The following is a 257,661-nucleotide window of genomic DNA, read 5'->3' as shown; positions in this document are numbered from 1 at the left end:
AATACCATATTATCAATAACTACTATGGTTACATAGAAATTCTACATATACCATGGACAGAAAATTGAATGCTTATCATGTTGCCAACACAAATAAACATACATTAATAAGTCCCTTTCCCTAGCGTGATATCACCTGGTTTCTGAGGATGAACAAGCTACCGGGTAGGTTACATGGGACCCCCAAACCCACGCGTATCGACACAGTGATGTGTCTTTCTCAAGGTCAGTGTGATGTTCTGTTGAAGTCCTTTATATACCTATCCAATTAGTAATCACTCTTACCAGCTGAGTTTCAGAGTGGGGGAGAAAGGTAGATCGGATCTGAGTTTAATGAAACAGCGTCCTGCTCCCATCAGTGTGCAGGAGCTTATATTAAGATCATATATCACATCAATACATTCAAGCACAAGCACCAAAACATAAGGTGACGCATAGTGTGAACACGGCCACAATTTGATGTGTCAAAAAACAATCTGGACACTGGCACAACATAACAGTAATAATAGACTTAATCTGTGCACTCAATATAATGCGCTAAAAGCGCTACCATAAGATGACGCATAGTATGAATATATCTGTTCACTCAAAATAACGACCCCCAGATCTAACAGCCCTTGCTAGCACCACGGTTTAGTGTGCTAAAAGTGCTACCATAAGATGACGCATAGTGTGAATACAGCCAGAGTGTAATGTGTCAAAGAATGGTCTAAACACTGGCACAGCATGGCAGTAAAAGTATATCTGTTCACTCAATATTACGACACCCAGATTTAATAGCACTTGCTAGCACCACCGCTTAATGCGCTAAAAGCGCTACCATAAAATGACGCATAGTGTGAATGCAGCCGCAATATAATGTGTCAAGAAGTGGTCTATACACTGGCACATCATGACAGTAAAAATATATCTATTCACTCAATATCCAGATTTAATAACACTTGCTAGCACCACGGCTTAATGAGCAAAAAGCAGGTTGCCTATTGATTTGTCGCACTTTGCCATGCATGAGAGGGGGACTGAATCTATGGCTGATGTGAGGGTGGCGTTGTAGAAAGCGGTGGCACTGTCCGTGTCGTGGAGTGAAGATATGGAGGACAGAGGTAGAAGAGAGTCTGTGAATGTCTAGGTGTGCGAGGTTTCTGCGAGGATGTGCTAGTGGCTGGACATGGGGGGCAGGTGAGAATCATAGAATCGTAGAGTTGGAAGGGACCTCCTGGGCCATCTGGTCCAACCGATGAGATGAAGGTGAGATGAAGGTGAGATGAAGGATGAGAAGGTGAGTAGATGGTGGTCAGACAGGGGGAAGGGAGAGGTTGTGAGATTGGGTAGGGAACAGAGGTGGGTGAAGATTAGGTCTAATGTATGTCCATCTGTGTGGGTGGCAGTGGAGGACCACTGAGTAAGTCCAAAGGATGTGGTAAGTGACAGGAGTTTGGAGGCTGCTGGCTGGTGGGTGTCAATGGGGATGTTGAAGTCCCCATTATTATTATTATGCATTTATATAGCGCCATTTATTCCATGGCGCTTTACATGTGAAAAGGGGAAATATTGACAGGTCCCCCATGATGATGGTGGGGATGATAGCAGAGAGAAAGTGGAGGAGCCAGGTGGAGAATTGGTCGATGAAGGCAGTGGTATATGACGGCCATTTGGAGATTAGAGGGAGAGTAGATACGGACAGAGTGAACCTCGAAAGAAGGGAGGGTGGGGGGTGGATAGGGTTGAAGGAGCAGTTTTTAGAAAGGAGGAAACCCAATCCTCCACCATGTCTGTTGCCAGGGCGAGTAGAGTGGGTAAAATGGAGGCCGCCATAACAGTGCGGCCGGGTAGGCAGTGTCAGGGGGTCTCAGCCAGGTCTCAGTGAGTGCCAGGAAGGAAAGGTTGCGGGAGGTAAAGAGGTCGTGGATCACATGGAGCTTGTTGCAGATGGAGTGAACATTCCAAAGTGCTCCAGAGAGAGGCTGCGGGAGGGTGGAGGTCAGTGGCACAGGTTTTAAGTGTGAGGAATTGCGGTAGTTTCTCTTAGTGTGAGAAAGATAGGGGTGAGGATTAGTGGGATGTTTGAGGTGGGGGGGGCAGGATTTGGGGGCTATGTCACCAGCAGTGAGAAGAAGCGGAGAAAGGGAAAGCAGGTGGGTGAGGGAGAGTGATCGTCATGTATTGTATTTTAGTAGGAGAGGTCTGAGGTTATAGAGTATGTCTGCAGATGAAGCAAGGTGGGGGGTAAGAGAGGGGAAATAGTTATTTGGTTCAAGGGTGCAGGGGTTTGGGGATAGCGAAGAAGAGTGAAGACTAGTGGAGCAAAAACGGTGATGGCAAATGTGAGCATGGTTAAAGAGCAGGGTAAGAAAAGAAGGCAAATAATACCTTCTGGCCGATTTCTGGACTATTTCTGGTATATTTCTGATGTAACACTTTAAAGATGTCACACTTCAAATGATGTCAAATCTGACCAGGGTCATATCTGACCTGCTCTGTTCAACTTATACCATTCAAATGTCCATGAAATGAAGCCAGGAGAGGGAGGAGGAGAAGGGGGCTGGAGGACAGTTCATAGCAGGGAGCAATTAACAGATTGCAATTAATAGGACATTTGACTAGCATCAAAGCTGGAGAAAGAGGTAGAATAAGATGGAAGGATAAGACTAGGTGTGAGGAGCATAGGCATATCAATATGCATACAGTAAGTTTGAACTATAAATACATGGAATTAAAGTCAGGGGAAAAAAAACAGTACAGACATGCCAATTAAAAACAGGGTGAGAATTGCATGGGGGTTCAGGGTGCAGTGGGTATTCTGGATTAAGTGGGTTCAGACGTACCAATTAAAAACTGGGTGAGGAATACATGGCCACAATTTTTGGTTCTGCCCCCACGATAAGCTGACTGGACCTGTGTGATAATGTGATATGGTGTGTGGGGTATTCTGTCTATGTTCATATTTTTACTGATTTTAGGAGTGTTGTCTTGTTGCTGTGTATTCCTAGTCTGGTCTTGAGTCTTAATTACCTTACAAAAGTTCCCATAATTGAATTAGCTAAGTTACCATCTGCAGCCTAAATGTGTCCATGTCTCTTGAACCACTGCTGACGTTTTCTGACTGTCCTTTCATGACCCCTCAACTCTTCAAATGTCGCAAATCATCCCCTGTAGTGCCTTGATCTTTGAGACACCAGTCCCAAGTGTGGAGGACCTACAAACTGTCCAACCCGTCTGCCTAACCCTGGATATAAGGAAGGGGTCCTGAGGAGGACATTGAGAGTAAAATAGATCCTTTGTAGATGTTGATGCTAAGGCCAGCACCCCAGAGAGACTTGGAGAAACCCTGATTACCCTGTAAAATATGACAGGAGCTCTATACGGAGAAGTATCTGGAGCCACACTGCCATATCGATCTCTAAGCCAAGGATTGTTACTCATTTTCCTAGGGATTTATTCCGTTACTAGACTGCACAGCTGCCACCAAGAATGTCAGGGCCCCCTTGAGACTCTGCCCACACTACATCCCCACTCCGCCTTCACCCCTCGTACCTGCCACAGTCCCACCGCCCACTCTTGGAAAAACTCGATTTCTGCACCACATCCTCACTAATCACACATTAACAGTTCCCATCAAACACAATATCACCACATCCAATACCCTTTAGGTACATTTTATTTATTTTTTTAAGTGAATGTGCTGCACACATTTTTTAAAATGACCAATAATTCCACACGAGACAAAAACAGGTCACATTATGACCAGACCACATATTACCACCACATAGTGACCGAATAATACCACTTACAAGGAAGAAATAATGTCACCCCTCGTAGATCACATATTACCACCACAAAGTGACTTAATACCACTTACAAGGGACAAATACCGCCACACCATGACCAGATCACATATTACCACCACGTAGTGAACGAATACTACAATACTGATTAATGAAAAAACACAATACTAATACAATAAGTGCAAATTTAGGAGAAAAAAGGGAGAAAACGAATCCAAGTAGTATAAAAATATCAAAATCCTTTATTAAATGCGAGCACAGACAATATATATAAAGAAACTGGCAAAGTTGCAGATGACAAATAGACACCAATATTAAGAAGGCAGGTGGGGGTGAGAAAAAAAAAAAAAGACTGCACCTGTATATAACATTAGCCAGGATAGTTTGTAAAATATGCTGACACAAGGGCTGTTACAAATGCCAAATAATCGCCATATAGGCTGGACAAAATATCCTCAGGGCAACCAGCCGACGTGTAATCAGGCAATAGGGCTAATGACGGCAAGCAGAATCCATAACATTCATCATAAGTTACATCATATATCAGCGACAGTTATATGGAAAAAGCTTACCAGGTGGTGCACAGTTACCCCCCAGCCGTGGAACAAACCTCCGACGTACGTTTCGCGCTCAGGAGGCGCTTTCTCAAGGAGATGAGGCTATAATGAACTGCAGGACCTTATATAGTCCTAGTAACGGTCACATACAGAGTCACGTGACCCGTATCCACCAATGAGAGTGGCCATAGCGGTGCATGTGCCATGCTGCCACCAGGTCCTCCACCATGAAACAGGCGTCCAGCGTCACAGTGCACACACAGAGTATTAACCCCCACGCGAGCATCCGAGGCAAATGGACACCGGTCACATGAAGAGGGCAACTGGGGGGCACGAACCACATGCACATGGCTGAAATAAAAGGACACACCTCACACTTCTGACAAAAGATATACTGGTGCATGTATGGCAACATAAATATATAAACAAAATAAACATATAAACACGCACAATTATAATCATATAACAGGTGTAACACTGAGACTACGTAATATGACAGATGGCACAGGCATATTCAGATAAAATTAAAAAACGGAGACAATGGATGTTAATAAGCATATCTTCAAAAATCCCCAATGAGTAGATGGTATATATGGAAATTGTCTATACACCTACAGGGGACACAGAAATACGTTCATATCCGGAATATCATCTTCACTAGTATGACATATCAGCCCAGCGATGAGTCCAGAGGAAACATCCACAATATAGGTCCCAGGAGGATCCCATTAATCCAAAATAGCCACAATTAAAAAGTGACACTAGAGTGAAAAAAACACACAAAGGGTTAAAAACAAATAAAATAACCATGGACATGGGGGAAATGTGCGAAATGGTGGATGCAGGAGAGGCACAGAAAATAAGACTATAAAACTATAAAAAAGAGGCAAAACTTAGGGACTCATTGAGATCTTTCGGAGTCACCGTATCTAAGGTGACAATCCATTTAGTCTCTCTTTGGGCTAAAATCTTCTTGTAGTTCCCTGCTCTCCATAAATGTTTGAGGGTCACAATTGTGAAACATCTTGAAGTGGCGAGGGATAGTCTTGAGGGTAGAGCAGTCGGCCACTGTCTTGGCCGCCCGAATGTCCCACACGCTCACGCACCCTCACACGTAATTCTCTTGAAGTCAAACCAATGTATATCATGGGGCACCCACATGTCGCATAATATATGACATTGGTACTACCACATGATATATGCTGGGCAATCTGGAATTCTTTAGAACCATCTGAAGTATGGAATGTAGAGCATCGCAGGACATTCGAGCAGGCAAGACAGTGGCCGCAGGGAATAGATCCAGCGACCGGACCCCTGGAGCCAAATGGATTAGTCCGTGATGGGACATAATGGCTCCTAACAAGGAGATCTTTTAAATTTTTAGACCTTCTAGAGGTCATCATAGGGCGATCTCCAATAGTCGGACACAAGGATGGTTCGGAACTCAAGATGGCCCAATGTTTAGAGAGAATCTCCCTCATATGGTCCCACTCATGATTGAAAGTTGAAATGAATCGAATAGGGCCAGTAGGACCAGAAGTTTTATAGTCTTATTTTCTGTGCCTCTCCTGCATTCACCATTTCCCCCATGTCCGTGGTTATTTTATTTGTTTTTAACCCTTTGTGTGTTTTTTCACTCTATTGTCACTTTTTAATTGTGGCTATTTTGGATTAATGGGATCCTCCTGGGACCTATATTGTGGATGTTTCCTCTGGACTCATCGCTGGGCGGATATGTCTTACTAGTGAAGATGATATTCCGGATATGAACGTATTTCTGTGTCCCCTGTAGGTGTATGGACAATTTCCATATATACCATCTACTCATTGGGGATTTTTGAAGATATGCTTATTAACATCCATTGTCTCCGTTTTTGAATTTTATCTGAATATGCATGTGCCATCTGTCATATTATGTAGTCTCAGTGTTACACCTGTTATATGATTATAATTGTGCGTTTATATGTTTTTTTGTTTATATATTTTTGTTGCCATACATGCACCAGTATATCTTTTGTCAGAAGTGTGAGGTTTGTCCTTAGATTTCGGCCGTGCGCATGCGGTTCGTGCCCCCCAGTTGCCCTCTTCATGCGACCGGTGTCCATTTGCCTCGGAGGCTCGCGCGGGAGTTAATCCTCTGTGCGTGCGCTCTGACGCTGGACGCCTGTTTCATGGTGGAGGACCTGGTGGCAGCACGGCACATGCGCCGCTATGGCCACTCTCATTGGTGGATACGGGTCACGTGACTTTGCATGTGACCGTTACTAGGACTACATAAGGTCCTGCAGTTCATTATAGCCTCATCTCCTTGGGAAAGCGCCTCCTGAGCGCCAAACGTACGTCGTAGGTTTGTTCCACGGCTGGGGGGTAACTGTGCACCACCTGGTAAGCTTTTTCCATATAACTGTCGCTGATATATGATGTAACTTATGATGAATGTTATGGATTCTGCTTGCCGTCATTAGCCCTGTTGCCTGATTACACGTCGGCTGGTTGCCCTGAGGATATTTTGTCCAGCCTATATGGCGATTATTTGGCATTTGTAACAGCCCTTGTGTCAGCATATTTTACAAACTATCCTGGCTAATGTTATATACAGGTGCAGTCTTTTTTTTTTTTTCTCACCCCCACCTGCCTTCTTAATATTGGTGTCTATTTGTCATCTGCAACTTTGCTGGTTATTTATATGTATTGTCTGTGCTTGCATTTAATAAAGGATTTTGATATTTTTATACTAGTTGGATTTGTTTGCTCCCTTTTTTCTCCTAAATTTGTATGTTTATGGAGCGGACCATAATATTATTATGGTGGCTTATTTCCATGGATTGCTGCATTGTGTTTTGTTGAAAGTATAGGGCTCATGTTTATTTCTAATACCATAAGTGCCATTATACACAGGAGCTCTGTACATAATACTATACAGTGTATAGTGTCAGTGTACAGGTAATTCAGTGATCACCAGTGACATTATACACAGAAGCTCTGTACATTGTGTGTTATCTGTATACTGACACTACACACTGACTCACCAGCTACATCTGTAGTTAAAGTCTTTCATCTTCGCCTTTCTTCTTCATCCAGCGCAGGCCTCCATCATTTCTTCCAGCTAGTACTAGTCTCTCCAGAAAAAAAACATTTTAAAAAAAGTGAAATAGTGCCTCCATCCACAGTAACAGGACCCCCTCAATTTCTCTTTTGCTCTCCCCTACCTTCAATACAGCATAATTTACTCTCTGCCACCCTCAAGTTATCATTTGCTGTTCACCAACCCTCCAGTCTTCATTCATAATCATTTGCTCGCTCCCACCCCCAATACACCATCATTTGCTGATCTTCGTCAACTTCAATACATCATTTATGCACCTCCACCACCAATTCATTATTCGCTCTCCCCCACCCTCAATTCATCACTAGTTTCAATGTCATAAAGAGAAAGCTTTTATCACAACTTGAGATGGATCAACTGCACTGTAGATCCACTCCACATGAAGACCTGAAAGAACAACATGGGCTACCCCTTGATAATCCTGATCCAATCCTGCAACTAGAGAACACTGTAGCTGATCTAAAACAGAAGATCTTAGATAAACTAAGTACCACCAGACAGTATGCTAGAAGATGCCAATAGAGCACTTGCATCAATACCTACCACCACCATAACTCAAAGCTCAAACTAATAAACTGAAATCAGCAATCATTGAAATGCTTGGCTATACAACCAGCAAGAACAACAGAAGCACATGCCCCCCCCCCTTGGAAGAGAAGCCTGGAAACAAAGATCAAGGTGACACAAAGGGAAGTTAGCCAACTAACAGAAATACAGAAGGGTGCAAAGATTAAGAATAAGACACCAACTGAAGCCCTTGAGACTGCTAAACAAAGGCTCACAGCACTCACTGCAAGACTAGAGAGATACACTAGAGAAGCTGAGGCCAAGAAAAATGACCTGTTCTCCAAAGAACCTTCCAAGGTGTACTCCCAACTACAGAGTAACAGCACAAAGGCATCAACAATAGCAGAGACTGAACAATACTGAAGGAACATATGGGAGAGGGAAAAAACGCATAACACCAGTGCAATGTGGCTGAAAGATTTGAGAATGAAACACAGCAAGAACCAGTCACCATTACAGAAGCAGACATCAGTTATCAGATAACCTGCTGACATAGTGTGCTGGTCAAAAGAAGAGATGAAAGCTGCAGATGTGAAGACACAAAATCTCCTCACAATGCATGGAGGTTTTCGCGCTAAGCCTAGCACCCAAAGACTGTATACCAACAGAAAGGAGGGTGGTCAAGGCTTGATAAACATTCAAGCAACCATCATGGATAAAACAAGGAGTATCCAGAAATACATCAGAAAAGATGAGATGCTGTGAGAAAGCCTAAGGCAGCAGCAACAGATCTGGAAGGAAGAACAGGAACATGAAGCGCCATGGCAAGACAAGCCGCTGCATGGGATGTACCATCAACAGATAATAGAGGTGGCTGACATGGAGAAATCCTACCAATGGCTGGAGAAAGCTGGACTCCGAGACAGCACAGAGGCACTAATCAGAGCGGCACAAGAGCAAGCACTAAGTACCAGATCCATAGAAGCAGGAATATACCACAAAAGACAAGACCCAAGTTGCAGACTATGCAAAGAAACCTCAGAAATAGTTCAACACATAGTGGCAGGATGCAGAATGCAAGCAGGAAGAGCGTACACTGAATGCCACAACCAAGCAGCGGGAATTGCATACACCATCATCTGCACAGTATATGGGCTAAGTCCAGGTGGGAGACCCCAGAGAAAGTGGTGGAGAATGAAAGGGCTAAAATCCTGTGGGACTTCAAGATCCAGACGGATAAGCAGGTGTTGGCTAGCTAACCAGACATTGTGATAGTAGACAAGGATCAGAAGACAGCAATGATAATAGATGTGGCAGTGCCAAGTGACCGCAACATCAGAAAGAAGGAATATGGGAAGCTGGAGAAATGCCAGGGCCTCAAAGGAGAACTGGAGAAGATGTGAAAGGTAAAGGCAGCAGTGATTCCATTGGTGATAGGAGCACTTGGAGCAGTGACCCTTAAGTTGACAAAATAGCTACAACAGATCCCAGGAACAAGATCTGAACTCTCTGTCCAGAAAAGCGCAATGCTGGGAACAACTAAGATCCTGAGCAGAACCCTCAAACTCCAAGGCCTCTGGTAGAGGACCCGAGGATGAGAAAGGACAACAAAGACCACCCCCATCAAGGGGTGAGAAGGAAGGTTTTTTTTTTAGAAATATATATAATAATGTGGTTGTTTATGTTTACATGACATCTTTGGAAGGTGAATCTATTAGTCAGCTTTAAATACACATAGACAGGGGTTAGGGTTAGGACACAACAGCATCCTCAGTCAGCCGGCTGCTGTGTTGATGGTATGGGGCTGATGCTGTCACTGAGCACGCCAGCTTAGTGGGACTCCTGAACAGAAGCGTGGTGGAGGCTTACGGAACCATTGACTCACAACGGAACCTGTATTATAACATTGTAAAACATACTATCCTGGATTACCATGTTATCACCCCAGACTCATATAGAGCCCAGTTTTGAGACCTCCCACGAGGGGACCGTTTACGATATATGTCCATAAGATGTCTCAGGCATGTTGGAGACGGCTGTAACTAGAAAACGCCTTCACTGTGGAAGATGTGGAGACACGAGGGGTAAACCGGTGCCCCAGTCTGTTAGCTCTAACCGCATGGACCAGGAATTGTCCCACCGAACATCCGCTCTCCTTTTAACATGGGCATAACGCTACCCAGGCAACACAGAGTGAGGGTAAAACAGTGTGGCAATACTTTATTGAACCACAAAACAGGCAGATAACACATACAGTAGAACAGACCCAGCAAAATACCCCAAGATGGTGCACATTGCAGAATCTCACCATTCCGCCGACCCGCCAGGATAATAGCAGCTGTTACTTCAGATCTTCCAGGGCCGATTATCCCACCTGGCATTGACACAGAGAGGAGGTAACAACAAGCATAGGAAGATGACAGTCCATTGAAGTACAAGGCCAGTTGACCCGAGGGTTACAACCTGGCTTCATCTTCCAGGGCCGACTACCCCACCTGTGGCATGCATAGAGAGGAGGTAACAACAAGTTAAGGAAGATGACAGTCCCTTCAGGTACAAGGCCAGTTGACCGGAGGGTCACAACTTGGCTTCTCCAAACATCTCCATGGAGCCAGGCGGCCAGTAGAGCTGCCAACTACTGTAGTTATCTGCATTCACCTTTGTGAAGCATTACAGATTAAACATCTATACTACAGAGGGTTCAGCCTTTGGCAAAAGAGTGCTGGAGCAAGCAGTTGGTTTCTGTACCCTACCCTAAAACTTTTTTTTGTATATTGCTTTACAAATTCTATTATGTGCTGCCGTAGGATGCCCAGGGAAGTCTAACAATTACCGGAATTTTTTGTTTCCTAAAGTCCGTAGGCAGCACAGACTTCCCTCCCTTATTAAGTCACTTATTGCTGCATGAACATATGTGGTGTGTGAGATTTTAAGTGCCTTTATGAGGCCCCCGCTGAGATCTCATCTCCCGAGATCTTGGTGCCGAGATCTCCATCTGCGCAAGCGCCGCCCCGCCAGCCATTTTCCCGGAGTCCACCGCACAGTAAACCATGTAAGTGCGGGGGCTCTGGGCTTTCACAAAATGTCGGCAGAGCCCCCGCACCACCGAACACCCGCAGCGCAGCACATGAGATCACCCCCTCATCCCAGCCTGCAGCAACGTTCCACTCTTACCTCCTCCAGCAGCGACCATAGGACCCTGCTCCACCACGGCCGGTAAGGTATATCAGCATTATAAGACGCACCCCCATTTTTCCCCTAAATTTGGGGGGGGGGGGGCGTCTTATAATCTGAAAAATACAGTACATTTTTTTTATTTTATTATTTTTACTTAATGGGGTGATAAAGGGGGGTTGATTTACTTTTTTTTTAATTTATTTTCATCACTGTGATAGGGTCTATCACAGTGATCAAAATTAACCAATAGTAAAAATTTCCTATTGGTGCCGGCCAGCAGATCTCTCACTCCGCCTACGCCCGCCATTTTCTTCCCTTAAGACGCAGACGGCCGGAATACAGGACCGGGGGATGCAGGAGGGTCCAGGGACACTGGAGGTACCGGGTGGGCTCGGGGGACCCCATTTCTCTCTCCTCTGATGTGCTAGATCATATCAGAGGAGAGAAAAATTAAATGGGAAATCTGACTTTTTTTGCGGTTGCAGTTATTCCGTGAATAACGGTGACCGCAACACTGGGGTCGGTGAGAACCGACCCGAATCATGTTCTCCAGGGTCTCAGCTACACCCGGTAGTCGAGACCCCGGAGAATTTCAGATGCTGGGGGACACTATACTCTTATTTCTCAGCGCTGTTAAAAAGCAGCGCTGTGGAATAAGTACCCTTTCTGCTGCCGTTAAAAGGCATATCGGCGACCGTTAAGGGGTTAAGTTGTACTCCAATTTGGAAGATCAAAAATTTTGAGAACTTTGGTAATTTCGAACGTTTCACAAAATGGATTGATAAAGGTTTACAGGGAATAATATGTTAGTAGGATCAACCCTCCTAAGTCGCTTACATGAGCATGTAGGTCATAGGAAGCTCAAAAAAAGATACCTTGATATCTCCAATCCAATGTCTTATTCCAGAGAAATACAAGTTTTTTTTAATATGTAAATGAGCAGTTAAGTCCCGTGGCTCTCATGCAGTTGTTGTGCAACGTGAGCCCAGCACCCAATCACCACTGGCGTCACTGTCCCTGTCATTGTACGAATTGAACATGAAGACAAAGTCATAGATCAGCTGCAGCCATGACTTCCTCTTCAATTCATACGATGGAGGAGACAGTGATGCCAGTGCTGATTGGGTGCGGGCCCCGGAGGCGGAATCTCTCCTGCACTCTCTGAAACAGCGGCTGTATCGATTTGAGGTATATCACTCTCCGATATGGATAGCTATCATTATAATTTGCCTGACATTTCTTTGGCCATAGCAGGTCTTGGATAATTACCTGACCTCAACATAGACACGTGGTCAAAATTGTTGGTACCTCTCATTTAATGACAGAAAAACCCACAATGGACACAGAAATAACCTGAATCTGACAAAAGTAATAATAAATTAAAAATCTATGAAAATGAACAAATGAAAGTCAGACATTGCTTTTCAACCATGCTTCCACAGAATTTAAAAAAAATAAAACTATGAACAGAAATGATGGTAACTCTGAAAATAATGCAACAAAAGGGACATGTTAAATCAAGGTGTGTCCACTAATTAGCATAACAGGTGTCTACAATTTTGGAATCAGTGAGTGGGCCTGTATAGAGGGCTACAGATACTCACTGGGCTGGTGGTTGGCATGGTGTGTATCACACTCAACATGGACCAGAGGAAGCAAAGGAAAGAGTTGTCTCAGGAGATTAGAAAGAAAATTATAGACAAACATGTTATAGGTAAAAGTTATAAGACCATCTCCAAGCAGCTCGATGATCCTGTGACTACTGTTGCACATATTATTCAGAAATGTAAGCTCCATGGGACTGTAGCCAACCTCCCTGGACGTGGCCGCAGGAGGAAAATTGATGACAAATCAAAGAGACGGATAATACAAATGGTAACAAAAAAAAGCCCAGAAAAACTTTTAAACAGATTAAAGCTGAACTTCAAGCTCAAGGAACATCAGTGTCAGATCGCACCATCCGTCATTGTATGAGCCAAAGTGGACTTCATGGGAGACGACCAAGGAGGACATCATTGTTGAAAAAAAATTATAAAGCCAGACTGGAATTTGCCAAACTACATGATGACAAGCCATAAAGCTTCTGGGAGAATGTTCTATGTTCACAGATGGAAAAATTAAGCATATCAAGAAAAAACTGTCCATACTGTGAAGCATGGAGGAGACTCTGCTATGTTCTGGGGCTGCTTTGCTGCATCTGGCACAGGGTTTCTAGAATATGTGCAGGGTACAGTGAAATCTCAAGACTATCAAGGGATACTAGAGAGAAATGTGCTGCCCAGTGTCAGAAAGCTTGGTCTCAGTCGCAGGTCATGGGTCTTACAACAGGATAATGACCCAAAACACACAGCTAAAATCACCCAAGAATGGCTAAGAGGAAAACATTGGACTATTCTGAAGTGGCCTTCTATCCTATTGAGCATCTTTGGAAAGAGCTGAAACATGCCATCTGGAAAAGGCAACTTTCAAACACGAGACAACTGGAGCAGTTTGCTCTTGAGGAGTGGGCCAAAATACCTGTCGAGAGGTGCAGACGTCTCATTGACAGTTACAGGAATCGTTTGATTGCAGTGATTGCCTCAAAAGGTTGTGCAACAAAATATTAAGTTAGGTGTACCATCATTTCTACCCAGGCCTATTTCAGGAGTTTTATTTTTATTATTCTGTGGGAGCATGGATGAAAAGCAATGTCTGACTTCCATTTGTTCAATTTCATAGATTTTTTATTTATTATTACATTTGTCAGATTCAAGTTATTTCTGTGACCATTGTGGGTTTTTCTGTCATTAAACGAGGGGTACCAACAATTTTGACCATGTGTGTTAATATTATTAATTAGTATAGCTTTCAGTACTTGAATAACGGTAGTTGGGCACCACCTTGTGATCGACTACAAATACTACACCTGAATAATATATAAAATGCTTTCCTCTTTAGTTGCCAATTGAGCTGGGATTTCTTTTTTTTCACTGTTTGGGTACAACAGGCGTTATTTTTGTATGTATCTTGGCAAGATTGCATTGATATGCCTGATTTTTGTTGCCAGCAGTGATAAAGATCTTAGAAATAGAAAGTTTGTACAAAACGGTGATATATACTTGAAGCACAGGCACTTTAGATTTTGGCAATTATGCATTATTTTAGGATGTGATATAGATATTGGTATCCTCGCTGCTATTTGTTTATATATATTGAGCTTTTTCCAGCCTCCCCTTTTTCCTAGCACCTTTTTCTGTTTTTTACCTATGTTATTATTTTAATCGTGTATAAATAAAGTTTAATACAGTAATTTTAATTGAAGCTTATTCGTCACTTCTAATTTTTGCACATAGGTACCTATAAGTTTGGGTCCCTATTGCAAATACCTTTGTTTATGTATCTTTGACCGCGTAGAAGTGACACTCATCAGTATGAGTATTTGTTGATTTGGGACAACTAAGTTATATTTATTAGCATTTATGTTATGTGTGAATACAGGAAAAAAAAATCTATCCCAAATTGTTTTTACGCCATTTACCGATCACCATAAAAAATCTAATCCTGTGTTATGCAGGTTGTTACGATTACTGGGACACCAAATATGTCTGTTATTGGCTGATTTATGATGTTTATTATTTTTTTTAAAAAGCATATTAAAAATGACATTTTAATTATTTTTTAGTAATTTATAAGAAAAAAATCTTTTATTTTCCCTCTCAAATACAAGGACATAGAAATATAGTGCTATATACAGATATATCTCTATGTATCCTCTGCCTATGGGTTTGGTGGCTGCAATGCAGCTTCAAGTAGAAAAAAGGCTCCCATACATGTCAGCACAGGCTGCGGCTCAGGATTTTAGCTGCTGCCTGCAACGATGTAGGTGGTGAGTCGATTCCCAGGGAAGAAGAGAAAATTGCATTTTTGCAATGGTTTTTCATTATCTCTTAGTAGTGTTATAGGAACAAAAAAATCTGACTTTTTCTTCACCTCTAGAATACATGGACCTAGAAATACACCGATATATACAGATGTATCTCTAAATACCAGTATCTTCTGCCTGTAGGTTAAGAGTCAGCAATGCAGCTTCAAATATACAAAATTCTACATATCTTAGTGATTTTGAGAATGTTTTATTGTGACACGTACTTTATATTAGTGGCAAATTTAGGTTGATATGTTTTGCATTTATTTATGAAACTATTGAAAATTTGATTTAAAAAAATATGAAAATGTCACAAATTTCAAACTTTTTATTTTTAAGCCAGATAATTATACCACATAAAATAGATAATAAATAACATTTACCACATGTACGCCTTATAGCAGCAAAATTTTTAAAACACTTTTTTTTTGTTAAGAAGTTAGAAGGGTTAAGAGTTAGCAATTTTTCATTTTTCCAACAAAATCATTTTTTTTTTAGGGAACACATCACATTTGAAGTGACTTTGAGGCTCTATGTGCCGGAAAATACCCAAATTGGACACCATTTTAAAAACTGCACCCCTCAAAGTGCTCAAAACCACATTCAGTAAGTTTATTAACCCTTTAGGTGCTTCACAGGAATTAAAGCAATGAGGACGGAAAATAGGAAAATTAATTTTTCCCACAAAAATATTGCTTTAGCCTCAAATTTTACATTTTCACATGGGTAACAGGAGAAAGTGGACATACAATTTGTTTTGAAATTTCTCCTGAGTACACAGATACCTCATATGTGGTGAAAAGCTACAGTTTGGGTGCACGGCAGGGCTAGGAAGGGAAGGAACATCATTTGACTTTTGGAGCGCAAAATTGGCTGTAAGGCTGAGTTCACACGTGGCGTTTTTTTCGCGTTTCCGCGGCAGTTTTAACAGCGCGATTTTGCCGCGAAAAATAAGCATCCCATGCATTCCTATGGGATTCCGCAATGCTGTGCTAATGCTGCGGTTTTTACCGCGGCGGAATCGCTTCGCGGTAAAAAACGCAGCATGCTCATTATTTTGCGGAATCGCTGCGATCCCGCACCCATAGGAATGCATTGTTCCGCTTCCTTCCCGCATGTGGCTGTGCACACCATGCGGAAAGTAAGCAGAACAATTGCGGATGGTACCCACGGTCCGGAGGAGAGGAGACTGTCCTCCGGGCTTTGGGTACCATATCCCTGTAAAAAATAGAATTTAAAATAAAAAATATTGTTATTCTCACCCTCCGACGTCCCGCGCAGCCTTCCCGCCTCTCTCCACGCTCCCGTTCCCAGTAGTCCTTAGCGAAAATGCCTACGATCTCGCGGGATCGCAAAGTCTCGCGGTAATTCGCGCGACGTCATCGCGAATTACCGCGAGACGTCGCGATCCCGCGAGAACTGACGTCATCGCGGGCATTTTCGCAAAGGACTACTGGGAACGCCTGCGCGGGACGTCGGAAGGTAAGAATAACAATATTTTTTTTTTACATTCTATCTTTTACTACTGATGCCGCATAGGCAGCCTCAGTAGTAAAAAGTTGGTCACACTCGTCAAACACTATGTTTGACGAGTGTGACCAACCTGTCAATCAGTTCTCCAAGCGATGCTACAGATCGCTTGGAGAACGCTAGCATTTTGCAAGCCAATTACGCTTGCAAAATGCTAGTTTTTCGGCGGGAAAATCGCGGGAATTTAAAATGCGATTTTCCCGCGGATTGGAATTCCGGAATTCTCGCGGTAATTTCCGAGAGAGTTCCGGTACGTGTGCACTTAGCCTAATAGCGGACGCCATGTTGCGTTTTGTGCTGAAATGGTGGAAATACTCCACATGTGACCCCATTTTGGAAACTAAACCACTCAAGGAATTTATTTAAGGGTGTGGTGAGCACCTTAACCCCTTAACTCCCAGAGCTTTTTTCGATTTTTCGCTCCCCTTCTTTCCAGAGCCATAACTTTTTTATTTTTCTGTCAATATGGCCATGTGAGGGCTTATTTTTTGCGGGATGAGTTGTACTTTTGAAAGACACCATTGGTTTTACCATGTCACGTATTGAAAAACGGGAAAAAAATTCCACGTGCTGTGAAATTGCAAAAAAAATGCAATCCCACCCTTGTTTTTTGCTTGGATTTTTGCTAGGTTCACTAAATGCTAAAACTGACCTGCCACTATGATTCTCCGGGTCATTACGAGATCATAGACACCAAACATGTCTAGGTTTTCTTTTATCTAAGTGGTGACAAAAATTCCAGAGTTTGCTAAAAAAAAACAACGCAATTTTCCGAGACCCATAGCATCTCCATTTTTCGTGATCTGGGGTCGGGTGAAGGCTTATTTTTTGCATGCCAGGCTGACGTTTTTAATGATACCACTTTTGTGCAGATATTTTCTTTTGATCGCCCATGATTGCATTTTAAATGCAGTGTCACGGCGACCCAAAAAACGTAATTCTGGCATTTTGATTTTTTTTCTCGCTACCCCGTTTAGTAATCGGGTTAATCCTTTTTTTTATTGATAGATTGGGCGATTCTGAACACGGCGATACCAAATATGTGTATATGTGATTTTTTTTTTTTATTGCTTTATCTTGATTGGGGCGAAAGGGGGGGTGATATGAACTTCTATTTTTTTTTTTTTTTTTTTAATTTTTAAACACTTTTTTTTTACTTTAGGCATGCTTCAATAGCCTCCATTTTGCGGCTTTGAGGTGGGCTCACCGCCGGAGCCCACCTCAAAGCAGGGGATACTTACCGATGACGCAATAGTACGTCATCGGTAAGGGGTCAAACCCGCAAGCGCTTCACAGAATTTTATAACGTTGAGCTGTGAAAATGAAAAAGATAATGCATTTTCCTGCAAAAATGTTATTTTAGCCCCAAATTTTTCTTTTTCAAAAGGGTAACTAGAGAAAATGTTTTGCAGTTCCTCGTATGTACACAGATACCCCATATGTGGTGGAAAACTAGTGTTTGGGCGATGACAATTTTGGCTGGAATAGAGTGCGGATGCCATGTCACATTTGACGAACCCCTGACATGCCAAAACAGCATAAACTCCCACAAGTGACCTGATTTTGGAAACTACACCTCTGGAGGAATTCATAAAGGGGTGTATTGAGCATTTTTAACACTCAGACGATTCACAGAATTGTATAACATTGGGCTTAATAAATGGAAATTTACCATATTTTTCTACTGAAATGTTGCTTTAGCCCCAAGGTTTTAATGTTCAGAATGGACAATTGGAGATCAATGAACAGTACAATTTATTATGCAATTTCTCCTGAGTAGCCCAATACCTAGATCATAGGCCAGACGGCATCCTCAGTGTCCCCATCTGACTCATTATAGAGAATATTCTGCCTGCAGTTCTGTGTGAATCATGAAATTTAGGAATTTACATGGATACCGCGCTGCAAGCGCTCAGCGCAAAGTGTAGGATAAATGTTCGCCGAGCCTTACTGCGAAATTTAGGAGGCAGAGTGAAAAAATCAGCAGCAGGTCAAGAATTGGTTATATTTATTTTTTACATCGTTCCTCGTGCGGTATAAGTGATTAGACAACTTTATTGTTTGGGTTGGTGTGATTACAGGCATACCAGATATATATCAGTTTTTTATGTTTGGTTGCTGTCACACAAAGTTTTTTCATTGCCATATTTTTTCCATATTAAATATTTAAAGTTTTTAACATAAAAGAAAAGAAATAAAAGTCAAGTGATAATAAGTAATAATGAAGACATACAATACATACTGTATAGTGTGGGAGTAGAAGCATTCCATCGAAATATATTTTCTAATAAGGTGCTTGTACTACCATGTGGGTGTGAGCGGACCAATGTAGGACATAAATTGATAACATTTATTTGCGTCCCGGACCATACCACAAATTAAATTGGAGAAAGGCGATATGCATCGGATTCTTGGAATTGAATCCATTCAATCCATATCGCACAATATTTATCAACATCTGCAGGTGATAGAGCAATCAAGTGTTCCATACTACTAAGGAGAGAGACATCAGAGAACCATTCCTCTAGGGTGTGGGGAGAGATGCTCTTCCAGTGATGGGGAAAATTCACTTTTGGCTGTTTTTCTTAGGTAGCCTATCATGGATGCTTTATATTGTAAGAAACTCATTAGTAACCTTAAAAGCAGTAGAGCCTAAGGTGTATTGGGGCCAGATAGGTTAATGATTGTCTTGATCAGGACCACTTGTGTCCAGAAATTTTTTATTATAGGACATCCCCACCATATATGTGTGATCGTCTCCTTTCCCACTTCACAACTCCATCTATCTAAAACCACAGGGTACCATCTATGGAGTACTGCTGATACTTGGTACCATCTAGAGACTATCTTGAAGGAAGTCTCCAGGGCCTTGGTTCCAATTGAGGAAAACATTTAGCCCATTGCGAATCATCAAAAGATTTTCCCAACTCCTTTTCCCACGTTGAACAGAATGATGAACTGACACCAGCCATTGCCATATTTTGAGAGGTTATAATTTTTCTTTATTTCTGCCAACAGTCATGTGAGGGCTTGTTTCTTTGTGGGAGGAGTTGTTTTTATTGGTACAATTTTCGGGCACATGACATTTTTTGATCGCTTTCTATTTCGATGTTTGGGAGGCAGAATGAACAAAAATCAGCAATTCAGGAATTTTTTTTTGTTTTAAATTCCATACACTGTGCGGGAAAAATAGATAAGGCAGCTTTATTGTTTGGGTGTTGGTACGATTACAACGATACCACATTTATATAATGTTTTTTATGTTTTGCTAATCATACACAATAAAAAAGATTGTGTAGAAAAAACAATTGTTTTTGCATCGCTATACTCGGAGAGCTGCAGCTTTTTTATTTCTCCGCTGACGGTGCTGTATGGTGGTTTGTTTTTGGACCTCTGGGTCTGCCAGCTACGGTGGCCGGTTAGACTATGACATGGTCTAAAAAGCGTTCTGCCAGTGTAACACTATAATGCACAAATCACATAGCGATCGTGGAGGCATAGCTTCTGTGCCCTGCACAACTGCCATGATATAACTGTACGTCATGGGTTGGGAACCCCTTCCCGGCCATGACGTATAGGTATGTCAAAGTTTGTAAAGTAGTTAAAAGCCTTGAATTCAACAACCAAGCTTAGTACAGCGATCAATTGTAATGGCAATTCAGCCCTGTATACAATTGTATCGCACAACCTAAAACTCCCAGTGTGTCCTTCAAATGATAAGATGCTGGGAGTTGTTACCAGCCTCTTCAGACTGCGGACCATACAGAAACCACAGTACTAATGAGATGTAGTCAGGATCACAAATAAACATTTACATCCAGATACCTTATAAGTGACATCTTCTCTGATAGGAGTCGTCTCTTTTTTTATCATCTCCATCATGTCTAGATGTCATGATGACTTGTCACTCTGCAGACTTTCTTTTTTTCTGGCCTTCTTTAGCACATCCCAAGACAGCAAGACAGAGCCCTTAAAAATAAGAGTGCAATTCAAATTGCATAAAAATATCTGTCCATACTATGCCTCAAATAAGCATCCTATAGTATATGGCCTCCACACTGCCTTAATGAGTTATAACAACCCCACTGTTTTCCATTATCCGTTATAACCATGATACTGTTCACCTTAATGAGCTATAATCACCACACTGTCTGCCATTATCAGGTATAATCATCACACCATCCGCCTTTATGAACCAAGACCTATACCACGTCTGTCCCGTCTAGTTTTACGTTACTTTACACTCTCGAAATTTCCATTCCATATTGTGCCTACATTTCATGCCTCCTCTCCATATGCATTCTGTGCTCACTCTTCACACTATGCTCTCATACTGCCACAATGCTGCACTCTCCAACCTGTATCCCCTCCTTCAATTGTCCCCCTATATGGTATAATGGTCACCACAGAAGCCCATACCAGTACGATCTCGATATCTCCCAATATATAGTATGATCACCACCACAGACCCCATATATAGTATGATGGCCCCCCACAGTCACCCATACAGTACAATGGCCCTACAAACCCTTATATACAGTATAATGTCCCCCACAGCACACAAGACAATATGAAATCCACCACAGTCCCCTATCCAGTATAGTCACACTCGCCCCCAGTATAATGTCCTCTGCAGCGCCTTATACAATATGTGCACCACAGACCCCAGTATAATGTCCCCCACATCATATACAGTATGGGCACCACAGCCCATCATATATTATGAAGTCCCTCACAGCCCTGCATGGGTTGTACCCTACAGGACCCATTTGATGGTCCATCACAGCCCCTCATTTGATGGCCCAGCACAGACCCTCATTGATGGCCCCACAAAGTTCATATTTGATGGTATCACACAGCACCCATTTGATGGCCCCATACAGTGGTCACATAATATAAGTATACAAAAAAAATCATATATGCACCTAATTCAGATTCCCTATATACCGCAGCTGCCGTCTCCTCTGCTATCCTGGATAGCAGTGGATGCTGGATGGAGAAATGCAGTATTATCATAGAGCCGCCTGACGTTCCCTGCGTGCACCATCTCCAACAGGGCACAGGCCATAAGTAGTCTGCTTACTTATTGAGATCGACGCGGAGAAGAGAGCTTCTTTGCTCGTACTCCAAGTTGCTCTCACATCATTTGCATTTGCGTCGTATAGACATGACTATTTGATGGTGAGGAGGTAATGCCAGCCAGGGCGCAGCGGTGAGCGAAGTCCATGACTTAATGACACTGCGCACCTGTGTGCCTGTGCCCTGGACATCAGTGTGGTGAATGCCTGCGCTGGGTGGCCGCAGACATTCAACATTTTTTTTTCAAAATGCACCACCTCAAGTAGGCAAGAGACAGCTGCATAGGTGGGTGCATAACCTGCCTACCCATTGTCTTGGCCCTGCACAGAGCTACACATCCACATTTACATACACACACTGCTCTGTTACACATGCACATTCACATATACACACAGCTATGCTACTTATGCACATTTACACACACACAGCTCTCTTTCATATACCCACACACACACTGTTTATATATTATCCCATTTTGTAGTTCCTTTCAGGTAATGTGATTGATCGAATGACCTGAAAGGTCCTGAAAGTAGTTGGTTGGAAGGCTCACTCAGGACGTGCAGCCTCTGTACAGGTCCCGGTATCTTTCTCTCATTCTCTGCAGTGTTCGCATAGCTTGTCTGGGGCAGGAGCAGAGAGACCAGTAGTTTCAGTGATTGTGAATGACGCTGTCTCAGCATTCTCCTCCATCACAGGAAGCTTATTCCGGACTAAAAGGCAAAGTCACTTATTAGCAAGTATTTTCTTGTGAAAAGTGCGTCTTATAGTCAAAACAATATGGTAAATTCTGAAGTAATTTTCCTTTCTTGTTTAATTATACAACTGTGTTATATTGGTTTTTACACAATGTCAAAAACATATATAGTTTATCCCATTTGATTTATATTTGATGGTAAGCAAAAAAAATTTCCAACATTCTGAACCTGAATATGGCTTCTTCCCTGTGTGAATTTTCTGGTACTTAACAAACCTTGACGTATCTGCCCAACATTTCCCACATTCTGAACATAAATATGGCTTCTCCCCAGTGTGAATTCTTTGGTGTGTATCAAGATGTGATTTTTCTGCAAAACATTTTCCACATTCTAAACATGGAAAGGGCTTCTCACCTGATTGAGATCTCTAGCGTCTTTCAAGACCAAATTTCTGGTTAAAATACTTCCTTCACTCTGAACATGGATATGGCTTCTCCCCAATATGAATTTTCTGGTGCTTAACAAAACTTGATTTATCTGCCCAACATTTCCCACATTCTGAACATAAATATGGCTTCTCCCCAGTGTGAATTCTTTGGTGTGTATCCAGATGTGATTTTTCTGTAAAACATTTTCCACATTCTGAACATGGAAAAGGCTTCTCCCCTGTGTGAGTTCTCTGGTGTCTTTCTAGAATCATTTTCTGGTTAAAACATTTCCCACATTCTGAACATGAAAAAGGTTTCTCCCCTGTGTGACTTCTCTTGTGTTTAACAAGATATGATTTATCTATAAAACATTTCCCACATTCTGAACATGAAAAAGGCTTCTCGCCTGTGTGAGTTCTCTGATGTGCAACAAGATGTGATTTATTTACAAAACATTTTACACATTCTGAACATGAATATGGCTTCTCCCCTGTGTGATATCTCTGGTGCATAACAAGCTGTGATTTACTTACAAAACACTTGCCACATTCTGAACATGAATATGCCTTATCCTGTTTGTGAATAATTTGATGTCTAAGAAGAGATGATTTATGTACAAAATATTTGCCACATTCTGAACATGAAAAAGGCTTCTCCCCTGTGTGAGTCCTTTGGTGTATAACAAGAGTTGATTTTTGTACAAAACATTTTCCACATTCTGAACAAGGAAAAGGCCTCTCCCCTATGTGACTGCTCTGGTGTCTAACAAGAGTTGATTTCTGTGCGAAATATTTTCCACATTCTGAACAAGAATATGGCTTCTCCCCAGTATGAATTCTCTCATGTATGGCAAGAATTGATTTGTTTTTACAATATCTCCCACACTTGGAACAACAAAATCTATTCTCCTTTGTGTGAATGTTTAAATTAAAATTTTTAGTAACAGAATTTTCAAGGGGAAAACTATTTCCATATTCTGAACGTGAATTTAGCTTCTTTGCTTTAAGAGCAGTTTGTTTTTTAATGACTTTTGTGTTAAATATTTTTTTCTTAGTAGTCTGTAATGAATCAGTAGATAGGACCTGTTCCAAAGGATCAGATGATAGATCGTTGCTGTGAAGAGATGATGGTATATCTGGAGTAATGGTATTCACTTGACTTATATCTTGTGTGACATCAAGGTCATTTGACTTAAAAACTGAAGATGGCAGCTGTCCCTCTGATCTCCTGGTACAGTCATCTGCCAAGAATAAAACAAACTATGATCATTAAATAAAATATCCTTAAAATTTATATTTTTGTACATTTCTACATAAAAGGGCATTAGAAATGAATGGCAAGTTATGAAGCAAAACTGAATTATTCACTAAGAAAATTATTCTAGTTACAAGTAAGCTGAGCAGTAATACTCAATATCAAACCGCAACAGCAAACAAGATTTTAGGATGTATAAAGAAAATCCTTCAATCCCAACGTATTATTACCCTTTTATATATCACTGGTGAGGTAACATCTAGAATACTGGATCCAGTTTTGGGCTCCATATCTTGAAAAGGATATTCAGAAGTTAGAATCAGTTCAAATACGGGCAACTAGATTATTACAAGGGATGGAACGCCTCTCATAAGATGAGAGGTTGGAAAAGTTGGGTTTGTTTAACTTACAAAAAAAGAAAGCCTCAGAGGAGATCTCATTTACATGTATAAATATATGTTTGGCCAGTACAAAAAACTGGCACATGACTTATTCCTTCCAAAGACCGTACTAAGGACCAGGGGGCACTAATTACGGGAGGAAGAAAGGCGATTCCGGCAGATAAATAGGAAAGGGTTCTTTACAGTTAAAGCAATTAAACTTTGGCTTTGGAATGCCCTATCACAAGAGGTAGTAATGGCAGACATGATAACAGCTTTTAAAAAAGGGCTGGATGGTTTCCTTGATACACATAACATTGTGGGTTATAGTTAAATTAGTGACAAATGTAAAATTGGTGGAGAAAGATTGAACTTGATGGACATAGGTCTTTTTTCAATCTATGTAACAATGACAGATCACAGACTAATACAGTGGTTCCCAAACTCCAGTCCTCGCGGATCCCAACAGATCATGTTTTCAGGATTTCCTTAGTATTTCACATGTGATGGAAATATCCTCAAGGCATCAGGAATTCTCTCACATGTGTAACACTATAGAAATCCTGAAAACATGACCTGTTGGGTCCGCGAGAACTGGAGTTTGGGAACCACTGGTCTAATAGAAAACGTCATAGCATGAATCAGTAGGGCGGGGTATTCAATCTTTTGTTAATTCAGCCTCTCAAGCAATGGAATAAAAAGTCACCAAAAAATGTTATATAGGCAAAAATGATACCAATAAAAAAGTCTACTCATCCCATAAAAAATAAGCTCCCACTCAGGTCTATCATCTGTCAATGGAAAAACAGAGGTTTCCACATTACTGTTAGCTCAAAAACTCTTGAAAAGCAACATGGCTTCCATAAACAAATTCAACAAAGTCCGCTATTCCAAAGCCAAATTTCCCCTTCGCTTCTGATCCTTGCAGTGTACCCAAACCACATTTAGCATCCATGTGTTTGGTATTGCTATAGAGAGAACAACCCACTTTATTTACCGTGTGCATGTGTGGTGCCCCTGAGGGTTCAGTCACCACAGCGGTACTGCACCTCTTCCTGAGGTGTGGTGCCCCACTATTCAGGTAAGGTGTAGACTCCTGACCACGCTCCAACACCTGCATCCCACACAACATAGTAGTGTAGCAAAGCACCCTTTGGTGGCTCCCTGCTTGGAACACGAAGCGTGCTGGGAGGCGGGTGGAGTTTAGTTTGCACTCAAAAGAGCGGGAAGAGGATAGGATTTAGGCAGTTAGTCACAGGAGTCTGACGAGGTCAGTCTATGAAAGGAGATACTCTGAGTGGGATGGATGAAGGAAGTGCTGCAGCTGACCTCAGTGATCTGGGTCCGCTGGCACAGGAAAGGAACATTAATAGAAAGCCTGACTCTCCATAAGAAGGAAAGAATTAGTATGGAACGTGAGGAGAAGAAGAGAACCAAGGATCAGGGTTAGAGGAGAACCCTTCCTAAGTTCTAAGCGCAAGGTCGGGGTCCGGTCCCCGAGGTTGTATGGATACTAATGGTCCTGCAGCAGACACCGGAGGAATAGAAGTTGTCACTGCTTTATTCCCACACAAGACTTGGAGGCACAACAGCATCTATAGTGAGCCGGGATTAGGTAGTGAGGAGTCCCCGAAGCAGGCTACAGCTGTCTGCCGTACAAGTAGAGTTCATAGGAACATCTGACAGGAGGAACTCCAGTGTAACTCAGTACTGTGAGTATTTCACTAAAGGCGCTAAGAGGGAGACGTTCAGAAAAGGCACATATGTTGGCGGAGTGTTGGAAAGGAGTACTTCATCTTGCCTGGAAGTTGCCTGAGCTCCTGACCCGGAGGAAACGGCACGGATGTGGGCTCTGGTGCCACAACAGACTGTGAGTAAAACTTTGGAACTACATGCCCCGGTGTTCTCCACTTATTCCTGCGTCAACCTGCCCAGCACTGCTACATCATCTAAGTGTCACTTCACCTACTCTGCCCTGGGACTACAGCCCTGCCTGTGAAGGGCTATAACATCATTGCTGCACCACACCATCTGTCCCAGAGGATCTGTCTGCAGCGTCGGCTCAACATCTTCATTGCCGAACACCACAGGTGGCGTCACGACTCATTCATTCATAAACTCTAATCATCATAAGCACAATGAACATTCCCCCCCTTTTACAATGGGAGCCCAGGGCCACGGGTCGGGTCCCAGCTGCCGTGACAACTCCCATTGAAGCTCATCGGGCCCGGTACCGAGTACCCCACGGCCCTGGGAGGGCGACCCACATGTCTACTGGAGCAGACTATGGGCACTATGTGTTGGGTAATAAAATGGCAAATTTGCATTTTTCACTCTTCAATATCCCACTAAAGCTCGAAACTTATTGCCGGAAGATACCAGATATAGTCTTGTTCTCCTCTGGTTCAGTCCTCTGTGCTCAACTCCTGGCTTGTATATTTGTTCTCTGTTCTGAATCCAGCCTGCTTAGGAACTACTCTATTGGTTTCTGATTTTGTATTTTTTCTGTCATCCTGGTTCTGACCTGGCAACTTGACTATTTTTCTTGCCATCTCACACCAATGAACAGAGCTAACTCCGTGGCCCTAGTCTAGGGTTCTCTATTAAAGTCCAGATCCATGTATAAGGGTTAAAGGGTGGAGGGCAAGGCAATCCCTGGGATTTGGAAAACGGAGTAGCTAGCTCCAAGCTTGTTCATGGTAGTCATCTTTTGAGCTGCCAAGTGACCACAAACAGTGCCACTCTCTAGGCCTCTCAAAGTAATTTCAAAAGTGATTTGTTACCCAAAGAAAAGGTTTTGTAAATTTTATTGAACATAACCTTGTTGCTAAACTTGTAATCCTTCTATCATTCTAAAAAATAAAAAGGGATGTTGGAAAAATGCTGCCAATCTAAAGAAGAAATACAGAAAATGTTATTTACGTTATTAATGTTGTGTGGTATCTCTATCTGTTTTTAGAGCATACACATTTCAAGTTTAATTAAAGCTATGTTCACACGATGAGTTTTTGATGTGTTTTCGCGGCTTTTTTACTTTCGGAAATGCTCCAAAAACGCAATGGAATACTAAAGCAAGGTAATTCAATGACAATTAAATGATCAAACGGAAAATAAACCACTTGGTAAAGGTCAGTTGGTAAAGGACCCCACATAGCTACCAGTTTACTGCAACCTCAACCTGTTTCCCCATCCTTGATATTGATTCAGGAAGTATTAGGTGTAGTCCAAAGCAATTTCTTGGAGTCATGATGCCTAAATAAAAGTATGTCTGTCTGTGTGAAAGGACATCTTTTAAATATGTCCTCATATCAATAATCAGGAATGAGGACTAAGGCTATGTGCACACGATGCGTATTTTTAACGTGCGGAAATGCTTCAAAAACGCAATGGAATACGAAAGCAAGGTAATTCAATGACAATCCTAAAGTGTTGTGCACATGATCTGAAAATTTCTGTCCTTGTTTGTAGGGTTTTATTTTCTGCAGCATGTGAATTCATATCCATGGCCCCTTCCCAGGCTATTAATATCAGCCCGCAGCTGTCTGCCTAGCCTTTGCTGGTTCGATTTTATAGGGTGACCACATGACAATTTTTTTCTGGGGTTCCTCCGTAAACTAGCCAGTAAAGGCTAAGCAAACAGCGGTGAGCTGATATTAATAGCTTGGGAACCTTTATGGTTATTGGCTCCTTCCCAGAATATTAACATCAGCCCTCAGCCGTCTGCTTTCCCTCTGCTGGTTATGAAAATTATGAGGGAGCCCACGCAATTTTTTAAAAAATTTTTTTGAAAAAAAACAAACAGATTTTGCGTTTCATGCAAATTTTTGACAGTTGCTGTTTTGCTACAGCATATGTAGGTTAATTATGTTAATGCTCCTACATAGACTGGTGACTCTGTGTGTGTGTGTGTGTGTGTGTGTGTGTGTGTGTGTGTCTTTGTTTAACTCTTTATGTACCATTCTATTAATGAGGGTATCTGGCTGACATCTGTTCATTACTAAACCTCGGGCTCGGCATTACATATATATATATATATATATATATATATATATATATATATATATATATATGAGAGAACGAGAGAGAGAGATACACACTGCTTAAAAAAATAAAGGGAACACTTAAACAACAGACTATAACTTCAAGTAAATAAAACTGTGAAATCAAACTGTCCCCTTAGGAAGCAACACTGATTGACAATCAATTTCACATGCTGTTGTGCAAATGGAATAGACAACAGATGGAAATTATTGGCAATTATCAAGACACCCTCAATAAAGGAGTGGTTCTGCAGGTGGGGACCACAGACCACAACTCAGTACCAATGCTTTCTGGCTGATGTTTTGGTCACGTTGGAATGTTAGTTGTGCTTTCACACTCGTGGTAGCATGGGACGGACTCTACAATCCACACAAGTGGCTCAGGTAGTGCAGCTCATGCAGGATGGCATCAATGTGTGCTCTGGCAAGAAGGTTTGCTGTGTCTGTCAGCGTAGTGTCCAGAGGCTGGAGGTGCTACCAGGAGACAGACCAGTACACCAGGAGATGTGGAGGGGGCCGTAGGAGGGAAACAAGCCAGCAGCAGGACCGCTACCTCAGCCTTTGTTCAAGGAGGAACAGGAGGAGCACTGCTAGAGCCCTGCAAAATGACTTCCAGCAGGCCACAAATGTGCGAATCTCTGCACAAAAGGTTAGAAACCGACTCCATGAGGATGGTCTAAGTGCCCGTCGTCCACAGATGGGGGTTGTACTCACAGCCCAACACCGTGCAGGATGCTTGGCATTTGCCACAGAACACCAGGACTGGCAAATTCACCACTGGCGCTCCGTGCTCTTCACAGATGAAAGCAGGTTCACACTGAGCACATGTGACAGGCGTGACAGAGTCTGGAGATGCCGTGGAGAGTGATCTGCTGCCTGCAACATCCTTCAGCATGACCGGTGTGGCAGTGGGTCAGTAATGGTGTGGGGTGGCATTTTTTTGGAAGGCCGCACAGCCCTCCGTGTGCTCGCCAGAGGTAGCCTGACTGCCATTAGGTACCGAGATAAGATCCTCAGACCCCTTGTGAGACCATATGCTGTTGTGGTTGGCCCTGGATTCCTCCTAATGCAGGACGATGCCAGACCTCATGTGGCTGGAGTGTGTCAGCAGTTCCTGCAAGATGAAGGCATTGAAGCTATGGACTGGCCCGCCCGTTCCCCAGACCTGAATCCGATTTGAACACATCTGGGACATCATGTCTTGCTCCATCCACCAACATCACGTTGCACCACAGACTGTTCAGGAGTTGGCGGATGCTTTAGTCCAGGTCTGGGAGGAGATCCCTCAGGGGACCATCCGCCGCCTCATCAGGACCATGCCCAGGCATTGCAGGGAGGTCATACAGGCACGTGGAGACCACACACAATACTGAGCATCAGTTTGACTTGTTTTAAGGACATTACATTCCAGATGGGGCCCACACTCTCAACATTCCACTTTAATTTATGTGTGGGGACTCAAATCCAGGCCTCCATTGGTTAATAAATTTGATTTCCATTGATGATTTTTGTGTGTTTTTGTTGTAGCATATTCAACTTTGTGCAGAACAAAGTATTCAATGAGAATATTTCATTCCTTCAAATCTAGGATGTGCTATTTGAGTGTTCCCTTTATTTTTTTGAGCAGTGCATAAATATATACATATATATATATATATATATACACATACATACATATATATATATATATATATATATATATATATATATATACACACACACACACACTCTATATATATATATATATATATATATATGTATATATATATATATATATATATATAGAAAATGGTTCCCAGTTCCTAACAAAGTGACAAGTCAGATTTAAAATATGTTGACTGGCTGGAAACACAAAACTAGTTGCGGTCAGTGGTAAAATCAGAGTATCTTGGGCACTAGCTACTGTAGCTACTGTAGTCAGAAGCTGTGACTATAGACAATAACACATATACTGAAATTATCAACTCAACAGTTTTCCATCAGTAAAAGGTAAGTAGCTAGTTGAGAAACCTCTCTGGAGTAATTAGAGAATGCGGCTCGGTGGGTCTTGGCAATCTAAACTATCTTAGGGCCATTATTGTCTATCAGATGAGTTTCTTTAAGAAATATTATACTTTTAACCCCTTTACCCCCAAGGGTGGTTTGCACGTTCATGACCGGGCCAATTTTTACAATTCTGACCACTGTCCCTTTATGAAGTAATAACTCTGGAACACTTATATGGATCCCGGTGATTATTGTTTTCTCGTGACATATTAGTGGTAAAATTTCATTCATATAACTTGCGTTTATTTGTGAAAAAAATGGAAATTTGGCGAAAATTTCGCAATTTTCCAAATTTGAATTTTTATTCCCTAAAATCACAGAGATATGGCACACAAAAAACTTAATAAGTAACATTTCCCACATGTTTACTTTACATCAGCACAATTTTGGAACCAAAATTTTTTTTTTAAGAAGTTATAATGGCACCATTTTGGAAACTAGACCCGCCCAAGGAACTTATCTAGATGTGTAGTGAGCACTTTGAACCCTCAAGGGCTTCACAGAAGTTTATAACGTCCGGGCGTGAAAATAAAAAAATCATATTTTTTCCACAAACATGATCTTTTAGTCACCAATTTTTTTATTTTCCCAAGGCTAACAGGAGAAAATAGACCCAAAAAGTTGTCCAATTTGTCCTCAGTACGCTGATATCCCATATGTGGGAAAAAACTACGGTATGGGCACACGTCGGGGCTCGGAAGGGAAGTAATGACGTTTTAGAATGCAGACTTTGATGGAATGGTCTGCGGGTGTCATGTTGCCTTTGGAGAGCGCCCCTAATGTGCCTAAACTGTGGAAAGCCCCCACAAGTGACCCTTATTCTAGATAAGTTCCTTGGGGGTCGAGTTTCCAAAATGGGGGTCACTTGTGGGGGGGTTTCCACAGTTTAAGCACATCAGGGGCTCTCCAAAGGCAACATGACACCTGCAAACCATTCCATCAAAGTCTGCATTCCAAAATGTCACTATTTCCCTTCCGAGCCCCGACGTGTGCTCATACAGTAGTTTTCTCCGACATATGGGACCCCCCCAAGGAACTTATCTAGATGTGTGGTGAGCACTTTGAACCCCCAAGTGCTTCACAGAAGTTTATAACGCCCGGGCGTGAAAATAAAAATAAATCATATTTTTTCCACAAACATGATCTTTTAGTCCTCAATTTTTTTTATTTTCCCAAATGTAACACGAGAAATTGGACCCAAAAAGTTGTTGTCCAATTTGTTCTGAGTAAGCTGATATCACATATGTGGAAGAAACCCCCCCAAAAGTGACCCCATTTTGGAAACTCCCCCCAAGGAACTTATCTAGATGTGTGGTGATCACTTTGAACCCCCAAGTGCTTCACAGAAGTTTATAACGTAGAGCCATAAAAATAAAAAAAAATCATATTTTTTTTCCTCAAAAATGATATTTTTGCCCCTCAATTTTTTATTTTCCCAAGGGTAACATGAGAAATTGGACCCCAAAAGTTGTTGTGCAATTTGTCCTGAGAAGGCTGATACCCCATATGTGGGGGTAAACCACTGTTTGGGCATATGGCAGAGCTTGGAAGGGAAGGAGCACCGTTTGACTTTTTCAATGCAGAATTGGCTGGAATTGAGATCAGACGCCATGATGCGTTTGGAGAGCCCCTGATGGGCCTAAACAGTGGAAACCCCCCAATTCTAACTCCAACCCTAACCCCAACACACCCCTAACCCTAATCTCAGCCCTAACCCTAACCCTAGCCATAATGGGAAAATGGAAATAAATGCATTTTTAAAAAAAATTTATTATTTTCCTTTAACTAAGGGGGTTTGATTTACTATTTTTAGTGGGTTTTTATGTTTGGCAGCTGTCACACGCTAAAAGACGCTTTTTATTATAAAACACGGGTATTACATACCTGGTAATGTGCTTTTCATGAGACATGATGGCACCACGAGAGAGGGGATCCGCCCTTCAAGGACAGGAAACCTTCAAGATAAAAGGGGCGGCTCCTCTCTCTGCATCATTTGTTTTACAGAGAACGAGAGGAACTCCGCAGATTAGTGTACATATAATACATCCTTTATACTACTAAATTACACTGTCCCACAAGGGTTGCCGTGACGTGGCGGGATGGCTTCTACATTATTTTGATCAAAATTATGTTAACTAAATACCCTTATTATTACTATTATTACTACCTTCATGCAATTTTTGCAATATATTTTTTTACTTTTTTATTCCAGGATATTTGTTTTGTGTTTTGCTTTTGGTTTTCTCTGTGTAAAGGTCATGTGTTCATATGCAATTACATTTTGCATGCACATTAATTTACTTTTTCTGCTCAGACCCAGTTTCTAAATTACAAACACCCAAGGGAGTGTAAAACGCTAATAATGCACCCAACTACTAATGTGATCAATAGGGAGGGAATATAAGGGTGCCGTCATGTCCATGAAAAAACACATTACCAGGTACGCAATACCCGTGTTTTTCCATCATACTTGACGGCACCATGAGAGTTACAGAGTTTTGTATTCCCTTAGGGAGGGATCACTGCTTGTAACACTCTTCTCCCGAATGTGAGATCAGAGGTAGCAGATAGTTCTAACCTATAATGTTTGAAAAAGGTAGACAGAGAGGACCAAGTGGCCGCCTTACAGATTTGGTCGATGGAAGCATCTGCTCTCTCCGCCCAGGATGTCGCCATGGCCCTGGTGGAATGGGTTTTTAGACCCTCTGGAACAGCCCTGCCTGCACCACTATATGCTAGCATAATGGCCTCTCTCACCCATCTAGCTATAGTCTCTTTAGAGGCTTTAAGGCCCTTTCTTGAAACCTGAAATTAAACAAATAAAGCCCTCTGCTTTCTCCAAGGTCTTGTCATCTCTAAATACTGCAGGAGACATCTCTTCACGTCTAGACAATGAAGCCTTTCCTCCTTCTGGTTGCTAGGGTTAGGACAAAAGAATGGTAAGACTATCTCCTGAGCCCTATGGTATTTTGATACCACCTTGGGAAGGTATGCTGGATCTAATTTTAACACAACTCTATCGTCCATGGCCTGAGTGTAGGGAGAGTCTGCTGATAATGCGTGTAAATCCCCACTCCTACGGGCCGATGTGAGCACCACTAGTAAGGCTGTTTTTAATGTAAGTATCTTATTTGACGTTGTGTTTAATGGCTCAAAGGGGCTTTCTGTCAAGGCTGACAAAGCTAGATTTATATCCAACGGTGGAGGAGTGGGAGATGGGATAGAGCCAGCTCTACTACAGGCTTGGATAAACCTGGCCACCCACCTATTGTTTGCCAGGTCAAAGTTGAATAAAGCTGCCAGGGCTGAGACGTGTACTTTGAGGGTACTAACGGCTAACCCCAACTCTAAACCCTTCTGCAGAAATTCCAGTATTGCCACTATCGGGACTCCCCCTTCCCGTATTGGCCCCGAGACTGATAAGAACTTTCTCCATATCCTCCCATAAATTTTGAAAGTTACTGGCTTTCTGCTAGTGAGTAAAGTTGGATATTAACCCAGCTGAGAATCCATTTTTCTCTAGAAGTGACCTCTCAAATTCCAGGCTGTCAAATGCAGCCCGGACTTCTGGGGGTGATTGAAGCCTGTGTTAGAAGGTCCTGGTCCTCTGGGAGCACCCATGGATCCGTCACTGACATCACTCTCAGCCAGTAGAACCATGGTCTTTTCAGCCAAAAGGGGGCTATCACAATCACCCTGGCTTTATCCTCTCTGATCTTCCTCAGAACTGCTGGAATGAGGCATATCGGAGGGAAGGCGTACAGAAGTCCTGATGTCCACTCTATCCTGAAGGCGTCTACTGCCAATCCTCTGCTTCCTGCCACGCATGCGCGCTGTATCCTTGCCTGTGCGCGCACCCGTCAACCATAACCAGTGCGCGCGCTATCCTAGTGTATGCCGGCTTGAGGATCGCGTACGCGTGCGCACCCGGCAACCACTTCCGATGCGTACTGTTTCCGGTGCCCGCACCCTGCCATGTGCGTGCACCCGAGGATTACTTTCAGAGCACACCGACTACCTCCAGTGCGCGCTCCCCGTCATTCCGGCCCTCATCTGCTGCTGGCACGCGTCCTGAGCTCCCGGGTGTACACGCCGCTGCGTGCACCCGGCTTCCACTTCCGTGATCGCACCTGACTACTTCCGGTGTGCGCTCCCTCCTCACAAACCCGACAGCTGCCTGTGCTCCCAGGTGTCCATGCCAGCTGCGCGCACCCGGCTTTCACTTCCGGTGCGCACCAGGGTCACAGTGCGCACCTGTTGCGGCTTTCACACGCCACCAACGTCATAACGCCCGCTGCTGCCGCCCTCATACCTGTGGCCCCTATGGACCTGGTCTCAGGAGGAAGCATCAACGCCACCCTGGCCACCACAGTTGCAGGTACTTTTTTTTTCCAGGGCAGTCCACGGTGTCAGGCTTGTGCTCAACAGGGAGGGACCCCTAAAAGGTGGCATCCAAGGAGTTTTAATTCTGCCCGGGCACCGATGTGCCTCATGGGCTGCATGGCCACCAGATGTCGACATGGAGGGCACAGTAACATGTGGACTCTGAGAAACTTACAATAACGTGGGACATGTCGGCGTCAGGGAGGGTGCACTCAATGTCTCCCCCGAGGCTCCAGTCTTCACCCGGGCATTGCCTCATGGGCTGTGGCCATGCGTTCGCTCAGGGGGGGCATGGGAATACATGGACCCCGAGGCGACTACCGGCACCTGGTGATGGATGCAGCAGACCAGTGCCTGCCAAAACCCATCCGACCCAGGTCCGGACATCCTCTTCTTTCTTCAAAAATCTTCAGGAAACCAACTGATGCGGAGAGAGGGGCTGCCCCTTTTCCTGTCCTTGAAGGGTGGATCCCCTCTCTGGTGGTGCCGTCATGTATGATGGAAAAAATAGTTTTTGCATCACCAAATTTTGAGAGCTATAATTTTTCCATATTTTGACCCACCAAGTCATTTGAGGTATTATTTTTGCAGGACGAGTTGACGTTTTTAATGGTACCATTTTCGGGCACGTGACATTTTGTGATCGCTTTTTATTCCGATTTTTGGGACGCAGAATGAACAAAAAACAGCATTTCATGAATTTCTTTTGGGGGGTGCATTTACACTGTTCCGCGTGTGGTAAAATAAAGCGGTTTTATTCTTCGGGTCAGTACGATTACAGCGATACCTCATTTATGCCATTTCTTTTCTGTTTTGGTGCTTTTATGCAATAAAAACAATTTTATATAAAAAATAAATATTTTTGCATCGCTTTATTCTGCGAGCTATAACTTTTTTATTTTTTCGCCGATGATGCTGTATGGAGGCTCGTTTTTTGCGGGACAAGATGACGTTTTCAGCAGTACCATGGTTATTTATATCCGTCTTTTTTTTTATCACACGTTATTGCATTTTTTGTTCGGCGGTATGAAGATAAAGCATTGTTTTTTGCTTTGTTTTTTATTTTTATTTTTTAAGGGGTTCACTAAAGGGGTTAACTAGTGGGATAGTTTTATAGGGCGGGTGGTTACGGACGCGGCGATACTAAATACGTGTACTTTTATTGTGTTTCTTTTTTATTTCCAAAAAATGAATTTATTAGGGAATATATATTTTTTAACCCCTTCACCCCCAAGGGTGGTTTGCACGTTCATGACCGGGCCAATTTTTACAATTCTGACCACTGTACCTTTATGAGGTCATAACTCTGGAACGCTTCCATTGATCCCGGTGATTCTGACATTGTTTTCTCGTGACATATTGTACTTCATGTTAGTGGTAAAATTTCATTCAAATAACTTGCGTTTATTTGTGAAAAAAATGGAAATTTGGCAAAAATTTTGAAAATTTTGCAATTTTCCAACTTTGAATTTTTATGCCCTTAAATCACAGAGATACGGCACACAAAAAACTTGATAAGTAACATTTCCCACATGTTTACTTTACATCAGCACAATTTTGGAACCAAAATTTTTTTTTTGTTAGGAAGTTATAAGGGTTAAAAGTTGACCAGAGATTTCTCATTTTTACAACACCATTTTATTTTTAGGACCACATCACATTTGAAGCCACTTTGAGGGGTCTATATGATAGAAAATACCCAAAAGTGACACCATTCTAAAAACTGAACCCCTTAAGGTGCTCAAAACCACATTCAAGAAGTTTATTAACCCATTAGGTGCGTCACAGGAATTTTTTTGAATATTTAAAAAGAAATGAACATCTAACTTTTTTTCACAAAAAAAATACTTCAGGTTCAATTTTTTTTATTTTACCAAGGGTAACAGGAGAAATTGGACTGCAAAAGTTATTGTGCAATTTGTCCTGAGTACGCTGATACCTGTTTTGTGGGGGGGAACGACTGTTTCGGCGCATGGCAGAGCTCAGAATGGAAGGAGCGCCGTTTGACTTTTTCAATGCAAAATTGGCTGGAATTCAGATCGGACGCCATGTCACGTTTGGAGATTCCCTGATGTACCTAAACAGTGGAAACCCCCTACAAGTGACCCCATTTTGGAAACTAGACCCCCCAAGGAACTTATCTAGATATGTGGTGAGAACTTTGAACCCACAAGGGCTTTACAGAAGTTTATAACGTACAGCGGTACAATTAAAAAATCATATTTTTTCCACAAAAATGATCTTTTCACCCCAATTTTTATTTTCCCAAGGGTAACAGGACCCTAAAAGTTATTGTGCAATTTGTCCTGAGTACGCTGATACCCCACATGTGGGGGTAAACCACTATTTGGGCGCATGGCAGAGCTCGGAAGGGAAGCAATGCCATTTGACGTTTTTGGCTGGAATTGAGATCGGACACCATGTCGCGTTTGGAAAACCCCTGATGTACCAAAACAGTGGAAACCCCCCACAAATGACACCATTTTGGAAACTAGATCCCCTAAGGAACTTATCTAGATGTGTGGTGAGAACTTTGAACCCCCATGGGCTTCACAGAAGTTTATAACATACAGCCATACAATTAAAAAATCATATTTTTTCCACAAAAATGATCTTTTCACCCTCAATTCTTATTTTTCCAAGGGTAACAGGACCCTAAAAGTTATTGTGCAATTTGTCCTGAGTACGCTGATACCCCACATGTGGGGGTAAACCACTATTTGGGCGCATGGCAGAGCTCGGGAGGGAAGCAGCGCCATTTGACGTTTTTGGCTGGAATTGAGATCGGACACCATGTCGCGTTTGGAAAACCCCTGATGTACCAAAACAGTGGAAATCCCCCACAAATGACACCATTTTGGAAACTAGACCCCCTAAGGAACTTATCTAGATGTGTGGTGAGAACTTTGAACCCCCATGGGCTTCACAGAAGTTTATAACATAAAGCCATACAATTAAAAAATCATATTTTTTTCCACAAAAATGATCTTTTCACCCTCAATTCTTATTTTTCCAGGGGTAACAGGACCGTAAAAGTTATTGTGCAATTTGTTCTGAGTACGCTGATACCCCACATGTGGGGGTAAACCACTATTTGGGCGCATGGCAGAGCTCGGAAGGGAAGCAGCGCCATTTGACGTTTTTGGCTGGAATTGAGATCGGACACCATGTCGCGTTTGGAAAACTCCTGATGTACCAAAACAGTGGAAACCCCCCACAAATGACACCATTTTGGAAACTAGACCCCCTAGGGAACTTATCTAGATGTGTGGTGAGCACTTTGACCCCCCCAGTGCTTCACAGAAGTTTATAATGCCCGGGCGTGAAAATAAATAATTCGTATTTTTTCCACAAACATGATCTTTTAGTCACCATTTTTTTATTTTCCCAAGGGTACCAGGAGAAATTGGACCCCAAAAGTTGTTGTCCAATTTGTCCTGAGTATGCTGATACCCCATATGTGGGAGAAAACTACTGTATGGGCACACGTCGGGGCTCGGAAGGGACGTAGTGACGTTTTGGAATGCAGACTTTGATGGAATGGTCTGCGGGTGTCATGTTGCCTTTGGAGAGCCCCTAATGTACCTAAACAGTGGAAACACCCCACAAATGACACCATTTTGTAAACTAGACCCCCCCAAGGAACTTATCTAGATGTGTGGTGAGCACTTTGAACTCCCCAGTGCTTCACAGAAGTTTATAACGCCCGGGCGTGAAAATAAAAAATTCTTATTTTTTCCACAAACATGATCTTTTAGTCACCATTTTTTATTTTCCCAAGGGTACCAGGAGAAATTGGACCCCAAAAGTTGTTGTCCAATTTGTCCTGAGTATGCTGATACCCCATATGTGGGTGAAAACTACTGTATGGGCACACGTCGGGGCTCGGAAGGGAAGTAGTGACGTTTTGGTATGCAGACTTTGATGGAATGGTCTGCGAGTGTCATGTTGCCTTTGGAGAGCCCCTAATGTACCTAAACAGTGGAAACCCCCCACAAATGACCCCATTTTGAAAACTAGACCCACTAAGGAACTTATCTAGATGTGAGGTGAGCACTTTGAACCCCCAAGGGCTTCACAGAAGTTTATAATGCCAGGGCATGAAAATAAAAAAATCGTATTTTTTCCAGAAACATGATCAATTAGTCCCCAATTTTTTCATTTTCCCAAGGGTAACAGGAGAAATTGGACCCCAAAAGTTGTTGTCCAATTTGGCCTGAGTACGCTGACACCCCATATGTGGGAGAAAACTACTGTATGGACACACGTCGGGGCTCGGAAGGGAAGCAGTGACGTTTTGGAATGCAGACTTTGATGGAATGGTCTGCGGGTGTCATGTGCGTTTGGAGAGCCCCTGATGTACCTAAACTATTGAAACTCCCCACAAGTGACCCCATTTTGGACACTAGACCCCCCACGGAACTTATCTAGATGTGTGGTGAGCACTTTGAACCTCCAAGTGCTTCACAGAAGTTTATAACACTCGGACGTGAAAATAAAAAAATCATTTTTTTCCACAAAAATGATATTTTTGCCCCCAATTTTTTATTTTCCTAAGGGTAACAGGAGAAATTGGACCCCAAAAATTGTTTTGCAATTTGTCCTGAGTAGGCTGATACCCTACATGTGGGGGTAAAACACTGTTTGGGCGCATGGCAGAGCTTGGAAGGGAAGGAGCACCATTTGACTTTTTCAACTCAGAATTGGCTGGAATTGAGATCAGACGCCATGTTGCATTTGGAGAGCCCCTGATGTGCCCAAACAGTGGAAACCCCCAATTATAACTCCAACCCTAACCCCAACACACCCCTAACCCTAATCTGAGCCCTAACCCTAGCCCTAACCCTAGCCCTAGCCCTAACCCTAACCCTAGCCCTAACCCTAAGGCTGTGTGCACACGCTGCGGATTTTGCTGCGGTTCCGCAGCGGTTTTGGCTGCTGCAGACCCCAGTACCATGATTCCCTATGGGAATCAAAAACCGCAGTGCAGACGGTGCGGAATTTTCCGCGCGGATTATCTGCGGTTTTCAATCCGCAGAAAGAATTGACATGTCAATTCTTTCTGCGGATTCTCCTGCGGTTTGCCATCTCCTCTAATGAGGAGATGAAAAACCGCAGGACAAAAACGCAGAGCAATCTGCAGGTAAAACCGCAGGTCTTTTGACCTGCGGTTTCACCTGCGGATTTTACAAAATCCGCGCGGATGAATCCGCACCTAATCCGCAGCGTGTGCACACAGCCTTACCCTAACGGGAAAATGGAGATAAATACTTTTTTTTTAGTTTTATTATTTTTCCCTAACTAAGGGGGTGATAACGGGGGGGTTTGACTTACTATTTATGGCGGTTTTTATGTTTGGCGGCTGTCACACGCTAAAAGACGCTTTTTATTGTAAAATAGTTTTTGCATCACCACATTTTGAGAGCTATAATTTTTCCGTATTTTGACCCACTGAGTCATGTGAGGTCTTATTTTTTGCGGGACGAGTTGACGTTTTTATTGGTACCATTTTCGGGCACGTGACATTTTTTGATCGCTTTTTATTCCTATTTTTGGGACGCAGAATGAACAAAAACCAGCGTTTCATGAATTTCTTTTGGGGGGGTGCGTTTACACCGTTCCGCGTGCGGTAAAATTGATAAAGCGGTTTTATTCTTCGGGTCAGTACGGTTACAGCGATACCTCATTTAGGTCGTTTTTTTATGTTTTTGTCGGTTTTATGCAATGAAAACTATTTTATATAAAAAATAATTATTTTTGCATCGCTTTATTCTGTGAGCTATAACTTTTTTATTTTTTCGCTGATGATGCTGTGTGGCGGCTCGTTTTTTGTGGGACAAGATGACGTTTTCAGCGGTACCATGGATATTTATATGCGTCTTTTTGATCGCGCGTTATTACACTTTTTGTTTGGCGGTATGATAATAAATCATTATTTTTTGCTTCGTTTTTTATTTTTATTTTTTAAGGGGTTCGCTAAAAGGGTTAACTAATGGGACAGTTTTATAGGGCGGGTCATTACGGACGCGGCGATACCTAATATGTGTACTTTTATTGTTTTTTTTTTTATTATTTTCAAAAAATGAATTTATTGGGGAATATTTTTTTTTTTTTTTACTAATTTATTTGGCGATTTTTTTAAATTTATTTTTACATTTTTTTTTTATTTTTTTTTTACTTTATTACATAGTCCCAGGTGGGACATCACTGTCCTGTGACAGATTGCTGATCTGTCACATCACAGATCACTGTGACAGATCAGCAATCTGTCACAGGCATTGAAGCAGACTTCCTCTTGCCTGCGCTTTGCAGGCACTGAGGAAGCCAGCTTCCTCAGGTCCCCGAAGGCCCCCGTCGCCATCTTGGATTCGGGGGCCTGGAGGATAGGAGCCCCCCGCAGCAGCGCTGCACATTGCGCTGCCGTGGGGGGCTCAGGGAAGCACGGAGGGAGCCCCCTCCCTGCCGATGCTTCCCTTTAACGTGTCAGGGGCGGTCCGTGACCTCCCCTGACACATAGTGCCGGGTGTCAGCTGTGATAATCAGCTGACACCCGGCCACGATCAGCGGCGCTCACCACGTGGGCGCCGCTGATCGCGGTAGACGTACTATCCCGTCCACGGTCATACGGGCCCGGGTACCGTGGACGGGATAGTACGTCGGATGTCAGGAAGGGGTTAAATTTATTTAGGGATTTTTTATAAATTATATTTACACGTGTTTTTTTTCTTTTACTTTATTATTTTGTCCTAGTGTGTGACATCACTGTAATGTGTCAGATTGCTGATCTGACACTTTGCAGTGCAGTGTCAGATCTGCGATCTGAGACAGGCACTGCAGCAGTCTTCCTTGGTGCCTGCTCTCTGCAGAAGCCGCCTCCCTGCAGGCCCCCGTGGCCATCTTGGATCCGGGGGCCTGCAGGGAAGGAGACCCTCAGAGCAGGGCAGTACATCGCGTTGCTCGGGGGGTCTCAGGGAAGCACGGAGGGAGCCCCCTCTCTGCTGATGCTTCTCTAGTCCCACGGTACACTACAATCATGTTTGATCACAGTGTGCCAGGGGTTAACATGTCTGGGGCGGTCCATGACTGCCCCTGACACATAGTGCCGGGAGTCAGCTGTGATAATCAGCTGACACCCGGGGACGCCGCTGATCGCTTAGACGTGCTATCCCATCCTCGGTCATACGGGCCCGGGTACCGTGGACAGGATAGTACGTCTCATGTCAGAAAGGGGTTAAAGAAAACTTTTTAAAACAGAGCTGAGGTGTCTTAAATTTAAATCTCATACATTTGGCAGAGACAATGGAGACCTCTTAAAAGACTACTAAGAGGTTGCAGACTCACATAAGTGAGGCAGGCCCATCCTACCACAATCACACATACCACAGAGAATGTACCTGTAAAAAAGGAGACATAGAATAAAAAAAAGTATATAATAGCCATCAGCCACGCACATCTTAGAGATATATCATGGCACAGGTTTTATGTTTATTTGTGTAGTTTATTGCAATTAGTTGGTTTTATCCCCTTCCCTACATGAGCCGTACTAGTACTGCTCTGCGGGAAGTGCATTCCCGCAAACCACAGTACTAGTATGGCGCTGCTATTTCCGGTCACCGCGCTGCATTGTGTATGTGACTGGATTAAAGTGGCTGCTGTCCCCAGCATACCATCCCTGCACGTTGCCCGGAGGTCTGTACCGCCCCCCCACATCGGCGATCGTAACAATAAAGTTAGTAAAAAAAAAACAAAAAACATGTGACATGCTGTCTTCGGTGCTGTGTGACACAGCACCAATCACAGCCGTCACAATGGGTGGGGTGATCGTGACGTCACCTCACCAGAAACTATTGTTCAGCCAATCAGCGCCAAAGGGGTTAATCTAAAATAGCGATCATTGGCCCTGCACGCCATCTTTGTCTCAGACTTGTGGTGCAGAGCGATTGTGTACCTGATTCAAAGATACAATGGTGTCCAGTGTGATCCCCCTGCGATTTCCTGCCTCCAGCGCCAGCGTCCTTCTCTGCTGAGAGCCTGCATTGATCTGTGCTGTCTGCTGTGTGACTCATCAGTGATCACAGCAGCAGCATTCCAGATTTCAATGGCAGCTCAGGAATCCAGGTGTCATTTTTGGTTGCTTACCGTAAAATCTGTTTCTCTGAGCCTTCATTGGGGGGACACAGGAAATCATGGGTGAACGCTATGCTGCCACTAGGAGGCTGACACTATGTACAAAAAAGTTAGCTCCTCCTCCGCAGTGTACACCCCACCGACCGGAACTAGGATATTCAGTTAGTGAGAAAGCAGTAGGAGAAGAAATCTGTAAAAGAGACATAAACCACAGAAAAAAAACACAAACTCAAACTGCAACAATAAAATACAGTTAACAGAGTTGTTCAACTTGGGAGGGAGCTGTGTCCCTCAATGAAGGCTCCGAGAAACAGATTTTACGGCAAGCAACCAAAAATCCTGTTTTCTCTATCGCTCCATTGGGGGTCACAGGAAACCATGGGACGTCCCAAAGCAGTACCCAAGGGGAGAGAACAGCAGACAATTTCAATCAGGATGAAGAACTTACCATGGTCACCTGCAAGGTCACCTGCGAGGTCTTTTTACCCCAACCGGCACCCACCAAAGGTAGGCATGGGCTCTGAAAAACCTTGTGGACCTGTGGAGGACATATTATAACAATGCAGAGGTGCCCAGGCGGAGGCCCTAAGAGTACCGCCAGGAGGACGCACACTGCCCGGGTAGAGTGCGTCTAAACCCAGAAGAACGCGATCTTCTCTGACCCGGCAACCCTACCAATGCCGACCGGATTCAGCAAGCAGCCGCTGACCTGGAGGCCGGAGGACCTTTACACGCCAAGCTTGAGAACTGAAAGAAAAGGGAACGCCAGCCTTGGCCTGATAGGCACCGTTGCTTTGGCCAGGTAGCCTGATGAGAGAGCGTCACGAAGGATAAGTCCGAGTCTGAAGAAAGAAAGGGAATTAAGAATGATGGACACAAAACCTTTGATCTACAGAAAGTGTTCAACGGCTGCCACAGACTCTGCGAGACCCCGAGAGAGGTTGAGAGTCTGAAGGGGAAAGCTATCAAATGAAAAAGAAAATGGACCTGTCCCTTGCAAAACACAGAAATCTCCAAAGCCCTGAAGAAATCATGACCCGAATAAAGGCTTCATGGAACAATAGAAAGATCATGCGATTCTCAGAAAGCAAATACTGAACAAAGAGATTTCCTCCTAAAAGACAAGGATGGACTCAATCCTAGGTCCCCAACGAGTCACAAAATCCACTGGAGAATGACAAGGTTTAGCCTGAGGAAGGAGAAAGCTCGTTCCTCTGGTGACCTCCTTAATAATTTGGTCCATTGTAGCCAAATCGAAGGGAAACCCTGGAAAGGCAAGTTGGTGAGGGACCTCTTCAGGGATAAGTTCGCTTGTCAAGCCGTAAGCCAAATGGTCCTTCGGATGGGAACGAGTTTGCTGGATCTGGGAAGGAGGAAAACCATGTACTCCGTGCAATAGAAATTTGGGCAGTGAGGACGGTCTCCAGAAATGCCCTGATGAGCAACCTATCCCACTTGTCTATAAAACTTTGCAACCCGGATGGAGGCAAGGGCAGGACACAATGTAGAGGCGGACGCTTCCAAGGTTGACCATGCAAAGGACTCTGAGTCCACCGTTGGTATCCTTGAAGGATGCACGTCTGGGAGAGGAAGGAGCGTATTGGTGGAAAAACTGGAAACCGGAGGGTTCATAGTTGGAGAAGTAGGCCAATTTGCGGAGCACTCAGGAAAGAAGGGATATACCAAGGCGCTCCGTTCTTTGAAGCGGCTGGACTCAGTTCTCTGAGAAAATTACAAGAAAAGACCTGAGAGTAGGCTACTATGAACCTGCTTGCCCGACTAAGGAGGTAGAATGTAGACTACTGGACGGCTTTGCAGACTGAGATCAAAAGGAAGCTAAATCCAGCATACAGGGATGAGGATGGGTATGGAAAAAATAGTCTAGATGGGCTCTGAAATTACAACAAAAAGTGAGCAGTCGAACGAGGAAAGTCCATTAAAAAAACATGGGAGTATGTCAACTGCAAGGAAAGTTGGCTCTGGGAAGATCATAGACTTCCGAAGACAACTAGGCTGACGAAAAGAAGATCATTCCCTAGGACGATCTGAGCGACCGTATCCCTCCTGGACTTTATGGAACGGGGAGAGGATTGTAGTGTGTAGACCCGCTTACCTGAGTATAAGGCACCACGCGCCTGAGGATTAACAGTGAAAAAGATACGAATCTAGCTGAAGGCAGAAACGTGTTATCACCAAACTCTTCATTGGATCCAGGACTGGACCAGCTTCCTACTCTGGTCGATGCATGCACAGATTAAAATCCCATTCCTGTCCGAGGTGGGAGACTTGTTCCTACCACCCTCGGAAGTCACATCCCGAAGCTGCTGGAGGCTTTATCCGGTGTCTGCAGGAAAGAATAGGTACAGTGGGGAAAAAAAGTATTTAGTCAGTCAGCAATAGTGCAAGTTCCACCACTTAAAAAGATGAGAGGCGTCTGTAATTTACATCATAGGTAGACCTCAACTATGGGAGACAAACTGAGAAAAAAAATCCAGAAAATCACATTGTCTGGTTTTTTTTCATTTTATTTGCATATTATGGTGGAAAATAAGTATTTGGTCAGAAACAAGCAATCAAGAGTTCTGGCTCTCACAGACCTGTAACTTCTTCTTTAAGAGTCTCCTCTTTCCTCCACTCATTACCTGTAGTAATGGTACCTGTTTAAACTTGTTATCAGTATAAAAAGACACCTGTGCACACCCTCAAACAGTCTGACTCCAAACTCCACTATGGTGAAGACCAAAGAGCTGTCAAAGGACACCAGAAACAAAATTGTAGCCCTGCACCAGGCTGGGAAGACTGAATCTGCAATTGCCAACCAGCTTGGAGTGAAGAAATCAACTGTGGGAGCAATAATTAGAAAATGGAAGACATACAAGACCACTGATAATCTCCCTCGATCTGGTGCTCCACGCAAAATCCCACCCCGTGGGGTCAGAATGATCACAAGAACGGTGAGCAAAAATCCCAGAACCACGCGGGGGGACCTAGTGAATGAACTGCAGAGAGCTGGGACCAATGTAACAAGGCCTACCATAAGTAACACACTACGCCACCATGGACTCAGATCCTGCAGTGCCAGACGTGTCCCACTGCTTAAGCCTGTACATGTCCGGGCCCGTCTGAAGTTTGCTAGAGAGCATTTGGATGATCCAGAGGAGTTTTGGGAGAATGTCCTATGGTCTGATGAAACCAAACTGGAACTGTTTGGTAGAAACACAACTTGTCGTGTTTGGAGGAAAAAGAATACTGAGTTGCATCCATCAAACACCATACCTACTGTAAAGCATGGTGGTGGAAACATCATGCTTTGGGGCTGCTTCTCTGCAAAGGGGCCAGGACGACTGATCCGGGTACATGAAAGAATGAATGGGGCCATGTATCGTGAGATTTTGAGTGCAAACCTCCTTCCATCAGCAAGGGCATTGAAGATGAAACGTGGCTGGGTCTTTCAACATGACAATGATCCAAAGCACACCGCCAGGGCAACGAAGGAATGGCTTCGTAAGAAGCATTTCAAGTTCCTGGAGTGGCCTAGCCAGTCTCCAGATCTCAACCCTATAGAAAACCTTTGGAGGGAGTTGAAAGTCCGTGTTGCCAAGCGAAAAGCCAAAAACATCACTGCTCTAGAGGAGATCTGCATGGAGGAATGGGCCAACATACCAACAACAGTGTGTGGCAACCTTGTGAAGACTTACAGAAAACGTTTGACCTCTGTCATTGCCAACAAAGGATATATCACAAAGTATTGAGATGAAATTTTGTTTCTGACCAAATACTTATTTTCCACCATAATATGCAAATAAAATGAAAAAAAAACAGACAATGTGATTTTCTGGATTTTTTTTTCTCAGTTTGTCTCCCATAGTTGAGGTCTACCTATGATGTAAATTACAGACGCCTCTCATCTTTTTAAGTGGTGGAACTTGCACTATTGCTGACTGACTAAATACTTTTTTTCCCCACTGTAAGTACTGACAACTAGATAGGGAGCTTTGGTATTGTGGTAGCCGAAAGGCCCTTAGGATAGGAATAGTGAACAGACATTGAGAGTCAGGGTATACACATGGGCTTTGACTCAGAGAGAGACAGACAGACCACATAAACTACGATTGGCCAATCATGAATGATAGGCATAACACACTGGGCAGTAAAGATAGCATGCGGGCAGTACTGTAAACTGACCAACTGGGTAGTTAGAGGTATAGTCAAGTGTGGAAAAGCCCCTGTGGAGCAACTAACACTCAGGGTCCCGAGCGTGGCCGAAGGAGAAACTGCGACCATCCGGTACCTGACACAAGCGTGTGTAACCTACCTGAAAGTGGAGTATCTACTTATGCTGCTGCCGAAATTCACCCTGTGGTACCGAGATCCACTCTATTTGTGTATGGTAGATCTTTTGTTTAACTGTTAACAGACCACAGATGTTATTGACCATGGAAAACGCAGCAGAAGAAGCCTCTGACCCACCTGAAGGCAGCCTGTAACCGCTGCTGCCGCCCACCGGAAGTGATAAATATCGGACACCTCTCACTGAGTGTTGATTAGAAGGGAGCTTAACCAGATGCTGCAAAAGACCCTGAGGACAGTGAGAGAGGGCGCTTCTGACTCACCTGACAATGGGACAGAAGAGCCGAACCGATGCAGCCAATCGACCTCTCGGGTACGTTTGAGCCACAGGAAAGATGGGATGTATTGACTAGTAGAGGACTATCCAAGTCCTGGATAATGGATAGAGTACTGCTGCAATAGAACGCGGGGAACCTGAAGGCGAGAGCGTATGGCTCACCTGAATACGGACCAGAACACCAGTACCACTGCCGCCGTCAACCCAAGACACATCTGATCCAGTGGAATACGACAGTTTCAACTACTGTACCTGGTAGGTGGTGCGACTGAGGACTGGATAGCGGATAGAGCACAGCTGCAATCTGCTCTCATCATCTTGTGACTAAATCAGCTTGGAGAGAACCCGAAGGCTATAGGAGAGAGCCCATTCTGTGTTGTGGTCTAGGTCTGGATACCTGACGGCAATAGGCAGAATAACAGCTTCATGTGTAGTAAGCCACACCATGAAGTTTGTCCTGAAGTATATTCTGACCTGTCATTTCTCCTGACGGTAGAACGGTAGGCCTGGAATCAGAGGGAGACTAAACTCTACTCTCCGTTGTGCGCCTGGGTTCCAACCCTTGGACCTGCGACTTGTGGTCAGCATCTTTATCCACTGAACCACAGCAGACATTGCCGGGTAACACCAGTGAGTGCACAGCTCTGGAATACTATTACTCCAGTGACTGCACAGCTCTAGAGTACTATTCCACCCTATTGACTGTACACAAGAGCAGAAGAAGAAGCGGGAGGGCGAGAGTGCTCTCCTCTAGAGATAGGCATGATAAGAAGCAGACCCACTAACTGATGGTGCCAAAAAGTTAGGGGACAGAGAGCTGAAGAGAGTGTCAGTCCGCAGAGCAGAGATACTCACAGGAGAAGGCAGGTCCTTAACGACTGCTTCCAGGCTTTAGTCCAATAGAAACCAGTAAGGCTGCAGGGAGATTGCAGGAGGAGGGATGCAGGTCTTGCAGAGATGAGCCACTTTCCGGGTTTCGGCTACCAGAAAATGGCGTCCCAGAGAGGACAAGGAGGACTGGCAGTGCCAAGAAAAGGCGCACAGATGCTGATGGTGCAGATGGAGAGAGAGGGGAAATGGGCTGAAAAGCCCTCTCACTGAGGCCGGAAGGAGGGGCGGAGCTAACCACCAGAGCAGAGAGGCAGAGAAAACCTCTCAATTAAGTTGGGAGGAGTGGGCGGAGCTAACTGCCAGAGCCAGGAAGAGGTGTGACATCAAGAGGCGGGAGAAAAGCCTGCCCGAAGACACTGAGAAGGGGCGAGGCCAAACGCCGGGACTAGGCCGCGCTGCAGCCTGTGCCTAAATTAGTGGCTGAGGCCCTGGGAGCAGGGGAGGGCGGCGCGGAGGTCCGGATGTCGCCCTTCCTAGCCATGAAAATATCAATGAGGGGATCTAGGCAGACAGTGAAGCGAACATCCAGTACTGAGGAACATTGTCAAACATCACATCATCAGGTAACCGCCAGAATAAAGGCGGAAAAAAGGCCCCCTATAAAATAGAAACTTGAATAAAATCTTTGCGAAAAGAGGGAGAGAGATGAGGAGGTACTACTCAACCATCCTCTTCTGTTGCTTTCCTTCATCTTCTGCTATGTCTTCTTATCTACATCCTTCATAATCCTCTTCTTTCTTCATTATCCAACTTCTGTCTCGAATCTTCTCCTCTGGACCGGGATCTGTAGAGAACAAGAGATATACCTCTCCTGAAGAGGACCGGGATCTGTAGAGAACAAGAGATATACCTCTCCTGAAGATATGATGGATGGCCATGCCTCCTTACACCGACAGGCTATGGTGGGTGGGAGAAGGGGGCCAGGACCAGATCCGGATCACCTGAACACGCTTGTGTGTTAGGGGTTGGGGTCCTGCCGGCCAGACATATGAGAATACGGGGTGGCAGTACATGCCGTACTCATAGTCTCTAAGTGTGACTACAGTTGTGACTTTTCACACTGTATCCCTCCAGAGGTAATGGAGAATATCCACCTGAAAAGAAACGCCACACACTGAGGTAGATATGGGTCTAATGAAAGACCCGTGTCCACCTCCACTGACACTAAGCTAAACTGAATATCCCAGTTCCGGTCGGTGGGGTGTACCCTGCGGAGGAGGAGCTAACTTTTATCTACATAGTTTCAGCCTCCTAGTGGCAGAATAGCGTACACCCATGGTTTCCTGTTATGATTGGGTCACGAGAAGGAGAGCAAGACCAAGCTAAGCCACAGAAAACCAGAGAGGTTGGTAACTAAGCGGATTGCAGACCCCTGATCCTATCCACACAACTAGCAGTAGCCGTGGAGCGTACCTACGATGATCCTAGACGCCTCGACACAGCCGGAGATATAAATAAACCTAAAGCAATAAAGGGGAAATCTAAACTGCCCCGGAGCAGACCCCAAAGGAATAGATAGCCCCCAACATATATTGTCGGTGAGACAAGATGAAAACACAAACACAGGTAGGAAAATAGACTGAGCAAACGATGGGGCCCACACTAATTAGACAGGGCAGGAAAGGAAAGACACTGTCTGCAATCACGCAAAAAACCCTGCAAAAAATGTCCAAAAGGTCTGATAGAAAAATACTGAAGTCGCACAACTTCGCCCACTATATCAGCTCTCTGGTATATTCTGAAAGCAGAGCAAAAAGAGGCCAATCTAATAAGGGCCAAAAACTGGCACAAGCAGTAACATATGGATGAAGATTCAGCATAGCCTCAGCCGGAGCTGGCTGACCACACAAAACTGAAATAGACAAAACCAGATAAAATGTGAACAATAGCAAAAGAACACTTAGCTGAGCATGCATGAACTGAGATGGAAACTAAGACCTCAGGAGGCAGGAAAAATCACCAGCAGGGATAGAGGGAGACAGCTGTCTTAAATCCAGTCAGAAACTCCAGATCTCCAATCGTCCTCCTCATTATCAGGTGGCAAGCCTCTGTTAATCAGATCAGCTACATTACCTCCAATAACCACCAGAGGGAGCCCAGAAAGAGAACTCGCGACCCCTCTGTCAATATAACCAGCTCCACTACCTTCACTAGTAACCAGAGGTAGGCCAGAAAGCGAATTCACAACAGTTTCCGGTGTCCCCCAATGAAGCGATAGAGAAATTGTCTTCTTCAAAATCAATTTCTGTGAGGAATTAATAAATGTTATGGTGGCCCAGACAAACTTGTATGCCTGTCAATTTTTCACCTAAAATCCCATGTCATCATACGCCAGATGGACCTTTGTAAATGCATTAGAGATGATGACATTTTGGGGAATTGTGCTGAATATGGGCATAGTCCGAAATCCAGAGCTTCGGCAATACCGAAGTACTGATATAGTCTACAGTACACCGGTTTTCCGTATGGCCATGACAAGGAGACAATTTGAAGCGATCCAAAAATATTTGCATTATAGTGATGATGCGCAGTGTCCTCCTTGAGACGATCAAAACTTTGATCATCTGTATAAAATTCGGCCACTAGTTGACCACGTCAGCAGAAAATTTGCTTAGGCGTACAACCCCCAAAGAGACATCGCTATAGATGAATCTCTGGTTCATTTGAAAGGGAGGCTAAAATTCCAACAATACCTGCCCAGTAAGAGGGCCAGGTACGGAATAAAACTGTACAAACTGTGCAAGAGGACCTCAGGGTGTAATGGATTTTTGATTGATATAGATATATATCTCTGTGTGTGCTGCGGCCTGTCCTAATTAGACAGAGTCTTATTGAGCGCTCCAGGAAGGAAAGACGCCAAGCCTAGTTTGCAGCAATCCTTTCCAGCAGAACTCTGGAAGTTTATTGAATATACTTGGTTTTATTAGTTCGTACAAAGGAGTGGTTACTCATTAACATAAAGGCTGAACTTCTTATCTAATTGGTCAGTTTAAATACATGAACATATATGGGAGAGTTTACCAAAAAGCTGATTTCTAGCAATATAATTTACGGCCCATTGTCCTGCAGTGTCAGCAATGTTCTGATATCGGCTGGCACATCTGGCCTTACTTCCTCATTTCCCATGTCTGCTAGATATTTCTCAAGACACGAGAAAATTCAATAAGATATCAGGAGTCTAGGAAGCCAACAGCATCATTACCCTCCACTTCCTTTCAGAGGCTCATCATAATAATTTTTCTTCAATTGATTTTCTAACTTTTCAGCACATCCTACGTACACTAGCATTTGGTTTTGTAATCTATAGATCAGGGAAGATAAGAGTCAGCATATTCTGATCGCAGGTGTTAGGTGGATCCTCTAGGTTGTACACGCTATATAGAAGAAAAGAATACAATGCCAAAAAAAATTTGAACAGTATCGGGTGGAAGAGATTCTGTTGTCTTTCTGTGGATTGACCACTAGTGGCTACTTATTTTTAGATTGATAATAGTGCTGCATTTTTACTACTTACCACTGATATTGTGCCCTTACTAAGATGAACGATGTTAAACTTGTGAAGGCCATCTTGTTTCCTGTTTGGGTCTACTTATAGCCACATGGAACTCTCACCCACTGCTTGAGTATTGTATCTATCCTTTAGTCTAGTTCCAGTCTCCAGCTCCTGAGAACTGGAGTCCTCCCCTCTCTTGTTCCTTGGATTCCTAGAGCTAATTCCAAGAAAATCAACTGCCAATTGTTATTCCCTACTCGTTCTTTCCCAGTATCATAATAGACAATGACTGAAAAGAATCCGGGACTCTGTATTTAATGGATGCTACTCACCAGGGCAGTTATCTGTAGGAACCACCTCTTTACACCACTCATCACCCCTCACATATGTTTCTGTAGTATTAATATTGGTCAGATCTTCATTCTGAAACAAATATTGTAAAAGTCACATGATCAGCCCTAATCCTGCCATCTCCACCGTTCTCATTACAGAAGTATAAAACATATAATATTGGTGGATAAAACAAGACTGAGCAAAAGACCTTCACAGCCGTCTACACATCATAGGGGAGATCTCATGACACCTTCTCTCCATCTACCTGATGATCCTGAGGAACATCGGGATCTTCTTGTTTACAGTCCTGTGGAAGAAGAGGACGGGGGCATCTCTCTGGTGTTGTCCTCTTACCGGATAGAACTGGAGGAAACACAGACCAGGACTGAACTCATTCTTTACATACAGATAGATAATCATAGGCCATGTTTATTTATCTGTTACCTGGTGATGAAAGGGGTTGGGGAACCTCCATCATGATGTCCATGCACAGATTTTTGTGTTCTTCTAAATATTCCCACTCCTCCATGGAGAAATAGACGGTGACATCCTCACACCTTATAGGAACCTAATACATACAATCATACCGTCATCACCCCCGATCCCTTCATAGCATTACTGTATAATTCCCCAGCATTCCCAGCAGTGTCACCTCTCCAGTCAGCAGCTCAATCATCTTGTAGGTGAGTTCTAGGATCTTCTGGTCATTGATGTCCTCATGTATAAGGGGGTGAGGTGGAGGCCCTGTGATTGGGCTCAGTGGTCTTCCCCACACCTCAGACACAGGGTCCTGACAGCGCCCCCTAGAGGTCTTCTTCACTACTGTGTAATCCTGGTTATGGAGAGACACATTAATAAATTTCACTACAGACATTTCAAGAGTCCTCACCTCTCCAGTTCTGTCCATCTGATAAAAATTATATAATGTGAAGTCAGAGTCGCTCACCTCTCTAGTAAGCCGGAAGAGGATCTCTAGGGTGAGGTGTAATATTCTCTCTGCCATCTTGTCCCTGTTCTTTCATCCCTGATGGGTCAATCTGGAAAATTATAATATATAGAAGATTTACACTGAGGGGATTCAATACTGTAGAAACCTGAATGGTAAGAAGATGAGCCGATGTAACACAAAGAATTCCACATAATAATATAATATGATGAAACGTACCGTATTTTGTGGATTGTAAGACGCACTGAATTATAAGACGCACCCTAAATTTTGAGGAGAAAAATAGGAAAAAAATTTTTTTTTTTTAATAAAATGGTGGTGCCTCTTATAATCCATGCGTCTTACTGCTTACCGGGGGTGGTGGCTGCGGTGAAGTGCGTTCCCAGGTCGCTGCCGGAGGAGGCAAGAGTGGCTCGGAGCCCCCCGCACCACAGAGCACTGCAGCCATTTTCACCCGCAGCGGCGCACATCGGAACACCCCCTCATCCCAACCTGCGTCCTGCAGCAACGCACCACTCTTGCCTCCTCCAGCAGTGACCCTGGGACCCTGCTCCACCGCGGCCGGTAAGGTATATCCACATTATAAGACACCCCCCCCATTTTCCCCCCAAATTTAGGGTGGAAAAAAGTGCGTTTTATAATACAAAAAATACGGTATAGATTCTCTTTGTCTTGCGTGGACTGGAACATAAGTTGAATTGCTGAATAAGATGTCTCCCCCTAATCACTGGCTCTGTAGGTCCCTGATTCGGCTGCTGAATGGCTGTAGGGCTGAGTTGTTTGTCTGGACTGACCAGGGATACAGAATCTGCTGGGGGCTTAGCAGTGGTGGCACTGGAGTAATGGGGAATCATTAATATGTTACTAGTTTTTTTTTCTGCTTTTAAAGTCATGTTTCTATTGAGTGGCTTTACTGTATGCGAGCCTGAAATGCGCAAAGTAGACTATGAGTTTCATGGGGGGAAGGAATAATGCAGATGAAGAGTGATGAAATAATACATCCACATAATCTTAATATTATAGTAATATAAAAATATTATTAATTTTATATTACTATTTTTTTGTACACCCTGCATGTCGGAAGCAGGTGTATGGAGCGGGCTCATGCAGCGAGCCCGCCCCATACCCGGCAAATGATGGCTGTGTACTACAGTCAGGGCCTGCCACTAACAATCGGTGGTAGAGCAGTGCTCCACCTGCTATTGTTAACTTGTTAAATGCAGCTGCCCATCCGCGCGTCCATGATGCGATTGCGGGTCGCCGATGGGTTGTCATGACAGCCAGGTGTCAGCGAATTACCCCTGTGCCTGTCATTATGGAGCTCCTTTGAAACCCTGGTTGTGGCAGGGCTTCCATGGTGACTGCGATTTCCGCTACATGCTTATGTTCCTCACTGTATAGGTTTACTATTGTAACATATACATGATGTATGGTTCTCATCAATTCATTTGTTAACCCCCTATAAATCATAAGTACTAATCAATAATGTTATTATTAACATATGAACTAATAAACATTATATAATATCTAAATTGTAGTCATTATTATAGGTTCATAAATATTTTTTATTATTTTACAGTATTCAGTTTTTCTTCTTTACATCTACTATTAAACCTATATATTATGATGACGTCATTCATCTATCAACACGATTCTGAATAGTTTAGAATCCTCCATGGTCCATCCGTGGATTTCAGCGGGGTTGTTCAGATATGCAGATATAGTTGATTGAGACTCATTGGAAATCCAAACCTTTGAACATGTTAAATTAAAGCTTCCCATTATTAACCGTGAATTTTTTAAATATATTCAGATTAAACATTTGGCGTCTTCTCTATTTGATTCCGAGGAGTGTCTCAACCAACGGACTTTGCGTAAATGGGTAGGAGAGGCCCGTCTACCAAAAGTTTGATCTCCAATATTTATAGAATGCGAAGTCCATTGTCAGGATCTTCTTAGGCTAAGTACTCTTATATGGTCAGGTGGGAATCTTTCTTGGTCCCTGTGGTGTCAGCACTCGTGGTTCCGGAGCTCTGGTGTGGTGGAATGGCACGTGGTGTCCGGCGCCCAATCAGTTCTGGTGTCATTGTCACCGACTTTGTACGGATTGAACATGAAGAGAAATTCAGAACTGATTCAGCTTGGATTTCCTCTTCATGTTCAATCCATATGAAGGCGGGGATAGTGACGCCAGCGCTGATTGGGCGACAGACACATGTCATTCCACTGCACCCGAGCTCCAGGACCACAAATGCTGCCACTGCTGGAACAGCGCCGGTAAGGGAGGTGAGTATAGGTGATTTTATTTTATCAGGGCCAAACATGTAGCTCAAGAAGAGGTTGTCCTAGTAGTGGTCAACCCCTTGAACTGTGGCTAGATGCCTAATTGCTGTCCACTGGAAGAAGACGAACATCCCCTCTTTTCTGGACTAGCTCTGCAGAATTTCTGATATTAAGAGAATATAATATATGACAGCTGTCCTGAATGGTGGGATTCAATTATTTGAGTCAATTTGGGCACCCTGGGATTATTTTTGTACTCATCACAATGGATAATTATTTTACACCTCCCCCTATTTCCTCATTCTCCCAGTGTGTTTGTGCCTTCTTCTCTTTGGTGTGACTGTTATGTTAGATGGTAGGAATGATGTTGCTACTTGTAACTGCAATTCCTGACCTGCCTCAGTCTGGAGAGCAGAGGTCTCTTTGCAATGATAAATTTAGTAAAGAACTAAACACAGATGTATATTACACTGCAGATCTCCTCACAGCGGGAAATTTACTGCTCATGTAACATCTACAGAATTCAAGCAGTGGGAGGTCTGCAATACAGGCATCACATAGGAGACACCGAGACTGCTGTATATATATCACATAGGAAACACCTAGACTGTGGTCTAGTCATCACATAGGAGACAGCAAGACCGTTGTCTATACATCACATAAGAGACACCGATACCTCTGTCTATATATCACATAGCAGACACCAAGACTGTTGTATATACATCACATAGGGGACACAGAGACTGCTATATATACATCACAGGAGACATGGGACTGGGGCATGTACATCACAGGAGACATGGAGCTCCCTTCCCTGTCCCTAATACTAGATGCGCCCTAGCTTGCCCTGTTCCCCAGATTACTTCTGATGGTGAAGAAGCTGGCACCAATAGCTTGCCTTAGCTCCTGAATCCACCCTCAGTATGCACCCTTCCCCCACCCAGGGAATAGGGGAGTAGTAGTGTACCATACTACACCAACCAGATTATCAAGGTAACATGAACAGGGGTAAAGGAAAATACCAATTATACAGATATACACACATAAACAACAGAGGTAAAGACCGGGAGTGGAGGATGGGGTTAAACCAATGTAGGAGAAGAGAAGTATCACACACTCAAAATCTAGCAACAGTCATGGATATATCCACCAGACGCCTTCTCCATTAACAACCTCCTTCCTTGCAGCAAAAGCTAGCCCTGACAATGAGTGCAAGCCAGGGCCCAGTTTATATAGATGGGAGGGGCTAACAGTGCACAGCTGAGAGCCTTAATGCAGGAAAACTTCCAGGAGCTCTCAACTGAGCAGATTAACCCTCGCACTGCTAAAAGAAACTTACAATGTTTAATATGAAGGTGAAGTGCTTGTAATCAGTGCAGGAGTAGGAGAAATCAGACACTGTGGTCTTCTGGCTCCTCCCGGTCACGGTAAACCCGTGACAATGGGTTTACTGCACTGAAGATCATAAATAGTGTTGATTGTGGTGGTGTCTGTTTGCTGATGAATTTATAGTTATATGAAGTGAGACACATCATATAGGGGATTTGTGATGTGCCTTAAAACTGGGAGGTGCAATAACAGTTGCTGAGGGAACAGCTTTGTCCTAATGAATGGTGCTAATAGGAGCTGTGAACAAAAGGAGCAGCTAAATGAATAGTCATTTCCTAACAGAGTTTACTGATCGGACTTGAATTCTACAGGTCTCCTACTTAGTGTTGTTAATGAGAGCAGTTAATTATAGCAAAATATCATCATAGTTAACATTATATTAGTAGGCACTTGATATTATATAGACTATTATATAGACTGCTGATGTTTAAAACATTATTATAGCTATTATTTTACATAATCCCCTAATGTAAATAAATGATGGACATGAGTCTGTCTCTGTTTTTTTCTGTAAAATAAAAAAAAAAAATTTAGGCTGTGTGCTATATTGGTCCTCAAAGATTTGCCGGATAGACCAGCGCATAGCACGGCGGAATTGCATTATCATATTTTTAAGAAATTATTAAAAGCTATATTTTATTATACTAATCAACTTTGGTCAGTTATTTTCTAAATTTTTGGATAATAGATACTTTGGTGATACTCTGTGATATCTTGATCACATGAGACATGGGGCTGCGGTATATACATCACATGAGATATGAGGCTCCGGTCTATACATCACAGCAGATTCTGGGGCTGCAGTATATACATCACACGAGATTCTGGAGGTGCGGTATATACATCACAGGAGATTCTGGGGTTGCGGTATATACATCACAGGAGATTCTGGAGCTGCGGTATATACATCACAGGAGATTCTGGGGCTGCGGTATATACATCACAGGAGATTCTGGGGTTGCGGTATATACATTACAGGAGATTCTGGGGCTGCGGTATATACATCACAGGAGATTCTGGGGCTGCGGTATATACATCACAGGAGATTCTGGGGCTGCGGTACGTACATCACAGGAGATGCAGGGCTGCAGTATATACAGTGGCATGTAAAGGTTTGGGCACCCCAGTCAAAATTACTATTATTGTGAACAGTTAAGCTTGTTGAAGATGAAAGGATTTTTAAAAGGGCTAAAGTAAAACATGACACTTTTCTTATGTAATTTAGGCAATATATATATTCATTCATCTTTTACATTTTAAAATTTTCAGAAAGGAAAATGGTCCAATGCAGACGTCTGGACACCCTGCTTGGTAAGTACCTAATAGCACCTCATTTTGCAAGTATCACAGCTTGTACATTTGTTTTGTAGCCAGCCAAGAGTCTTTCAATTCTTGTTTGAGGGATTTTCATCCATTCTTCCTGGGAAATCTCTTCCAGTTCTGTGAGATTCCTGGGTCATCTTGCATGCAATGCTATTCTGAGGTCTGGCCACAGATTTTCAATGATGTTCAGATTAGCGGACTGTGAGGGCCATTGTAAAACTTTCATCTTGCGTCTTTTGTGGATTTTAATATATGTACAGGATCATTATTCATTTGTAGAAGCCATCCTCATTTCAACTTCAGCTTTTTTCTTTTACAGATGGTCTTATGTTTGCATCAAGAATTTGTTGAAATTTTATTGAATCCATTCATCCCTCGACCTGTGAAATGTTCCCTGTGCCACTGGCTGCAACCCAACCCCAAAGCATGATTGATCCTCTCCCATGCCTAATGGTTGGTGAGATGTTCTCTTCCTGAATTTTTGTGCCCTTTTTTCTCCACACATACAGTGGGTACGAAAAGTATTCAAACCCCATTAAATTTTTCACTCTTTGTTTCATTGCAGCCATTTGGTAGTTTCAAAAAAGTTAATTTTTTCTCATTAATGTATACTCTGCACCCCATCTTGGCTGAAAAAAAACAGAAATGTAGAAATTTTTACAGCGTACAGCACAGGATAAATGTGAGCTGAGCCTTACGGCGATCTTTGGGAGGCTGAATTAAAAAAAAAATCAACAGTAGGTGAAGAATTGGTGTTATTTATTTTTTACACCGTTCCTTGTGTGGTATAGGTGATTATTCATCTTTATACTTCGGGTCAGTGCGATTACAGCGATACCAGATTTATATTGGGTTTTCATGTTTGGCTGCTGTCCCACACTAAAAGATGCTGATTGGTTTTTTTTTTGCATCGCCATATTTTGAGAGCGATAATTTTTCCATATTTCGACTGACAAAATCATGTCAGGAATTGTTTTTTTTGTTTTTTTATGCTGTTCCGCATGCGGTAAAATTGATAAGGCAGCTTTATTCTTCGGATCAGTACGATTACAGTGATACCCCATTCATATTGGGTTTTTTTAGGTTTTGGCGCGTTTACACAGTAAAAACTATTTATAGAAAAAAATAATTATTTTTACATCGCTTTATTCTGAGAGCTATAATTTTTTTATTTTTCGGCTGAAGGAGCTGTCTGGCGGCTTGTTTTTTGCAGGACAAGAAGACAGTTGCAGAGATACCATATTTATTCACATTCGTCTTTTTGATCGCGTTTTATTCCACTTTTTGTTAAGCGCTATGATGATAAAGCATCGTTTTTTTGCCTCATTTTTTTTTACGATGTTAACTACACAGATTGACTAGTGGGACAGTTTTATAGGTCATGTTGTTCTGGACGCAGCGACACCAAATATGTGTACTTTCATTGTTTTTTTTCATAATAATATTTACCGTATTCATGGGTACAATATATATTTTTTTATTATTATTTTGTGATTTTGAAAAAAAAATATTTTAAAACTTTTTTTTTCAACTTTTTATCAACTCCCAGCCGCTGCAGGAAGCCAGTGGCTTTAGCCAACACTGTGCCCGCTATTAAAGAAGATGAATATGAATAACTGCTCAACATGCCCAGTGTTTCAGGCACGGGCAGCAGTGAGTATTCTGGCAGCTGTCATCTGCTTGTAAGCAGCATGTGACATCACTGTCATGCCCTGCTTACAAGCATAAATCAGCTGCAGGCATCACAACAGGACGCTGCAAGGGAGTACAGGGAAGGTAAGAAGAACGGATTAGGGTTTTTATTGTTTTTTTTCTGATGGGGGCCATATAAACCAGAATAGGGATGAGGGGCCATGCCTGACAGGAAAGAGATGAGAGAAAGAGAATTGGAGGGATCCAATAGCTGGATATCCTTAAAGGATATCCTTAAAGGATATCCTTAAAGACAAAAATGTCCAGGAAGGATGGGAAATCTTGAAAAATGAAATTCTCAAAGGACAGTTGTTAACAATTCCGAAAAGAGGGAAGAATAGGAAGCATTTAAGGAAACCAGGATGGATGAACACAGAACTTAAGCACATGCTAAAAAGGAAGAAAAAAAGTTTATAAAATGGAAAGAGGGAGGCATATCTAAAGAAGAATATAATGCTGTCTGCAGAACCTGCAGGGCACAAATCAGATTAGCTAAAGCTGAAAATGAATTGAGGCTTGCAAGAGATGTCAAAAGCAATAATAAAGGATTTTGGGGATATGTCAAAAGTAAAAGAAAAGTCAAAGATGCTATAGGATTTTTACAGGATGAAAATGATGAAATGGTAAGACAGGATGTTAAGAAGGCTGAACTTTTAAATTCCTATTTTGCATCTGTTTTCTCTCAGAAAGGAAATGTAACATCAACTGTTATTCACTGTCCTATTAAGGGAATAGAAGAATCCAGGATATCTATAAACAGAAAGATTGTGAGGAAACACTTAGCTAACCTAAATGAATTCAAGTCTCCAGGTCCAGATGAATTACACCCCAGAGTACTGAAGGAGATAGCAGAAGAAATTTTTGAACCCCTCTCCATAATCTTTGAAAATTCTTGGAGAACAGGAGAAGTGCCAGAAGACTGGAGAAGAGCAAATGTTGTTCCTATCTTCAAAAAGGGGAAGAAGGTGGACCCAGGCAACTATAGGCCGGTGAGTCTGACTTCTATACCAGGAAAGATCTTTGAACAAATTATTAAACAACATGTATGTCAATACCTGGATAAGAATGAAGTGATTAAACAGAGTCAGCATGGGTTTGTAACTAATAAGTCATGTCAGACTAACTTAATTTCCTTCTATGACGGTATCACTGATTGGGTGGATCAAGGAAATGCTGTAGATATAGTATATCTTGACTTCAGCAAAGCATTTGACAAAGTCTCTCATACAATCCTTATTGAAAAAATGACTAAGTATGGAATGGACAAGGCAACTGTTAGGTGGATTCATAACTGGCTTAGTGATCGGACCCAAAGAGTGGTCGTAAATGGCTGCACATCCAGTTGGAAGAATGTCTCAAGTGGGGTACCACAGGGCTCTGTCCTGGGCCCTGTATTGTTCAACATCTTTATCAACGATTTAGATGAAGGAATTGAGGTAAAACTGATTAAATTTGCTGATGACACAAAGCTAGGAGGGATAGCTAATACTAGAGAAGATAGAGAGAGGATTCAAAAAGATTTAAATAAACTGGAGAAGTGGGCAGCAACTAACAGAATGGTTTTTAACAGGGAGAAATGCAAAGTACTACATCTGGGCAATAAAAATGAAAAAAGCATATATAGAATGGGAGGAATAGGGCTAAGTGACAGCACATGTGAAAAAGACTTGGGTATACTACTAGATCACAGACTGAATATGAGTCAACAGTGTGATGCAGCAGCAAAAAAGGCAAATGCAATTCTAGGATGTATTAACAGAAGCATACAGTCTAGATCACGTGAAGTCATTATTTCCCTCTACTCCTCTTTGGTCAGACCTCATCTGGAATATTGTGTCCAGTTTTGGGCACCACATTTTAAAAAAGACATCAACAAACTGGAGCAAGTTCAGAAAAGAGCGACCAGAATGGTGACCGGTCTGCAAACCCTGTCTTATGAGGAAAGGTTGCAGGATTTGGGAATGTTTAGTTTGCAAAAGAGAAGACTGAGAGGAGACTTAATAGCTGTCTACAAATATCTAAAGGGCTGTCACATTGTAGAAGGATCAACTTTATTCTCATTTGCACAAGGAAAGACTAGAAGCAATGGGATGAAACTGAATGGGAGGAGACACAGATTAGATATTAGAAAAAACTTTTTGACAGTTAGAGTGATCAATGAGTGGAACAGGCTGCCACGAGAAGTGGTGAGTTCTCCTTCAATGGAAGTCTTCAAACAGAGGCTGGACAGACATCTGACTGGGATGATTTAGCGAATCCTGCCTTGAGCAGGGGGTTGGACCAGATGGCCCAGGAGGTCCCTTCCAACTCTACGGTTCTATGATTCTATGATTCTATGAGGGGGTCATGCCTAACAGGATAGGGCTGAGGGGATCATGCCTACAAGGATAGGGATGAGGGGGCCATGCACTCCAGGATGGGGATGAGGGAGGCCATGCACTCCAGGATGGGGATGAGGGGGGCCATGCACTCCAGGATGGGGATGAGGGGGGCCATGCACTCCAGGATGGGGATGAGGGGGGCCATGCACTCCAGGATGGGGATGAGGGGGGCCATGCACTCCAGGATGGGGATGAGGGGGGCCATGCACTCCAGGATGGGGATGAGGGGGGCCATGCACTCCAGGATGGGGATGAGGGGGGCCATGCACTCCAGGATGGGGATGAGGGGGGCCATGCACTCCAGGATGGGGATGAGGGGGGCCATGCACTCCAGGATGGGGATGAGGGGGGCCATGCACTCCAGGATGGGGATGAGGGGGGCCATGCACTCCAGGATGGGGATGAGGGGGGCCATGCACTCCAGGATGGGGATGAGGGGGGCCATGCACTCCAGGATGGGGATGAGGGGGGCCATGCACTCCAGGATGGGGATGAGGGGGGCCATGCACTCCAGGATGGGGATGAGGGGGGCCATGCACTCCAGGATGGGGATGAGGGGGGCCATGCACTCCAGGATGGGGATGAGGGGGGCCATGCACTCCAGGATGGGGATGAGGGGGGCCATGCACTCCAGGATGGGGATGAGGGGGGCCATGCACTCCAGGATGGGGATGAGGGGGGCCATGCACTCCAGGATGGGGATGAGGGGGGCCATGCACTCCAGGATGGGGATGAGGGGGGCCATGCACTCCAGGATGGGGATGAGGGGGGCCATGCACTCCAGGATGGGGATGAGGGGGGCCATGCACTCCAGGATGGGGATGAGGGGGCCATGCACTCCAGGATGGGGATGAGGGGGGCCATGCACTCCAGGATGGGGATGAGGGGAGCCATGCACTCCAGGATGGGGATGAGGGGGCCATGCACTCCAGGATGGGGATGAGGGGGCCATGCACTCCAGGATGGGGATGAGGGGGCCATGCACTCCAGGATGGGGATGAGGGGGCCATGCACTCCAGGATGGGGTTGAGGGGGCCATGCACTCCAGGATGGGAATGAGGAGGCCATGCACTCCAGTATGGGGGTTAAGGGGGCCATGCACTCCAGGATGGGGATGAGGGGGCCATACACTCCAGGATGGGGAAGAGGGGGCCATGCACTCCAGGATGGGGATGAGGGGGCCATGCACCCCAGGATGGGGATGAGGGGGCCATGCACTCCAGGATAGGGATGAGGGGGCCATGCATTCCAGGATAAGGATGAGGGGGCCATGCACTCCAGGATGGGGATGAGGGGGCCATTCACTCCAGGATGGGGATGAGGGGGCCATTCACTCCAGGATGGGGATGAGGGGGCCATGCACTCCAGGATGGGGATGAGGGGGCCATGCACTCCAGGATGGGGATGAGGGGGCCATGCACTCCAGGATGGGGATGAGGGGGCCATGCACTCCAGGATGGGGATGAGGGGGCCATGCACTCCAGGATGGGGATGAGGGGGCCATGCACTCCAGGATGGGGATGAGGGGGCCATGCACTCCAGGATGGGGATGAGGGGGCCATGCACTCCAGGATGGGGATGAGGGGGCCATGTATACCTGGATTGGGGATGAGGGGGCCATGCACTCCAGGATGGGGATGAGGGGGCCATGCACTCCAGGATGGGGATGAGGGCGCCATGTATACCTGGATTGGGGATGAGGGGGCCATGCACTCCGGGATGGGGATGAGGGGGCCATGCACTCCAGGATGGGGATAAGGGGGCCCATGCACTCCAGGATGGGGATAAGGGGGGCCCATGCACTCCAGGATGGGGATAAGGGGGGTTAGTTATGGGGGAGGGGCATTGGTCTGGTATACAAAAGGGTTGTGGTGGTTGAACAATAAAGACTTGCCTTGTTTGGTCTATCTTATTTTTGAAGTCTGTGGCAAAGTCCTCAGCAGAGATGAGGGAGGTTGGAGGGGGCAGTGGTGGGCGGAGGAGGGAGTTAAAATAGGATCCAATTCAAAGTACTTCTTCTCACCCACAAAGCTATCCACAGTGCGGCACCCCCCTACATATCCTCCCTCATTTCTGTCTATCAGCCTAACTGACCACTGCACTGTGCAAACGACTTTCGACTAACCTCTGCAGTAATCCACACCTCCCACTCCCGACTCCAAGATTACTCCCGCTTTGCCAATCCTCTGGAATGCTCTACTCCAAGAAATTAGGACTATCCACAATTTGCACAGTTTTAGGCGCTCCCTCAAAACTCATTTTTTCAGAGCGGCCTATCACGTTCACTAATCAAAGTCATTTTATGTGTAAGTGTGCGTGTGTAGCCCATTCACTATCTCCATCTATCCCTCACTCCCTCAAGATGGCTGGACCATCATTGTAAATACACCATTGTAAATACACACCTGTACTCTGCATTTCCCCCACCTCATTGTAGATTGTAAGCTCTCACGAGCAGGGTCGTCTTATTTTGCTTTAATTATTGTATTGTTAACGTTGTTACTTACGACTTGTGTTTTGAAGCTGTTAAACTGTAAAGCGCTGCAGAATATGTTGGCGCTATATAAAGATATTATTATTATTATTAATAAAATTTTTGAATAACTGTATGGGGTTGTAGGATAGGGAAGATACAAGGGTTGTGAAGTAGGCCTGTTTAGCAGAGGTGAGGGCAGATTTGAAAGCAAGTGTTGCTTGTTTGAGTGCAATGAAATCATCTTCCGAATTTGTTTTCTTCCAATGCCGCTCTGCAACCCTGGACACTTGCCGGAGCTTTTTAGTGATGTTATTGTGCCAGGGTTGTCCATTGATACGTCACACTCTGCCATGAACGAGAGGGGCGACCGTGTCAATGGCTGATGCGAGAGTGGCATTGAAGAAAGCAGTGGCACTGTCTGTGTCATGGAGCAAGGATATGGATGCCAGTGGTAGAATAGAGTCAAAGAGCGTCTGGGTGTCTAGGTGTGCGAGGTTTCTGCGGGGGTGCGCATGTTGCTGGACATGGGTGACAAGTGAGGAGGACAGGGATGAGAAAGTGAGTAGGTGGTGGTCAGAGGGAGAGGGGAGGTTGTGAAGTTAGATACTGAGCAGAGATGGGTGAAGGTCAGGTTTACCGTATGTCCGTCTCTGTGGGTGGCTGAGGAGGACCACTGAGTAAGTCCAAAAGATGAAGTAAGGGACCGGAGTTTGGAGGCTGTTGAAGTCACCCATGATGATAGTGGGAATGTCAGTGGAAAGTGAAGAAGCCAGGTAGAGAATTGGTCAATAAAGGCAGTGGCCGGGACCGCAGGTCGGTATATGATTGCAGGGAGAGTAGATGCGGACAGAGTGGACTTCAAAAGAGGGGAGGATAAAGGAGGGTAGAGGTGGGATTGGGTTAAAGGTGCAGTTAGTAGAAAGGAGAAGACCCACTCCACCACCATGCCTGTTGCATGTACGTGCATGTACATCAAATGTCATGACGTGTATGTACTTCAAATGTTGGGAAGTGGTTAATTACATTTTGAACTGAGGAAAGAGCAACTTGAAAAAGCTTTGCTATCTTCTCAGAGCCTTCTCCTGCTTTGGGGGCCTCCACCATTTTCTTTTTCAGAGTGCTAGGCAGCTTCTTATAAGAACCCATGGCTGCTGTTTTTTGGCACAAGGTTAGAGGAGGCTGGGTTTTTATAAAACTGGGAAATTTGGATCACCTGGCCGTTCCTATCGATGATTGTGAACAAGCCAAAACCTTAACAGGCTAATTGAGGTCTGAAACCTTGGTTAAAATTATCTGAGCACAAAAATCTCAAAGGGTGCCCAAACGTTTGCATCATCCCATTTTCCTTTTTGTCATTTTTAAAAAGTAAAAAATTACAATATATAATATAAAGTAAATGTGTCATCTTTAACTATAGGCCTTTTAGAGATCATTTCATCTTCAACTTGCTTAACTGTTCACAATAACAGAAATTTTGACCAGGGGTGCTCAAACTTTTACCGTCACAGGAAATATAAGGCTGCGGTTTATACATCCCAGTGAACATGGGTCTGCAGTATAAACATCACAAGAGACGCTTTGGGGATGCAGTATATACATAACAGCAGATATGGAGCTGCGATATGTATGGGAGCTCATCGTGAACTAACTTCGCCCACAAAGTACGTCCTCACGCTGGCACTGGCCAGTATGAGGATGTAATCTTTCATTACATGTGATGCTGCTATAATTAGTGAATCTCCTTGCCAGTGCATGTGGGTCGCCCTCCCAGGGTCATGGGGTACTCAGTACCGGGCCGGTATCAGTGGGATATGTCACGGTGGCGGTGACCCGGACCGTGGCCCTGGGCGCCCAAGTAATAGGAAGATGTGGATGTTAAATGTAATAGTTCGTGACGCCACCTGTGGTGTTCGGCAAGGGAGGTGTTAAGCCGACGCTGCATGCAGATCCTCCGGGACAGATGGTGTGGTGCAGCAATGATGGTATAGCCCTCCACAGGCAGGGCTGTTGTCCCAGGGCAGTGTAGATGTGGAGACACTTAGGTGATGTAGTGTCTGGCGCAGGGGATGTAGCAGTGTCAGGCGGACGGACGCAGGAAGGAATGGAGGACACCAGGGCATGTAGTTCCAAAGCTTTACTCACAGTCTGTAGTGCCCGCTTCTGTGCCGTGTCCTCCGGGTCAGAGACTCAGTCAACCTCCAGGCAAGAAGGAAAGCTCCCTTCCACACTCCGCCAACTTATGTGCCTTTCCTGAACGTCGCCTCTATAGCGCCTTTAAGTGTGAAGATCTCCAGTACCGTGGTACTCTGGAGTTCCTCCTGACAGATATTCCCAAGAGCTCTACTTGCACGGCAAACAGCTGTAGCCTGCTTCGGGGACTCTCTACTTCTAAGTCCCAGCTCTCTATCCGTATTGCTGTTGTGCCCTCAAGTCTTAGATGGGAGTAGTGCATTTACAGCCCATTACTCCACCGGTGTCTGCTGCAGAACCATTAGTGTTCATACAACCTCGGGGACCGGGCCCCGGCCTTGCGCTTAGAACTTCTAGGCAGGGTTCTTCCTCTAACCCATGTCCTCTGTGTTCCCTTTTACTCCTACGTTCCGTACTTGTCCTTTTCCTTCTATGGAAGCTCAGGCTTCAGGTCAACGTCCTTCTCCTTCTTTCTTTTCCCGTGCCAGCTGGCTCAGGTCACTGAGGCAGCTGCAGCACTCCTTCCTCCATCCCTTCTTCCAGGGATCCCCACTCCTCCCGAGTGGCTTCCTTCCTCACTGACCTCCTGTCAGACTGACCTCTCATCCTAAACCATCCCGCTCATATATATATATATATATATATATATATATATATATATATATATATATATATATATATATATATATATATTTTCTGAACTCCACCCACCTCCCAGCACGTCTAGTGTTCCAAGCAGGGAACCACCAAAGGTGCTCTGCTTCTCTCTAAGCAAGGAGCCGCAATGTGGTTGTGCTGAACTACTCTATTGTGTGGGAGCGTGGTCAGGAGCCTCCAACTTACCTGGATGGTGGGGCACCACACCTTAGGAGAGAGGAAGGGGCAGTACCTCTGTGGTGACTGAGCCACAGGGGCGACACACATGCAGAATAAGAAAGCAATTAAAGGGCCGGCAGCTGTTAAAGTGCAGCTGCCAGCCTGAGCACTGCAGTCTCCAGTAATCTTCCCAAGCCCCACTCCTGCATTAGACTAAGTCAGATGAAAGCACTGATTTCACACATATAGGTGCTTCTCACAAAATGAGAATATCATCAAAAAGTTAATTTATTTCAGTTCTTCAGTGCTAAAAGTGAAACTCATTATATACAGTAGAGCCATTACAAACAGACTGATCTACAGTATTTCAAGTGTTTATTTCTGTTAATGTTGATGATTATGGCTTACAGCCAATAAAAACCCAGAAGTCATTATCTCAGTAAATTAGAATAATTAACAAAAAAGACTTGCAAAGGCTTCTTAAGCATTTAACAAGGTCCCTTAGTCTGTTGCAGTAGGTTCTACAATCATGGGGAAGACTGCTGACTTGACAGATGTCCAGAAGGCAGTCATTGACAGATTCCATAAGGAGGGTAAGCCACAAAAGATCATTGCTAAAGAAACTGGCTGTTCTCACAGTGCTGTATCCAAGCATATTAATAGAAGGTTGAGTGGAAGGAAAAAGTGTGGTAGAAAATGGTGCACAAACAACCGGGATAACCGCAGCCTTGAAAGGATTGATAAGAAAAGGCCATTCAAAAATTGGGGTGAGATTCACAAGGAGTGGACTGCTGCTGGAGTCATTGTTTCAAGAGCCACCACACACAGATGTATCCAGGACATGGGCTACAAGTGTCACATTCCTTGTGTCAAGCCACTCATGACCAATAGACAACACCAGAAGCGTCTTACCTGGGCCAAGGAGAAAAAGAACTGGACTGTTGTTCAGTGGTCCAAGGTGCTGTTTTCAGATGACAGTAAATTTTGCATTTTATTTGGAAATCCAGGTCCCAGAGTCTGGAGGAAGAGTGGAGAGGCCACAATCCAAGCTGTTTGAGGTCTAGTGTGAAGTTTCCACAATCGGTGATAGTTTGGACCTACACCAGCAGATGACATGGCTCCCCACTGTGTTTTATCAAGACCAAAGTCAGCGCAGCCGTCTACCAGGAAATTTTAGAGCACTTCATGCTTCCCTCTTTTCTGACATGCTTTCTGGAGATGGAAATTTCATTCTCCAGCAGGAATTGGCACCTGTCCACACTGCCAAAAGTACCAATACCTGGTTTACAAACAACAGTATCACTGTGCGTTATTGGCCAGCAAACTCGCCTGACCTTAAGTCCATAGAGAATCTACGGAGTATTGTCAAGAGGAAGATGAGAGACACCAGACCCAACAATGCAGACAATCTGAAAGGCTGCTATCAAAGCAACCTGGGCTTCCATAACACATCAGCAGTGCCACATGCTGATTGCCTCCATGCCATGTCGCATTGATGCAGTAATTGATGCAAAAGGAGCCCCGACCCAGTACTGAGTGCATTTACTGAACATACATTTCAGTAGGCCAACATTTTGGATTTTAAAATCATTTTTCAAGCTGGTGTTATAAAGTGTTCTAATATACTGAGATAATGACTTTTGGGTTTTCATTGGCTGTAAACCATAATCATCAACATTAACAGAAATAAACACTTGAAATACTGTAGATCACTCTGTGTGTAATGGCTCTACTGTATATAATGAGTTTCACTTTTAGCACTGAAGAACTGAAATAAATTAAGGTCAATCTGTTTGTAACGATTCTATGTAATATACTGTATATACACTATATATATGTATAAGAACTGAAATAAGTTAAGCTTTTTGACGATATTCTAATTTTGTGAGAAGCACCTGTAGTATCTTGGTCCCCACACAGTATGTCGGCATGCCAGTATAATGGCCCCTCAGTACATACACAGTATACTGGACCCCATAACTGTCCACCCAGTATCATGGCCCCAACAGCCCTCTATTCAGCATAAGGGCCCCCCACAGCCTCTCGCACAATATCAAGTTCACAACAGCCCTTTACAAAGAAAAAGGAGACACACGCAATAAGGGTCCAACACAGTCCATCACAGACCCACACACTGTACTGTATAATGGCCCACCACCAGCTCCCATTCAGTATAATGACCCCCACAGTTACTCATCATATTTATAAAAAAAAGTGCAATGTAATGACATAATCCAAGCAGCGCTGTGGGGTAAATGGTCACATACTGTGTGTGTGGGGATGTCAGTACTGTGGGAATATTATACTATGTGGGGGATGGTGGTATTGTGGGAACATTATACTGTGTGTGGGGGGATGGCGGTACTGGGGGGAACATTATAATGTGTGTGGGGGATGGTGGTAATGGGGGAACATTATACTATGTGGGGGATGGTGGTATTGTGGGAACATTATACTGTGTGTGGGGAGATGGCGGTACTGGGGGAACATTATACTGTATATGGGGGATAGCGGTACTGAGGGAACATTATACTGTGTGTGGGGGATGGTGGTAATGGGGGAACATTATACTATGTGTGGGTGATGGTGGTACTATGGGAACATTACTCTGTGTGGGGTGATGGCGGCACTGTGGGAACATTATACTGTGTGTGGGGGGATGGCGGTACTGGGGGCACATTATACTGTGTGTGGGGGATGGCAGTACTGGGGGAACATTATACTGTGTGTGGGGGATGGTGGTAATGGGGGAACATTATACTGTGTGTGGGGTGATTGCAGCACTGTGGGAACATTATACTGTGTGGGGTGATGGCGGTACTGTGGGAACATTATACTGTGTGTGGGGTGATGGCAGTACTGGAGGAACATTATACTGTGTGTGGGGGATGATGGTACTGGGGGAACATTATACTGTGTGTGGGGTGATTGCGGCACTGTGGGAACATTATACTGTGTGTGGGGTGATGGCGGTATTGGGGGAACATTATGCTGTGTGTGGGGGATGGTGGTAATGGGGGAACATTATACTGTGTGTGGGGTAATTGCGGCACTGTGGGAACATTATACTGTGTGTGGGGTGATGGCGCTACTGGGGGAACATTATGCTGAATGTGGAAGGATGGGAGTGCCAGAACAGATAGCCGGCTTACAGAAGCTACAGCGTACTGACTTCCAGTGTTCAGCAGTGGTTGCGTCTTTTAGAGTGCTGACGTCACTCCCCAGCATGGAGAGCATTGGTGATAAGTGCTCCACGCTAGTGGAGCTGAAAACACTGAAGATGGGTATTTAGTGTAACGGGGTTAGGGGGTATTTACTGTGTGTGGGTGCATTTACAGTGTGGGGGAGATATTTACTGTGTGCATGTGTGTAGGTGTATTTACTGTGTGGGGGGGTGTATTTACTGTAATGGGGCTGGGGGATGCACTGTGATGGGGGTATGTAGTGTAATGGGGCTGGGGGAGATTTAGTGTAATGGGGGGATGATCTGAGAACACAAGTTTGGGGAGCAAAGAAGGGACAGGTGCAGGTGCAGACACATTATGGGGAGTGGGAGAAATTTGAAGACACAATATGAGGAGTAAAGGGTGAGATGGGGGTATGTATGGGGGATGGCTGCAGACACAGTATGGTGAGTGGGGGTAATGGAAGGGGTGCGACCACAGTATGGGGAGTTGGAGGGATGTGTAAGGAGACAGTATGGAAAGTTAGAGGGCACATATATGAGGTGGAAGGGGAAAACGTGTGAAGAGACTATTGAGAGGGATAGTGCGAGGAGACAGTATGGTGATAACAAAAGTGTGAGTAGGCATAGAATAGAGACTGTATAGTGTGGGGGTAGCATAGATGAACAGTGTAAAGGTGCAGCCAGGAGGTGAAGGTCATATTTTGTGCAGAGAATATAGTGAAGGGATCTTTTTATTCAGCAGCATTATCATGACTCTGCTATCTGCAGAGACAAGCTGTGGATGAGTAAAAACTCATCATAGCATCTGGACAAGATGAAGAAGAAAAGAAAGAGACATCAGGTATCTGGATATAGATTTTTTTGTGATTCTGACTAATTCTCATGTTTTTATTTATGTTAGGAACATTAAAGGGGTTGTCCAGGTTTGTGTTGAGTCTGCAGACATTCTATGTGGCTGCAGACTTCTGAATTCTCACAGTGCTCACTGCATGCTGTCAGGATTCTCTCGTGCTGGCATGCATGTGGTCACTTGCTGATTAGAGATGTGTGGCTTCATTCAGTGAAAATAAATTGAGCGAGGCCGGGCACGTCTTGTCGGAACGTGGCCAGAAGTATACACATCACATACTTGTGTAAGACAGAATCTTAAAAGTGAGCAGTGCATGTGCTGTGAGATTTCAGAAGCTGCAGCCACCTATAGTGACTGAAGACCTTCATCCCAAACCTGGATGCACCCATTAATTATAAAATGAAGCCCTGTAGCCAATCCTAACAGCGTGTAATATCCTCACTGTCAGGATTCAGCTGTCATCACACGGCCGCTTCAAACAAGCTTCTCTTCCTGCTTCTCTCAGTTTTTCACTGAACATTGAACTAGGGAGAGCAGCTCGTCAGTACATGGCTAAGGGCAGAGTCACACTGAGAATCGTATTGCAAAACTCGCACTGGCTGCTCTCCTGACCGGAGCTTAACAGCTGCATAGTAATCCATCATACTGTCATGCTCAGGTCAGGAGAGGTGCCGGCCAGTCCGTGCTATGCGATGCGATTATCGCAGGAGAAATACACCAGTGTGACTCTGCCCTAAGTGTACAAATCGCATACGTACATATGGGGGCAAACTGAATTCTTACCCTGGATGAGAGAAAACCTAGACACACCTCTGGGCGGTACTGAGGGAACTTTATACTATGTGTGGGGTCCAAGAAAGCGCACTGCTATGAAAGCAATGTGTTCGGGTCATATATGTATCTATCAGAAGAACAGGAACGACAAAAAATTGAGATTCTTTTACAGTGGCAACAGAGAAACCCCAGCACTGGACACTGAAGGGGTTACTGCCCCCTGTGCCCAGTAATGGAGGGGTTACTGCCCCCTGTGCCCAGTAATGGAGGGGTTACTGCCCCCTGTGCCCAGTAATGGAGGGGTTACTGCCCCCTGTGCCCAGTAATGGAGGGGTTACTGCCCCCTGTGCCCAGTAATGAAGGGGTTACTGCCCCCTGTGCCCAGTAATGGAGGGGTTACTGCCCCCTGTGCCCAGTAATGGAGGGGTTACTGCCTCTTGTGCCCAGTAATGGAGGGGTTACTGCCCCCTGTGCCAAGTAATGGAGGGGTTACCGCCCCCTGTGCCCAGTAATGGAGGGGTTACTGCCCCCTGTGCCCAGTAATGGGGGGGTTACTGCCCCCTGTGCCCAGTAATGGGGAATCTCCAGCACCTACCTCCACCTGCAGAGACGCACTCCACATATATGGCTGCTCTGTGCGCACAGGACCTGGGATGAGGTCACAGGAGGGGAGGAGTCAGGGGTCACATGATCAGGGGCCTCAGTGTATGCAGGACTCTGCTGTGCTGGGTGTCATGGTGCTGGATGAGGGGAAGTTTATGTGTGGGATCAGGAGGGGTTTACAGGGGGGATGTAGCAGAGCCGTGTGTGTACGAGGTGTACGGAGCGGAGCCGTGTGTGTACGAGGCGTACAGAGTGGAGCCGTGTGTGTACGAGGTGTATAGAGCGGAGCCGTGTGTGTACGGCTCCGCTCTATACACCTCGTACACACACGGCTCCGCTCTGTACACCTCGTACACACACGGCTCCGCTCTGTACACCTCGTACACATGGCTCCCATCCATACACCTTGTACACACACGGCTCCGCTCTGTACGCCTCGTACACACATGGCTCCCATCCATACACCTTGTACACACACGGCTCCGCTCTGTACGCCTCGTACACACATGGCTCCGCTCCGTACGCCTCGTACACACGCGGCTCCGCTCCGTACGCCTCGTACACACGCGGCTCCGCTCCGTACACCTCGTACACACACGGCTCCGCTCCGTACACCTTGTACACACACAGCTCCACTCCGTACACCTCGTACACACACAGCTCTCATCCATACACCTTGTAAGCACACATCTCCACTCCGTATAGGTCGCACATACACGGATCCGCTCCATACACCTCGTACACACATGGCTCCGCATGCTTCCTTCACAGCAAAACCTTCCAAATGCAAGCACCACACCTCAAATCAACTCCAGGCCTTTTACCTGCTTAATTGAGAATGACATAACAAAGGGATTGCCCACACCTGTCCATGAAATAGCCTTGGAGTCAATTGTCCAATTACTTTTGGTCCCTTTAAAAACAGGGTGGCACATGTTAAGGAGCTGAAACTCCTAAACTCTTCATCCAATTTTAATGTGGATACCTTCAAATGAAAGCTGAAAGTCTGAACTTCAACTGCATCAAATTGCTTTGTTTAAAATTCATTGTGGTAATGTCTATGTCATGATTCATGCTGGATCAGGACTGATAAAAAGCACAGGTAACCTTTTTTTTCTTAAGCTGTGTTTAAGTGTGGTTTTTGCCCCCAGTGGCCATTAGGATTATTGCACTGTGGTTTTTGCCCCCAGTGGTGGTGAGCGTCATTGCACTCTTGTTTCTTTAGTTAAGTGCACATGATTATATTGCAGGTGTGATTGCTTTGGCTCTGCTATAAAAGAGTCACAGGTGTTGCAATCATTGTTGGTGATAGCGTTCATTTCAACCATCCTTGGTGGAGAAAGGAGCTGGAGAACGTTCCTTGCAGCACTGTCTTAGCCCTGGTGTGGATGGAGTCATAGGGGATTTCCTTGTAGCTCTGACAGAGCTTGGTGGCAGCGATTCAGGAGGAGAGCTGCATTCTGGTGGTGGACTCTGTTGCCAGGAGCAAGAGCAACAGAGTAAAGCTAAGTGGTGTTTCCCTGTTTGTGTTTTTCCTTAGTGTGCATTAGTACAGCGGTGGGGCCAGTGCCTACGCCACCCAGCTCCCTAGCAAGGGAAAGGTGTAGGGTGTGCTAGGGCGACAGGTTCATCATCAGCGCTCGGTGCGGAACCGGCATAGGGAACGTTAAGAGCGTTAGGGACACTGACTCAGGGGAGTGCAGGAGGTCTCCACGTCTCCTTACCCTATCGCAGAGCCCACCGTTGTAACTGTTTCCCCTTTCCCCGTATCTTGTTGCTTTAGTTACTGGCCTGCGGGCTGTGTCACACAGGAGAGTATCACGTGCCACGTCTTGTTGTTTTAGTTACTGGCCTGCTTGTCGCGTCACATAGAACGGGTCATCGTGACATTATCACCAACCGATAACTTTTTTTTTTTTTCTGCTGAGCCATGGACCCAGTTCAGCCCTTTGCCCAAATCCTGCAGATCCTTACTAATGTGATTAGGGGGCTGCACGGATGGTTGGTGCGGCAGCTGCGGCTGTTGGTGGGTTCTAGGGCCTTGGTTCAGGAACAGGCTCAGCCAGAACCCAAGATATCCCTCCCTGACAGATTTTGTGGAGGGAGAGATCAATTCTTGGTGTTTCAACAAGCCTGCAAATTATATTTCAGGCTGCGCCCTCGTTCATCAGGGAGTGAAGAGCAACGGGTGAGAATCATTGTGTCCCTTCTTAAAGGGGATCCTGTTATGAACTCATTTTCGGCTCCACCAGTTGAGAGTTCCCCTCCCATTCTCCCTCTGGTGGTGACAGGAGGTAGTGAGGTTGGTTTAAGTGGTAGTTAAATGCCACCTGATGAGGAAGATAACGATTGGATCTCATCAGGTGGCAGATAACTAACACTTAAACCAACCTCACTACCTCCTGTCACCACCAGAGGGAGAACGGGAGGGGAACTCTCAACTGGTGGAGCCGAAAATGAGTTCATAACAGTACCTACTGTGGTTGTGAGAATGCAGCAGATATGGGACCAAGTGGTGGGATAAGTTGTCACTCTCAGGAAAAGGCCCAGCGTTTTTCCAACCGGCGTAGGACCATTGGTCCTCGGTTTAAAGTGGGTGATATGGTTTGGTTGTCGTCTAAGAATATTCCTATGAAGATTGCATCTCCAAAATTTAAGCCAAGTGTCACGGGGTCCTTCTCTGGTATCACACAATCAACAGAGCAAGCGAAGAGTGAACAATTCCAAGACCTTTATTCAGGCAAAAATAAGAAAAGGTCCATATTCAGTCCACCACACAAAGGATAAGATAGTCCAGAATAAGAATGCAGTCCAGTATCAGGATAAAATGTCCAGGGAAACGAGATTCCAAAACTCTAGCACCAAAGGATAAAATGGGTCCTTCTCTCTCTGAAGTGCTGTCTGAACACCATCCTGTCCACACCGGAACTGACTGTCCAGCTGCTGTTCTCCCCACCCCCTTCCTTGTCCAGGGGTAGTCAAACAAGTTGGGGCCGGTTTCATGGCCTCCCAGAGGAGAACAAAGGGCCTTAGGGATTAATGCACTACAGGGGGTCATCAAGAGACAGATACAGTGAGGCTGTAGACTTACAATGTAATAAGAAAAACACTATGGAAATGACTGAAATAGAAAAATAGGAATATACAAAAAATGATATCCACATAACATATCACACCATCACACCAAGATTTATTGGACCTTATAAGATTTTGGAGATTCTTAATCCTGTTTCTTTTCGATTGGTTCTTCCAGTTACGTTCAAAATCCATAATGTATTTCACAAGTCACTGTTGAAGAGGTTTGTTGAGCCAGTAGTTCCTGTGGCAGCACCTCCTGATCCTGTATTGGTTAAAGGCAATGTGGAATATGAGGTAGAGAAAATATTGGATTCTCGTTTGGTTAGACGGAGACTCCAGTATTTGGTCAAATGGAAGGGTTATGGCCAGGAGAATAATTCTTGGGTCTCTGCCTCTGATATTCATGCCAATAAATTGGTGCGTGCTTTTCACCGGGCCCATCCTGATCGGCCTGGTGGCATGGATGAGGGTTCAGTGACCCCTCCTCAAGGGGGGGGTACTGTTATGAACTCATTTTCGGCTCCACTAGTTGAGTTCCCATCCCGTTCTCCCTCTGGTGGTGACAGGAGGTAGTGAGGTTGGTTTAAGTGGTAGTTATCTGCCACCTGATGAGGAAGATAACGATTGGATCTCCGGAGTATCAGACTGGACATGACAGCCGACGCTCTATCCTACTGCTGGTGATTCAGTCTGCTTCTCAGGTCCTGGACTTCAGCTCTCTTCCAGTCTTCTCAAGTTAAGTTTGTTTTTTGCTATTGTTCACACTTGTTGCTTGTTGGTCAGTTCAGTTTCTTGTGTGGTCAGCCTGCCCCTGCTGGGGCTATGCTGAATTTCCACTCCTATGTATCAGTATTTGCCAAGCTGCTTTTTGTCCCTTAGTGGATTGGCCTCTTTTTGCTCTGTCTCAGAATATTTCAGAGTGCTGATATAGGTGTAGAAGTCTAGTCACTTCAGGGTTAATTTTGTTATCAGAAGTGTTGGACAATATTTTTGTAATTTTTTTGGCAGATTGCAGACAGTGTCTTTTCTTTCCTGTCCTGTTTAGTTAGCTGGGCCCCATCGTTTGCTCAGCCTATTTTCCTGCCTTTGTTTGTAATTTCATCTTATTTCACCGTCAATACTGTGGGGGGCTGTCTTTCCTTTGTGGTCTGCTCTGGGGCAGTTGGTTTTCCTCTTTTCCTGCTTTAGGCTTATGTAGCTCTCCGGTTGTGACGAGGCGTCTAGGAACATCGTAGGAACGCTCCACGGCTGCTGCTAGTTGTGCGGTTAAGTTCAGGGATCTGCAATCTGCATAGTTACCAACTTCTCTGGTTTTCTGAGACTTAGCTTGTTGTTTATTTTTTCCTCCTCGGTGACCCATTCATAACAGGATCCCCAATCCTGGGCCTTCTCCATCATTGGTGTCCGTGGATGAGTTTTTTGCAGCTTTGGCGCTTGTGTATGGGGATCCTGATGACGTCGCCCTGGCGGAATCCCGACTCCGTAGGTGTAAACAGGGAGCCCGGTTGAGGAGGAGTACTGCTTAGAGTTTAGGAGGTGGGCCACTAACACTCAGTGGAATGACCCTGCGCTTAGGAGTCAATTTGTGCAGGGTTTGTCTCCAAAGTTGCAGGATACTCTGGTGCAGTACGCCGCCCCCAGGTCACTGGAGGCCGCCATGTCCCTTGCCATCCGGGTGGATAGATGCCTTAGGGAAAGACATATACAAAAAGTGCCCCCTGATGTCCTCGCTAGGGAGGAGGACCCACCAGTGCAGACGGAGGAACCCAGACAGCCCGGTGTTGTTGATACAAAAAAGGGGGTGTCTGCGGCTCGTCGTGGTGGGGGGGTATGCTTTTCCTGTGGGAAGCCTGGCCATTTTATGAGAGCCTGCCCAGTTCATGCCAAGTCTCCAGACGAACCTATGCAAGTAGGAGGAGCTAGTTTGTATTTGGAGCTGCCTACGGTTCGGGGAGTGGTGTCGGCATGTTTGTACTGTGGGCAGACTGGTCATGTCCTGAAGGCTTGCCCATTGCATGCCAAATTATCTGTACCATCTGAGAAGCCGCATTCCCCTGGTCGCTTGGAGGGAGGCGACAAGGGAGTATACATTTCCTTCATTTTCCCCTCCCAAGGTACCATGTCAGCAGAGGTCTTGGCTGGTGGGGTACCGGAGGTGATACTGGTGCTTGTGGACAGCGGAGCAGGAGTCAGTCTGGTGGATGCTCGCTTTGTCCAGACTCATGGTCTGAAGTGTAGGACGCTAGCCCAGCCTATAGGCGTCCAGGCCATAAACTCTGTTCCACTGAGCCAGCGGAGCTTGACCCAAGTCGTAGAGAATATCCATCTGCGTATAGGACATCATGAGGAGTCCTTTTCATGCTGCGTCTTGGAGGGAATGCCAGTACCTATTGTTTTAGGCCTCCCTTGGCTGAAAAGACACAACCCGGTAATAGATTGGTGGGCGAGGGAAGTGGTCGGCTGGGAGCACTCGTGTGAGGGCTGCTGCTTAGGAACTACTGTCTCTACCGTCTCTCTTCAACGGACCCCTTCCTCTCCGGTGAGAGCAACAGAGGTGCTGCAGGAGAGTAGGGGCAAGTCTCAACCCTCGCCATTGGACAACCCTGGGAGGCGTAGACCTCGTGGTGGAAGTGGTTGAAGGGTGGTGTACCCCTTGGTGAAGTGCGAGGGTGTGAGTGTGGTGACACAGGGGGACGCCTCTGTTGTCAATCCCAGAAAGAGTTCTCCAAATGGTGACAAACGAATGAGTGGCAATAAACGTTCAGGTCCGGACCTGTGTGTGAACGAGCGTGTATGGGTCGCCACCAAAAAACATCCAGTGGAAGTGTGTTGTGGAGTGTTACCAGCTCATACCAAACATACACATACACAACTCGTTCCCCAGGTTAGCGCTTCGGAGATGTGTGGTGCCTCCAGAAACATTGCCAATACCAGCGAGCTTGTTTGTCATTAACCTGACGTGCAGGTAGTTGCTGGGGTGAACTCTGGGTCTGGGCATCCCCGCTGTAGCTGGTTCCCTGATGAGGAGCGGTCTTGTGGGTCCAGAGGCCCCTCATTAAGGGGAGGGTACTGTCATGATCCATGCTGGATCAGAACTGATAAAAAGCACAGGTAACCTTTTTTTTTCTTATTTTCTTAAGCTGTGCTTAACTGTGGATTTTGCCCCCAGTGGCCATTAGGATTATTACACTGTGGTGTCTTTTGTTCTAAGTTTGCCCTCGGTGGTGGTGAGCGTCATTGCACTCTTGTTTCTTTAGTTAAGTGCACATGATTATATTGCAGGTGTGATTGCTTTGGCTCTGCTATAAAAGAGTCACAGGTATTGCAATCAGTGTTGGTGATAGTGTTCATTTCAACCATCCTTGGTGGAGGAAGGAGCTGGAGAGCGTTCCTTGCAGCACTGTCTTAGCCCTGGTGTGGAAGGAGTCATAGGGGATTTCCTTGTAGCTCTGACAGAGCTTGGTGGCAGCGATTCAGGAGGAGAGCTGCATTCTGGTGGTGGACTCTGTTGCCAGGAGCAAGAGGAACAGAGTAAAGCTAAGTGGTGTTTTTCTGTTTGTGTTTTTCCTTAGTGTGCATTAGTACAGCGGTGGGGCCAGTGCCTGCGCCACCCAGCTCCCTAGCAAGGGATAGGTGTAGGGTGTGCTAGGGCGACAGGTTCCTGATCGGTGCCCGGTGCGGAACCGGCATAGGGAACATTAGGAGCGTTAGGGACACTAACTCAGGGGAGTGCAGGAGGTCTCCACGTCCCCTTTCCCTATCGCAGGGCCCACCGTTGTAACTTTTTCCCCTTTCCCCGTTTCTTGATGTTTTAGCTACCGGCCTGCGGGCCGTGTCACTCAGGAGAGTATCACGTGCCGTGTCTTGTTGTTTTAGTTACCGGCCTGCGGGTCGCGTCATACAGGAAAGGTCATCGTGACAGTCTAGAACCAAAATTAGAAAAATGTTGTCTCTGTCCAAATATATATGGACCTAACTAGATGCCGATAGGGCTTTCCTGCAGAACCAAACAAGATAACAACAATTGTCCTCGCAGGGACCAAACACAAAGAAACACTGATAATGCAAATACGACTAACCTGGCAAAGGCCGGTCACTATAGGGCTGCGGTATGGCCGACTACGGGTCCTTAGTTACTATGTGTCACTTAGCTGTCCTGACGTCCGACGGTGTGCTGTACGATGGTGCTTCGGCATCGCAGCCGCTGGGCCCAGCCGCCGAGGATCTGGCAAAAACTTCGGGCGTTCCTACGCCCAGGCGAGGCGGGGGCACAACAGGCCCTAGGAGAGTCCTTTGGCGGGATGGCTCCCCGCGGAGGCAGCGGGATACCGCCTGAAAGCGGGAGAGTGGAGGCCGCAGCCCCTGGGCAGGGACGGGCAGCGGTGATGCTGAGTGGCGGCTGGTAGGCAACCAGCGCAGCCTGAGGCTGTGCTAGGAGACCTGCGGATGGCGATGGGCAGGCCCCAACCGCGGACTGGAGCGGGACGATGGTGGCTGCGGGCGGCAACGGAGAGGCCGCAGCCACAGGGTGAAGTGTGGCGGCAGCGGGCAGGCCGCAGCCGCGGGCTGGAGTAGGGCGGCAACGGCCGCGGACGGCAGCGGGCAGGCCGCAGCCACGGGCTGGAGTGAGGCGGTGATCCTCCGTCGGTTGGCACTGTGCCATCTCCCTGCAGTCCACCATGAGTCTCTCTCTCTCTCGTCTCTCCTGTCGCTGTCCTCCTCTCTGGTTACTGCTGGAGGCTCTGGCTCCCTGGCCCCCCCTAGGTCCCCTGATCCTCCTCTCCCGATCTGCTGACTCACTCCGGCTAACGTCCTCCGCCCCTTTTATATAAGCTCCTCCCCCAACCGTTCTGGAAGTCTCTCCGGTCCGTCCCCTAATTCTGTCCCCCGGAAACAGACCCCCTAGGAACCTTGATGACGGTCCCCTTGGTTCCGGCCCGGACACGCGGCAGGGGCTCTTCCTCCTACACTCCCCATCCTTGGAGGGCCAGTTTGTACTGCTGGGAAGTCTTCTTCGTCGTCCAGGTCCCAGACTGTTGGCAGGGGTTCGGGGACCTGAGGAGTGGTCTTGGGTCATATGGGGTCGGTGGACGTACCGCAACATATTACGGTGCACAGTGCGAGTAGGGAGGGATCCATCTTTTTCAGGTTGTATTTTGTACACGGGCCCGTCGGGGCTTATTCGGCGCAATATTCGATAGGGACCCTCTTCCCACCAGGGATTCCAACTTGTTCTGAGGGCGTTAGTCTAGTACGAGTACTCAATCCCCAGCATGGAGGTCGATGGGCGGAGGCAGAGTCCCCCCTGGATGTTCTAGGTGCTGGAGTTTTGTATGGACGATTCGGTGGAGGGTTTGTAGCCGGTACCGGTGGTTCCGGACCCACGATGAAACCCCTATCCAGGGTTGTGGTTCTTCCGGGTTCAGTTCTACCTCCATGATCCCTTTGCCTTCCCCCCCAAATAGCAGCGAGTAGGGGTATAGCGGGTAACCCGGTGTACTCGGTTGTTATAAACCCACACTAGTTCAGGAACGTACTCAGGTCAGCGAGCCTTCCGGTCGTTCTCCAGGGTGCGCAACATTTGGATTAGCGTTCGATTAAATCGTTTGCAGGCCCCGTTCCCTGATCTGAATCTATCCGTTGGGGGCAGCCGTACACTTGGATGAAGTACCTGCAAATCGCATAGGCAGCCACGGCGAATTTGGTGAAATGATCCACCATGACGAGACAATGTTCATACCCCTGGTGTGCGGGGCCAATGGACAAGTAGTCCACCATCAAGAGTTCGAGGGGAGCTGATTTTACTATCGTCTGTACCGGGGCCCGTTGTGCGGGTGGTTTAGCTAGCTCGCATAGGCGGCACGCCCGGCAACCTTCCACTGCAGTTTGTAAGCGAGGGTGGTAAACCATTTGCTGCATCCACTGAAAGGTCTTTTGAGCTCCAAAATGGGCTCCTTTTTCATGGTCTTCCTGAGCCAGTTCACCGAGTTGGGCTCCGGGCACGACTACCTGCCAAGATGTTGTTGATGTCGTCCGTGATACTGCCTTACATTATATTTGTCCCTTTTTGATGACTAATTTCTCCCATTGGCATAGCATTAGCAACATGTCCTGAGTCAAGGTCTGCCTCTGGGAGTCGGTAGGTACTTTGCTTGTGGCTACCCATTGGCGTAGGGACCCAATCTCTCCGTCTTCTTGCTGCTGCTGGATCCATTTATCACGAGAATGTTCCAGCATACCCCTGGGGGGCCTAGATGGGATTGGGTGGTAGCTGTGAGTACGGTGGAGGCCAGAGCGAATGGCATTTCTTCTTCTAATTTGTCATCTCGACTCTGCCCTGGAGTTGCATGCCGGATCCTGGAGAGGGCGTCAGCATGTACAATCTCTGCTCCTCTTTTATAAATGATCTTGTAGTTGAACTTGGCCATCTGAGCCACCCATCGCTGCTCCAAAGACCCTAGTTTGGCATTTTCAAGGTGGGCCAGCGGGTTGTTGTCGGTCCGTATCACCACCTCGGAGCCCGCCAGGTACTCTGCGAACCGCTCCGTCATGGCCCACACTACCGCGAGGAGCTCAAGCTTAAAGGAGCTGTAATTGTCAGCATTACGTTCGGAGTCATGAAGTGATCGGCTGCCATAAGCGATCACTCTCTCCCGGCCGTCTTGGACTTGTGACAATACAGCCCCTAGCTCGTGGAGGCTCCCGTCGGTGTGCAGTATGAACGGCTGCGAGAAATCCGCACAAGCCAACCCCAGGAAGGCCCAAACATCTTTTACCGTCTCGGGGGTAGGCTACCCCTGGATTGCGGCGACCTTTTCCAGGGACAGTCTAACACCTTTGGCGGAGACGGTATGCCCCAGATATTCGATCTGGGTACGAAACAGGTGGCATTTCTGGGGTTTTACCTTCAACCCATACTTCTGCAGCCGGCCGAGCACCTGCCCCAGCCGTCGCAGGTGGTCCTCAAACATGGCAGCATAGATGATGATGTCGTCCAGGTATATCAGCGTGGCCTCAAAGTTGAGATCTCCCAAACACCGCTCCATCAGCCGTTGGAAGGTCCCTGTAGCGTTGGCCAGCCCGAACGGCATCCGATTGAACTCGAACAGTCCCATGGGAAGAATGAACGCAGTTTTGGCCCAGTCTTCCTCTGACATTGGCACTTGCCAGTACCCGCTGGCCAGATCCAAAGAAGAATGAACGCAGTCTTGGCCCTGTCTTCCTCTGACATTGACACTTGCCAGTACCCGCTGGCCAGATCCAAAGTCAAGAAGTACGTCGCTTTTCCCAAGGCGGACAGGGACTCTTCTATGCGGGGCAGCGGGAACGAGTCTTTGATGGTGCAGGCGTTCAGTTTCCGATAGTCCACACAGAACCACAGGGTGCCATCCTTTTTGCGAACCAACACGATGGGAGCCGCCCAGGGACTCTGGCTTTCTCGGATGACCCCCTTCTGCAGCATTTGGCCCAGTAATGTTTTCACCTCCTGGTATAGTTGAGGAGGGGTCGGCCGATATCGTTCCCTGATGGGAGCCGCCCGCCGTGGGAATGCCATACGTAATGGCGGTGGTACATCTAAAATCATCCTCATGACTGGCGAATACCTCCTGGTACTGCCCTAGTAGCGTTTCCACCTGGAGAATTTGGGCTGGGGACAGGCCGGTGAGTTCGGCCCGCATTCTCTCCAGGATGGTTCGGCCCTTTTCCTGGGTCGAGGACCCTGCAGTCTGCGAAGATCGGATAGTCACTGCCCAAGGGTCCTCGGGCTGCACCTTTAACTGGATCGCAGGGGCTGGCAGCACCTCTTCCAAAGGCCTCACAAGCTTCGCCATTTCGGCCCGGGGCTTTAGGACGATGTCTTGGTCCTCTAGGTTGATGCAGCGCACCAGGAAGGTCCCCCTCCGCACAGTGGCCAGGGTGCGGGCCAACAGTATGCCAGGGTGCAGGTGTTCCAAGAAGCATGGCTCCACCTGCATCTCCACGCCCTCCAAAGGCACCGGGGCCTGGATAGGTAGGGCCACTATTGTTTGCCCGGGCGGCAGCACGAGTGGAGGAGCCGCTGGCACGATTACTTTTCCCAGTGCCTCACCCTTCTGGCAGTCCTGGAGGACTCGCACCCTCCGCACCAACTGCTGGAAGACCCGTCCTTGGGGCGTGCGGGAGCCCCACTGTTTCATGGTCTCTTGCGTGGGGTCATTAAGGAGTAAATTGCCGAACTCCCGCAGTATATTCATACCCAGGGTGACTGGATGTTTGTTATTGGTCTCCCCCTGTGTCAGGATCACTCCCCGGCGGCAGAGGGATTTGCCACACAGCGTCATCTGCATCCAAACCACTCTGGCGACAGGAACCGGCAGTTGGTTGGCAGCTACCAGTCTTATCATGGATCCCTACTGGAGTCTCACTGCCTCGGGAAAATGCTGCCAAAAATAAGTTGCAGGCATGGTCGTTACTTGCGACTCCGTGTCTACTAGGCACCGTACGGCACGGCCCTCGACCTCTGCCCATACCACTGGACACTTTGCAACTAGATCTTTGGGACTTCCACCACCCCATGTTGTGGCTTCTGGCTCCGAGCGGTGTCCCTCTAGTTTAATGGCCGCCGGGGTGGGCGTCTCTTATGCCACAGACATTCTCATGCGAAGTGGCCCAGCTCCCCTACACCGGGGTTGCGAGGGCCGGCCGCTCCAGGCATTGCGAAGCCCCCAGGACCCTGGGTTTGAACTAGGCCGCCCAGTTGTGGCCTCGACCCTTCTTTTCACTTTAGCCAACTCGCCCCTGATGTTGTTCAGCTCTTGTTTCATCTCTTCTATCCATTGAGGCTCCCCGACAGCGTTCACGGAGGCCTCCATGCTCCGGACCTTCCCCACGGGGACCGTCAGCCCCTGTTCCTGCTCTCGAGCGCGCGCCTGACTTCCCACCTTGGAGAAAGCCATATGCGGGTTCACCCGGACTTGCTCCTGTAATGCCTGCTTCGTCAGAGGGTCTCGAAGTCTAGTCACTAACAGGTCACATAGGGTAATTTCGATGGGTCCTACACGTACGCCGTCCTTCCGCTTGATGGCCGTGTAAAGTATAGCTCCTGAAGGAGCTCCCCCTCTCCCTGCATGTGGCTGAACAACCGGGTTCTCAACTCCCCCACATTCATCAGATCCCCATGGGTCTCTCTCAGGATCCACAAGACCCTAACAAAGGTGTTGCGGTGTCCCGGGGGCCTCAACATTACTGAATCCCGGGCCGAACCATCCAATGCCATGAGAGCTACTTCGGCTTCTAGGTCAGGGGTCATCGGATGCATTCGAAAGAGCCCTCGCATCCGCTCCGTCCAGCTCCACAGCATGGTGTTGGTGCCGGAGAACCTGGGCAGGTTGCTCAGCATAGCCCCCAAGGAGATACTGGACCGGGAGCCCTCGTTACTTATGGAGTCTGCGGCCCTGCTCTGGTCCGCGCTCGGAGACTGCATCCTGCCAACTACGCCAAATGTAGGTACGGCAGGTACGCGGGATGCAGTGACGAGACGCGAGACGGATTTAACTTTTAGTGGTAACTTTTATATATATATATAGATGCCGATAGGGCTTTCCTGAGCAACCAAACAAGATAACAATTGTCCTCGCAGGGACCAAACACAAAGAAACACTAATAATGCGAACACGACTAACCTGGCAAAGGTCGGTCACAATAGGGCCGCGGTATGGCCGACTACAGGTCCTTAGTTACTATGTGTCACTTAGCCGTCCTGACGTCCGACGGCGTGCTGTACGATGGTGCTTCGGCGTCGCAGCCGCTGGGCTCAGCAGCCGAGGATCAGGCGAAGACTTCGGGCATTCCTACGCTCAGCCGAGGCGGAGGCACAACAGGCCCTAGGAGAGTCCTTTGGCGGGATGGCTCCCCACGGAGGCAGCGGGATACCACCTGAGAGCGGGAAAGTGGAGGCCGCAGCTCCTGGGCAGGGACGGGTAGCGGTGATGCTGAGTGGTGGCTGGTAGGCCACCGGCACAGCCGGAGGCTGTGCTAGGAGACCCGCGGATGGCGTCGGGCAGGCCCCAACCACGGACTGGTAGCGGTTGCAGGCGGCAACGGACAGGCCGCAGCCGTGGGGTGGAGTGAGGCGGCAACGGCAGCGGGCAGGCCGCAGCCGCGGGGTGGAGTGAGGCGGTGATCCTCCGTCGGTCGGCTCGGTGCCGTCTCCCTGCGGTCCACAGTGAGTCTCTCTCTCGTCTCTCCTGTCGCTGTCCTCCTCTCTGGTTACTGCTGGAGGCTCTGGCTCCCTGGCGCCCTCTAGGTCTCCTGCTCCTCCTCTCCCGACCTGCTGACTCACTCCGGCTAGCGTCCTCCGCCCCTTTTATATAAGCTCCTCCCCAACCGTTCTGGAAGTCTCTCCGATCCATCCCCTAATTCTGTCCCCCGGAAACAGACCACCTCGGAACCTTGATGACAGTCCCCTTGGTTCCGGCCCAGACATGCGGCAGGGGCCCTTCCTCCTACATGTGCGACCTATATGGAGCGGAGCCGTGTATGTACGAACTGTATGGAGCGGAGCCATGTGTGCACGAAGTGTACAGAGCAGAGCCATATGTGCTTTGTGTACAGAGTGGAGAAGTCGGTATGTGTACGGAGCGGAGCTGTCTGTGTGTGTGTACGAAGTGGAGCCGTGTGTGTTCGACGTGTACTGAGCGGAGCACCAGGGCACTCTGGAAGAGCAATGGTGAAGCGCCAGAATTGGCTCATCTAATGTGATGCTCCATTTCTGGGACGGCTGCAGACTGGTATTTTAGGCTGGGAAGAGTCCAGTAACCATGGACACTCCCAGCCTGGTAATATAAACCTGTAGCTGTCTGCTTTACCTTAGCTGGTTATGAAACATAAGGGGGACCCCATGTCATTTCATTTATTTATAAGGTCAATACGCACAGCACTAATTATATATCTCACAGATATCTATTTGTCTAACATCTATTTACCCCATATCTATCTATCTGTATCTTTGCACATCTTTAACACATAAAAATCTCTATTCTGCATTCTATTCCAGTACATGGCACATGGATATCACACATACACACAAATACAGCCAAAAGAAAAGCACACAGATAGAAAAAACAGGCAGGATCACGAGTGTAGGAGCCCTTACAGGAGCCTTCAGTGACTCCCTCACAATCACACTTAGCCAGGTGTGCCACCGGGAATTTCAGTGCCCCATACAGGGAAAATTTTCGGACCCTGTTGAGACTCCACCCGGGCTCCACCCCAGCTCCGCCTCCAACCAGCGAACCTTTCACAATCCCACCGCCCAAATCATAGAAAAACTCCTCTTCTGCATCACATCCTCACCAATCATACATTAGCAGTTCCCATCTAACTCAAGATCTCACATATAGCCAGCAGCTTTTGTTTTGGCCAAAATAATTTTTTTTAAACTGCCACTACGAAAATGTAGACTCTTTTGGCCGGGCCCTACTCTACTCTAACCTATTAAACATTTGTTAAAATATCCTTTACTCCTTTTAGGTATATTTTAGTTTAGGTTTCTTTAAGGGAATGTCACATACGTTTTTTAAAATGAACAATAATACCACATACAAGAGACAAATACCTTCACACCATGGCCGGAACACATATTTCGACCACATAGTGACCGAAGAATACCACATACAGGCAACAAATACCGCCACACCATGGCCGGACCACGTATTGCCACCACATAGTGACCGAATAATACCACATACAGGCGACAAATACTGCCACACCACATATCACCACCACATAGTGAATGAATAATACCACTTACAAGGGACAAATACGGCCACACCATGACCAGACCACAAACTACTACCATATAGTGACCAATAATACTACACACAAGAGACAAATACCGCCACACCATGACCAGACCACATATTACCAACACATAGTGAACGAATACTACAATACTGATCATTAATTAAAAAAACACAAAACTACTGTCCTGTATATATATATATACGCTGCACAGTACCACTCCTCCTGTCCTGTATATATACACTGCACAGTACTACTTCTGTCCTGTATATATATATACTCTGCACAGTACCACTCCTCCTGTCCTGTATATATACACTGCACAGTACCATTTCTCCTGTCCTGTATATACAGTATACACTGCACAGTACCACTTCTCCTGTCCTGTATATATACAATGCACAGTGCCACTTCTCCTGTCCTGTATATATACACTGCACAGTACCACTCCTCCTGTATATACACAATGCACAGTACCACTTCTCCTGTCCTGTATATAAACATTGCACAGTACAACTCTTCCTGTCCTGTATATATACACTACACAGTACCACTCCTCCTGCATGTATATATACACTGCACAGCACCACTCCTCCTGTCCTGCATATATACACTGCACAGTACTACTTCTCCTGTCCTGCATATATACACTGCACAGTACTACTCCTCCTGTCCTGTTTATACAGTATACATTGCACAGTACTTCTCCTCCTGTCCTGTATATATGCACGGCACAGTACCACTCCTCCTGTCCTGTATATGTACACTGCACAGTACCTCTCCTCCTGTCCTGTATATATACACTGCACAGTACCACTCTCCCTGTCCTGTATATATACTCTGCACAGTACCACTCCTCCTGTCCTGTAAATATACACTGCACAGTACCACTCCTCCTGTCCTGTATATATACACTGCACTGTACCTCTCCTCCTGTCCTGTATATATACACTGCACAGTACCACTCCTCCTGTCCTGTATATATACACTGCACAGTACCACTCCTCCTGTCCTGTAAATATACACTGCACAGTACCACTCCTCCTGTCCTGTATATATACACTGCACAGTACCACTCCTCCTGTCCTGTATATATACACTGCACAGTACCACTTCTCCTGTCCTGTATATAAACATTGCACAGTACTTCTCCTGTCCTGTATATATACACTGCACAGCACCACTCCTCCTGTCCTGTATATATACACTGCACAGTACCACTTCTCCTGTCCTGTAAATATACTATGCACAGTACCACTTCTCCTGTCCTGTATATACACACTGCATAGTACCACTCTCCCTGTCCTGTATATATACTCTGCACAGTACCACTCCTCCTGTCCTGTATATACACTGCACAGTACCACTCCTCCTGTCCTGTGTATATACACTGCACAGTACCACTCCTCCTGTCCTGTATATATACCCTGCACAGTACCACTCCTCCTGTGCTGTATATATACACTGCACAGTACCACTCCTCCTGTCCTGTATATATACACTGCACAGTACCACTCCTCCTGTCCTGTATATATATACTGCACAGTACCACTCCTCCTGTCCTGTAAATATACACTGCACAGTACCATTTCTCCTGTCCTGTATATATACACTGCACAGCACCACTCCTCCTGTCCTGTATATATACACTGCACAGTACCACTCCTCCTGTCCTGTATATATACTCTGCACAGTACCACTCCTCCTGTCCTGTATATATACACTGCACAATATTTCTCCTGTCCTGTATATATACACTGCACAGTACCACTTATCCTGTCCTGTATATATACACTGCACAGCACCACTTCTCCTGTCCTGTATATATACACTGCACAGTAACACTCCTCCTGTCCTGTATATATACACTGCACAGCACCACTCCTCCTGTCCTGTATATATACACTGCACAGTACCACTCCTCCTGTCCTGTATATATATATACACTGCACAGTACCACTCCTCCTGTCCTGTATATATACACTGCACAATATTTCTCCTGTCCTGTATATATACAATGCACAGTACCTCTTATCCTGTCCTGTATATATACACTGCACAGCACCACTTCTCCTGTCCTGTATATATACACTGCACAGTACCACTCCTCCTGTCCTGTATATATACACTGCACAGCACCACTCCTCCTGTCCTGTATATATATATACTGCACAGTATCACTCCTCCTGTCCTGTATATATATACACTGCACAGTACCACTCCTCCTGTCCTGTATATATACACTGCACAATATTTCTCCTGTCCTGTATATATATACTGCACAGTATCACTCCTCCTGTCCTGTATATATACACTGCACAGCACCACTTCTCCTGTCCTGTATATATACACTGCACAGCACCACTTCTCCTGTCCTGTATATATACTGCACAGTACCACTCCCCCTGTCCTGTATATATACACTGCACAGTACCACTCCTCCTGTCCTGTATATATACACTGCACAGTACCACACCTCCTGTCCTGTATATATACACTGCACAGTACCACTCCTCCTGTCCTGTATATATACACTGCACAGCACCACTCCTCCTGTCCTGTATATATACACTGCACAGTACCACTCCTCCTGTCCTGTATATATACTCTGCACAGTACCACTCCTCCTGTCCTGTATATATACACTGCACAATATTTCTCCTGTCCTGTATATATACAATGCACAGTACCACTTATCCTGTCCTGTATATATACACTGCACAGCACCACTTCTCCTGTCCTGTATATATATACACTGCACAGTACCACTCCTCCTGTCCTGTATATATACACTGCACAGCACCACTCCTCCTGTCCTGTATATATACACTGCACAGTACCACTCCTCCTGTCCTGTATATATACACTGCACAGCACCACTCCTCCTGTCCTGTATATATACACTGCACAGTACCACTTCTCCTGTCCTGTAAATATACTCTGCACAGTACCACTTCTCCTGTCCTGTATATACACACTGCACAGTACCACTCCTCCTGTGCTGTATATATACACTGCCCAGTACCACTCCTCCTGTCCTGTATATATACACTGCACAATATTTCTCCTGTCCTGTATATATACACTGCACAGTACCACTTATCCTGTCCTGTATATACACACTGCACAGTACCACTCCTCCTGTCCTGTATATATATCCTGCACAGTACCACTCCTCCTGTCCTGTATATATACACTGCACAGTACCACTCCTCCTGTCCTGTATATATACACTACACAGTACCACTCCTCCTGTCCTGTATATATACACTGCACAGAACCACTCCTCCTGTCCTGTATACAGTATATACACTGCACAGTACCACTCCTCCTGTCCTGTATATATACACTGCACAGTACCACTCCTCCTGTCCTGTATATATACACTGCACAATATTTCTCCTGTCCTGTATATATACAGTGGGGCAAAAAAGTATTTAGTCAGTCAGCAATAGTGCAAGTTCCACCACTTAAAAAGATGAGAGGCGTCTGTAATTTACATCATAGGTAGACCTCAACTATGGGAGACAAACTGAGAAAAAAAAATCCAGAAAATCACATTGTCTGTTTTTTTTTCATTTTATTTGCATATTATGGTGGAAAATAAGTATTTGGTCAGAAACAAAATTTCATCTCAATACTTTGTGATATATCCTTTGTTGGCAATGACAGAGGTCAAACGTTTTCTGTAAGTCTTCACAAGGTTGCCACACACTGTTGTTGGTATGTTGGCCCATTCCTCCATGCAGATCTCCTCTAGAGCAGTGATGTTTTTGGCTTTTCGCTTGGCAACACGGACTTTCAACTCCCTCCAAAGGTTTTCTATAGGGTTGAGATCTGGAGACTGGCTAGGCCACTCCAGGACCTTGAAATGCTTCTTACGAAGCCACTCCTTCGTTGCCCTGGCGGTGTGCTTTGGATCATTGTCATGTTGAAAGACCCAGCCACGTTTCATCTGCAATGCCCTTGCTGATGGAAGGAGGTTTGCACTCAAAATCTCACGATACATGGCCCCATTCATTCTTTCATGTACCCGGATCAGTCGTCCTGGCCCCTTTGCAGAGAAACAGCCCCAAAGCATGATGTTTCCACCACCATGCTTTACAGTAGGTATGGTGTTTGATGGATGCAACTCAGTATTCTTTTTCCTCCAAACACGACAAGTTGTGTTTCTACCAAACAGTTCCAGTTTGGTTTCATCAGACCATAGGACATTCTCCCAAAACTCCTCTGGATCATCCAAATGCTCTCTTGCAAACTTCAGACGGGCCCGGACATGTACAGGCTTAAGCAGTGGGACACGTCTGGCACTGCAGGATCTGAGTCCATGGTGGCGTAGTGTGTTACTTATGGTAGGCCTTGTTACATTGGTCCCAGCTCTCTGCAGTTCATTCACTAGGTCCCCCCGCGTGGTTCTGGGATTTTTGCTCACCGTTCTTGTGATCATTCTGACCCCACGGGGTGGGATTTTGCGTGGAGCACCAGATCGAGGGAGATTATCAGTGGTCTTGTATGTCTTCCATTTTCTAATTATTGCTCCCACAGTTGATTTCTTCACTCCAAGCTGGTTGGCTATTGCAGATTCAGTCTTCCCAGCCTGGTGCAGGGCTACAATTTTGTTTCTGGTGTCCTTTGACAGCTCTTTGGTCTTCACCATAGTGGAGTTTGGAGTCAGACTGTTTGAGGGTGTGCACAGGTGTCTTTTTATACTGATAGCAAGTTTAAACAGGTGCCATTACTACAGGTAATGAGTGGAGGAAAGAGGAGACTCTTAAAGAAGAAGTTACAGGTCTGTGAGAGCCAGAAATCTTGATTGCTTGTTTCTGACCAAATACTTATTTTCCACCATAATATGCAAATAAAATGAAAAAAAAACCAGGCAATGTGATTTTCTGGATTTTTTTTTCTCAGTTTGTCTCCCATAGTTGAGGTCTACCTATGATGTAAATTACAGACGCCTCTCATCTTTTTAAGTGGTGGAACTTGCACTATTGCTGACTGACTAAATACTTTTTTGCCCCACTGTACACTGCACAGCACCACTCCTCCTGTCCTGTATATATACCCTGCACAGTACCACCTCTCCTGTCCTGTATATATACACTGCACAGTACCCCTCCTCCTGTCCTGTATATATACACTGCACAGTACTACTTCTCCTGTCCTGTATATACACTGCACAGTACCACTCCTCCTGTCCTGTATATATACACTGCACAGTACCACTGCTCCTGTCCTGTAAATATACACTGCACAGTACCACTCCTCCTGTCCTGTAAATATACACTGCACAGTACCACTCCTCCTGTCCTGTATATATATACTGCACAGTACCACTCCTCCTGTCCTGTATATACACTGCACAGTACCACTCCTCCTGTCCTGTATATATACACTGCACAGTACCACTCCTCCTGTCCTGTATATATACACTGCACAGTACCACTCCTCCTGTCCTGTATATATACTCTGCACAGTACCACTCCTCCTGTCCTGTATATATACACTGCACAATATTTCTCCTGTCCTGTATATATACACTGCACAGTACCACTCCTCCTGTCCTGTACATATACACTGCACAGCACCACTCCTCCTGTCCTGTATATATACACTGCACAGCACCACTCCTCCTGTCCTGTATATATACACTGCACAGCACCACTCCTCCTGTCCTGTATATATACACTGCACAGTACCACTCCTCCTGTCCTGTATATATACTCTGCACAGTACCACTCCTCCTGTCCTGTATATATACACTGCACAATATTTCTCCTGTCCTGTATATATACACTGCACAGTACCACTTATCCTGTCCTGTACATATACACTGCACAGCACCACTCCTCCTGTCCTGTATATATACACTGCACAGCACCACTCCTCCTGTCCTGTGTATATACACTGCACAGCACCACTCCTCCTGTCCTGTATATTTACACTGCACAGTACCACTCCTCCTGTCCTGTATATATACACTGCACAGTACCACTTATCCTGTCCTGTACATATACACTGCACAGTACCACTCCTCCTGTCCTGTATATATACACTGCACAGCACCACTCCTCCTGTCCTGTGTATATACACTGCACAGCACCACTCCTCCTGTCCTGTATATTTACACTGCACAGTACCACTCCTCCTGTCCTGTATATATACACTGCACAGTACCACTTATCCTGTCCTGTACATATACACTGCACAGTACCACTCCTCCTGTCCTGTATATATACACTGCACAGCACCACTCCTCCTGTCCTGTGTATATACACTGCACAGCACCACTCCTCCTGTCCTGTATATTTACACTGCACAGTACCACTCCTCCTGTCCTGTATATATACACTGCACAGTACCACTCCTCCTGTCCTGTATATATACACTGCACAGTACCACTCCTCCTGTCCTGTATATATACACTGCACAGTACCACTCCTCCTGTCCTGTATATATACACTGCACAGTACCACTCCTCCTGTCTTGTATATATACCCTGCACAGTACCACTCCTCCAGTCCTGTATATATACCCTGCACAGTACCACTCCTCCTGTCCTGTATATTTACACTGCACAGTACCACTCCTCCTGTCCTGTATATATACACTGCACAGCACCACTCCTCCTGTCCTGTATATTTACACTGCACAGTACCACTCCTCCTGTCCTGTATATATACACTGCACAGTACCACTCCTCCTGTCCTGTATATATACCCTGCACAGTACCACTCCTCCTGTCCTGTATATATACACTGCACAGTACCACTCCTCCTGTCCTGTATATATACCCTGCACAGTACCACTCCTCCTGTCCTGTATATATACCCTGCACAGTACCACTCCTCCTGTCCTGTATATATACACTGCACAGTACCACTCCTCCTGTCCTGTATATATACCCTGCACAGTACCACTCCTCCTGTCCTGTATATATACCCTGCACAGTACCACTCCTCCTGTCCTGTATATATACCCTGCACAGTACCACTCCTCCTGTCCTGTATATTTACACTGCACAGTACCACTCCTCCTGTCCTGTATATATACCCTGCACAGTACCACCACTCCTGTCCTGTATATATACCCTGCACAGCACCACTCCTCCTGTCCTGTATATATACACTGCACAGCACCACTCCTCCTGTCCTGTGTATATACACTGCACAGCACCACTCCTCCTGTCCTGTATATTTACACTGCACAGTACCACTCCTCCTGTCCTGTATATATACACTGCACAGTACCACTCCTCCTGTCCTGTATATATACACTGCACAGTACCACCTCTCCTGTCCTGTATATATACACTGCACAGTACCACTCCTCCTGTCCTGTATATATACACTGCACAGTACCACTCCTCCTGTCCTGTATATATACCCTGCACAGTACCACTCCTCCTGTCCTGTATATATACACTGCACAGTACCACTTCTCCTGTCCTGTATATATACACTGCACAGTACCACTCCTCCTGTCCTGTATACATACACTGCACAGTACCACTCCTCCTGTCCTGTATATATATACACTGCACAGTACCACTCCTCCAGTCCTGTATATATACCCTGCACAGTACCACTCCTCTTGTCCTGTATATATACCCTGCACAGTACCACTCCTCCTGTCCTGTATATATAAACTGCACAGTACCACTTCTCCTGTCCTGTATATATACACTGCACAGTACCACTCCTCCTGTCCTGTATACATACACTGCACAGTACCACTCCTCCTGTCCTGTATATATATACACACTGCACAGTACCACTCCTCCAGTCCTGTATATATACCCTGCACAGTACCACTCCTCTTGTCCTGTATATATACCCTGCACAGTACCACTCCTCCTGTCCTGTATATATAAACTGCACAGTACCACTTCTCCTGTCCTGTATATATACACTGCACAGTACCACTCCTCCTGTCCTGTATACATACACTGCACAGTACCACTCCTCCTGTCCTGTATATATATACACTGCACAGTACCACTCCTCCAGTCCTGTATATATACCCTGCACAGTACCACTCCTCTTGTCCTGTATATATACCCTGCACAGTACCACTCCTCCTGTCCTGTATATATAAACTGCACAGTACCACTTCTCCTGTCCTGTATATATACACTGCACAGTACCACTCCTCCTGTCCTGTATACATACACTGCACAGTACCACTCCTCCTGTCCTGTATATATATACACTGCACAGTACCACTCCTCCAGTCCTGTATATATACCCTGCACAGTACCACTCCTCTTGTCCTGTATATATACCCTGCACAGTACCACTCCTCCTGTCCTGTATATATACACTGCACAGTACCGCGCCTCCTGTCCTGTATATATACACTGCACAGTACCACTCCTCCTGTCCTGTATATATACACTGCACAGTAACACTCCTCCTGTCCTGTATATATATACACTGTACAGTACCACTCCTCCTGTCCTGTATATATACACTGCACAGTACCACTCCTCCTGTCCTGTATACGGTATATACACTGCACAGTACCACTCCTCCAGTCCTGTATACGGTATATACACTGCACAGTACCACTCCTCCTGTCCTGTATACGGTATATACACTGCACAGTACCACTCCTCCAGTCCTGTATACGGTATATACACTGCACAGTACCACTCCCCCTGTCCTGTATGTACAGTGGGTACAGAAAGTATTCAGACCCATTTAAATTTTTCACTCTGTTTCATTGCAGCCATTTGGTAAATTCAAAAAAAGGTAATTTTTTTCCCATTAATGTACACTGCACCCCATCTTGACTGAAAAAAAATGTCTGATTTTTCTCTTTTATTCTATAAACTACTGACAACATGTCTCCGAATTTACAAGCAATAATTTTGTATTTATTTTCAGAAAATGAGAAATGGTCAGAATAACAAAAAAATGTAGTGCTTGCAGACCTCAAATAATGCTAAGATAACAAGTTCATAATCATTTAGAAACAACAATACTAATGCTTTAACTCAGGAAGAGTTCAGAGATCAATATTTTCTGGAATAACCATGATTTTTAGTCACAGCTCTCATGCGTCTTGGCATGCTTGCCACCAGTCTTTCACACTGCTTTTGGGTGACCTTATGCCACTCCTGGTACAAAAATGTAAGTAGTTCTTCTTTGTTTGATGGCTTGTGACTATCCATCTTCCTCTTGATTACATTCCAGAGGTTTTCAATGGGGTTCAGGTCTGGAGATTGGGCTGCCCATGACAGGGATTTGATGTGGTGGTCCTTGATCCACACATTGATTGACCTAGCTGTGTGGCATGGAGCATTATCCTGCTGGAAAAAACAGTCCTTAGAGTTGGGGAACATTGCCTGAGCAGAAGGAATCAGCTGTTTTTCCAGGATAACCTTGTATGCAGCTTGATTCATTCACAAAGATTAACCTCTTTACCCCCAAGGGTGGTTTGCATGTTAATGACCGGGCCAATTTTTACAATTCTGACCACTGTCCTTTTATGAGGTAATAACTCTGGAGCTTCCATAGATCCCGGTGATACTGACAATGTTTTCTCGTGACATATTGTACTTCATGTTAGTGGTAACATTTCTTTGCTATTACTTGCGTTTGTGAAAAAATTTCGCAATTTTCCAACTTTGAATTTTCATGCCCTTAAATAACAGAGATATGTCACACAAAATACTTAATAAATAACATTTCCAACATGTTTACTTTACAGCAGCACAATTTTGAAACCAAAATTTTTTATTAGGAAGTTATAAGGGTTAAAAGTTGACCAGCGATTTCTCATTTTTACAACACCATTTTTTTTAGGGACCACATCACATTTGAAGTCACTTTGAGGGGTCTACGTGATAGAAATGATAGAAAATACTAGTGACACCATTCTAAAAACTACACCCCTGAGGCTGCATTCACACGTCGCGTGTTTTTTTGCGGCGTTTTTTAACACATGATTTTTCCGCGAAAACGCAAAAAAACAGCATCCCATGCAATTCCGCAATGCTGTGCTAATGCTGCGGATTTTCCAGCTGCGGAATCGCATCGGGGAAAAAAAACGCAGCATGCTCATTATTTTGCGGAATCGCGGCGATCCCGCACCCATAGGAATGCATTGTTCTGCTTACTTCCCGCATGTGGCTGTGCCCACCATGCGAAAAGTAAGCAGAACATTTGCGGATGGTACCCACGGTCCGGAGAAGAGGAGACTGTCCTCTGGGCTGTGGGTACCATATCCCTGTAAAAAAAATAGAATAAAAAATTTTGTTATATTCACCTTCCGGCGTCCCGCACAGCCTTCCCGGACCTCAGCGACGCTTCCGTTCCCAGTAATGCCTTGCGAGACTTTTGATGACGTCGCGGTCTCGCGATAATATAGCGGTCCCTATTCCTCGCGAGACCGCTATTTTTTACATCCTATCTTTTACTATTGATGCTGCATAGGCAGCCTCAATAGTAAAAAGTAGGTCACACTCGTCAAACACTGTGTTTGTCGAGTGTCACCAACCTGTCAATCAGTTCTCCAAACGATGCTACAGATCGCTTGGAAAACGCTAGCATTCTGCAAGCTAATTACGCTTGCAAATCGCTAGTTTTTCTGCGGGAAAATCAAGGGAATTTAAAATGCGATTTTCCCGTGGAATGGAATTCCGGAATTCTCGCGGTAACTTCCGTGAGAGTTCCGCTATGTGTGCACATAGCCTGAAGTTGCTCAAAACCACATTAATGATGTTTATTAACTCTTCAGGTGCTTCACAGGAATTTTTGGAAAAATGTAACTTTTTTTTCACAAAAAATTCAGTTCAGATCAAATTTTTTTTATTTTACCAAGGGTAAAAGGAGAAATTGGACCCCAAAAGTTGTTGTGCAATTTTTCCTGAGTACGCTGATACCCCACATGTGGGGGGTAAACCACTGTTTGGGCGAAGGCAGAGCACAGAAGGGATGGAGCGCTGTTCGACTTTTTCAACACAAAATTGTCTGGAATTAAGTTCGGATGGCATGTTGAGTTTGGAGAGCCCCTGATGTGCCTAAACAGTGGAAAATCCCCACAAGTGACCCCATTTTGGAAACTAGACCCCTTAAGGAACTTATCTAGATGCGTGTTGAGCACTTTGAACCCCCAAGTGATTCACAGACGTTTATAACTTAGAGCTGTGAAAATAAAAAATAAAAAATGATCATTTCATCCCCAATTTTTTTGTTTTCCCAAGGGTAACAGAAGAAATTGTACCCAAGAGTTATTGTGCAATTTGTCCTGAGTACGCTGATGCCCCATATGTGGGGATAAACCACTGTTTGGGCAAATGACAAAGCTCAGAAGGGAAGGATGCCAGATTTTACTGTTATGGTTGGCTGGTGCCATGACCCACTGGGAGAGCCCATGAGGCACCAAAACAGCAGAACCTCCCATAAGTGACCCCATTTTAGGAATTACACCTCTCAATGAATTCATCTAGGGGTGCAATGATCATATTGACAGTGGGTGTGACACAGAATTTTATACCATTGGGCAGCCATGCGGAGAGACTTGGGAGGAACGGAGCGCTATTTGCCTATTCAAGTGAATGGGTCTGTGCACATCAGTGTGTTTCCACAGACCATGTGTCCATGGGCAAAACAGGCTGGCATGCCCATTTTTTAATGTCAGCAAAGGCCACAAAACATCCAGCACATGTGCATTCACATAACACACATGGATGTCATCCATGTGACACGCATCGGCGCTGGGGAAAAACGTTACAGTACGTGCTGTTCCCCAGTGCCGGGTGCTGAACCCAGCTCTTATCATTCTCCCCTGCTTGTGCCGATCACCGGCAGAGCAGGAGAGACTGATGAGAGCCATGTTCAGCACCCGGTGCTGGGGAACAGCACTTACTGTAACACTCCTACCCTAGCGCACGTCCATGTACTGATGCAGCACACGCATGCCACACGTGTGCTGCAAGTATTACACATACGGACACTGACATCTCTGGTCCTGGAAATATCAGGACATGTTAAAGAGGCCTTCTAGCGCGTTTTTCTTTTTGGCAGCTGTCACACACTAAAAGACGCTTTTTATTGCAAAAAATAGTTTTTGCATCACCACATTTTGGGAGCTATAATTTTTCCATATTTTGGCCCACAGAGTCATGTGAGGTCTTGTTTTTTGCGGGACAAGTTGACGTTTTTATTGGTGCCATTTTTGGGAAAATGACATTTTTCGATCACTTTTTATTCCAATTTTTGGGAGGCAGAATGAACAAAAACCAGCAATTCATGAATTTCTTTTGGGGGGTTTATACCGTTCCGCGTGGGGTAAAATTGATGACAGTTTTATTCTTCGGGTCAGTACGATTACAGCGATACCTCATTTATATAATTTTTTTATGTTTTGGCGCTTTTGGGTCGCCCTCCCAGGGCTATGGGGTACTCGGTACCGGGCCGGTGTCAGGGGAATGTGTCACAGCAGCAGTGACCCGGACCGTGGCCCTGGGTGCCCAAGTCAATGGAGGAATGTATATGTAGTTAATGGCATGGAATAGTTCGTGACGCCACCTGTGGTGTTTGGCAAGCAAGATGTTAAGCCAACGCTGCGTGCAGATCCTCTGGGACTGATGGCGTGTTGCAGCATAGATGGTGTAGTTCCCCCCACAGGTGAAGCTGTAGCCCCAGTGCAGTGTAATTGCATTAGATGAGGATAGACGCAGGCGGTGTGAGGAATGCTGGTACCCAGATGTAGCGGTGCTGACGGTGTTAGCGCACAAATGAATGGAAGACACCAGGGCTTGCAGTTCCAAAGCTTTACTCACAGTCCGTGGTACACACTGGTGCCTGCCTCCGTGCCGTGTCTTCTGGGGCAGAGACTCAATAAACCTCCCGGGCAAGTCAGGATTCTCCTCTCCAACACTCCGCCAAAATGTACCTTTCCTGAACGACTCCTCTATTGCGCCTTAAGGTGTGAAGAGCTCCAGTACCGTGGTAATAATAATCTTTATTTATATAGCGCCAACATATTTCCTCCTGTTTCCTTCCTGCAGTTCCTCCTGCCAGATGTTCCAAACAACTCTACTCGTATGGCAGACAGCTGTAGCCTCTCTCGGGGACTCCCTTCTCCGGAGTCCTGGCTCTCTATTCAGTTGCTGTTGTGCCCCAAGTCTTAGATGGGAGTAGTGCATTTACAGCCAACTACTCCACCGGTGTCTGCTGCAGAACCATAAGTGTCCATACAACCTCGGGGACCGGGCCTCGGCCTTGTGCTGAGAACCTATAGGCAGGGTTCCTCTTCCAACCCACGTCTCCTCTCTGTTCTCCTACTCCTTCGTTCCGCACTGTGGTGTTCACTAAAGGGGTTAATTAGTGAGACCTATCTTTTACAGTTTGTCTCTCTATGGAACAATAATTTTTTGCAGGCTCATCACTTCTATAGCATGCAGATGAAGCAGCATCTGCATGCTATAGAAGCTGTCAGCTCTGCAATCCATGCACACTGACGTGAGACTTCCTGACATGCACTGCACATAACAGGAATTTTCTCAGCTCTGGTAACCTGGATGTCGTCATGATTACCATAGAAGCGATCTGGACCCCACGTCACGCCGCGGGGTCTCCGATCCAAAGGCAGAGGGGCTGTGTTCGATCGCAGTATTCCGGAGGTTAAAGTGCCGGGAGCAGTCTATGACCACTCCTGGCACTTAGTGCCGGATGTCAGCTGTGAGAATCACTATGACGTACTATTCTGTCCATGAGCAAACAGGCCCAGGGCACATGAAAGGAATAGTTATGTCTGGTGTCAGAGAGGGGTTAAACTGCCCAATTCCAGCCTTGCTGAAGCATCCCCAGATCTTCACCGATTCTCCACCAAATTTCACAGTGGGTGCAAGACACTGTGGCTTGTACGCCTCTCCAAGTCTCCATCTAACCATTAGACCAGAGGTGGGGAACCTCAGGCCCCAGGGCCATTTACGGCCCTTAATGACCTTTTATCCGGACCCCAGGCAGATTCTCAGGGACTGCAGTGCTTTGGCAGGGAGCTGTATTTTGACAGCCACCAGCTCATTAATTTCTTCTTGCTCTGTGAGCATACACACGCAGTGTTCACTACTGAACACTATGCAATGAAAGATTACGTCCTGACACCAGTGCCAGAGTCAGGATGTACTTTGTGGGGGCGGAGTTTGTATGGCCCCCGAAGGATGGTATAAATATCCAAATGGCCCTTGGCAGAAAAAGGATTCCACACCCCTGCATTAGACGATCAGGTGTAGGGCAAAGCTGACTCATCAGAGATGATTACCTTACTCCAGTCCTCTATGGTCCAATCCTAATGGTCTTTTGGCAAACTGCAGCCTGGCTCTCATTTGCTTCTCATTGATGAAAGCCTTTTTTTCTAGCTATACATGACTTGAGCCCTGCTTATAGGAGCCTGTTACGAACTGTTCTTGCCATGCACTTTACCCCAGCTGCCATTTGCCATTCCTTTTGTAGGTCACTTGATGTCATCCTACGATTGCTGAGTGACATTCGAATAAGATGGTCATCCCGGTCAGTGCAGAGTCATTTCCGCCCTCTGCTGGTTTGTAGCTTTGTTGTCCCCAATGTCTGCTACTTGACCTTGTTGTAATGGACTGCCGTCTTAGAAATTTTAAGGATGGAGGCAACATGACGCTCACTGTATCCCTCTGCTAGTAAAGCCAGAATTGAGCCCTTCTTTTCCTCACTCAAGACTTTTTTGGGGATATTACTATCACTTGTTTTGCCATCCAGCTTATTCTATTGCAAGAGGATTGTGAACACCACAGCAGGATTTTTTATACCTTCCTTCGTTAAATAAGATTTGGTTCAGGTGATCGCCTAATCAGAAACACATTAAGTAGAATGAGGTGTACTTTGGTTGAGGTGGAGGTAAAGAGCCAAGGTTGAAGAGGCTTCATCTTTAAAAGTCTACAGAACAGGGAGGATTCAAAACCGATGATATGCAACCATATAAAAAAAAATAATTATTGATTAAACAAAAAGTTAACAACAAATAACATACATAAAAAATGAAAAAGACTCAATAAGAAGATTGGCAACTCCAAATTCTATTGTCTATTTTATGATTTTGGGAGCTTTGAAACTTCTGAACCAGCAGGTTTGGATGAAATGGGCAACTCATCAGGTTCCATTTCTTGTCTTGAAGTGAATCAGTTCCCAATGATTGTTAATAAACTACTATACTTAGCACAGAATGGGATTTAATAAATAGATGACATCAGATGTTCCTACAAAGAAGGAATGGTTTGTATATGTAACTAGTAATGTGTAATTACTGTAGTGTAGAGAATCTACAGACTTTGTTCAGGCATGAAGATTTTTGGTTAAAGGTAACTGTAATGAATGGTAAATTACTGAGCTTGGGAGTTAGGAAGAAGAGAGAGGACATTTGGGATTTTTTTTTTAGGGGGGGGGTCTGTAATATTTGTCCATACAGTGTATGTAGATAACCATATAACAATGTGAAATACTCAATGCACATAGAATATTGCTTTTTGTTTGCTTTTTGAATGAAGATAATAACTGCAGATATTTTTAATTCTAATATACCGTATTTTTTTGGACTATAATACACACTTTACTGTAAGATGCACATATTTCCTACTAATTAAACCTTCCCTGGTGTGAAGTGGAAGAGTTAATTTCACCAATTGTAACGCACCCGGGTGGAATAGGGAAGTAATAAATCTATTGTTAGTTTTTCTCTTCACCATGATTTACATATAGTGTCACAGCATGGAGATTAATGAGCGCTCCACAGCACATAATACATACTGCTCTGTTACATATGCACATTTACATACAAACAGTTGTGCTACATATACGTATTTGCACACACAGTGTATACATTATCCCATTTTCCAGTTCCTTCCAGGTCATGTGAAATGTCCTGGAGCTAGTCAGGGGGAAGGTTCAGCGGCTGCTCACTATGTTCCACTCCTGCTCTGTTCACATAGATAAGTGTGGGGCAGGAGGAGAGAGCAGTCTTCTCAGTGATAGGGAAGGACACTGTTTCAGCGTATTCCTCCAGCGCAGGAAGCTGACTGTACACTGTAAGACACACTCCCTAGTTATTTTTTCTTGCTATATATGCAGCTTATAGTCCAAAAAATGTGTTAAAGTAATTTCCCTTTCTGGTATAATTATACAAAACTGTCTTGTGGTTATTCTGTACGATTTGTCAACAGCAGATATAGTTTTTCCCTGTGCAAGTTATTTTTGATGGTCAACAAAACATGATTTTCTGGCAAAAAATTTTTCACATTCTATGTATGACAATGGCTTTTCTCTGTGTAGGATTTGTGATATTCAAGAAAGTACCATTTGTGGTTAAAACATTTCCCACATTCAGAACATCAATCTTGCTTTTTCTTGGTGTGAATTTTCTGGTGTCTAACTAGAGTCGATTTATCTGCCCAACATTTCCCACATTCTGAACATGAATATGGCTTCTCTCCTGTGTGAGTTCTCTGGTGTCTAACAAGAACTGATTTCTTTATAAAACATTTTCCACAATCTGGACATGAATATGGTTTCTCCCCTGTGTGACTTCTCTGGTGACTAACAAGAACTGATTTATGTACAAAACATTTTCCACATTCTGAACATGAAAAAGGCTTCTCGCCTGTGTGAGTTCTCTGGTGAATAACCAGAATTGAATTCCGGTTAAAATATTTCCCACATTCTGTACATGAATATTGTTTCTCACCTGTATGAGTTATCTGATGTTTGATAAGATTTGATTTTTCTGTAAAAAATTTCCCACATTCTAAACATGAATATGGCTTCTCCCCTGTGTGTGTTCTCTGGTGTCTAACAAGTACTGATTTCTGAATAAAACATTTTCCACAATCTGAACATGAATATGGCTTCTCCCCTGTGTGACTTCTCTGGTGACTAACAAGAATTGATTTCTGAATAAAACATTTTCCACATTCTGAACAAGTAAAAGGCTTCTCCCCTGTGTGAGTTTTCTGGTGAATAACAAGATTCGATTTCATGTTAAAACATTTTTCACATTCTGAACAAGAATGTGGCTTCTCCCCAGTATGAATTCTCTCATGCCTATCAAAATCTGATTTCTGATTAAAATATTTCCCACACCTGGAACAAGAAAATCTATTCTCCTTTGGGTGAATTTTTTGATGTTTAACAAAAGATCTTTTCAGAGGAAAACTATTTCCATATTCTGAAAGTGAAATTGTCTTCTTTTCTTTAAGAGCAGTTTGTTGTTTAATGCCTCTTTTCTGACTGTTATTTTTCTTAGTAGTCTGTAATGAATCAGAAGATAGGATCTGTTTCATAGGATTAGATGAAAGATCTTTGCTGTGAAGGCATGATAGTATATCTGTAGTAATGACATTCACTTCAGTTGTACCCTGTGGGATCTCAAAATCATCTGATTTAAAAATTGAAGTCAGTTGTCCCTCTGATCTCCTGTCGTCATCTGCCAAGAATAAAACCAATTATTATTTTTGAATAAAATATCCTTCAAAGTTATATTTTTGAACAATTCTACTTAAAATGTCTGTAGAAATATTAAATTAAGTAGCAAAATTGAATTATTCCCTAAGACAATGACAGTTCACAGTCTAATAGAAGACCTCACAGCATGAACTAGTGGACTGTGGAGTTCAACTTTTTGTTCATTCTGCCACTGAAATATTGAAATAAAAAGCCAACAAATTGTTATTTAGGCAAAAAATAGTACTAATTAAAAACTTGTACTCATCCTAGTAAAGAAAACAATCCCTCACTCAGGTCCATTATCTTTCAGTGGAAAAACAGAGGTTTCCACATTATTAGTGGCTCAAAGACTCTTGAAAAATAACACGGCTTCCATAAACCAATCCAGCTAAATCCGCTCTCCCAAATTTAAATCTTCCCCTCACTTCAGAGCCTTGCAGTGTGCCCAACCCACATTTAGCATCTGTATATTTGGCACTGCACTTAACAATTTTCTCTTGGGCGTGTCTCCTGGAGCACAATCTGGTCACTATGTGATGAGTAAAACTAAAAATGCACATTTGCACTTTTCACTCTTCAACATACAGTGTACGCTAATTTCTGGAAAGTGCCTGTGGAGTCAAAATAGTCACTACTCCTATAGATGAATTCACTGAGGGTTATAATTTACAATATTGATTCACTTGATGGTATTTTTACTGCTCTGGTTTTTTTTTGTCATTCTTTCACGCTAAGGCTTCTGCAAATGGAATGACCCATCTCCTCTGCTTCTGTCTACTGATGTGGCCCTATCCATACTGCAGTGGGTACTAGTGATAAAGGAGATGTCGGAACCAGAAGCCCAGGATGGTGCAGGCTCTGTCCAGCCAAGGGAGGCTGGAACCTGTAGTATCCGTCAGTCTGGCAGTATGTGCAGTTCAGCTGGAATAATCAGCTGCCTGCTTCAGGCAATTGGAGAGCACCACACCCGACTAAAGCTCGAAGCATATTGCTGGGAGTTGCCAGATACAGTGTTGTTCTCCTCTGGTTCAGTCCTCTGTGCTCAGCTCCTGGCTTATGTAATTGACCCTGTAGTGATCCTGGCCCATTTACTGACTATCAGTGATTAGCGAACGTGCTCAGAAAAGTTGTTATCCGAGCTTGTTAGAGTGCTATCCGAGTGTCTTCAGCGGTTCGAATAATATGCCAAAGATACTCGAATAGCACTTTATCTTAGAGCTTTCACTTATCACTACTGACTACTCTTGTATCTTCGGATTTTGTATTTTCACTGCCCTCCTGGTTCTGACCTGGCTATCTGACTATTCTTTTTGCAAATTTGCACCATTAAACAAAACAGCAGGGTACTTTGTGGCCCCAGCCCAAGAAACAAACCCTGTTTCAGACCAGATCCATGTATAGGGGTTAAAGGGTGAAAGGCAAGGCAATCCCTGGGATCTGTAATGCTAAGCAGATAACACCAATGCTGTTCATGGTAGGTAGCCCTCTTTTAAGCTGCCATTTGACCACCAACAGTGTCCCCATTACATTGTGCCTGCAAACTATTCCAGCCCAATCTGTTTTCCAATCACTAAATGGCGCTCCTTTTCTTCTGATCCCTGCCATATGCCCAGACAGTAGTGTACAATCCTGCTTTGAGCAGGGGGTTGGACCAGATGGCCCAGGAGGTCCCTTCCAACTCTACGATTCTATATAGGGTACTGTCGGGTTCTGAAGTTGAATAATAATTAGTGAGGTCCATTTGTCTCTTTTTACCCTCTCTAAAAATGAAAAAATTGGGGCTACATCAACATTTTAATGAACAAAAAACATTTTTGCATTCCACTATGTGTTAATTACTGAATGTGGTTTTTGATACTATGAAGAGCGCAATTTTGTAAAATCGAGGCCCTTCAAGGTAATTTCAAAAGTGATTTGTTACTCAAAAATAGGTTTTGTACATTTAAATGAATTTATAAAAATAAAAACTTTTTGCTAAAGTCGTAAGCCTTCTATCATCTGAAAACAAAATTAACAGATGTTGAAAAAATAATAAAGGGTGCAGGAAAAAGGCTGCTGACTTAAAGAAGAAATACGGTACATGTTATTAACTGTTTTGTGTGGTAGCACCATCTGTTTTAAGAGCTTAAAAATATTACACTTGAAAATTACAAATCTTTCTGAATTAATTATCAATTTTCAGGTATTTTCAAAAATAAACTCAAAATATATTTACCTAAAATTACCAGAAGCAAATTACAATGTGCTACAGAAAAAATATTCCAGAATCACTGGAATCAGAAGAAGCATCCAAAGTTATCAGCAGTAAGTGACAAACATCAAATTTGAAAACTGGGGCCTGGGACTTCCGGCTCAGGCGCCCACATGCTGGTGATTGCTGCCCCGTGTCTCCTTCACTCTATATCAGGGGTGTCTGCTTCCTAATTACACACAACAGTGTGGAAACCTGAGACAAACTACCAGAAGACCTCCCAGAATGTATGGAGAGGTTTCTCACAAGGAACAGGACCCCTTGCACGACACGCACCATTACCTCAGAGAAACTCCCCACGAGGCAAGATGGCGCTGGACATATCAAAAGGCAAGAAAAACGTTAAATCTTCACTGCCCATAACAGATGCAAGGGAGCAAGAAGAAGTGAGAAAGGGGTAGACATACACAACTGATCTAAATGTTTCTTGCAAAACATTGGCAGCTGAAGTTGCCAAATTACTTGCGCCAGAGATAAAGCAATGTCTGGAATCCACAGCCACCATTACACTGAAGCAGATGCAGGGTGATATATCACATCAAAGTGAGAGACTGGATAAAGCTGAAGAGAGAATCAGCAATATGGAGGATGAACTGGATGAGCCTGTGCAGATTTTCAAAAAGCCAATAAACTAACTCACCAACTGATTAATAAAGTTGACGGCCTGGAAAATAGGTCCTGAAGAAACAATCTGAGGATCATTGGCCTTCCATAATCCAATACTCTCAGTCAGCTCATTTTTATATGCACAGAAGACTTACCTATGCACCACTGAAGGTGGAAAGGGCTCACAGAATAGGTCAAAAATGGGAGATTGATTTGACCCTTATCAGTTGAAGAAAGAACAAAGATTCTCTTATGTACATTCAGGTCATCGCTCTGCTCAACGTCACAGGAGAGGAGCTACAAAATCTTGTCGGGATGGTACAGATGCCCATCAGAATTAAACTTAATTTATCCAACAACACCAGATACGTGCTGGAGATGCTTAAAAGATAGAGGTTCATTTGCACACATTTGGTGGTACTGCCCACTCATACAGAAAGTGTGGTTGGCGTCCTTTGATCTCTTCAACAGATTGTCTATAACCAAAATTACACCCACAATGGCGGTGGCTTTGCTGTCCCTGTGTAGCTCCTTGATTTCTGGATTTAAGAAAGGTCTTCTTAGGCATAATCTCACTGCTACTAGGAACGTGATTCCTAGATTTTGGAAACAGGAAAAGGTTCCCTCGCGCTCTGATTTGGTGATGGAACTCAACATCATATATAGGATGGAACAATTGATAGGACAATTGAATGGTAACACTGGGAAGGTCTATAACACTTGGGCCTCCTGGGTTATATTTAGAAAATCGCCGGAATTGGATTCTTGGTTGTTGGATCCATAGACGGTGGGTCATATGAGTCTGTCTACAGGATGGATCACATCTTCTACCCTACTCCTTGAAACCCCCACCTTCCCCCTCTTTTTTTTTTCTATCCTTTCTTCTTTCCCTTTTTTTCTCTATCTCCTATTCTTTCACCGACCTAGAATCTTAGTCTAGGTACCTTCTTATTTAAAATTTAATTCAACTATAGACAAAGTTGTACTGATGTTAATTGCCTACATGAACAAGCACTTCAGGTGCTCATTCATAATTTGCTTCATATGTATGACTTTCTAGGGCAAAACTGTCATAGTTGTTATATAATTCTTTTTTGTCTGTGATAGTAGAAGCAGTATGTTCTTTTCTCTTTCTGTTAATAATGATTGACATGTCTAAATAGCTCAATAAACTTGATTTATACAAAAGGGCATAAAGTGTTAATCTTTGGAGATTATTCGGTGGAAATTACAAAAAGAAGACGGGCATTCAGTGGAATCGGTACTGAACTGGTAAAGAAGAAAATCGTTTTTTCACTACAATTCCCAGCCATCCTCAAAGTATTTTCACCAGGTGGTGGAACAGAATCATTCTCCGCTCCAGACCGAGCACTGGAATTTCTGAACAATATGGAGGACTGTCACAAAGAAAATAGAAGAGACAATTACCAAGCTGACGGAACACCGGTAGGGTCTTCTTGCTGGTCTGGTTACTTTGATCCAGGGGCATAAGGTTTGATATATAGTCATGGTATAGAACGGTGCAAAATAGATAATATAACATGCATTATAATAAACAAGAAGCTGTTGGGGAGATGATATATGTTTGAAAATTGTTGTGTATTTATAATACATTCTGTAGAAGATGCGGAAATTGTGAATCTACTTAAGTTGTTAAGGTTAACTTTACTATACACTTTTATATAAAAGTTAGGAAATAGACAGACTTCCCATAAGTGTGCGAAAAAAGTGAAGTCAATAAGATAAATACTGTTTCTGTTAAAGTAATGGGTTAAGAAAACTTTTAAGGTTAAAGGTTACTGTAGATCAGACACCATCCTGAAGAAGGAGAGTATTTTTGTGTCTTTTTTTTTTTACTTCTTTTTGCTATAACAACCAAATAATTTGTTCAATACAATATGAAGTTGATTACATTTGAATGTAAAAGGTCTTCAATCGCCAGAGAAAAGGATGATGGTATTGAGGCACTTAATAAAGCTTAAAGTAGATGTAGCATTATTCAAAGAGACACATCTGGGTGAACAAGACTATAAAAACCACAGAAAGAGGAAAAAATCCTCCAATATTCAGGAAAACACCAAAAACAGGCAGGATCACTATACAAACTAAATTTCCCTCATCAATAGACAAAATAATAAGAGAATTAGAAAAATGGAGAGAACTCCAGTTATCACTATTTGGGAGGGTGCATTTATTAAAAATGATTAGCTTCTCTCACATTCTATATCCCATACAAACAATACCTATACATTTGGATGTGCAGAGGCAACAGTCAGCACTTATATGTCTCTTGTGGCAAGGGAAAAGACCAAGAATTTCATACAAAAAATTGGCCTTGTCTAAAATAGAGGGGGGAATCTCATTACATTGGATAAGAACTTATAATCTGGCCGCATTAATGAGACACAGAGATTGGATTCATGGAACCAGTAATTTCCCAAACACCATGTTGGAGAGGGAATTAGCGGCCCCAAATAACCCGCAGAGGCTCTTACATTTGAGATTCGGAGAATTGCCATCTCATGTCAAACATAGTGTCCTTCTGAAAGATACCATAGGCGCGTGGAAAGCTCTAAGAAAACTATATAAACTGCCGTTCCATTTATCAAAAATAGTTCCTCTATGGGAAGATCCTGGTTTTCTTCAGGGTAAAAAAAACAACTTTTTGAACAATGGAAACAGAAAGGGATCATAAAAGTAGGGGATCTACTGAATATCAATGAGGGAAGGATACTTACATGGCAAGAATTCTCAGAGAAGTATAATATGGGAGATCAGCAATATCTGCAATATTGTCAAACGATTGGTTACCATAGCTCAGTGGTCAAGGATTTTGGGAGAGTGGAAAGGAAAGCGGATTGTGACTCCTTGATAGGAAATGGCTTGGGGGTAGAATCTTTATCCACATTGCACTAAAAAATTCGAACACAAAGTCTTTCTTTGACGACGCCCGAGTTATTGATCCATAGGGATAAAACACTGAATGACTCTGAGATAGAGGGTAAAATTCTGGCAGGATGGGATAAAGTCAAGAAAGCAATGATCGGCGAACAATGGAGAGACATGCCGTATAAATTGATGCATAATGCTATATATGCCTTTAGATGCCCCAGCGCACTATTTAAGGAAATGCCCTAAATGCAATTTACTTAAAGCAAATTTATTCCATGGTGTTTGGGAATGTCCATCGATCCAAGTGGTTTGGGAAGAGTCCCTCTCATCTAGAGACAAAGTATGGAAAATTAAAATCCCCAAATCCCCCCATAGTAACAGAGCAGTGAGAGGGCAGTGACAGAATACTATGTATCCAGATAATACACGGAGCTCTACTGGTGGCCAAAAATGCATACTTAGAAACTGGCTGACGAAAGAGACACCCCTTCTATCCGATATAATCAATACCTCTAAGATGTTATTAATATATGATAAACTTGAGACAGAAAAACAAAGAAAAGTCAACAATTCATTAACAAATGGAGAACTTTCATTGAGTATAGCTATACACAACTAGAAATTTCACATATGATGAAGACAATTCATCACACCTCATGGTATAACATGGAAGAAATCAAAGGTACAGTTGGTATACTAAAAATATAATGCTCAGGAACAAACATATATTTACCCTTGCACAGATCCATATGGGAAATTTTGAATAAACATGCGTAAATATATAATTTTTTTTCTTACTTTGCTGTTTGTTTTCTCTCACCTCCTAGATTGTGATGAGTTAAACAGAACCTGTCACCTGTTTTGGCCGTTATAAGATGCGGCCGCTGCCTTTCAGGGCTTATCTACAGGATTCTATAATGCTGTAGATAAGCCCCTGGTCTGACCTGAAAGAAAAATAAATTTTTTTATACTCACCTGGGGGGCGGTCCAGTGCCGTCCGGTCCGATGGGTGTCGCGGGTCCGGGTCCGACGCCTCCCATCTTCTTGTGATGCCGCCCTCCTGCTTGAGTCATCGCTCCAGGCATCGCGCTTCTGCGCAGGCATACTTCTATGCCCTGTTGAGAGCAGAGTAAAGCACTGTAGTGTGTAAGCGCTGGGCCTCTCTGACCTTTCCCGGCGCCTGCGCACTGCAGTACTTTGCTCTGCCCTCAACAGGGCATAGAAGTATGCCTGCGCAGATGCGTGCTGCTTAGTATGTCTGCGCAGATGCGTGATGCTGGGAAGTATGATAATACTTAGTTTTCTTATTTTTCAGGTCGGACCGGAGGCTTATCTACAGCATTATAGACGCGGTCCTTCCTGCCGGCTGTGACTGCACGGAGGTGGATGGGCAGGCAGCGGCGGGTCCTAGCGGTGGTCCGGTGGCAGGTCCTGGCAGCGATCCAGCGGCGGGTCCTGGTGGGGGTCCAGCGGCAGGTCCAGCGTCGGGGGGGGGTCTGGCGTGGGTGTAACGGCGGTATCCCGCTGGTGGTACTGCGCAAGGACCTGGTACCACCAGTGGGTGCCATATTGGAATACCCAACACTTGGGTATTCCAATATGGTGGTCGGCTTACTTCCAGTGCGGCGCGGTGTATTGTGGGATTCAAGGACGTCCGGACGGAAGTGGATGACAGACAATTTTAGGTAAGTATACAATAGATGATGTTGGAATACATGTTCATACGATTAAATAAAACCCCCTCTCATTACACCCCCTCATTACACCCCTCTCATTATACCCCTCGCATTACACCACCTCATTACACCCCTCTCATTATAACCTCTCATTACACCCTCTCACTACTCCCCCCCTCATTACACCCCTCATTATACCCCCCTCATTACACCCACTCATTATATTCCTCTCATTACTCCCCTCTCATTATAGCCCTCATTATACCCCTCTCATTATACCCTTCTCATTACACCCTCTCACAGCCAGCAGGAAAGACAGTGGTTTGCGGCCCGTGCTGGAGATGAAGTGCGGCGCCACCAGAGGGCGCCCGCACCCCATCTCCAGCACAGGCCGCAAGCCGCGGTCTTTCCTGCCGGCTGTGACTGCATGGAGGTGGGTGGGCAGGCAGCGGTGGGATCCGGCGCGTGTAGTCAGACGGCAGGTCCAGCGGCGGGTCTGGCAGCGGGTCCTGGCCGGGGTCCAGCAAGGGGTCAAGCGGCGGCGGGGGGTCCAGGTGTGGGTGTAACAGCGGTGTCCCACTGGTGGTAATGCCAAGGGCCTGGTACCACCAGTGGGTGCCATATTGGAATACTCATCACTTGGGTATTCCAATATGGCGGTTGGCGTACTTCTGGTGCGGAGCGGTGGATTGTGGGATTCGAGGACGTCTAGACAGAAGTGGACGATGGACAATTTTAGGTAAGTATATAATAGATGATGTGGATTGCTGTACTGGTTGCATTAGTGCATGTCTTGAAAAACTTGTGAACATAACTTGTTTGATTTGTTGAATTTGTCTCATCAAATAAAAATTGTTATAAAAAAATAAAGAAAAATGGGGCCTGTTTAAGAACAATCTCAAATATAATACTTTAAGGGTTCTCAAATACACTCATATATATATCCCCTAAAATGATACTTTATTGTTTAAAAACCACGACTGTGGTATACACCAGAAAAAACGTGACAGAAAAAAAGAGAAAACAAATGAAAAGGTGTTCAAGCAAAGCCCATACTAAGGTGACACCTTGGAATCCCTCATCCGTTGCTGAGCTGTATCCTGCCTGGCCGTGGAGGTTGGCACCCTAGAGGGGAACGTTGTGGCGCCCCCGCTCAACGATGGCTGTCCCTAGGGGCCCTGATGAACCCTACAGCCACTAGTGGTCCCTTCTACCCGATATATATAAGGGAACCCCTGCTTCTAGACAGAGACCAAACTGCTCTATAGAGGACCCTGTGTCCCAAAGAACCTTCATGGGACACAAGATATCGCAGCATCAGGCCTCCTGATGAGCCTAATAAGGCGAAACGCGTTGAGGCGTTAACTATTTGATGGCAGGTGGCGACAAACGCAGATGAGTATCGCTGTTGCAGCTCTGCGTTCATTGTATATTTATAACAATGGGATATTGTTGATGGCCGATTTTTTTGGGTTATGGTTTGTCACTAATTCAATAGAATATGTGCCTCTTTTTGCTATAACAATAGATCTTTTGTATATGAGACTGAGGCATTATCTGAATTGTTTTATCCCATTGTTTTGTCTCACGGTTGTTGTTGTGGGACAGGATCTTATATGACCACCTAATGCCATGTGTGTTCTAATTTTATTTTTAACCTCTTTCCCTGTTTAAGAACAAAAAACTGCGGGAAGTGGTTAAATCAAAGTATTTTAGACACTTACTATTGTAGTCAAAAACTTTGCCTAAATACAATAACATATCTAATCAGATAATTTTTCAGTTATCATGTATTATATGATATTTCCATATTATAAAACAAAGACAAAACATCACAACATCAATTCCCTAGCTATCCCTTAACCCAAATTCCAACATTCCAGAGAGAACCTGTAACAACTCTATTGTCGGGTGTCCCAGGACCAGGGGCTCCTTCCCTGTCCCTAATGCAAGCGGTACCCTCGCTCGCCCTGTTCCGCAGATGACTTCTGATGGTGAAGATGCTGGGCCTACATACCTTGCCTTAGCGCCTGAATCTACCCTCAGTCTGTACCCTTTCCCCACCCAGGGAAGAGGGAATTAGTAGTGTACTGTAATACACCAACCAGAATATAAAGGTAATACGAACAGGGATAATGGAAAATACCAAACATACTCAGACAGGCAACAAAGGAATGAACCGGGGAGTGGAGGATGGGGTTACATCAAAGTAGGAGCAGAAAGGGAATTATCACACACTCAAAACCTAGCAACAGTCACAGATAAACCCATCAACCGCCTTCTCCAATAATAACCACCGTCAACTTCCGATTGTGAGCCACTTCGGGGACAGTGATAATAATGTGTGCAAACTGTAAAGCGCTGTGGAATATGTTAGCACTATATAAAAATAAAGATTATTATTATTATTATGCAGCAAAAGCCACTCTGACAATGAGTGCTAGCAAGGGCCCAGATTATATAGGAGATGGGAGTGGCTAACAGTGCACAGCTGAGAGCCTTAATACAGGCTCACGTGCTTCAAATAGAATAAAAGTGTCACCTATGAATAGGGGCAAGTAGGGATCCACTCCATCTTTAAATAATCCCAAAATACATACATGGGGATCTGTTAATAATTTCACCTCATACACCCCTTCTATCAAGACGACTTTGTTCCAAAACGAGCCTGTCTACATTCCTACATCATATGCATCAGATGTGTCTCATCAATCCTACATTTAGGTCATTTTGCATCATGGTGATATCTTGTGTAGAAAGCTAGGAGTTTGGTGCACTCTCTGAATTAAAAAAAAGCTGAGATAGCCTTTGGGCTTCACAGGGTGATAGTTTGGGAACAGTTAGTAAAATCTTTCCCATTGCTCCTCTGATATAGGGCCTGCATCTGCCTCCCATTTAGCTTGAGTTGTCATGGTGTGATTATCCAGTTGGGATGAGTATAGATATTTATATATGGTAGAGATTAAACCTTTCGTATGGTCTGCAGAAGCAATAGCATCTATTAGCAGATGATGTTGTATGCTAAGGTCTATCAGACCTGATTGAGCCGAGAGAGCATGTTGGATTTGTAGATATTGGTAAAAGTGTTACGTGACCAACTAAATTCCTTTTGAAACTGTTTAAAGAATTTAAGAACAGGGAAGTCCTTCAGCTTTGGCACTTTGCCCAGAGTCTGATTACGCCATGTGGGTGTGTATTTTGTGTATCTTTTAATACCCAGAAGTTTCTATCCCCTGCCCACACTATATGTACTAAAGCCAAAGTGAGAATTCCCCCAGGGAGAAAGCCCAGTCTCTAGAAAACACAGAGGTGAGGCCCATTTCACATTTTGTAAGACGAGAGCACCCGACTTGCCCATGTCATCTCTATGTTCTCACTCATGGAAGTGTTGTAGTTGGAATGCAATAAAATGCAGCCATGGATCAGGAATAGCCAATAGCCAATGCTCCCTCATCCATATCACATTGGAGAGTTTATGGTTTTATTCGTAATTTTATTATTGTTTTATTTATAATTGGGGCATAACAGATTTGTTCCAATTAATTGCTAAACCTGACCACCTTCCTAAGTCTGTTATAATTGACATTTCTGGACTGATTGAGGATGTTACGTTATCTATAAAAATCAGCATATCATCTGCTTAGAGGCTCATTCACTCCTCTGTTTCTCCACATCTAAACCCAGTAAGATCCTTTGACTGTCTTAAGCAACATGGCAATAGTTCAATGGTCAAGACAAAGTGGAAGGGCAGCAACAGGTAGCCTTGTCTAGTACCTCTCTGTAATTTGAAAGTCTCAGAAAGTTGGCCAACAATAACACATCTACTATAATGATCAAACTCAACAGTCTTAATCAGGAAGGCAACAGCATAATTCCCCCTTTTTTTGTCTTAGAGGCCCATTGTAATATTTTTCTTCAAGTGATTTTCTAACTTGTCAGCACATTCTACCTATGTTGTCATTTGGTTTTGTAGTTTACAAATCTGGGCAGACAAGGGTCAGCATCTTCTAATCCCAGGAGGTAGGTGAATCCTCCAGATTGTAAGCTAATTTGAACAGTTTTTGTGGAGGAGAATGTTATGAATGGGTCACCAAGGAGGATAGAAGGCCCAGGCTAAGCCACAGAAAACCAGAGAGGTTGGTAACTAAGCGGATTTCCAGACCACTGATCCTGTCCACACAACTAGCAGTAGCCTTGGAGCGTACCTACGATGATCCTAGACGCCTCGGCACAGCCGGAGAGCTAACTAAGCCTAAAGCAAGAAAGGGGAAATCTAAACTGCCCTGGAGCAGACCCCAAAAGAATAGATAGCCCCCAAACATATATTGTCGGTGAGACAAGATGAAAACACAAACGCAGGCGAAAAATAGACTGAGCAAACGATGGGGCCCACACTGACTACAGCAGGTGAATGAGAAGAATCTGTGAATTATGAGCATTTAGCAGTTACTACTCACCTGGGTAGTCATATGTAGGAATCTCCTTTTTACACCATTCATCATAAATAAAGGACAGATATTCACCCTGAAACAAATATTGTAAAAAAAGTCATCGACAGATGAAGATCCTGCCATCTCCACCGTTCTCATTACACAAGTATAAAACATATAATACAGGTGGATAAAACAAGACTTAACACAAGATCTTCACAGATGTCTACACTTCATAGGTAAGATCTCATGTCACCTTCTCTCCATCTACCTGATCATCCTGAGGAACATCGGGATCTTCTGGTTTACAGTCCTGTGGAAGAAGAGGACGGGGACATCTCTCTGGTGTTGTCCTCTTAATGGATAGATCTGGAGGAAACACATACAGGGACTGAATTCATTCTTTCCATACAGATAATTATAGATCGTGTCTTTTTAATCCTGTCTATTACCTGGTGATGTGAGGGGCTGGGGAACCTCCATCATGACGTGCTGATACAGATCTTTGTGTCCTTCTAAATACTCCCACTCCTCCATGGAGAAAAAGATGGTGACATCCTGACACCTTATAGGAACCTGACACATACAATTATACCGTCATCCCCCGATCCCTTCATAGCATTACTGTATAATGTCCCAGCATTCCCAGCAGTGTCACCTCTCCAGTCAGCAGCTCAATCATCTTGTAGGTGAGTTCTAGGATCTTCTGCTTAGTGATGTCCTCATTTATCAGGGGGTGAGGTGAAGGCCCCGTGATTGGGCTCAGGGATCTTCCCCATGCCTCAAACATAGGGGCCTGACAGCATTCACCAGTGGTCTTCTTCACTACTGTGTAACCCTGGTTATGGAGAGACACATTAATAAATCTCACTACAGACATTTCCAGAGTCCTCACCTCTCCAGTTCTGTCCATTTGTTATTCCTATACAGTAGATAAGAATGATGTAATGTGACGTCATCAGAATCTCTTACCTCTCCAGTAAGCCGGAAGATGATCTCTAGGGTGAGGTTTAATAGCCTCTCCGCCACCTTGTCCCTGTCCATAATTGATGAGTCTATAAAAAAAAAATCTCTCATATAGAAGATCTCCACTGTAAGGATCCGCTAGCTATTGTAAGGACCTGAAAGGGAAAATAACGACGTGATGTAAAATCATAAAGAATCTCATGTAATAATATAAAAAACTGAAACATATATGTATTCTCTTTGTCTCACATGGAGTGGAGCATAAGTTGAATTGCTGATTAAGACATGTCCTCCATTCTCCCAATCACCTCTCTGGCTACTAAATGTCTGCACTGATTACTTGCTCATCGGCACGGACCATGGAATACAAAGACTGGAAAGGGACCAAAGCAGTGGTGGCATTGGACTAGTAAGAGATCATTAATTTATTACTATTTTAAAAACACATAACTTGGTAACGCCTATATTTATAGGACGGTCGGAACCAAATGTGATTGGATGTAAATATAGGCTTTAACAAGTTATTAGCCAGAGGTAAGTGTTCACACTAGGCAGTTAGGTCAGGGACCCATCTGATCCATGAGATTACCTTAACGTTGGTGGATGGGCTCACAATTTTTGGCCAAATTTTGTGCTAAGCATCTTATGTGTTTTTCTAATTTCCAAAAGCCATTATGCTATTCACACTTCACGTATCACACACTGATTTGCTTTAGTGCAATTGAGTGCAATATTTGCTTTATTTACTTTGATTTGTAAAGGCACACACCTGTCTATATAAGACCTCACAGCTCACAGTGCATGTCAGACTAAAGGAGGATCATGAGGTCAAAAGGAACTGACCAAGGAACTCAGAGACAAAACTGTGGCAAGGCATAGATCTGGCCAAGGTTACAAAAGAATTTCTGCAGTACTCAAGGTCCCCAAAAGCACAGTGGCCTCCATAATCCTTAAATGAAAGGAGTTTGGGACCACCAGAAGTGTTCCTAGACCTGGCCGTCCAGCCAAACTGAGCAATCATGGGAGGAGAGCCTTGGTAACAGAGGTAAAGAAGAATCCCAAGATCACTGTGACTGAGCTCCACACATGCAGTAGGGAAATGGGAGAAAGGTCCACAAAGTCAACTATCACTGCAGCCCTCCACCAGTTGGGCCCTTATGTCAGAGTGGTTCGACGGAGGCCTCTCCTCAGTGCAAGACATATAAAAGACCACATAATGTTTGCTAAAAAACACATGAAGGACTCCCAGACTATGAGAAATAAGATTCTCTGGTCTGATGAGACGAAGATAAAACTTTTTGGTGATAATTCTAAGTGGTATGTGTGGGAAAAAAACAGGCACTGCTCATCACCTGCCCAATACAATCCCAACAGTGAAACATGGTGGTGGCAGCATCATGCTATGGTGGTGTTTTCCAGCTGCAGGGACAGGACGACTGGTTGAGATTGAAGAAAACATGAATGCAGCCAAGTACAGAGATATCCTTGATGAAAACCTCTTCCAGAGTGCTCTGGACCTCAGACTTAGCCAAATGTTCACCTTCCAACAAGACAATAACCCTAAGCACAAAGCTAAAATAACAAAGGAGTGGCTTCAGAACAACTCTGTGACCATTCTTGACTGGCCCAGCCAAAGTCTTAACCTAAACCCAATTGAGCATCTCTGGAGAGACCTGAAAATGGCTATCCACCAAAGTTCACCATCCAACCTGGAGAGGATCTGCAAGGAAGAAAGGCAGAGGATCCCCAAATCCAGGTGTGAAAAACTAGATGCATCTTTCCCAAGAAGACTCATGGCTGTACTAACTCAAAAGGGTGCTTCTACTCAATACTGAGCAAAGGGTCTGCATACATATGACCATGTGATATTGCAGTTTTTCTTTTTTAATAAATTTGCAAAAATTTCTACATTTCTGTTTTTTTTCCAGTCAATATGGGCTGCAGAGTGTACATTAATGAGAAAAAAATGAACTTTTTTGAACTTACCAAATGGCTGCAATGAATCAAAGAGTGAAAAATTTAAAGGAGTCTGAATACTTTCCGTACCCACTGTATATTTTACACCACACACAACAAGCAGTTTCTTCCTCGGAGTCTGCACCTGAATACGTTTCTCATAGACTCATCTTCCATAATGCTAATTCTCGTCTCATTTACCGACACTGGAATCGGCATTAGTAATACTGCAGGAGATATTCATTACATGTGACATGAGAAATAACTACTTCAGGATGAGGACGACATCTTCATCTTCTACTACGGCTCCAGAAACATATCTGGCCAGAGTCCATCACTGTCTCCATCACCTCCAGCCTCCTGTATGAATGCTTCCCATCTTCACAGGGCTGTAATTCTATCATATTAAATCTCATATCTGATTCACACAAAAGATTGAGACATTTCTAAAAAGCTTTTTGCTTGCAAAAATACCAAGGACAGGAATTACCGTATTTGATACCAAAGTCTCCAGTGTTTTATGGGGCTTAGATTTCCCTATATTCATATGCTCAGTATGAATCTGTTCTGCACATTATGCACACGATCAGTAGTGAGGCAGTGTTATGAAGTCGGAGTCAGATTTGGAAGTCATGGAAATTGAGGAGTCGGGAGTCAAAGTCGGTGGTTTGGCTTACCAACGCCACAGCTTTTCTTATCCACTACTACGCTGTTGTGAATTCTGTTTCTGGGCTCCCTCTGGTGGTTACTGAAGGTAGTGGAACTGGTCAGATTGACAGAGGTGTTGCGAGTTCTCTTTCTGGGCTCCCTTTGGTGGTTACTGGAGGTAGTGGAGCTGGTCAGACTGACAGAGGCTTGCCACCTGATAATGATAATGACGATTGGAGATCTGGGGTTTCTGACTGGTGTATTTAAGACAGCTGACTTCCTTCAATCCCTGCTGGTGATTTTCTTCCTGTGCCTTCTGAGGTCTGATGTCTCCTGCTCTGTTTCTGCATGGTTCAGCTAAGTGGTTCATTTGCTAATCTTTTTGCATTTGATCTGGTTTTGTCTATCTCTGCTTTGTGCGGGTCAGCTTGCTCCTGCTGGGGCTGTGCTGGATCACCGCCCATATGTCACGGCTTGTGTCAGTTTGTTCTGTCCCCTGTTATATTGGTCTCTTTTGCTTTGCTTTCAGTATATACCAGAGTGCTGATATAGTGGGGGGCGAAGTCATGTGACTTCAGTGTTTTTTTGTGCATCAGACTTGTTGGATTTTTCAGAGTTTTTTGCGTGATTGCAGACAGTGTCTTTCCTTTCCTGTCTAGTCAGTCTGGGCCCCATCATTTGCTCAGTCTATTTTTCTACCTGCGCTTGTGTTTTCATCTTGTCTCACTGACAATGTATGTTTGGGGGCTATCTATTCCTTTGGGATCTGCTCCGGGGCAGTTTAGATATCACCTTTCTTGCTTTAGGCTGAGTTAGCTCTCCGGCTGTGCCGAGGCGTCTAGGGCATCGTAGGTACGCTCCACGGCTACTGCTAGTTATGTGGATAGGATCAGGGGTCTGCAATCCGCTTAGTTACCAACTTCTCTGGTTTTCTGGTGGCTTAGCCTGGTCCTGCTATCCTCCTTAGTGACCCATTCATAACACTACGCCACATAAACTACAGGATGAGAAGATCAAGATACAGGGAAACGAAGGAACCCGATGCTTTCCCTAAATGATGCCCTAACTGACCCGTGGAAGCGCTATTAGGCACGAAACGGCCGTCGTCGGTGCGTGCTCACTCTGTCCCACAGCCTCCCAGCCATGAAGTTTTAATTGTGTGCCAATAAAAGCGGATTTTCTATGTGGATCGGTGAGTGCTATGGTCATTTTTTCTTCTGATTGTGGACTTAGACTTCCCTATATTACTGGAAAAATGACAGAAAAAAAATCAGATGTTAAAAGGTTTCAAAAGATGATTGGCACCAAAAATTTTTGTAAAATACCATACAGAGAGCATAAGACATATTTTGTTCCTTTTTACCATATTTTTTGTTTAAAATTTTTTTTTACTCTTTTGGGCACCAGAAAATACAAGGATGTCACAGGCACGGCTGCAACAATAATCCTGGCAGTTTAATCACTTGCTTCTGTCAAAAGAAAACATGACATCTAAGAAGGTTTGACAGAGTTTGGCTCAATACCCTCCTCCCCCAAGTACTCGATAGTATGGAGCTGTTGGGTTGGAATGCTACCTGGAGGCCTAATAATGGTCTCTGGGCCTGTAATGTACAAAAGTTTATTAGGCCCTACCCAAAGCTGCTTCCAATAAGTTACCTCTTAATGCTCCCATACAAATTAGACTAAAGTTGGATAAAAGCACTGATTTTAGGAGGATTGGTTGCCTATATAATGTAAATGGGAGACCCCCTGATTAATGATGTCAGGACAGAGGTATATCTGACATGCTGAATTTCAGAGTTTCGAATATCTGTCTGTTCATCCTGCAGATAGTCAAAAGTTCCCCCTCAATAAAAATAACCTTAATTTATCACAATTAAACGGAAAAATAACACAAACGTTCCTTAAATACCCAAATGACGTCGTCCTGAGTGGTTTTCTCAGGGCTGTGGAGTCGGAGTCAAAGTCGTGCACTCTGTGTCCATTTTGGTGGAGTTGGAGATGGTATAAAATGGACTGACTAAGACTCCTAAAATATGCGAAAAAAATTGTTACAGTAGTTCAATGCAGGATGTACTATAAATGTTTTCATAATAATTTGGGAAAGTTCTAAAATGTCCTAGAAATGTCTGTTCTGTTCCCGATCTAAGGATCTCGGCTTTTAGTTGGTAAGAATTGGTGCTGTACTTTATATACCTGCTCAGTATGAATCTGTTGTGCACTTTATGCACATGATCAGTAGCAAGGCAGTGTTATGAAGTTGGAGTCAGATTTGGAAGTCATGGAAATTGAGGAGTCGGTGGTTTGGCTTACCGATGCCACAGCTTTTCTTATCCACTACTATGCCACATAAACTACAGGATGAGAAGACCAAGATACAGGGAAATGTAACCCGATGCTTTCCCTAAACGATGCTCTACCCGCCCACAGGGGTTGGCACCGTAGATTGAAGCACGCAAGATTGGCTCCCCTGCTCACCATCATCTAGCACTAGGATACCCTTGGGAGCTCTGTACTCAAAAGAGTCACCCCTAATCTAGATGAATTTTTAGTAAAGATAGTCACTTTGTCCATATTTATGGATGCTCTGTCAAGGTAATATGTAAGTGTAGAATAGACAGATGAAATAGAGTGCAAGTGCAAACAAGTAACATGATAATATCACAATTAAGGTGCAAATAGTGCTTAGGTTGTGAGGGCAACAGGTTACAGTAAAAGACCCCTACTAGGTCCAATGGGCAGCATTACAACACAACATGATCAAACGGAATATAAGTCACTTGGTAAAGGTCAGTTGGTAAAGGACCCCACATAGCTGCCAGTTCACTGCAACCTCGGCATCTTTCCCTATCCTTGATATTGATTCAGAAAGTATTAGGTGTAGTCCAAAGCAATTTCTTGGAGTCATGATGCATAAATAAAAGTATGTGTCATGATCCCAGTGCAGGTTTTGACCTGCACGTCAGGGGTTAATGTCTTGAGCCCAGTGCAGGCTTTGACCTGCACGCCTGGGGTTAATTATTGTGGCCTCTCTTTGGTTCAGGGAGAGCTTCTTATAGCCCTGGGAAACTCCAATCCCTGTCAGTTATACTTTTGCCTTTGGCCGAGTGTGTTGACCCCTGTGTGCCTGTTCGTTGTCTTCTAGCTTGCTTTATGGTTCTGACCCGGTTCTGTCCACCGGTGTGAGTTTGCCTGTTGATTCTGTACTGTGCTACCCTCTCTGTGTATGACTCCTTGCCTGTGACCTGACTATTGTTTGCTCGCCTCTCTTGCACTTTGCAGCTATCTCCGTGTATGACTCATTGGCTACGTCCTGACTCCCCCGTTCTGTCTATCCTCTGGTTTTGTCGTGCTATCTCGTGCTTTGACCTCAGCCTGTCTATGCCCCTTGGTAACTTTGTCCCGTAGTTACCCTGCTAGGAGTTTTCCTACAGCTCCTAGCTCTCTGAGGTTTAGTCCACGCCCCCAGCAGTCACGTGCTTTAGGTCCTGCTGGTCTGAAGCACACATCTTCACCGCTGCTGCCCGCTCCACAGGTATCGCTGAGCACAGTTGGTCTTACTCAGGACACGCGCACTGGCTCAGTGAGCAAGTGCAGTGCGGTGCTCCTGACATTATGTCTGCCTGTGCAAAAGGGCATCTTTTTAAAGATGCCCTCATGTCAATAATCAGGCATGAGGACTAAAAAGCCCCAGGTAGTGATTGTGTTCAGGGTGTAGTAAAGCATGTCTATCTCTGATAGCGATCAATTCAAAAGGGGACAAATGTCTCCCCAGTATACATCTACATGAACTGATCTTGGGTTACGGCAAGATGGCATCCGCCAACCGATTAGATGTAGTTTCCGGCTAATGTGCGGCATCTTCCACTCATCGCACTCCTAACAGCTGGGGGGGGGAAAGCGCATGCGTACGGCCGACTCACTGCACAAAAGTGATGAAATCACGTCATCTCATAAGTCCCGTGTTCATTTGTATCTGCACCAAGGCTGGGCTGAGTATTTATCTATTAGTCAAACCCCCCCCCCCAAAAAAAATTAAAAGAGAGGAAACTGAATTACTGGACGGAAGGCACCTACAGATCCACTAATAGATAACCAGAAAATCTATAATTTAAGTAGTCATACTTTAAATAAAGAGGAAGAATTATTATTACGTAGGGGTATGAAATATTTACCTTTGGCAAAATGTAACCAATTCGGTGCTTTTATTAGTATTAAACAATATATTTTCAAACGGCACCTTAAAAAAAACATTTTTTTTTTTAAAGAAAGAATCATAATTTATATGGAACGATACAATCTAACACCTTGATCCATAGAAAGAATGCTCCTTTACCAATAATAACAATATAAATAATGCTTAATATAGCCATACTGCGCTAGCTGATAAACCAAAATCAAACCCCATCAATGAATATTCCACTGCATTTAAAACATTTGAAATAATGGTGATAGGGGGAGGGGGATTGGATAGATGCAATGTAATAAATGGAAATGTATTCATTCAAATTTAAAGATATAAAGAATGTAAGGCAATTATACACCTACAAGAAAACCAAAGTATTATTACAAAAATGAAGGTTCTTAAGATTAGGTACCCATCAGAGAAGTGTCACCTTGCCGAGGCTGATGGGCATTCATGAATTGGCCAATATACAGTTGTGGCCAAAAGTATTGCCACCCCTGCAATTCTGTCAGATAATACTCAGTTTCTTCCTGAAAATGAATGCAAACACAAATTCTTTGGTATTATTATCTTCATTTAATTTGTCTTAAATTAAAAAAACACAAAAAGAATTGTCCTAAAGCCAAATTGGATATAATTCCACACCAAACATAAAAAAGAGGGTGGACAAAAGTATTGGCACTGTTCGAAAAATCATGTGATGTTTCTCTAATTTGTGTAATTAGCAGCACCTGTAACTTACCTGTGGCACCTAACAGGTGTTGGCAATAACTAAATCACACTTGAAGCCAGTTGACATGGATTAAAGTTGACTCAACCTCTGTCCTGTGTCCTTGTGTGTACCACATTGAGCATGGAGAAAAGAAAGAAGACCAAAGAACTGTCTGAGGACTTGAGAAACCAAATTGTGAGGAAGCATGAGCAATCTCAAGGGTACAAGTCCATCTCCAAAGACCTGAATGTTTCTGTGTCTACCGTACGCAGTGTCATCAAGAAGATTAAAGCCCATGGCACTGTGGCTAACCTCCCTAGATGTGGACGGAAAAGAAAAATTGACAAGAGATTTCAACGCAAGATTGTGCGGATGTTGGATAAAGAACCTCGACTAACATCCAAACAAGTTCAAGCTGCCCTGCAGTCCGAGGGTACAACAGTGTCAACCCGTACTATCCGTCGGCGTCTGGATGAAAAGGGACTGTATGGTAGGAGACCCAGGAAGACCCCACTTCTTACCCCGAGACATAAAAAAGCCAGGCTGGAGTTTGCCAAAACTTACCTGAAAAAGCCTAAAACGTTTTGGAAGAATGTTCTCTGGTCAGATGAGACAAAAGTAGAGCTTTTTGGGCAAAGGCATCAACATAGAGTTTACAGGAGAAAAAAAGAGGCATTCAGAGAAAAGAACACGGTCCCTACAGTCAAACATGGTGGAGGTTCCCTGATGTTTTGGGGTTGCTTTGCTGCCTCTGGCACTGGACTGCTTGACCGTGTGCATGGCATTATTAAGTCAGAAGACTACCAACAAATTTTGCAGCATAATGTAGGGCCCAGTGTGAGAAAGCTGGGTCTCCCTCAGAGGTCATGGGTCTTCCAGCAGGACAATGACCCAAAACACAATTCAAAAAGCACTAGAAAATGGTTTGAGAGAAAGCACTGGAGACTTCTAAGGTGGCCAGCAATGAGTCCAGACCTGAATCCCATAGAACACCTGTGGAGAGATCTAAAAATGTGAGTTTGGAGAAGGCACCCTTCAAATATCAGGGACCTGGAGCAGTTTGCCAAAGAAGAAGGGTCTACAATTCCAGCAGAGCATTGTAAGAAACTCAATGATGGTTACCGGAAGCGGTTGGTCGCAGTTTTTTGGCTAAAGGTTGTGCAACCAAGTATTAGGCTGAGGGTGCCAATACTTTTGTCTGGCCCATTTTTGGAGTTTTGTGTGAAATTATCAATGTTTTGCTTTTTGCTTCATTCTCTTTTGTGTTTTTTCATTTAAGACAAATTAAATGAAGATAATAATACCAAAGAATTTGTGTTTGCAATCATTTTCAGGAAGAAACTGAGTATTATCTGACAGAAATGCAGGGGTGTCAATACTTTTGGCCACAACTGTATGCACTAAAAACCTTCATTTTTGTAAGTACATTTTATTTAGCAATAATGCATTTCAGATAATTATTATTCATTTTTATAGCGCCATTTATTCCAAGGTGTGAAAAAGGGGCATACATAGACAAGTACACTAAACATGAGCAATACAAGGAACACACAAGTACAGGAGGAGAGAGGACCCTGCCCGCCAGGGCTCACAGTCTACAGGGGATGGGTGAGGATACACTAGGTGAGGGGAGAGCTGTTCTCAAGTATTCAGTGTTTCCATGTTTTGGCTGCTGTGCTCTATCTTGTCTGTCAAGAACTGTCTCCCTGCTCAGGACACCCTTACTTATCACACACACAGAAATCTACCAGAAGTTTATGAACAACCTACATTTAGGTCCGATCTCCTCCCCCCTCCTACCCAGACTTAGCATTAAGTCCTCCGTGCTCCCAATAGCACCCGGTGACTGCACTTACACAGATCCTGGCTGATGACGGATCCTGTGGCTTTATATTATAACCCCTATGTGTTATAGTGATGGCCGGAGCAGACATGACGGCGCGGTCTACCTATTGTGCCCCCTATTCCTGATAGATTGTAGTGTGAGCAGGAACCGCGCTGCTCCTGCAACCGGGGAGCTACGGGTTACTATATATTGTGCACGGCCCCGATTATTGTACAGTGCTGCGGTATATGCTGGCGCCATCTACTATATAATTGCCTTAAATTGTCTGTGATCCACTTCTGTCAGGATGTCCTCGAATCCCACAATTCACCGCGCAGCACCGGAAGAACATCGATGGGTATTCCAATATGGCACCCTCTGGTGGTACCAGGCCCTTGCACAGTACCACCAGCGGGAGTACCACCAGCGGGACACCCGCCGCCGGGACACCCACAGCCGCCATCGGACCCCCGCCGGGACACCTGCTCCTGCCGCATCCTGCAGCTGCCTGCCCACCCACGTCCATGCCGTCACAGCAGGCAGGAAAGACCGTGGCTTGCGGCCTGTGCTGGAGATGGCGTGTGGGTGCCCTCTGGTGGCACCGCACCCCATCTCCAGCACAGGCTGCAAACCACCGTCTTTCCTGCCGGCTGTGACTGCACGGAGGTGGGTGGGCAGACAGCTGCAGGACACACATACACACACTACAGACATGAATGTACACACACACACACATACATGTACTCACATACATACACACATAGACATGCATACATATACACACAGTATAATGTCCCCACACGCACTTACACAGACACATACATACAGAGTATAATGTCCCCACATACACACACAAGCACGCACATACACTCACGCCTATATATACATGCAGATACACACAGTGTAATGTCCCCACACACATTCATGTGCACGCACACACACACATACAAGGACGCACATACAAACAAAAACACATACGCACATGTATACACACACAGTATAATGAAACCACACGCACGCAGATACACACATGTAGATACACACACGCACATACAGTATAATGTTCCCACACGCACATACACACAGTATAATGTCCCCACATGCTCACACACACGCACACACATATACACACACGCAATCACGCACATACAGACGTAAGCACAAATGTACACACGCAAGCGCATACACGCTTGTGCATACACACACACAGATACGCACATACACACAGTATAATATCCCCATACACACATGCCCGTGCATACACACAGATATACACGCACTCACAAACACGCATACGCACGTGTATACACACAGTATAATGTCCGCATGTACACATGCACGCACATACACACATGCAAGCACAAACATACAAACACATACACACAGTATAATGTCCCCACACGCGCATACACAGACGCACATAAACAAGCAAGCATGCACATACACGCATACGCACGCGCATACAGTCACATACACACAGTACAATGTCCGCACACACACATACACACAAACCTGCACATACACACAAACGTGCATATATGCACGCAGATACACGCACATACGCACGTGCATACACATATACACACACAGTATAATGTCCCCACACACACGCACAAACACGCATACACACAAACACGCATACACACAAACATGCATGTACTCACGCACTTACACACATGCACATGCATACATGCACACATACGCATACACACGCGGCCGCCATCTTTGAACACTCAGGCATACAAAGATGGTGGCTGCATGACACATCACACCGCCAGCGCCACAGAGCTGTCCCCATCGTGATGTCACTGCCCTCCCAATGCGATAGCATGGGGCCCACATCTAGTAGATAAAAAATTATTACCTCCACCTGCAGAGCCGCACTCCACATATATGGCTGCTCTGTGCGCACAAGACCTGGGATGAGGTCACAGGAGGGGAGGAGTCAGAGGTCACATGATCAGGGGCCTCAGTGTATGCAGGACTCTGCTGTGCTGGTTGTCATGGTGCTGGATGAGGGGAAGTTTCTGTGTGGGGTCAGGAGGGGTTTACAGGGGGGATGTAGCAGAGCCGTGTGTGTACGAGGTGTACGGAGCAGAGTATTGTGTGTACAAGGTGTACGGACCGGAGCCGCGTGTGTACGAGGTGTACGGAGCGGAGCCATGTGTGTACGAGGTGTACGGAGCGGAGCCGTGTGTGTACGAGGTGTACGGAGCGGAGCCGCGTGCGTACAAGGTGTACGGAGCGGAGCCATGTGTGTGTACGAGGTGTACGGAGCGGAGCCATGTGTGTGTACGAGGTGTACGGAGCGGAGCCGTGTGTGTACGAGGTGTACGGAGCGGAGCCGTGTGTGTACGAGGTGTACGGAGCGGAGCCGTGTGTGTACGAGGTGTACGGAGCGGAGCCGTGTGTGTACGAGGTGTACGGAGCGGAGCCGTGTGTGTACGAGGTGTACGGAGCGGAGCCGTGTGTGTACGAGGTGTACGGAGCGGAGCCGCGTGTGTACGAGGTGTACGGAGCGGAGCCGCGCGTGTACGAGGTGTACGGGGCGGAGCCGAGTGTGTACGAGGTGTACAGAGCGGAGCCGCGTGTGTACGGAGCAGAGCTGCGTGTGTACGAGGTGTACGGAGCGGAGCCGCGTGTGTACGGAGAGGAGCCGTGTGTGTACGAGGTGTACGGAGCGGAGCCGCGTGTGTACGAGGTGTACGGAGCGGAACCCTGTGTGTACGAGGTGTACGGAGCGGAGCCGTGTGTGTATGAGGTGTACGGAGCGGAGCCCTGTGTGTACGAGGTGTACGGCGCAGAGCCGCGTGTGTACGAGGTGTACGGAGCGGAGCCGTGTGTGTACGAGGTGTACGGAGCGGAGCCGTGTGTGTACGAGGTGTACGGCGCAGAGCCGCGTGTGTACGAGGTGTACGGAGCGGAGCTGCGGGTGTACGAGGTGTACGGAGAGGAGCCGCGGGTGTACGAGGTGTACGGAGAGGAACCGCGGGTGTACGGAGTGGAGCCTTGTGTGTACGATGTGTATGGAGAGGAGCCTTGTGTGTATGAGGCAGCGTCGGACTGAAGCACCTTGGGCCCACCAGAGAAAATCATTCTTGGGGCCCACTATGTAGTTACATAGAAATAAATACAAGACCACCATTTGTGCAGTAAAACACGCTAATAGCAGGGTATAATAAAAGGTAGTACACATCTTAATTATGTAGCAGGGGTTGGGGTAGACCCCTCATAGAATATAAAGTACCCCCACTCATAGAATATAATGTAGCCCCCTCATAGAATATATTGTAGCCCCCTCATAGGGTATAATGCAGGCCTCACACAGAATTTAATGTAGCCCCCTCATAGGGTATAATGCAGCCACTCTCATAAGGTGTTATGCAGCCCCCATAGAATATTGTAATGATCAACGTGTGACTGGACACACCGCCTCCAGCAGGGCGAATTTATATGACACACGTGACCCTGGATACACCGCCTCCAGCAGGCGAATTTCAATATTAAGGGGAAACACCATGGAAACAATTACAATGGTGGGCCCTGTGATAGGGAACAGGGACGTGGAGACCTCCTGCAGTCAGTATCTCTACATTCCTACCGATCCCTAGGCCGGTTCCGCATCGGGCACCGCACAGGATACCTTTAAACCCTAGCTCGCCCTGCACCTACCCTTTTCTAGTGAAATGGCCGGTGCAGAGACTAATCCCACCTCTGCACTGAAACACACATAAACGAAAGGCACAAACAGGGAAACACCACTTAGCTTTGCTCTTGCTCCCAGCAACAGAGTCCACCACCAGAATGCAGCTTTCCTCCTGAATAGCTGCCACCAAGGTCTGTCAGAGCTGCAAGGAAATCCCCTCTGACTCCTTCAACACCAGGGCTCTGGCTGTGCTGCAAGGAACTCTCTCCAGCTCCTTTCTCCACCAAGGATGGTTGGAAATGAATACTATCACCAACACCAGTGAGAGCACATGACACACCTTTATAGATAAGCCAGAGGAATCACACCTGTTAGATTCCCGTGTAATAACGCTAACCACCACCGGGGGCAAACTAGAAAAGACACCACTGTGTAATAATCCTAATGGCCACCGGGGGCAAAACTAAACTTAAGCACACAGCTTAAGGAAAAAAAAGGTTACATGTGCTTTTAACTGTCATTATCCAACCTGGATCATGACAAATATAATGTAGCCCCCTCAGAGTATAACGCAGCCCCCTCATAGGGTTCAATGCATTCCCCTCAAAGGGTATAATGTAGCCCCCCTCATATAATATAATGCAACCCCCCTCATAGGGTATAAAGCAGCCACCTCATAGGGTATAATGTAATCCCCTAACAGTGTAATGCAGCCTCCCTCATAGGGTATAATGCAGCCCCCCTCATAGGGTTTAATGCAGCCTCCCCCCACCGAATACAATGCAGCCCCCACACAATATAATGTAGACCTCATAGAGTATAATGCAGCCCCATATGGAATATGATGTAGCCGCCTCCCACCACCCCATAGAATATAGTCCAGTCACCAAGTCCTATAGTCTTAAGGCCACCAGGATTCACTCATTGACACACACACATATATATATATATATATATATATATATATATACACTGCCCAAAAAAATATGTATTGTTTAGTGTTCCTTTTATTTTTTTGAGCAGTATATATATATATATATATATATATATATATATATATATATATATATATATATTTAGATTGTGAGCCCCGGGGACAGTGATGATAATGTGTGCAAACTGTAAAGCGCTGCGGAATATGTTAGCGCTATATATAAATAAAGATTATTATGGTGCTTAAACCTCTAGGTTCAAGCAACATATTGTAATCCGATTCCTTATATTTATAGTGCTTTTGAAAAAACCACTATATTGTAATCCGAACGCTGCTAACTTATTCTTCTTCTTATTATTTTCCAGTTGATTTCTGCAATTAATACAGCCCGAACCGCTACACGCACAGACTCCGTTGAGGTGTCGTTTCGAAGCCAGCGCCCACGAGAGGTGTGCTAAGTATTTTTCGTGTCGATCAGATTTGTAGTTTTTGCGCAATTTGCGTTTGAAAATTTTTTTTCCGTCATTGGAATGCACTGTCTCAATGCTTTTTCAATGGGAAGCTTAAAACGTGCCCTGAGGCGATTGAAATGGCAGTTTAGCTCATTGATATGCGCAGGCAGAACCAGTTACTATGCCAACGCCTACGAACGTCACATGACGACCCCAGGAGAGAGCTTCTGCCACATAATATCAGTTCTTAAAGCGAAACCCACAGCACAAATGCAAATCTAGCTTCATCACATGACGCATGCCCCTGAGAGAGAATGTGCGCCAAAGTGGATTTAGAAGCCCAGTGAGCCACCCTGGCTCTTAAAGGGCCGACGTGCCAAAGTGATTCTTAAAGGGCCGGCGCGCCAAATCGAAAGCTGAGTGACCCCAGGCTCCAAATCGGAGGCTGAGCCACCCCGGCCTCCAAATCGGAGGCTGAGCCACCCTGGCCTCCAAATCGGACCCAGTGTGGCCCCGCTAAAAAAATCAGACCCAGAGTGGCACAGCCCACCAAATCGGATCCTGAGGGGCCCCGCCCACCAAATCAGACTCCGAGTGGCCCCGCCCACCAAATCGGACTCTGAGGAGCCCTGCCCACCAAATCGGACCCTGAGGAGCCCCGCCCACCAAATCGGACCCAGAGGGGCCCCGCCCACCAAATCGGACCCAGAGTGACCCGCCCACCAAATCGGACCCTGAAGGGCCCCGCCCACCAAATCGGACCCAGAGGGGCCCCGCCCACCAAATCGGACCCAGAGGGGCCCCGCCGACCAAATCGGACCATGAGGGGCACGCCCACTAAATCGAACCCAGAGTGGCCCCGCCCACCAAAATGGACCCAGGGGGCTCCACCGACAAAATCAGACCCTAAGGGGCCCCACCCACAAAATCGGACCCTGAGTGGGCCCGGCCACAAAATCAGACCCTGAGGGGCCCCAACCACAAAATCGGACCATGAGAGACCCCGGCCACAAAATTGGACCCTGAGGGGCCCCGGCCACAAAATCGGACCTTGAGGGGCCCCACCCGCAAAATCGGACCCTGAGGGGCCCCACCAGCAAATTGGACCCTGAGGGGCCCCACCCACAAAAACGGACCCTGAGGGGCCCCGCCCAACAAATCGGACCCAGAGGGGCCCCGCCCATCAAATCGGACCCTGAGGAGCCCCGCCCACCAAATCGGACCCAGAGGGGCCCCGCCCACCAAATTGGACCATGAGGGGCACCGCCCACTAAATCGAACCCAGAGTGGCCCCGCCCACCAAAATGGACCCAGGGGGTTCCACCGACAAAATCAGACCCTAAGGGGCCCCACCCACAAAATCGGACCCTGAGTGGGCCCGGCCACAAAATCAGACCCTGAGGGGCCCCAACCACAAAATCGGACCCTGAGAGACCCCGGCCACAAAATCGGACCTTGAGGGGCCCCGGCCACAAAATCGGACCCTGAGGGGCCCCGGCCACAAAATTGGACCCTGAGGGGCCCCACCCGCAAAATCGGACCCTGAGGGGCCCCACCAGCAAATCGGACCCTGAGGAGCCCCGCCCACCAAATCGGACCCAGAGTGACCCCGCCCACCAAATCGGACCCAGAGTGACCCACCCACCAAATCGGACCCTGAAGGGCCCCGCCCACCAAATTGGACCCTGAAGGGCCCCGCCCACCAAATCGGACCCAGAGGGGCTCCGCCCACCAAATCGGACCCAGAGGGGCCCCGCCCACCAAATCGGACCCAGAGGGGCCCCGCCCATCAAATCGGACCCTTAGGAGCCCCGCCCACCAAATCGGACCCAGAGGGGCCCCGCCCACCAAATCGGACCATGAGGGGCACCGCCCCCCAAAATGGACCCAGGGGGCTCCACCGACAAAATCAGACCCAGAGGGGCCCCAACCACAAAATCGGACCCTGAGAGACCCCGGCCACAAAATCGGACCCTGAGGGGCCCCGGCCACAAAATCGGACCTTGAGGGGCCCCCGGCCACAAAATCGGACCCTGAGGGGCCCCGGCCACAAAATCGGACCCTGAGGGGCCCCACCCGCAAAATCGGACCCTGAGGGGCCCCACCAGCAAATTGGACCCTGAGGGGCCCCACCCACAAAATCGGACCCTGAGGGGCCCCGCCAACCAAATTAGACCCTGAGGGGCCCCACCCTCAAAATCAGTCCCTATGGGGCCCCACCCACAAAATCGGACCCTGAGAGACTCCGGCCACAAAATCGGACCCTGGGGGGCCCCAACCACAAAATCAGACCCTGAGGGTCCCCGGTCACAAAATCGGACCCTGAGGGGCCCCACCCACAGAATCAGACCCTGAGGGGCCCCAGCCACAAAATCAGACCCTGAGGGGCCCCAGCCACAAAATCGGACCCTGAGGGACCCCACCCACAAAATCGGACCCTGAGGGGCCCCACCCACAAAATTGGACCCTGAGGGGCCCCGCCCACCAAATTAGACCCTGAGGGGCCCCACCCGCAAAATCGGTCCCTGAGGGGCCCCGGCCACAAAATCAGACCCTGAGGGGCCCCGGCCACAAAATCGGACCCTGAGGGGCCCCGGCCACAAAATCGGACCCTGAGGGGCCCCGGCCACAAAATCGGACCCTGAGGGGCCCCACCCACAAAATTGGACCCTGAGGGGCCCCGCCCGCAAAATCGGTCCCTGAGGGGCCCCGGCCACAAAATCAGACCCTGAGGGGCCCCGGCCACAAAATCGGACCCTGAGGGTCTCTGGCCACAAAACTGGACCCTGAGGGGACCCACCCGCAAAATCGGACCCTGAGGGGCCCCACCCGCAAAATCGGACCCTGAGGGGCCCCGGCCACAAAATCGGACCCTGAGGGGCCCCGGCCACAAAATCGGACCCAGAGGGGCCCCGCCCACCAAATCGGACCCAGAGTGACCCGCCCACCAAATCGGACCCTGAAGGGCCCCGCCCACCAAATCGGACCCAGAGGGGCCCCGCCCACCAAATCGGACCCAGAGGGGCCCCGCCCACCAAATCGGACCATGAGGGGCACGCCCACTAAATCGAACCCAGAGTGGCCCTGCCCACCAAAATGGACCCAGGGGGCTCCACCGACAAAATCAGACCCTAAGGGGCCCCACCCACAAAATCGGACCCTGAGTGGGCCCGGCCACAAAATCAGACCCTGAGGGGCCCCAACCACAAAATCGGACCATGAGAGACCCCGGCCACAAAATCGGACCCTGAGGGGCCCCGGCCAGAAAATCGGACCTTGAGGGGCCCCACCCGCAAAATCGGACCCTGAGGGGCCCCACCAGCAAATTGGACCCTGAGGGGCCCCACCCACAAAAACGGACCCTGAGGGGCCCCGCCCAACAAATCGGACCCAGAGGGGCCCCGCCCATCAAATCGGACCCTGAGGAGCCCCGCCCACCAAATCGGACCCAGAGGGGCCCCGCCCACCAAATTGGACCAAGAGGGGCACCGCCCACTAAATCGAACCCAGAGTGGCCCCGCCCACCAAAATGGACCCAGGGGGTTCCACCGACAAAATCAGACCCTAAGGGGCCCCACCCACAAAATCGGACCCTGAGTGGGCCCGGCCACAAAATCAGACCCTGAGGGGCCCCAACCACAAAATCGGACCCTGAGAGACCCCGGCCACAAAATCAGACCTTGAGGGGCCCCGGCCACAAAATCGGACCCTGAGGGGCCCCGGCCACAAAATCGGACCCTGAGGGGCCCCACCCGCAAAATCGGACCCTGAGGGGCCCCACCAGCAAATCGGACCCTGAGGAGCCCCGCCCACCAAATCGGACCCTGAGGAGCCCCGCCCACCAAATCGGACCCAGAGTGACCCCGCCCACCAAATCGGACCCAGAGTGACCCACCCACCAAATCGGACCCTGAAGGGCCCCGCCCACCAAATTGGACCCTGAAGGGCCCCGCCCACCAAATTGGACCCTGAAGGGCCCCGCCCACCAAATCGGACCCAGAGGGGCCCCGCCCACCAAATCGGACCCAGAGGGGCCCCGCCCACCAAATCGGACCCAGAGGGGCCCCACCCATCAAATCGGACCCTTAGGAGCCCCGCCCACCAAATCGGACCCAGAGGGGCCCCGCCCACCAAATCGGACCATGAGGGGCACCGCCCCCCAAAATGGACCCAGGGGGCTCCACCGACAAAATCAGACCCTAAGGGGGCCCACCCACAAAATCGGACCCTGAGTGGGCCCGGCCACAAAATCAGACCCAGAGGGGCCCCAACCACAAAATCGGACCCTGAGAGACCCCGGCCACAAAATCGGACCCTGAGGGGCCCCGGCCACAAAATCGGACCTTGAGGGGCCCCCGGCCACAAAATCGGACCCTGAGGGGCCCCGGCCACAAAATCGGACCCTGAGGGGCCCCGGCCACAAAATCGGACCCTGAGGGGCCCCACCCGCAAAATCGGACCCTGAGGGGCCCCACCAGCAAATTGGACCCTGAGGGGCCCCACCCACAAAATCAGACCCTGAGGGGCCCCGCCAACCAAATTAGACCCTGAGGGGCCCCACCCTCAAAATCGGTCCCTATGGGGCCCCACCCACAAAATCAGACCCTGAGGGGCCCCGCCAACCAAATTAGACCCTGAGGGGCCCCACCCTCAAAATCGGTCCCTATGGGGCCCCACCCACAAAATCGGACCCTGAGAGACTCCGGCCACAAAATCGGACCCTGGGGGGCCCCAACCACAAAATCAGACCCTGAGGGTCCCCGGTCACAAAATCGGACCCTGAGGGGCCCCACCCACAGAATCAGACCCTGAGGGGCCCCAGCCACAAAATCAGACCCTGAGGGGCCCCAGCCACAAAATCGGACCCTGAGGGACCCCACCCACAAAATCGGACCCTGAGGGGCCCCACCCACAAAATTGGACCCTGAGGGGCCCCGCCCACCAAATTAGACCCTGAGGGGCCCCACCCGCAAAATCGGTCCCTGAGGGGCCCCGGCCACAAAATCAGACCCTGAGGGGCCCCGGCCACAAAATCGGACCCTGAGGGGCCCCGGCCACAAAATCGGACCCTGAGGGGCCCCGGCCACAAAATCGGACCCTGAGGGGCCCCACCCACAAAATTGGACCCTGAGGGGCCCCGCCCACCAAATTAGACCCTGAGGGGCCCCACCCGCAAAATCGGTCCCTGAGGGGCCCCGGCCACAAAATCAGACCCTGAGGGGCCCCGGCCACAAAATCGGACCCTGAGGGTCTCTGGCCACAAAACTGGACCCTGAGGGGCCCCACCCGCAAAATCGGACCCTGAGGGGCCCCACCCGCAAAATCGGACCCTGAGGGGCCCCGGCCACAAAATCACACTCTGAGGGGCCCCGGCCACAAAATCGGACCCTGAGGGGCCCCGGCCACAAAATCGGACCCTGAGGGGCCCCACCCACAAAATCGGACCATAAGGGGCCCCACCCACAAAATCGGACCCTGAGGGGCCCCACCCACAAAATCAGACCATGAGGGGCCCCACCCACAAAACTGGACCCTGAGGCATCCCGGCTACCAATACAAGCCCTGAGGAGCCCAGGCCACCGAATTGGATCCTGAGGGGCCCCACCCACCAAATCAGACCCTGAGGCCAAAATGGCCCCTGAGAGGCACCCACACTTAAAACAGATCCTGAGTTGAAAGTCTTGCAGGGGCAGCAGGCAAGTCTCTCTTAAAGGGGCAGCCCGGGCACCATTTCAAACCACTATCTGTACTTCCTTCAGGAAATACACATCTAGTTCTTCTTATTATTATTATTCAGTTGATTTCCGCAATTAATGCGGCCCGAACCGCTACACGCACAGACTCCGTTGAGGTGTCGTTTCGAAGCCAGCGTCCAAGAGAGGTGTGCTAAGTATTTTTCATGTCGATCGGATTTGTAGTTTTTGCGCAATTTGCGTTTGAAAATTTTTTTTCCCGTCATTGGAATGCAGTCTCCAATGCTTTTCAATGGGAAATGGCAAAACGTGCCCTGAGGCGATTGAAATGGCAGTTGAGCTCATTGATATGCGCAGGCAGACCCAGTTACTATGCCAACGCCTACGAACGTCACATGACACCTCCAAGACAGAGCTTCTGCCACATATCATCAGCTCTTAAAGCGAAACCCACAGCACTAATACAAATCTAGCTTCATCACATGACACATGCCCCTGAGAGAGAATGTGTGCCAAAGTGGATTTAGAAGAAGCCCAGTGAGCCAAACTAGCTCTTAAAGGGTCGACGCGCCAAAGTGATTGTTAAAGGGCCGGCGCACCGAAATGAGTCTTAACCCCTTCACGACCAATGACGCCACATAGGCGTCATGAAACCTGGTTCAAATCTGACCAGTGACGCCTATGTGGCGTCATGACTTCAAAGCCCCCCTGCGGGTCGGGTGACCGGGGTCACTGAAAGGTCACCCGACCCGCAGATACAGGGGGCTTTGTAATTCACCTCACGGGGCGTGGCTTCGCCCCCACGTGGCTACGATCGCTCTGATTGGCTGTTAAAAGTGAAACAGCCAATCAGAGCGATAGCAATATTTCATCAATGAAAATTGATGAAATATTACAATCCAGCCATGTCCGACGCTGCTGTAGCATCGGACATGGCTGGAGACACCGATTCCACCCCCCCCCCCACCGGCGATCGCCCCCCCGCAACTGAATGACAGCGGCGATCTGCCGCTGCTGTCATCATCTGCCCCCCTCCCATTCCCTCTGCTCCCCGCCAGCCTCCGATCCCCCCCTCACCCCCCCGGTACCTCCTGAGTCCCCCCGACCCTCCCGGTGTCCCTCGGGTCCGGATGATGGGCGCCGCCATCTTTGAAAATGGCGGGCGCATGCGCAGTGCGCCCGCCCGAATCTGCCGGCTGCAGATTCCATTCTTTCATTTTGATCACTCTCACAGTGATCAAAATGAAAGAAAAAGTAAATAAACCCCCCGATTATCACCCCCATAGGTAGGCAGAACTAATAAAATAAAGAAAATATTTTTATTTTTATTTTTCCATTAGGGTTAGGGTTGAAAAGAGGGTTAGGGTTAGGGTTGAAAAGAGGGTTAGGGTTAGGGTTAAAAAGAGGGTTAGGGTTAGGGTTGAAAAAAGGGTTAGGGTTGAAAAGAGGGTTAGGGTTAGGGTTGGAAAGAGGGTTAGGGTTGGAAAGAGGGTTAGGGTTAGGATTGGAAAGAGGGTTAGGGTTGGAAAGAGGGTTAGGGTTGGAAAGAGGGTTAGGGTTGGAAAGAGGGTTAGGGTTGGAAAGGGTTAGGGTTGGAAAGAGGGTTAGGGTTGGAATTAGGGTTAGGGTTGGAATTAGGGTTAGGCTTGTGGTTAGGGTTATGGTTAGGGTTGGGATTAGGGTTCGGGGTCTGTTGGGGTTAGGGTTATGGTTAGGGCTGGAATTAGGGTTAGGGGTGTGTTGGGGTTAGGGCTGGAGTTAGAATTGAGGGGTTTCCACTGTTTAGGCACATCAGGGGGTCACCAAACGCGACATGGTGCAACCATTGATTCCAGCCAATTTTGCGTTCAAAAAGTTAAACGGTGCTTCCTCCCTTCCAAGCCCCGACGTGTGCCCAAACAGTTGTTTACCCCAACATATGGGGTATCAGCGTACTCAGGAAAAATTGCACAACAACATTGGCGGTCTAATTTCTCCTGGTACCCTTGGGAAAATAAAAAATTGGGGGCTAAAAAAATATTTTTGTGGAAAAATTTTTTTTTTTAATTTTCACGTCTCTGCGTTATAAACTTCTGTGAAGCACTTGGGGGTCCAAAGTGCTCACCAGGCATCTAGATAAGTTACTTGGGAGGTCTAGTTTCCAAAATGGGGTCACTTGTGGGGGGTTTCTATTGTTTAGGCACATCAGGGGCTCTGCAAACGTAATGACGACCGCAGACCATTCCATCAAAGTCTGCATTTCAAAACGCCACTACTTCCATTCCGAGCCCTTACGTGTGCCCAAACAATAGTTCCCCCCATATATGGGGCACCAGCGTACTCAGGACAAACTGTACAACAACTTTTGGGGTCCAATTTATCCTGCTACCCTTGTGAAAAAAAAAATTGCTGGCTAAAAATCATTTTTTTTGAGGAAAAAAAAATATTTTTTATTTTCACGTCTCTGCGTTATAAACTTCTGTGAAGCACTTGGGGGTTCAAGGTGCTCACCACACATCTAGATAAGTTCCTTAGGGGGTCTAGTTTCCAAAATGGGGTCACTTGTGGGGGGGTTCCACAGTTTAGGTACATCAGGGGTTCTGCAAATGTAACATGATGCCCGCAGACCATTCCATCAAAGTCAGCATTTCATAATGTCACTACTTCCCTTCCGAGCCCCGACGTGTACCCAAACAGTGGTCATCCCCCACATATGGGGTATCAGCGTACTCAGGACAAACTGGACAACAACTTTTGGGGTCCAATTTATCCTGCTACCCTTGTGAAAAAAAAAATTGCTAGCTAAAAATCATTTTTTTGGAGGAAAAAAAAATTTTTTTTATTTTCACGGCTCTGCGTTATAAACTTCTGTGAAGCACTTGGGGGTTCAAGGTGCTCACCACACATCTAGATAAGTTCCTTGGGGGGTCTAGTTTCCAAAATGGGGTCACTTGTTGGGGGTTCCACAGTTTAGGTACACAGGGGCTCAGCAAATGTAACATGATGCCCGCAGACCATTCCATCAAAGTCAGCATTTCATAATGTCACTACTTCCCTTCCGAGCCCCGACGTGTACCCAAACAGTGGTCCCCCCCACATATGGGGTACCAGCGTACTCAGGACAAACTGGACAACAACTTTTGGGGCCAATTTATCCTGCTACCCCTGTGAAAAAAAAATTGCTGGCTAAAAATCATTTTTTTTTTGTGGAAAAAAAAATATTTTTTATTTTCACGGCTCTGCGTTATAAACTTCTGTGAAGCGCTCGGGGGTTCAAGGTGCTCACCACACATCTAGATAAGTTCCTTGGGGGGTCTAGTCTCCAAAATGGGGTCACTTGTGGGGGGTTCCACAGTTTAGGTACATCAGGGGCTCTGCAAATGTAACATGACACCCGCAGACCATTCCATCAAAGTCAGCATTTCAAAATGTCACTACTTCCCTTCCGAGCCCCGACGTGTGCCCAAACAGTGGTTCCCCCCCACATGTGGGGTACCAGCGTACTCAGGACAAACTGGACAACAAATTTTGGGGTCTAATTTATCCTGGTACCCTTGTGAAAATAAAAAATTGCGCACTAAAAAATAATTTTTTGAGGGAAAATTTTTTTTTTTTATTTTCACCGCTCTGCGTCATAAACTTTTGTGAAGCACTTGAGGGTTCAAGGTGCTCACTACACATCTAGATAAGTTCCTTAGGGGGTCTAGTTTCCAAAATGGGGTAATTTGTGGGGGAGCTCCAATGTTTAGGCACACAGGGGCTCTCCAAACACGACATGGTGTCCGCTAACGATTGGAAGTAATTTGCATTTCAAAAAGTCAAATGGCGCTCCTTCCCTTCTGAGCCCTGCCGTGTGCCCAAACAGTGGTTCCCCCCCACATATGGGGTACCAGCGTACTCAGGACAAACTGGACAACAAGATTTGTGGTCCAATTTCTCCTGTTAGCCTTGTGAAAATTAAAAATAGTGTGCTAAAAATCATTTTTGAGGAAAAAAAATATTTTTTATTTTCACTGCTCTGTGTTATAAACTTTTGTGAAGCACTTGGGGGTTCAAAGTGCTCCCTACACATCTAGATAAGTTCCTTAGGGGGTCTAGCTTCCAAAATGGGGTCACTTGTGGGGGAGCTCCAATGTTTAGGTGCACAGGGGCTCTCCAAATGCGACATGGTGTCCGATAACGATTGGAGCTAATTTTCCATTCAAAAAGTCAAATGGTGCTCCTTGCCTTCCGGGCCCTGCCGTGCGCCCAAACAGTGGTTTATGACCACATATGAGGTATCTGTGCACTCAGGAGAAATTGCTCAACAAATTTTAGGATCCATTTTATCCTGTTGCCCATGTGAAAATGAAAAAACTGAGGCTTAAAGAAAATTTTTGTGAAAAAAAAGTATTTTTTTTTTTTTACAGATCAATTTGTGAAGTACCTGGGGGTTCAAAGTGATCACTATGCATCTAGATAAGTTCCTTGGGGGGTCTAGTTTCCAAAATGGGGTCACTTGTGGAGGAGCTCCAATGTTTATGCACACAGGGGCTCTCCAAACGCGACATGGCAAGCGCTAAATATTCCAGCATATTTTCCATTCAAAAAGTCAAATGGCGCTCCTTCCCTTCTGAGCCGTGCCGTGCGCCCAAACAGTGGTTTATGACCACATATGAGGTATCGTTGTACTCAGGAGAAATTGCCCAACAAATTTTAGGATCCATTTTATCCTGTTTCCCATGTGAAAATGAAAAAATTGATGCTAAAAGAAAATTTTTGTTGGAAAAATTAAAATGTCCATTTTTTCTTTCCACATTGCTTTAGTTCCTGTGAAACACCTGAAGGGTTAATAATCTTATTGAATGTAGTTTTGAGTAGCTTGAGGGGTGCAGTTTTTAGAATGGTGTAACTTTTGGGTATTTTCTGCCATATAGACCCCTCAAAGTGACTTCAAATGTGAGGTGGTCCCTAAAAAAAATGGTTTTGTAAATTTTATTGTAAAAATGAGAAATCGCTGGTCAACTTTTAACCCTTATAACTTCCTAACAAAAAAATATTTTATTTCCAAAATTGTGCTGATGTAAAGTAGACATATGGGAAATGTTATTTATTAACTATTTTGTGTCACATAACTCTCTGGTTTAACAGAATAAAAATTCAAAATTTGAAAATTGCAAAATTTTCACCAAATTTCTGATTTTTTGACAAATAAACGCAAAAATTATCAACGTAAATTTACCACTAACATGAAGCCCAATATGTCACGAAAAAACAATCTCAGAATCGCTAGGATCCGATGAAGCGTTCCTGAGTTATTACCTCATAAAGGGACACTGGTCAGAATTGCAAAAAATGGCCTGGTCATTAAGGTCAAAATAGGCTTGGTCATGAAGGGGTTAAAGGGCTGACACGCCAAATCGAAAGCTGAGTGACCCCAGGCTCCAAATCGGAGGCTGAGACACCCCGGCCTCCAAATCGGAGGCTGAGCCAACTCGGCCTCCAAATCGGAGGCTGAACCACCCCGGCCTCCAAATCGAAGGCTGATCGACCCCGGCTTCCAAATCGGAGGCTGAGCCACCCCGGCCTCCAAATCGGAGGCTGAGCCACCCCGGCCTCCAAATCGGAGGCTGATCGACACCGGCCTCCAAATCGGAGGCTGATCGACCCCGGCCTCCAAATCGGAGGCTGAGCCACCCCGGCCTCCAAATCGGAGGCTGAGCCACCCCGGCCTCCAAATTGGAGGCTGATCGACCCTGAGTTCCAAATCGGAGGCTGAGCCACCCTGGCCTCCAAATCGAAGGCTGATCGACCCTGGCCTCCAAATCGGAGGCTGATTGACCCCTGCCGCAAAATCAGACCCTGAGGGGCCCCAACAATATCGGACCCTGAGGGGCCTCGGCCACAAAATCGGACCCTGATGGGCCCCAGCCACAAAATCGGACCCTGAGGGGCCCCAGCCACAAAATCGGACCCTGAGGGGCCCCAACCACAAAATCGGACCCTGAGGGGCCCCAACCACAAAATCGGACCCTGGGGGCCCCGGACACAAAATCAGACCCTGAGGGGCCCCGGCCAGAAAATCGGACCCTGAAGGGCCCAACCCACAAAATCGGACCCTGAGGGGCCCCGGCCAGAACATCGGACCCTGTGGGGCCCCACCCACCAAATTGGACCCTGAGGGGCCCCGCCCACCAAATTGGACCCTGAGGGGGCCCGCCCACCAAATCGGACCCTGAGGGGGCCCGCCCGCCAAATCGGACCCTGAGGGGCCCCGCCCACCAAATCAGACCCTGAGGGGCCCCGCCCACCAAATCGGACCCTGAGTAGCCCCGCCCAAAAAACGGACCCAGAGTGGCTCCACCCCCAAATCGGACCCTGAGTGGCCCCACCCACAAAATCGGACCCTGAGGGGCCCCGGCCACAAAATCGGACCCTGAGGGGCCCCAACCACAAAATCAGACCCTGAGAGGTCCCAACCACAAAATCGGACCCTGAGGGGCCCCGGCCACAAAATCGGACCCTGAGGGTCCCCGGCCACAAAATCGGACCCTGAGGGGCCCCACTCACAAAATCGGACCCTGAGGGGCCTCACCCACAAAATCGGACCCTGAGGGGCCACACCCACAAAATCGGAACCTGAGGGGCCCCACCCACAAAATCGGACCCTGAGGGGCCACACCCACAAAATCGGACCCTGATGGGCCACACCCACAAAATCGGAGCCTGAGGGATCCCCGCCAACAATTCAAGCCCCGAGGAGCCCAGGCCAAGGAATCAGATCCTGAGGGGCCCCACCCACCAAATCAGACCCTGAGGCCAAAGTGGCCCCTGAGAGGCACTCACAGTTAAAACGGATCCTGAGTTGAAAGTCTTGCAGGGGCAGCAGGCAAGTCTCTCTTAAAGGGGCAGCCCGGGCACCATTTCAAACCACTATCTGTACTTCCTTCAGGAAATACACATCTAGTTCTTCTTATTATTATAGTGGTTTGAAAAAACCACTATATTGTAATCCGAACGCTGCTAACTTCTTCTTCTTCTTATTAAGTTGATTTCCGCAATTAATACAGCCCGAACTGCTACACGCACAGACTCCGTTGAGGTGTCGTTTCGAAGCCAGCGCCCATGAGAGGTGTGCTAAGTATTTTTCGTGTCGATCGGATTTGTAGTTTTTGCGCAATTTGCGTTTGAAAATTTTTTTTCCCGTCATTGGAATGCACTGTCTCCAATGCTTTTCAATGGGAAATGGCAAAACGTGCCCTGAGGCGACTGAAATGGCAGTTAAGCTCATTGATATGGGCAGGCACACCCAGTTTTATGCCAACGCCTACGAACATCACATGACGCCCCAAGGACAGAGCTTCTGCCACATAATATCAGCTCTTAAAGCGAAACCCACAGCACAAATGCAAATCTAGCTTCATCACATGACACATGCCCCTGAGAGAGAATTTCCGCCAAAGTTGATTTAGAAGAAGCCCAGTGAGCCAAACTAGCTCTTAAAAGGCCGAAGCGCCAAAGTGATTGTTAAAGGGCCGGCGCACCGAAATGAGTCTTAAAGGGCCCACACGCCAAATCGAAAGCTGAGTGACCCCAGGCTCCAAATCTGAGGCTGAGCCACCCCGGCCTCCAAATCGGAGGCTGATCGACCTCGGCCTCCAAATCGGAGGCTGAGCCACCCCGGCCTCCAAATCGGAGGCTCAACGACCCCGGCCTCCAAATCGGAGGCTGAGCCACCCCGGCCTCCAAATCGGAGGCTCAACGACCCCGGCCTCCAAATCGGAGGCTCAACGACCCCGGCCTCCAAATCGGAAGCTCATCGACCCCGGCCTCCAAATCGGAAGCTCATCGACACCAGCCTCCAAATCGGAGGCTGAGCGACCCCAGCCTCCAAAACTTACCCAGAGTGGCCCCACCCACCAAATCGAACCCAGAGAGGCCCTGCCCACCAAACCGGACCTTGAGGGGCCCCGCCCACCAAATCGGACCCTGTGGGGCCCCGCCCACTAAATCGGACCCAGAGTGGCCCCTCCCACCAAATCGGACCCTGAGAGGTCCCGCCCACCAAATTGGACCCAGAGTGGTCCCGCCCACCAAATCGGACCCAGAGTGGTCCCGCCCACCAAATCAGACCCTAAGGGGTCCCACCCACAAAATCGGACTCTGAGGGGCCCCTGCCACAAAATCAGACCCTGAGGGGCCCCAACAAAATCGGACCGAGAGGCCTCGGCCAGAAAATCGGACCCTGAGGGGCCCCGCCCACCAAATATAGACCCAGAGGGGCCCCGCCCACCAAATTGGACCCAGAGTGGCCCCACCCACCAAATCGGACCCTGAGGGGACCCGCCCGCCAAATCGGACCCTGAGGGGCCCCGCCCACCAAATCGGACCCTGAGTAGCCCCGCCCAACAAAACGGACCCAGAGTGGCTCCACCCACCAAATCGGATCCAGAGTGGCCCCACCCACAAAATTGGACCCTGAGGGGCCCCGGCCACAAAATCGGACCCTGAGGGGATCCGGCCACAAAATCGGACCCTGAAGGGCCCCACCCACAAAATCGGACCCTGAGGGGCCCCACCCACAAAATCGGACCCTGAGGGGCCACACCCACAAAATCGGAGCCTGAGGGATCCCCGCCAACAATTCAAGCCCTGAGGAGCCCAGGCCAAGGAATCAGATCCTGAGGCGCCCCACCCACCAAATCAGACCCTGAGGCCAAACTGGCCCCTGAGAGGCACTCACAGTTAAAACGGATCCTGAGTTGAAAGTCTTGCAGGGGCAGCAGGCAAGTCTCTCTTAAAGGGGCAGCCCGGGCACCATTTCAAACCACTATATGTACTTCCTTCAGGAAATACACATCTAGTTATTATTATTATTATTCAGCTGATTTCCGCAATTTATGCGGCCCGAACCGCTACACGCACAGACTCCGTTGAGGTGTCGTTTCGAAGCCAGCGTCCATGAGAGGTGTGCTAAGTATTTTTCGTGTCGATCGGATTTGTAGTTTTTGCGCAATTTGCGTTTGAAAATTTTTTTTCCCGTCATTGGAATGCACTGTCTCCAATGCTTTTCAATGGGAAGCTTAAAACGTGCCCTGAGGCGATTGAAATGGCAGTTGAGCTCATTGATATGCGCAGGCACACCCAGTTACTATGCCAACGCCTACGAACGTCACATGACGCCCCCAGGAGAGAGCTTCTGCCACATAATATCAGCTCTTAAAGCAAAACCCACAGCACAAATGCAAATCTAGCTTCATCACATGACGCATGCCCCTGAGAGAGAATGTGTGCGCCAAAGTGGATTTAGAAGCCCAGTGAGCCACCCTGGCTCTTAAAGGGCCGACGCGCCAAAGTGATTCTTAAAGAGCCGGTGCACCAAAATGAATCTTAAAGGGCCGGCGCGCCAAATCGAAAGCTGAGTGACCCAAGGCTCCAAATCGGAGGCTGATAGACCCTGGCCTACAAAAAGGAGGCTGAGCAACCCTGGCATCCAAATCGGACCCAGAGTGGCCCCGCCCACCAAATCGGACCGAGTGGCCTCGCCCACCAAATCAGACCCAGAGTGGCCCCGCCCACCAAATTGGACCCTGAGGAGCCCCACCCACAAAATCGGACCCTGAGGGGCCCCACCCACAAAATCGGACCCTGAGAGGCCCCACCCACAAAATCGGACCCTGACTGGCCCCGGCCACAAAATCGGACCCTGACGGGCCCCGGCCACAAAATCGGACCCTGAGGGGCCCCGGCCACAAAATCGGACCCTGAGGGACCCCACCTACAAAATTGAACCCTGAGGGGCCCCAACCACAAAATCGGACCCTGAGGGGCCCCAACCACAAAATTGGACCCTGAGAGAACCCGGCCACAAAATCGAACCCAGAGGGGCCCCGGCCACAAAATTGGACCCTGGGGGCCCCGCCCACAAAATCGGTCCCTGAGGAGCCCCGCCCTCAAAATCGGACCCTGAGTAGACCCGGCCACAAAATCAGACCCTGAGGGGCCCCAACCACAAAATCGGACCCTGAGGGGCCCCGGCCACAAAATCGGACCCTGAGGGGCACCACCCTCAAAATCGGATCCTGAAGGGCCCAACCAACAAAATAGGACCCTGAGGGGCCCCAGCCACAAAATCGGACCCTGAGGGGCCCCACCCACAAAATCGGACCCTGAGGGGCCCCACCCACAAAATCGGACCCTGAGCGCCCCCAACCACAAAATCGTACCCTGAAGGGCCCCAACCCCAAAATCGGACCCTGAGAGACCCCGGCCACAAAATCGAACCTTGAGGGACCCCACCCACAAAATTGGACCCTGAGGGGCCCCGCCCACCAAATCGGACCCTGAGGGGCCCCGACAACCAAATCGGACTCTGAGGGGCCCCACCCTCAAAATCGGACCCTGAGGGGCCCAACCAACAAAATCGGACCCTGAGGGGCCCCAGCCACAAAATCGGGCCCTGAGGGGCCCCAGCCACAAAATCGGGCCCTGAGGGGCCCCAGCCACAAAATAGGACCCTGAGGGGCCCCGGCCACAAAATCGGACCCTGAGGGGCCCCACCCTCAAAATCGAATCCTGAAGGGCCCAACCAACAAAATAGGACCCTGAGGGGCCCCAGCCACAAAATCGGACCCTGAGGGGCCCCACCCACAAAATCGGACCCTGAGGGGCCCCACCCACAAAATCGGACCCTGAGCGCCCCCAACCACAAAATCGTACCCTGAAGGGCCCCAACCCCAAAATCGGATCCTGAGGGGCCCCGGCCACAAAATCGGACCCTGAGAGACCCCGGCCACAAAATCGAACCTTGAGGGACCCCACCCACAAAATTGGACCCTGAGGGGCCCCGCCCACCAAATCGGACCCTGAGGGGCCCCGCCCACCAAAACGGACCCTGAGGGGCCCCGCCAACCAAATCGGACTCTGAGGGGCCCCGACAACCAAATCGGACTCTGAGGGGCCCCACCCTCAAAATCGGACCCTGAGGGGCCCAACCAACAAAATCGGACCCTGAGGGGCACCAGCCACAAAATCGGGCCCTGAGGGGCCCCAGCCACAAAATCGGGCCCTGAGGGGCCCCAGCCACAAAATAGGACCCTGAGGGGCCCCGGCCACAATATCGGACCCTGAGGGGCCCAGGCCACAAAATCGGACCCTGAGGGGCCCCACCCTCAAAATCGGACCCTGAGGGGCCCAACCAACAAAATCGGACCCTGAGGGGCCCCAGCCACAAAATCGGGCCCTAAGGGGCCCTGGCCACAAAATCGGACCCTGAGGGGCCCCGGCCACAAAATCGGACCCGGAGGGGCCCCGGCCACAAAATCGGACCCTGAGGGGTCCCGGCCACAAAATCGGACCCTGAAGGGCCCCGGCCACAAAATCGGACCCTGAGAGGCCCCACCCACAAAATTGGACCCTGAGGGCCCCACCCACAAAATCGGTCCCTAGGGGACCCACCCACAAAATCGGACCCTGATGGGTTACACCCACAAAATCAGACCCTGAGGGGCCACACACACAAAATTGGACCCTGAGGGATCCCGGCCACCAATTCAAACCCTGAGGAGCCCAGGTCACCGATTCGGATCCTGAGGGGCCGCTGCCACCAAATCAGACCCTGAGGCCAAAGTGGCCCCTGAGAGGCACCAACACTTAAAATGGATCCTGAGTTGAAAGTCTTGCAGGAGCAGCAGGCAAGTCTCTCTTAAAGGGGCAGCCCGGGCACCATTTCAAACCACTATCTGTACTTCCTTCAGGAAATACACATCTAGTTATAGTGGTTTGAAAAAACCACTATATTGTAATCCGAACGCTGCTAACTTATTATAGTGGTTTGAAAAAACCACTATATTGTAATCCGAACGCTGCTAACTTATTCTTCTTATTATTATTCAGTTGATTTCCGCAATTAATGCGGCCCGAACCGCTACACGCACAGACTCCGTTGAGGTGTCGTTTCGAAGCCAGCGTCCATGAGAGGTGTGCTAAGTATTTTTTGTGTCGATCGGATTTGTAGTTTTTGCGCAATTTGCGTTTGAAAATTTTTTTTCCCGTCATTGGAATGCACTGTCTCCAATGCTTTTCAATGGGAAGCTTAAAACGTGCCCTGAGGCGATTGAAATGGCAGTTGAGCTCATTGATATGCGCAGGCACACCCAGTTACTATGCCAACGCCTACGAACGTCACATGACGACCCCAGGAGAGAGCTTCTGCCACATAATATCAGCTCTTAAAGCAAAACCCACAGCACAAATGCAAATCTAGCTTCATCACATGACACATGCCCCTGAGAGAGAATGTGTGCGCCAAAGTGGATTTAGAAGCCCAGTGAGCCACCCTGGCTCTTAAAGGGCCGACGCGCCAAAGTGAGTCTTAAAGAGCCGGCGCACCAAAATGAGTCTTAAAGGGCCGGCGCGCCAAATCGAAAGCTGAGTGACCCAAGGCTCCAAATCGGAGGCTGATAGACCCTGGCCTACAAAAAGGAGGCTCAGCAACCCTGGCATCCAAATCGGACCCAGAGTGGCCCCGCCTACCAAATCGGACCCAAAGTGGCCTCGCCCACCAAATCAGACCCAGAGTGGCCCCGCCCACCAAATTGGACCCGGAGGAGCCCCACCCACAAAATTGGACCGAGGGGCCCCACCCACAAAATCGGACCCTGAGGGCCCCACCCACAAAATCGGACCCTGAGGGGCCCCACCCACAAAATCGGACCCTGAGGGGCCCCAACCACAAAATCGGACCCTGAGGGGCCCCAACCACAAAATCGGACCCTGACTGGCCCTGGCCACAAAATCGGACCCTGACCGGCCCCGGCCGCAAAATCGGACCCTGAGGGGCCCCGGCCACAAAATCGGACCCTGAGGGACCCCACCTACAAAATTGAACCCTGAGGGGCCCCAACCACAAAATCGGACCCTGAGGGGCCCCAACCACAAAATCGGACCCTGAGAGACCCCGGCCACAAAATCGAACCCAGAGGGGCCCCACCCACAAAATTGGACCCTGGGGGCCCCGCCCACCAAATCGGACACTGAGGGGCCCCGCCCTCAAAATTGGACCCTGAGTAGACCCGGCCACAAAATCAGACCCTGAGGGGCCCCGGCCACAAAATCGGACCCTGAGGGGCCCCGGCCACAAAATCGGACCCTGAGGGGCCCCACCCTCAAAATCGGACCCTGAGGGGCCCAACCTACAAAATCGGACCCTGAGGGGCCCAACCTACAAAATCGGACCCTGAGGGGCCCCAGCCACAAAATCGGGCCCTGAGGGGCCCTGGCCACAAAATCGGACCCTGAGGGGCCCCGGCCACAAAATCGGACCCCTGAGGGGTCCCGGCCACAAAATCGGACCCTGAGGGATCCCGGCCACAAAATCGGACCCTGAGGGGCCCCGGACACCAAATCGGACCCTGAGGGGCCCCGCCCACCAAATCGGACCCTGAGGGGCACTGCCCACTAAATCGGACCGAGAGAGGCAACACCCACCAAATCGGACTCTGAGGAGCCCCGCCCACCAAATCAGACCCTGAGGGGCCCCGCCCACCAAATCGGATTCAGAGTGGCCCCGCCCACCAAAATGGACCCAGGGGGCTCCACCCACAAAATCAGACCCTAAGGGGCCCCACCCACAAAATCGGACCCTGAGTAGACCCGGCCACAAAATCAGACCCTGAGGGGGCCCAACCACAAAATCGGATCCTGAGGGGCCCCAGCCACAAAATCGGACCCTGAGGGGCCCCGGCCACAAAATCGGAACCTGAAGGGCCCCGGCCACAAAATCGGACCCTGAGGGGCCCCAGCCACAAAATCGGACCCTGAGGGGCCCCAGCCACAAAATCGGACCCTGAGGGGCCCCGGCCACAAAATTGGAAATTGAAGGGCCCCGGCCACAAAATCGGACCCTGAGGGGCCCCAGCCACAAAATCGGACCCTGAGGGGCCCCGGCCACAAAATCGGACCCTGAGGGGCCCCGGCCACAAAATCGGACCCTGAGGGGCCCCGGCCACAAAATCGGATCCTGAGGGGCCCAACCAACAAAATCAGACCCTGAGGGGCCCCAGCCACAAAATCGGACTCTGAGGGGCCACAGCCACAAAATCGGACCCTGAGGGGCCACGGCCACAAAATCGGACCCTGAGCGGCCCAACCACAAAATCGGACCCTGAGGGGCCCCGGCCACAAAATCGGACCCTGAGGGGCCCCAGCCACAAAATCGGACCCTGAGGGGCCCAGGCCACGAAATCGGACCCTGAGGGGCGCAAGCCACAAAATCGGACCTTGAGGGGCCCCAACCACAAAACCGAACCCTGAGGGGCCCCAATCACAAAATCGGACCCTGAAGGGCCCCAACCACAAAATCGGACCCTGAGGGGCCCCAACCACAAAATCGGACCCTGAGGGGCCCCAACCACAAAATCGGACCCTGAGGGGCCCCGGCCACAAAATCGGACCCTGAGAGACCCCGGCCACAAAATCAAACCCAGAGGGACCCCACCCACAAAATTGGACCCTGAGGGGCCCCGCCCACAAAATCAAACCCTGAGGGGCCCCGCCCTCAAAATCGGACCGTGAGAGGCCCCGCCCACCAAATCGGACCCTGAGGGGCCCCGCCAACCAAATCGGACTCTGAGGGGCCCCACCCACAAAATCGGACCCTGAGGGCCCCAATCACAAAATCGGACCCTGAGGGGCCCCGCCCACAACATCAGACCCTGAGGGGCCCCGCCCTCAAAATCGGACCCTGAGTAGACCCGGCCACAAAATCAGACCCTGAGGGGCCCCAACCACAAAATCGGACCCTGAGGGGCCCCGGCCACGAAATCGGACCGAGGGGCCCCACCCTCAAAATCGGATCCTGAGGGGCCCAACCAACAAAATCCGACCCTGAGGGGCCCCAGCCACAAAATCGGACCCTGAGGGGCCTCGCCCACAAAATCAGACCCTGAGGGGCCCCAACCACAAAATCGGACCCTGAGGGGCCCCGGCCACAAAATCGGACCCTGAGGGGCCCCACCCTCAAAATCGGATCCTGAGGGGCCCAACCAACAAAATCGGACCCTGAGGGGCCCCAGCCACAAAATCGGACCCTGAGGGGCCCCGGCCACAAAATCGGACCCTGAGGGGCCCCACCCACAAAATTGGATCCTGAGGGGCCCCAACCACAATATCGGACCCTGAGGGGCCCCACCCACAAAATCAGACCCTGAGGGCCCCGGTCACAAAATTGGATCCTGAGGGGCCCCAACCACAAAATCGAACCCTGAGGGGCCCCAACCACAAAATCGAACCCTAAGGGGCCCCACCCACAAAATTGGACCCTGAGGGGCCCCACCCACAAAATTGGACCCTGAGGGGCCCCGGCCAAAAAACTGGACCCTGAGGGGCCCCACCCACAAAATTGGACCTGAGGGACCCCGGCCACAAATTCGGACCCTGAGGGGCTCCGGCCACAAAATCGGATCCTGAGGGGCCCCAACCACAAAATCGGACCCTGAGGGGCCCCGGCCACAAAATCGGACCCTGAGGGGCCCAACCCACAAAATCGGACCCTGAGAGGCACCGGCCACAAAATCGGACCCTGAGGGGCCCCGGACACAAAATCAGACCCTGAGGGGCCCCGGCCACAAAATCGGACCCTGAGGGGCCCAACCCACAAAATCAGACTCAGTGTCCCCACCCTCCAAATTGGACTCTGAAGTGCCCCGCCCCAAAATCGGACCCAGAGTGGCCCCGCCCACCAAATCAGACCCAGAGTGGCCCCGCCCACCAAATCGGACCCTGAGGGGCCCCGCCCACCAAATCGGACCCTGAGGGGCCCCGCCCACCAAATCAGACCCTGAAGGGCCCCGCCCACTAAATTGGACCCTGAGGGGCTCCGCCCACCAATTCAGAACCTGAGGGGCCCCGCCTACTAAATCGGATTCTGAAAGGACCCAACCACAAAATCGGACCCTGAGGGGCCCCACCCACAAAATCGGACCCTGAGGGGCCCCGCTGACCAAATTGAACTCTAAGGGGCCCCACTCACCAAATCGGACCCTGAGTGGCCCCGCCCACCAAATTGGTCCCTGAGTGGCCCCGCCCACCAAATTGGACCCTGAGTGGCCCCGGCCACAAAATCGGACCCTGAGGGGCCCCACCCACAAAATTGAACCCTGAGGGGCCCCACCCACAAAATTGGACCCTGAGGGGCCCCGGCCAAAAAACTGGACCCTGAGGGGCCCCACCCACAAAATTGGACCTGAGGGGCCCCGGCCACAAATTCGGACCCTGAGGGGCTCCGGCCACAAAATCGGATCCTGAGGGGCCCCAACCACAAAATCGGACCCTGAGGGGCCCCGGCCACAAAATCGGACCCTGAGGGGCCCAACCCACAAAATCGGACCCTGAGGGGCCCCAACCACAAAATCGGACCCTGAGAGGCACCGGCCACAAAATCGGACCCTGAGGGGCCCCGGACACAAAATCAGACCCTGAGGGGCCCCGGCCTCAAAATCGGACCCTGAGGGGCCCAACCCACAAAATCAGACTCAGTGTCCCCGCCCTCCAAATTGGACTCTGAAGTGCCCCGCCCACCATATCGGACCCAGAGTGGCCCCGCCCACCAAATCAGACCCAGAGTGGCCCCGCCCACCAAATCGGACCCAGAGTGGCCCCGCCCACCAAATCGGACCCTGAGGGGCCCCGCCCACCAAATCAGACCCTGAAGGGCCCCGCCCACCAAATCGGACCCTGAGGGGCCCCACCCACCAAATTGGACCCTGAGGGCCCCCGTCCAACAAATCAGACCCTGAGGGCCCCCGCCCACCAAATCAGACCCTGAGGGGCCCCGCCCACCAAATCGGACCCTGAGGGCCCCCGCCCACCAAATCGGACCCTGAGGGCCCCCGCCCACCAAATCGGACCCTGAGGGGCCCCGCCCACCAAATCGGACCCTGAGGGGCCCCACCCACCAAATCGGACCCAGAGGGGCCCCGCCCACCAAATATAGACCCAGAGGGGCCCCGCCCACCAAATTGGACCCAGAGGGGCCCCATCCACCAAATCAGACCCTGTGGTGCCCCGCCCATCAAATCGAACCCTGTGGTGCCCCTCCCACCAAATCGAACTCTGAGGGGCCCCGCCCACCAAATCGGACCCAGAGGGGTCCCACCCGCCAAATCAGACCCTGAGGGGTCATGCCCACCAAACCGGACCCTGAGGGGCCTCGCCCACCAAATCGGCCCACCAATTCAAGCGCTGAGGATGGGCTGAATCGGATCCTGAGGGGCCCCACCCACCAAATCAGACCCTGAGGGGCCCCACAGGCCAAAGTGGCCCCTGAGAGGCACCCACAGGTAAAACGGATACTGAGTTGAAAGTCGTGCAGGGGCAGCAGGCAAGTCTCTCTTAAAGTCGCATCCCGGGCACCATTTCAAACCACTATCTGTACTTCCTTCAGGAAATACACATCTAGTTATAGTGGTTTGAAAAAACCACTATATTGTAATCCGAACGCTGCTAACTTATTCTTCTTCTTCTTATTATTATTATTAAGTTGATTTCCGCAATTAATACAGCCCGAACCGCTACACGCACAGACTCCGTTGAGGTGTCGTTTCGAAGCCAGCGCCCATGAGATGTGTGCTAAGTATTTTTCGTGTCGATCAGATTTGTAGTTTTTGCGCAATTTGCGTTAGAAAATTTTTTTTCCCGTCATTGGAATGCACTGTCTCCAATGCATTTGAATGGGGAAATGGCAAAACGTGCCCTGAGGCGATTGAAATGGCAGTTGAGCTCATTGATATGCGCAGGCAGAACCAGTTACTATGCCTACGCCTACGAACGTCACATGACATCTCTAGAACAGAGCTTCTGCCATATAATATCAGCTCTTAAAGTGAAACCCACAGCACAAATGCAAATCTAGCTTCATCACATGGCACATGCCCCTGAGAGAGAATGTGCGCCAAAGTGTATTTAGAAGCCCAGTGAGCCAAACAGGCACTTAAAGGGCCGAAGTGCAAAAGTGATTCTTAAAGGGCCGCTGCACCGAAATGAGTCTTAAAGGGCCGACGCGCCAAATCGAAAGCTGAGTGACCCCAGGCTCCAAATCGGAGGCTGAGCCACCCTGGCCTCCAAATCGGACCCAGAGTGGCCCCGCCCACCAAAAACGGACCCAGAGTGGCACAGCCCACCAAATCGGACACTGAGGGGCCCCAACCACAAAATCGGACCCTGAGGGGCCCCGGCCACAAAATCGGACCCTGAGAAACCCCGGCCACAAAATTGAACCCAGAGGGGCCTCACCCACAAAATTGGACCCTGAGGGGCCCCGCCCACAAAATCGGACCCTGAGGGGCCCCGCCCTCAAAATCAGACCCTGAGAGGCTCCGCCCACCAAATCGAACCCTGAGGTGCCCCGCCAACCAAATCGGACTCTGAGGGCCCCCAACCACAAAATCGGACCCTAAGGGGCCCCGGCCACAAAATCGGACCTTTGAGGTGCCCAAACCACAAAATCGGACCCTGAGGGGCCCCGGCCACAAAATCGGACCCTGAGGGGCCCCACCCACAAAATCGGACCCTGAGGGGCCCCGGCCACAAAATCGGAACCTGAAGGGCCCCGGCCACAAAATCGGACCCTGAGGGGCCCCGGCCACAAAATCGGACCCTGAGAGACCCCGGCCACAAAATCGAACCCAGAGGGGCCCCACCCACAAAATTGGACCCTGAGGGGCCCCGCCCACCAAATCGGACCCTCAGGGGCCCCGCTCACAAAATCGGACCCTGAGAGGCCCCGCCCTCAAAATCGGACCCTGAGAGGCCCCGCCCACCAAATCAGACCCTGAGGGGCCCCGCCAACCAAATCGGACTCTGAGGGGCCCCACCCACAAAATCGGACCCTGAGGAACCCCAGCCACAAAATCGGACCCTGAGGGGCCCCGGCCACGAAATCGGACCCTGAGGGGCGCCGGCCACAAAATCGAACCCTGAGGGGCCCCAACCACAAAACCGGACCCTGAGGGGCCCCAACCACAAAATCGGACCCTGAGGGGCCCCAACCACAAAATCGGACCCTGAGAGACCCCGGCCACAAAATCGAACCCAGAGGGGCCCCACCCACAGAATTGGACCCTGAGGGGCCCCGCCCACAAAATCGGACCCTGAGGGGGCCCCGCCCTCAAAATCGGACCCTGAGAGGCCCCGCCCACCAAATAGGGACCCTGAGGGGCCCCGCCAACCAAATCGGACTCGGAGGGGCCCCACCCACAAAATCGGACCCTGAGGGCCCCCAACCACAAAATCGGACCCTAAGGGGCCCCGGCCACAAAATCGGACCCCGAGACCCCGGCCACAAAATCGGACCCAGAGGGGCCCCGCCCACAAAATCGGACCCTCGGGGGCCCCGCCCACAAAATCGGACCCTGAGGGTCCCCGCCCTCAAAATCGGACCCTGAGGGTCCCCGCCCACAAAATCGGACCCTGAGGGGCCCCGCCCTCAAAATCAGACCCTGAGGGGCCCCGCCTACCAAATCGGACCCTGAGGGGCCCCGCCAACCAAATCGGACTCTGAGGGGCCCCACCCACAAAATCGGACCCTGAGGGGCCCAACCAACAAAATCAGACCCTGAGGGGCCCCAGCCACAAAATCGGACCCTGAGGGGCCCCGGCCACAAAATCGGACCCTGAGACACCCCGGCCACAAAATCGAACCCAGAGGGGCCCCGCCCACAAAATTGGACCCTCAGGGGCCCCGCCCACAAAATCGGACCCTGAGGGTCCCCGCCCTCAAAATCGGACCCTGAGTGTCCCCGCCCACAAAATCGGACCCTGAGGGGCCCCACCCTCAAAATCGGACCCTGAGGGGCCCCATCTACCAAGTCGGACCCTGAGGGGCCCCGCCAACCAAATCGGACTCTGAGGGGCCCCACCCAAAAAATCGGACCCCGAGGGGTTCCACCCTCAAAATCGGACCCTGATGGGCCCAACCAACAAAATCAGACCCTGAGGGGCCCCAGCCACAAAATCGGGCCCTGAGGGGCCCCGGCCACAAAATCGGACCCTGAGGGGCCCCGGCCACAAAATCGGACCCTGAGGGGCCCCACCCACAAAATCAGCCATGAGGGGCCCCACCCACAAAATCGGACCCTGAGGGGCCCCACCCACAATATCGGACCCTGAGGGGACCCACCCACAAAATCGGACCCTGAGGGGCCACACCCACAAAATCGGACCCTGAGAGGCCACACCCACAAAATCAGAACCTGAGGGGCCCCACCCACAAAATTGGACCCTGAGGAATCCCGGCCACTAATTCAAATCCTGAGGAGCCCAGGCCACCGAATCGGATCCTGAAGGGCCCCACCCACCCAATCTGACCCTGAGGCCAAAGTGGCCCCTGAGAGGCACCCACATTTAAAACGGATCCTGAGTTGAAAGTCTTGCAGGGGCAGCAGGCAAGTCTCTCTTAAAGGGGCAGCCCAGGCACCATTTCAAACCACTATCTGTACTTCCTTCAGGAAATACACATCTAGTATTAATGTTGTAATCCGAACGCTGCTAACTTTTTCTTTTTATTCAGTTGATTTCTGCAATTAATGCGGCCTGAACCACTACGCGCACAGACTCCGTTGAGGTGTCGTTTCGAAGCCAGCATCCACGAGAGGTGTGCTAAGTATTTTTCGTGTCGATCGGATTTGTAGTTTTTGCGCAATTTGCGTTTGAAAATTTTTTTTCCCGTCATTGGAATGCACTGTCTCCAATGCTTTTCAATGGGAAATGGCAAAACGTGCCCTGAGGCGATTGAAATGGCAGTTAAGCTCATTGATATGCGCAGGCACACCCAGTTACTATGCCAACGTCTACGAACGTCACATGACGCCCCGAGGACAGAGCTTCTACCACATAATATCAGCTCTTAAAGCGAAAACCACAGCACAAGTGCAAATCTAGCTTCATCACATGACACATGCCCCTGAGAGAGAATGTCCGCCAAAGTTGATTTAGAAGCCCAGTGAGCCAAACTAGCTCTTAAAGGGCAAACGCGCCAAAGTGTTTGTATAGGGCCGACGCACCAAAATGAGTCTTAAAGGGCCTACACGCCAAATCGGAGGCTGAGCCACCCCGACCTCCAAATTGGAGGCTGATCGACCCCGGCCTCCAAATCGGAGGCTGAGCCAACCCGGCCTCCAAATCGGAGGCTGAGCCACCCCGGCCTCCAAATCGGAGGCTGAGCCACCCCGGCCTCCAAATCGAAGGCTGAGCCACCCCAGCCTCCAAATCGGAGGCTGAGCCACCCCGGCCTCCAAATCGGAGGCTGATCGACCCCGGCCTCCAAATCGGAGGCTGAGCCACCTCTGCCTCCAAATCAGAGACTGAGCCACCCCGACCTCCAAATAGGAGGCTGAGCCAAACCAGCCTCCAAATCGGACGATGAACCACCCCGGCCTCCAAATAGGAGGCTGCGCCACCCCGGCCTCCAAATAGGAGGCTGCGCCACCCCTGCCTCCAAATCGGACGATGAGCCATCCCGGCCTCCAAATAGGAGGCTGAGCCACCCCGGCCTCCAAATACGAGGCTGAGCAACCCCAGCCCAGGCACCATTTCAAACCACTATCTGTACTTCCTTCAGGAAATACACATCTAGTTATAGTGGTTTGAAAAAACCACTATATTGTAATATTATTATTACTATTCAGTTGATTTCCGCAATAAATGCGTCCCGAACCGCTACACGCACAGACTCCGTTGAGGTGTCGTTTCGAAGCCAGCATCCACGAGAGGTGTGCTAAGTATTTTTCGTGTCGATCGGATTTGTAGTTTTTGCGCAATTTGCATTTGAAAAATATTTTCCTGTCATTGGAATGCATTGTCTCAATGCATTTTAACGGGAAAATGTTGCCATAGGGAAAACATGGGGCAATTGCGGGGCCCTGGCGAGATGGGAGGGCCCACTCACGCTGTCTGGGATACCCGCCGGCCGCCGTCACGCCCCCCATGTACTGACTCCATCCTGCGCCCTCCGCGAGGGACCCACACAGTGATTCAGCCCCTTAGGCTGAGTGCATACAACATTTTAGCCCTGCGGATTTCTTCCATTTTTCCTGCGGTTTTATTGCGGCTTTATTGCGGTTTTTGTGCAGTTTTCCCCCTGCGGATTTGGAGACAGGGGAGATGGAAAACCGCACAAAAGTAACATGCTGCGGATTTTGTACCGCAGGAAAACCACGCCGAAAAATCCGCAGCGTCTGCACAGCGGTTTTTTTTTCCCACTGATTTTAAGGCTACTGTACTTCACAATGCGGATATGCAACGCTTCTGCGCGGTAAAATCCGCTGCGGATCCGCTGCAAATCTGCATCGTGTGCACACAGCCTTACTGCCAGCAATGATCATCGCTTCCTTCGGCTGTAATCTTGTGTGCGGTGCCGGCACAGGACCTGTGATGAGGTCACAGGAGGGGAGGAGTCAGGGGTCACATGATCAGGGCGGCTGCAGGACTCTGCTGTGCTGGTCGCTTGTCATTATGGTGCTAGTCTGGATGGATGAGGTAACGTTTATGTGTGGGACAGTGGGTTCAGGGAGGTGTTTTACAAGGTGGATGTAGCAGAGTCGTGTGTGTACTTTGTGTGGGGTTAGGAGGGGTTTACAAGGTGGATGTCTACATAGCAGAGCCGTGTGTGTACTTGTGTGGGGTCAGGAGGGGTTTACATGGTGGATGTAGCAGAGCCGTGTGTGTACTTGTGTGGGGTCAGGGAGGTGTTTTACAAGGTGGATGTAGCAGAGCTGTGTGTGTACTTGTGTGGGGTCAGGAGGGGTTTACAAGGTGGATGAAGCAGAGCCGTGTGTGTACTTGTGTGGGGTCAGGAGGGGTTTTACAAGGTGGATGTAGCAGAGCCGTGTGTGTACTTGTGTGGATCAGGAGGTGTTTTACAAGGTGGATGTAGAAGAGCCGTGTGTGTTCTTGGGTGGGGTCAGGAGGGGTTTACAAGGTGGATGTAGCAGAGCCGTGTGTGTACTTGGGTGGGGTCAGGAAGGGTTTTACAAGGTGGATGTAGCAGAGCCGTGTGTGTTCTTGGGTGGGGTCAGGAGGGGTTTACAAGGTGTACGGAGCAGAGCCGTGTATGTACGAGGTGTACAGAGCGGAGCCGTGTGTTTGTGGAGCAGAGCTGTGTGTTTATGGAGCGGAGCAGAGCCGGGGGTGTACGGAGTGAAGCCGCGTGTGTACAAGGTGTACAAAGCGGAGCTGTGTGTGTACGAGGTGTATGGTGGGGAGCATTTATACCTCCCGAGTCCCAACCGTCCCGGATCCAGGGAGACAGTCCCGATTTTGTGAGAGAGACTGCCCCAGCCGGGAGCTTACTTTCCCCGCGGGACACAGGAGTACACAGCGGAGCCCCAAGGAGCAATTTAAAACTTGCACGTAACATTCTACCGGAATTGACGTGCTGGAAGCTGACCAGAAATTAGGTAATTTCAGTAGGAGATTGTGACGGAACCATGGAGGCACTTTAGGGAATGCTTCAGATCCATCACTGTGTCCTCCAACAGCGCGGATAGCAGGATCGCCTTGGAATCGGGGATGTCGGCCATGTGAGCGGATCATGATATGTCCTGCACCAGGAGGCTCAGGTGGGCACTACAATGGGAGCTGGGGTGCTATGGTATCTTTATAGAATCTTTCTGTCTCTATTCTTTCTCTCTTTCTGGCCCCGCCCACCAAATCGGCCCCCGAGTGGCCCCCACAGTTAAAATGGATCCAGAGTTGAAAGTCTTGCAGGGGCAGCAGGCAAGTCTCTCTTAAAGGGGCAGCCCGGGCACCATTTCAAACCACTATCTGTACTTCCTTCAGGAAATACACATCTAGTTATAGTGGTTTGAAAAAACCACTATATTGTAATCCGAACGCTGCTAACTTCTTCTTCTTATTATTATTATTATTATTAAGTTGATTTCCGCAATTAATACAGCCCGAACCGCTACACGCACAGACTCCGTTGAGGTGTCGTTTCAAAGCCAGCGTCCATGAGAGGTGTGCTAAGTATTTTTCGTGTCGATCGGATTTGTAGTTTTTGCGCAATTTGCGTTTGAAAATTTTTTTTCCCGTCATTGGAATGCACTGTCTCAATGCATTTGAATGGGGAAATGTTGCTATAGACAAAACATGCCCTGAGGCGATTGAAATGGCAGTTGAGCTCATTGATATGCGCAGGCAGACCCAGTTACTATGCCAACGCCTACGAACGTCACATGACCTCTCCAAGACAGAGCTTCTGCCATATAATATCAGCTCTTAAAGCAAAACCCACAGAACAAATGCAAATCTAGCTTCATCACATGACGTATGCCCCTGAGAGAGAATATGCGCCAAAGTGGATTTAGAAGCCCAGTGAGTCACCCTGGCTCTTAAAAGGCCGAAGCGCCAAAGTGATTCTTAAAGAGCCGGCGCACCAAAATGAGTCTTAAAGGGCCGGCGCGCCAAATCGAAAGCTGAGTGACCCAAGGCTCCAAATCGGAGGCTGATAGACCCTGGCCTACAAAAAGGAGGCTGAGCCACCCTGGCATCCAAATTGGACCCAGGGTGGCCCCGCCCACCAAATCGGACCCAGAGTGGCCCAGCCCACCAAATCAGACCCAGAGTGGCCCCACCCACCAAATTGGACCCTGAGGGGCCCCACCCTCAAAATCAGACCCTGAGGGGCCCCAGCCACAAAATCAGACCCTGAGGGGCCCCAGCCACAAAATCGGACCGAGGGGCCCCAGCCACAAAATCGGACCCTAAGGGGCCCCACCCACAAATCCAGACCCTGAGGGGCCCCAGCCACAAAATCGGACACTGAGAGACCCCGGCCACAAAATCGGACCCTGAGGGGCCCCAACCACAAAATTGAACCCTGAGGGGCCCCACCCACAAAATCAGACCCTGAGGGACCCCAGCCACAAAATCAGACCCTGAGGGGCCCCGCCCTCAAAATCGGACCCTGAGAGGCCCCGCCCACCAAATCGGACCCTGAGGGGCCCCGCCAACCAAATCGGACTTGGAGGGGCCCCACCCACAAAATCGGACCCTGGGGGCCCCCAACCACAAAATCGGACCCTAAGGGGCCCCGGCCACAAAATCGGACCCTGAGAGACCCCGGCCACAAAATCGAACCCAGAGGGGCCCCGCCCTCAAAATCGGACCCTGAGGGGCCCCGCCCTCAAAATCGGACCCTGAGGGGCCCCGCCTACCAAATCGGACCCTGAGGGGCCCCGCCTACCAAATCGGACTCTGAGGGGCCCCACCCACAAAATCGGACCCTGAGGGGCCCCACCCTCAAAATCAGACCCTGAGGTGCCCCGCCCTCAAAATCGGACCCTGAGGGGCCCCGCCTACCAAATCGGACCCTGAGGGGCCCCGCCAACCAAATCGGACTCTGAGGGGCCCCACCCTCAAAATCGGACCCTGAGGGGCCCCACCCTCAAAATCGGACCCTGAGGGGCCCAACCAACAAAATCGGACCCTGAGCGGCCCCAGCCACAAAATCGGGCCCTAAGGGGCCCCGGCCACAAAATCGGACCCTGAGGGGCCCCGGCCACAAAATCGGACCCTGAGGGGCCCAGACCACAAAATCGGACCCTGAGGGGTCCCGGCCACAAAATCGGACCCTGAGGGGTGCCACCCACAAAATCAGACCCTGAGGGGCCCCGGCCATAAAATCAGACCCTGAGGGGCCCCGGCCATAAAATCGGACCCTGAGGGGCCCCACCCACAAAATCGTACCCTGAGGGGCCCCACCCACAAAATCAGCCATGAGGGGCCCCACCCACAAAATCGGACCCTGAGGAGCCCCACCCACAAAATCGGACCCTGAGGGGACCCACCCACAAAATCGGACCCTGAGGGGCCCCACCCACAAAATTGGACCCTGAGGAATCCCGGCCACTAATTCAAATCCTTATTAGCCCAGGCCACCGAATCGGATCCTGAGGGGCCCCACCCACCAAATCAGACCCTGAGGCCAAAGTGGCCCCTGAGAGGCACCCACATTTAAAAAAGATCCTGAGTTGAAAGTCTTGCAGGGGCAGCAGGCAAGTCTCTCTTAAAGGGGCAGCCCAGGCACCATTTCAAACCACTATCTGTACTTCCTTCAGGAAATACACATCTAGTATTATTATTACTATTCAGTTGATTTCCGCAAGTAATGCGGCCCGAACCGCTACACGCAAAGACTCCGTTGAGGCCACGCTTCGAAGCCAGCGTCCACGAGTGGTGTGCTAAGTATTTTTCATGTAGATCGGATTTGGAGTTTTTGCGCAATTTGCGTTTGAAAAAACATTTTCCTCAATGCATTTCAATGGGAAAATGTTGCCATAGGGAAAACATGGGACAGTCGTGAGGTGGCAGTTAAGCTCATTGATATGCGCAGACTCACCCAGTTACTATGCCAACGCCTACGAACGTCACATGACCTCTCTACGACAGCGTTTCTGGCAGATAATTTCAGCTCTTAAAGCGAAACCAACAGCATAAATGCAAATCTAGCTTCATCACATGACGCATGCTCCTGAGAGAGAATGTGCGCCAAAGTGGATTTAGAAGCCCAGTGAGCCAAACTGGCTCTTAAAGGGCCGACGCACCAAAGTGATTCTTAAAGGGCCAGCTCACCGAAATGAGTCTTAAAGGGCCGGCACGTCAAATCGAAAGCTGAGTGACCCCAGGCTCCAAATCGAAGGCTGAGCCAACACGACCTCCAAATCGGAGGCTGATCCACCCTGGCCTCCAAATCGGACCCAGCGTGGCCCCGCTAAAAAAATCAGACCCTGAGTGGCCCCGCCCACCAAAACGGACCCAGAGTGGCCCCGCCCACCAAATCGGACCCTGAGGAGCACCGCCCACCCAATCGGACCCAGAGTGACCCCGCCCACCAAATCGGACCCTGAGAGGCCCCGCACACCAAATCGGACCCTGAGGGGCCACACCCACCAAATCGGACCCAGAGTGGCCCCACCTACCAAATCGGACCCTGAGGGGCTCAACCCACAAAATCGGACCATGAGGAAAAAGTGGCCACTGAGAGGCACCCAGTTAAAACGGATTCTGATTTGAATGTCTTGCAGGGGCAGCAGGCAAGTCTCTCTTAAAGGGGCAGCCCGGGCACCATTTCAAACCACTATCTGTACTTCCTTCAGGAAATACACATCTAGTTATTATTATTAAGTTGATTTCCGCAATTAATACAGCCCGAACCGCTACACGCACAGACTCCGTTGAGGTGTCGTTTCGAAGCCAGCGTCCACGAGAGGTGTGCTAAGTATTTTTCGTGTCGATCGGATTTGTAGTTTTTGCGCAATTTGCGTTTGAAATTTTTTTTCCCCGTCATTGGAATGCACTGTCTCCAATGCTTTTCAATGGGTAATGGCAAAACGTGCCCTGAGGCGATTGAAATGGCAGTTGAGCTCATTGATATGCGCAGGCAGACCCAGTTACTATGCCAACGCCTACGAACGTCACATGACATCCCAAGGACAGAGCTTCTGCCACATAATATCAGCTCTTAAAGTGAAACCCACAGCACAAATGCAAATCTAGCTTCATCACATAACACATGCCCCTGAGATAGAATGTGCGCCAAAGTGGATTTAGAAGCCCAGTGAGCCACCCTGGCTCTTAAAGGGCCGACGTGCCACAGTGATTCTTAAAGGGCCAGCGCACCGAAATGAGTCTTAAAGGGCCGGCGTGCCAAATCGAAAGCTGAGTGACCCCGGCCTCCAAATCGGAGGCTGAGCCACCCCGGCCTCCAAATCGTAGGCTGAACCACCCCGGCCTCCAAATCGGAGGCTGAGCCACCCTGGACTCCAAATCGGACCCAGTGTGGCCCCGCTCAAAAAATCAGACCCAGAGTAGCACAGCCCACCAAATCGGATCCTGAGGGGCCCCGCCCACCAAATCGGACCCTGAAGGGCCCCGTCCACCAAATCGGACCCTGAGGAGCCCCGCCCACCAAATCAGACCCTGAGGAGCCCTGCCCATGAAATCAGACCCAGAGTGACCCCGCCCACCAAATCGGACCCTGAAGGGCCCCGCCCATCAAATCGGACCCAAAGTGGCCCCTCCCACCAAATCGGACCCAGAGGGGCCCCGCCCATCAAATTGGACCCTGAAGGGCCCCGCCCACCAAATCGGACCCAGAGGTGTCCCGCCCACCAAATCGGCCCTGAAGGGCCCCGCCCACCAAATCGGACCCAGAGGGGCCCACCAAATCGGACCTAGGGCGGCCCCGCCCACCAAATCGGACCATGAGGGGCCCCGCCCACCAAATCGGACCATGAGGGGCACCGCCCACTAAATCGGACCCAGAGTGGCCCCGCCCACCAAAATGGACCCAGGGGGCTCCACCCACAAAATCAGACCCTAAGGGGCCCCACCCACAAAATCGGACCCTGAGTGGGCCCGGCCACAAAATCAGACCCTGAGGGGCCCCAGTCACAAAATAGGACCCTCAGGGGCCCCAACCACAAAATCAGACCCTGAGGTGCCCCGGTCACAAAATCGGACCCTGAGGGGCCCCACCCACAAAACCAGACCCTGAGGGGCCCCAGCCGCAAAATAAGACCCTGAGGGGCCCCACCCACAAAATCGGACCCTGAGAGACCCCGGCCACAAAATCGAACCCAGAGGGGCCCCAGTCACAAAATCAGACCTTAAGGGGCCCAGGTCACGAAATCGGACCCTGAGGGGCCCCACCCACCAAATCAGACCCTGAGGGGCCCCGCCCACCAAATTAGACCCTGAGGGGCCCCACCCTCAAAATCAGACCCTGAGGGGCCCCACCCTCAAAATCAGACCCTGAGGGGCCCCAGCCACAAAATCAGACCCTGAGGGGCCCTAGCCACAAAATCGGACTCTGAGGGGCCCCACCCACAAAATCGGACCCTGAGGGGCCCCACCCACAAATCCAGACCCTGAGGGGACCAGGCCACAAAATCGGACCCTGAGAGACCCCGGCCACAAAATCGGACCCTGAGGGGCCCCAACCACAAAATCAGACCCTGAGGGGCCCCAGTCACAAAATCGGACCCTGAGGGGCCCCACCCACAAAATCAGACCCTGAGGGACCCCAGCCACAAAATCAGAACCTGAGGGGCCCCACCAACAGAATCGGACCCTGATGGGCCCCAGCCACCAAATTAGACCTTGAGGGGCCCCACCCTCAAAATCGGTCGCTGAGGGGCCCTACCCACAAAATCGGACCCTGAGAGACCCCGGCCACAAAATCGAACCCAGAGGGGCCTCAGTCACAAAATCAGACCCTAAGGGGCCCCGGCCACAAAATCAGACCCTGAGGGGCCCCACCCACAAAATCAGACCCTGAGGGTCCCCGGTCACAAAATCGGACCCTGAGGGGCCCCACCAACAGAATCGGACCCTGATGGGCCCCACCCACAAAATCAGACCCTGAGGGGCCCCAGCCACAAAATCGGACCCTGAGGGGCCCCAGCCACAAAATCGGACCCTGAGGGGCCCCACCCACAAAATCGGACCCTGAGGGGCCCCACCCTCAAAATCAGACCCTGGGGGGCCACAGCCACAAAATCAGACCATGAGGGGCCCCGCCCACCAAATTAGACCCTGAGGGGCCCCACCCTCAAAATCAGACCCTGGGGGGGCCACAGCCACAAAATCAGACCATGAGGGGCCCCAGCCACAAAATCGGACCCTGAGGGGCCCCACCCACAACATCGGACTCTGAGGGGCCCCACCCACAAATCCAGACCCTGAGGGGCCCCACCCACAAAATCGGACCCTGAGAGACCCCGGCCACAAAATCGGACCCTGAGGGGCCCCAACCACAAAATCAGACCCTGAGGGGCCCCGATCACAAAATCGGACCCTGAGGGGCCCCACCCACAAAATCAGACCCTGAGGGACCCCAGCCACAAAATCAGACCCTGAGGGGCCCCAGCCACAAAATCGGACCCTGAGGGGCCCCACCCACAAAATCGGACCCTGAGGGGCCCCACCCACAAAATCGGACCCTGAGGGGCCCCACCCACAAAATCGGACCCTGAGGGGCCCCACCCACCAAATTGGACCCTGAGGGGCCCCACCCTCAAAATTGGTCCCTGAGGGGCCCCAACCACAAAATCAGAACCTGAGGGGCCCCACCCACAAAATCAGACCATGAGGGACCCCACCCACAAAATCGGACCCTGAGGGGCCCCGCCAACCAAATTAGACCTTGAGGGGCCCCACCCTCAAAATCGGTCGCTGAGGGGCCCCACCCACAAAATCGGACCCTGAGAGACCCCGGCCACAAAATCGAACCCAGAGGGGCCTCAGTCACAAAATCAGACCCTAAGGGGCCCCGGCCACAAAATCAGACCCTGAGGGGCCCCACCCACAAAATCAGACCCTGAGGGACCCCAGCCACAAAATCGGACCCTGAGGGGCCCCACCCACAAAATCAGACCCTGAGGGTCCCCGGTCACAAAATCGGACCCTGAGGGGCCCCACCAACAGAATCGGACCCTGATGGGCCCCACCCACAAAATCAGACCCTGAGGGGCCCCAGCCACAAAATCGGACCCTGAGGGGCCCCAGCCACAACATCGGACCCTGAGGGGCCCCACCCACAAAATCGGACCCTGAGGGGCCCCGCCCACCAAATTAGACCCTGAGGGGCCCCACCCTCAAAATCAGACCCTGGGGGGCCACAGCCACAAAATCAGACCATGAGGGGCCCCAGCCACAAAATCGGACCCTGAGGGGCCGCACCCACAAAATCGGACCCTGATGGGCCCCACCCACAAATCCAGACCCTGAGGGGCCCCACCCACAAAATCGGACCCTGAGAGACCCCGGCCACAAAATCGGACCCTGAGGGGCCCCAACCACAAAATCAGACCCTGAGGGGCCCCGATCACAAAATCAGGCCCTGAGGGGCCCCACCCACAAAATCAGACCCTGAGGGACCCCAGCCACAAAATCAGACCCTGAGGGGCCCCAGCCACAAAATCGGACCCTGAGGGGCCCCACCCACAAAATCGGACCCTGAGGGCCCCCGCCCACAAAATCGGACCCTGAGGGGGCCCGCCCACCAAATTAGACCCTGAGGGGCCCCACCCTCAAAATCGGTCCCTGAGGGGCCCTGGCCACAAAATCGGACCCTGAGGGGCCCCGGCCACAAAATCGGACCCTGAGGGGCCCCACCCGCAAAATCGGACCCTAAGGGGCCCCACACGCAAAATTGGACCCTGAGGGGCTCCACCCGCAAAATCGGACCTTGAGGGGCCCAACCCACAAAATCAGACTCAGTGTCCCCGCCCACCAAATTGGACCCTGAAGGGCCCCGTCCACCAAATCGGACCCAAAGTGGCCCCATCCACCAAATCAGACCCTGAGGGGCCCCGCCCACCAAATGGGACCCTGAGGGGCCCCGCCCACCAAATGGGACCCTGAGGGGCCCCGACCACCAAATGGGACCCTGAGGGGCCCCGCCCACCAAATGGGACCCTGAGGGGCCCCGCCCACCAAATTGGACCCTGAGGGCCCCGCCCACCAAATCGGACCCTGAGGGGCCCCACCCACCAAATCAGACCCTGAGGGGCCCAGCTCACCAAATCGGACCCAGAGTGGCCCCGCCCACCAAATCGGACCCAGAGTGGCCCCGCCCACCAAATCAGACCCAGAGTGGCCCCGCCCACCAAATTGTACCCTGAGGGGCCCCACCCATAAAATCGGACCCTAAGGGGCCCCACCCACAAAATTGGACCCTGAGGGGCCCCCGGCCACAAAATTGGATCCTGAGGGGCCCCAACCACAAAATCGGACCCTGAAGGGATCCGGCCACAACATCGGACCCTGAGTGGCCCCACTCACAAAATCGGACCCTGAAGGGCCCTACCCACAAAATCGGACCCTGAGGGGCCCCAACCACAAAATCGGACCCTGAGGGGCCCCGGCCACAAAATCGGACCCTGAGGGGCCCCGGCCACAAAATCGGACCCTGAGGGACCCCACCTACAAAATTGAACCCTGAGGGTCCCCAACCACAAAATCGGATCCTGAGGGGCCCCACCCACAAAATCGGACCCTGAGGGGCCCCACCCACAAAATTGGACCCTCAGGGGCCCCTGCCACAAAATTGGACCCTGAGGGACCCCGGCCACAAAATCAGATCCTGAGGGGCCCCAACCACAAAATCGGACCCTGAGAGGCTCCGGCCGCAAAATCGGACCCTGAGGGGCCCCAACCACAAAATCGGACCCTGAGAGGCACCGGCCACAAAATCGGACCCTGAGGGGCCCCAACCACAAAATCGGACCCTGAGAGGCACCGGCCACAAAATCGGACCCTGAGGGGCCCCGGACACAAAATCGGACCCTGAGGGGCCCCGGCCACAAAATCAGACCCTGAGGGGCCCAACCCACAAAATCAGACCCTGAGGGGCCCCGCCCACCAAATTAGACCCTGAGGGGCCCCACCCTCAAAATCGGACCCTGAGGGGCCCCAGCCACAAAATCAGACCCTGAGGGGCCCCAGCCACAAAATCGGACTCTGAGGGGCCCCACCCACAAAATCGGACCCTGAGGGGCCCCACCCACAAATCCAGACCCTGAGGGGACCCGGCCACAAAATCGGACACTGAGGGGCCCCACCCACCAAATAGGACCCTGAGGGGACCCGCCCACTAAATCGGATTCTGAAAGGCCCCAACCACAAAATCGGACCCTGAGGGGCCCCGCTGACCAAATTGAACTCTGAGGGGCCCCGCCCACCAAATCGGTCCCAGAGTGGCCCGCCTACCAAATCAGACCTAGAGTGGCCCCGCTCACCAAATCGGACCCCGAGGGGCCCCACCCACCAAATCGGACCCCGAGGGTCCCCACCCACCAAATTGGACCCCGAGGGGCCCCGCCCACCAAATCGGACCCCGAGGGATCCCTCCCACCAAATTGGACCCTGAGGGGCCCCGCCCACCAAATCGGACTCTGATAGATCCCGCCCACCAAATCAGACCCTGAGGGGCCCCGCTCACCAAATCGGACCCTGAGGGGCCCCACCCACCAAATCGGACCCTGAGGGGCCCCGGCCACAAAATCGGACCCTGAGGGGCCCCACCCACAAAATTGGACCCTGAGGGGCCCCGGCCACAAGATTGGACCCTGAGGGGCCCCAACCACCAAATCAGACCCTGAGGGGACCCGGCCACAAAATCAGACCCTTAGGGGCTCCACCCACCAAATCAGCCCCTGAGGGGACCCGGCCACCAAATCGGACCCTGAGGGGCCCCACCCACCAAATCTGACCCTGAGGTGCCCCAACCACAAAATCGGACCCTGAGGGGCCCCAACCACAAAATCGGACCCTGAGGGGCCCCGGCCACAAAATCGGACCCTGAGAGATCCTGGCCACAAAATCAAACCCAGAGGGGCCCCACCCACAAAATCAGACCCTGAGGGGCCCCACCCTCAAAATCGGACCCTGAGGGGCCCCGCCCTCAAAATCGGACCCTGAGAGGCCCCGCCCACCAAATCAGACCCTGAGAGGCCCCGCCCACCAAATCGGACCCTGAGGGGCCCCACCCACAAAATCGGACCCTGAGGGCCCCCAATCACAAAATCGGACCCTGAGGAGCCCCAACCACAAAATCAGACCCTGAGGGCCCCGCCCACCAAATCGGACCCTGAGGGGCCCCGCCCACAACATCAGACCCTGAGGGGCCCCGCCCTCAAAATCGGACCCTGAGTAGACCCGGCCACAAAATCAGACCCTGAGGGGCCCCAACCACAAAATCGGACCCTGAGGGGCCCCGGCCACAAAATCGGACCCTGAGGGGCCCCACCCTCAAAATCGGATCCTGAAGGGCCCAACCAACAAAATAGGACCCTGAGGGTCCCCAGCCACAAAATCGGACCGAGGGGCCCCACCCTCAAAATCGGATCCTGAGGGGCCCAACCAACAAAATCGGACCCTGAGGGGCCCCAGCCACAAAATCGGACCCTGAGGGCCCCGCCCACCAAATCAGACCCTGAGGGGCCTCGCCCACAAAATCAGACCCTGAGGGGCCCCGCCCTCAAAATCGGACCGTGAGTAGACCCGGCCACAAAATCAGACCCTGAGGGGCCCCAACCACAAAATCAGACCCTGAGGGGCCCCGGCCACAAAATCGGACCCTGAGGGGCCCCACCCTCAAAATCGGATCCTGAGGGGCCCAACAAAAGGACCCTGAGGGGCCACAGCCACAAAATCGGACCCTGAGGGGCCCCGGCCACAAAATCGGACCCTGAGAGATCCTGGCCACAAAATCAAACCCAGAGGGGCCCCACCCACAAAATTGGACCCTGAGGGGCCCCGCCCACAAAATCAGACCCTGAGGGGCCCCGCCCTCAAAATCGGACCCTGAGAGGCCCCGCCCACCAAATCAGACCCTGATGGGCCCCGCCAACCAAATCGGACTCTGAGGGGCCCCACCCACAAAATCGGACCCTGAGGGCCCCCAATCACAAAATCGGACCCTGAGGAGCCCCAACCACAAAATCAGACCCTGAGGGCCCCGCCCACCAAATCGGACCCTGAGGGGCCCCGCCCACAACATCAGACCCTGAGGGGCCCCGCCCTCAAAATCGGACCCTGAGTAGACCCGGCCACAAAATCAGACCCTGAGGGGCCCCAACCACAAAATCGGACCCTGAGGGGCCCCGGCCACAAAATCGGACCCTGAGGGGCCCCACCCTCAAAATCGGATCCTGAAGGGCCCAACCAACAAAATAGGACCCTGAGGGGCCCCAGCCACAAAATCGGACCGAGGGGCCCCACCCTCAAAATCGGATCCTGAGGGGCCCAACCAACAAAATCGGACCCTGAGGGGCCCCAGCCACAAAATCGGACCCTGAGGGCCCCGCCCACCAAATCAGACCCTGAGGGGCCTCGCCCACAAAATCAGACCCTGAGGGGCCCCGCCCTCAAAATCGGACCGTGAGTAGACCCGGCCACAAAATCAGACCCTGAGGGGCCCCAACCACAAAATCGGACCCTGAGGGGCCCCGGCCACAAAATCGGACCCTGAGGGGCCCCACCCTCAAAATCGGATCCTGAGGGGCCCAACAAAAGGACCCTGAGGGGCCCCAGCCACAAAATCGGACCCTGAGGGGCCCCGGCCACAAAATCGGACCCTGAGAGATCCTGGCCACAAAATCAAACCCAGAGGGGCCCCACCCACAAAATTGGACCCTGAGGGGCCCCGCCCACAAAATCAGACCCTGAGGGGCCCCGCCCTCAAAATCGGACCCTGAGAGGCCCCGCCCACCAAATCAGACCCTGATGGGCCCCGCCAACCAAATCGGACTCTGAGGGGCCCCACCCACAAAATCGGACCCTGAGGGCCCCCAATCACAAAATCGGACCCTGAGGAGCCCCAACCACAAAATCAGACCCTGAGGGCCCCGCCCACCAAATCGGACCCTGAGGGGCCCCGCCCACAACATCAGACCCTGAGGGGCCCCGCCCTCAAAATCGGACCCTGAGTAGACCCGGCCACAAAATCAGACCCTGAGGGGCCCCAACCACAAAATCGGACCCTGAGGGGCCCCGGCCACAAAATCGGACCCTGAGGGGCCCCACCCTCAAAATCGGATCCTGAAGGGCCCAACCAACAAAATAGGACCCTGAGGGGCCCCAGCCACAAAATCGGACCGAGGGGCCCCACCCTCAAAATCGGATCCTGAGGGGCCCAACCAACAAAATCGGACCCTGAGGGGCCCCAGCCACAAAATCGGACCCTGAGGGCCCCGCCCACCAAATCAGACCCTGAGGGGCCTCGCCCACAAAATCAGACCCTGAGGGGCCCCGCCCTCAAAATCGGACCGTGAGTAGACCCGGCCACAAAATCAGACCCTGAGGGGCCCCAACCACAAAATCGGACCCTGAGGGGCCCCGGCCACAAAATCGGACCCTGAGGGGCCCCACCCTCAAAATCGGATCCTGAGGGGCCCAACCAACAAAATCGGACCCTGAGGGGCCCCAGCCACAAAATCGGACCCTGAGGGGCCCCGGCCACAAAATCGGACCCTGAGGGGCCCCAGCCACAAAATCTGACCCTGAGGGGCCCCAGCCACAAAATCGGACCCTGAGGGGCCCCAACCACAAAATCGGACCCTGAGGGGCCCCAACCACAAAATCGGACCCTGAGGGGCCCCAGCCACAAAATCAGACCCTGAGAGATCCTGGCCACAAAATCAAACCCAGAGGGGCCCCACCCACAAAATCGGACCCTGAGGGGCCCCGCCCACAAAATCAGACCCTGAGGGGCCCCGCCCTCAAAATCGGACCCTGAGGCCCCGCCCACCAAATCAGACCCTGAGGGGCCCCGTCAACCAAATCGGACTCTGAGGGGCCCCACCCACAAAATCGGACCCCGAGGGCCCCCAATCACAAAATCGGACCCTGAGGAGCCCCAACCACAAAATCAGACCCTGAGGGCCCCGCCCACCAAATCGGACCCTGAGGGGCCCCGCCCACAACATCAGACCCTGAGGGGCCCCGCCCTCAAAATCGGACCCTGAGTAGACCCTGTCACAAAATCAGACCCTGAGGGGCCCCAACCACAAAACCGGACCCTGAGGGGCCCCGGCCACAAAATCGGACCCTGAGGGGCCCCACCCTCAAAATCGGATCCTGAAGGGCCCAACCAACAAAATAGGACCCTGAGGGGCCCCAGCCACAAAATCGGACCGAGGGGCCCCACCCTCAAAATCGGATCCTGAGGGGCCCAACCAACAAAATCGGACCCTGAGGGGCCCCAGCCACAAAATCGGACCCTGAGGGCCCCGCCCACCAAATCAGACCCTGAGGGGCCTCGCCCACAAAATCAGACCCTGAGGGGCCCCGCCCTCAAAATCGGACCGTGAGTAGACCCGGCCACAAAATCAGACCCTGAGGGGCCCCAACCACAAAATCGGACCCTGAGGGGCCCCGGCCACAAAATCGGACCCTGAGGGGCCCCACCCTCAAAATCGGATCCTGAGGGGACCAACCAACAAAATCGGACCCTGAGGGGCCCCAGCCACAAAATCGGACCCTGAGGGGCCCCGGCCACAAAATCGGACCCTGAGGGGCCCCAGCCACAAAATCTGACCCTGAGGGGCCCCAGCCACAAAATCGGACCCTGAGGGGCCCCAACCACAAAACCGGACCCTGAGGGGCCCCAACCACAAAATCGGACCCTGAGGGGCCCCGGCCACAAAATCGGACCGAGAGACCCCGGCCACAAAATCGAACCCAGAGGGGCCCCACCCACAAAATTGGACCCTGAGGGGCCCCGCCCACAAAATTGGACCCTGAGGGGCCCCGCCCTCAAAATCGGACCCTGAGAGGCCCCGCCCACCAAATTGGACCTTGAGGGGCCCCGCCCACCAAATTGGACCCTGAGGGGCCCCAACCACAAAATCGGACCCTGAGGGCCCCGCCCACCAAATCGGACCCTGAGGGCCCCTGCCCACAAAATCAGACCCTGAGGGGCCCCGCCCTCAAAATCGGACCCTGAGTAGACCCGGCCACAAAATCAGACCCTGAGGGGCCCCAACCGCAAAATCGGACCCTGAGGGGCCCCGGCCACAAAATCGGACCCTGAGGGGCCCCACCCTCAAAATCGGATCCGGAGGGGCCCAACCAACAAAATCGGACCCTGAGGGGCCCCAGCCACAAAATCGGACCCTGAGGGGCCCCGGCCACAAAATCGGACCCTGAGGGGCCTCAGCCACAAAATCGGACCCTGAGGGGCCCCAGCCACAAAATCGGACCCTGAGGGGCCCCAACCACAAAACCGGACCCTGAGGGGCCCCAACCACAAAATCGGACCCTGAGGGGCCCCGGCCACAAAATCGGACCGAGAGACCCCGCCCACCAAATTAGACCCTGAGGGGCCCCACCCTCAAAATCAGACCCTGGGGGGCCACAGCCACAAAATCAGACCATGAGGGGCCCCAGCCACAAAATCGGACCCTGAGGGGCCCCACCCACAAAATCGGACCCTGATGGGCCCCACCCACAAATCCAGACCCTGAGGGGCCCCACCCACAAAATCGGACCCTGAGAGACCCCGGCCACAAAATCGGACCCTGAGGGGCCCCAACCACAAAATCAGACCCTGAGGGGCCCCGATCACAAAATCAGGCCCTGAGGGGACCCACCCACAAAATCAGACCCTGAGGGACCCCAGCCACAAAATCAGACCCTGAGGCGCCCCAGCCACAAAATCGGACTCTGAGGGGCCCCACCCACAAAATCGGACCCTGAGGGGCCCCGCCCACAAAATCGGACCCTGAGGGGCCCCGCCCACCAAATTAGACCCTGAGGGGCCCCACCCTCAAAATCGGTCCCTGAGGGGCCCCGGCCACAAAATCGGACCCTGAGGGGCCCCGGCCACAAAATCGGACCCTGAGGGGCCCCACCCGCAAAATCGGACCCTAAGGGGCCCCACACGCAAAATTGGACCCTGAGGGGCTCCACCCGCAAAATCGGACCTTGAGGGGCCCAACCCACAAAATCAGACTCAGTGTCCCCGCCCACCAAATTGGACCCTGAAGGGCCCCGTTCACCAAATCGGACCCAAAGTGGCCCCATCCACCAAATCAGACCCAGAGTGGCCCTGCCCACCAAATGGGACCCTGAGGGGCCCCGCCCACCAAATTGGACCCTGAGGGGCCCCGCCCACCAAATCGGATCCTGAGAGGCCCCGCCCACTAAATCGGATTCTGAAAGGCCCCAACCACAAAATCGGACCCTGAGGGGCCCCACCCACAAAATCGGACCCTGAGGGTCCCCGCTGACCAAATTAAACTCTGAGGGGCCCCGCCCACCAAATCGGACCCAGAGTGTCCCGCCCACCAAATCAGACCTAGAGTGGCCCGGCTCACCAAATCAGACCCCGAGGGGCCCCACCCACCAAATCGGACCCTGAGGGGCCCCGCCCACCAAATCGGACCCCGAGGGGCCCCGCCCACCAAATCGGACCCCGAGGGATCCCGCTCACCAAATCAGACCCCGAGGGTCCCCGCCAACCAAATTGGACCCTGATGGGCCCCGCCCACCAAATCGGACTCTGATGGATCCCGCCCACCAAATCAGACCCTGAGGGGCCCAGCTCACCAAATCGGACCCAGAGTGGCCCCGCCCACCAAATCGGACCCAGAGTGGCCCCGCCCACCAAATCAGACCCAGAGTGGCCCCGCCCACCAAATTGTACCCTGAGGGGCCCCACCCATAAAATCGGACCCTAAGGGGCCCCACCCACAAAATTGGACCCTGAGGGGCCCCGGCCACAAAATTGGATCCTGAGGGGCCCCACCCACAAAATCGGACCCTGAGGGGCCCCGGCCACAAAATCGGACCCTGAGGGACCCCACCTACAAAATTGAACCCTGAGGGGCCCCAACCACAAAATTGGATCCTGAGGGGCCCCACCCACAAAATCGGACCCTGAGGGGCCCCACCCACAAAATTGGACCCTCAGGGGCCCCTGCCACAAAATTGGACCCTGAGGGACCCCGGCCACAAAATCAGATCCTGAGGGTCCCCAACCACAAAATCGGACCCTGAGAGGCTCCGGCCGCAAAATCGGACCCTGAGGGGCCCCAACCACAAAATCGGACCCTGAGAGGCACCGGCCACAAAATCGGACCCTGAGGGGCCCCAACCACAAAATCGGACCCTGAGAGGCACCGGCCACAAAATCGGACCCTGAGGGGCCCCGGACACAAAATCGGACCCTGAGGGGCCCCGGCCACAAAATCAGACCCTGAGGGGCCCAACCCACAAAATCAGACCCTGAGGGGCCCCGCCCACCAAATTAGACCCTGAGGGGCCACACCCTCAAAATCGGACCCTGAGGGGCCCCAGCCACAAAATCAGACCCTGAGGGGCCCCAGCCACAAAATCGGACTCTGAGGGGCCCCACCCACAAAATCGGACCCTGAGGGGCCCCACCCACAAATCCAGACCCTGAGGGGACCCGGCCACAAAATCGGACACTGAGGGGCCCCACCCACCAAATAGGACCCTGAGGGGCCCCGCCCACTAAATCGGATTCTGAAAGGCCCCAACCACAAAATCGGACCCTGAGGGGCCCCGCTGACCAAATTGAACTCTGAGGGGCCCCGCCCACCAAATCGGACCCAGAGTGGCCCGCCTACCAAATCAGACCTAGAGTGGCCCCGCTCACCAAATCGGACCCCGAGGGGCCCCACCCACCAAATCAGACCCCGAGGGTCCCCACCCACTAAATTGGACCCCGAGGGGCCCCGCCCACCAAATCGGACCCCGAGGGATCCCTCCCACCAAATCGGACCCCGAGGGTCCCTGCCCACCAAATTGGACCCTGAGGGGCCCCGCCCACCAAATTGGACTCTGATAGATCCCGCCCACCAAATCAGACCCTGAGGGGCCCCGCTCACCAAATCGGACCCTGAGGGGCCCCGCTCACCAAATCGGACCCTGAGGGGCCCCACCCACCAAATCGGACCCTGAGGGGCCCCACCCACCAAATCGGACCCTGAGGGGCCCCACCCACAAAATTGGACCCTGAGGGGCCCCGGCCACAAGATTGGACCCTGAGGGGCCCCAGCCACCAAATCAGACCCTAAGGGGACCCGGCCACAAAATCAGACCCTTAGGGGCTCCACCCACCAAATCAGCCCCTGAGGGGACCCGGCCACCAAATCGGACCCTGAGTGGCCCCACCCACCAAATCTGACCCTGAGGTGCCCCAACCACAAAATCGGACCCTGAGGGGCCCCAACCACAAAATCGGACCCTGAGGGGCCCCGGCCACAAAATCGGACCCTGAGAGATCCTGGCCACAAAATCAAACCCAGAGGGGCCCCACCCACAAAATTGGACCCTGAGGGGCCCCGCCCACAAAATCAGACCCTGAGGGGCCCTGCCCTCAAAATCGGACCCTGAGAGGCCCCGCCAACCAAATCGGACTCTGAGGGGCCCCACCCACAAAATCGGACCCTGAGGGCCCCCAATCACAAAATCAGACCCTGAGGAGCCCCAATCACAAAATCAAACCCAGAGGGGCCCCACCCACAAAATTGGACCCTGAGGGGCCCCGCCCACAAAATCAGACCCTGAGGGGCCCCGCCCTCAAAATCGGACCCTGAGGGGCCCCGCCAACCAAATCGGACTCTGAGGGGCCCCACCCACAAAATCGGACCCTGAGGGCCCCCAATCACAAAATCAGACCCTGAGGAGCACCAACCACAAAATCAGACCCTGAGGGCCCCGCCCACCAAATCGGACCCTGAGGGGCCCCGCCCACGACATCAGACCTTGAGGGGCCCCGCCCTCAAAATCGGACCCTGAGTAGACCCGGCCACAAAATCAGACCCTGAGGGGACCCAACCACAAAATCGGACCCTGAGGGGCCCCGGCCACAAAATCGGACCCTGAGGGGCCCCACCCTCAAAATCGGATCCTGAAGGGCCCAACCAACAAAATAGGACCCTGAGGGGCCCCAGCCACAAAATCGGACCGAGGGGCCCCACCCTCAAAATCGGATCCTGAGGGGCCCAACCAACAAAATCGGACCCTGAGGGGCCCCAGCCACAAAATCGGACCCTGAGGGCCCCGCCCACCAAATCAGACCCTGAGGGGCCTCGCCCACAAAATCAGACCCTGAGGGGCCCCGCCCTCAAAATCGGACCCTGAGTAGACCCGGCCACAAAATCAGACCCTGAGGGGCCCCAACCACAAAATCGGACCCTGAGGGGCCCCGGCCACAAAATCGGACCCTGAGGGGCCCCACCCTCAAAATCGGATCCTGAGGGGCCCAACCAACAAAATCGGACCCTGAGGGGCCCCAGCCACAAAATCGGACCCTGAGGGGCCCGGCCACAAAATCGGACCCTGAGGGGCCCCAGCCACAAAATCTGACCCTGAGGGGCCCCAGCCACAAAACCGGACCCTGAGGGGCCCCAACCACAAAATCGGACCCTGAGGGGCCCCGGCCACAAAATCGGACCCTGAGAGACCCCGGCCACAAAATCGAACCCAGAGGGGCCCCACCCACAAAATTGGACCCTGAGGGGCCCCGCCCACAAAATTGGACCCTGAGGGGACCCGCCCTCAAAATCGGACCCTGAGAGGCCCCGCCCACCAAATTGGACCCTGAGGGGCCCCAACCACAAAATCGGACCCTGAGGGGCCCCGGCCACAAAATCGGACCGAGAGACCCCGGCCACAAAATCGAACCCAGAGGGGCCCCACCCACAAAATTGGACCCTGAGGGGCCCCGCCCACAAAATTGGACCCTGAGGGGCCCCGCCCTCAAAATCGGACCCTGAGAGGCCCCGCCCACCAAATTGGACCCTTAGGGGCCCCAACCACAAAATTGGACCCTGAGAGGCCCCGCCCACCAAATTGGACCCTGAGGGGCCCCAGCCACAAAATCGGACCCTGAGGGCCCCGCCCACCAAATCGGACCCTGAGGGCCCCCGCCCACAAAATCGGACCCTGAGTAGACCCGGCCACAAAATCAGACCCTGAGGGGCCCCAACCGCAAAATCGGACCCTGAGGGGCCCCGGCCACAAAATCGGACCCTGAGGGGCCCCGGCCACAAAATCGGACCCTGAGGGGTCCCGGCCACAAAATCGGACCCTGAGGGGCCCCACCCACAAAATCGGACCCTGAGGGGCCCCACCCACAAAATCAGACCCTGAGGGGCCCCGGCCATAAAATCAAACCCTGAGGGGCCCCGGCCACAAAATCGGACCCTGAGGGGCCCCGACCACAAAATCGTACCCTGAGGGGCCCCACCCACAAAAACAGACCCTGAAGGGCCCCACCCATAAAATCGGACCCTGATGGGACCCACCCACAAAATCGGACCCTGAGGGGCCACACCCACAAAATCGGACCCTGAGAGGACACACCCACAAAATCGTACCCTGAGGGGCCCCACCCACAAAATCAGACCCTGAGGGGCCCCACCCACAAAATCGCACCCTGAGGGGCCCCACCCATAAAATCGGACCCTGAGGGGACCCACCCACAAAATCGGACCCCGAGGGGCCACACCCACAAAATCGGACCCTGAGAGGCCACACCCACAAAATCAGACCCTGAGGGGCCCCACCCACAAAATTGGACCCTGAGGAATCCCGGCCACTAATTCAAATCTTGAGGATCCCAGGCCACCGAATCGGATCCTGAGGGGCCCCACCCACCAAATCAGACCCTGAGGACAAAGTGGCCCCTGAGAGGCACCCACATTTAAAACGTATCCTGAGTTGAAAGTCTTGCAGGGGCAGCAGCCAAGTCTCTCTTAAAGGGGCAGCCCAGGCACTATTTCAAACCACTATCTGTACTTCGTTCAGGAAATACACATCTAGTATTAATGTTGTAATCTGACCGCTGCTAACTTATTCTTATTATTCAGTTGATTTCCGCAATTAATGCGGCCCGAACCGCTACACGCACAGACTCCGTTGAGGTGTCATTTCGAAGCCAGCGTCCACGAGAGGTGTGCTAAGTAATTTTTGTGTCGATTGGATTTGTAGTTTTTGTGCAATTTGCATTAGAAATTTTTTTTTCCCGTCATTTGAATGTATTGTCTCAATGCTTTTCAATGGGGAAATTTTGCCTTAGCGAAAATATGCCCTGAGACGATTCAAATGGCAGTTTAGCTCATTGACATGCGCATGCAGACCCAGTTACTATGCCAACGCCAAAGAACTTCACATGACGCCCTCAGGACACAGTTTCTGGCGATAATATCAGCTCTTAAAGCGAAACCCACAGCACAAATGCAAATCTAGCTTCATCACATGACGCACGCCCCTGAGAGAGAATGTACGCCAAATTGAATTTAGAAGCCCAGTGCGCCAAACTAACTCTTAAACAGCCGACGCGCCTAAGTGAATCTTAAAGGGCCGGCGCACCAAAATGAGCCTTAAAGGGCCGGCGTGCCAAATCGAATGCTGAGTGACCCCAGGCTCCAAATCGGAGGCTGATCGACCCTGGCCTACAAATCGGAGGCTGAGCCACCCAGGCCAACAAATCGGCCCCGGAGTGGCCCCGCCCTCCAACTCGGACCCAGAGAGGCCCCGCCCACCAAATTGGACCCTGAGGGGCCCCGCTCACCAAATCAGACCCATAGTGCCCCCGCCCTCCAAATCGGACCCAGAGTGGCCCGCCCACCAAATCGAACCCTGAGGGGCCCCTCCCACCAAATCAGACTCAGAGTGGTCCCGCCTACCAAATTGTACCCTGAAGGGGCCCGCCCACCAAATTGGACCCAGAGTGGCCCCGCCCACCAAATCAGGCCATGAGGGGCGCCGCCCACCAAATCAGACCCTCAAGGGCCCCGCCTGCCAAATCATACCCTGAAGAGCCCCACCCACCAAATCGGATCCTGAGGGGACCCGCCCACCAAATCGGACCGAGAGGCCCCGTCTACCAAATCGGAACCAGAGGAGCCCCGCCCACGAAATCGGACCCTGTGGGGCCCGCCCACCAAATTGGACCCAGAGTGGCCCCTCCCACCAAATCAGACCCTGTGGGGCCTCGCCCATCAAGTCGGACCCTGTGGTGCCCCACCCAACAAATCGAACTCTGAGGGGCCCCGCCCACCAAATCGGACCCAGAGGGGTCCCACCCGCCAAATCAGACCCTGAGGGGCCGTGCCCACCAAACCGGACCCTGAGGGTCCTCGCCCACCAAATTGGCCCACCAATTCAAGCCCTGAGGAGCCCAGTCCACTGAATCGGATCCTGAGGGGCCCCACCCACCAAATCAGACCCTGAGGGGCCCCACAGGCCAAAGTGGCCCCTGAGAGGCACCCACAGGTAAAACGGATACTGAGTTGAAAGTCGTGCAGGGGCAGCAGGCAAGTCTCTCAAAGTCGCAGCCCGGGCACCATTTCAAACCACTAACTGTACTTCCTTCAGGAAATACACATCTAGTTATAGTGGTTTGAAAAAACCACTATATTGTAATCCGAACGCTGCTAACTTCTTCTTATTATAGTGGTTTGAAAAAACCACTATATTGTAATCCGAACGCTGCTAACTTATTCTTCTTCTTATTATTCAGTTGATTTCCGCAATTAATGCGGCCTGAACCGCTACACGCACAGACTCCGTTGAGGTGTCGTTTCGAAGCCAGCGTCCATGAGAGGTGTGCTAAGTATTTTTCGTGTCGATCGGATTTGTAGTTTTTGCGCAATTTGCGTTCGAAAATTTTTTTTCCCGTCATTGGAATGCACTGTCTCCAATGCATTTCAATGGGGAAATTTTGCTATAGACAAAACATGCCCTGAGGCGATTGAAATGGCAGTTAAGCTCATTGATATGCGCAGGCAGACCCAGTTACTATGCCAACGCCTACGAACGTCACATGACCTCTCCAAGACAGAGCTTCTGCCATATAATATCAGCTCTTAAAGCAAAACCCACAGCACAAATGCAAATCTAGCTTCATCACATGACGTATGCCCGAGAGAGAATGTGCGCCAAAGTGGATTTAGAAGCCCAGTGAGCCACCCTGGCTCTTAAAGGGCCGACGCGCCAAAGTGATTCTTAAAGAGCCGGCGCACCAAAATGAGTCTTAAAGGGCCGGCGCGCCAAATCGAAAGCTGAGTGACCCAAGGCTCCAAATCGGAGGCTGATAGACCCTGGCCTACAAAAAGGAGGCTGAGCCACCCTGGCATCCAAATTGGACCCAGAATGGCCCCACCCACCAAATCAGACCCAGAGTGGCCCCGCCCACCAAATCAGACCCAGAGTGGCCCCACCCACCAAATTGGACCCTGAGGGGCCCCACCCACAAAATCGGACCCTGAGGGGCCCCGGCCACAAAATCGGACCCTGAGGGGCCCCAGCCACAAAATCGGACCCTGAGGGGATCCGGCCACAACATCGGACCCTGAGGGGCCCCACCCACAAAATCGGACCCTGAGGGGCCCCAACCACAAAATTGGACCCTGAGGGGCCCCGGCCACAAAATCGGACCCTCACGGGCCCCAGCCACAAAATCGGACCCTGAGGGGATCCGGCCACAAAATCAGACCCTGAGGGGCCCCGGCCACAACATCGGACCCTGAGGGGCTCCACCCACAAAATCGGACCCTGAGGGGCCCCGGCCACAAAATCGGACCCTGAGGGGCCCCGCCTACAAAATTGAACCCTTAGGGGCCCCACCCACAAAATCGGATCCTGAGGGGCCCCAACCACAATATCGGACCCTGAGGGGCCCCACCCACAAAATCAGACCCTGAGGGCCCCGGTCACAAAATTGGATCCTGAGGGGCCCCAACCACAAAATCGAACCCTGAGGGGCCCCAACCACAAAATCGAACCCTAAGGGGCCCCACCCACAAAATTGGACCCTGAGGGGCCCCACCCACAAAATTGGACCCTGAGGGGCCCCGGCCAAAAAACTGAACCCTGAGGGGCCCCACCCACAAAATTGGACCTGAGGGGCCCCGGCCACAAATTCGGACCCTGAGGGGCTCCGGCCACAAAATCGGATCCTGAGGTGCCCCAACCACAAAATCGGACCCTGAGGGGCCCCGGCCACAAAATGGGACCCTGAGGGGCCCAACCCACAAAATCGGACCCTGAGGGGCCCCAACCACAAAATCGGACCCTGAGAGGCACCGGCCACAAAATCGGACCCTGAGGGGCCCCGGACACAAAATCAGACCCTGAGGGGCCCCGGCCACAAAATCGGACCCTGAGGGGCCCAACCCACAAAATCAGACTCAGTGTCCCCACCCTCCAAATTGGACTCTGAAGTGCCCCGCCCCAAAATCGGACCCAGAGTGGCCCCGCCCACCAAATCAGACCCAGAGTGGCCCGGCCCACCAAATCGGACCCTGAGGGGCCCCGCCCACCAAATCGGACCCTGAGGGGCCCCGCCCACCAAATCAGACCCTGAAGGGCCCCGCCCACCAAATCGGACCCTGAGGGGCTCCGCCCACCAATTCAGAACCTGAGGGGCCCCGCCTACTAAATCGGATTCTGAAAGGACCCAACCACAAAATCGGACCCTGAGGGGCCCCACCCACAAAATCGGACCCTGAGGGGCCCCGCTGACCAAATTGAACTCTAAGGGGCCCCACTCACCAAATCGGACCCTGAGTGGCCCCGCCCACCAAATTGGTCCCTGAGTGGCCCCGCCCACCAAATTGGACCCTGAGTGGCCCCGGCCACAAAATCGGACCCTGAGGGGCCCCACCCACAAAAATGGACCCTGAGGGGCCCCACCCACAAAATTGGACCCTGAGGGGCCCCGGCCAAAAAACTGGACCCTGAGGGGCCCCACCCACAAAATTGGACCTGAGGGGCCCCGGCCACAAATTCGGACCCTGAGGGGCTCCGGCCACAAAATCGGATCCTGAGGGGCCCCAACCACAAAATCGGACCCTGAGGGGCCCCGGCCACAAAATCGGACCCTGAGGGGCCCAACCCACAAAATCGGACCCTGAGGGGCCCCAACCACAAAATTGGACCCTGAGAGGCACCGGCCACAAAATCGGACCCTGAGGGGCCCCGGACACAAAATCAGACCCTGAGGGGCCCCGGCCACAAAATCGGACCCTGAGGGGCCCAACCCACAAAATCAGACTCAGTGTCCCCGCCCTCCAAATTGGACTCTGAAGTGCCCCGCCCACCAGATCGGACCCAGAGTGGCCCCGCCCACCAAATCAGACCCAGAGTGGCCCCGCCCACCAAATCAGACCCAGAGTGGCCCCGCCCACCAAATCGGACCCTGAGGGTCCCCACCCACCAAATCAGACCCTGAAGGGCCCCGCCCACCAAATCGGACCCTGGGGGCCCCACCCACCAAATTGGACCGAGGGCCCCCCGCCCACCAAATCAGACCCTGAGGGCCCCCGCCCACCAAATCGGACCCTGAGGGGCCCCGCCCACCAAATCGGACCCTGAGGGCCCCCACCCACCAAATCGGACCCTGAGGGGCCCTCCCACCAAATCGGACCCTGAGGGGCCCCACCCACCAAATCGGACCCAGAGTGGTCCCGCCCACCAAATCAGACCCTAAGGAGTCCCACCCACAAAATCGGACTCTGAGGGGCCCCTGCCACAAAATCAGACCCTGAGGGGCCCCAACAAAATCGGACCCTGAGAGGCCTCTGCCAGAAAATCGGACCCAGAGGGGCCCCGCCCACCAAATATAGACCCAGAGGGGCCCCGCCCACCAAATTGGACCCAGAGGGGCCCCACCCACCAAATCAGACCCTGTGGTGCCCCGCCCATCAAATCGGACCCTGTGGTGCCCCACCCACCAAATCGAACTCTGAGGGGCCCCGCCCACCAAATCGGACCCAGAGGGGTCCCACCCGCCAAATCAGACCCTGAGGGGCCGTGCCCACCAAACCGGACCCTGAGGGGCCTCGCCCACCAAATCGGCCCACCAATTCAAGCCCTGAGGATGGGCTGAATCGGATCCTGAGGGGCCCCACCCACCAAATCAGACCCTGAGGGGCCCCACAGGCCAAAGTGGCCCCTGAGAGGCACCCACAGGTAAAACAGATACTGAGTTGAAAGTCGTGCAGGGGCAGCAGGCAAGTCTCTCTTAAATTCGCAGCCCGGGCACCATTTCAAACCACTATCTGTACTTCCTTCAGGAAATACACATCTAGTATTATTATTACTATTCAGTTGATTTCCGCAATTAATACAGCCCGAACCACTACATGCACAGACTCCGTTGAGGTGTCGTTTCGAAGCCAGCGTCCATGAGAGGTGTGCTAAGTATTTTTCGTGTCGATCGGATTTGTAGTTTTTGCGCAATTTGCGTTTGAAAATTTTTTTTCCCGTCATTGGAATGCACTGTCTCAATGCATTTGAATGGGAAACTTAAAACGTGCCCTGAGGAGATTGAAATGGCAGTAAAGCTAATTGATATGCGCAGGCACACCCAGTTACTATGCCAACGCCTACGAACGTCACATGATGCCCCCAAGACAGAGCTTCTGCCACATATCAGCTCTTAAAGCGAAACCCACAGCACAAATGCAAATCTAGCTTCATCACATGACACATGCCCCTGAGAGAGAATGTGCGCTCCCGCCCACCAAATCGGACCCTGAGGGGCCACGCCAACCACCAAATCAGACCCTGAGGGGCCCCGCCCACCAAATCGGACCCTGAGGGGCCCCGCCCACCAAATCGGACCCTGAGGGGCCCCGCTCACCAAATCGAACTCTGAGGGGCCCCGCTCACCAAATCGGACCCTAAGGGGCCCCGCTCACCAAATCGGACCCTAAGGGGCCCCGCTCACCAAATCGGACCCTGAGGGGCCCCGCCCACCAAATCGGACCACGAGGGGCCCCGCCCACCAAATCGGATTCTGAAGGGCCCCAACCACAAAATCGGACCCTGATGGGCCCCACCCACAAAATCAGACCCTGAGGGGCCCCAACCACAAATTCGGACCCTGAGGAGCCCCACCCACCAAATCGGACCCTAAGGGGCCCCGCCCACCAAATTGGACCCAGAGTGGCCCCGCCCACCAAATCAGACCCAGGGGGCCCCACCCACAAAATTGGACCCTGAGGGGCCCCAGCCACAAAATCGGACCCTGAGAGGCCCCACCCACCAATTCGGACCCTGAGGGGCCCCGGCCACAAAATCGGACCCTGAGGGGCCACAACCACCAAATCGGACCCTGAGGCGCCCCACCCGAAAAATCGGACCCAGAGGCCAAAGTGGTCCCTGAGAGGCACCCACAGGTAAAACGGATCCTGAGTTGAAAGTCTTGCAGGGGCAGCAGGCAAGTCTCTCTTAAAGGGGCATCCCGGGCACCATTTCAAACCACTATCTGTACTTCCTTCAGGAAATACACATCTAGTATTATTATTACTATTCAGTTGATTTCCGCAATTAATGCGGCCCGAACCGCTACACGCACAGACTCCGTTGAGGCCTCGTTTCGAAGCCAGCGTCCACAAGTGGTGTGCTAAGTATTTTTCATGTAGATCGGATTTGGAGTTTTTGCGCAATTTGCGTTTGAAAAAACATTTTCCTCAATGCATTTCAATGGGAAAATGTTGCCATAGGGAAAACATGGGACAGTCGTGAGGTGGCAGTTAAGCTCATAGATATGCGCAGGCTCACCCAGTTACTATGCCAACACCTACGAACTTCACATGACCTCTTTAGGACAGCGTTTCTGGCAGATAATTTCAGCTCTTAAAGCGAAACCAACAGCATAAATGCAAATCTAGCTTCATCACATGACGCATGCCACTGAGAGAGAATGTGCGCCAAAGTGGATTTAGAAGCCCAGTGAGCCAAACTAGCTCTTAAAGGGCCGACGTGCCAAAGTGATTCTTAAAGGGCCGGCGCACCGAAATGAGTCTTAAAGGGCCGGCGCGCTAAATCGAAAGCTGAGTGACCCCAGGCTCCAAATCGGAGGCTGAGCCACCCCGACCTCCAAATCGGAGGCTGATCCACCCTGGCCTCCAATTGGACCCAGCGTGGCCCCTCTACAAAAAATTAGACCCTGAGTGGCCCCACCCACCAAAACGGACCCAGAGTGGCACAGCCCACCAAATCGGACCCTGAGGGGCCCCACCCACCAAATCAGACTCAGTGTCCCCGCCCACCAAATTGGACCCTGAAGGGCCCCACCCACCAAATTGGATCCTGAAGGGCCCTGCCCACCAAATCGGACCCAGCGTGGCCCAGCTAAAAAAATCAGACCCTGAGTGGCCCCGCCCACCAAAACGGACCTAGAGTGGCACAGCCCACCAAATCGGACCCTGAGGGGCCCCACCCACCAAATCAGACTCAGTGTCCCCGCCCACCAAATTGGACCCTGAAGGGCCCCGCCCAACAAATCGGACCCAGAGTGGCCCCGCCCACCAAATCGGACCCTGAGGGGCCCCGCCCACCAAATCGGACCCTGAGGGGCCCCGCCCAGCAAATCGGACCCTGAGGGGCCCCGCCCACAAAATCGGACCCTGAGGGTCCCCGCCCACCAAATCGGACGCTGAGGGGCCCCGCACACCAAATCGGACCCTGAGGGGCCCAGGCCACCAAATCGGATTCTGAAAGGCCCCAACCACAAAATCGGACCCTGAGGGGCCCCGCTGACCAAATTGAACTCTAAGGGGCCCCACTCACCAAATCGGACCCTGAGTGGCCCCGCCCACCAAATCGGACCCTGAGTGGCCCCACCCACAAAATCGGACCCTGAGGGGCCCCGCCCACCAAATTAGACCCTGAGGGGCCCCACCCTCAAAATCGGTCCCTGAGGGGCCCCGTCCACAAAATCGGACCCTGAGGGGCCCCGGACACAAAATTGGACCCTGAGGGGCCCAACCCACAAAATCAGACTCACTGTCCCCGCCCACCAAATTGGACCCTGAAGGGCCCCGTCCACCAAAACGGACCTAGAGTGGCACAGCCCACCAAATCGGACCCTGAGGGGCCCCACCCACCAAATCAGACTGTGTCCCCGCCCACCAAATTGGACCCTGAAGGGCCCCGCCCAACAAATCGGACCCAGAGTGGCCCCGCCCACCAAATCGGACCCTGAGGGGCCCAGCCCAGCAAATCGGACCCTGAGGGGCCCCGCCCAGCAAATCGGACCCTGAGGGGCCCCGCCCACAAAATCGGACCCTGAGGGTCCCCGCCCACCAAATCGGACGCTGAGGGGCCCCGCACACCAAATCGGACCCTGAGGGGCCCAGGCCACCAAATCGGATTCTGAAAGGCCCCAACCACAAAATCGGACCATGAGGGGCCCCGCTGACCAAATTGAACTCTAAGGGGCCCCACTCACCAAATTGGACCCTGAGTGGCCCCGCCCACCAAATCGGACCCTGAGTGGCCCCACCCACAAAAACAGACCCTGAGGGGCCCCACCCACAAAATCGGACCCTGAGGGGCCCCGCCCACCAAATTAGACCCTGAGGGGCCCCACCCTCAAAATCGGTCCCTGAGGGGCCCCATCCACAAAATCGGACCCTGAGGGGCCCAGGCCACAAAATCGGAACCTGAGGGGCCCCACCCGCAAAATCGGACCCTAAGGGACCCCGGCCACAAAATCGGACCCTGAGGGGCCCCACCCGCAAAATCGGACCCTAAGGGGCCCCACCCGCAAAATCGGACCCTGAGGGGCTCCACCCGCAAAATCGGACCCTGAGGGGCCCCAACCACAAAATCGGACCCTGAGAGGCACCGGCTACAAAATCGGACCCTGAGGGGCCCCGGACACAAAATCGGACCCTGAGGGGCCCCGGCCACAAAATTGGACCCTGAGGGGCCCAACCCACAAAATCAGACTCACTGTCCCCGCCCACCAAATTGGACCCTGAAGGGCCCCGTCCACCAAATCGGACCCAAAGTTGCCCCGCCCACCAAATCAGACCCAGAGTGGCCCCGCCCACCAAATCAGACCCTGAAGGGCCCCGCCGACCAAATGGGACCCTGAGGGGCCCCGCCCACCAAATTGGACCCTGAGGGGCCCCCCCACCAAATCGGACCCTGAGGGGCCCCGCCTACCAATTCGTACCCTGAGGGGCCCCACCCACAAAATCGGACCCTGAGGGTCCCTGCTGACCAAATTGAACTCTGAGGGGCCCCGCCCACCAAATCGGACCCAGAGTGGCCCGCCCACCAAATCAGACCTAGCGTGGCCCCACTCACCAAATCGGACCCCGAGGGGCCCCACCCACCAAATCGGACCCTGAGGGGATCCGCCCACAAAATTGGACCCTGAGGGGCCCCTCCCACTAAATCGGACCCAGAGGGATCCCGCCCACTAAATCGGACCCCGAGGGATCCCGCCCACCAAATCGGACCCCGAGGGTCCCCGCCAACCAAATTGGACCCTGAGGGGCCCCACCCACCAAATCGGACTCTGATAGATCCCGCCCACCAAATCAGACCCTGAGGGGCTCAGCTCACCAAATCGGACCCAGAGTGGCCCCGCCCACCAAATCGGACCCAGAGTGGCCCCGCCTACCAAATCAGACCCAGAGTGGCCCTGCCCACAAAATTGAACCCTGAGGGGCCCCACCCACAAAATCGGACCCTAAGTGGCCCCACCCACAAAATTGGACCCTGAGGGGCCCCGGCCACAAAATTGGACCCTGAGGGGCCTCACCCACAAAATCGGACCCTGAGGGGATCCGGCCACAACATCGGACCCTGAGTGGCCCCACTCACAAAATCGGACCCTGAGGGGCCCTACCCACAAAATCGGACCCTGAGGGGCTCCAACCACAAAATCGGACCCTGACGGGCCCCGGCCACAAAATCAGACCCTGAGGGGCCCCGGCCACAAAATCGGACCCTGAGGGACCCCACCTACAAAATTGAACCCTGAGGGGCCTCAACCACAAAATCGGATCCTGAGGGGACCCACCCACAATATCGGACCCTGAGGGGCCCCACCCACAAAATTGGACCCTCAGGGGCCTCGGCCACAAAATCAGACCCTGAGGGACCCCGGCCACAAAATCAGATCCTGAGGGGCCCCAACCACAAAATCGGACCCTGAGAGGCTCCGGCCGCAAAATCGGACCCTGAGGGGCCCCAACCACAAAATCGGACCCTGAGAGGCACCGGCCACAAAATCGGACACTGAGGGGCCCCGGACACAAAATCGGACCCTGAACGGCCCCGGCCACAAAATCGGACCCTGAGGGGCCCAACTCACAAAATCAGACCCTGAGGGGCCCCGCCCACCAAATTAGACCCTGAGGGGCCCCCACCCTCAAAATCGGACCCTGAGGGGCCCCAGCCACAAAATCAGACCCTGAGGGGCCCCAGCCACAAAATCGGACTCTGAGGGGCTCCACCCACAAAATCGGACCCTGAGGGGCCCCACCCACAAATCCAGACCCTGAGGGGACCCGGCCACAAAATCGGACCCTGAGGGGCCCCGCCCACCAAATCGGACCCTGAGGGGCCCCGCCCACTAAATCGGATTCTGAAAGGCCCCAACCACAAAATCGGACCCTGAGGGGCCCCGCTGGCCAAATTGAACTCTGAGGGGCTCCGCCCACCAAATCAGACCCCGAGGGGTCCCGCCCACAAAATCGGACCCCGAGGGGCCCTGCCCACTAAATCTGACCCCGAGGGATCCCGCCCACCAAATCGGACCCCGCGGGTCCCCGCCAACCAAATTGGACCCTGAGTGGCCCCGCCCACCAAATCGGACCCAGAGTGGCCCCGCCCACCAAATCAGACCCAGAGTGGCCCCGCCCACCAAATTGTACCCTGAGGGGCCCCACCCACAAAATCGGACCCTAAGGGGCCCCACCCACAAAATTGGACCCTGAGGGGCCCCACCCACAAAATTGGACCCTGAGGGGCCCCGGCCACAAAATTGGACCCTGAGGGGCCCCACCCACAAAATCGGACCCTGAGGGGATCCGGCCACAACATCGGACCCTGAGTGGCCCCACTCACAAAATCGGACCCTGAGGGGCCCTACCCACAAAATCGGACCATGAGGGGCTCCAACCACAAAATCGGACCCTGTCGGGCCCCGGCCACAAAATCGGACCCTGACGGGCCCCGGCCACAAAATCGGACCCTGAGGGGCCCCGGCCACAAAATCGGACCCTGAGGGACCCCACCTACAAAATTGAACCCTGAGGGGCCCCAACCACAAAATCGGATCCTGAGGGGCCCCACCCACAAAATCAGATCCTGAGGGGCCCCAACCACAAAATCGGACCCTGAGAGGCTCCGGCCACAAAATCGGACCCTGAGGGGCCCCAACCACAAAATCGGACCCTGAGAGGCACCGGCCACAAAATCGGACCCTGAGAGGCACCGGCCACAAAATCGGACACTGAGGGGCCCCGGACACAAAATCGGACCCTGAACGGAACCGGCCACAAAATCGGACCCTGAGGTGCCCAACCCACAAAATCAGACCCCGAGGGGCCCCGCCCACCAAATTAGACCCTGAGGGGCCCCACCCTCAAAATCGGACCCTGAGGGGCCCCAGCCACAAAATCAGACCCTGAGGGGCCCCAGCCACAAAATCGGACTCTGAGGGGCCCCACCCACAAAATCGGACCCTGAGGGGCCCCACCCACAAATCCAGACCCTGAGGGGACCCGGCCACAAAATCGGACCCTGTGGGGCCCCGCCCACCAAATCGGACCCTGAGGTGCCCCGCCCACTAAATCGGATTCTGAAAGGCCCCAACCACAAAATCGGACCCTGAGGGGCCCCGCTGACCAAATTGAACTCTGAGGGGCCCCGCCCACCAAATCGGACCCAGAGTGGCCCTCCTACCAAATCAGGCCTAGAGTGGCCCCGCTCACCAAATCGGACCCCGAGGGGCCCCACCCACCAAATCAGACCCCGAGGTTCCCCGCCCACCAAATCGGACCCCGAGGGGCCCCGCTCACCAAATCGGACCCCGAGGGATCCCGCCCACCACATCGGACCCCGAGGGTCCCCGCCCAGCAAATTGGACCCTGAGGGGCCCCGCCCACCAAATCGGACTCTGATAGATCCCGCCCACCAAATCAGACCTTGAGGGGCCCCGCTCACCAAATTGGACCCTGAGGGGCCCCACCCACAAAATCAGGCCCTGAGGGGTCCCACCCACAAAATCGGACCCTGAGGCCAAAGTGGCCCCTGAGAGGCACCCACAGTTAAAACGGATCCTGAGTTGAAAGTCTTGCAGGGGCAGCAGGCAAGTCTCTCTTAAAGGGGCAGCCCGGGCACCATTTCAAACCACTATCTGTACTTCCTTCAGGAAATACACATCTAGTTATTATTATTAAGTTGATTTCCGCAATTAATACAGCACGAACCGCTACACGCACAGACTCCGTTGAGGTGTCGTTTCGAAGCCAGCGTCCATGAGAGGTGTGCTAAGTATTTTTTGTGTCGATCGGATTTGTAGTTTTTGCGCAATTTGCGTTTGAAAATTTTTTTTCCCGTCATTGGAATGCACTATCTCCAATGCTTTTCAATAGGAAATGGCAAAACGTGCCCTGAGGCGATTGAAATGGCAGTTAAGCTCATTGATATGCGCAGGCAGACCCAGTTACTATGCCAACGCCTACGAACGTCACATGACGCCCCAAGGACAGAGCTTCTGCCACATAATATCAGCTCTTAAAGCGAAACCCACAGCACAAATGCAAATCTAGCTTCATCACATGACACATGCCCCTGAAAGAGAATGTGCGCCAAAGATGATTTAGAAGAAGCCCAGTGAGCCAAACTAGCTCTTAAAGGGCCGACGCGCCAAAGTGATTGTTAAAGGGCCGTCGCACCGAAATGAGTCTTAAAGGGCCGACACGCCAAATCAAAAGCTGAGTGACCCCAGGCTCCAAATCGGAGGCTGAGCGACCCCGGCCTCCAAATCGGAGGCTGAGCGACCCCGGCCTGCAAATCGGAGGCTGAGCGACCCCGGCCTCCAAATCGGAGGCTGCTCGACCCCGGCCTCCAAATCGGAGGCTGATCGACCCCGGCCTCCAAATCGGAGGCTGATCGACCCCGGCCTCCAAATCGGAGGCTGAGCCACCCCGGCCTCCAAATCGGAGGCTGAGCCACCCCGGCCTCCAAATCGGAGGCTGAGCCACCCCGGCCTCCAAATCGGAGGCTGAGCCACCCCGGCCTCCAAATCGGAGGCTGAGCAACCCCGGCCTCCAAATCGGAGGCTGAGCAACCCCGGCCTCCAAATCGGAGGCTGAGCAACCCCGGACTCCAAATCGGAGGCCGAGTCACTCCGGCCTCCAAATCGGAGGCTGAGCCAAACCGTCCTCCAATTCGGAGGCTGATCGACCCCGGCCTCCAATTCGGAGGCTGAGCCACCCCGGCCTCCAAATCGAAGGCTGAGCCACCCCGGCCTCCAAATCGGAGGCTGAGCCACCCCAGCCTCCAAATCGGAGGCTGAGCCACCCCAGCCTCCAAATCGGAGGCTGAGCCACCCCGGCCTCCAAATCGGACGATGAGCCACCCCGGCCTCCAAATAGGAGGCTGAGCGACCCCGGCCTCCAAATCAGAGACTGAGCGACCCCGGCCTCCAAATCGGAGGCTGAGCGACCCCGGCCTCCAAATCGGACGCTGAGCCACCCCGGCCTTCAAATCGGACGCTGAGCCACCCCGGCCTCCAAATCGGAGGCTGAGCCACCCCGGCCTCCAAATCGGAGGCTGAGCCACCCCGGCCTCCAAATCGGAGGCTGAGCCACCCCGGCCTCCAAATCGGAGGCTGAGCCACCCCGGCCTCCAAATCGGAGGCTGAGCCACCCCGGCCTCCAAATCGGAGGCTGAGCCACCCCGGCCTGCAAATCGGAGGCTGAGCCACCCCGGCCTGCAAATCAGAGGCTGAGCCACCAGGGCCTCCAAATCGGAGGCTGAGCAACCCCGGCCTCCAAATCGGAGGCTGATCGACCCCGGCCTCCAAATCGGAGGCTGATCGACCCCGGCCTCCAAATCGGAGGCTGAGCCACCCCGGCCTCCAAATCGGAGGCTGAGCCACCCCGGCCTCCAAATCGGAGGCTGAGCCACCCCGGCCTCCAAATCGGAGGCTGAGCCACCCCGGCCTCCAAATCGGAGGCTGAGCCACCAGGGCCTCCAAATCGGAGGCTGAGCAACCCCGGCCTCCAAATCGGAGGCTGCGCCACCCCGGCCTCCAAATCGGAGGCTGATCGACCCCGGCCTCCAAATCGGAGGCTGATCGACCCCGGCCTCCAAATCGGAGGCTGAGCCACCCCGGCCTCCAAATCGGAGGCTGAGCCACCCCGGCCTCCAAATCGGAGGCTGAGCCACCCCGGCCTCCAAATCGGAGGCTGAGCCACCCCGGCCTCCAAATCGGAGGCTGAGCCACCCCGGCCTCCAAATCGGAGGCTGAGCCACCCCGGCCTCCAAATCGGAGGCTGAGCCACCCCGGCCTCCAAATCGGAGGCTGAGCCACCCCGGCCTCCAAATCGGAGGCTGAGCAACCCCGGCCTCCAAATCGGAGGCTGAGCAACCCCGGCCTCCAAATCGGAGGCTGAGCAACCCCGGCCTCCAAATCGGAGGCTGAGTCACTCCGGCCTCCAAATCGGAGGCTGAGCCAAACCGTCCTCCAATTCGGAGGCTGATCGACCCCGGCCTCCAATTCGGAGGCTGAGCCACCCTGGCCTCCAAATCGAAGGCTGAGCCACCCCGGCCTCCAAATCGGAGGCTGAGCCATCCCAGCCTCCAAATCGGAGGCTGAGCCACCCCGGCCTCCAAATCGGACGATGAGCCACCCCGGCCTCCAAATAGGAGGCTGAGCGACCCCGGCCTCCAAATCAGAGGCTGAGCGACCCCGGCCTCCAAATCAGAGGCTGAGCGACCCCGGCCTCCAAATCAGAGGCTGAGCGACCCCGGCCTCCAAATCAGAGGCTGAGCCACCCCGGCCTTCAAATCGGAGGCTGAGCCACCCCGGCCTCCAAATCGGAGGCTGAGCCACCCCGGCCTCCAAATCGGAGGCTGAGCCACCCCGGCCTCCAAATCGGAGGCTGAGCCACCCCGGCCTCCAAATCGGAGGCTGAGCCACCCCAGCCTGCAAATCAGAGGCTGAGCCACCAGGGCCTCCAAATCGGAGGCTGAGCGACCCCAGCCTCCAAAACTTACCCAGAGTGGCCCCGCCCACCAAATCGGACCAAGAGAGGCCCTGCCCACCAAACCGGACCCTGTGGGGCCTCGCCCACCAAATCGGACCCTGTGGGGCCCCGCCCACTAAATCGGACCTAGAGTGGCCCCGCCCACCAAATTGGACCCAGAGTAGTCCCGCCCACCAAATCGGACCCAGAGTGGTCCCGCCCACCAAATTGAACCCAGAGGGGCTCCTCCCTCAAAATCAGACCCTAAGGGGCCCCACCCACAAAATCGGACCCTGAGGGGGCCCTGCCACAAAATCAGACCCTGAGGGGCCCCAACCACAAAATCGGACCCTGAGGGGCCCCTGACACAAAATCGGACCCTGAGGGGCCCAACCCACAAAATCGGACCCCGAGGGGCCCCGGCCAGAAAATTTTACCCTGAGGGGCCCCGCCCACCAAATCAGACCCTGAGTAGCCCCGCCCAACAAATCGGACCCAGAGGGGCCCCACCCACCAAATCGGACCTAGAGTGGCCCCACCCACAAAATCGGACCCTGAGGGGCCCCAACCACAAAATCAGACCCTGATGAGCCCCGGCTGCAAAATCGGGCCCTTAACCCCTTCACCCCCAAGGGTGGTTTGCACGTTCATGACCGGGCCAATTTTTACAATTCTGACCACTGTACCTTTATGAGGTCATAACTCTGGAACGCTTCTATGGATCCCGGTGATTCTGACATTGTTTTCTCGTGACATATTGTACTTCATGTTAGTGGTAAAATTTCATTCAAATAACTTGCATTTATTTGTGAAAAAAATGGAAATTTGGCAAAAATTTTGAAAATTTCGCAATTTTCCAACTTTAAATTTTTATGCCCTTAAATCACAGAGATACGGCACACAAAAAACTTGATAACTAACATTTCCCACATGTTTACTTTACATCAGCACAATTTTGGAACCAAAATTTTTTTTTGTTAGGAAGTTATAAGGGTTAAAAGTTGACCAGCGATTTCTCATTTTTACAACACCATTTTATTTTTAGGACCACATCACATTTGAAGCCACTTTGAGGGGTCTATATGATAGAAAATACCCAAAAGTGACACCATTCTAAAAACTGCACCCCTTAAGGTGCTCAAAACCACATTCAAGAAGTTTATTAACCCTTTAGGTGCGTCACAGGAATTTTTTTGAATATTTAAAAAAAAATGAACATCTAACTTTTTTTCACAAAAAAATACTTCAGGTTCAATTTTTTTATTTTACCAAGGGTAACAGGAGAAATTGGACTGCAAAAGTTATTGTGCAATTTGTCCTGAGTACGCTGATACCTGATTTGTGGGGGGGAACGACTGTTTCGGCGCATGGCAGAGCTCAGAATGGAAGGAGCGCCGTTTGACTTTTTCAATGCAAAATTGGCTGGAATTCAGATTGGACGCCATGTCACGTTTGGAGAGTCCCTGATGTACCTAAACAGTGGAAACCCCCTACAAGTGACTCCATTTTGGAAACTAGACCCCCCAAGGAACTGATCTAGATATGTGGTGAGAACTTTGAACCCACAAGGGCTTTACAGAAGTTTATAACGTACAGCGGTACAATTAAAAAATCATATTTTTTCCACAAAAATGATCTTTTCACCCCAATTTTTATTTTCCCAAGGGTAACAGGACCCTAAAAGTTATTGTGCAATTTGTCCTGAGTATGCTAATACCCCACATGTGGGGGTAAACCACTATTTGGGCGCATGGCAGAGCTCGGAAGGGAAGCAGCGCCATTTGACGTTTTTGGCTGGAATTGAGATCGGACATCATGTCGCGATTGGAAAACCCCTGATGTACAAAAACAGTGGAAACCCCCCACAAATGACACCATTTTGAAAACTAGACCCCCTAAGGAACTTATCTAGATGTGTGGTGAGAACTTTGAACCCCCAAGGGCTTCACAGAAGTTTATAACATAAAGCCGTACAATTAAAAAATCATATTTTTTCCACAAAAATGATCTTTTCACCCTCAATTCTTATTTTTCCAAGGGTAACAGCACCCTAAAAGTTATTGTGCAATTTGTCCTGAGTATGCTGATACCCCACATATGGGGGTAAACCACTATTTGGGCGCATGGCAGAGCTCGGAAGGGAAGCAGCGCCATTTGACGTTATTGGCTGGAATTGAGATCGGACACCATGTCGCGATTGGAAAACCCCTGATGTACCTAAACAGTGGAAACCCCCCACAAATGACACCATTTTGGAAACTAGACCCCCTAAGGAACTTATCTAGATGTGTGGTGAGAACTTTGAACCCCCAAGGGCTTCACAGAAGTTTATAACATAAAGCCGTACAATTAAATGATCATATTTTTTCCACAAAAATGATCTTTTCACCCTCAATTCTTATTTTTCCAAGGGTAACAGCACCCTAAAAGTTATTGTGCAATTTGTCCTGAGTACGCTGATACCCCACATGTGGGGGTAAACCACTATTTGGGCACATGGCAGAGCTCGGAAGGGAAGCAGCGCCATTTGACGTTTTTGGCTGGAATTGAGATCGGACACCATGTCGCGATTGGAAAACCCCTGATGTACCTAAACAGTGGAAACCCCCCACAAATGACACCATTTTGGAAACTAGACCCCCCAAGGAACTTATCTAGATGTGTGGTGAGCACTTTGAACCCCCCAGTGCTTCACAGAAGTTTATAACGCCCGGGCGTGAAAATAAAAAATTTGTATTTTTTCCACAAACATGATCTTTTAGTCACCATTTTTTTATTTTCCCAAGGGTAACAGGAGAAATTGGACCTCAAAAGTTGTTGTCCAATTTGTCCTGAGTATGCTGATACCCCATATGTGGGAGAAAACTACTGTATGGGCACACGTCGGGTCTCGGAAGGGAAGTAGTGACGTTTTGGAATGCAGACATTGATGGAATGGTCTGCGGGTGTCATGTTGCCTTTGGAGAGCCCCTAATGTACCTAAACAGTGGAAACCCCCCACAAATGACCCCATTTTGAAAACTAGACCCCCTAAGGAACTTATCTAGATGTGAGGTGAGCACTTTGAACCCCCCAAGGGCTTCACAGAAGTTTATAATGCCAGGGCATGAAAATAAAAAATTTGTATTTTTTCCACAAACACGATCAATTAGTCCCCAATTTTTTTATTTTCCCAAGGGTAACAGGAGAAATTGAACCCCAAAAGTTGTTGTCCAATTTGTCCTGAGTACGCTGACACCCCATATGTGGGAGAAAACTACTGTATGGACACACGTCAGGGCTCGGAAGGGAAGTAGTGACGTTTTGGAATGCAGACTTTGATGGAATGGTCTGCGGGTGTCATGTTGCCTTTGGAGAGCCCCTAATGTACCTAAACAGTGGAAACACCCATAAATGACCCCATTTTGGAAACGAGAACCCCTAAGGAACTTATCTAGATGTGTGGTGAGCACTTTGAACCCCCATGGGCTTCACAGAAGTTTATAATGCCCGGGCATGAAAATAAAAAAATCGTATTTTTTCCACAAACATGATCAATTAGTCCCTAATTTTTTCATTTTCCCAAGGGTAACAGGAGAAATTGGACCGCAAAAGTTGTTGTCCAATTTGTCCTGAGTACGCTCACACCCCATATGTGGGAGAAAACTACTGTATGGGCACACGTCGGGTCTCGGAAGGGAAGTAGTGACGTTTTGGAATGCAGACTTTGATCGAATGGTCTGCGGGTGTCATGTGCGTTTGGAGAGCCCCTGATGTACCTAAACTATTGAAGCTGCCAACGAGTGACCCCATTTTGGACACTAGACCCCCCCCACGGAACTTATTTAGATGTGTGGTGAGCACTTTGAACCCCCAAGTGCTTCACAGAAGTTTATAACGCTCGGACGTGAAAATAAAAAAATCATTTTTTTCCACAAAAATGATATTTTTGCCCCCAATTTTTTATTTTCCTAAGGGTAACAGGAGAAATTGGACCCCAAAAATAGTTTTGCAATTTGTCCTGAGTAGGCTGATACCCTACATGTGGGGGTAAAACACTGTTTGGGCGCATGGCAGAGCTTGGAAGGGAAGGAGCACCATAGGACTTTTTCAACTCAGAATTGGCTGGAATTGAGATCAGACGCAATGTTGCATTTGGAGAGCCCCTGATGTGCCCAAACAGTGGAAACCACCAATTCTAACTCCAACCCGAACCCCAACACACCTCTAACCCTAATCTCAGCCCTAACCCAAGCCCTAACTCTAGCCCTAGCCCTAACCCTAACCCTAGCCCTAACCCTAACCCTAGCCCTAACCCTAGCCCTAACGGAAAAATGGAAATAAATACATTTTTTTAATTTTATTATTTTTCCCTAACTAAGGGGGTGATAACGGGGGGTTTGATTTACTATTTATGGCGGTTTTTATTTTTGGCAGCTGTCGCACGCTAAAAGACGCTTTTTATTGTAAAAATAGTTTTTGCATCACCACATATTGAGAGCTATAATTTTTCCGTATTTTGACCCACCGAGTCATGTGAGGTCTTATTTTTTGCGGGGCGAGTTGACGTTTTTATTGGTACCATTTTCGGGCACGTGACATTTTTTGATCGCTTTTTATTCCGATTTTTGGGACGCAGAATGAACAAAAACCAGCGTTTCATGAATTTCTTTTGGGGGAGTGCGTTTACACCGTTCCGCGTGCGGTAAAATTGATAAAGCGGTTTTATTCTTCGGGTCAGTACGGTTACAGCGATACCTGAATTAGGTCTTTTTTTATGTTTTGGCGCTTTTATGCAATGAAAGCTATTTTATATAAAAAATAATTATTTTTGCATCGCTTTATTCTGCGATCTATAACTTTTTTATTTTTTTGCTGATGATGCTGTGTGGTGGCTCGTTTTTTGCGGGACAAGATGACGTTTTCAGCGGTACCATGGATATTTATATGCGTCTTTTTGATCGCGCGTTATTACACTTTTTGTTTGGCGGTATGATAATAAATCATTATTTTTTGCTTCGTTTTTTATTTTTAATTTTTTAGGGGTTCACTAAAGGGGTTAACTAATGGGACAGTTTTATAGGGAGGGTCGTTACAGACGCGGCGATACCTAATATGTGTACTTTTATTGTTTTATTTTGTTTTTATTTTCAAAAAATGAATTTATTGGGGAATATTTTTTTTTTTTTTTACTAATTTATTTGGCGATTTTTTTAAAATTATTTTTACACTTTTTTTTAATTTTTTTTTTACTTTATTACATAGTCCCAGGTGGGACATCACTGTCCTGTGACAGATCGCTGATCTGTCACATCACAGATCACTGTGACAGATCAGCAATCTGTCACAAAGCAGTGCACAAGGCTTCCTCATGCCTGCGCTTTGCAGGCACTGAGGAAGCCAGCTTCCTCCAGGCTCCCGAAGGCCCCCGTCGCCATCTTGGATCCGGGGGCCTCGAGGAAAGGAGTCCCCCGCAGCAGCGCTGCACATTGCGCTGCCGTGGGGGGCTCAGGGAAGCACGGAGGGAGCCCCCTCCCTGCCGATGCTTCCCTTTAACTCCCGGTACACCGCGATCATGTTTGATCGCGGTGTGCAAGGGGTTAACGTGTCGGGGGCGGTCCGTGACCGCCCCTGACACATAGTGCTGGGTGTCAGCTGTGATAATCAGCTGACACCCGGCCGCGATCAGCGGCGCTCACCACGTGGGCGCCGCTGATCGCGCTAGACGTACTATCCCGTCCATGGGCATAGGGGCCCGGGTCCCATTGACGGGATAGTACGTCTGATGTCAGGAAGGGGTTAAGGGCCCCACCCACAAAATTGGACCCTGAGGAGCCCCGGCCACTAAAATCGGACCCTGAGGGGCCCCACCCACAAAATCGGACCCTGAGGGGATCCGGCCACAAAATCAGACCCTGAGGGGCCCCGGCCACAAAATCGGACCCTGAGGGGCCCCACTCACAAAATTGGACCCTGAGGGGCCCCACCCACAAAATCGGACCCTGAGGGGCCACACCCACAAAATCGGACCCTGAGGGGCCACACCCACAAAATCGGAGCCTGAGGGATCCCCGCCAACAATTCAAGCCCTGAGGAGCCCAGGCCAAGGAATCAGATCCTGTGGGGCCCCACCCACCAAATCAGACCCTGAGGCCAAAGTGGCCCCTGAGAGGCACTCACAGTTAAAACAGATCCTGAGTTGAAAGTCTTGCCGGGGAAGCAGGCAAGTCTCTGTTAAAGGGGCAGCCCGGGCACCATTTCAAGCCACTATTTGTACTTCCTTCAGGAAATACACATCTAGTTATTATAGTGGTTTGAAAAAACCACTATATTGTAATCCGAACGCTGCTAACTTATTCTTCTTCTTCTTCTTCTTATTATTATTAAGTTGATTTCCGCAATTAATGTGGCCCGAACCGCTACACGCACAGACTCCGTTGAGGTGTCGTTTCGAAGCCAGCGTCCATGAGAGGTGTGCTAAGTATTTTTCGTGTCGATCGGATTTGTAGTTTTTGCGCAATTTGCGTTTGAAAATTTTTTTTCCCGTCATTGGAATGCACTGTCTCCAATGCTTTTCAATAGGAAATGGCAAAACGTGCCCTGAGGCGATTGAAATGACAGTTGAGCTCATTGATATGCGCAGGCAGACCCAGTTACTATGCCAACGCCTACGAACTTCACTTGAACCCCAGCACAGAGCCTCTGCCACATAATATCAGCTCTTAAAGCGAAACCCACAGCACAAATGCAAATCTAGCTTCATCACATGACACATGCCCCTGAGAGAGAATGTGTGCGCCAAAGTGGATTTAAAAGAAGCCCAGTGAGCCAAACTAGCTCTTAAAGGGCCAACGCGCCAAAGTGATTGTTAAAGGGCCAGCACACCCAAATGAGTCTTAAAGGGCCGACACACCAAATCGGAGACTGAGCCACCCCGGCCTCCAAATCGGAGGCTGAGCCACCCCGGCCTCCAAATCGGACAATGAGCCACCCCGGCCTCCAAATCGGAGGCTGATCCACCCCGGCCTCCAAATCGGAGCCTGATCCACCCCGGCCTCCAAATCGGAGGCTGATCCACCCCGGCCTCCAAATCGGAGGCTGATCCACCCCGGCCTCCAAATCGGAGGCTGATCCACCCCGGCCTCCAAATCGGAGGCTGATCCACCCCGGCCTCCAAATCGGAGGCTGATTCACCCCGGCCTCCAAATCGGAGGCTGATCCACCCCGGCCTCCAAATCGGAGGCTGATCGACCCAGGCCTCCAAATAGAAGGCTGATCGACCCCGGCCTCCAAATCGGAGGCTGATCCACCCCGGCCTCCAAATCGGAGGCTGAGCCACCCCGGCCTCCAAATCGGAGGCTGAGCCACCCTGGCCTCCAAATCGGAGGCTCATCGACCCCGGCCTCCAAATCGGAAGTTCATCGACCCCGGCCTCCAAATCAGAGGCTCTTTGACCTCGGCCTCCAAATCGGAAGCTCAACGACCCCGGCCTCCAAATCTTACTCAGAGTGGCCCCGCCCACCAAATCGGACCCTGTGGGGCCCCGCCCACCAAATTGGACCCAGAGTGGTCCCGCCCACCAAATTGGACCCAGAGGGGCTCCGCCCACAATATCCGACCCAGAGGGGCCCCTGCCACAAAATCAGACCCTGAGGGGTCGCGGCCACAAAATCGGACACTGATGGGCCCCAGTCACAAAATCGGACCCTGAGAGGCCCCGCCCACCAAATTGGACCCAGAGTGGTCCCGCCCACCAAATTGGACTCAGAGGGGCCGCGGCCACATAATCGGACCCTGAGGGGACCCAACCACAAAATCGGACCCTGAGGGGACCCAACCACAAAATCGGACCCTGAGGGGCCCCACCCACAAAATCAGGCCCTGAGGGGCCCCACCCACAAAATCAGACCATGAGGCTAAAGTGGCCCCTGAGAGGCACCCACAGTTAAATCGTATCCTGAGTTGAAAGTCTTGCAGGGGCAGCAGGCAAGTCTCTCTTAAAGGGGCAGCCCGGGCACCATTTCAAACCACTATCTGTACTTCCTTCAGGAAATACACATCTAGTATTAATGTTGTAATCCGACCGCTGCTAACTCATTCTTATTATTCAGTTGATTTCCGCAATTAATGCGGCCCGAACCGCTACACACACAGACTCCCTTGAGGTGTCGTTTCGAAGCCAGCGTCCACGAGAGGTGTGCTAAGTAATTTTCGTGTCGATTGTATTTGTAGTTTTTGTGCAATTTGCATTAGAAAATTTTTTTCCCCGTCTTTTGAATGTATTGTCTCAATGCTTTTCCATGGGGAAATTTTGCCTTAGAGAAAATATGCCCTGAGGCGATTCAAATGGCAGTTTAGCTCATTGATATGCGCAGGCAGACCCAGTTACTATGCCAACGCCAAAGAACTTCACATGACCCCCTCAGGACACAGTTTCTGGCGATAATATCAGCTCTTAAAGCGAAACCCACAGCACAAATGCAAATCTAGCTTCATCACATGACGCGTGCCCCTGAGAGAGAATGTACGCCAAAGTGAATTTAGAAGCCCAGTGTGCCAAACTAGCTCTTAAACAGCCAACGCGCCTAAGTGAATCTTAAAGGGCCGGCGCACCAAAATGAGCCTTAAAGGGCCGGCGCGCCAAATCGAATGCTGAGTGACCCCAGGCTCCAAATCGGAGGCTGATCAACCCTGGCCTACAAATCGGAGGCTGAGCCAACCAGGCCAACAAATCGGCCCCAGAGTGGCCCCGCCCACCAAATCGGACCCAGAGAGGCCGCGCCCACCAAATTGAACCTGAGGGGCCCCGCTCACCAAATCAGACCCAGAGTGGCCCCGCCTACCAAATTGTACCCTGAAGGGCCCCGCCCATCAAATTGGACCCAGAGTGGCCCCGCCCACCACATCTGACCCTGAGGGGTCCCACCCACCAAATCTGACCCCAAGGGGCCCCGCCCACCTAATCAGACCCAGAGTGGCCCCGCCCACCAAATCAGGCCATGAGGGGCGCCGCCCACCAAATCATACCCTGAAGAGCCCCGCTCACCAAATCGGACCCTGAGAGGCCCCATCTACCAAATCGGAAACAGAGGAGCCCCGCCCACGAAATTGGACATGTGGGGGCCCCACTCACCAAATCGGACCCTGTGGGGCCCCGCCCCCAAATTGGACCCAGAGTGGCCCCTCCCACCAAATCAGACCCTGTGAGGCCCCGCCCATCAAATCGGACCCTGTGGTGCCCCACCCACCAAATCAAACTCTTAGGGGCCCCGCCCACCCAGAGGGGTTCCACCCACCAAATTAGACCCTGAGGGGCCGTGCCCACCAAACCGGACGCTGAGAGTCCTCGCCCACCAAATCGGCCCACCAATTAAAGCCCTGAGGAGCCCAGTCCACTGAATCAGATCCTGAGGGGCCCCACCCACCAAATCAGACCCTGAGGGGCCCCACAGGCCAAAGTGGCCCCTGAGAGACACCCACAGGTAAAACGGATACTGAGTTGAAAGTCGTGCAGGGGCAGCAGGCAAGTCTCTCTTAAAGTGGCAGCCCGGGCACCATTTCAAACCACTATCTGTACTTCCTTCAGGAAATACACATCTAGTTATTATTATTAAGTTGATTTCCGCAATTAATGCGGCCCGAACCGCTACACGCACAGACTCCGTTGAGGTGTCATTTCGAAGCCAGCGTCCATGAGAGGTGTGCTAAGTATTTTTCGTGTCGATCGGATTTGTAGTTTTTGCGCAATTTGCGTTTGAAAATTTTTTTTCCCGTCATTGGAATGCACTGTCTCCAATGCTTTTCAATAGGAAATGGCAAAACGTGCCCTGAGGCGATTGAAATGACAGTTGAGCTCGTTGATATGCGCAGGCAGACCCAGTTACTATGCCAACGCCTACGAACTTCACTTGAACCCCAGCACAGAGCCTCTGCCACATAATATCAGCTCTTAAAGCGAAACCCACAGCACAAATGCAAATCTAGCTTCATCACATGACACATGCCCCTGAGAGAGAATGTGTGCGCCAAAGTGGATTTAAAAGAAGCCCAGTGAGCCAAACTAGCTCTTAAAGGGCCAACGCGCCAAAGTGATTGTTAAAGGGCCAGCGCACTCAAATGAGTCTTAAAGGGCCGACACACCAAATCGGAGACTGAGCCACCCCGGCCTCCAAATCGGAGGCTGAGCCACCCCGGCCTCCAAATCGGAGGCTGAGCCACCCCGGCCTCCAAATCGGAGGCTGAGCCAACCCGGCCTCCAAATCGGAGGCTGAGCCACCCCGGCCTCCAAATCGGAGGCTGAGCCACCCCGACCTCCAAATCGGAGGCTGATCCACCCCGCCCTCCAAATCGGAGGCTGATCCACCCCGGCCTCCAAATCGGAGGCTGATCCACCCCGGCCTCCAAATCGGAGGCTGATCCACCACGGCCTCCAAATCGGAGGCTGATCCACCACGGCCTCCAAATCGGAGGCTGATCGACCCAGGCCTCCAAATCGGAGGCTGAGCCACCCCGGCCTCCAAATCGGAGGCTGAGCCACCCCGGCCTCCAAATAGGAGGCTGAGCCACCCCGGCCTCCAAATAGGAGGCTGAGCCACCCCGGCCTCCAAATCGGAGGCTGAGCCACCCCGGCCTCCAAATCGGAGGCTGAGCCACCCCGGCCTCCAAATCGGAGGCTGAGCCACCCCGGCCTCCAAATCGGAGGCTGAGCCAACCCGGCCTCCAAATCGGAGGCTGAGCCACCCCGGCCTCCAAATCGGAGGCTGAGCCACCCCGGCCTCCAAATCGGAAGCTCATCGACCCCGGCCTCCAAATCGGAGGCTCTTTGACCTCGGCCTCCAAATCGGAAGCTCAACGACCCCGGCCTCCAAATTGGAGGCTGAGCGACCCCAGCCTCCAAATCTTACCCAGAGTGGCCCGACCCACCAAATCAGACCCAGAGAGGCCACACCCACAAAATAGGAGCCTGAGGGATCCCGGCCAACAATTCAAGCCCTGAGGGGCCCCACCCTCAAAATCAGACCCTGAGGGGCCCAATCAACAAAATCGGACCCTGAGGGGCCCCAGCCACAAAATCGGACCCTGAGGGGCCCCACCCACAAAATCGGACCCTGAGAGGCCCCACCCGCAAAATCAGACCCTGAGGGGCCCCGGCCATAAAATCAGACCCTGAGGGGCCCCGGCCATAAAATCGGACCCTGAGGGGCCCCGGACACAAAATCATACCCTGAGGGGCCCCACCCACAAAATCAGACCATGAGGGGCCCCACCCACAAAATCGGACCCTGAGGGTCCCCACCCATAAAATCGGACCCTGAGGGGACCCACCCACAAAATCGGACCCTGAGGGGCCCCAACCACAAAATCGGACCCTGAGGGGACCCAACCACAAAATCGAACCCTGAGGGGCCCCTGACACAAAATCGGACCCTGAGGGGCCCCGGCCACAAAATCGGACCCTGAGGGGCCCAACCCACAAAATCGGACCCTGAAGGGCCCTGCCCACCAAATTGGACCCTGAGGGGCCCCGCCCAAAAAATCGGACCCTGAGAGGTCCCACCCACAAAATCGGACCCTGACGGGCCCCGGCCACAAAATCGGACCCTGAGGGGCCCCACCTGCAAAATTGGACCCTGAGGGGTTCCGGCCACAAAAATCGGATCCTGATTGGCCCCGGCCACAAAATCGGACCCTGAGGGGCCCCAGCCACAAAATCGGACCTTGAGGGGCCCCACCCACCAAATCAGACCCTGAGGGGCCCCGGCCACCAAATCGGACCCTGAGGGGCCCCGGCCACCAAATCGGACCCTGAGTGGCCCCGGCCACAAAATCGGACCCTGAGGGGCCCCACCCACAAAATCGGACCCTGAGGGGCCCCACCCACAAAATCAGGCCCTGAGGGGCCCCACCCACAAAATCAGACCATGAGGCCAAAGTGGCCCCTGAGAGGCACCCACAGTTAAATCGTATCCTGAGTTGAAAGTCTTGCAGGGGCAGCAGGCAAGTCTCTCTTAAAGGGGCAGCCCGGGCACCATTTCAAACCACTATCTGTACTTCCTTCAGGAAATACACATCTAGTTCTTCTTATTATTATTATTAAGTTGATTTCCGCAATTAATGCGGCCCGAACCGCTACACGCACAGACTCCGTTGAGGTGTCGTTTCGAAGCCAGCGTCCATGAGAGGTGTGCTAAGTATTTTTCGTGTCGATCGGATTTGTAGTTTTTAAGCAATTTGCGTTTGAAAATTTTTTTTCCCGTCATTGGAATGCACTGTCTCCAATGCTTTTCAATGGGAAATGGCAAAACGTGCCCTGAGGCGATTGAAATAGCAGTTAAGCTCATTGATATGCGCAGGCAGACCCAGTTACTATGCCAACGCCTACGAACGTCACATGACGCCCCGAGGACAGAACTTCTGCCACATAATATCAGCTCTTAAAGCGAAACCCACAGCACTAATGCAAATCTAGCTTCATCACATGACACATGCCCCTGAGAGAGAATGTGCGCCAAAGTGGATTTAGAAGAAGCCCAGTGAGCCAAACTAGCTCTTAAAGGGCCGACGCGCCAAAGTGATTGTTAAAGGGCCGGCGCACCGAAATGAGTCTTAAAGTGCCGACACGCCAAATCGAAAGCTGATGACCACAGGCTTCAAATGGGAGGCTGATCGACCCCGGCCTCCAAATCGGGGGCTGAGCCACCCCGGCCTCCAAATCGGAGGCTGAGTCACCCCGGCCTCCAAATCGGAGGCTGAGTCACCCCGGCCTCCAAATCGGAGGCTGAGTCACCCCGGCCTCCAAATCGGAGGCTGAGCCACCCCGGCCTCCAAATCGGAGGCAGAGCCACCCCGACCTCCAAATCGGAGGTTCTTTGACCCCGGCCTCCCAAATCGGAGGCTGAGCCACCCCGGCCTCCAAATCGGAGGCTGAGTCACCCCGGCCTCCAAATCGGAGGCTGCGCCATCCCGGCCTCCAAATCGGAGGCTGAGCCACCCCGACCTCCAAATCGGAGGCTCTTTGACCCCGGCCTCCCAAATCGGAGGCTGAGCCACCCCGGCCTCCAAATCGGAGGCTGAGCCACCCCGGCCTCCAAATCGGAGGCTGAGCCACCCCGGCCTCCAAATCGGAGGCTGAGCCACGCCGGCCTCCAAATCGGAGGCTGAGCCACGCCGGCCTCCAAATCGGAGGCTGAGCCACGCCGGCCTCCAAATCGGAGGCTGAGTCACCCCGGCCTCCAAATCGGAGGCTGAGCCACCCCGACCTCCAAATCGGAGGCTCTTTGACCCCGGCCTCCCAAATCGGAGGCTGAGCCACCCCGGCCTCCAAATCGGAGGCTGAGCCACCCCGGCCTCCAAATCGGAGGCTGAGTCACCCCGGCCTCGAAATCGGAGGCTGAGCCACCCTGGCCTCCAAATCGGAGGCTGAGCCACCCCGGCCTCCAAATCGGAGGCTCTTTGACCCCGGCCTCCCAAATCGGAGGCTGAGCCACCCCGGCCTCCAAATCGGAGGCTGAGCCACCCCGGCCTCCAAATCGGAGGCTGAGCCACCCCGGCCTCCAAATCGGAGGCTGAGCCACCCCGGCCTCCAAATCGGAGGCTGAGCCACCCCGGCCTCCCAAATCGGAGGCTGAGCCACCCCGGCCTCCCAAATCGGAGGCTGAGCCACCCCGGCCTCCCAAATCGGAGGCTGAGTCACCCCGGCCTCCAAATCGGAGGCTGAGCCACCCCGACCTCCAAATCGGAGGCTCTTTGACCCCGGCCTCCCAAATCGGAGGCTGAGCCACCCCGGCCTCCAAATCGGAGGCTGAGCCACCTCGGCCTCCAAATCGGAGGCTGAGCCACCCCGGCCTCCAAATCGGAGGCTGAGCCACCCCGGCCTCCCAAATCGGAGGCTGAGCCACCCCGGCCTCCCAAATCGGAGGCTGAGCCACCCCGGCCTCCCAAATCGGAGGCTGAGCCACCCCGGCCTCCCAAATCGGAGGCTGAGCCACCCCGGCCTCCCAAATCGGAGGCTGAGCCACCCCGGCCTCCCAAATCGGAGGCTGAGCCACCCCGGCCTCCCAAATCGGAGGCTGAGCCACCCCGGCCTCCCAAATCGGAGGCTGAGCCACCCCGGCCTCCCAAATCGGAGGCTGAGCCACCCCGGCCTCCCAAATCGGAGGCTGAGCTACCCCGGCCTCCAAATCGGAGGCTGAGCCACCCCGGCCTCCAAATCGGAGGCTGAGCCACCCCGGCCTCCAAATCGGAGGCTCTTTGACCCCGGCCTCCCAAATCGGAGGCTGAGCCACCCCGGCCTCCAAATCGGAGGCTGAGCCACCCCGGCCTCCCAAATCGGAGGCTGAGCCACCCCGGCCTCCCAAATCGGAGGCTGAGCCACCCCGGCCTCCAAATCGGAGGCTGAGCCACCCCGGCCTCCAAATCGGAGGCTGAGCCACCCCGGCCTCCAAATCGGAGGCTGAGCCACCCCGGCCTCCAAATCGGAGGCTGAGCCACCCCGGCCTCCAAATCGGAGGCTGAGCCACCCCGGCCTCCAAATCGGAGGCTGAGTCACCCCGGGTGGATCACCCTCCAAATAGGAGGCTGATCCACCCCGGCCTCCAAATCGGACCCTGAGGGGCCCCGGCCACCAAATCGGACCCTGAGTGGCCCCGGCCACAAAATCGGACCCTGAGGGGCCCCACCCAAAAAATCGGACCCTGAGGGGCCCCACCCACAAAATCAGGCCCTGAGGGGCCCCACCCACAAAATCAGACCATGAGGCCAAAGTGGCCCCTGAGAGGCACCCACAGTTAAATCGTATCCTGAGTTGAAAGTCTTGCAGGGGCAGCAGGCAAGTCTCTCTTAAAGGGGCAGCCCGGGCACCATTTCAAACCACTATCTGTACTTCCTTCAGGAAATACACATCTAGTTATTATTATTCAGTTGATTTTCCGCAATTAATGCGGCCCGAACCGCTACACGCACAGACTCCGTTGATGTGTTGTTTGGAAGCCAGTGTCCACGAGTGGTGTGCTAAGTAATTTTCGTGTCGATCAGATTTGTAGTTTTTGCGCAATTTGCGTTTGAAAAAACATTTTCCTCAATGCATTTCAATGGGAAAGTGTTGCCACAGAGAAAACATGCCCTGAGGCGATTCAAATGGCAGTTAAGCTCATTGATATGCGCAGGCAGACCCAGTTACTATGCCAACGCCTACGAACTATACATGACCCCCCCCAGGACAGAGTTTCTGGCAGATATCAGCTCTTAAAGCGAAACCCAAAGCACAAATGCAAATCTAGCTTCATCACATGACGCATGCCCCTGAGAGAGAATGTGCGCCAAACTGGATTTAGAAGCCCAGTGAGCCAAACTGGCTATTAAAGGGCCGACGCGCCAAAGTGATTCTTAAAGGGCCGGCGCGCCAAATCGAAAGCTGAGTGACCCCAGGCTCCAAATCGGAGGCTGAGCCACCCTGGTCTCCAAATCGGAGGCTGATCGACCGACCTACAAATCGGACGCTGAGCCACTCTGGCCTCCAAATCAGACCCAGAGTGGCCCCGCCCACCAAATCAGACCCTGAGGGGCCCCGCCCATCAAATCGGATTCTGAGGGGCCCCGCCCACCAAATCAGACCCCGAGGGGCCCCGCCCACCAAATCAGACCCCGAGGGGCCCCGCCCATCAAATCGGACCCTGAGGGTCCCCGCCCACCAAATCGGACCCTGAGGGGCCCCGCCCACCAAATCGGACCCTGAGGGGCCCCGCCCACCAAATTGGATCCAGAGGGGCTCCGCCCAGAAAATCAGACCCTAAGGGGCCCCACCCACAAAATCGAACCCTGAGGGGCTCCGGCCACAAAATCAGACCCTGACGGATCCCTTCCACCAACTCAAGCCCTGAGGAGCCCAAGCCACCGAATCGGATCCTGAGCTGCCCCACCCACCAAATCAGACCCTGAGGGGCCCCACAGGCCAAAGTGGCCCCTGAGAGGCACCCACAGTTAAAACGGATTCTGAGTTGAAAGTCTTGTAGAGGCAGCAGGCAAGTCTCTCTTAAAGGGGCAGCCCGGGCTCCATTTCAAAGCACTAACTGTATTTCCTTCAGGAAATACACATCTAGTTTATTCTACTCCTTCTTCTCCGCGTTTTCTGCCATTAATGCGGCCCGACTCGCTCGGCGCAGAGACCCCGTTCAGGCGGCGTTTCGAAGCCCTCGGTGGGGACAGGTGTGCTATTTATTTTTGGAGTCGATCCGATTTGTAGTTTTAAAAAAAAATGCATTTTAAGCAAAAATTTTCCCATAGGAATTAATGGTGACCTTTCCATGACCCCCAACTGACATGGATTGAAGCCACAGCGCAGGTGCAGTGAGCTTACAAAGATGGCAGCTATGCAAATGCAGCTTCCACACATGACCCATATTAGCAAATAGCCAATAGCCAAAGTGGCTACCAAGTTGTCAGAGGCTGGAAGAGCCTAGGGCAGGTTGTCAGAGGCAGTCAGAGCCTGGGGGTGGGTTGTCAGAGGCTGGAGGCAGGTTGTCAGAGGCAGGTTGTCAGAGGCTGTCAGAGCCTGGGGCAGGTTGTCAGAGGCTGGAAGAGCCTGGGGGCAGGTTGTCAGAGGCTGGGGGCAGGTTGTCAGAGGCTGCAGGAGCCTGGGGCAGGTTTTCAGAGGCTGGAAGAGCCTGGGGCAGGTTGTCAGAAGCTGGGGGCAGGTTGTCAGAGGCTGTCGGAGCCTGGGGCAGGTTGTCAGAGGCTGTTGGAGCCTGGGGGCAGGTTGACAGAGGCTGGGGGCAGGTTTTCAGAGGCTGGAAGTGCCTGGGGCAGGTTGTCAGAGGCTGGAAGAGCCTGGGGCAGGTTGTCAGAGGCTGGGGGCAGGTTGTCAGAGGCTGGAAGAGCCTGTGGGCAGGTTTTCAGAGGCTGGAAGTGCCTGGGGCAGGTTGTCAGAGGCTGTCGGAGCCTGGGGCAGGTTATCAGAGGCTGTTGGAGCCTGGGGGCAGTTTGTCAGAGGTTGGGGGCAGGCTGCCAGAGGCTGGAAGAGCCTGGGGGAAGGTTGTCAGAGGCTGTGGGCAGGTTGTCAGAGGCTGTAGGAGCCTGTGGGCAGGTTGTCAGAGGCTGGGGGCAGGTTGTCACAGGCTGGAAGAGCCTGGGGGCAGGTTGTCAGAGGCTGCTGGAGCCTGGGGCAGGTTTTCAGAGGCTGGAAGTGCCTGGGGCAGGTTGTCAGAGCTGGGGGCAGGTTGTCAGAGGCTGTCGGAGACTGGGGCAGGTTGTCAGAGACTGTTGGAGCCTGGGGGCAGGTTGTCAGAGGCTGGAAGAGCCTGGGGGCAGGTTTTCAGAGGCTGGAAAAGCCTGGGGCAGGTTGTCAGAGGCTGGAAGAGCCTGGGGCAGGTTGTCAGAGGCTGGGGGCAGGTTGTCAGAGGCTGTCGGAGCCTGGGGCAGGTTGTTAGAGGCTGGGGGCAGGTTGTCAGATGCTGGAAGAGCCCTGGGGCAGGTTGTCAGAGGCTGTCGGAGCCTGGGACAGGTTGTCAGAGGCTGCTGGAAGTGCCTGGGGCAGGTTGTCAGAGGCTGCTGGAAGTGCCTGGGGCAGGTTGTCAGAGGTGATCTGTGAAGAAAAGGTCACTCTGACTTCGGTTTTCGGGGTATTTTGGCATCGTAGTGCAATTTTCATGTGTGCAGTAGCATCAGCTAAGGATTCCTCAGATTTTCCCAAAAAAAACGCATGCGGTTTTTAAAAAACGGTTGCGTTTTTTGCGGGAAAATCTGAGGAATCCTTAGCTGATGCTACTGCACACATTAACATTCGACTGCGACGAAAAAATACCCCGAAAAACGGGGTCTGAGTGACTTTTTCGTCACAGATTTAATTTTAAGTGTGTGCATTAGGTTCAAGGCACCCCCCAAAGGCTGACTGTTTAAAAAATGACTTAAAAACAGCCCCAAATCACTAGAACGGGGATGTGTAATGCATTCATATTCTAACTTTACTTTCTTACAGTCGACACCTGATACACTGCTGTAAAGCTGGCAGCGCTGTTCAAGCACCATGTATTTCCTTCAGGAAATGCACATCAGGTTATTATTATTATTATAAAACAAACACAATACTCACCTCTCCTCATTACCACGCTGATCCCGACTCTGCTATGGTATCAGCAGCTGCACTGTCATCTGCCCGACACACAGCTCACATCATCTAGCATCCACAGTGACAGAGGCAGAGGGGAATGATGGGGGAGGGAGCGTCATCTGATGCTCTCTCCTCCATTATTGCTTTCAACTGTACAGGCATCTATATGCCGTGGTCAGCACTAATAGCATTTCTGCTACACATAGGCAATCTGATCATTGCCTGTGTGTAGCAGAAGCGATCAAAATACTAAAGCTTCTAGTCTCCCATGGAAACTATTGCACTTTTTTCCAGTTTAACTGCATTTGTATTTTTTTCCCGTTTTCTAGTTCATGATATGTTAAAACTATAGATAAGCGAATATGTTCGGGTGCCTCCTTATTCAGCAAGCTATAGTGCTTACAGAAGAAGCTGGAGTGGGAACTCGGCTACCTGGATCGCTCCTGCTGATCCGCTGTCTAGCGCCGTAGCTGCATGTGTCGAGGTTATTTCACTGAAACAAAAGAAAGGGTTTAAAAATTTGTCTGTATTCAATTAGTCAACCATATAGCATTTGGTGCTTTTTGTGACATTTTGTTGGTACATAAGACTCCAAAAAAAAATGTTGAAAAATTTGTTTGAATTCAATTAGTCATCCATATAGTATTATGTGCGTTCTGATAAATGTTGGTGGTATATAAGACTCCAAAAAAAGCATTTAAAAATCTGTCTGTATTCAATTAGTCATCCATACAGTATCAGGTGCTGTCTGTTAAATTTCGGTAGTATATAAGGCTCCAAAAAAAGTTCCAAAAATTTCAATTAGTTATCCTTATAGTTTAATGCTCTTCTTGTTACATTAGAGTGGTATATAAAACTTGAAAACAAACCTTCCAAAACTTTTTATGGATTCAATGATTCATCCATACCATGCAACGCGGTTTTTGTTACATCACTGTGCTATATAAAACTTGAAAAAACTCTTTCAAAACTTTTTTAGGGATTCAATGATTCATCAATACTCTGTATCGCAGTTCTTGTTACATTATGTAGTATAAAACACTCCAAAAATCTGTTGAAAATTTTTCTGGATTCAATTAGTCATCCATACAGTTTAACAATAATTTGTGTGAAAATACAGTGTTTTAAAATTAAAAAAAAAAACTCTTGGCCTGGTACAAGTCACAAAATATTTTTGTTTCAAAAATTTTCTTTTGTCATACATACTGTATAACCTGCTTTATGTAAAATTTTGTTTGTTTGAAATAAAAAAAAATAAAAATTGGCATGTTACAGGTCTACAAGTTTGGTTGGTCAAAAATTGATTATTGTCATATATACTGTAGAACTTGCTTTTATGAAATTTTGTTGATTCAAAATGTTTATAAAATATGCCCTGCTAGTTATACAAATTTGGTTGTTCAATAATTGACTAGTCCAATTAGCGTTCCGACACTCAAGGTGTCTTTTTCAAGGTGACACCTTGAGTGTTGGAACGCGTGGGTCCTTCCACACCACTCTACCTGCTTGTTGGTCTGACTGCTGTACATGGGTGACGGGGCGACTATGACTCCTTACTAATTGGACTAGGCTGCGGTGATGTATTTTTCTACTGACTGTTTGCAGACTTAGGAATGTTTTTGTATATTATGTTGCATGCCGTCATACTCTAGTACCCATGGGCTCATTATATGTTAGGTCCTGATTTTTTTGGTTGTTTATTATCTTGCTAAACAATCTGTATTAATCTTTGACTTTTGGGGGGCCTATATCAGCAGCATACCAATATTATTCTATATGTATTTGTGTGCTATTTATTTATCAAGCGGCTAGTGGCTATATTATTATGACCATCTTTGATTATAGCGACTACATTTGTTTCAGCCCCTTGAATTATTTTTAAGTGTATGCAGTGTTTTTTTGGTCCTGTAAACAATAAATTATAATTTGTTATATCTATTGGTATATTGTGTGGTGATCCTAAAAAACTCTTTGCATGGCTTTTTCTATTGATTGGTACAGATTTTTTGCATGCATTTTTAGTGATCCCAGTGGGACTCATTTCCTCTATTATTTAATAATGGTGCCCGCTTAAGTACTTTATAGGGTAGAGCATCCCTCTTGCTAACTCCTCTACCACTAGAAATTCTTCACCACAAGCAGTGTACCCAGATTCCATCACCTTCGCCTCAGAGTTTGAGTCAATCTTTCCCCATAGGTCCATAAGCTTAGTGCGCCCAAAGGCCCCCACGTCCGTCTTGAGGTGTCCGGGCCGACAGTCGGATTAGCATGGAAGGGTTCTTTGTCAGTCCACTACCCGAGTAAAATGCTCATGCTGTCCTTAGCAGCCTATTGCTTGTGACCACTGCTGTCACTTCACCACACTTTCTCTAACTGAACTTGATACTTCCTGAACTTGGCACTAACCCTTAGCTCAGCCTCCCTAATCTAAGCCGTCCATTACAGTTAATCCTGTCTAGGCTAGACTGAAGCCCCAAAGGGTTTTACTTTCAAATAACATATATTAATATAAAATATATTTAACCACTAAGGCTAAGTTCACACGTAGCGAAACTCTCTCGGAATTTACCGTGAGAGTTCCGGAATTCCATTCCGCCGGAAAATCGCATGTTAAATTCCCGCGATTTTCCGGCGAAAAAACTATCATTTTGCAAGCGTAATTAGCTTGCAGAATTGCTAGCGTTTTCCAAGCGATCTGTAGCAGCCTTCCCGCCTTCCCGCGAGAACGGACGTCATCGCGGGCATTTTCGCAAAGGATTACTGGGAGCGAGAGAGTGGAGAGAGGCAGGAAGGCTGCACGGGACGTCGGGAGGTAAGAATAACACCATTTTTTATTTTAAATTCTATTTTTAACAGGGATATGGTACCCAAAGCCCGGAGGACAGTCTCCTCTCCTCCGGACCGTGGGTACCATCCGCAATTGTTCTGCTTACTTTTCGCATGGTATGCACAGCCACATGCGGGAAGTAAGTGGAACAATGCATTCCTATGGGTGCGGGATCGCCGCGATTCCGCAAAATTAATGAGCATGTTGCGTTTTTTTACCGCGAAGCGATTCCGCCGCGGTAAAAACCGCAGCATTAGCACAGCATTGCGGAATCCCATAGAATCATAGAATCGTAGAGTTGGAAGGGACCTCCTGGGCCATCTGGTCCAACCCCCTGCTCAAAGCAGGATTCGCTAAATCATCCCAGTTAGATGTCTGTCCAGCCTCTGTTTGAAGACTTCCATTGAAGGAGAACTCACCACTTCTCGTGGCAGCCTGTTCCACTCATTGATCACTCTGTCAAAAAGTTTTTTCTAATATCTAATCTGTGTCTCCTCCCATTCAGCTTCATCCCATTGCTTCTAGTCTTTCCTTGTGCAAAAGCATCGGATGCTTTTTGTGTTTTCGCGGCAAAATCGCGCGGTTAAAACCGCCGCGGAAGCGCGAAAAAAACGCCACGTGTGAATTCAGCCTTAGGCTTTCGAGAAGTAGAACATCACCTCCACCACTCCTACATGTGTGAGATTTCAAATGTGCTCTTATTATGCTACCTGGCTATCCCTGTCCTAGGATTACCCCTGAAGGTGGAGAGGTCTGGGCCTTGGTCCTTTCAATGCTCCTAAATAGCTCTTAATTGTACAATGTTTGCGGAAATACAAAATAAGACACACAGGTCAGAAATGGAAGCACAATCACACAACACTCTCTCAGGAAAATACACAGAGGAATATAAAATGTATAGCACAAGAGATGTGTCTGACAGGATATCAGGACTCTTCAGACCTACAGATGACTACCCATTCCTGCTACTACATGTGGGGACAAATGACACCGCAAGAAACGACCTGGAAACCATCTGCAGAGACTTTGAAGACTTAGGCAAGAAAGTGAAAGAACTGGGAGCGCAGGTGGTCTTCTCTTCCATCCTCCCAGTGGATGGCCATGGAACAAGGAGGTGGAATAAGATTCTGCAGGTGAACAACTGGCTACGTCGATGGTGCCGTCAGCAACGATTTGGATTTCTGGATCACGGAGTGAACTACTTATACGATGGACTACTTGCTAGAGATGGGGTGCACCTTACGAAGACTGGAAAGCAGGTATTTGGAAGTCGCCTTGCTACACTTGTAAGGAGAGCTTTAAACTAGAACAACATGGGAAGGGAAGCAAAAGACCAGAAAAAGCCATACACCTGACAAATGCTACTGAGAACTCTGCTATTAGAAGTGGAAAGGAAGAACAAAGACGAAAGAATCTAATTAAAAAAAATATTGGAGAAAGAGAAACCAATCACAAACTAAAATGTTTCTATACTAATGCACAAAGCATGGGCAACAAACAAGGAGAATTGGAACTACTAACACAGGAAAAGAAATATGATGTCATTGGAATCACTGAAACTTGGTGGGACAATACACATGATTGGAATACAAGACTAGAAGGATACAACTTATTTGCAAGAAACAGACTTGATAAACGAGGAGGGGGTGTCGCATTGTATGTTAGAAATGCGTATATCTGCACAGAGATTGAAGCTTCAGAGACTGGGAGTTCTGTGGAAACTGTTTGGGTAAGAATACAAGGACAGAACAATGGGAAGGACACCATTGTAGGCATTTACTACAGGCCGCCTGTGCAAGCTGAAGATATGGATGAACTCTTTATGCATCAAATGGCCAAGTTCTCCAAAAAATATGACATAGTTGTCATGGGAGATTTCAACTATCCAGACATTTGTTGGGAATCTCTCTCAGGCAAAACTAACAGGTCAAGGAAATTCTTATCCTCTCTTGCTGACAACTTTATCTTCCAAAAGGTAAAGGAGAAAACAAGGGGAACTGCTACCTTGGATCTAATCCTTATAAACAGGGAGGAAATGGTTGAGGAGGTAAAAGTGGCTGGGACCCTAGGAGGTAGCGACCATGCTATTTTAGAATTTTGGATAACTAGAGGCGGAAGACCTGTGAAGACTCAGACGTCAAGGTTAGATTTCAGAAAGGCAGATTTTAAGGGATTCAGAAAGAGAATTGGAGGGATCCAATGGCTGGATATCCTTAAAGACAAAAATGTCCAGGAAGGATGGGAAATCTTGAAAAATGAAATTCTCAAAGCACAGTTGTTAACAATTCCGAAAAGAGGGAAGAATAGGAAGCATTTAAGGAAACCAGGATGGATGAACACAGAACTTAAGCACATGCTAAAAAGGAAGCAAAAAATGTTTATAAAATGGAAAGAAGGAGGCATATCTAAAGAAGAATATAATGCTGTCTGCAGAACCTGCAAGGCACAAATCAGATTAGCTAAAGCTGAAAATGAATTGAGGCTTGCAAGAGATGTCAAAAGCAATAATAAAGGATTTTGGGGATATGTCAAAAGTAAAAGAAAAGTCAAAGATGCTATAGGATTTTTACAGGATGAAAATGATGAAATGGTAAGACAGGATGTTGAGAAGGCTGAACTTTTAAATTCCTATTTTGCATCTGTTTTCTCTCAGAAAGGAAATGTAACATCAACTGTTATTCACTGTCCTATTAAGGGAATAGAAGAATCCAGGATATCTATAAACAGAAAGATAGTGAGGAAACACTTAGCTAACCTAAATGTATTCAAGTCTCCAGGTCCAGATGAATTACACCCCAGAGTACTGAAGGAGATAGCAGAAGAAATTTTTGAACCCCTCTCCATAATCTTTGAAAATTCTTGGAGAACAGGAGAAGTGCCAGAAGACTGGAGAAGAGCAAATGTTGTTCCTATCTTCAAAAAGGGGAAGAAGGTGGACCCAGGCAACTATAGGCCGGTGAGTCTGACTTCTATACCAGGAAAGATCTTTGAACAAATTATTAAACAACATGTATGTCAATACCTGGATAAGAATGAAGTGATTAAACAGAGTCAGCATGGGTTTGTAACTAATAAGTCATGTCAGACTAATTTAATTTCCTTCTATGATGGTATTACTGATTGGGTGGATCAAGGAAATGCTGTAGATATAGTATATCTTGACTTCAGCAAAGCATCTGACAAAGTCTCTCATACAATCCTTATTGAAAAAATGACTAAGTATGGAATGGACAAGGCAACTGTTAGGTGGATTCATAACTGGCTTAGTGATCGGACCCAAAGAGTGGTCGTAAATGGCTGCACATCCAGTTGGAAGAATGTCTCAAGTGGGGTACCACAGGGCTCTGTCCTGGGCCCTGTATTGTTCAACATCTTTATCAACGATTTAGATGAAGGAATTGAGGGTAAACTGATTAAATTTGCTGATGACACAAAGCTAGGAGGGATAGCTAATACTAGAGAAGAGAGAGAGAGGATTCAAAAAGATTTAAATAAACTGGAGAAGTGGGCAGCAACTAACAGAATGGTTTTTAACAGGGAGAAATGCAAAGTACTACATCTGGGCAATAAAAATGAAAAAAGCATATATAGAATGGGAGGAATAGGGCTAAGTGACAGCACATGTGAAAAAGACTTGGGTATACTAATAGATCACAGACTGAATATGAGTCAACAGTGTGATGCAGCAGCAAAAAAGGCAAATGCAATTCTAGGATGTATTAACAGAAGCATACAGTCTAGATCACGTGAAGTAATTATTTCCCTCTACTCCTCTTTGGTCAAACCTCATCTGGAATATTGTGTCCAATTTTGGGCACCACATTTTAAAAAAGACATCAACAAACTGGAGCAAGTTCAGAAAAGAGCGACCAGAATGGTGACCGGTCTGCAAACCCTGTCTTATGAGGAAAGGTTGCAGGATTTGGGAATGTTTAGTTTGCAAAAGAGAAGACTGAGAGGAGACTTAATAGCTGTCTACAAATATCTAAAGGGCTGTCACATTGTAGAAGGATTAACTTTATTCTCATTTGCACAAGGAAAGACTAGAAGCAATGGGATGAAGCTGAATGGGAGGAGACACAGAATAGATATTAGAAAAAACTTTTTGACAGTTAGAGTGATCAATGAGTGGAACAGGCTGCCACGAGAAGTGGTGAGTTCTCCTTCAATGGAAGTCTTCAAACAGAGGCTGGACAGACATCTAACTGGGATGATTTAGCGAATCCTGCTTTGAGCAGGGGGTTGGACCAGATGGCCCAGGAGGTCCCTTCCAACTCTACGATTCTATGATTCTATAAGAGGCAAAGTAATATAAAGATACCTAGGGAAAAGGAAAGGGCTAACCAAACACCGCTCACAACAACTTTAGAAATAACCACAAAATACCCAACTCTCCAGACCAAGGTTGAGAGCTATTGCTGGTATTACTTGAACTGTGGAGCCAGCTTACGTAGGGAAAGAGCAGACACAACTGGTTCTCCTGCAGCATGTGACCACAGGCAATCAACAAGCTAAGTCCAGCAAAAATTAATTCTAACCTGCATAGGATCTGCAGCTCTAGAAGTGGACGCCCAAGTCACTTTGTGCTTTCTATGGAGTCATAAGTCACAAGGAGGAGTGTCTGAATCTGCGGAATCCACACACCCTGACGCCGTCATGACAGTTGGAGATGTTTGAGAAATCTCCTTGTGACACTACCCTGAGAGCCCCACTGCTGGGAGGAATTGCACTTTATTCCCTTGGGTAGCTTCTTTCTGTCATAGGGTAAGCGCTGGCACAGTTTCAGTTATTGTTGTATGTAGATAGCATTGGTTATAACAATGCTCCTAGCACTCACTGACAGCCGGCTCTAATGAAAGAGGCAAAGATAACAGCCCCTCATACAGCATATCTGCTGGAGGTCCCAGATCCACATTTCCAGACTTGCTATGTCCCAGGGTCATCTGTACACTGTGTGCAGAATTATTAGGCAAATGAGTATTTTGATCACATCATCCTTTTATACATGTTGTCCTAAGCTGTATAGGCTTGAAAGTCAACTGCCAATTAAGTAAATCAGGTGATCTGCATCTCTGTAATGAGGAGGGGTGTGGTCTAATTACATCAACACCCTATATAAGGTGTGCTTAATTATTAGGCAACTTCCTTTCCTTTGGCAAAATGGGTCGCAAAATGGGTCAGAAGAGAGATTTGACAACTCTGAAAAGTCAAAAATTGTGAGATGTCTTGCAGAGGGATAAAAAAAAACACATGAAGAAAAGAAAGTATATGCACACTAATGGGACCCATAGTATTTAACTATTTATCAAAATGACCCATTGTCTTTGTTTTGTTATCAGTGTCTGGTTGTTCAGACTTTTTAATTGTTTTTAAACAAAGTGTCTGTTTGTTGTGTCCATTAATAAAATTGATACTTTTTGATTATCATATCTTTGTGGTGATCCCTATTTGTGTGCATATACTTTCTTTTCTTCATGTGTTTTTTTTTTTGTCAATTCATTTATATGCACTAGGTGATCCCACCTAAATTGACATTGTGGTTGGTGCCCGTTTATTCTATATCTTGTCAGGTCTTGCAGAGGGATGCAGCAGTCTTGACATTGCCAAACTTTTGAAGCGTGATCACCGAACAATCAAGCGTTTCATGGCAAATATCCAACAGGGTCGCAAGAAGCGTGTTGATAAAAAAAAGGCGCAAAATAACTGCCCATGAATTGAGGAAAATCAAGCGTGAAGCTGCCAAGATGCCATTTGCCACCAGTTTTGCCATATTTCAGAGCTGCAACGTTACCGGAGTATCAAAAAGCACAAGGTGTGCCATACTCAGGGACATGGCCAAGGTAAGGAAGGCTGGAAAACGACTACCTTTGAACAAGAAACATAAGATAAAACGTCAAGACTGGGCCAAGAAATATCTTAAGACTGATTTTTCTAAGGTTTTATGGACTGATGAAATCAGAGTGACTCTTGATGGGCCAGATGGATGGGCCCGTGGCTGGATCAGTAAAGGGCAGAGAGCTCCACTCCAACTCAGACGCCAGCAAGGTGGAGGTGGGGTACTGGTATAGGCTGGTATCATCAAAGATGAACTTGTGGGACCTTTTTGGGTTGAGGATGGAGTGAAGCTCAACTCCCAGACCTACTGCCAGTTTCTGGAAGACACCTTCTTCAAGCAGTGGTACAGGAAGAAGTCGGTATCGTTCAAGAAAAACATGATTTTCATGCAGGACAATGCTCCATCACATGCATCCAAATACTCCACAGCGTGGCTGGCCAGTAAAGGTCTAAAAGAAGAAAAAATAATGACATGGCCCCCTTGTTCACCTGATCTGAACCCCATAGAGAACCTGTGGTCCCTCATAAAATGTGAGATCTACAGGGAGGGAAAACAGTACACCTCTCGGAACAGTGTCTGAGAGGCTGTGGTGGCTGCTGCACGCAATGTTGATCGTAAACAGATCAAGCAACTGACAGAATCTATGGATGGAAGGCTTTTGAGTGTCATCGTAAAGAAAGGTGGCTATATTGGTCACTGATTTTTTGGGGGGGGGGGTTTGAATGTCAGAAATGTTTATTTCTAAATTTTGTGTTGTTATATGGGTTTACCTGGTGAAAATAAACTAGTGATATGGGTATATGTTTGGTTTTTATTAAGCTGCCTAATAAGTCTGCACAGTAATAGTGACCTGAAAAAAAAAAACAGATATCCTCCTAAGATAGCCAAATCTAAAAAAAAACCACTCCAACTTCAAAAATATTAAGCTTTGATATTTATGAGTCTTTTGGGTTGATTGAGAACATAGTTGTTGTTCAATAATAAAAAGAATCCTCTCAAATACAACTTGCCTAATAATTCTGCACTGGGTGTATGTGAATAACTAAACCTAGTATTGCTACTACATGCACCACTAGATCTCTTACTTTTTGACTTGAACATTTAACTTCCCAACTAAAAGGGGAAAGCTTCTGGGAATCAGATTCTGGAGATAAATGACCCCTCTGTTTCACCAAAGGATTGGAAAACGTACAGAGGCTAAAAGTGCAAAGTGCTTAGCGGAAGCTGCTGATCTTATACACATGCTGCAGGATTATAAATACTTTTTGGAGTAAAATTATTACAATTGTATAATAATAGTCAGCAGGTTTAGTCGGAGACACCAAGGTATTTTATTAGGGAACTGACACTGGACACACACGGTAAAGCTGCGGTAGGACGTTTATTGTTTCTTGTTAAAAAAATTTGTACATTTAGATGGATTCAGAGTGCTTCCAATACTCCAAAAAATACAGTATGTACAAAATAATTTCCCTTTCTCATTTAATTATACAGCTGTCTGTTATATGCTTTGTACAATTTAAAAAAAAAAATAGTTTCTCACCATGTGTTTTATGTTTGATGTTTAACAAAATATGTTTTCTAATAATTCAATTTCCACATTCCTGGTATGATAATGGCTTCTCCCCTTGTGGGATTTTAGATATTTAAGAAAATAGCATTATTGTTCAAAACATTTCCCACATTCTTAATATGAACATTGCTTCTCCCCTGTGTGAATTATCTGGTGTCTAAGAAGCGAAGATTTATGGCCAAAACATATTCCACATTCTGAACATGAAAATGGCTTCTCTCCAGTGTGAGTTCTCTGGTGTCTAACAAGATGTGATTTCTGTACAAAACATTTCTCACATTGTGGACATGAATATGGCTTCTCCCCTGTGTGAGTTCTCTGGTGATTAAGAAGATCTGGTTTCTGTACAAAACCTTTCCCACATTCTAGACATGAATATAGTTTCTCCCTTGTGTGATTTCTCTGATGTCTAACAAGGTGTGATTTCTGTACAAAATATTTTTCACATTCTGAACATGAATAAGGCTTTTCCACTTTGTGAGTTCTCTGGTGAGAAACAAGACATGATCTCTGCCCATAACATTTTCCACAGTCTGAACATGAATATGGCTTTTCTCCTGTGTGAGTTCTCTGGTGACTTACAAGAGTCGACTTGCACTTAAAACATTTTCCACACTCTGAACATGAATATGGATTCTCCCCTGTGTGAATTCTTTGATGTGCAACAAGTAACAAGTTACGTGTAAAACATTTCCCACATTCTGAACATGAAAACGGCTTTTCCCCTGTGTGAATTCTCTGGTGTGTAATAAGACATGATTTCTGGTTAAAATATTTTCCACATTCTGAACATGAAAAAGGCTTCTCCCCTGTGTGAATTCTGTGGTGACTAACAAGATGCGATTTCCGGGTAAAACATTTTCCACATTCTGAACATGAATATGGCTTCTCCTCAGTATGAATTCTCTTATGCCTAAAAACATCCGATTTCTGTTTAAAATATATCCCACACTTGGAACAAGTAAATCTCTTCTCCTCTGTGTGAATTTGTTGATGTATTACAAAAGATGTTTTTAGAGGAAAACGATTTCCATATTCTGGATGTGTTATTGGCTTCTTTGCTTTAACAGCAGTTTGTTTTTCAATGTCTCTTTTGTGAATTTTATTTTTCTCAGTCTGTAGTGAATCAGAAGAAAGGACCTCTTTCATAGGATCAGATGACAGATTTTTGCTGTGAATGGATGATGGTATATCTCTAGTAATGGTATTCACTTCAATTGTATCCTGTGTGATCTCAAGGTCCTCAGATTTAAAAATTGAAGCTGTCAGTTGTCCCTCTGATCTCCTGGTACAGTCATCTGCCAATAATAAAACCAATTATTATTTTTGAATAAAATATCCTTGAAATTTATATTTTTGAGCATATCTACTAAAATGTTCAAAGAAATGGGAAGTTATGTAGTAAAATTGAATTATTCACTAAGATAGTGACAGTCCACAATCTAATAGATGACTTCATTGCATGTGCCATTGAAGCATGGTATTCAACTGTTAAAGTTACAAAATGGAGTCACTTTATGGGATTTTCTAATCCTCTGATTTTCTGTAACATTAGGGCTTCTCAAATGGTGTGTCTGATCTCCTCTGGTGTCTGATCCTGCGATGTCTGCTTCTATAATCAGTTGCCGCCATCATTCCTTCTGCAGGTGGGGTTGGTGATTATTATTATTATTTATATAGCACCATTGATTCCATGGTGCTGTACATGAGAATGGGTTTCATACAAATTACAGATATCACTTACAGTAAACAAACTAACAATGACAGACTGATACAGAGGGGAGAGAGGACCCTGCCCTTTCGGGCTTACATGCTACAGGATGGTGGGGAAGGAGACAATAGGTTGGTGGGTTGCAGCAGTCCCGGTGTTGGTTGAGGTGATATCACCGGTAGTGGTGAGAGAGAAGGAGGTAGCGGGGTCATTGCAGGCTGTAGGCTTTCTTGAAGAGGTGGGTTTTCAGGTTCTGTCTGAAGGATCCAAATGTGGTTGATAGTCGGACTTGTTGAGGCAAAGAATTCCAGAGAATAGGGGCTATTCGGAAGAAGTCTTGGAGGCGGTTGGGTGAGGAGCGAATAAGTGTAGAGGAGAGAAGGAGGTCTTGGGAGGACCGGAGATGGAAGAGACATTGTAGCCAGAAGCTCTGGGTGGCGCAGGCTCTGTCCAGCCACTAAGGATAGGGTGGCTGGGACCAGCAGTACCACAGTATGGCAGTGTGGGTGTGTGTGCAGTCCACCTGAAATAATCAACTCCCTGCTTCAGGTAATTGGAAAGCACCACACCCTACTAAAGGTCCAAGTATATTGCCGTAAGCTGCCAGATACAGCATTGTTCTTCTCTGGTGCAGTCCTGTTTGCTCAGCTCCCGACTTGTGCATTTGATGCTGTTGTGATACTGGCCCGTTTACTGACTTCTCTTATGCCCTCTGATTTTGTATTTTCTCTGCCCTCCTGGTTCTATCTAAAATCTAGACGCCTCAAAGTAATTTCAAAAGTGATTTGATACCAAAAAATAGCTTTTGTAAATTTTAGTTGAACATATACATTCTTTTTCCCCAACTTGTAATTTTACTCTCATCTGAAACAAAATGAAAGAATGTAAAAAAAATAAAATGGAATGCTGGAAAAATGCTGCCGACCTAAAGTAAGAATACAGTTAATGTTTTTTATTACCAATTTTGTCTGGCATCACTATCTGATTAAGGCGCGTACAAATTGAAAGTTTGCAAATTAAATCTTTCTTAATTATTTGGCAATTTTCAAGCATTTTCACAAATAAACGCAAAATATATTAACCGAAAATTACCAGAAACTTAGTACAATATGTCACAGAAAAAAATATTTCACTGGAATCACTACATAAAGTGAAAAAGGAGGAGAGGCAAGTATTGTATTTTATTTTTTTAATCAATAAGTTCATTGTGTTGGCCATAATACTGTATTGAGGGCTAGGGGGAGTGCAATATACTGTATGGACTATGGGGAGCACATTATGCTGCATGGACTATGAGGACAGCATTATACTGCATGGACTATGGGGAGAGCATATATTGTATGGACTATGGGAAGTGTATTAAACTGTATTGATTATGGGAAATGCATTATATGGTATGGATTACTGGGATAGCTTTATACTGTATGGGCTATGTGAAGTGCATTATACTGTATGGATTACGGGGGTAGCATTATACTGTATAGATGGCTATGGGGAGTGCATTTTACTGTATGGAGGACTATGGGGAGTGCATTATACTGTATTGAGGACTATGGAAAGTGCATTTTACTGTATGGAGGACTATGGGGAGGGTAATATATTATATGGAGGACTATAAGGTGCATTTATACTGTATGGCGGACTATGGGGAGTGCATTATACTATATAGAGGACTATGGGGGTACATTATATTATATGAAGGACTATGGGGTGTGTGAAGATTTGAGGTTGTGGGTTGTAATAATCTTCTAGATATGTTAACAACGCAACTATTTTTTATCCCTTACGTCCATGGCATCATAGCAACTCCAGGTAGATAGCCACAATGCAAAGCCCCCAATCCACAAAATCCCAATCTGGGGCCGGTAGTTCCACTGCCCCCCTACCAGGAGATACTGTCTCTAAATTCTTGATTGGCCATCAACTTTTGTATCTCCCGATAGTATAGTATGCAGTCACAGTCTATGCTCCTGTAGACGACGGATACCCCGACCAAAGCACATGTATCCAGCTTCAAGCAGAGACAACATCTCCATTTCTTTGTCAGTGTCCTAAATATCCCAAGCCGCCCCATGGAATTGAGCCCAGCTCTTGGGAAACATCCCTCCCAAAGCTAACTGTGCTTTGGTGGGAGAATGTTCCTGAGGCCCTTCACCTGGGACTGCATACGAGATCCCCTGTGCTGATGGCTCCACTGGGTCTACTACCCCCTTCCATACAATGAGACTAGTAGGTGGGAAAACAATGGTTTAATTGAGGCCTCTGAGACACTTACATTCACCTTTATCACTCTCTTGTCTGGCCTTTGTATACATAAGATTCAGCAATCTTCCTCTGCTTACTGTCACTGAATGGAAACTTATTCCTGAGGCTCAACTGACGAGCAAGCAAATCTCTAATAAAACACAACAAGATGGAAGTAACCGTTGCTCCATGCTGGAAAAAGTCAGCATCCCTTAGAGCCGTGGACTTTGCTCTATGTCCAATGGTCCAATAGTCTTAATTTTGTGGCCAATTCCTTAAATGGTGAATTATACTATATGGATAACTCTCGGGGGTGCAATATACTGCATGGAAGACAATGGGGAATACATTGTCCTGTATTGAGGACAATGGAGGGTGCATTACACTATGTGGAGGGCTATGGGTAGTGCATTATCCTATATCGAGGGCTATGGGAAGCGCACTATACTATATGGAGGGTTATGGGGAGTGCATTATACTATATGGAGGACTAAGCATAGTGCACTATACTATATGGAGGACTATGGGGGTACATTATATTATATGAAGGACTATGGGGTGTGTGAAGATTTGAGGTTGTGGGTTGTAATAATCATCTAGACATGTTAACAATGCAACTATTTTTTATCTCACACATCCATGGCATTATAGCAACTCCAGGTAGATGGCCACAATGCAAAGCCCCCAATCCACAAAATGCCAATCTGGGGCCAGTAGTTCCCCTGCCCCCCTACCAGGAGATACTGTCTCTAAATTCTTGATTGGCCGTCAACTTTTGTATCTCTCAAAAGTCTAATATGCAGTCACAATCCATGCTCCTGTAGACGACGGATAGTACCCCGACCAAAACACATTTATCCAGCTTCAAGCAGAGACAACATCTCCATTTCCTCGTCAGTGTATTAAATATCCCAAGCTGCCCCAAAGAATTGAGCCCAGCTCTCGGGAAACACCCCTCCCACCCAAAGCTAATTTTTCTTTGGTGGGAGAATGTTCATGAGGCCCTTCACCTGGGACTGTATATGAGATCCCCTGTGCTGATGGCTCCACTACCCCTTTCCATACAATGGGACTAGTGGCTGGGAGAACAATGGTTTAATTGAGGCACCTGAGACACTGACATTTACCTTTATCAATCTCCTGTCTGGCCTTATGTATGCATAAGATCCAGCAATCTTCCTCTTACTGTCACTGAATGGAAACTTATTCCAGAGGCTGAACTGAAGAGCAAGCAGATCTCTAATAAAACACAACAATAAGATGGACGCAACCGTTGCTCCATGCTGAAAAGTCAGCATCCCCTAGAGCCGTGGACTTTGCTCTATGTCCATTGGTCCAATAGTCTTTATTTTGTGGCCAATTCCTTAAATGGTGAATTATACTATATGGATAACTCTCAGGGGTGCAATATGCTGTATGGAAGACAATGGGGAGTACATTGTACTGTACTGAGGACAATGGAGGGTGCATTGCACTATGTGGAGGGCTATGGGTAGTGCATTATCCTATATGGAGGGCTATGGGAAGCGCACTATACTATATGGAGGGTTATGGGGAGTGCATTATACTATATGGAGAACTGGACTACGCGTATTATACTGTATGGAGGACTATGGAGGGTGCATTATACAATATGGAGGAATTTGGGTGTACGTATACTGTATGGAGGACTATGGAGGGTGCATTATAGTATATGGGGGAATATGGGGAGTGCATTATACAATAGGAAAGACTATGGGGGGTGCATTATACTATATGGAGAAGTCTGGGGCCCATTATACTATATGGGGGCAATAACAATATTTGGAGGGCTATGTGGGAGCTTTTATACTTTATGGAAGCTTATGTGGGGGCAATTATAGTGTATTCAAGAAATTATACAGTGAGAAGGTTTGTGTTGGGTCTATCATACTGTGTAGAAGCCATTATACTGTTGGTGGGGACCTTACAGTGTGATGAGGTGTTGGGTCATTATTCTGCATGGAGGGCTGTGTGGGAGGTCACAGTTCGGGAATCATACTGCGTTGGAATCACCATAATTTGCCGGGGAAGTTGAAGTGGGTACAGTGGGGTCTTCATACTGTGCGTGTGAAGGGTACTGTTAAAGAATTCACTTTGGCGGTATCATACTGTGTTTGTGGGGCACTTTTGTTGGCATCATACTTTATGGGTGCAATGAAAGGGGAATCTAAGTCTTCAGTAGGAGGAAAATTACTCTGAGAATTTACAGGAACTGAATGCTTTTTGCCAAGAATAGTGGGCAGCTTTACCATCTGAGAAAATAAAGAACCTCATCCACAACTACCACAAAAGACTTCAAGCTGTCATTTATGTTAGAGGGGGCAATACACGATATTAAGAAATGGGATATGTAAACTTTTGATCAGGGTCTTTTAGGTGTTTTGGGTTGTTATTATGATTTAAAAAGTGAAAACACAGTAGTTTGGCAAAAAATGGCTTCACCCAACTACAAACCATGAGTGGAGAAAAAGGTTTTGTGTTATCATTCACATTCTCTGAAAAAAGGCCAAAAAAGCAAAAATTCTGCTGGTGTATGTAAGCACAACTTTTGAGCACAACTGTATGGGTTTCCGTCTAAATCTCCAAATGACGCAATTCAGCAGAGTTACTCTGGACTCTGTCCGGCCTCTGTTCAGCGGTGTCCTTCTTTTCAGAAGTGCACAAAACTGTGGCAGACTCCACTTTTATGCATTCCTAAAATGACGGACACTGCCAGATCACAGGCCAGATGGCGTCCACAGTGCCTTCATCTGCCTCATTATAGGGAATCTTGAACCGGGGGTTCTGTCTGATTCACGTATTTCAGAGACTTACACAGAAACCTCGATGAAAGCGCTCAGCGTAAAGCGCAGGATAAATGTGAGCTGACCTTACTGCAATCTTTGGAATGCAATGCAGAATGAACAAATCAACAGCAGGTCAAGATTTGGTTTTATTTATTTTTCTACGATATTTCTTGTGCGGTATATGTCATTAGACTACTTTAGTCTTCGGGTCGGTGCGATTACAGCGATACCAGATTTATATTGTGTTTTTATGTTTGGCTTCTGTCACATGCTAAAAAAAAAAGCTTTCTTTGTGCAAAAAAAAAAAAGTTTTGGATCCCCATATTTTGAGAGCTAAAATGTTTATAAATTTCTGCTGACAAAGTCATGTGAGGGCTTTTTTTAAGGGCCGGGTTGCTCTTTTTTGGGTACATGATATTTTTGATCACTTTCTATTCTGATTTTCAGTCGCCAAAATGAACAAAAACAAGGAATTCAGGAATTTTTTAAAATACCGTTTTGCGTGTGGTATAATTGATAAGACAGCTTTATTCTTCGGGACTGTATGATTACAGCGATACCACAACTATATTGTTTTTTTAATGATTTGCCTCTTCTACACAAGAAAAAATATTTTATAGAAAAAATAATTATTTTTGCATCGCTGGACTCTGAGAGCTATAGCTTTTTTTATTTCTCTGCCGATGCAGTTGTTTGATGGCTTGCTTTTTGCAGGACAAGATGTCATTTTCAGCTATACCATTTTTATTTCCATTCGAGTTTTCACTCACATTTTATTCCACTTTTTGTATCGCGGTATGTTGAAACAGAGTAGTTTTTTCCACTTTTTTTTTACGTTGTTCATTGAAGGGGTTGACTAGTGAGACAGTTTAACAGGTTGGGTGTGTCTGGACATGGCGAATATGTGTATTTTTTTTTACATACCTATTAATTGGTATAATTTTTTTTATTTGTTTTATTTTTTTAATTAGACCCTCTATGGGACGTTCACTTTTTTTTACTCTGATCGCTGGCATAATGCATTGTAATTAGTGATGATCGAGCACTAAATTACTCAAATCGAGCAGGTTGGACGTTCGGACGTGCTTGACTCGAGTACCGAACATAATGGAAGACAATGGGAAATTTCAGCATTTTTCCAGAAGACCCTAACAGGAGGGCTGGGGGAAGCAGGAAAATATCTGAAATGGATGGAAACAGCACTCAAATAGAATGGGAACAGCATGGGGAAGACGCCTGAGCGCATCTCTGACTCCCAGGTCGCTGCTGGGAAGAATGTTTTCAGAATATTAGTACACACATGGAATGACAAAAAAACATACAAAACCAAAGATAAAATGGATTTTACAGGAAAAAAATAAGAAGTATTCTTTCCTATATAATGACTTGTATATAAGGCAAAAATTTAAAAAGAAAAAAAAGAAAACGCCTCCTACACCTCTTCATGGCCATGCCATCTCTCACTGTAGAATCACCAGCACAGGAGAGAGAGAAAATAAATTCAGCCAGTAAGATATAAAGATACTAAAAAGGCAACAGCATCATTAACCTTAACTTTCTCTTAAAATCTACCCAACACTATTTCTGATACATAAAATATGGGGGAGGATCAAACAAATTCGGGGGGGTCACCTGTCTAACTAGTTTCTCCATTATGGCATAATAACAATCTTCCGGAGTTTATGACGTTGGGATGTTTGTCGGAATGGCTGGCCAGGGGGATACGGTATGTCTTTCAGATATTAGGGCAGCGGGAGTTGAAATCTTTTTCCAGGCTGCAGTCGGAATATGGTGTTAAGGCCTCCGGGGAATATCAGTATGCTCAGATGAGGCATGCGTACAGAGCTCAAAACAGAGATGATTGCATTAAAATTCAGGGCGACCTAGTGCTGGAGTATGTGTGTGTGTGGGGGGGGGGACTATGAGGGGGGTCATCTCCTCTATACTGTATATAGAGACCTAATACATACTCATTTACTTGGATATCCAATCAATGCGAGGGCTAAGTGGGAAAGAGAGCTGGGTCACTTGGACGATGAAACGTGGGAGTCGATTCTGGAGTGGATACCAAAATTGTCACTGAGTGAGCCGTATAGACTCTCTCAGCTTTATATTTTACATAGAGTATATAGGTCTCCGGAAGTTATGTATAGGGCTGGATTACGGTCTAACTCTGAGTGTACTCGGTGTAAGAACGAAAATGCTGGATTATTTCATATGCTGTGGACGTGTCCAAGATTGGCTGCCTTTTGGTTAGTGGTCCTGAGTCCTGTGGAAGAGGCTTATAGGTGTGTGGTCCCAAGAGGGCCAGTGGTTTGCTTGCTGGGATATGTGAAGGAGATAAAAGTCGAAAACAATCTGAAGGTGGCAATTGCTAGATTACTATATATGGCTCGAAAGGTAATAGCGAGGAATTCGATAAAGGAGGATCCACCTTCAAGAGGAGAATACCTTGCCTATGTGAAGCATGTCCTTAAGAAGGAGAAGGGGGTCTAAAAGAAAAGGGGAAAACTGGTGATGTATGACAAACTGTGGACGCCTTGGATGGATTTGGGATGCGTGGATAGGTGAATGAACGGTCTCAAGGGTATGTATATGCGGGTTGCTTGTCTGCACTGCTATAACAGATGTTGTATAATGTAATTCTATATACGTGTACAGGTGGTGTTAAAGGGATAATATGAGCTATCTAAAGGGGGAAGGGGGTGAGTTTGATTGTTGAGGGGGTGGTTTATGGGAATATCAAAAATGCTTGTATCACTGTTGTATGAATACTGTGATGTTCTTCTTAATAAAAATCTATTTGAGTTAAAAAAAAAAAACCATCTCTTAGAGGCCGATCATACTATTTTTCTTCAAATGATTTTCTAAATTGTCAGCACATTCTAAGTTTGCTGTAATTTGGCTTTGTAGCCAACCCTCCAGGTTGTAAGCCCCATAAAAGAAAGGGTTTCAATTCCCAAATTGGAAAAGTTTTAAGTGGAGGAACATGTAGGGGTCTAATGGCAGAAATGTGATCACATGATTGTGATATGTCCGGACTACATTGCTGATAAAGCAGTGAAAGCTGATGCTGAGAAGAATCTATGACTCTGTATTTAGTGGGTACAACTCACCTGGGCTGTTATCTGTAGGAATCTCCTCTTTACCCCGCTCATCACCCCTCACGTATGTGTCTGTAGTATTAATATGGGTCAGATCTTCACCCTGCAACAAATATTGTAAAAGTCACAGACAGATGGAGAAGTCACATTTATGATCAGCTCTAATCCTGCCATCTCCACTGCTCTCATTACACAAGTATAAAACATATAATACTGGGGGATAAAACAAGACTGAGCACAAGACCTTCACAGCCGTCTACACATCATAGGGGAGATCTCATGACACCTTCTCTCCATCTACCTGATGATCCTGAGGAACATTGGGATCTTCTTGTTTACAGTCCTGTGGGAGAAGAGGACGGGCACATCTCTCTGGTGTTGTCCTCTTAGAGGGTAGAACTGGAGGAAACACATACAGGGACTGAATTAATTTGTTACATACAAATAAATATAGGCCGTGTGTATTTAGTCCTGTTTTTTACCTTGTGATGTGAGGGGCTGGGGAACCGCCATCATCACGGTCTTGTACAGATCTTTGTGTGCTTCTAAAAACTCCCACTCCTCTATGGAGAAATAGATGGTGACATCCTGACATCTTAAAGGAACCTGAAACATAGAATGATACCGTCATCACCCCGATTCCTTCATAGCCTTACTGTATAATGTCCCAGCATTCCCAGCAGAGTCACCTCTCCAGTCAGCAGCTCAATCATCTTGTAGGCGAGTTCTAGGATCTTCTGGTCATTGATCTCCTCATGTATCAGGGGGTGAGGAGGAAGCCCCGTGATTGAGCTCGGGGGACTTCCCCATCTCTCACACTCAGGCGCCTGACAGCGCTCACTAGAGGTCTTCTTCACTACTGTGTAATCCTTTATATGGAGAGACACATTAATAAATCTCACTACAGACATTCCCAGAGTCCTCACCTCTCCAGTTCTGTCCATCTGTTATTCTCATAGATAAGAATGCTGCAATGTGACATCATCAGAATCTCTCACCTCTCCAGTAAGTCGGAAGAGGATCTCTAGGGTGAGTTGTAATATCCTCTCCACCAATTTGTTCTTGTCTATATCCATCCTTGATGGCTTTATCAGAAAAACCGTCTAAATATAGAAGATTTCCACAGAGGATCCGATATCGTAGGGACCTTGATGTGAAGATGAGACTGATATAACATCATGCATCATAAAGAATCCCATGTAATAATACAATTACTGAAGATAATAAGAAGAAGCACATGATGAGATATAATTTGTATGCTGACCAAGTCATCTCCTCCATGCTCACTATCACTATCTATGATGGCCATTGCTTCAGCAACTAATTGGCCATAGGTATCTCAAATTTGTTGGGCCAGATCAGGAAATACAGAGACTGGTGGAGGACTCATGCAGTGGTGGCACAAAGTAGTGTGGAATCATCGATGTGTTACTATCTTTACTTATTTTTCACATTCTCTTTTTTTCCTGACATCTACTGATAAAACCTATACACTTTAATCCACACAAACAAAAAAAACGAAATGGTCATGAGCCCTCAGCTATGCAGAAAGTAACAATCTTTATTAGGCAAAAGAAGCAGTTTAAATGGCATCATCCATAGCCCATCTCCCAAAGGAAGGCAGGGCTCCCGCCATTACAGAATGAAAGGATGCTTATAGGTAAGTGTATGTCTTGCAACAATGCTACTCACATAAAGCGCATCACAGGAAAAAAATACAGCCCTTGTCTGGCACAAAGTGGAACATAAAGTAAAAAGTCCATACAGCAGTACATGTTTGCCCGCTTGGGTTAGAGTCCAGCTGTTTAGTCCTTTAGGGAGGACACACAATTTTGGAGGTCTGCACACCTCCACACATAAATAATGTATGAAACAAACAAGCCCCATTTTACAATGTGAGCCACACCCAGGATTGTAGATATGGTAAGCAGCCATCCCGCCCAACTCTTGCGCTGGTCACACTAAACTTGACCCTGTCATGGCCGATTAACCGCTCTGAGTACTATGTGTACTTAAAACATTACTCCAGGTCTACATCACAGAGGACAACCACCTCTGTGATACATATCTCCCATCCAATAGGTGTCCAGCAGACACATACTTCCCCCTCTGCCTAAAGATGAGGGGCATGGCACCTTTTACCACTAGACACGCGATTCTCGAGAGAGCATCGGCATTAGCATGTAACATCACGTCTCTATGTTCCACATGGAAGCAGAAATCCTGCAGGGCTAGAAACCAGCCGCTAACAAGATAATTTTTCCCCTTTTCCTGCCTCATCCATCTAAGGCTAAAGTCTGACACTAGTTAAAATTTTCACCCCAACAGATGATACTATCATGTATCGACCTCCCAATTTGTGGCCAAGTATTCCATTCTAAAATGGAATACATTTTCTCACATGCCGACAGTTTACTACAAGGTAGAGAACAGAGTGCTCCTCTCCGTGTATCTCCATAGAAAGGACAGCTCCTAATGCGACTTCTGAGGCATCCATCTGGAGTACAAATTCCTTCTTAAAGTCGGGGACTACCAGGACAGGGTGCTTACACAGAGCTTCTTTCAGTTCTTGAAAGGTTATCTACACCTCCAAACTCCATTTGGCCATAAATGATTTTATCCTCTTAAGGAAGTAGGTCAGGAGTGTGGCCATTATGGTAAAATTTGGAAGGAACCACCTGTAGTACCCTACGATTCTCAGAAAGGCCCTAACTTTCTTCTTTGAGTGGTCTTGGCCAGTTCTACATTGCGTCCATTTTACTCATCTGAGGTTTGATCTTGCCTATACCTACTACATATCCTAGGTATCTGGTCTTTTCTGTTCCCATGACACTTTTTTGGATTTATTGAAATCTCCGCCTTCCTAAAAGCATCAAACACAACCTGGATCTTTTTCAGATGACTTGCCCAATCCATGCTGAAGATTACAATATTGTCTAGGTATGCTGCGGTGCAATTCTTATGGGGTGTGAGGATCCGGTCCATGGCCCTGTGGAAGATAGCCAGAGCTCCCTGCAGTCCGAACGGCATCCGGAAGTATCGGAAGTATCTGTCGGGCATAGAGAAAGCAGTCTTCTCCTTGGCTTATTGTGACATACAGATTTGCCAATATCCCTTTGTTAGATCCAAGGAGGTTACGAACCAAGCCGGCCAATGTCTCTTGATCAAGTCATCGACATGCGGCATTGGATAGGAGCCATTACAGAATCTCCATTCGCCATCAGGTTTTGGAACATTAACTATCGGGCTAGACCACCCACTCTAAGATTCCTCAAAGACTCAGAGATTCAGCATACATTTCACTTTCTTGGAGATCAGTTCTTAAGTAGGGCTTCAAGTTCAACCAGCACATGAGGTTCAGTTAGAAGCCCATGTTCTATGACGTTTGTACTCCCTGGTAAATCCAAGAACAGGTCCCGGTCCTGCTGCAGCAATTTCTGACAGTGCTGTTTTTGGGCCTTTGACAGTGTAACACCTGTCCTGTTCCCTTCTGGTTTAACCAGCAAACATGGACTTGCAACAGGGTCTCTTTCTTGCCATGACTTGATTAGATTGACATGGTAGACCTAGTACAGCTTTCGTCTTCCCGATTGATGAACCTTGTAGTTCACTTCACCCAGCTTCTCTACCCCTTTAGAGGGGCCTTGCCATTTGGGCGGCACGGTGGCTCAGTGGTTAGCGCTGCAGCCTTGCAGCGCTGGGGTCCTGGGTTCGAATCCCACCAAGGACAACATCTGCAAGGAGTTTGTATGTTCTCCCCGTGTTTGCGTGGGTTTCCTCCGGGCACTCCGGTTTCCTCCCACATTCCAAAGACATACTGATAGGGAATTTTAGATTGTGAGCCCCATCGGGGACAGTGACGATGATGTGTGCAAACTGTAAAGCGCTGCGGAATTTGTTAGCGCTATATAAAAATAAAGATTATTATTTATTATTATTTGACCAAAAATGTACTCTCTACCACAACGCACGAGGACTCGGACCCCAAGGATGAACAGCATTACCCCAGCTGATTGGTTGCAGACTCAGGATTCAGCACGTGGAAGAGATGTTCCTTTACAATAGGCATTACCTTCACAACAGTGATGAGTGAACATGCTCGGATAACGTCTTATCTGAGCATGCTCGGGTGTTATCCTAGTATCTTGGGCGGGCTTGTATATTATGTTCGCATCCCTGTGGCTGCATGATTTATGGCTGCTAGACAGCCTGAACAAGTGCAGGGATTGCCTGTTTATTAGACAGCCTGAACACATGTGGGGATTCCCTAACAACCACAAATCATGAAACTACAGGGATGCGAACATAATATACGAGTACATCTAAGATACTTGGATAACACACAAGCATGCTCGGATAAGGTGTTATCCAAGCACGTTCGCCCATCACCATTTCACAACTATCTCCTGCATCTAGGTACCCTGCTCAATGGCGACTGGTGGGGCATGACCTCGGCTTCCTAGGTTTCCTTCACTATATCAAGGAGACCCCACGGATATCAGCCATACAGGAGTTCAAACAGAGAGAATCCGGGAGAAGTTTGTGGAACCTCCCAGATAGAGAATAATAAATATGGAAGGAGACAGTCCCAGTCTCGGCTGTCCTTTTCTATGACTTTCTTAAGCATTCTATAAGGTTTAATTAAACTTTGCCACAATGCCGTCCGTCTGTAGATAGCAAACTGACGTCTTCAGTTGAGTAATTTGCTAGGCCTTACACAGTTCCCTCATTAATTTGGTGAGTCATAATCTCACTCGGTATTCCTGTCCGGGAAAAGAAGTGGTCCAATACTGGGCTATACATTTCGGAGGAGGTTTCTTTGGGGAACCGCTACTGGTTACCGTGTAGCATAGTCAAGGACAACCAATATATATTGTTGAACATGAGCAGACTTAAGCAGGGGGCCGACCAGGTCCATGGCAATTTGCTCAAACATCACCTATATGATGGGTAGCGGCACGAGACAAGTCCTGAAGTGACTGGTGGGAGAGGTTAACTGGCAGGTGGGACAAGACTTGCAATACCATAGGATTTCCTGATGATATTGGGGCTAATAGAACCTCTGAATGACCCATTCTTGGGTTTTGTCCACACCCAAATGGCCACCCAGGATATAGGAATGGACCATGTCCAACATCTTCCATCTATAGGGACCTGCTACCAACAATTACTCCACTATTTCCTCTCTAACCCTAGTAACCCGGTACAATAAGTCCCATTTCATCATAAAATAGAATTTTTCTTGTCAGCCCCCGAGCTATGCCGTTTATAAACGTTACATTACAGTAATGAACACCTCTTTTAGAGTTAGGTCCCTATGTTAGGCATACCCAACATTTATATAACACAAATCTCATAAATGTAGCATGGAACAAAGAAGAGATCCCAATAATGTTAAAATATCATTTTATTCAAAAATTCTAAAATGACAAAAGCATAATGCCGGATAGGGGATGCCGTAAACACTCAAAAAATCATCATGAGGAGGAAATATAAATGAACAGGTCTAAAACATGTGTGAACCAATCACATAACAATACATGTCAATTATCATATCAAATAATACAATCCTGATTCCATACTGTCAAAGACCATATGTTATGTCCAAACAAGATGAATATAGTCAAAAATGTCCCTCCCCAAAAGTGTAAGGAAAACCACTCTGTGAGCTAATGGCATACTGTATGTGCTGCAAAACCGTGTATAATAACACAGACACTATGTGAAGGCAAAACATCCTAATCATGAAAATGCCAGTATGCAGAGCAAGAGAGAAATGTATAATTACCTCTATAAGAGAGTGTGGTCCAGCGTCCCCTCACCCCAACGCGCGTTTCGCCGCCTGCTTCTTCTGGAAGAAACGCGCGTCGGGGTGAGGGGACGCTGGACCACATACTGGCATTTTCATGATTAGGATGTTTTGCCTTCACATAGTGTCTGTGTTATTATACACGGTTTTGCAGCACATATGCCATTAGCTCACAGAGTGGTTTTCCTTACACTTTTGGGGACTATATTCATCTTGTTTGGGACCCTCGCTGGGTGGGCAATCCATACTGCAGGCTGGATATGCATAGTATGAACACCAGTGTCTAATGCTACAGTACATCTGCTTGGTGGTCAGGAGACAACTAGCGGCTATATAACCTGGGCCGTGACATCTCCAGCAAATTACATCCCCTTGGACATCCCACCCTCTATTGAGCACACACACCCTATTGGAACCAACAGTATGGAATAGGTTGCCTCCCCAAGAAACCATTGACCCCCCGATACCTTTTGACAAGTCCGACCATGTCATCGGCGTTCCAGGGTTTCCCTGGCCAACTCAGACCTTCATCGGCCTCAAAAGGGACTCCGGCTGCAACCATTTTTTAATGAGGTGCAGTAGACCAAACATTTTGGAAAGAGGGGTTTTGTGCCAGTTATATGCCCTGCATTGGACCCAATTTGTCCTGACAGTCATCACCTTGTCTGTTTTCTATTTTGAATATTCTTTGGCATCCTGTAATTCTAAGTCATATTAGGTCTTTTGTGGCTCCCCCATTAAGAATGGCTCCAAGACTTTTGCCCACTGCTCTGGCGGGAGTTTCTCCCTATCGGCGAGCCTTTAAAAAATAGTTAAAAAGGCCTCAATGTCGGCAGTCGGGTTCATTTCCTGTAAAGCTCTCCTCACTGCCTTCAGGACAGAGAAATCAGCAGCTGACCTTGGAGTCAGAGCTGCTGCCGTGCCACGAACCGCATCTATGAGGAAAAAACTGCTGCTGCTAGACCTTTTGCATAAACAGCTTATTTGTCTCCTGTTGTGCAAGCTATTGGTGTTGCTGCTGCTGTTATTGCTGGGCTTGCATCAGGTGTTTAATCAGGTCCTTTATGCTATCTGACATTGCTTCCTGGTTTATAGCCGCTTTTATCCAAGACATGCAGTACTTCTGTAGTAGTCACACGTGTTCTCTGGGAATGCTGCCCGCACTTATAATATCACATGTAACAATGCTACTCACTTGGGTGCAGGATGAGCTATCACAAGAGCCATTTCTATTTAAAAGTCCGGCTCGTTTATTTCACTCCACATAAACCGCATCACAGGAAAACTTGAATACAGTCCTTGTCTGGCACAAAGTGGAAGTAAAGAGTCCATACAATAGTGTGGGTTTGCTAGCTTGAGTACAGCTGTTCAGTCCTGTATTGAAGACACAATTCTGGAGGTCTGCACACCTCCACACAGAGACCATGTGTTAGGTGTCGGGACTCATAGGCGCTTGTTCGGGATAGATCTCAAGCATTATCTGGTACTGTGGTCCCTCATACAGGTCCGGCTGCTGCGGTTGCTGCTCAGCAGACGTCGATCTGAGCGTCTTGCTCAGGCTCGTGGTATACATTTGGATACTGCTGGCTCTCCAGCCAAGTCTATGGTAACCAGTGATATACAGGTGCAGTCTTGCGTTCTGGAGTCTAAGTCCAGAGATCACCTTACTGAGCATGTCTGTGGTGTGGTGCCCTCTTATTGGTGGTCGGACGTTAGCTGCTCTGGTGAAGTGGCAGCTCTGGATTGGCCCGCGGGCGATGCCTCGACCAACTGGGCATGAGTGTTTGGGGTGTAGCCTAGCATATAAAAGGCTCTCAGTGGTGCACGCGGGCGCGCTAGCGTCATTTATGTTTGGTGTGTGTGGAGGGTTACTCTACCACTGCACATTTGCGTGTGTCTGTGTATGCTCAGTGAGTGTATTAATTGGCAGGCAGGTTATACACTTATGCAGTTTCGTACCCATGGCTCATGCCCGAGTTTCTAGTCTGCTACATGCTTAGGGTACTGGTCAGACACAGGTTCAGTAGTATCAGGACTGGGGTAACTAGCCGCTTGGCTTAGCATCTGTTTCGTTCTTGTGTGTGGTTAGCACAGTTCAGTTACAGAGCAAGCTCAACCCTTATACTATACTTCTCTATGAAGGCAACCGGGTATTAGGCTAAGTGCACACGTAACGGAACTCTCGCGGAAATTACCGCGAGAGTTCCGGAATTCCATTCCGCGGGAAAATCGCATTTTAAATTCCCGCGGAAAAACTAGCATTTTGCAAGCGTATTTAGTTTGCAAAATGCTAGCGTTCTCCAAGCGATCTGTAGCATCGCTTGGAGAACTGATTGACAGGTTGGTCACACTCGTCAAACAGTGTTTGACTTCGCGATCCCGCGAGATCGAACGCCATCGCGGGCATTTTCGCAAAGGATTACTGGGACCGGGAGCGTAGAGAGAGGCGGGAAGGCTGCGCGGGACGTCGGAGGGTGAGAATAACAATATTTTTTATTTTATAATTCTATTTTTACAGGGATATGGTACCCAAAGCCCAGAGGACAGTCTCCTCTCCTCCGGACCGTGGGTACCATCCGCAATTGTTCTGCTTACTTTCCGCATGGTGTGCACAGCCACATGCGGGAAGTAAGCGGAACAATGCATTCCTATGGGTGCGGGATCGCCGCGATTCCGCAAAATAATGAGCATGCTGCGGTTTTTACCGCGAAGCGATTCCGCCGCGGTAAAAACCGCAGCATTAGCACAGCATTGCGGAATCCCATAGGAATGCATGGGATGCTTATTTTTCGTGTTTTCGCGGCAAAATCGCACGGTTAAAACCGCCGCGGAAACGCGAAAAAAACGCCACGTGTGAACTCAGCCTTATACCTAGCGTCATAAGAGTTCTTTCTTTCGGTTCAGGACCTGCTTCATTCGTGTGTGTGGTTAGCACAGTTTGGTTGCAGTGCTAGCTCTATCCACGCGCTAACTTCCCTGTGATGTTAACAGGGTATAGGACTTAGCATACTTTGTGACGTACCTCTCTGTGAATTAACAGAGCTTGGTACTCAGTGTTCCATTCCCACTGTGTGAGTTTAAGGTGAATGCTTGCTGCTTTGTTCCGTCATTGTTCACACTAGCAGCAGGTTACAACTCTGCACGGTGGACCCCTAGTTGCGATTGCACTTTATTTTATATTTTATTAGTGCAATCCGCCAACCCTAACACCATGTGTGAGACAAACAGGCCTCATTTTACAATGAGAACCACACCCAGTGGTGGTAACGTGGTGAACAGTCATCCCACCAAAAACAAAGCTGAGCTGTGATTGGATGCTATGAGCAACAGTTTTACTTACTCCACGACAACATCTCAGCAGACAGTGACATGGTGGGAGAAATCTAGCATCCCTGGGAACATAAGCTCCCAGCTATTGTGTGCCCCCCAGAAAGGAGCAGAGAGCACATGACAGAAATGAATCCCCCCTCCCGTGCCCATATCCCCATCACACATCCTCCATTCCATAGGCACATCTTCCCTCTTAAAGGGATCTCCAGTATGGAAGTTAGGGCAAATCCATCCAGCACTTTGGTTTGACCCCAGGCCTCTCTTAAAGGAATCCCCGGTATGGAAGTTAGGACCGTTCCACTCAGCTCTGTGATTCTGACCCCAGGGTCTCTTAAAGGGATCCCCGGTATGGAAGTCAGGGGAACTGCCTTCAAATGCTCTGGTACTGACCCCAGGCCTCTATTAAAGGGATCATTGGTATGGAAGTTAGGGCAATTCCACTCAGCACTCTGGTTCTGACCCCAGGCCCCTCTTAAAGGGATCCCCAGTATGGAAGTGAGGGCAAATCCACTCTGCGCTTTGGTACTAACCCCAGGCCTCTCTTAAAGGGATCTTCAGTATGGAAGTTAAGGTAAATCCCTCAGCGTTGATTCTCACTCCAGGCTTCTATTAAAGGGATCATTGGTATGGAAGTCAGGGCAAATTCACTCAGCGCTCTGATTCTGACGCCAGGCCTCTCTTAAAGGGATCCGCGGTATGGAAGTTAGGGCCATTCCACTCAGCGCTCTGGTTCTGACCCCAGGCTGACGGGATGATGGGGGATATTAGGGGTAGTAGTCTGGTGGCTCTAGCTGATGGGATGATGTGGGATATTAGGGGTAGTAGTCCGGCGGCTGTGACGGGATGATGTGGGATATTAGTGGTAGTTGTCCGGTGGCTATGGCTGACGGGATGATGTGGGATATTAGGGATAGTAGTCCCGTGGCTCTGGCTGATGGGATGATGTGGGATATTAGTGGTAGTTGTCCGGTGGCTATGGCTGACGGGATGATGTGGGATATTAGGGATAGTAGTCCGGTGGCTTTGACAGGATGACGTGGGGTATTAGTAGTCCGGTGGCTCTGGCTGATGGGATGATGTGGGATATTAGGGGTAGTAGTTCGGTGGCCCTGGATGACGGGATGATGTGGGATATTATAGTGAATGTGAATATGCGGAGTGGGCGGGGCTATACACTCAGCTATATATATATATATATATATATATATATATATATATATAGATATAATCATTATAATTTGTTATAACTAACCGTAGTTAGTTACTATGCCCGGGCAGCGCCGGGCTCTTCCGCTAGTCAACCTATAAATATGATGCACAACAATATGTATATTATTTCAAATTTAATTATTCAAATCATAAAAGCATGACAAGACACATGTGAGGAAAAAACACTCAACAAGATAAAAACATCAGGAGATGGGGCTGTATAAAACCTAAATATGAATATTTTATAACAAATGGTATATAAATGTGAGAGCCACAGAACAGTCAGTATAGGTGAATATCAAAAGCAAATAATCATGTGCAGATAATGCAATAATAATAATAAATCATTCATCCTGAACTGGGTGTAAAGTGGTACACATACATGTCAGACACTCCCATATTCACATGGAACATGCGACTCTTATTATATGTAACTATAATAACAATGAAAAATTATATACATTTTAGTACTGTGAATACAGTGATAAATCATGTTTAAATAATAAAAAATGAAAGTCACAAAAAATTCACATAGATCTGATGATAGCGTTATACTTGTGTAGCAACTTGCTCAGAGATTTTAACCCTGCAGTCCCTAGGGGTTCTTGCGTTAGGAGAGATAGCCCTAACCACAGATGAAAAGATAGTAACTCGGACCTAAACTGCACAAAAAGCCCCAAAGTTGCTTCACGTTCCTCCTAAAGAACCGGAGGGCAGGGCAGCGTGTGGATTGTCTACAAAAGGGAACGTGTGCTGAATAAGGACAGATCTACTACTTAGGAATAATCATTCCAGATGGCCCCCACTAAGATTTGGCTCAGGAGTTCACATATTTTTGGTCTGAGTGCTATCAATTAAAAAAAAAATTAAAAAAAATCACACGATACACGATTTTGCTCCTGAAATCAGATGAGACTCACCCATTGAAGTCTATGGGTGCATGAAAAAACTCAAATCCGGCACTGAGCCACAGTACAGCATCCCGTTATTACCAATACATTGCATTTCTGTAACAGGAAACTGTAAACGATTAATAGCTGCTGAGTAGAAAACGGATTGGATACGGGGACTGCACACGGACAAAAATTGAGAAAAATCATCCCACTTTTTTGGATGAAAAGCGGACATTTTTTTTATTCCGTGTTGTGACCCCGGCCTTACCGGAGCCTTCAGAGACTCCCTCACTTCTCACACAGATCATTGAGAACAAGACACAACTTATTAATTGTAGTTTGATGCCAAAAACAGTCACATGGATTATTTACTACAGAGAAAAAAAGATACATGTTGAAAATTTACCAATTTTCAATTTTTTTATTTTGAAGCCCTTATAACAGAAAGTCACCTAACAGAATAGGTAAGAAATAGCATTTCACATATGTCTAGTTTACAACAGATTTGAAATGCCCTTTTAATTTCTAAGGATTTTACAAGGGTTAAATTCTAGCAGCAATTTTTCATTTATTTTTTAGAAAATTCACAAAATGTATTATTTTTACTGACTTTTCACTTTTGAAGTGAATTTGATGAGCCCATATACGAGGGAACCGCAAATTTTACACCAATTTTAAAACTGCAGCCATCATAGTGCGCAAATCCGCTTTCAGGAAGTCTTCTAACCCTTCACTTCACAGCCATTAATGGAAGTGAAATGGAAGACTGTGGGTCCGATCCATCATTAGCAACTTATTGATGTCACTTTTCATTCTTTTGTCTTGTGGTATTCGCTGAACATTTCTGCTCAAAACTCTTCAGAAAGGCACGAGCAAGTCAACAATTTGGAGTAAAATAGTTTTGAACGCTGGGATATGAAAATTAAAGGTTTTTTTTCACATCAACATGTTGTTTTAGTCCCAAATTTTTAATTTTCACAAGAGTAGCAGGAGATATTGGAGCCCACAATTTCCCCAGGTGACAATGCCCAGTATGCGCCCAGAAAATAGAATTACAGTATACTTAGAGGTAATTTGCTTTCGAAGACCCTCCACGACTGCACACAGGAGGTTGCCTCCTAATCAGGGACAGGAAACAAGAGGTTTAAATAGCCCTCCACTTCCTTCTATGCCCAGTGTTTTCCATGTACCACACAGACTGAATGCGTGAGTTTTTTTATTTACACTAAGGAATCAAATGAACTTAACTTTAACTTTATTAGGGGGAGAATTACCCGTCGTGGAGGGTCTTAGAAACCAAATTACCGGTAAGTGTAATTCTGTTTTCTCTAATTCACTCCACGAAAGCACACAGGAGAAACACCAAAGAATAATGGTTAGGGAGGGACAACAGCCTGGAGGACTTTCCTGCCAAAGGCAAGATCTCTTATAGACATTAGATCTAATCTATAGCGTATAGTGAAGGTGTGGACCGAGGACCAGTTAGCAGCTCTGCAGTTCTGCTCAATGGTTGCATTGGCCCTTTCAGCCGAGGAGACAACGACGGCTCTAGTGCAATGGGCCTTTAGCAATTCTGGAAGAGATAGGTCCTGATTTCTATACGTGTCTGTGATTGCTTTTTTGATCCAATTCGCCAGAGAGCTCTTGGAGGCTTTCTTTTGTTTGGTCCTTTCTTTGGTTTGACTCTGTTCCTAAGTTTGACTCAAGTAGGTCCCCTGATGGATAGGGCCTGAATCTCGCCCACCCTTCTTGCTGTTGTAATGGCTACAAGTAGTGCCGCTTTTCAGGATAGTTTGTCTATCTGGTCCTGGTCCATAGGGTCAAATGGTGGAATAGTTAGACCTTTCAGCACTATATTGAAATTTCAAGATGTATTTACATTAGATTTCCTTGGATGGATTTTGGAGGCAGCTGACATGAACCTCCTTATCCATCGGTGTTCTGCCAGGTTCTGATCAAAGTAGGAGCTCAGAGCCGACACCTGGACTTTCAAGGTACTGGGTTTTTGTCCTTTTGATAAGTCATCCTCTAGGAAGTTTAGTATTTTAGCCATGTCAGGGTGGAAAGTATCGATGGGAGTGGATCCATACCATACCGAGAAGGTCTTCCATATTTTGGAGTAGATGGCATTTGTGACCTGTTTCCTACTTTTTTACAAAGTGTATATGATGGCATTTGAGAGGCCTCTAGTTGTTAGGATTGTGGCTTCAGAAGCCAGGCTGCCAAGCGTAGGCTGTGGGGAGCCAGGTGAAAATGGGACCTTGATGTAGAAGGTCGTGATCTAGAGGCAGGGTCAGAGGTTCTTCTGAACTCAGGAGTTTCAGAGCCCCGAACCAGCTCCTCTTTGGCCAGACAGGGGCGATCAGGATTGTTTTGACCCTGTCCGTTCTGACCTTTTGAAAAGTCCTTGGCAACAGCAGAATTGGAGGGAACTAGTAGGCCAACCTGAAACTCCACGGGTGAGAGAAGGCATCCACTTTTGATTGGGTTTTTCTTGGACCTATGGAGAAATAGTGCTCTACTTTTGCATTTTCCCGATTCACAAACAGGTTCACCTCCAGGAGACCCCATTTTTTGGTTATTAACTGGAATACTCCCGTACTGAGGTACCATTCCCCTGGGTCTAAATCCATCCTGCTCAGAAAGTCTGCTTCGATGTTGTCGGATCCTTTTAGGTGAAGAGCTGATAAAGACAGGAGGTGACGCTCTTCCCAAATAAAAATTCCTGCCGAGACCTGCTGCATACTCTCGAATTCTGTGCTGCCCTGATGACATAGATGGGCCACAGTGGTCATGTTGTTGGAGTTAACTCGGACATGGGTTCCCTGGAGTATTGGTTTTGCTGTTCTCATAGCCTCCTCTACTGCTCTTAATTCTCTGAAATTAGAGGATCGGTTGTCCATCTTTTTGGGCCAGATTCCGTGAAAGACTCAAGATGTCACCGCTCCCCAACCGCGTTTGCTGGCATCTGTTGTTACTGAAGACACTAGATATTGGATCCAAGGTATTCCATTTGCCAGATTTTCTTGGCTTAGCCACCAGTTCAGGGATAGTTTTACATGGTGAGGAAGAGAGATTCTCATACTGAGTGCTTCTGGAGTTTTGTCCCAGCGAGAAGGGGATACATTTTTGGAGAATCCTTGAATGAGCGTGGCCCCAGGGAACTGCCTGAATGCATGCTGTCATTGATCCCAGGACTGACATGGCAAATCTTAAGGTCACCATCTTCTGGGTTTTTAGGGTCCGAACCCTTGATCTTATGTTTAATTGTTTGGTGACCGGAGGAGAGGATCTTTGGCTTTGGGTGACTAAGAGGATTCCTGAAAAGATCTTCTCGGTTGATGGGTTCAGGTCTGATTTTCCCCAATTTATGATAAAGCCTAAAGATGTTAGGCTATACAGAACTGAATGGAGATGTGTTCTTAGAGTTACACTGGAAGGAGCCATGATGAGAAGGTCGTCCAGGTAAGGAAGGATATAGATGTCTTGCTTCCTGTAAAAGGCTACTACCTCCGCCATGATCTTTGTGAATGTTCGGGGGGGCAGATGATATGCCGAAGGAAAGGACCTTGAACTGGAAGTGACCCACCTCTTGGCCTAGCGTGACCGCAAACCTCACATACCGATGGTACGTTGGTTGAATGGGTATATGGTAGTATGCCTCCAGGAGGTCTATGGTGGCCATGGCGAAACCCATCACGTTCAACGGGATTGTAGATTTCACTGACTCCATCTTGAATCGTCGATACACGCACTGATTCAGCCGTTTCAGGTTGATGATAACCCGGTAATCTCCACTCGGCTTCTTTATAAGGAACATGGGGAGTAATGACCTTGGCCTTGCTCTGCTTCTGGAACCGACGATATTACCTCAGATAGCATTTGCTAGAGTTCTGTGTACTGAATATTCTGATTGATGATGGAAGCGATGTCACTTCCAGTGTTTGTGGAGGAAAGGAGGAAAATTCTATTTTTACTCCTCTTCTGACTGAGTCCAGGATTTTGCTGTCTGATGTTACTTCCCACTATTTTGAGAAGTAGTTTGAAATCCTGCCCCCTACTCGTTTGGTGTCATTTCCTATCTGAACGTAGGTTTTGAAAATATTTCTTCCTTTACCCCCTTTCGGATAGCTCCACCACCCATTTTTACCTTTCCCTCTGCATTGAGGGATTTGCATCTGAGGTGGACGAAATGGCGTCTTTTTGAGGGTTTTTGGTTCAGGAAGATTTTTCTTTTTGTCTTTCACCTTCTCCAATAATTCCTCCAGCGCAGGACCAAACACGTATTCTCCTTTGAAGGGAATAGAGCATAATTTAGACTTGAATAGGATGTCTCCGCTCCACATCTTCAACCATAGTGCCCTTCGGGTGGTGTTGAAGAGTACCAATGTCCTCGCAGCAATGTGAACTGACTCAGCCAATGCTTCTGCAAGGAAACAAGCAGCTTTCTGTAGAAGAGGTAATGAGGCCAGAAGGTCTTCTCTAGGGGTACAACCCCTAATATGGTCTTTCAATTGTTGCAACCAGAGAAATAGAGTTCTCGTGACGCAGGAGGATGCAACATTTGTCTTTAAGGAGGCCGTCGATGCTTCCCAAGACTTCCTCAATTAGCTGTCCATCTTGCGGTCAAGTGGATCTTTAATTTGAGAGTAGTCCTCAAAGGGTAACATTGTTTTTTTGGCTACCCTAGCCACCTGGATATCCACTATGGGGATTTCAGTCCAGCACTTATAGACGTCTTCATTTAGAGAGAAGCGATCTTTCATGTCACTTGGGACGTTCAGTTTCCTTTCTGGGAATTCCCATTAACCCAGGATTAAATTTTGAATGTTTCACTCTGTAGCGCTATAGCATGCAAACATGAAATATGAAAATTGAATTGCGTTACTGTACTAGAAAATATGAAAAATTGAGAATACTTAGCGCATAAATTGGCCAATTCAATGTGTACCTGCAACCATGATAAGGCGACTCTCGTTCTCAGGAGCTGCCTAATGTAAATCCTCTCAAACTAAAGTCTACATCTCTATGGGAAGGTAGGATCTTGTTGTAATTAAAAACACCTGAGGCCGAGGGGCGGAGTGCTCTGTCCGAGAGCTAATGCATACAAATATCAAAAGACTGACTGTCCCTTCCAAACAGAAACCAGGTATGAACAGGTGCTTACTAAGAGTAGCCATTTCCATATACAACTAAACAAATAAAGTAGCATAGAGATGTAGACTTTAGTCTAAGAGAGGGGGCTATAGGAGGCCCCTAGCCACTCCTCACCATACTGCATTGCCAGCAGGTGCCAGAGGATGGTGCAGTCCTGCCCGGGCCAGGAGCAGATGCAGAAGGAAGGTACGGGACTTTTGACCAGGTTTCCCAGCTTAAAGGTACTACAAGAGAGTGTCGCCGGCCCAGCTCCCAGGAATGCACACAAAAACCTCTTCAACACTTAGGGCAGGGGTGGGGAACCTTTTTCAATCCGGGGCCATTTGGAAATTTCTACCATCATTCGAGGGCCACACAAAAATGATCACCTTGAGGCTGTGTACCCACGTAAGCGTTTTTTTTTTCTCTTTTTTTAAGCCTTTTTACCAGCAAAAACGCTTAAAAAAAGCATCCCATTCATTTTAATCAATTCTGCACTTTTTGTGCATATTGATGCATTTTTTTCCGTGAAAAAAACGCATCACGGTAAAAAACGCAGCATGCTCATTAATTTGGTGGAAAAATCCACATTTCTAGCTTTTTTTCTATGAGACTGGGGACGCGCGGAAAAAAAAGCGTGTTTTCTGGGAAGGAGTCCGGTTTTCATGCAGAAATTTTCTGCAAACGTGGGTACATTGACTAAATATACTAGGGTAATTTCCAGGCTAACAATTAATTACGATAACTCACCCTTAATGTGACGGCTGGAGCTGCTTCTCCATCACTGGGGGCTATATATATATATCACAGGTGGTAGGTTATACAGTACTCGGGGTCATATACATCACTTTCGGGGTAAATGCAGCAGCTGTGGGGGGATATATAGCACTGGGGATGACGGGGATCGTCGGGGAGGCTCATAGATCACCGGGGGGGACAGATCACAGAGCGGTGACACAAAGATCACAGGGGTGCATATAGCTGGGGGGCACATAGCTTTAGGTGACAGATCACAGGGGGCACATGTGAGCACAAACATCACAGGGGGTACATAGCAGGGGGGCACATAGATAACAGGGGGCACAAAGCTGGGAGCCACAGATATCACAGGGGTGCACATAGCTGGGGGCACAGATCATGGGGGGCATATAGCTAGGTGGCACAGATCACAGGAAAAAAATCACAGGGAGCACATAGATCACAGGGGACACAAAGCTGGCAGCCAAATATATCACAGGGGTGCACATAGCTGGGGGCATAGAGGTCACGGGGGCATATAGCTGGAGGGCACAGATCACAGGGGGCATAGATATCACATGGGGAAACAGCTGGGGGGGCACATAGATGGAGGGCACAGTGATCACAGAGGGGCATATAGCTGGGGTGGCACAGATCACAGGGGGCACATAGCTGGAGGGCACAGATCACAGGGGGTATATATAGGTGAGGGGCACAGATTACATGTGGAAACAGCTGGGGGCATAGAAATCACGGGGGCACATAGCTGGAGGGCACAGATCACAGGTGGTATATATAGGTGGGGGGCACAGATCACGTGTGGAAACAGCTGGGGGCACAGAGATCACAGGGGGCACATAGCTGGAAGGCACAGATTCCCGGGGAGGCACAGAGCTGCGGGCACGCAGAGATCGCTGACTCTCTGGCAGCAATGCAGGATCCATCTCTCCTCTTCCGGGACATGTGGACGGGAGAGCATTGGGCACTAATCCCTCCCACCCAGATGCTAAACCCGCCCACCCCGACGACTTCATCATGCGCAGGGCAGGCAGCGTTTTGTAATGAACGCTGCGTGCCCGTGCACTTGGGGGTTAAAGGGTCAGCAGCTGACAGGATACAGCTGCCACCTGAGCATTGGGGACTCCAGGGACCTGTCCGCGGGTCACGTGAAAAGTCACTGCGGGCCGCATGCGGCCCTAGAGCCGGAGGTTCCCCACCCCTAACTTAGGGACAGGAAAACACTGGGGATAGAGGGAAGGGGAGGGCTATTTAAACCTCTTGTTTACTGTCCCTAATTAGGATGGGGAGGCAACCACCTGTGTGCTGTCATGGAGGGGATTAGAGAAACTATTGTTTGTGCACAGTATGGTTCGGAAGGGAGGTATCACTGTTTGGTTTTTGGAGTGCACATTTGGCTGGAATACTGTGCAGATGGCAGAACAGCAGAAACCCCCAAAGTGACCCCATTTCAGAAACAACATTCCTCTAGTAATTCATCTCGGGGGTGAGGAGCATTTTGAACCCACAATTGCTTCATAAACATTTTATAACACCGAGTCTTGTCACTAAAATGTAGCTTAAGGCCCAATTTTTGAAATTTCACATAGGGTTAAAAATGGACCCCACAATTTGTAAAAAAATTTCTTCCAAAACTTGAGGTCAGAAGCTCCTGTTATGCACATGGCCGGGCTCGGATGGGAAGAGCCACTGTTTGGCCTTTAGAACAGTAATTTGGCGGTCCTAGATTGTGGGGGCCAACTGCAGAGCCCCCGAGGTGTGTGACCAGCAGAAGACCCCAAAGGTGACCCCATTTCTGACACTATACCCGTCAGTGATCATCTAAGTAATGGGTATTTTTATCCTGATGAATGTCAATAGAAGAAATAGGAAAAGTGTTCCAGCTCCTTAAAATCACAAAAAAAATGTATTCATCCATTTACTGTAAAACACAGCTGTGATAAAGATCTATGCACAGATCGAAACGCGTTGCTGAACACACTCTCCCCCAGGCACATGTCCATGTTCCCTGAGGATTTTTTTGCCGTTTTCATGTTTTAAACGGATTTAAAAGAGAATCTGTCACCTATTTTTTCACATATAAGATGCGGCCACCACCATCAGGGACTTATCTATAGACGAAAAACAAGTTATAGTATACTCACCCAGGGGCGGGCCGGGTCCGGAGGGTGTCGAGATCCGGTCCGGCGACTCCCATCTTCTAGCGATGACGTCCTATTCTTTGCTTCCTGTCGCGACCGGACCGCCCCTGGGTGAGTATACTATAACTTGTTTTTCTTCTCTTTCAGGTTACATCGGGGCTTATCTACAGCGTTACAGAATACTAAAGATAAGTCCCTGATGGTGGTGTCGGCAGCTGATACTCGAAAAAATAGGTGTCAGATTCCCTTTAAGGAGCTGGAACACTTTTCCTATTTCTTCCATTGACTCTACGGTCATCAGGACGAAGTTCCGTGCACCTGTGGCTGTCGGTGAGCTGGCTAGGCTTTGTATTCTTTCTATGTTTGCATTTTTATCCCACAGATATTTCACTGCTTTCTTTACCATGTGGTTGTGAGAGAATGATATATTCCATCTGTTACACGAAGAAGTAGTGTCACGGCCTCCCTCACTTACCCTGGTGTGACTGGGGGGGTCCACTACAAGACCACCCAGTCTGAGGAGATTACACCCTAATGTACGTCTCACACTCCTGACAGCCCTCACTAAGGATTGGCCCAGGAGCAGCACTCTTCTCCCTGCCTCCATGTTATCTGTAAGGGGTTACTGCCCAGTAATGGAGGGGTTACTGCCCCCTGTGCCCAGTAATGGAGGGGTTACTGCCCCCTGTGCCCAGTAATGGAGGGGTTACCGCCCCCTGTGCCCAGTAATGGAGGGGTTACTGCTTCCTGTGCCCAGGAATGGAGGGGTTACTGCCCCCTGTGCCCAGTAATGGAGGGGTTACTGCCCCCTGTGCCCAGTAATGGAGGGGTTACCGCCCCCTGTGCCCAGTAATGGAGGGGTTACTGCCCCCTGTGCCCAGTAATGGAGGGGTTACTGCCCCCTGTGCCCAGTAATGGAGGGGTTACTGCCCCCTGTGCCCAGTAATGGAGGGGTTACTGCCCCCTGAGCCCAGTAATGGAGGGGTTACTGCCCCCTGTGCCCAGTAATGGAGGGGTTACTGCCCCCTGTGCCCAGTAATGGAGGGGTTACTGCCCCCTGTGCCCAGTAATGGAGGGGTTACCGCCCCCTGTGCCCAGTAATGGAGGGGTTACTGCCCCCTGAGCCCAGTAATGAAGGGGTTACTGCCCCCTGTGCCCAGTAATGGAGGGGTTACTGCCCCCTGAGCCCAGTAATGGGGGGGTTACTGCCCCCTGAGCCCAGTAATGAAGGGGTTACTGCCCCCTGTGCCCAGTAATGAAGGGGTTACTGCCCCCTGTGCCCAGTAATGGAGGGGTTACTGCCCCCTGTGCCCAGTAATGGGGAATCTCCAGCACCTACCTCCACCTGCAGAGCCGCACTCCACATATATGGCTGCTCTGTGCGCACAGGACCTGGGATGAGGTCACAGGAGGGGAGGAGTCAGGGGGGTCACATGATCAGGGGCCTGAGTGTATGCAGGACTCTGCTGTGCTGGTTGTCATGGTGCTGGATGAGGGGAAGTTTCTGTGGGGTCAGGAGGGGTTTACAGGGGGGATGTAGCAGAGCCGTGTGTGTACGAGGTGTACGAGGTGTACGGAGCGGAGCCGTGTGTGTACGAGGTGTACGGAGCGGAGCCGTGTGTGTACGAGGTGTACGGAGCAGGGCCGTGTGTGTATGAGGTGTATGTAGCAGAGCCGTGTGTGTACGAGGTGTACGGAGCGGAGCCGTGTGTGTACGAGGTGTACGGAGCGGAGCCGTGTGTGTACGAGATGTACGGAGCGGAGCCGCGTCTGTACGAGGTGTACGGAGCGGAGCCGCGTGTGTGCGAGGTGTACGGAGCGGAGCCGTGTGTACGAGGTGTACGGAGCGGAGCCGTGTGTGTACGAGGTGTACGGAGCGGAGCCGTGTGTGTACGAGGTGTACGGAGCGGAGCCGTGTGTGTACGAGGTGTACGGAGCGGAGCCGTGTGTACGAGGTGTACGGAGCGGAGCCGTGTGTGTACGAGGTGTACGGAGCGGAGCCGTGTGTGTACGAGGTGTACGGAGCGGAGCCGCGTGTGTACGAGGTGTACGGAGCGGAGCCGTGTGTACGAGGTGTACGGAGCGGAGCCGTGTGTGTACGAGGTGTACGGAGCGGAGCCGTGTGTACGAGGTGTACGGAGCGGAGCCGTGTGTGTGCGTGGTGTACGGAGCGGAGCCGTGTGTGTACGAGGTGTACGGAGCGGAGCCGCGTGTGTACGAGGTGTACGGAGCGGAGCCGTGTGTACGAGGTGTACGGAGCGGAGCCGTGTGTGTACGAGGTGTACGGAGCGGAGCCGTGTGTGTACGGAGCGGAGCCGCGTGTGTACGAGGTGTACGGAGCGGAGCCGCGTGTGTACGAGGTGTACGGAGCGGAGCCGCGTGTGTGCGTGGTGTACGGAGCGGAGCCGTGTGTACGAGGTGTACGGAGCGGAGCCGTGTGTGTACGAGGTGTACGGAGCGGAGCCGTGTGTACGAGGTGTACGGAGCGGAGCCGTGTGTGTACGAGGTGTACGGAGCGGAGCCGCGTGTGTACGAGGTGTACAGAGCGGAGCCGTGTGTGTACGAGGTGTACGGAGCGGAGCCGCGTGTGTACGAGATGTACGGAGCGGAGCCGCATGTGTACGAGATGTACGGAGCGCAGCCGCGTGTGTACGAGGTGTACGGAGCGGAGCCGCGTGTGTACGAGGTGTACGGAGCGGAGCCGTGTGTGTACGAGGTGTACGGAGCGGAGCCGTGGGTGTACGAGGTGTACGGAGCGGAGCCGCGTGTGTACGAGATGTACGGAGCGGAGCCGCGTGTGTACGAGATGTACGGAGCGGAGCCGTGTGTGTACGAAGCGTACGGAGCGGAGCCACGTGTATTCGAGGCATACAGAGTGGAGCTGTGTGTGTATGAGGCATACAGGGCAGAATTGCGTGTGTACAATGTGTGCGGAACGAAGCCGTGTGTGTACGAGGTGTACAAAGCGGAGCCGTGTGTGTATAAGGTGTATGGAGTGGAGCCTCAGTGTATGAAGTGTGAGCTGTGCAGCTCCTGTACACTGATATCCGGAGCGCAGACACTGCATGGAAACTTCTCCTCAGTCCCGTGGGTCCTGGCACTCTTGTAACTGTGGTGGGAGCTGATGGATTGCTCCCTGACACTCAAGGGTTAATTACATGTGATGTTCATGTATCTGATAAAGGTATGATACCCACTTGAGCGGCAAGTAGCTAGGACAGGGTTAATTATA

General features: G+C 48.9%; 1 pseudogene; it reads right to left on the bottom strand.

Annotated features, from left to right (window-relative positions):
* Positions 1-22,437: 22,437 nt before the first annotated feature.
* LOC141052958 (uncharacterized) lies at positions 22,438-255,893 on the bottom strand (annotated as a pseudogene).
* Positions 255,894-257,661: the final 1,768 nt, after the last annotated feature.

Source organism: Dendrobates tinctorius, unplaced genomic scaffold, assembly GCF_039654945.1.
Source record: "Dendrobates tinctorius isolate UK_male_01 unplaced genomic scaffold, ASM3965494v1 ptg000164l, whole genome shotgun sequence".
NCBI lineage: Eukaryota > Metazoa > Chordata > Amphibia > Anura > Dendrobatidae > Dendrobates > Dendrobates tinctorius.
The sequence above is the reverse complement of the archived record's forward strand: the minus strand, read 5'-3'. Positions and strand labels throughout refer to the sequence as shown.